Consider the following 288358-nt stretch of genomic DNA (forward strand, 5'->3'; position numbering starts at 1 on the left):
ATATAGTTTCATGGTCCCCAAAATGCCCTGGATTCCACTTATTCAAATTTCCCTCTCTTTGCCCGAACCTCTGGCAATCATTCTTATCATCTCTATTGTTGTTCAGTCACTAAGTTGTGTCCAACTCTTTGTGACCCCATGGATTGCAGCATGCCAGGCTTCCCTGTCCTTCACTATCTCCCAAAGTTTTCTCAAACTCACATCCATGAGTCAGTGATGCCATCCAACCATCTCATCCTTTGTTCCTCCTTCTCCTCCTGCCTTCAATCTTTCCCAGCATCAGGGTCTTTTCCAGTGAGTCAGCTCTTCTCATCAGGTGGCCAAAGTATTGTAGTTTCAGCTTCAGCATCAGTCCTTCCAGTGAATATTCAGGGTTGATTTCCTTCAGGATTACTGGTTTGATCTCCCTGCTGTCCAACAGACTCTCAAGAGTCTTCTCCAGCATCACAGCTCAAAAGCATCGATTCTTCAGTGCTCAGCCTTCTCTATGGTCCAACTCTCATATCCGTACAAGGCTACTGGGTTATATCGTCTCTATAGTCTCTCCTTTTTCAGATAGCTGACATTTGAAATCATACCATGTATTTCTCTGTTCAGGGCACCATAAGAAGATGACACAACCTGGGTGGCTTAAACAGCAACTGTTCTTTCCTCACAGTTCTGGGGGCCAGAAGGCCAACATCAAGGTGCCAGCAGTGTTGGTGTTTGGTGAGATCTCTCTTCCTGGGTTGTTGATAAGAGGTCCTCACGTGGCCTCTTATCTGGGCACGCGTAGAAAAAGAGAGAGAGAGAGTGAGAGACTGCTGATGTCTTTTCCTCTCTTTTAAGGACACCAGTGCTATCCAATTAGGGCCCATACTAATGACTTTGTTTAACCTTAATTACTTCTGCAAAAGCCTTATCACAAATTGCAGTCAGCTTGGGGGTGAGAGCTTCAACATTTGAATTTTGGGGGAGCACAATTGAGTTCATAATGAACCATATGTAGCCTTTTCAAACTGGTTTCTTTCACAAAGCAATATGCACTTAAGATTTTTCCATGTCTTTTCATGGCTAAATAGTTCATTTCTTTTTATTCTTGAATTATATTCCATTGTTTGAATGTGAAACAGTTTGTGTATTCACTCACCCTCTGATGGACTTCTTGATGGCTTCTAATTTGCAACTGTGAATAAGGCTGTTACAAATATTCATGTAAAGATTTTTGTGTGGACATATGTTTCCAACTCATTTAGGTAAGTACCTAGGAGTGCAATTACTGAACTTTATGGAGCCTATGTTTATCTTTGTAAAAACTGTTGACCTGTCTCTCAAAGTAACTATACCAATTTTGGATTCCCCTTAACAATAACTGAGAGTTCTATTGTTCCACATCCTCACCAGTTTTTAGTGTTGTCAGCATTTTCATTTTAGCCATTCTAATAAGTGTTTCATTTTCATTTCATGAGTAACTAAAAAAAAAACACCACGATGGAGCAAAATATGGAGCAAAACATCCTAATATTGCAATATTAATATTTAATATTGTAATTGTATTCTAATACAAGTTAATACAATTTAATATTGTAAATTTCTAATGATGTATGATATTGAGCATTTTCTCATGTGCTTATTTGCCATCTGTATGTAATTTTAGGTGGGGGTGTCTATTCAAATTGTTTGTCCATGTTTTGGTTTCTTATTATTGAGTTTTAAGAGTTCTTTGTATATTTTGGATACCAGGCCTTTATTAAATGTGCTTTGCAAATATTTCCTTCCAGTCTGTGGTTTGTCATTTCATTCTCTTAACAGTGTTCTTCACAGAGGAAATGTTTTAAATTTTAATGAAATTCAACTTAGAAATTTTTTCTTTCATTGATCATGCTTTGATGTATCTAAAACTTATCACCAAACCTGTAGTCACCTATATTTTCTCCTATTTATCTTCTAGAAATTATATAGTTTTGCATTTTTACATCTATAGTCAATTTTGAATTAATTTTGTGAAAAGTGTAAGGTCTATGGCTAGATGATGATGATGATGATTTACATGTGGATATCCAGTAGTTCCAGCATCACTTTTTGAAAAGACGATCCTTTCTCCACTGAATTACCTTTGTTCCTTTGTCAAAGATCAGTTGAAAATATTCGTATGGGTCTATTTCTGAACTCTTTATTCAGTTCTGTTGACCTGTTTATTATTTCATCAAGACCTCACTGTCTTCATCACTGTAGTTTTATAGTAAGTCTTGAAGTCAGGTAGTGTCAGTCCCCTGACTCTGTTCCTCTTCAATGTTATACTGGCTCTTATGAATATTTTGCCTTTCCATAAAACTTTTGAATCAGTTCACTGATATTTATAAAATAATTTTCCAGGATTTTGTCTGAGGATGTGTAGGATCCATGAATTGAGAAAAACTTACATCTTGATGATACTGAGGCTTCCTATCCATGAACATGGACTCCATTTAGATATTCCTTTATTTCTATCTAAATAAAGTCTCCATTTATTTAAGTTTCATTCATTTCTTTCACCAGGATTTGTAGTTTCTCTCATATAGATCTTATACATATTTTGTTAGATTTATACCTAAGTATCTCTTAAAAATTTTTTGATGCTAATGTAAGTAGTGTTATTTTTTAAATTCAAATTCCAATTGTTCGTTTGCTGGCGTATCGGAAAGTAATTGACTTTTCATTTGCTGGCATATAGGAAAGTAACAACATTGATCTTGTATTCTGAGACTTTGCTGTAATTGTTTATTTGTGTCAGCAATTTTTGATTGATTATTTGGTATTTTCTACATCAACATTTTTGCCATCTGGGAACAAGGACCGTTTCATTTCTTCCTTTTCATTCTATATACTTTTTATTTTCTTGTTCCAATGCATTAGCTAGGATTTCCTGTATGATGCTGAATAGGAAAAGAGACATCCTTGCTCTTAGTTCTAGGGGGAAGCATCTAGTTTCTCATCACTAAGTATAATCCTAGCTATAGGTTTTTAAAATAGATGTTCTTTATTAAGTTAAGGAAGTTATTCTGCATCCCCAGTTTGCTGAGAGTTTTGATCATGAATGAATGTTGAATTTGTCAAATAATTTTTCAGCGTCTATTGATATGATTACATGATCTTCTTCTTTAATCTGTTGATGTGATGTGTTACATTAGTTGCTTTTTGAATGCTCAACTAGCCTCGCATATCTGGAACAAACCCCATTTGGTCATAGTAAAGTATACTGTTGTCTGCAACTTACTTTGAAATGTATTTAAAACAAAATTAAGATGGATAGAGTGATTTGTTTAGAAGATTTTATAATACATTGTTGGAAAAAATTATGAATTTATATAAATGGGCAAGACTGTAGAAATAAAACAAATAAAAAAGTAGAAGTGTTTTGATTTATAGTGTTTTTGCTATGGTGAGCAATTTTTTTTTTTCCTTTCAATTTAGAGTGCTCTGAGTGTTGCCAAATTTATATTTTAAAAACTCAGTGGTAAGTTCCCACTGAATTTTTAGAAAACTCTTTCCTATTCCCTAAAAATATGTTCCTGTTTTAAAACTCACTTTCTCATTTTCACCCTAAAGGTCAAAATTCCAACCAACATAACTTTTTTCAATCACAGCAGTAATGCTTCTTCTCTGACTGTGTTGACTTTTTCTCCTTATTGACTTAAAAAAATCTAATTAAACACATAATTGACTCAAACTTTTCCTAATGTTCTAATTTTATAAGGGCATTCTAGGTGCCATGGACAGAAATGAAAGAGTTAAACTTATAGTAATAAAATAGAAAAATGTCCACCAGCCAGTCATCAGATGTGGGGATTGATTTTTCTGATCCTGTTCTGCATTTGGGTCACTCTTTTATTGAACCTCTGAAAAACATTTTTTGAGAGAAAAGAGGACTAAATTGCCCAACAAGAATGTTTTTAATAAACAGAGTTCAAATTCAAACATCTAAGTCCAGAAATATCAAAGGAAATGTTTATTGTTGCATTTTTTTTCTGTTGTTTTTCAGCCTTACTTAGAGAAAAGACTTGACATTTCAAATGAGTAAGCTCAAGTATTCACAACATTCAAGTTATTGTGCTAGACAGATTTTGGAAACGCAATAATGAGTTAGATAAAGTCCTTGTTTCACAAAGCAAAAAGCCCCAGCATTTCAAACATCTTATACAGACTACAAGAGGAGTCAGCAGAAGGAGAGAGCATAGCAGTGCTGACTTCGTAGAGAAGGAGCCACGTTAGCTTAGATGCAAGGGAGTTTCAAGTCTTTTTTTCTTTTTTTTTTTTTAGGAAAAGGAGTATATTAAAGTTCTCCAGAGAAATAGAGCAAATAGGGTGTATACAGAGGGAGAAAGATATACTTTGAGGAATTGGCTTATGTTGTTATGGAGGCTTGGCAAATCCAAAATCTTCAGGGTAGGCTGGCAGGCTGAAGACCCAGACAAGAGGTGCAGTTCAGACTTCCCTGGTGGTACAGTGAGTAAGAATCTGCCTGCCAGTGCGGGGGACACAAGTTCGATCCCTGGTCCAGGAAGATTCCACATGCTGTGGAGCAACAAATTCCATGTGCCAGAACTACTGAGACCACGTACCACAAGTACTGAAGCCCATGCAACTAGAGCCTGTGTTCTGCAACAAGAGGCGCCGTTGCTATGAGAAGCCCACACACTGCAACTCAGAGCAGACCCCGCTCCCAGCAACCAGAGAAAGCCTGCACGCTGCAAGGAAGACCCAGCACAACCAGAAATAAATAAATAATAACTATATATACAATTTAAAAAGCTCTCATAACAAGAAAAAAACAAGATAAAGAAACAAAGACAACTGTTGCAATTTGAGTCCTAAGAATTTCTTCTTCTTCCAGAGAGGCCAACTTTTGACCGATTGGACAAGGCCCACCCCTATTATGGAGTGTAATCTGTTCTACTCAAAGTTTACTGATTTCTAATCACATCTAAAAAATACCTTCACAGCACTAACTAGAATAATATTTGACCAAAGAACTGGGTACCAGGTGTGGCCTATTCAAGTTGACACATAAAATTAATTAATTGGTGATGGACAGGGAGGCCTGGCGTGCTGCGGTTCATGGGGTCGGACACGACTGAGCGACTGAACTGAACACATAAATTACAAAGAGAGAAGCATGTTCTCAGGCCTAGGGAAGAACTGAAGACTTGTCACAGGGACAATTTGTAGGGATCATTCATGAAGCAAAGTTAGAAGGGAGGGGGTAAGATCTAGGGACAGCAGAGGGGCTGGCAGAAGGATGGGAAAGGATGGGTTAGGTGTCGGAAGACTTCGAAATGAAGAGAAAAAAGCTGGAAAAAACTCATGTTGGATAACTTTTCTCTCAGGAAAAATGAGGTCTTCGTTGGGAGAAAGGGCTAGGGGTTGACTTTTCAGCTAAAAAGCACATCCTAGGGATGGTAATGAGGTTTGAAGATGTAGAAAGTACTAGGGATAGCATTCAGAATAATTTTTACTGAACCTATTTCTTGAAACATAAAAATTTAAAAACATATTAATTTTTATGTTGTAAGAAATCTTTTTCTTTTCTTCCCATCTCCCCCCACCTCCCAGCATGATCTCTAAAAGAGGAGGAACTATGGAATTAGACCAACTGGAATTTGAGTCCCAGGAACCCACTCATTAACCCACTATGTAACTTTGGAAAAATAATGTAAACTCTCATCATCTCTGTTGTAAAGAGTAAATAAAATGAAAAAGTGTCTGCAACAGTGGAGGATGCTTAACTGGGGTGGTTTTGCCCTTCAAAGGACATTTGACAATGTCTAGAGACGGTTTTGGTTGTGACAGCTGGTGGAGGGAGGATGGATGTGTGCTATTTGCATGTGGTAGGTAGAGGCCAAGGATGGTGTTAAACAGTATTCAAGGTACAGGACAGTCCCAAACAACAAAGAATCATCCAGTCCAAAATTTCCGTGGTGCCAAGGTTGAGGAAGGAACTCTGTTCAGAACAATGCCTGAGGCATTATAAACAGTAAGTGTTGGTTTCTGTTTTTTCTATTAATCATGGGAAACCAAATGAGAAGTGGCCACATCTGAAGGTTTATTTTCTAAAATATTTAAAGTACTCTGTTTGAAGATTAAAGTATAATTTAGAGACAAAAAAAGAGGAAACTATATTCAGAATTCTTACACAAATAAGAAAAACAAAACAAAACACAAAATAGACCAAGAAATACTCAAAATCTAACTCCTCATTATGAAAGAAACCCTGTGGTTCTTTATGAAAAGCTCTGGGCTAGGACATTCCTATTCTAAGGTATTATGTACTATCAACCAAATTTTGAGGAAACTTTTCAATTAATTGTGATTTACATTTGTAAGCTTATTTATATATTTTCCCTTTATCAATGATTTATTTTAGAACTAAATAGACAATATGACAAATTTTTTTTTCCAGCCTTAAATGGAATTTCTTAGCTAAAAGTAAAACAGAAACACCTTAAGTAACTTCAACGTGGACACAGTACAGCTTTACCTGAAATATCTCAGTTCTTCTGGTTTCTGCAGCAGTTGAGACAGTAAAAAATTATGCAAATATAGAGATTTTAGTTCCTGTAAATCAATTTGACCCTATTTGTATCGAAAGTCCAAATAATTTCTATTCTATTTTGGTGGGGTTGGGAAGGAGGATTACTCTGTAAGTACATTAATTATTACCTAGCACTTAGTAATGCTATCATTCCTAAATCCCACCTTTGCTTCATCTTTTTCTTCACATTGTGAGCAAAAGGTGCAAAAATAAAACTTGCCAAACTAGAAAACACTTGTTCCCCGGGAAAGCTTCTACCTGTTAAACGTGATAAGGAGACTTGAAAATGACTTTGAATTTGATGCTAAGTATTGAATTAAGAAGTCTGATCAGCTAAAAACAGGATGGAAAAGAAACTGTGATGCTTGCTCACTGGCCAGTAGGCAGAATTCCTTCCTTGGCCTCAAGTGACTGATTAAAGTCTAGAGAAAAGAAGAGGGAGTGTTATCGCTGGAACTGAACAGATAAGTTTCAGTGGAGGTGGAGGAGGAACAGAAGGTCATGGCTGAAATCATCCATCATGGTCACTCTTGTGAGCAGGGTAGGGGTAAAATATTTTCTGAAAGTATTAAAAAATAGTAGCTGCCATCTGAGGAGAGCTTCCCAGGCTTTATGGATATTCTTTTATTTGATCCTAACAACAACCTTTCAGGGTTAAGATGGTCTTCCCCTTTCTCAAATAAGAAAAATCAGGCTGAAAGAGAGAGATAAAGTAAATTGGCCTGAGTTCACCCAGCTGGTAAACACCCATGGCAGGATTTAAACGTAAAATGAGAGGAATGTTAAGATAACTGAAAAATACACCTTAATTTGTGCCTGTCTGCAATGAAAAGACGTCTTTTGTGGGTTTTTACAAAAATTAAAACACTTCATTTTTTCAGCAGTTTCAGGTTCACATTTTGGGGGGGTTTTAAATCAATGTTATAATCTAATAACTCTAAGAAGTTAAAATTGGTTGGGAACCCTCAAGTTCCATATAACCATTTCATGCACCTTTTCTACACTTACACACACATACGCAATTCGACAAAGATAAAATATACACGCTTTAAAAATTCAAAGACCACATTTTCTAACTATAGTGGTTTCTTTCTTGCTTTTCAACTTCCTTCATCCTCCACTGACTCCCACATTTTATCAATATTTCTCATCCTTCTTCCTTTCTTCATATACCCATAATCAAATATACACACACATACATGCTCACATGCATATATATACATGAATGAATATGAATACATACCTATCTACATATACATGCATATGTAGATTTGGGGGTTGTGTTTTTTGTTAATGGAATCATCTATGTTCCTCAGTGCATTTCACCTAAGTACACTCAGAGGGCTTCCCAGGTGGCGCTAGTGGTAAAAGAACTTGCCTACCAGTGCAGGAGACATAAGAGACGTGGGTTTGATCCCTGGGTAGGGAAGATCCCCAGGAGGAAGGCATATTCTTGCCTGGAAAGTCTGGTGGAGAGAGAAGCCTGACATAGTCCATAGGGTCACAAAGAGTTGCATACAATGAAAATGACTTGGCGCAAACACACACACGCACACTCAGAGGAAATCCCTCCACGGCAGAGAGTTTGGACCTGAAGTATTTCTGACAATGGTAGCACAGTGTCCCAGAGTATGGACAAACCATGGTATATTCAACCATTTGCCACTGATGGGCACCCACTTCATTTCTGTTTTTCTGCTACTAAACAAAAATTGTTGTAATAATGATCCCCATGCATAGCCTTGATTTATTTTGAGCCCTGAATTTCTCCATTTCCTTCATTTTCCCTCCATGTTTAGAGTCACCAACTCCCTCAATTACACTCCCAGACTATCTCTGGAATCTGTCCTCTCCCCACCTCCAGGACTACTGCCCAGTTGGAATGTTTATAATGTTTAAACTTTGCAGTCTCTAAGCTGATTGTTCTTCTTTTGATCTTTCATCCTTCTTTTCTATCTCCCTGTCACAGTAACAAATCCTTCAGCTTCCACGATTATCTTTCTAACACTAAAGCTGATCTTATCTTTTCTGGTTCCTCCCTACTGTGTCAATAGTACAGTTGGCAAAGAGAAACAAGTAACACATGGAGATAAGAGATGGAAACCAGTATTCAGATGGGATACAGGGCAGATAAAAGGAGGGGAGGCAACTGTCAAGTTGGAGAAGGGCTGGGCCACCCCACCTCCTTTGTTAGCTCCTCCTTGGCTTCAACAGACTCTTGCCACGAGCTAATGTTAATTGGACTTGTGTGATGTTCTCATTTTTCACAGGAAAACCCTAGGAATCAGGATTTTCATGGTAATCTTCCAATGGACTGCAAAATCAAAACTTCTGCAATCTGAGGCATGGATCCCAAGACCAGAGGTGACCCGGTCTGTGTGTTATTTCCATCTCTCACTGCTCCTCCTTCATGCCCTTCACCCTCCCCTCTAGTGATTATTCCCTGTTTGTTCACCCTCTACCAGGTTACTTCAAAGTTATGACGGCTGTTTGACTTCACTGATGCATGGTCTCTAGCTGCAGTCAGGGTCAGGGAACAATGAGAACAGATGGGAGGGGTATATGTGCACATATGGCTGATTCACTTTGCTGTACAACAGAAACTAATGCAACACTTAAAGCAATTATAGTCCAATTTAAAAAAAAAACACATTTAAATCAGAAAAAAAAAAAAAACCAGAAGGGAAAGCATAACAGAGAGAAGCAGCCGACATCAGAAGTCCCTGGGTCTCTTACCTGGGAGTCACAAAAATCAGCTTACAGTTATATCTGGCAGTGAGGTAGTGACCTCTGCCATAAGTCAGCCACTATATTCTGGGGGGCCACTTCTCTGACTCTGTGGAGTTGGAATCTATGTACTGTGCACCTATCATGGACCGGGCCACAGCTAAGAATATTCACATACATGTTCACATTTATGCTTCATAACCCCTCTTTCAGACAAGTTTTGTCATGTCAAATTTCAGATAGGAAACAGGGGCAAAGAGAGGGTAAGTGATTGACAAAATCACAAAGCTCATGAATGACAGTGTTCAGTTTCCATTTCCATTGAGGGTATTGTTGTTACTAGCTCAAGATGGCCTCAGTGCCATGTTCAGAGAAGAGCCTTTATTCTTTCTGATTGGATACATGATGGAAAGTATATTTTTCCCAGGATCATTTTGACTGTGTTAAAGATCTTTATTAAAGGCTTGCTCACATCCTATAGTTATTTATCACCAATTCCAGAACCCCCTCACCCCCCAAAAAAGTAGCAATAATAGACAAAAAGTTGTAATAATAAACAAAAAGTTATCATGAGCTTCCAAGCTTGGAATATACGTGGTTCTGCTCCATTAGCCTCCATTTACATTTCTATAAATTCAGCTTTACAAGGATCTCTATCTTCTAGCAATGACCTATGAATCTTGTCTCTGGGAGCCTTTCTAGTTGGGAATCAGTGTTTTCATCCCAGCTGCATTCTTTGGAGTCTAGGTCCTTTTCAGGTTTTTTATTTGTACTTATTTGTGATGGTTCTAAGTCAAATCTTAGTGATTTCTGTGGGAAATGTGGTTTCTTCTGATAATCCTCTCTGTTCTAATTCAAAGATGGCAGATGTGAGAGACTTTCTTAGTTCTGGTCCCTTTTTGGAGGCCTTTTCATCTTCACAATTAACACTGAAAGTCTAAATTCCAGTCCCTGGGACTCCCTGGTGGTGCAGAGGTTAGGGATCCAGCTTTCAGTGTAGGGGGTGTAGGTTCAACCCCTGGTTGGGGAACCAAGATCCAAAATGCCATGTAGTGACTGGGTGGGTTTACCACAACTACTGAGCCTATGCGCCTCAACCAGAGAGTCTGCACACCACAGCTAAGACCTGATGCAGCCAATAAATATTAAGAAGAAGAATAAATAAATTCCAGGTACTTCTTGGTGCTGGAGATAGAAAAGTTTTGATTCTCTTGGGTCTTTCACAGTCCACTCTGGAAAGCAGGCATGGAAAAACTTCCAAAAAAAAAGTATGCCAAGTATCCAGGTCCAGTGTAGGCACCCAGGGGGAAGGAATCAACACCACTTAGAGAAAAAGTGAACTGAAAGTATTAGTCTCTCAGTCGTGTCCAACTCTTTGCGACCCCATGGACTGTAGCCTACCAGGCTCCCCTGTCCATCGGATTCTCCAGGCAAGAATACTGGAGTGGGTTGCCATTCCCTTCTCCAGGGCATCTTCCCCCACCAGGGACTGAACCTGGGTCTCCTGCATTGCAGGCAGATTCTTTTTTGTCTGAGCCACCAAGAAAACTCCACTTATCAGACAGACCAGATCCAATTGGAGGAGGGCTACACCAGCTGTCAGATTTCTTTTAGAAGCACATCATTGCTTCTCCTTGGGTCACAGAGAAAGACTGAGAGAGTCAATGGTTCTGTAGGTCTGTGGAGAGCCAGAAACTATTCCTCAGATTAGCTGATCTTACATGGCTCCTATCTGGCTAAATCATAATCTGAGGGTAAATGTCACCTTATCTTTTAATTTTTCTTATCATCACATTTGCTTCATTTTCTCCATCTGTGTTAGTCAAGAGGCTCTGGGGTTTTAAACACAAAGATCTATATGCATACTACCTAATAAGTAAAAGGTTTTGATCAAACCTTGGGTTTAAAAGTTAACAAGGAAGATTCCAGTCACAGCCAAGTCATACCCCTTCTACAAGGTTGAGTCATCACTTAGACTTGACCATAGACCATGAAATATCTCCTCTTCCTGTCTTTCCTTGGCTAAAACTTTCCAAGTACATTTCCATGACAAGAAAGATCTAGCCTTGGAAAGGGAGCTCTTCTATTTTGGTCTGAGTCCCTTGGGAAATAATGTTTGGGAGACCAAAAAAAGCTAAGTGATACAGCCTTAATCATGGGCAGGCCTGACAGGGGTCATTACTTCTCCCGAGGTCACAATATCTCTAATGACCTGAAATGCGTTAAGAGATGTGTTCAAGCCTCTTGGTCCATTTCCAGAGGGTATACAAATGAGCCCATTAGGGGCCCCACAGAGGGTGGGTAATTATGAATTCTACTCCTCCATTAATGGAGGGCTTGGGGTGTATTGAAAGTAATTGGATAAAATCTTTGGTCCTGATAGTGACAATACTAGAAAAGTAAGCCTAGGAGTGTTGGGGAAAGAAGCCTAGAAACTTCATCATTCATGTTTCATTGTAGGGACAACATTCCCTACCGTGCATTTATTAAAATGGTAGGAATCAGGTTTGCAGCAATATGGATGGATCTAGAGAGTGTCATACTGAGTGAAGTAAGTCAGACAGAGAAGGAGAAATATCATATGACATCCCTTATGTGTGGAATCTAAAAAGAAATGATACAAATGAACTTACAAAACAGAAAGAGACTCACAGACTTATAAAACAAACTTTTGATTGCCTGGGGGATAGTTAGGGAGTTTGCGACAGTCATGTACACACTGCTTTATTTCAAATGGATGACCCACAAGGACCCACTGTACAGCTCATGGAACTCGGCTCAGCATATGTGCAGCCTGGATGGGAGAGGAGTCTGGGGGAGAAGGGATACATGTTTATGTGTGGCTAAGTTTATGTTTATGTATGGCTTATGTTTATAGACTTATGTTTATGTGTGGCTGAGTCCCTTTGCTGTCCACCTGGAATTATCACAGCATTGTTAATTGGCTACACCCCAATACAAAATAAAAAGTTCAAAAGGGAAAAAATGGCAGGGGTCAGTCATCTTGCACAAAGTGTTCATTCTCCCAGAGAAAAATGGTTGAGAAGCACTGGAAAATTGAAGGATTGTAACAGGACCAGAGTGGGAAATTTGAGGGGCTGGCAGAGGGCCTTTTTGTGAGCCTTGGTATGGGTGTCTAAATCGCTCATCCAAGGCTACAGAAAACCTAAGGGACCAGATGAGCCCAGGAGAAGAAATTCTGATCAAGAGAAGCCAGAATCCTGAAAGCAGAGCAGTATTTATCAAGCATGAAGGCCAGATGAGGTAAAGCTAGAAATTAATCAATGCGTTGGTTTTTTTTTTAAAGTTCCAAGTTGATGCTAAGACAACTTTGAGCAGATCCAGATATAGAGTACAAGGGGGCTTGGGGTACACTAGGGAGTGATGTCACCAAGATGGTGGCGCAGGAGACTCCAACCTATGCGTCCACACAAAGATCAGCAATTAGACAGAAATCCACAAACAAAACAGACCTGGAAGATGTCCAGAGTCCACTTAAGAAAGTGGAACAGCAAAATAGTGGAACAAAAAAAACCTGAGAATAAGCACCCGAAAAGGGAAGGAAGACAACTTCATTTATTTTGCATCATTTCATCCCTTCCCCTCCCCCCAACCACCCCCAAGCTGGCACTGTTCAGCACTGGGAAGGAACATCCCAACTAGAAAGAGTTGACATCATAGAGAAAGGAAGAATGATGTGAGCTACCATCTTCCTAAGCCTTTCAGAGCCCTGCATGAAGGTCCTGCCTTGGTTCTACACTGCCCAGGGATCACAGAGCTGAGACAAATAGGGATGGCCAGGAATAAGGAAGAAAAGCAGGGATTACCAGCAGCAGCTATTCGTGGGTGGGATCATGGTTCTCAGTGATCTGCTCTGCAGATAAACCCAACAGCTTTCACCATTGACGAAATTAATAGCCAACACAACCATTGCGACTGTGCATATTTCACTGGCTTTCATCCCATAGGTATTCATGTTCACTGACACCAGCTACCTGAGTCTTTCCCAGCTCTTCATCCCCAAACCCTACAAGAACCCAGGAACCACACTGGCAGCCAGCGCAGGCCTCTGTGGCCGTCTGAGCACAGATCACCCAGCCTTGACCCCACAGATCTAGACCCACCCGAGACCAGCCACTACCACTGTGTGTACTAAGGGTTAGCCTCTGTAGCTGTGTATTTACCTACAATCTCTCATCAGACTTCACTGTCATGTGCCTGCTTAGGGGGCAGACCGTGAGCCATGGAAAAATATGTGAACGGTCAGAGTCCCTGGAGCTGCTTATGGGCCCAGATGTGATTCTGTCTTTCTGTCACTTGTTGCATTGTGCAGCTGGTGCACCCGCATGCCCCTGGCCCGATCTCCATCGCCAGCCTCCATTGCCATGAGCCCATGGTAAGAGCCAGCAGCATGGTAGTGCATGCCAATAACCAGGGCCTCTGCAGCTGCCCGGGCACCAGTAGTTGGCCCCAGCCCTTGCTGGCTGCCTTGGCATGACATGTGTATTTGCAACCAACCCCTGCCACTATACAGCTGCCTACAGCTGACTCCCTCAGCCAAGTGTGCGTGTACCACTGACTCTGGCCACTACAGGTATTTGCCCTGGTCCCTAACTGCTGGAGACTGGAACAGCACTTGCAGCCTCTTAAGAGGCCTTGAAGTGCTCACCAAGTCAATTCTGTGGACCCCGATGGTCTAAGTCAGAGAGCTACCAAGCCCCACCTGGGCCTGGTTGCTACTACACATCTTTGTACTTGGTTCTCAGCACATTTCTTAGCAGAGACTTTATGAAGCAGGAGAGAATGGGATGATATTCTAAGTGCTAAAAGAAAGAAATTGCCAACTAAGAATACTCAGCAAAGCTGTCCTTCAGAAGTGAAGGCAAGATAAAGACTTCGTAAACAAGCAAAAGCTGAGAGAGTTCATTAACACTAGACCTGCTTTACAAGAAATGCTGAAATGAAAGGCTGTTAGCTAGAAACATGACTACATAGAAACATAAACAACACACTGGAAAAGGCAAGTCTATAACCTGATCCAGAATACTCTTAACACTGCAATATGGTGATATGCTAATCACTTAGCTCTATTATAAAGGTTGAAAGACGAAAGTACTAAAAATAATTTACAGCCACATTAATTTGTTAATGGATACATAATATAAAATGTATATTGTGACATCAAAAACAGAAAATGTGGCTGAGGGAATAATCAATAACAGGAGAAAAATTGGAAATTTGTCAAATATGTAGAAATTAAACAACAAACTTCTCAATAACAAATAAGTCAAAGATGAAATCAGAAAGGAAATCGAAAAATATGTTGAGGCAAGTGAAACTAGGAACTCAACATAACAAAACCTGCAGGATGTAGCAAAAGCAGTGCTAAGAGGTCAGTTTATAGCAATAAATTTCTACATTAAGAACAAAGAAACCTCTCAAGCCAATTTAACTTTATACTTCAAGGAACTTAAAAATAAGAGCAAACTAAACTGATAGTAGTAGGAAGAAAATAACAAAGATCAGAGTAAAAATAAATGAAATAGAGAATAGAAAAAAATGAAAATTTCAATGAAACTTAGACTTATTTTTTGAAAAGATAAACAAAATTGACAAACCTTTAGCTAGACTTACCAAGCGAAAAAGAGAGAAGACGCAAGTAAAATCAGAAATGAAAAAAGAAGACATTACAACTGATACTATAGAAATGCAAAGGATCATTATTACTGTGAATTGTTATATGCCAACAAACTGGACAATCTAGAAGAAACAGATAAGTTCCTAGAAATATGCAACCTTATTATAGTAAACGTATTTTTATACATTTCACAAATCATCATGTTGTACATCTTAAGTTTACACGATGCTACATGCCAGTTATATCTCAGTAAAGCTGGGGAAAAAATATGGTTTGGGGCAAAAGGCTCAGGAAGGGGCGCCTGAATATGTAAGAACAATGAATTTAGCTTTATGTGATATCAGTGAGGGGTGCTGACAGAATTAAAGTCATGAAGAAGTACAAACTGAATGGACCAATAACAAGTAAGGAGATTGAATCAGTAATCAAAACCCTCCCAACAGTGTAAAGCTTAGGACCAGATGGCTTCACAAGTGAATTTTGCCAAACATGTAAAGGCATTGTCAGGTGGATTCTTCACCAATGCACCACCTGGGAAGCTCAGCATATAAAGAATTAATGTCAATTCTTTTCAAACTCTTAAAAAAAAAAAACTAAAGAGGAGAGAACACTTAAACTCATTTTTACAAGTCTAGCATTACCTTGAAACCAAAGATAAAGATATAAGAAAACTAAAGGCCAATATCCTTAATGAATATAGATACAAAAATTCTCAATAAAATACTTGTAAACTGGGTTCAAGAGCACATCAAAAGGATCATATATCATGATCAAGTGAGATGTATCTCTGGAAGGCAAGGATGGTTCAACACATGAAAGTCAGTAAATATGATGCTCTACCTTAATAGAAAGACAATAATCATAGGATCATTTCAATAGATGTGGAAAAAGCATTTAACAAAATTCAACTGCCTTTCATGATTAAAAAAAAAAAACTCAAGAAACTGAAGGAACATATTCAACATGACAAAGGTCATATGTGACAAACTCACAGCAAGCATCATGCTCAGTGATGAAAGGTTGAAAACTTCCCCTCTAAGATCAGAAAAAAACGAGAGTGACCATTCTCATTCATAATAGTACTGAAGTCTTAGCTAGAGTAATTAGGCACCAGGAAAAAAAAAAAAAAAAAACATCAGGAAGAAATAAGTAAAATTGTCTTTGTTTGCTGATAACATTGTATGGTATAGAGTGGTACAGAGCAAATGCCAGACTCCAAAAAAACTCCTAGACCTAAAAAACAAATTCATTCAAGTTTCAGGATACAAAATCAACCTATGTAAATCTGTTGTTTCTATACACACACAATGAACTATCTGAAAACAAATTAAAAAAAAATCCTATTTATAGTAACATCAAAAATAATAGAATACTGATAAAATACTTAGGAATAAATTTAACCAATCTAATTAAATAGCTATACATCAAAAACACATGCATATACCAGTGGAACAGAATTGAGTGCCCAGAAATAAATCCAAACATATATAATCAACCAATATTTGAAAAGAGAGCCAAGAATGCTCAATGGGCTGAAAAGTGAAAGTTGCTCAATGGTGCCTGACTTTTTGTGACCCTGGGTACTGTAGCCCACCAGGCTCCTCTATCCATGGGATTCTCCAGGCAAGAATATTGGAGTGGGTTGCCATTCCCTTCTCCAGGGGGTTTTCCCAAGCCAGGGAGCAAACCCCGGTCTCCTGCATTGTAGGCAGATTCTTTACCATCTGAGCCACCAGGGAAGCAGGGGGTGGGAGGGTGGAAATGGGAAGAAGTTGGTCAAAGGGTATAATCTTACAGTTACAAGATGAATAAGTTCCCAGGATCTAATGCATAGGGTGGTGGCTATAGTTAACAATACTATATTGTATCTTGAAAGTTACTCTGAGCACAAAGCTTTAATGTTTTCACCATAACAACAATTTTAAAATGGTAATTATGTGAAGTAAAGGACGTATTAACTAACTTTATTGTGGTAAACACACTGCTGTACATTTCACAAATCATCATATTGTACATCTTAAGTTTACATAATGCTACATGTCTGTTATATCTCAGTAAAGCTGAGGGAAAAGTCTCAGGAAGGGACCCCGGAAAATGTAAGAGCAGTGAGTTTAGCTTTATGTGATGTCAATGAGGGGTGCTGATGGAATTAAAGGACTCAGATCCATGCCCACACTAGACACAGAGTTAGAATCCCAAAAATGTTTGAGAAGTACAGACTGCAGAAGTCCTCCAGTGCAACCGTCTTAATTTACTGATGAAGAGACTGAGGCCCAGGGCACATCTATTTAGTGTCATGGGAGACTCCCATTCTGAATTCTGGACTTTATTTTTTTCCCCATGCTCTATTTCAGGCTTCCTAGGTGGAGCAGTGGTAAAGAATTCACCTGCCAATGCAGGAGATGCAGGAGACTTGAGTTTGATCCCTGGTTTGATCCCCAGGTCAGGAAGACCTCCTGGAAAAGGGAATGGCAATCCACTCCAGTAATTTTATCTGGAAAATCTCATGGACAGAGAAGACTTGTGGGTTCCAGTCCATGGGGTCCCAAATAGTTGGACATGACTGAGCATGCACACAGACTCCATTTTACTAGGAAACATTTTTAAGCTGGACACAACCAGCAGCCATTATAAGTCAACCCTTGGGGTAGAGGGTGGTGATTCAAGGATGCATTTGAAGATTATGATCTAACTGGTGAGACAGAGAGCTTCAGAACTAGTTATTTTTTTACCAGATAAAATTATTAATAGATTTAAATTATATGACTAAGTGCATAAATGAAAACACTAAGTGGAAAAACAGGAAAAGAAATTGCATATATGTTCTGATTTCATTGCTAAAAAAACACATAGCAATTTGAGAAATGAAATAAACCACTAATGAGCTAAGCATTATGGGACATGCTAAGACCGTGTGTTATAAATACTGGTGCACTTATTTGATCTCCCCTCCTTGAGGGCCAGCATCGAATTTCTGTACTTTTTTCTCTACCGGAGCATTTTGCTTCAGACCTCCCACCCAGAAGATCAACAGATGTTGAATAATTGGAGTCCCCGACCTTGTGCAGCTCCCACCCCAGAGAAGGAGCTCTCCGACGGTGGAGAATAAAGGATTAAGAAAGGATGCGGTTAGAATTTTGGTGGGACTGAGGTGTGCAAGCATCTTAAAGGATGCTCTTCCCAAGTAGAAAAAGCCCTCCAGCCTGGAGACAGACGGAAACTGACGCGCGCCCCCTGGAGGCCGCACGGGATGCTTGCAAGGTGACCCACGTCTCAGCCCACGAGGGTCGCGTGTTGTCAGATCGCGTGTGGATGCCTGCAGGAGCCCGAGACTCAGGATTTGCTTGGTGGAGAGCGTGTCCCGGGAGGCGAGGTCCCAGATGGAGACGGGCTTGGGATGGGGTTGTGGAAACGGCCCTGGTTCTTCTAGACAGCTGGCGTCTGAATTCGTGCCTGGGGACTGGGACACAAACAGTCCTGATCACCCCCAGTTCCACCAAACACACACTTGGGAGTGTCTTCTGGATACTGTTTAAGGGCTGCAGACGATCAGAGCGACAGACAGCCCTTATGAACTCACTCGTGAATTTTTTCTAATGTTGGGGGGCAGAGATGCTGGTGTGAGAGGCGCAACTCTTAGTAAACCCTCCCCAGGCCTGCGTCTCTCTTGCTTCCCCTTCGCCTCCCGCCGCCTCCTCTCCCCTCACCTCTCCCAGCGTCCGCCCGCATCCACGCCCCCTTTCCCCTCCCATCTCGCGGCCGTGGCGCTCAGCTCGCCGCCCACCTCCCCACAGTCTCCCGGCGGTGCTGGCGGACGGCGGCCGGGCGCCCCGGCTCCGACTCGCGCTGTCCCGGAGCCCCACCCCACTCTCCTGCCTCGCCAGCGTTGGTCACCGCCTTAGGGACACTTTGATTCGAGCTGGGCAGCGCCCGAGGACCGAGGAAGCTTCGCAGGTAAGGATGGAGACACCTCAGCAACCCCCTTTTCCCCCAAGAAAGGGCGAGACCCCAGAACCTAGAAGTGTTCCTGAGAAACGCAGGACCCACCCCAGGGAGAGCGCCTTTGAAGGGCGCTAAAGGTAGAGATCAAACTTAGCACTTTTAAGCCATCAAAGAACGGCTCTTGCAAGTAAGCAATTCTTTGTGCTGGCCTCTGCACCGTTAATATTTAACAGTAAAAGTGTTTGCATTGGAATATAAATGGAATTCTTTTTACTTAAGCACTACCAGAGGGGACCCTCTTTATTTTTATGATTATTAACAGATGCCATTGAAAAAGGTGTAAAATGCATTCCTGGAAGGTCTACTCTGGTTGAAAGCCTCTTTGGCAGGGTTACTATGAAAGCTAGGAATCTCTTGCTCTCTCATCAACTTGGTTGCACAGGTCAGCGAAAGGAGCAGTGGAAAACATTCTAAAGTGAGAAGATGAAATGAAATTGAAAAGTCCTGGACTTGCTCTAAAAAACTCTAGCAAAAAAAAAAAGTGGGGCGTGGGGGGAGACCACTGGAACAAGATTGGCAAAATATTGGTAGTTGTTGCTGCAGGGTGATGGGCATGGAGGAGTTATAATTTTCTATTTCATAGTTTTCCCTCTACTTTTGATATTTTCTGTCATAAATTTTTTTTTTTGAAAAGTTGTAGAAACACTTCCTGCCTGATTCCTCTGACCTTTTCACACTGTCATTGATTTGAAAGAAGCTGCATATCCTATCTAGGTGGTTTTTCTCCCCTATTAACCTTTCTCACTTCTGAAATTAATTCTCATTTTATCCCAAGTGTGTCTGTCTCCACAGAGAATTGTAAAAGTCATGTGCTGTTGCCTGGAGAACTATGCTTAGAATCTGGTTTATAATTTAGAAGAGAGAAGGTTAAAATTCCTGCCAAATAAGACATCTCAGCCTGAAAGTAGTGCCCCAGCATCATATGGAATTTTATTTTTATTAGGAAATACTAGAAGAGCTCGTTTAATGTGAGAAGAAGTTGGTCATGGATACTCTTTCTTATTTTTCCTCCAGACAGCTCAGCAACTGTTGGGCTTTTAAGAATCTTCTCTGTATTTTCAAATGTGAGATTGTTTAGTCTAGTGCTTGGCACATAGAAGGTACTCATTGTGTTAAAATAATCAATTGCTAATGTGAGTTAATTATTTATCTTTGCCCAATGCTCAACTATCCATGGCAAGCATATTGCATTTTAACAGTGGGATGATATTCAGAATTTCGGAGACTGAAGCTACCTCACTGGGTTAACTTTGCACATGAGAAATCTGAGATGAGAGGTTGGAAATAGCAAAGTATGAAAGTTATTATTTTATGACTTTGCTTAACTAGAATATTTTCAAAAGCTTTAGAAACTTTAACAGATGTTTGCTTAGCTAAAAATACAGAGATCATAAGATGCTTTAAAGCCTGAAGAGTAGCAAACCTAATGCAGTCACAGATAGGCTTTGCTTTCAAAGGCCAACTTGCAAGATAGAAAACAAGTCGGGAGCCATATGCTGTACATTTCCTATGTCAGTGGGTGAGAGTGAGCAGAGGCTTCCCTTCGGGGCTTCCTTAGTGCCTTTCACCCCAAATTCGATTTACACACAGCATATGCTTTGCACAAATTGAAGTGTACAGGTCCTGGAAAAATAACTTAAAAAACAAAGAGGAGTTTTTTCTTTTTTTATTGTGATGAGAAACAGAAGTTGTGGGTTACTGTAAAATAATCAACTGTGTAACTTTACCGTCTTCCTTTCCCTCCACTACTGCCAAAAATTTTAAGCAGACATTAATTATTCTGTCTCATTCCTGAAACTAAACTTGACGATGGTGCTATCGTATTTTGAACAGAAACTGGCACATTGTCAGTTCCTTGCCATTTATTTTTAGCATAGGCAAGCTTACCCTTTAGAAATGGATTACGAAGTCTTTGGTAGACATGTGAAAAATTTGGCAGGCTGGAGATTTTTCATGCTGAAGTGAACTGCCGCACCTTTGGGGATTGTTTAGCGGCACTGGAGATCACACTGGAAGGGTGCTGACACGGCAGAGGTTTTGGGAACCCACCTGCCAGAAGGTTATCTGGCTGTAGACATCATCATCAGCCCCACAGCTCCTCAGGATGGGCTCTGTGGCTTGGAGGTGGGTTTTCTAAATGTGATCAATTCCACATGTGACAACAACCTAGTATATTATTAACCAGTTAGACTTCTCCCCGTCCCATGAATCCTACATGTTTTTTTTAAACTAAATTTGATTTTGTAGCTTAATGAATGTAAACCATTTAAATGTGAGATCTTAGATTAGACAGCAGGCTAGCTTCGCCTCCTAGTGGTAGCAATAGGGATAGCACGCAAGTTCCTACTCTAGGAGTCTAGGAATTTAAACTGCTTGAGGCTCGCTGATAAGGAAGTGACTTGTGTTTTTTCCTTTGTGATTTAAGCTAGAACGTTAATGTTGAAAGATATCTTAGAAGGTTTTAAGTTCAACTTAAAGACTAAAGAGGATTTATCGCAGAGCTTCTTAAACAAGGGAAGAGGCTTTGAAACGATGCATAGGATTGTAAACACTGTATGCTTTTGTTGAATAAACAAATTTATCTACCTGGTTCCAGTTCTCCAGTCAGCCTAGAAATACTACTCCATGTCACTGTAGTGTTTTATCATAATCTTCAAGGTTTAGTTCTAAAATTGCGTGTTATATAATTTTTCTAAAAATGAAACTTTTCATTTATGTTTACCTCTCTGACCCAGACAGTTTTTTCCCCTATTACTTCTTCCTTTCTAAACATCCAAGGCAGACAATCCAAAAATTTTTTTACCTGGGTGTATTCATTTCCTACTGCTGCTGTAACAAACTGCTAAAAACTCAGTGACATAAAACGACACATTACCTTTATAGTTCTGGAGGCCCGAAGTACAAAGAGGGTCAAAGCGGTTGCAGTTTTTTCCTGGAAGTTCCAGGAGAGAATGTCTCCTTACCGTTTGCAAGATCTAGACGCCACCCGCAGTTTGTAGCTTATAATTCCGCCCACCCTGACCTCTACCTCCAACTTCACAGCTTCTTCACAGTTCTTGACCCTCCTGTCCACTTCTTATAAAAGTGATTACATTGTGCTCACCTGGGTAACCCAAGCTAATCTCATCACATAATCCTTAACTAAATCACATCTGCAAAGTCTCCTTTACCAAGTAAGGAACACAGGCACAGGTCCTGGAGATTAAGGTGTGGCTCTCTTGGGAGCTGTTACAGGCATAACTTGGAGATACTGTGGCTTTAGTTCTAGATCACCACAAAGAAGCGGATTTTGCAATAAAGCAAGGTACCCCAATGCATATAAAAGTTACTGTAGTCTACTAACCGTGTGGTAGCATTATGTCTAAAAAACAATGCATATAACAGCTGAAAAATACTTTATTGCTAAAAATGCTAACCATCATCTGAGCTTAAGCAAGTCCATCTTTTTGCTGGTGGAGGCTCCTGCCTTGATGCTGATGGCTGCTGACTGAGCAGGGTGGTGGTTGCTGAAGCCTGGGGCGGCTGTGGCAGTTTCTTAAAATAAGACAACAATGAAGTTTGCTGCGTTCATTGACCCTTCCTTTGGGAACGCTTTCTCTGCAGCATGCAATGCTGTTTGATAGCATTTTACCCACCTAGAGAACTTTCAAAACTGGAGTCAGTCCGCTCAAACGCTGCTGCTGCTTTATCAACTAAGTTCATGTAATATTCTAAATCCATTGTTGTCATTTCCACAGTCTTCAGAGCATCTTCACCATCTCAAGAAATTACATTCTTTGCTCATCTGTAAGAAGCAACTCTTCCATCTATTAAAGTTTTTCATGAGATTGCAGTAATTCAGTCACGTCTTCAGGCTCCACCTCTCCTTCTAGTTCCCCTATGCTGTTTCCACCACACCTGACCCACTTTCTCTACTGAAGACCTGAACCCCTCAAAGTCAGCTATGAGAATCAGTTTCTTTCAAACTGTGTTAGTATGTTGACTTCTTTCCATGAATCACGAATGTTCTTAATGGTACCCACAATAGTGTCTCCTTTCCAGAAGTGTTCAACTGACTTTGCCCATATTCATCAGAGGAATTACTATCTGTGGCAGCTGTAGCTTTATGAAATGCATTTCTTAAATAATAAGACTTGGAAGTCACAATGACTCCTTGATCTGTGGGCTGCAAGATGGATGTTGTATTAGCAGGTATGAAAACAATATGCATTTTGTGTTCATCTCTCTCAGAGCTCCTGGGTGATCAGGTACATCAATGAGCAGCAATATTTTTTATCTGGGTTAAGATTCCATTTTAATTAGATTCAGTTACTTAGAATCAGTTCATCTCTTACAAACATTTGTGCATTATCAAGGAAAACATAACTTACAGTTCTCAAAATTGAAAATCAATGAGCAGTAATATCTTGAAAGGAATCTCTTTTCTGAGAGTAGGTCTCAACAGTGGGCTTAAACTATTCAGCAAACCGTGTCGTAGAGAAATGTACCATCATCCAGGTTTTGCTGTTCCACTGATAGAGCCCAGGCAGAGTAAATTAGCCTCATTTTTAAGGGCTGTAGGATTTTCAGGATGATAAACAAGCATTGGCTTCAGCTGAAAGTCACCAGCTGTATTAGCACCTAACAAGAGGGTCAGCCTGTCCTTTGAAGTTTTGAAGCCAAGCATTGATTGCTCTCTAGATATCAAAGTCCAACGGCATCTTCTTCCAATAGGGAGGCTGTTTCATCTGCATCGAACATTTGTCTGTCAGTGTAGCCACCTTCATGAATTATCTTAACTAGATATTCTGGATAACTTGCTGTGGCTCCTACATCAGTATTTGCTGTGTCACTTTGCACTTTGAGGTTGTGGAGATGACTTCTTTCTTTAAACCTCGTGAAACAGCCTCTGCTAGCTTCAGAGTTTTTTCTGTATCCTCCTCACTTCTCTCAACCTTCACAGAATTGAAGAGAGTTAGTACCCTGCTCCTGACTGAGGCTTTGGAGTAAAAGAATGTGGTGGCTGGTCTGCTCTTCTGGCCAGACCATTAAAACTTTCTCCCTATCACAAATAAGGCTGTTTTGCTTTCTTATCATTCACGTGTACACTGGAGTAGTTCTTTTAATTTCCTTCAAGAACTTTTCCCTTGAGTTCCCAACTTGGCTCACTGGCCCAGAAGCCTAGCTTTCAGCCGATGGTATCCGCTCTCCACATGCCTTCCTCATGAAGCTTAATTATTTCTAGCTTTTGATTTAAGGTGCAATATGCAACTCTTCTTTTTTCCCTTGAATGCTTCGAGGCCATTGTAGGGTTATGAATTGGCCTAATTTCAAACTGTGTCTTGGGGAATAGGGAGACCTGAGGAGAGGGAGAGAGCTGGGGGAGAGGGCAGTCAGTGGAGCAGTCGGGACACACGCAAGACTTACTAAGTTCACTGTCTTATGTGCATGTGGTCTGTGGTGCCCCCGACACAATGACAATAAGAACCTCAAAAGATCACCAATCACAGATCACTGTAACAAATAATAAAGGATTACCAAAACGTGACACAGAGACACAGAATGAGCAAATGCTGTTGGAAAAATGCACCTAGAGTTGTTCAGTGCGGGGTTGCCATGTGGCAACTTGTAAAAATCACAGTATCTGTGAATTGAAGTGAAGCGCAATGAGATGAGGTCGGCCTGTACTTGGCGTACTGTGGTGAGGTCCCCAACAGTCAGAGATGCATGAAATCCTTCATAAATATTTACCACTGTTTTGACTCTTAGTGTTTGATTCTAATAATAATTGCTGCCATTTGCTGAGGGCTTACTGTTCTCTGGGCATTGTGTTTATGTATAGGTTGGTACAAAAGTAATTGCAGTTTTCAGACTGTGAATTTTAAATCATTATAGCCAGGCACAAATGCATCTTTATTAATCACAATAGGAACCGTTAGAATCAACACATTTTTGCCAACAAGAAGTAAGTTTGCTAATTCCTGTAGCGTAAACATCTGTGCTTTGGGGTTTGATAAACTCCTGGAAAGTATTTTCTGCCTCCTGCTGGTTGTGGAAGTGTTCTCCCTGCAAAAAGTTGTTGAGATGCTTGAAAAAGTGGTAGGTGGTTGGTGAGAGGTCAAGTGAATATGGCAGACATGACATTTTAGACATCATTTCTATAGTCTAAAATAAATATAAAATAAACAGCAAGTAATTTTATTAGCAAAAAAACAAAGCGAGAAATGCACATTAAAATGATGTATAACATAACCACATTTATTTAAGAATGTATTCCAATATCAAATGGCCAAGTTCAATGATGCAAAACCGCAATTACTTTTGCACCAACATAATGATATTCGTGTCTCACAAAAATACTCCAAAGTATTATTCCCTGTTGAACAACTGTAGAAAATAAGGTTTGGGGAGATTAAGTGATCCTCACGGATCATAGTGCTAAGAAGTCACAAGTGGACTTAAATTGGTTTGACTTCAGACCCCACTGCCTCCACCATCCTTGAAGCACCCCAGTTCTCACTGTCCCTCTTGGTCACACATTGAACCCTATTCCTTTTCCTGTCATCCTGATCTCACACTTTTTAGCTTAAATGTTGCCTCCATTTCAGTGCTCTAGTTAGTGTCTGACCTTCTCTGGGGGCTTCACGGCACCGGGAATTGAACTTTATAAAATACCGAGTCTCCTGTGCATACACGAAAGTGAAATATGAAAGTTTTACAAGTATTCTCTAAAACCTAACGCAGTTAATGCTCACTTTCTGGCTGGCTGCTATCACTAGTAATGCCTCTCCTCTCCTGCCCCGGCCTTTTGCCTCAGCCAGCAGTTCTGTTTGCAGATCCAGACCATGATGTCTGTCCCTCGTGTGTCAGTCTTGACTGAGCAGGGGGAGAATGAAAGTGGAGGAAGAGAGATGGCTGGAGTGTGTTTTCACATTTATGCACGTGTGTGAGTGTAGGCAGTGGTGCTGGGAGGAGCAGGTGGCTGGGATCACGAATGGCTAGATAAAAGACAGGGAAGTTGTCAAAAGTGATTATGCAGTCATTGCTATGTCCAAACATTCATGAAGGTAGAAGCTGATGTTGGTCCTACAAGGCCATTGATCTGACTGAGCCCCCACAAAGTGTTTGACAGATTAATGCAAAATAATGTCCCATGGCCGCAAACTATACACATGAACTTGGACAACTACCTCCCTGTCTATTACAAGGGACCAGGTGAATAGAAAGGACCAAGTTAGTGACTCTATGACCTGGTACAGATCTTTGATGGTAAATCAGCTCTTGTTCATATACAGAAAAAAACCTCATTCAAAATATTTAATATGGTGAGCAAGCATCTCATCTTTCCCTCATCTGCCTGCCCTACTTAAGTTAAAATGTAAACTTTAAAGGGTAACAAACCAAAAAATAAAAGAGAAACTGAGCCTGAGAATATTATTATGTCATGCTATGCTATATACTTTAGAATAGGTTCACTTGAAAAGTTTGGTTTTGTTTTCATTGTAAATTGCTCCCTCAGAGTAATTATTTTGCTATTGACTGTTTCTTTTTGGGTTGAAGGCCTGTTGCAGTTCCAGAATTCTTAGGGTAGGTCCAGGCTTAAAATAATACATAGGAAATGCAACTCAAATGTTCTGTGGCTGGGTAATGTTTAATTACACTTAAGTTTAATAGCAATGAGAAAAATATATTACAAAGCCACAGATATTCATAGAAATGAGTAATTAGGAAAGCATTCATTTGGGACTTCTCTAAAATGAAGCTGTCCTTGAACAAAAACCAAAACAAAGAAAAAGGGAATTTTCAGAGTGTGTGAGAAACTATCCTGAAATAAAAATATTTGAGGATAAAATTGACTTTTTAGAAAACCAAAAGTGCTATAACTTTGCCTTATATAATTAACTGTTTTAAAGTGATATTAATTTACCTACTAAAGTAGAATAATAACTATCGGGTTGGCCAAAAGCTTTGGTTTCTCCATAACTGTGTATGGAAATACCTGCAAGAACTTTTAGGCCAACCCAATATAAAAGAACTTATAACTGAATGTGTCTATGCTCTGGGCTCAATGGTAATTCTTTGCATATATCAATATATTTAATTCTCACAATTATGAAGTTGAAATTACTATTATCTCCACTTTGCAGATGAAGAAACAGAAACTTCATTGATCTTAATGAACTGCCCAAATTCAGATGCCTAATAAGTGGTGAAGATGAGACTTAGCCCAGGTCTTCTTACTCCTTGGTCTGCCCTTATAACTACCATGCTGGTAAAGAAATCCAAATATTCTAAATACTTATCAGCATTCACATTTCTAAGAAAGCATAAGTGAGGAAACAAACAAAAGCAAGAGCAAACTAATCCCCTGTAGTTACAGGTGGTTATTTCTGTTAACAGTATAGACCAGGTACAAATGTGGAATACTATCTGCTCCATCAGTAAAAGTTTGTCTACAAATGCTGGTATTCCTTTTTTCCTAATTCCCTTTCGCTCCATCCATCTCCATGGTCCAACCCATAATCAGCTATGTGTACACTGACTCATGGTGAGGACCATAACTGCAACCTCACTTTCATTAACCAAAACTAGAATTTGAAGCCCCAAATCCAAGCCATCTGGAAAGTGACAGGGAAGGTCACAATTACAATGGAAGACAGGAAAAAGGAGGAGGTTGAGGGAAAACAAGAGACATTAAAGCCTTCAAAATACTATAGCTGCTCCACAGCCGGGGCCGTGTCTCTTTAGTTAGTGCTTCTGGGATGACGGGTGTCTGTACATGTATCCATTGAGCCGTGGCTTGCTCTATCAGTAAGAGCTATCATTTACACTACACTGACATTTTACCACGAGACAAACTTAGATTTTCTAAAAGAAAGTGTCCTGAGACACTTGTCCAATTTGAAATTACAGGCCAAATTAGACTAAACCCATGTCCTTTATTACTGTGATTCTGAGGTCATATGACAAGGTTCTGCCCTTCCCATGCCCAAGGATAGATGTGGGCATGGCTTTCATTCCTGTGCTATGCTGCAGCTGAGTCCTTCAAAAGGCACCGGCCAGGGCTGGCCAACTGATGCTCTTGCATCATCTGTAGCATTGGATGTTGGAGCCATTGCAGACAAACCTACTGAATTTGAATATTTTCAGATATATTATTAAATCACTTACATGAAAGTATGTTTTTTTTCCCTACCAAAGGCTGAATCTTCCAATATTGTTGTTGTTGTTTCATTGCTAAGTCATGTCCAACTCCTTAAGACCCCATGGACTGTAGTCTACCAGGCTCCTCTGACCATGGAATTTCCCAGACAAGAATGCTGGAATGGGATGTCATTTCCTACTTGAGGGGATCTTTCTGTAACAGCTGTTGCTAACACAGGGAAAGCGTGAAGTTCAGAATAAATTTACTTTGTACACAATGAGGAAGCAGGGGTCATGTGGAACCTGGTTATGCAGTCATCCCTGGAAAAACCTTCTGAGGAGGATCTCAAGCTGCTGCGGTTCTGAAACTGTAGTGAGTATCAGAGTTGCCTGGAGGGCTGGTTAAAACATACATAGCTGGGAACCCACATCCCTCCTGGAGAGTTTTGAACAGTAGGTCTGGGTCGGGTCCTGAGAATGAGCATTTTTAACAGGTTCCTAGGGGGTGCTGACACTGCTGGTTTGAGGACTACAACCTGGGCATTCCTTGATGTGACAGAGTTTATTCTGCAACATGCAAGTATAGAATCCTACTAACAAACTAAAAATATTCTTTTGAGTGGTTTGTGTTTCATTTTGAAGCCAAAGACAGGGGAAAAAAACAACAAACAGTGTCCCTGCTCAGAGCAGTCAGGAAGGAGGAGTTCCTCATTATTCACAGGAGGGTCTGCCTTATTGTTCTATTTAGGCCTTCAACTGATTGGATGAGGCCCACCCACATTAGGGAGGGCAATCTGCTTACCTTAGTCTACTAATTCAAATGTTAATTTCATCCAGAGACACCCTCCCAAACATACCCAGGACAATATTAGACAAAATATCTGGGCAACTTCTGGCCCAGTCAAGTTAGCACATAAAATTAACCATTACATGTGGCTCTTAAAAGTCTGCCTACAGAATTAATGCATAGGGCACATGTTTTATTTGGTAAAGAACAGGGGAACTTGATTCATATTCCAGTTCAGTGATTTGCATAGTAAAAAACCATCTTGTCAATTATAATTCAGTATTTGCATTCTGCCTAAGTCCTAAGTAGCTGAAAACTTGCAAGGCTAAATTAAACAGTACTGAAAACAAAAACAGAAATATGTGAGCAATACCACAGTACCCAGATTTAGAGGCTCTTTCTTTTGCTTGGGAATGCCTTTGACACATTTATTACTCCACAGATCACTATTATCAAATGTCAAAATGTACAACGTGATTCTCTGTAGTTTTTAAATGAAGATAATTGGCTGACTCAGTCTTTAGTGCAATCATATATTAAGTATACAATGAATGGCTCTTATCATGTAGGGCTAACTTAAAATAATTTTTAAAAATATTTCCTATACCAAAAATTTTGTTTGACATTTTGCTAAGGATCAAATAGATAAAAAAATATATATGTATCTTTTTAAAAAATCATCTGCTTTGGTCTGTTGATAAACTAAGAGGCAGCAAATAACTGATTTTAGCATTTCTTTTTGAGGGAAAGACAACTTTTCATCTTGGGAACTACCCAATAAAACATATAATTTCAAGATCTCAGTAGTTACTGAACTGTTAGCCTTATTCATTATGAAACCTGCATAGGAGCTACAAAATATTAAGTGGTTCAACAAAATCATTAACAATGTAATTACTGTTTTGTATAAAATCAAATTTGCCATGGTAATGATTAGAAAATATTGTACATGAGTGTGGATTTTTTCTGAAGTATACTTTACTGATTTGGGGGACAATAACCATCAGTCTACAGAAGAATGCCCTGTCTCCAAAATAAAGTACAAGCTATTAGGCAAACAATGCAGTTTAATATTCACCAGAATCACGATTACTTAGCATTCAAGTGTGAGCAAACAGAAAAAAAATGGTAAAGCTTATTCTAAAGTAGAAGTAAAGATTATTCTAAACTTGCTTAAGATGTTTTAATATATAATGATTCAAAATAATTATATCATGTTTTGATGAACAGATCATCTTTAAACAACAAAGAGGTTAATGTCGTATAAGTTTTTGTTTTACCAGAAGAATGTTATTAGTTTTTTAATAAAATTCCATACTTGGATATGGCAAGATGAACTCTGTTGTGTCACGAGATGCCCTTATTTGGCTCTGCATCAGAGGCAACTTTTGCTTTTCCTGCCAGTGCTCAGGATCTTAGGGGTGTACCCTGGTTTGTGGGCCATTCCTGACATTCTGTATTAACTTTCTTTTCCATGCAAAAGCTTATCAGAAAGCCGTGACAGTGAATGTATTGTAGGCATAAACTAACCTTGACCTGACTCTGCTTTATACAGAGTACAAAGCATTTGCTAAGCCTGGATGTGTTAACTATTAGTTAAACACAACTTGGAACATAGCTCACAAATTTCCAAATTGCTGCTCCAAAGAATGTTACACTTCCCCTTACTCTCACAAAGCAATAACTGACAAACAGCAGTTCTAGGAAGAGATTTACATACCAGCAAACCCAGGGAAGCAGGAAGAGAGAGAGGAAGATGTAAATAATAGACGAGATATTACACAATTCGCCAAGTACTGGAAACTTTCAATGGCTCTCAGATGATGAGACCCATGATGAAAGGGTCCCATTAAACCTATGATTTAATCACGATCGTGCTCCCCCAAGTGGTAAATCCACGACAATCGCCTGTGCTCCATAAATTCTTAACAATTTTAATATCCAGTAAAATGCCACTATAATGCATTTTTGTATATTGCTTTGCTTGGGTGGTAGTTCCAAGCACAACTTCGTTTTTAAAAAGAACAGGGTACATTTTTCTTATTTTCGAATAAAACAGCCTGTGCTGTGTACTCTTTATGACAAGGGGTTCTGCTTGTAAAAAAATCAAAGCAGCTCAATAGTGAAGGAGCGCCTTTATTTATTTCTAAAACTTCTACTGAATATTTTAGAATATTATCTGATGAATTAAAAAAATTTTTAAATGTAGACCATTTTTGAAGTTTTTTTTTAATGATGTTTGTTGTATTAAACTTTTTTAAAATTTATTTTTATTTGGAGGATAGTTGTTTTACAATATTGTGTTGGCTTCCTCCATACAACGCTAATCAGCCATAAGTGTATATATGTCCCCTCCCTCTTGAACCTCCTCCCGACCCCATCCCACTTTTCCAGGCTATTACAGAGTACTCTGTTGAGTTCCTTGTGTGATACAGCAACTTCCCATTTTTTCTTTTTTCCTCTCAGTCGTGTCTGACTGTTTGCCACCTCATGGACTATACAGTCCATGAAATTCTCCAGGCCAGAATACTGGAGTGGGTAGCCTTTCCCTTCTCTAGGGGATCCTCCCAACCCAGGGATCGAGCCCAGGTCTCCAGCATTTCAGGCGGATTCTTTACCAGCTGAGCCACAAGGCAAGCCCAAGAAGACTGGAATAGGTAGCCTATCCCTTCTCTAGTGGATGGTCCCGACCCAGGAATCGAACCGGGGTCTCCTGCATTGCAGGCAGATTCTTTACCAACTGAGCTATATATGATAATGTATGTTTCAATGTTACTCTTGTAATTCGTCCCACACTCTCCTTCCCTTGCTGTGTCCAAAGTCTGTTCTCTATGTCTGCATCTCTATTCCTGACCTGCAAATATTCGATTCCTGACCTGCATCAGCACCCTTTTTCTGCATTCCATATAGATGCATTAGTATATGATAGTTGTTTTTCTCTGACTTACTTCACTCTGTATAACAGGCTCACTTCTGTTTTACATTTTGTTTTTTTGTCTGGGAGGCATGTGTGATCTTAGCTCTCTGACCAATCTCCTGCATCGGCGGGTGGGGATGGGGAGGTGGTGAAGTCATAATCACTGGCCCGCCAGAGAAGGCTCTATTATTTAATGATTTCAATTGCACCATCAATCAGCTTGGTCTGCAAGCTGTGATTCAGAGAAATACAGTGTATTCTAGTGAAGGCCTTTTAAAAAAAAATTTTTTCCAGTGAATGCTTTTTTGAGCACTGTGCTAGTCGTTTACATTCTAGAGATGAGGAATTTATGATCCGTGCCTTTATTAAGACGCTAAGTTCAGGGACAGTGTCAGACATCTGTCGTTATCTTTATTTCTAAATCATCTGCAGATAAGCTTGCAGGAGACCTTGGAAGGATGAGGGTGTGGCTTAGGCACCGGAGGACCCCATCTGCCCCTCTTCTTCTTCTCCCCTGTGTTGGGCTGTCTGGAGAGGAAGAGGGGAAGATGGTAGGCGGGGGTGGGATGCATGGGGATTAGTGCTGGTGGAGGGCAGTTTGAGTGAAATCAGATTTATTGATTTTGGATGTCTGTAGGAGCCTGCCTAGTATGGTGTTTATCTAATCTCAGTACAATCTAAGTACAGTGAAAATAGGGACTCCTCTTAGTGGTGAAGCTACATTTAGGACTCAAGATTCAAATGAATGGTAATTAACGTTTAAACAGAAAGCAGTAAAGGTTCATCTGTACCATTTTTCTAGATTCCACATAGATGCATTCACCTATTTTTCTTTCTGACTAATGTATGTGCTCTGCCATGCGTAAAACGGATAGCTAGTGGGAACCTGCTGTATAGCCCAGCGAACTCAGCTCAGGGCTCTGTGGGGACCTAGGCAGCTGGGACTGGGGGTGAGGGTCTAAGAGGGAGGTGACATATGTATACCGATGGCTGATTCACGTGGTTGTATAGCATAAACTAACAAAACAGGGTAAAGCAACTATACCCCGATAAGACAAAAAGTATAAAGCTTCTTTTTTTTTTTTCTTTCTTTCTCTGTTTTAAAGGACAAGATAGAAGAACAATGGGAACTATGCTCTTTGGGTTGATGCTTTTCACCCTTGGGTGGACCCTCATCGATGGATCTGAAATGGAACAGGATTTTATGTGGCACGTGAGAAAAATACCCCGGCTTGTCAGTGAAAGGACCTTCCATCTCACCAGCCCCGCCTTTGAGGCAGATGCTAAGATGGTGTTAAATCGAGTGTGTGGCATCGAATGCCAGAAAGATCTCCCAGCCCCCAGTCTTTCTGACCTGGAAGACTCGCTCTCCTACGAGACTGTCTTTGAGAATGGGAGCCGAACCTTGACCAGGGTGAAAGTTCAAGGTTGGGTCCCTGAGCCAACTCAAAACCTCACCTCACAAGGAGCACCCGTGAGAAGAAAGAGACAGGTGTACGGCACCGACAGCAGGTTCAGCATCTTGGACAAGAAATTCTTGACCAATTTCCCTTTCAATACGGCCGTGAAGCTCTCCACAGGCTGCAGTGGCATTCTCATCTCTCCCAACCATGTCCTAACCGCTGCCCACTGTGTCCACGATGGAACCGACTACATCAAAGGCAGCAAAAAGCTAAGAGTAGGCTTGCTGAAGATGAGAAATAAAGGTGGTGGCAAGAAACGTCGGGGGTCTAGGAGGAACAGGAGGGAAGTGAGTGGTGCTGGAAGAGAGGGGAGCCAAGACAGTCTGAAGGAGACAGCCAAGGCTGGAAGGAGGAGAAAGGGATCTGCTCGGGGTCAGAGAGCTGCTGATGGGAGGCCCTCCTTCCAGTGGACCCGGGTCAAGAACACCCACATCCCCAAGGGCTGGGCGAGAGGAAAGAGCGGAGACCCAGCCCTGGACTATGACTACGCCCTTCTGGAGCTGAAGCGCCCTCACAAGAAGAAATACATGGAGCTGGGAGTCAGCCCCACCATCAAGAAGCTGCCTGGTGGGATGATCCACTTCTCAGGCTTTGATCAGGACAGGGCAGATCAGTTAGTCTACCGGTTTTGCAGCGTGTCTGATGAGTCCAATGACCTCCTCTATCAATACTGCGATGCCGAATCAGGCTCCACTGGCTCCGGGGTGTATCTGCGTCTGAAAGAGCCAGACAAAAAGAGGTGGAAACGCAAAATCATCGCAATCTATTCCGGCCACCAGTGGGTGGACGTGCACGGTGTTCAGAAGGACTACAACGTGGCCGTGCGCATCACGCCCCTCAAGTATGCCCAGATCTGCCTCTGGATGCATGGGGATGATGCCAGTTGTACCCACGGCTAACAGATATCTGAAATGAGGTCGTCGATGATCCGGACATGGCAGAGAAAAGCAGTTTTGATTTATTGTAGCAAAGATCACTTCATAGGTTTTGCCTGGACTTGAACCCTATCAGTAGCATTTCAGTATTTTTAATGTTTCCTTTTTCAAAATTAGGAGCTATTCATACATTTTTAAAAAATGTGTAGGTATACATCTTGAAACTAGATGGGTACTTTAATGCCAAGTGTATATTCTTCTTTACATGGTGATAAGTTTCATTTGTGGGATAGGTTTTGTTTCTTTCTGCCTTTCTAAAGATTGGACACTTTAAAATTTCAAGCATAAATATTATGTGATTCCTCAATGGACTAACTCTCAGGGTCCTACTCTAAAAAGAGGCTTATAGGGTGCTGGTTGCATATTAAATGTGAAACTGCATATACAGAAGTGGACAATCACATGGCTACAATCAAATTTGAGGCAGTAATTTACAGCACACTCTGTACTACTCTGAGATAGACCCATTCAGCCTATGCTATCCCTCTTTGTTTATATTGCGTTTTCCGTTGGGTCTAAGAAACTTTTAGGTTTGTTTTAAGAATTACAAGGAACAGAAAAATTTATAAATAAAACTATTAACTATTTTACTGCCTTAAAAATACCAACTGAAGTGTTCTTATTTATGGGAGAAATACTTTGTTCTATGAAATAAATTTAGTTTAAAAATAGGGAAGTTGAAACATTTTAAGATCTCAAGTTTTTAACTCGTATTAAAAATATGGACTTTTCAGGTATGCATAGGGAAGACTGTTGAAAAGTTATAAACCATCAGGTATTGAAAGCCTGCGTCATTTTATGCCACACAATCTCCTATGAATGAGGTGTTACAGTTTTGGACAAGGAAATCTACGTCTTTTTCAAGGAAAAGCCCTTTCATCCCCTTGACGAAGTTATTTTCTTAATAGGGCCATAGACATATTATTGGTGACTTCTCTGATTAGGGGATTTTTATATGTGTCCTTTTAACAAGATGAGTATAATTTATGAATATAATTTTCTTTTAAAATTCTGATTGTTTTTACCAGGGACCAAGGCTATATCCTCACTTGGGCCATCATGGCAGTCTCAGAAGACAAGAGTCCAGTGACCGCCCTGGGGCAAAACTCAGAGTAGGCCCTGAATACTGTCTCTTCGATGAACAGATATTTGCAGAATGACTTGTGAGATGCTGTGCTATGCTCAGTTGCTTAGCCATGTCCAGCTCTTGGCAACCCCATGGACTGTAGCCACCAGGCTCCTCTGTCCATGGAATTTTCCCAGCATGAATACTGCAGTGGGTTGCCATTTCCTCCTCCAGGGGATCTTCCGGACACATAAGTGGGTTAGTTTAGGCCACTGTGTTTAAAGGGTTTTCGTGATCTGTAACTGAGTGCACTATAAAACTTAGGAGCTGTAGCCCTGATTTCTGGGCTGTTCTTCCTGGCAGTTTCAAGGATACATACACTTCTTCTGGAACAAACCCAAGTCATTGATTCTGCCTGAGTTCAAAGTTATTTTACTTGTTATTATTTTCCGTAATAAGAAGTTATACCCTTGTCTAGTATGCAAAGGGAATAAATGACTAGATTATTAGAAAAAGTGATTTTGTAAATGGTGTTGAAAATAGCTGAAATTTCATACAAGTTATATTGTTTTATAACATGAATCTGTTAGAAATCATTCAATAAAAAATAAATCAACTGTAACTCTTACTATGTTTGTATATATGTTTTATACACAGGGTTTTAGCAAGTATTCAATTAAACTGCTTATTTAAAAAAAAGATTCTATTAATGATAAGCACTTTTTGCTGGGAAGTATTTAACCACCAGTAGTAGTGGAATAGGGCTGTTGTCTCAAAAATTTTGATCAGATCCTTTTTGGGGAAACATCTATATGATCACTGTGACTCAAACATTTGCACACTTGCAAACACACACACATTCCTCATCTTAGATTCTTAGAAAATAAGTCCTGGGTTTGGGTCAGTTTGGAGGAATTTAGAATTCTCAGCATCAGTAGTTTGGTTCTTAAGGTTAAGTTCTGAATGTACATGATTTCCTTAAAATCACTGTACAATATACTTTCCAAAAATATAAAAGTTTAGCTCAGTTTATTTGCAGAGATTTGATTCTCTCATTTTCTTCTCTTTCCCAAGAGAATCATGAATCTTGTATGACTCATCTGGGACCACTAAAATGTACTATTTACATTACTCAGTTTAACTTCACATACTTTTTCTGTTACACTTACCAGATTTAAAATAGAAAATTAATTTGAATTCTCTTAGCCAAACACATATACCCACAAACACATGCACTGTCAACTGTGTGCCAAGGAGGATACTGACTTACTGCTTAGAGATATTTATCAAGGGGTGAATTCAAAGAAGTATTTATAAAACAACTGAAACTTAGAATTGCGAGTTTTTTCTTTACCCAAACAAAATATTTCATTTTATGCTTTTTTCTTGCTCAAATCCATAAGCGTATGGGCAGAAGAGACTTAACAGTTTTTCCTTTTTTGATATACTTCTTAGTTAAATCCCAAATGTTTGTTTTGAATAAGATTTAAACATATGTATAACCAAGATCAGAGTTCTGGACAAATCATTACCCTTTTTATTTGTAGGTCAAAGAATTCTTTGAAATTCTTATTTCTTAGAATCCCAGGATTAGAAAGAACATAAAGATTAACTATGTTAATTCACAATTTAGATTTTAATTTCCCTCCATAGCATTCCACTGAAGGGTTTGCCTAGTAATAAGAAAAATTGTTCACCACTTAAAGGTTATTTAGTTATTAAAACTAATTCAGGAATATAATTTATTGCTTTAAATCATTAGTTCATTTTGCCATGTATTGCAAAAATTGTACAGTGCTTATCTTGCATTTTAACCCAATCTTGACAATTTTAATTACTCATAATTCTTTGGCCTTATACTAGTAAATCAAATATTTACTCTCACCAAAAATGAACTGTGATCATTAACTAAGCATATTGGGATAAGGCAATTGAACCACTGTACCACCAACACAAAATGCAGACTTAAAATGAAGAAAGTAGCGAAAACCAAGAGACCATTCAGGTATGACCTAAATCATATCCCTTACGATTATACAGTGGAAGTGACAAATAGATTCAAGGGATTAGATCTGATAGAGTGCCTGAAGAACTATGGACAGAGGTTCATGACATTATATAGCAGGTGGTAATCAAGACCACCCCCAAGAAAAATGCAAAAAGGCAAAATGGTTGTCTGAGGAGGCCTCACAAATAGCTGAGAAAAGAAGAGAAGCTAAAGGCAAAGGAGAAAAGAAAAGATATACTCATTTGAATGCAGAGTTCCAAGGAATAGCAAGGAGAGATAAGAAAGCCTTCCTCAGAGATCAATGCAAAGAAATAGAGGAAAATAATAGAATAGGAAAGACTAGAGATCTCTTCAAGAAAATTAGAGATACCAAGGGAACATTTCATGCAAAGATGGGAACAATAAAGGACAGAAATGGTATGGACCTAACAGAAGCAGAAGATATTAAGAAGTGGAAAGAACACACAAAAGAACTATACAAAAAAAGATCTCCATGACCCAGATAACCATGATAGTGTGATCACTCATCTAGAGTCAGACATCCTGGAAATGTGAAGTCAAGTGGGCGTTAGGAAGCATTGCTATGAACAAAGTTAACGGAGGTGATGGAATTCCAGTTGAGCTATTTCAAATCCTAAAAGATGTTGCAGTGAAAGTATTGCACTCAATATGCCAGGAAATTTGGAAAACTCAGCAGTGGCCACAGGACTAGAAAAGGAAAGTTTTCATTCCAATCCCAAAGAAAGGCAATGCTAAAAAGTGTTCAAACTACCACACAAATATACTCATCTCACACACTAGCAAACTAATTCTCAAAATTCTCCAAGCCAGGCTTCCACAGTACGTGAACCATGTACTTCCAGATGTTCAAGTTGGATTTAGAAAAGGCAGAGGAACAAGAGATCAAATTGCCAACATCCAATGGGTCATAGAAAAATCAAGAGAGTTCCAGAAAAACATATACTTCTGCTTTACTGACTATGCCAAAGCCTTTGTGTGGATCACAACAAACTGTGGAAAATTCTTCAAAAGATGGAAATACCAAACCAACTGATCTGCCTCCTGAGAATCTACATGCAGATCAAGAAGCAACAGCTAGAACCAGACAACTGCTTCCAAACTGGGAAAGGAGTACGTCAAGGCTGTTTGTTGTCACCCTGCTTTTTTAACTTAGAGGCAGAGTACATCTTGCAAAATGCCGGGCTGGATGAAGCACAAGCTGGAATCAAGATTGCTGAGAGAAATATCAATAACCTCAGGTATGCAAATGACACCATCCCTTTGGCAGAAAGCAAAGAACTAAAGAGCCTCTTGATGAAAGTGAAAGAGAAGAATGAAAGAGTTGGCTTAAAACTCAACATTCAAAAAACTAAGATCATGACATCCGATCCTATCACTTCATGGCAAGTAGATGGGGAAACAATAGAAACAGTGAGAGACTATTTTTGGGGGACTCCAAAATCACTGCAGATGGTGACTGCATCTATGAAATTAAAAGACGCTTGCTCCTTGGAGGAAAAGCTATGACCAACCTAGACAGCATATTAAAAAGCCAAGACATTACTTTGCCAACAAACGTCCTTTTAATAAAAGCTATGGTTTTATCCAGTAGTCACATATGGATGTGAGCATTGGACTATAAAGAAAGCTGAGCACTAAAGAATTGATGCTTTTGAACTGTGGTGTTGGAGAAGACTCTTGAGAGTCCCTTGGACTGCAAGGAGATCAAACCGGTCAATCCTAAATAAATCAGTCCTGAATATTCATCGGAAGGACTGATGCTAAAGCTGAAACTCTAATACTTTGACCACCTTATGCGAAGAACTGACTCACTGGAAAAGACCCTGATGCTGGGAAGGATTGAAGAAGGGGATGACAGAGGATGAGATGGTTGGATGGCATCACTGACTTGATGGACATGAGTCTGAACAAGCTCTGGGAGTTGGTGATGGACAGAGAAGCTTGGCATGCTGCAGTCCATGGGGTTACAAATAGTTGGACATGACCGAGCGACTGAACTGAATTGAACCAAGCACTGGGCATTATAAGGAAGTGGCTCTATAGGTATAAAAGAGCCTGAAAATATCTTCATTATTCAGTAATGTGGTTTTCTTGTAATGTATGTTTTGGCTACTGATTTTTAAAAGTACCTGCCAAGGCTTAAAAAAAATTTTATTGAAACTGAGTTTTACAAACATTGGAGATGTTACTTGTCCAGTTTTTTAAAGCTCCAATTGATTAACAAGATAATCTTTTTAATAAACTGATTTTTCTTTCTTCAATGGTCAAATCATAAAGTTCAGAGATATTTAGGGTATTTGGTCTAATTGGTGGTGAAATCATGTTCTCATCAGATGGAGTCAGTGTATAGGCAGATGCACAATTCTTTACTGATTCACCATTCAACTAAGGGGGAAAATCACACTTTGATAGTTTTCTAAATAAAGTCTAGGAGGGCATGCGTGAATGCTAAGTTGCTTCAGTTGTGTCTGACTCTGTGTGACCCTATAGACTGCAGCCTTCCAGGCTCCTCTGTCCAGAAAATTCTCCAGGCAAGAATACTGGAGTGGGTTGCCATTCCCTTCTTCAGGGAATCTTCCCAACCTGGGGATGGAACCTGAATTTCTCACATCTAACCTGCATTGGCAGGTGGGTTTAGCACTAGCGTCACCTGGGAAGTGCAGTTTGATCCAGTTAGTGAACCAGTCTAGAGCAGGGTGGCCAAAGTCACTTCTGATCCCAGTTTGGGCTAGTCTGCTTTACCCACAGGCAAGGTTAGTTGTCCTAATCAACTAGGGCCGCCATAACAAAACAGCAGAGACTGGGTGGCAAAAACAGCAAAAAAATTATTTCTCACAGTTCTGGAGGCTGGGAAGTCTGGCAAGGTAGGTTTCATTCTGAGGCCTCTTAACTTGGCTTGTGATTACATGACCTCTTCTTTGCGTGTTCTCAGAGAGAGAAAGAGAACAAGCTCTTTGGTGTCTCTTCTTACAGGGGCACTATTCCCAGCATGAGGGCCCAACTTTCACAACCTCATCTAACGGAGGTGAGAGCTGGACAATAAGAAAGGCTGAGTGCTGAAGAACTGGTGCCTTTGAACTGTAGTGCTGCAGAAGACTCTGGAGAGTCCCTTAGACAGGAAGAAGATCAAACCAGTCAATCCTAAAAGAAATCAACCCTGAATATTCATTGGAAGGACTGATGCTGAAGCTGAAGCTCCAATATTTTTGGCCACCTGATGAGAAGAGCCGACTCATTGGAAAAGACCCTGATGTTTGGAAAGACTGAAGGCGGGAGGAGAAGGGTACGACAGAGGATGAGATGGTTGGACCGACTCAATGGACACGAACTTGAGTAAACTCCGGGAGATGGTGAAGATGGGAAGCCTGGCGTGCCGCAGTCCATGGGCTCACAAAGAGTTGGACACGACTGAGTGACTGAACAACAGTCAAATACTGTTTATTGGGGGTAGGGCTTCAACCTGTGGATTTTGGGTAGACACAAGCATTCAGCCTATAACTAGAATCTATTCCAAACCCATAAGTTGAAACTTCTATCAGGCCAAGGGAACTCATGAACAAAGCAATCAACAGAGGAACTAAGCAATGGGGTAGAATGGCAGCCCAGGCTAACCAATCCCCTTTTCCTCACTTTCATGATCATTATCTCAAGTGTTTTATACCTGGCACAGAGGATGTGCTAAATATATGCTTAAAAATAGCACCCAGTATACCTTGAAGCTTACTCTTTCAGGGCACCTCTCTGTACTGTATGATAAGGCTCCAAATACTAAAGGTATTATCATAACTGCATATTGTGTATGTTCAAGTAATGGCGATGCTTATTTGCAATGAGAATTTTATTATCAGAATATTGTAGTATGCCATAGGAGTCAGACACATGCCGCATTCCTTTAGTGGCTATGGTATTTCTGATAAATGTATCTTCAAACCAAAGGGTGCCAGGCTCCTGGAGTCACACCTCATCCCCTGCTCTGCCATGCAAACATTTCATCAGACAATGCTTCAAAACTTGCCTCCAAGTCTTTCCTTTAAGCAATATTTTAAAATTTCCAATAATGTGGTAAAATGCATCTCTTTTTCTCAAGCCTGAGGACAAGTAGTCTACATAGAATATCTACTTTAATCCACACTGCAGTGACTGTGACCATGTGACCCATTATTCCCTTCCAGTGTAGTTACCAAACTGAGACAATATGATATTTTTATCTATATTTGTAAATGTCTTAGTAGTAGTAAAACTTGCATTTATGTTATTGAAATTGCTGCATATGCATTTATACACTGAAATGTGTGTGATACATACTCTAATGCATATGGCCTAGGTAAGAGCAAAACTCTGAAAACTGTTCAGCAACTGAATACAGACGAGTTTGGCAAATTCCCCTCGCCTTTTGCTCAGCATAACTACCATTCAATTTCATCAGTGATTTGTAACATACCACACAGTGAACATCTCAGAATTTCCTTTGCTGGTAATTTCAAGTATCCAAAATATAACAAAAATATTAAGTTGTAAATGTTATTCTCTGCTGACCAAAATGGATGACATGAAGTTATTTTTACTCTGAAAATGATATTAATAAGTTTGGTCCTCTCATTTCCCAAAACATAATTGAAGACAGTTGCCAAGATAAGTCTAGAACAATGCCCCAAAATGACAGCCTGACAAAGAAGGATGCAGACAAACTGCATCTAAACTACTGCATACGCAAACTAAACTACTAAGACAACAACAAAAACAGGTATTAAAGGCTACAAAATTATAGGAGTTTGAAGCAATTGATTTTGGTGCTAGTAGCTAAGCAAATGATATTAGCTTATGAAAGTATATCAATATATGTTATGTTCCAGTGTTGACTGAACAATTGATATAAAATTCAGTTATGTTCAGTATGAGTTTTAGCAGGTATCATAGAATGTTTTTCATAAGAGTTTAACATATATTTTTAAAGCTTTGTTTAAAAGAAGAGAAACACCTGTGGTCTACAGAATGGACTTGCTTTTGTACCAAGTGAAATCCTAAGATCAAAAATCAAGAAAGAGAAAAAAAAAAATCTTCCCTAAATATTTTATTATACCCTCCAAATCCTTAACCATTTAAATACTTGTGAATTTTGACTGTTATAGCGGTACTGAAAGTTTAGAAGTAGCAATACAGCTGAATCCAATTTATGCATACACAGCACTATGGCATACAAACAGTGACTCTTGTGTACTGGAAAAAATTCAGGATGTGAAATACAATACTTTTAGTTGTCTAACCCTAGTAGACTGCCCTGTATAAAGTAAATGGTCACCATATATAACATGCTGACAACTGTAATACTAACTACAATATATAATTAGAATTATATAATTACTAATTAATTACAATTATAATACTAATTATAGGAATTATCCACTATGATGGAAAGAAAGAAAGACTGGAATTTCCTAAGGGCAGAGATCATCCATCATGAACCCTTAAAGAACTGGTGTGAGTGGGAATGAATGTGTATGCTGGCACGTCCTGGGAGCCCTGGGGCAATGCAACTCTCTTTCTGAAACTAGTCAACATCCCCTCCCCATCAAGTCACTCCTAAGCCTCCAGCTTCCTGGGGTTTCGCCAACAACACAATGTTTTGCTAAGAACTGCCTATTAAGGAACTACTCTTGTCTCAGCTAGATAAAGTCCTTCAGGGGCTTCCCAAGAGTAATCCTCAGACTACAGAGGTTTCTGGAAGATAAGAAGTTCCTTTCTGTTACAAGCATGCTCTGTTCTTCTCCTTTTAACTGAGAGGAGTAAAAACTGCAACTTTCCCTTTCCTTAGGATTGAAACTACGGCTACTGACCCCGACACCAGATCACAGAACAACATAAACCTCAGGATATAGGAGAAAAAAACATACTACTCAACAGTAGAGAGATCTAAGAGAACGCATCATTTCTCCCCCCTCAAAATGCCTTTCAATGGATCAGTTGTTAGAAAACTGCAGCGAATAATCTTAGAAGATGCACCTTTTAAACTTTTCAGTAGTTTTTCTTTACAATACCTACAAAGTGCCATTTAGTTTTGTTTTCTTCTTTTTTCTTTTAAAAAATCAGAGTGGGCTTGGGGCCAAAATTCTACTGCCAAACAAAAGTACCACTTTATCAAGCAACTGCCTAAAAATAAAAGCGTATTATTTTTGAGACAGAACCAAATTTAGTATTCTGCCACTGTACTTGGAACATGTACTTTAAAAGGCTCTCTTTGTGGCCTGGGAAAATAAGCGACACCATTGTACCCACCCAATGGGCAGCTGTCCCACTTCATGTAGATGGTACGTGGCTGATGTGGTTCGTGGAAGATGTCCTGGGCACTCATCAGTCCAGCATCTCTCCTGCACACAGCCACCAAATGAAAGCTTGGGTTTTGGTGCAAGCTAATGTATCATAATGTCTTAGGGACCATCTTTTTATGACCAGGAGCTACAGGTCTCAATTTTAAGGCTAAAGGCAAAAAAAAAACCAAACCCCAAAAAACATTTAAAAATTCTGTGGATTTCCTATTTTGAAATATCTAGAAATTTCCTCTTTTGCTGGAATCACCTATAACTTTCAAATAGAGCTACACCCTGTGAGTCTACCAGATTTATGATATTTTAGTGGTTCCCAAATTTGGTTGCAGTCCATGGAGTCGCAGAGTCAGACACAACTGAGCAATTGAACAATGACAAATTTGGTTGCTCATTGTAAGGACCCAGGGAATTATTTTAGAAAGCTCGTTCTCAGGGTCTCACTGAGATCTACCTCCAGAAATCTATATTTGATAAGGCTCTCCAAGTACTTACACTGAACATAATTCAGTTTTATTTGGGAACCACCGTCACAACCCATCTTTCCTAAATTAATTGTCCTTCCAGTTTTCCCTCTGTGCACAATGATGTTTGTTTTTTCTCCCCAATTAAATATTTTCTCAGATTTATCTGCCTTTATATATTTTCCCTGTAAACTGCCTTAAGTACTTTGGTAAGATAAGTGATGATAAAACTATCAAAATACATAGATGGTATTCTTTTTGGTATTTCTGTAAGTGGAAACACATTTTAGCAATAACATTGTCAAGTTCTGTTTCATGATGGTAAAAGCGTTAGTCACATAGTCATGTTCAACTCTTTGCGACCCCATGGACTTGTAGTTTGCCAGGTTCCTCTGTCCATGAAATTATATAGGCAAGAATACTGGAGAGGGTTGCCACTCTCTTTTCCTGGGATCTTCCTGACCCAGGAATCAAACCCAGGTGTCCTAGTTTGCAGGCAGATTCTTTATCATCTGAGTCACCAGGGAAGCCCTTATGATGGTAAGAAAACAATCAAAATTATAAAACTCCTGAACATAGGCAATCATTTTACAGTCAGTGACAAAATCCAATTTTTACTTATTTCCTGGAAATTATATACTATGTTCTTTTAATTCACAATCCATTGTACAGTATTGATTAGATCAAATCAATACAGCTCAACAAACTTTTATCGAGTCCAATCTTAGGCACATGGGATACAGAATTAAGTCCTAGATTCTACCGTTCTTCAAAGAATTCATGATAGAGTAAGAAAGACATTTTAAAAATAGTGTGAAAAAGGTGAAGCGAATACAAGTTGTTGAAGGAACACATCTGAGAAGGATCAACTCTATCAGGGTGGGCAGATGTGATGAAAAGAAAGGTTTACCATCACCTAGAGGAGGTGATACTCTGACTGGGGATGGGTTGAAGTTTGCCAGCCTATCAGTGAGGGGCTTGAGGGCGTGGAGGGCATTTAAGGGAGATGAATCAGCCTGTGGAAACTGTGAATGTGTGAGTTTCCTGTGTGCATAGGGCGCAGTGTCTGGGGATTACCGCTATGGGAGGCTAGTGCCTCCTAGTGGCAAGGAATGAGGCTCCAAACTAGATTTCTAGCCTTGAATAGACTTTAAGACTTGAATGCCCCAGTAGAGAGCTTGGACTTCAACTTTAGATGCAGGTTTTGAAGTCAAGGAAAAGTCATGTGATCAGATGGGAATTTTGAGAGGGAAAACCTGGCCGACAGTGTAGGCTGGACTGGGGTGGGTTTGGGTGGGGATTAGACCAGAGACAAAGAGCCCAGTAGAAGGCTGCTATTCCAAGGAAGTTGTAGCAGGAATGGCAGGAGGGGGCAACTTACAAGACATTCTAAGAGCGGAATGTTCAGTATACTCAGTGGCCCGCTGAATGTGGGACAGAAGAATTGAGGGTGTCATTTCAGCCCAGGTTTCTGGCTTGGGAGTCTAGGAAGACAGAGACCACCAACCTAGACAGGAAAATCAGACTTGAGAGAAATAGAGTTCACTCTTAGACATGTTAAATATTTTTTAGAATATTTGTTAATAAGTTTGGTAACACCCAGATATACAGTAACAAAAAAGTTAAATTATAAACATGATGTGGTTTATCGTGAACTAACCCATTAGTTAACACATAACCAACCCGTCACTTATGTAACTATATATTGTTCTGAACCCAATCTAATAGGAATCACACCTTTGTCTCTGTTCTAAACTAAATGTTCCTTTTAATGTAGCTTAAAGCCATGTATATACATATATATATGTGTATATATATATATATATTTCCCTATGAGAAGAGTTAGGTTTTTTAAATAATCTGGCCCCAAATTTACATTTAAAATATTACATACATGGTCACAACTCCATGCCCTGTTTTCAATAGAGTACCCAAAGCCATGTGATCCAAAACAGCAGATTTAAAAAATAACTCCAAATTTCCTTGACAAAGATTTGTAAGTCACATCAGGTTATAAACTCTTAATTTCCCATTTAGGTTTTACAAAGAAAATTATTAATTACAAAATTAGTTGACTTACCCCAAAGATGTTCCCTACCCTGAAGGAGAGAGATGATTCACGGGCTGTTTGGGTATCTGGAGATGAACTTAGCGTTGAAGAGTGGCTTAACAGCAGAGAATGTGATTACTCAGAGAGGACTATCTCCCGCCACCTCCCCGCCTCCGCCCCACCAGCTCCTTGTTGGAAGAGGACCCTTCGAGGTCCTACTCACCTGTGGGCTGTTGTCTACAGATGTGGGTTTTGTCCCAGGCTACAGTCTCTTGCTGCTGTAAGCTTCTGTTCAAAATTATCTCCCTACTGTCCTCAGAATTGCAACCTGCACATACTGTGTCCATTCTGGATATTTTTAACTTCCATCTCTGTCAAATAATCACTAAATATTTTTCTATTTTAAAAAAATCACTAACAAACCAAGTATATTTGTTGAATATATCTGATCTCCAAGCAGAAACACTTTGGCCAAGGGAAACAATTCTATTATTGGCCCAAAGCATCTATCATATCAGCATCTTTCATTGATGTCCTTAAACAGTGTGGTTAGATACTGCAAACTGTGCCTAGGAGGCAGCTCTAGGGAACCAAGAGTAATTCTGTGGTGGATGCTGGGTTGTACCATGCTCAGGTACCTCGTCCTCCAGCTCTGAGTTGAATTTTGAGTTGTATTTATATGTGTAACAGGCACTTAATGTTGACCAAGTTTTAAAACACATTTAGAACTTCTGGTGATTGTACTTTATTAAAGAATATTCCTATGATTATTTTTTATACTATCATAGCCATCCTTTTGTGTTCTTAAAAGTTGTAGACAAATGACTAAATCTGTAGCAAAAATAACAGTAATAATGCTTAAAAATAACAACAGTCATATTTACAGAGCACTGCCTTTGTGTCAAGCATTTTCCAGGTATTATTTCACGGAAGAGTAAGTATATAGATTAAATTTTCTCCCTTCCACAGACAAGAAAACAAAACTTAGAGAACTTATGTAACTTGCCTAAGGTGAAAGTGGATGCCTGAGCAGGGATTCCGTGGAGTTTGATGCAGAATTCTCATTCCTGTACACGTCTCAGCATCCCTTAAAAAGTAATGTAGGGGCAGTGGAGGACGGCATTTGGAAAGACATTGAACAAAAGACAGTGGTGGTGGTGGGGTTATTCTGTTCACATAGGTAGAAAATGACACAATTTGTCAACTAGTAAATTTTTTCTCTTTCAAAGAACAGGAGGACAATATTTCTGTGTGTGTGGCTATGCTATGCATCATGTGGAATCTTAGTTTCCTGACAGGGATGGAACCCATGCCCTCTGCAGTGGAAGCATGGAGTCTAAACCACTGGACCACCAGGGAAGTCCCAGAAACAATTCTTTGAGATCTGAAGAAGTGGTTTTCCAGCATGGTCTGAGGACTCCTGAGGACCCCACAGACACTTTTAGAGGGTCTGTGAGGTCAAAATAATTTTTATAGCCATACTGTAAGATAAAAACTGTTTTCATAGTAATACTAAGATGCTCATTTTTTTCACAAGTGTGCTCATGGTGAAATATTCCATGACTACATGACATATTGCAAGAGATTGAATATAGAAGCACATATAAAAATGTAGCTGTCTTCTGTTAAGTCTACCATTAAAGAGGTTAAAGATAGCAAAACAATGTCACTAATTTTTTTAAACTGGGATTTTTCATAAAAATATTTCACTAAAGTTACTATAGAATAGTTTTAATATTTAAAAAAATGAATTAAAATATTTAAAATAGTCTCAGTTTTAATTTCTAACATAGTAAGTATTGACAGACATAAGCCATGCAAACAAATACATTCCAGGGAATTCCTGGCAGTTTGGTGGTTAGACTCCATGTGTCCATGGCAAGGGGCCTGGGTTTGATCCCTGGTTGGGGAACTAATATCCCACAAGGCGGTGTGGCCAAAAAAAAAAAAAATTTTTTTTTTTTTTCAAATTTTAGTTCTGAAAATACAGAGTTTGAACACCTCTGTTCTGTGATCAGATATAGAATACTTAATTATAGAATCAATGATAGCATGGCTTCCTATTTCAGAATCACTTGAAGAGACATGTTGTAAGTGGAAATGAACTTGGATGATTCAATGCTGTAGCTCTGACAGTTTAGTGACCATTATCACTAACTCACAAAATCTTGCTCCTTCACACATTTTCACTCATATAGGAGACCTGAATAGTGTATACAGCAGGGAAAGGTGCTGTCAGCAAGGCTATGAGAAACAGAAGTTTTCTTACAGTCCAAGAGGATGAGTAACAAACTACCACAAAGCCTGTTGCCTCAGAAGTATAGACCAACATGCCTTTTAAACTAAGACAACACACATTTCATCAACCAATTCCACACATGAAACACTGTCATTACCGCCCCAAGACCATGCTGGTTTTTTCACGTTCAAAATTTGGGGATCTATTCCTAAAGGTGTGTCTATTTAAGAGGCAGAAAGAGGACTGCACATTTTACCTTTCTGTGCCTCAGAGTTCTCATGTATTTTTTCACGTCCACTCATTTCTTCCTCTTCTGAACCCCATGACTCCTCCCTCAAAGTCTCTATTCCTTTTCAAGCACAATAAATAACATGAAAGATAGAGAACACAGGAGACACGTTTGTACTAAGAGAACCACTAGTAATTATTTCACCATATATGAAGTAATTCAAACCTTCAGCTCAAGATGGGTTTTCAATTGTTCATTTTTCCACTGCAATGAGCTGAGAGGGAGCTACTCAAATTCCAGTAACATGTGACAATAAATGCACAAGAATTATTCTTCAGTCATCAGAAACATGGTAACAGCTGAGCAATAACAGGCCTTCAGTAAGGCCTCTAAGAACAAACATTATTATGCTTATCCTGCAGACACATGCCTACTGAAGTGCTATCTGCTGAAGGTTTGAGCAAGAGAAGACGTTTCCTGCCTTTCATGCTCCCAAATGGCCAGGGCAGAAGCCACCTTCCCAGATAATGATAACACAGTATGTCAAGTGCTGTGAAGGCTGATGAAAGTTGGGCCCTGAGAAGAGGAAGGTAGGGAGCCATGATGGACAGAGGAGTGAGTTGCACCGTGGGGTTGGAGAGGGGATTTAGGCAGAGGGCCATGTGTTGCTTGGCAAACTGACCCCTTGTGTGAGCAGTGGTGTGGTCACAACCCAAACAGTGTACTTGTGCTCACGTGTGCATGCATGCAGAGCCCAGGTGAGGCAGGATAGACACCCTTACCACACAGAAGAACACCATGGCTAAAATGGACTTGTGTTGAAGGTTCTTCAGAAAGATGAGTTGTTTGAGCAGAGGACCTTACCCAGCATCTCTTCTATGAGACAATTCTCCCGACAAGGACATGAAGAATCTTAGCACAGCAAGGTTTCAGCATCCAAGTTAAAAATAATGCTCTTATATCTTTGCCTATTAAGAATTTATACCACATGGGCCAATGAACAGACAAAGCATATTAAAAATGCAATACTAAAAGCTTAAAATTATTTACAATCTGAAATACAACATTTTATTACAATATGCCCGCAAAGTAACATATGATCAAACTGTAATCTATAAAAATCATATTATATGATCAGATACTAGTTTCTGAAAGCTAGTTCTTAAGAAAGAAATCCTATGTAATTCAGGGAAGACAATTTAGAAATAGAAATATGCTTCTACTTGAGGAATAATGGCTTCCCTGATAGCTCAGTTGGTAAAGAATCCACCTGCAATGCAGGAGACCCTAGTTTGATTCCTGGGTCAGAAAGATCTGCTGGAGAAGGGATAGGCTACCCACTCCAGTACTCCTGGGCTTCCCTTGTGGCTCAGCTGGTAAAGAATCCACCTGCAATGTGGAAGACCTGGGTTTGATCCCTGGGTTGGGAAGATCCGCTGGAGAAGGGAAAGGCTGCCCACTCCAGTATTCTGACCTGGAGAATTCCATGGACTGTATAATCCATGGGGTCATAAAGAGTCAGACTTGACTGAGAGACTTTCACTTTCACTTTCTACTTGAGGAACACTTACATTTGAGATTGGACTACTTTTTGAGACATTGTAACAATCTAGTTATAGGCATCAAGTCATGCAAATTTACTAAAACTAGCTAATCTAGATTTTGTGTCTGAGTATCTGCGCACGCCAGTGTGTGAGTGTGTAAGCAAAGTGAAAGTTGCTCAGTCGTGTCCAACTCTTTGCGAACCCATGGGCTATACAATCCATGGAGTTCTCCAGCCCAGAATACTAGAGTGAGCAGCCTTTCCCTTCCCCAGGGGATCTTCCCAACCTAGGGACTGAACCCAGGTCTCCCGCATTGCAGGCGGATTCCTTACCAGCTGAGCCACAAAGGAGGCCTATGAGCATGGAAACTAGGACCTATCATAGTTAGGTCATTAACTCTTCAACTTCCACGGAAAATTCATGCAAAAATAAGAATTTAATTGCATATTTTAAAAGGAAGTTCATCCTTTTCTTTTTTGTAATATGGGGTTTCAATTTATTTGGCAGCAGCCATGGAGTCCCAAGTTTAATGACAGCTGATTAAAATGGTTCTTTTTTTCCTTACTTTGACTTTACTGAAAAAGAATCAAAACTATGTTGGCACAGACAGTATTTCTCATCCTAAATGGTTTAACACTTGCAATATTTTGTATATTATATGTGTGTCATCTGAAACAGACTTTTTCCCATAAAAAATAATCAAAGAGAGAAAGATGATGTTTGCATTTTCTTTGTTCAAGGTGTTTATTGCATCTCAGAGGGCGTACATGCACTGGATTTTTGAACTGAAATACAAAGAAAAGCCATGTTGAAATTGGTTTTAGGTAATTTTTCCCCATTACAGTGTATGTTATCCCCACAGTAAATTCAGATACAACCACTTTTAAATGGTACCATACATCTATTGAGTAATTTGAAAAAAAGGCAAACACCTTTCCAACCCAATATGCTTTAACAAAGAGCGGCCAAGCCACTAGCAACACTGATCAACAGTGACCTCATGTATGCATCAAAATCTTAAGCCAAGCCATCAGCACAGACAATATGACAACAACTTAAAAATTAAAGAATACAGTATGTACAGTAAAGAATACAATTCTCTGATTTAGTTTAAATTCTAGTCACAATGGTACAACAAAACCTACTTTGAGCTCAATTGAGGGATGGAAGAACACTAGTCTACAGAACACACAAAGAAATACTAAATTAACAGATGTACATAAACCCCACAAGAAAATAAAAAGATTTGCAGTAAACCTTAAATTACAGCTATACCTTGGGGTGCCTTCATAATCACTTGAATAGCACATTTCAAATTGCATTTTCACAGACAAGATGGAAACAGACTTTCTTTACTTTCAGTGCACTGAATCAAGAATGAACAAGTAGGTTAATTTAGATGCAAAACCTGTCAAACATAATTAAAATAGATAACACAGCAGTGATTAAATATGGAATTCTTCCCATATGATTTTTCATTCTTGATTAAGGTAGCTTTGAGGGGAAATATTTGTTATGGACATTAACCTTTATATTTTTTTTTTAAAATAAAATTTCTTAACATATACAGTGCCACAAAAATAAACATTTCCCACCACAGCTGAAGTTCCTGTGATTGGAAAAGTGTACTCCACACCGAAAAAAGTTCTGTATATTTAAGAGTGTTTTCCGTACTATCTGATATTATCACACTATATTTGTAACGCAGATACAGAAGAAAAGAGAATTTATGGGGAGAGTTCAGGTGTGTCCAAAAGTTATATATACATTGAAACCCTCAAAAACACAGACACGTCTTTCCCAATGGCTCACCACACAACAGCTGCATCATCCGTCCATGGGCGAGGTCCAGAGAGCACTAAAGGCATCAGAAACATCCATTCATTGTTTACATCACGCAACACAGAAAGAACCCACATACACTACAATTCTGAGAGTAGGGATAACAGCTAAGGTAGTACACATTCCTAACGTTCACTTTCACAGCTGTGCTACAGTTTGGAAGAGAAGGTATGAATAAGCATTGGGATTGGTACTGGTGGCTCCCTTTGAAACTCTGAGCGTCAATTTTACTTGAAGTCTCCAAAGTCATTAATTTTTTTCCTATTCAGTCACAAAAATTGCAGCTGTAAAGATAAAAAAGCACTTGAATTAGAAAATGGTATTATGTAGTTCTCAAACATTTTACCTTCCTTGCAATGTTACTTCGCTGTTTTACACAGCAGGTCTTCATATTACCAAAGTCACATTTAAACACTTTTCACCATTCTTTAAGACAAGCTTAAAATTTCATCCAGGAAAATGAAAAAAAAACAACAACCTTTTTTCAAAGTATAGCTTCATTTAAGTAAGCAAATTCTATTGGCAAAATTTGGAAATTGGATACTTAGAAAGTATCCAATTTCCAAGTATACTTAGAAAAAAATCTTAGCAAGACATTCAGTATCAATTAAAACAGTTAACCTTAAAAAAGGGCAGTGAAAAAAAAAAAGGTGGGGGCAGGGACTCCCTTTTCTGGGGTTCTTTTCAGTTAAGGTTTTCAAGGAGCCACTAAGTAGTTGTACAAGTGACGGAACAGAGTGGGGAGACATCCCCAGTGATGCAAAGCCTTCATTTACACGCCCTCTCCTCCCTGCTATCTCCCATGCTGTCATCTCTGCCAGGAAACCCTTCCCGGGGTCTTCAGGCTTAGGCATGGGGGTAACTCTCCTTTGTAACATAGTCTGTGTCTGTCTCTCTTTCTCTTTTGACTGTGACTCTGAGAGCAGAGGGTGTCTCAAGCACTTCTGTTTCAGGCACTTCTCAGAATTCCTGCACATGCTGACAGCAACACTTCTTAATAACAAATGCATAAAAGGCTGCTTCCTGCTGCACTCTTGGTCATTTCTGAAACTTCAGCTGCTACGAAATAAGTGTTTGTTGTCTTATTTATGCATCTATATGATGCCTACCTCAGCCCAATTCAGCCCAAAGTGGAACAGAAAAGTTGGGCTCAAGGAGAATGACTTGGCTGAGATGTCAAGGCCTTAAAATGATAAATTATTAATGTTGTATGAGGAAAAAAATCACAAGGCAGAAATCCACAAAAGTCGCCACAGACATAACAGGAAGTTTAAATATATATATATAGTAGATGTACGATACGGAGAAGGCACTGGCACCCCACTCCAGTACTCTTGCCTGGAAAATCCCATGGACAGAGGAGCCTGGTAGGCTACGGTCCATGGGGTCTCAAAGAGATGGACATGACTGAGCGACTTCACTTTCACTTTTCACTTTTAAGCACTGGAGAAGGAAATGGCAACCCGCTCCAGTATTCTTGCCTGGAGAATCCCAGGGATGAGGAAGCCTGGTGGGCTGCCGTCTATGGGGTCGCACAGAGTCGGACATGACTGATGCGGCTTAGCAGCAGCAGCAGATTTATGATAAAAAGAATACCAGACACGGGTTCAAAAACTTCAACGCTCATACTTCTCTTCCAGTGTGACCCTGGGCAAATCACGTAATGCCAAGGGACAGTTTCTTTTGCTGTGAAATGCAGGCCAAAGTATCTGGCTAGCTTATCCTGCAGGGTTTGATCTCCAACAGAGGTGATCAAAGAGTTAATTACTGGAAAGAACGAAAAATGCTGTGTAAATGAAAAGCATCATTACTAGTGTTCACCCACATTCAGCAAGTATTGGGCTGGCCAAAAAGTTCGCTCTGGTTTTTCTGTAACGTGAAAAATTTGAATGAACTTTTTGGCCAGCTTAATATTTGTTGAGAAGCTATCCACTGTGTCAGGTTCTGGGGTTAACAGCAAATCGCTGTCTTCATTAGTTTCCTTCTATAAGTCCTCTATTAGCCATAATGTAATTTCACAAATTACATTAGAAATTTAAAACTAGAATGTTAGAAACGAAAATTTTGCCTGAATGCAGAGATGCAAAGGGTAATAAATCTAAGTTTTACTTATGAGGCCAAATAAGAATAAGCAAAATAAAATTACAATTGTCACCAAATATATTCTTAGACAATTTCTAAACGAAGTATTATAAATGTTACCTTTCTATAAATTCTAGTCATCATAGAATGCACTAGTAATTTTCTAATTTATGAAGTAGCTTGGGCAACCTTTTGCTTTATTAGTATAATCTGTGTGCTTTCCGGGGTAAGGACAATTTGGAGGTTTCTCTCCCTCTTAGTTTTGCAAATTAAGTAAGATTAAAAAATCACTGACAAAGATAGCTTCCAATATGGATTTCAAAAGCATACACATTCAAACAATTATTATTACATATATGTATTAAGGACAGAGAAGTACAAATATTATACCTAATAAAATAGCTAAGCATAGCATAGGTCACTATTACAAGCCCACAGGAAAAGCTCATTATTAGATACCTTAAATTGTTTACAAGAAATCCTTGATGTTAAGATCCGCTAATGGGTCCTTTGCTGGAGGTTTCTTGGGACTCTGAGAGGCAGGTGTAGGGCTTGGAGAAAGCTAAGGAGGAAAAGCCAGCCCAAGACAGTGGAAACAGAAAGCAAACAGAGATAGATAAGCATTAGGCCAAGCACATACCACAGAAAACAAACATGCAGAAGATTAGATGGCTAAAAGTTTACAAAATCTACTTTGTTCTACTTAGTCACAGGGTTGTTTTAGATTTTGGATTTAAAAAACACACTTCAAAGGATATTGGCTTCCTTGAAATTATTTGACATCAAATTTAGCCAAAGTAAAATTTGAGGACTCTTGTAGAACAATATGGATATTAGTTAGGGAAGATGTGAAAAACTAGTCACATTAAAGCTACTATGAATACATAGTGAAAAAAACCAACTTCTCTATTCAAAGCATTTTGACTTTGAGTTATTAGTACCTCTAAACTAATAAAGGAATATAAACAACTTTTCCCAAACTGAGAGTGAGTTTGAAGGAAAAATGGAAAGAAAACAGCTTGCAGAAAGTCACTTAAGAAATTACTTTAAAATATTAGCTAAATAGACTAGAATTTCATATAAAGTATTTTAAGTGAACACCTGTCAAATCTGGGGGCACTGTTTGTTTTTGGATGAGCAAATAGTGTAGTTGTGAATGTCACCGAATTCCAACCTTGCCTGTCCAGCTTGTAGAGAAGATTAATTATTAGACACTACAGAGAAGAATCATACTAAACCTGAAGCAAAAGCAACCAAAAATTTACTTACCTTGTTTCTGTTTAATGAGTACTTATTCTATTGTGTGACAAACATAAGTTTTGGGAATAGGCTTTTGCAGGAATGTTATGGTCCAAGGCCTTGAAAAAGGTCATGGAGTCTACATAGAACAGTAACTAACATGTATCCTTTGAGCTAATTAATCTTCTACACTTGTAACAAGATGGAAACTCAGGAATATGGGATTGAAGGGCAGGGATGTATGTTTTCTTTTTTGGTTCTGTAAACAAAGCTCCAGAAATAAGCAGTTTTAGATTTGTTCCTCTGTCCAGGACCTATTGATTAACTGTAGTATGTATCCGCCAAAGTTCCATTTTTAAAACTGGGATTCTATCTCATAGAAAGGTCAGGAAAAAATAAATATAAAGGGTCAAAGTTGTTTGGAAGATAAGAAACTCAAGGACTGGTCCATAATTAATAATTAGGTGATATGACATTGTGACACCAACCAAGTGATTTACAGTGCAAGAGTCCACACACCAGTAAAGAAAAACTTCTATGTCTTCCAAAGCTACTAACTCATGTTTGCTTTCTTATTTAATATCTAATCAGCTATGATTCTTCTCTGATGTAGGAATACAGCTTAGAAATTGAATAACTATGGCATAGCATTTCCCAAATTGCCATAAATTCAACTAAATGATTAAAACAGTTTTCACTGTATCATCTATTTTTCATTTTCATCCTTTGAATTAAGTAAACAAATTGATGTTATGCAACACTGGTATCAAGCAGGAAAACTAACTTATATAACAAAACTGTATTATTTCTAAAGTGTTCAGCACACCAAATACAATAAGACTTTTAAAAATCTCAGTAACATCCTTTCGATTTCTTTTTTTTTTCAAAAAGGTGGTAGTCATGGATATATTTAACCATCAAGGAAATATTCATAAGTGAGATTCTTTCTTGGAATTTAAATATATCTAGATTGACTGTAATCCCAACTATGAAAACCAAAACCTCCCTTAATATCCACTCCCCACCCACCACCCTCCCCCACCCCAAACAACTTTAGGTAGCATTCATTATCTCAGAGCAGAAGAACAAATTCCTCAGCAAGCCAGTGCTTTGGTGATGGCGTTGAAGGCTGGAGTCTCTTACATTTTCAATTTATCTTTTTGGACACCCAATATCACTCTCCCGGTCATTATGACTTTTGAAGGGTTAAAGTAAAGAAACTAAAGCCAATTTTGGGAACAGGTAGAGAATGAATTTAGAGATGATCCAAGGAAGAAAAGGGGATTAAAGTACATTCAGAAGGTTCACAACAGGATTCCTATTGTGAGGCTGAGACAATATAAACAGACATGGTAAATTTAAAAATTATACAATAGAAGCGAAATCATTTACTGATATCCTTAAAATATATTTCAGCCATGTGTTTTGAGTGCTCAGCACAGTGCTAGAAGTTACAATGTTCTTCCTCCATCCTAAATCAATTTCACATGGTGAAAACTTCTTTGGTTCTACATATACCTTCACTTGGGCCAGGCAATTTATGAGAGAAATAAACAAAGGGTGATTTATCCGTATGAACATCATTATTAGCAGCAAAACAGTTCAACAAAGTGCATATATTTTAGCATCTTTGCAAATAAAGGTGGCACGCTATATAGTAAGAAACTTGGCCTCACCTTAAGAGAGGTTTGCCCTTTTTCCTGGACCCTAGTGATAACTTCTAAACCTTTGGAATTTTCCTAGTAATAGGAATGTCTTTGTTATTCAGAGTGGGTTTGTGGCACCACACCTGATAATTTATGCTAACTAGGTAACTCAGGGTTGGGCGCTGGCCATGCCAGAAAATCAACCATGCGATTAAACAGTTCTTTCTTTGGGCCACAGGATATGAACCTGGCCTTAGGGAGGGAGAAAGGCTGGAGATGGAGTTCAACCGCGTGAGAAATAATTCAGTCAGTCATTCCTATATAATGAGAGCTTAATATAAACTCTGCATACTGAAGCTCAGGTAAGCTTCCCAGGTTAGCAGTATTGCATGTGTATCCTCACACAGTGATACCAGGTGGATAATGCATCCCTGAGGACAAAGCAGCTTCATGTGGGATCCTCCCAGACTTTGCCCAGTGCATCTCTTTTGCCTGGATCTGTTTGTATCTTTTCACTACAATAAAACTATCATTGTAAAGTTAGTGCTTCCCTGAGTTCTATGAGTCTTTCTAGAAAACTGTCTAATCTGAGGGTGGTCCTGGGAACCCTTAAATCTGCAGGCATCTGGTCTGAGGTGAGGGTGGCCCTTGGGACCTGAAGGGTCTGATGAGGGCAGTCTTGTGGGAATTGCTCCTTCGGGCTTTGCGGTTGCTGTTGTTCAGCCACACAGTCGTGTCTGACTCTCTGTGACCCCACGGACTGCAGCACACTAGGCTTCCCTGTCCTTCACCAGCTCCTGCAGTTTGCTCAAACTCACGTCCATTGAGTCGGTGATGCCATCCAAGCATCTCACGCTCTGTTGCCCCCTTCTCCTCCTGCCTCAATCTTTCCCAGCAACAGGGTCTTCTCCAGTGAGTTAGCTCTTTGCATCAGGTGACCAAAATACTGGAGCTTCAGCTTCAGCATCAGCCCTTCCAATGAATATTCAGGGTTGATTTTCTTTAGGATGGACTGGTTTGATCTCTCTGCTGTCCAAGGGACTCGAAGAGTCCTCCAGCACCACAGATAGAAAATATCAATTCTTCAGCACTCAGCCTTCTTTATGGTTCAGCTCTCACATCCGTTCATGACTACTGGAAAAACCATAGCTTTGACTAGACAGAACTTTGTCAGTAAAGTGATGTCTCTGCTTTTTATTTATTTATTTTATTTTATTTTTAGTTCTAATATCTCTGCTTTTTAATATGCTGTCTAGGTTGGTCATAGCTTTTCTTCCAAGGAGCAAGTGTCTTTTAATTTCATGGTTGCAGACACCATCTGCAGTGATTTTGGAGCCCAAGGAAATAAAGTCTGTCACTGTTTCCATTTTTCCTCCATACATTTGCCATGAAGTGATGGGACCAGATGCCAAGATCTAGGCTTTACAGTTTGGCAGACTCACTGCAGTTAGTGTCACTAGTCTTGGGCAAACTTAGCAGCCAGGAGTATGGTGTCCCTAACCTTAATTTTGGCTAACTCTAGGAACATGTAGTAAGACAATGGATTAGAACTACTCATTTTTTCCTGGAATAAATGCCTAGATATTTTAAACGCCTGGCAGTTCTCAGGAAACATTCCAAATCAAGGAAAGGAAGGGAGGGACCTTAGGACAGTTAGTTTTTTCTATCACTTTCCTTTAAATGTCACCACTGTTCACCTGTCTTCCATGTTCCCTTTACTTCTTCCCAAGCAGCAAACAAGGAGATGGCATCAGGTAAAAACATTTTTAAATTGTTGGTCACACGACAGTTTACACTTACAAATTAATGTTATTCTTTTGTGGACATATTAAAACTGACCTGTGTGCCAGGTACAGCTGCAACTCCAAAGGGTGCCCTCATCATGGGCTGTGCAAACATGACAGGCTGCTGAGGCATCATGGGCATGCCTGTCCCCGCCGGAGGCTGAAAAAGCAGAGGGGTTCACAGTGTGAGTGCAGTCCACTCTGGCAGTGCCCTGATGTTTATGTCTTTAATATGTTAAAGAAAATTTCTGAGGAATCCAGGTTTGTGAAAAAGTATCACTTGTAATTTTTTAAAAAGATGCTTACTTAAATTTATTTTTATTTATGTTTTTGGCTGTGCTGTGTGGCATGTGGGGATCTTAGTTCCCCGACCAGGGACTGAACCTATGCACCCTTACAATGGAAGTGTGGATTCTTAACCACTGGACCGCCAGGGTGCACGCTCAATTGTGTCTGACTCTTTGCGACTCCATGGACTGTAGTCCTCCTCTGTCCATGGGACTTCCCAGGCAAGAAAACTGGAGAGGGTTGCCATTTCTTCCTCCAGGGGATCTTCCCAACCCAGGGATTGAACCCGTGTCTCCTGCATACGCAGGCAGATTCTTTGCCACTGAGCCCACCGTGGAAACTCCAGACCACCAGATAAGTTCCTACAACTTGTAATTTAGGACGATGGGTGTTGTGAGGCTGGCAGATGGCAGAGAACCACTGAGGTGCCTGAGAAGCCTGGCTGGCCAGACACCATCCTTACCCCAACCAGGCTTTGCTGTTGTTTATCTATCTTCTGTCTGTATAGTTCTTAAAGAGGTAAAGACTTGTTTCTTTATGGAAAATGGCCCTAAAATTTGCTAGTGATAAAAGTGGTAAGTGAAAAGTCAGTATACTGATGAAAAGCTGATTTTGATGATTGAGCTAAGAGCCCAGGTCACTGGTTTGGTAAACAGTACTCCAAAAATGACATTATCAGTGCACTACAAAAATTATTTTGATGGTGGAAAATTATTTTAAGTGTCTTAGAACTGACTTGATCATGTCCTGTGTAGACTACTTTATGTCTAAAGCAGATGACTTAATTTTTAAATTCTATTCTACTGCATTATGGGGAGAATTACATTCTATAATTAATCTGGGATTTGGCGAAGTCCTTAGAAGTACTGATTACAATTTTTAAAACAGGTCATCACTCACCATTCCAAACCCTGCTCCAGGCTGTCCGACAGATGGGGCCCCGGCAACAGGAGGAACTGAACTGGTTGGAGGTACAGCTCCTTGCTATCAAAAAACCCACAACACACACACAGACACATACATACACACACACACACACACATACACACAACCAACAAACAAAAAGAACCAATATAATATGGCTTTAAAAGGACAGAATATAACTTTTAAATGCATGCTCTTAAGTATGTGTAAAGATATAAAGAAATTTCAAATTTCAGTTTTCAATTTTAAAAACAGGACTAGCACCACGCCAGTGATACAAAGGTTACTAACGTGATGTTCACCACTGTGGAGTTATTTGGGCTCAGCTTATGCTCTCTACCTACTTATGCCACCTTCAATGTAAAGAAGTCAAGTTTTTCTAAACATTTTTTGGTCTAATCGTTATATTCTCCAATAGGCATTGAATTAGAAATTTGAGGAATGCTTTTATTGACATGTATAAAGCTTGGTTTCCATTTCTCCCCACTTAAAAAAATTAATTTATTTTTTAATTGAAGGATAATTGCCTTATAGAATATTGTTGTTTTCTGCCAAATATCAACATGAGTCAGCCACAGGTATACACATGTCCCCTCCCTCTTGGACCTCCCCTCATCTCCCTCCCCATCCCACCCCTCTGGGTTGTTTCAGAGCCTCTATTTGAGTTTGCTGAGCCACACAGCAAATTCCCATTGGCTCTCTATTTTACATATGGTAATATAAGTTTCCATGTTACTCTCTCCATATATCTCATCCTCTCCTTCCTCCCCGTGTCCATAAGTCTATTTTTTATGTCTGTTTCTCCATTGCTGCCCTGCAAATAAATTCATTGGTACCATCTTTCTAGATTCCATATACATGCATTAGTATACAATGTTTATCTTTCTGACTTCACTCTGTATAACAGGCTCTAGATTCATCCACCTCATTAGAACTGACTCAAATGCATTATATTATATGGCCAAGTAATATTCCATTGTGTATATGTACCACAGCTTCTTTACCCAGTCATCTGTCGATGGACATCTAGGTTGCTTCCATGTTCTAGCTATTGTAAGTAGAGATGCAATGAACATTAGGGTACATGTATCTTTTTCAGTTTTGATTTCCTCAGGATATATGCCTAGTAGTGGGATTGCTGGGTCATATGGTGGTTTTATTCCCAGTTTTTTATATTATTCTTTTTTTGTGTTATATTTGCTTCTCTCTGACTTCTGACTGTTGTACATTTGTACAAAGACCAGAATTAACTCCAAGTTTTAGGAAGCATTTAGAAGACTACATGTAATGCTGTTCACATATCCCATTTCAGGCTCAGGTTTGAGAGTTTTCAGTCATATACCAAAACCCCTAATACTTCCCTTAGGCATAAAATTAACCCTACTGCAATCCCTTGAAATTTATACTGTCCTCCAGTTCAGCTGTAGCCTTGAAAACAACAGCACACACTCCCAGGAACAGTATCACAAGGAGCAGAAAATATTTTAATTATTTGCTTTGTCTTGTCTCTTGTCTAGGTGGCTCCCTAGAAACACTGGCTTAAAAGGCTTGCTGTTATCTTGTCAAACTGGGAGCCCATCTAGTGCTAAAGCTGTTATCTGAAGACATTTGTGGAAAATACTTAAAGGCAAATTTTTCAGTTGTTGCTGTATCAGGTAATGGATATCAGTCACAGCAAACAGCAGCCTAAACAAAAAGCTCAGAGGAAAGGCTGGAGAATGAGATGCTTTGAGGATTAAGGGTTTGAAAAATCCAGACATCCTCCTGGGAAATTAGATAGCTGTGCACATACTCCGGAAAGACTTGAGATGCCTCTGGGCTGACTTGGAGGCTTTAAGCAAGCAGCAGTGATTGCTAAGGCAGAGTTGCAACCTGCCTGGTTGAGTCTCAGGTCATGCCTAACACACACGCAGAGCCCCTCTGCAAAGACTGGGAGATATTTTTGGTTCCAGGAGTTTAAGTAGTATCTGCCTAATTCTCAGCTGACCAATTAGCTAAAGGACAAAACAAACAAGCAAATAACTCCCTCTACCAAAGTAGCAAAACAACAATAACAAAAAAAGTAGCAACAACAAACCTTGGGGAAGGGTAGAACATGATTTTCAGTGCTGCCGTATTATAATATTCAACGTATCCAGGTTCCAATATAAAAATTATGAGATATGAAAAGAAACAAGAACATATAGCTCATATGCAGGAAAAAGATCTAAACTCAATAATCTAAACTTCTACCATAAGAAACTACAAAAAAGAAGAACTAATTCTAAAGTGAGCAGAGAAAGGAAATAAAAACAATTAGAGTGGAGAAAAATGAAAAAAAGAATGGGAAAACAAAAGAGGAAAGACAAGACCTCTGAAAAGATCAATAAAATGAATAAACTTTCAAGTAGACAAGAAAAAAGAGAAACCTAAATGACCAAAATCAGGAAAGGAAGTGGAGATATTATTACCAATCTTATAGAAATAAAAAGAATTAAAAGGATATATTATAAGAAATTATATGCTAAACCATTAGATAATCTAGATGTAACAATCAAACTCCAAGAAAGACACAAACTACCAAACCCGACTCAAGAAGAAACAAAAAAAATCTAAATAGATATATAGCAAGTAAAGAGACTGAGTTAGTAGTCAAAAACTTTTGATCACAGAGAAGTCCAGAATCAGATGGCTTCACTGGTCCATTCTATTAAAGGTACAAAGAAGAATTAATATTAATCCTTCTCAAGCTCTCAAAGAAACAGAAAAGGAACATTTTCTAATCATTCTTTGATACTGGTATTACTGTGATGCCAAATACACACAAGGACATCATAAGAAAACTACACCCAAATTCTTTACAAATATCAATATAAAAATTCTCAACAAATTGATAGCATACGACATCTAGCAGCATATTAAAAGATTTACACACCATGACCAAGTGAGATTTATTCCAGGAATGTAAGGTTGGATCAGTTAATGTAATAAATCATATTATAATAATATAAGAAATAAAAGAAAAACTGATCTCAGTACATGCAGAAAAAGCATTTGACAAAACCCACAATCCATTCATGACACAACAACACTAAATAAACTAGAAATAGAAGAGGAATTCCTACAACTGATAAAGGGCATTTACAAATAACTCGCAACAAGGTTAGGAGTGGCGGTGGGGAGGAGCTACCCCATGTCCAAGGGAAGGAGCAGCCACTGCGCTTTGCTGGAGCAGCCGTGAAGAGATACCCCACGTCCAAGGTAAGAGAAAACCAGTAAGATGGTAGGCACTGAGAGAGGGCATCAGAGGGCAGACAGACTGAAACCACAAACACAGACAACCAGCCAATCTGATCACAGGACCACAGCCTTGTCTAACTCAGCGAAACTAAGCCATGCCCTGTGGGGCCACCTAAGACGGACGGGTCATGGTGGAGTGGTCTGACAGAATGTGGTCCACTGGAGAAGGGAAAGGCAAACCACTTCAGTGTTCTTGCCTTGAGAATCCCATGAACAGTATGAGAAGGCAAAAAGATAGGACACGGGAAGATGAACTCCCTAGGTCGGTAGGTGCCCAGTATGCTACTGGAGATCAGAGGAGAAATAACTCCAGAAAGAATGAAGGGATGGAGCCAAAGCAAAAACACACCCAGTTGTGGATGGGACTGGTGATAGAAGCAAGGTCCAATGTTGTAAAGAGCAATATTGCATAGGAACCTGGAATGTTAGGTCCATGAATCAAGGCAAATTGGAAGTGGTCAAACAGGAGATGACAAGAATGAACATCGACATTCTAGGAATCAGAGAACTAAGATGGACTGGAATGGGTGAATTTAACTCAGATGACCATTATATCTACTACTGTGGCCAGGAATCTCTTAGAAGAAATGGAGTAGCCATCATAGTCAACAAAAGAGTCCAAAATGCAGTACTTGGATACAATCTCAAAAATGACAGAATGATCTCTGTTCGTTTCCAAGGCAAACCATTCAATATCATAGTAATCCAAGTCTATGCCCCAACCAGTAACGCTGAAGAAGCTGAAGTTAACAGTTCTATGAAGACCTACAAGACCTAGAACTAACACCAAAATAGACGTCCTTTTCATTATAGGGGACTGGAATGCAAAAGTAGGAAGTCAAGAAACACCTGGAGTAACAGGCAAATTTGGCCTTGGAGTACGGAATGAAGCAGGGTAAAGGCTAATAGAGTTCTGCCAAGAGAACGCACTGGTCACAGCAAACACCCTCTTCCAACAACACAAGAGGACTCTACACATGGACATCACCAGATGGTCAACACCAAAATCAGACTGATTATATTCTTTGCAGCCAAAGATGAAGAAGTGCTATACAGTCAGCAAAAACAAGACCGGGAGCTGACTATGGCTCAGATCATTAACTTCTTATTGCCAAATTCAGACTGAAATTGAAGAAAGTGGAGAAAATCACTAGACCATTCAGGTATGACCTAAATCAAATCCCTTATGACTATACAGTGGAAATGAGAAATAGATTTAAGGGACTAGATCTGATAAGACAGAGTACCTGACGAACTATGGATGGAAGTTCGGGACATTGTACAGGAGACAGGAATCAAGACCATCCCCAAGAAAAAGAAATGCAAAGAAGCAAAATGGCTGTCTGAGGAGGCCTTACAAATAGCTGTGAAAAAAAGGGAAGCGAAAAGCAAAGGGGAACAGGAAACATACACCCATCTGAATGCAGAGTTCCAAAGAATAGCAAGGAGAGATAAGAAAGCCTTCCTCAGCGATCAATGCAAAGAAATAGAGGAAAACAAAAGAATGGGAAAGACTAGAGATCTCTTCAAGAAAATTAAAGATACCAAGGGAACATTTCATGCAAAAATGGGCTCAATAAAGGACAGAAATGGTATGGACCTAACAGAAGCAGAAGATATTAAGAAGAGGTGGCAAGAATATACAGAAGAACATATACAAAAAAGGTCTTCATGACCCAGATAATCATGATGGTGTGATCATTCACCTAGAGTCAGACATCCTGGAATGTAAAGTCAAGTGGGCCTTAGGAAGCATCACTACGAACAAATCTAGTGGAGGTGATAGGATTCCAGTTGAGCTATTTCAAATCCTGAAAGATGATGCTGTGAAAGTGCTGCACTCAATATGCCAGAAAATTTGGAAAATTCAGCAGTGGCCACAGGACTGGAAAAGGAAAGTTTTCATTCCAATTCCAAAGAAAGGCAATGCCAAAGAATGTTCAAACTACCACACAATTGCACTCATCTCACATGCTAGTAAAGTAATGCTTGAAATTCTCCAAGCCAGGCTTCAGCAATACGTGAACAGAGAACTTCCAGATGTTCAAGCTGGTTTTAGAAAAGGCAGAGGAACCAGAGATCAAATTGCCAACATCCACTGGATCATCACAAAACCAAGCGAGTTCCAGAAAAACATTTATTTCTGCTTTATTGACTATACCAAAGCCTTTGACTGTGTGGATCACAGCAAACTGTGGAAAATTCTGAAAGAGATGGGAATGCCAGACCACCTGACCTGTCTCTTGAGAAACCTGTATGCAGGTCAGGAAGCAACAGTTAGAACTGGACATGGAACAGACTGGTTCCAAATAGGAAAAGGAGTACGTCAAGGCTGTATATTGTCACCCTACTTATTTAACTTATATGCGGAGTACATCATGAGAAATGCTGGGCTGGAGGAAGCACAAGCTGGAATCACGATTGCTGGGAGAAATATCAATATCCTCAGATATGCAGATGACACCACCCTTATGGCACAAAGTGAAAAAGAACTAAAGAGCCTCTTGATGAAAGTGAAAGAGGAGAGTGAAAAAGTTGGCTTAAAGTTCAACATTCAGAAAACTAAGATCATGGCATCTGGTCCCATCACTTCATGGCAAATAGATGGGAAAACAGTGGCTGACTTTATTTTTCTGGGCTCCAAAATCACTGCAGATGGTGATTGCAGTCATGAAATTAAGAGATGCTTACTCCTTGAAAGGAAAGTTATGACCAACCTAGACAGCATATTAAAAAGCAAAGACGTTACATTGCCAACAAAGGTCCGTCTAGTCAAGGCTATGGTTTTTCCAGTGGTGTGTATGGATGTGAGAGCTGGACTATAAAGAAAGCTAAGTGCAGAAATTGATGCTTTTGAACTGTGGTGTTGGAGAAGACTCTTCAGAGTCCCTTGGACTGCAAGGAGATCCAACCAGTCCATCCTGAAGGAGATCAGTCCTGGGTATTCACTGGAAAGACTGATGTTGAAGCTGAAACTCGAATACTTTGGCCACCTGAGGTGAAGACCTGACTCATTTGAAAATACACTGATGCTGGGAAAGATTGAGGGCAGGAGGAGAAGGGGATGACAGAGAATGAGATGGTTGAATGGCATCACTGACTTGACGGACATGGGTTTGGGTGGACTGTAGGAATTGGTGATGGACAGGGAGGCCTGGCGTGCTGCAGTTCATGGGGTTGCAAAGAGTCAGACACGACTGAGCGACTGAACTGAACTGAATATCATATTTAATGTTGAATGAATGAAAGTTTTCTCCCTAAGAACAAGAAAAAGAGGTACTGGGAGATCTCGTCAGTGCAATTAGGTAAGAAAAAGCAACAGCATTCAAATAAGAAAGGAAGAAATAAGTCTATCTCTATTTGCAGATGACATCATCTTAAATGGAGAAAATCAAAGAATTCACACACAAAAAACCGTCAGAGTTAATAGACAAGTTCAGCAAAGTTGCAAGATACAAAATAAATATACAAAAATCAATGTGATGTTCAGACTAGCAATGAACAATAAAAAATGCAGTTATAAAGAATTTAATCTATAAAAGCATTAAAAATAACACACTTAGACATAAATTTAACAAGACAGTACAAAACTTATACACTGACAGCTATAAAACATTGTTGAAGAAATTAAAGGCAACTTGGAAAATAGATATCCTCTAATCTATTAAGGACTAGAAGACTTAATATTGTTAAGATGACAATACTACGCAATTCACTTTATAGATTCAGTGTGATTCCTATCAAACTTTCAATCCCTGTCAACTTTAACTGCTTCTCTTGGAAAAATGGACAATCTGAACCTGAAATTTATATGGAAATCCAATGGCCCAGAATAGACAAAACAATCTTGAAAAACAAGAACGAATTTGGGGGACTCACACTTTCTGGTTTCAAAACTTACAACTAAGCTACACTGATCAAAACACTGTGGTACTGGCAGGGGGACAGACACACAGATCCATACAGCAAAATACAGAGTCTGGAAATAAATCCACACATCTATGGTCAACTGATATTTGAGAAGACTGCGAAGAATATTGTGGAAAAAAAACAGTATTTTCAACAAATGGTTCTTGGATTAACTGGATTTGTGCATATAACACATACAGTCTGGACCCCTATCTCATACCACATATGAAAATGAGCTTATAATAGGTCAAAGACCTAACATAACAGATAAAATTATACAACTCTTAGAAAGAAGTCTAGGTATAAATCTTTAAGACCTTGGATTAGGCAATGGTTTCTTAAACATGACACCAAAAGCACAAGCAACAGCAACAAAAATAGATAAAATTGGAGTTTATCAGAATTTAAAACTCTGTGCATTAAAAGATACTATCAAGAAAATGAAGACGACTCACAGAATGGGAGAAATATTTGCAAATCATATATCTCATAAGCATCTAGTGTTCAGAATAATAAAGATCCCTTAGAACTCACCACTTTTCTCAAAAAAAAAAAAAAAAAAAAAAGAAGATATACAAATGACCATTAGGCACATGAAAAGATTCTCAAGATCTCTAGTCATTAAGGAAATGCATATGAAAGTCACAATTGAAACCCTATGCACTGATGGTGTAAATATATAAGATGATGCGGCTGCTGTGGAAAAGTCTGTCAGTTCCTCAAAAAGCTCAACAGTGTCACACAAGTCCTGGCAATTCCACTCCTAGGTATACTCCCAAGAGAACTGAGGACATATATCCTTACCAAAACTTGTATACAAATAACAGAAGTACCTTTCATAATACCAAAACACGGAAACAACACAAATGTTTATTCATTAATGAATGAATAAACAAAATGTGGTATATCCAAACAACAGAACTGTCAGCCATAAAATAATAAAGTACTATTACATGCTACAACACAGATCAACCTGGAAAACATTATGCTAAGTAGAAGAAGCCACACATGTAAGCCTCCTGAGTGTAGGATTCTGTTTATATTAAAAATCCAGAAGAGGCAAATCCACAGAGATATACGATTTGCAAATATTTCTCCCATTCTGAGAAGTCACTGACTTATACGTAAATAACACATTTCTAGAATAATTCTACTTATTTATTTTTGGCTGTGCTGGGTCTTTGTCGCTGCACGGGCTTTTCTCTAGCTGCGGCAAGCGTGAGCTCCTTTCCAGTTGCAGTGCACAGGCTTCTCATTGCAGTGGCTTCTCTTGTTGCAGAGCGCAGGTTTCAGGGCATGTGGGCTTCAGCATGCGACTCCCAGGCTCTAGAGCACAGGCGCAGTGGTTGTGACGCTCAGTGGCTCTGCGGCATGTGAGACCTTCTTGGGTCAGGGATCAAACTCCTGTCTCCTGCCCTGGCAGTTGGATTCTACACCGCTCAGCCATCAGGGAAGCCCTGTGTAACAAATCTTACCTCTGTTAACCCTGCTTTTCCTGGTAACCTCTCCATTAACTGGCCAGCCTATCTTTTTCTTTCTTTTGTCTTTAGCTGAAGATGGTTACTTAAGCCAGTAGCTTAGACCACCTCAGGGAGTTACTCATTTTTTCCCCTTGGTATCTCCCATGTATACATGAGGCATACATGTTAACAAGTTTCTGTTTTTCTCTTGTTAATATGTGTTACTATAGGAGTCTCCACTAAGAACTTAGAAGGGTAGAGGGAAAGTTATTTTTCTTCCTCTAAAAGAGAAATATTATATTTCAGATTCACTCTACTCATTATTTCAACAGTCTAGGGGTAGACTACTCACCAGACCAAGAATTGTATCACTGACTGGAATTGCTTTATTTATCAGAATTGTACCTTACAATAACAATTGTGTTTTTTATAAGAATTGTATCATTAGGATTTAGGGCTGTGAAAGCAAAAAGGTTTTTAACCAGTTATCAAAACAAAATCAATCTGCACATATTCCTGATCAAATAAATGGGTCAAAAATTTAAGGAGAGTCTAAGCTTGTCATTTTGTTCAAAGGGTAGATTAACTCAATAATTTATTCCCTCCATATTATTTATCCTAAGGTTTAAAAAGTTATTTTCTTTTTTAACATTCAACAAAATGTTTCCCCTATAGATGTATAAAGATAAGCTGTTTTTAGGGGCAGAACTGTGGCCTCCTACAAAAATACTTTTGAGTTGCAAGTACCTTCCTAGTTTGTCTGATGGAAACTGAGCAGGTCTGTTGTGCTCAAAACTAGGAATGAATATCCCTACTGATGAGCATGGCAGTATGCCAGTCCTGTTAAAGGCTTCTAGATCTAATTTGGGTTCTGTCATCTGAAAAATTTTAGAGTTGCACCTTTAAGCAGCATTTAAGGGAAATTTAAAACAAACTGAGGAAAGTAACCTTAGCTCTTGTCTCTTAATAAAAACTATAAAAGGCAGCAGAAGGGTCTTCACCCTGACATCTGCCCTTTCATGTGCTACTCAAAAACAAAGGCCTGCAGATTAATGGGGAAATTTGCAAACCCTCCCTCATGGCTTCTGAAGCACACATTTCAGCTCTCTTCTTTTTCTTGACTGTCCTTAGAAAAAAAGACTCAAATGTATTTTAAGGAATAGAAAAATGCAAGAGACATTTTATGAGAGAACTGGGGTGGATAGAAGCCAGAGAAACTCAGAATGATTAAAGTGAAAGCAAAGCAGAATTTTGATCAGGAAGAAGAGTTCTGCAGTAAATGGAGCAAATGGTAGTAAATTTTCATGTGACTAAGTGAGGGTCAACAACGAAAAAATAACTGCCTTCATATTACTGCCCAAAACGTTAAGGAAAATACACAAGAGGAAGAGAACTACATGTAACTCTGTCCTCCTAAAAGATTACTTTTGTTGTTCTAATTTCTCTTTCCACAGCTGCTGTGTACATTTTATGCTAAAGCCTACTGTCTTTGACTTTCTGGAGTTCCATTACTAACAGTGTAAAGTTTTCTGATTCATAAACAAAAATATGGTGTTTGGGGGTTTAAAAGAAACAAGAAGTCCTGGTTTCTGAGTGATACCCTGGGCCCAGCAAAGGGACCAAGTTTCCAGAGCCTTGAAGACAAGGGGAAATACCCCAAAATACGGACTCATTTTCCAATCTACTTTCATTGGCCGAGCAGCTGCCAAGAACAAAGGTCGCATCTCCTGATACCTGGCAAACAAATGCAGTATTGCCTCACGAATTGATTGCTTCTCTGAGGTGCCCACCAGTGTTTTTGGGGAGAAGCTTCGAGAACAGGCTGAGGAGCCGCTGTCCTTCTATGAGACTGGAGAGATTCCCCGAAAGAATCTGGATGTCATGAAGGAGGCAATGGTTTAGGCAGAGGAAGCGGCTGCTGAGATTACTAGGAAGCTCGAGAAACAGAAGAAGAAACGCTTGAAGAAGGAAAAGAAAAGGCTGGCTGCAATTGCCCCGGCTTCTTCAGAAAACAGCAGTGCCCCAGAGGAGTGTGAGGAGACAAGTGAAAGACCCAAAAAGAAGAAAAAGCAAAAGCCCCAGGAGGCTCTTCAGGAGAATGGAATGGAAGACCCGTCTGTCTCTTTTTCCAAGAAAAAGAAATATTTTTCCAAGGAAGAGCTAGTTAGTAGTGATCTTGAAGAGATAGCTGGTACTGGAGGTCTTCCCAAAAGGAAGAAATCTTTTCCCAAAGAGGAACCAGTTACTGACCCTGATGAGTCAGAAAACAAGAGGGTACCCAAGAAAAAGCAGAAATTGTCTTCCAAGGAGGAGCCAGTCAGCAGTGGACCTGAAGAGGCTGCTGCCAGCAAGAGCAGCGGCTCCAAGAAAAAGAAAAAGCTCCGAAAGCTATCCCAGGAAAGTTAGAATGGACATCTTCCTAGTGGGACATAACTTACAGAGGTATTCCCCATCCCATCCCCTAGAGCCCAATAAAAATAAAAACAAATTCGAGAAAAAAAAAAAAAAGAAATGAGAATGTTAACTTCAGTCTCTAGGATGCTGCCTGCCAATCAGATAACTTGGTGGCCTTGTGGCCCTGAAGAAGCAAAAGAGTTGTTCGCTAAGTATCTGATGAATTCTTAACTGTGTATGGTTAAAATCTTCATCTTAGGGGAGGTGATGGTCAAGGAAGGTCTCCAGCTCAATACTGTTTTTAAAATACTTTTCCCTTGTTCCCCTTCGGGGATAATGGCCTCATTACTCAGCAAACTGCCCCACGTAGAAACCTGGCAGCCAGTGTCTTGCTGAGTTTGTTCACAATAATCCCCAGTTGAGTGGATTCTGCCTGGGACTTTTCTTTCCTATCTTACTCTCCACCTCTGGCTCCAAACCTTTTTCTTTTAACCTATGGTTGATCTGCCAGATATCAGCATTCTCACCACCTTCCCTCCACTCCCCTAACCTCTTCTTTGACTTTGCTATCACCATGACTGTTTTTTAACTAACCAGTTAAAAAACACTGAATGGGGGTGGGTAGTTGGGAAAGAGGTCCAAGAGGGAGGGCTATATATATACATACAAAAAGCTGATTCCCTTTGTTGTACAGTAGAAGCTAACACAACATTGTAAAACAACTACACCCTAACTGAAAAAAAAACAAAACCCAAATCAAAACACTGAACAGCCTTATCTTGCTGATAAGAGCAACACTACTAAAGTATAAACTACTTAGGACTGTGTATAAGATCTCTTTAACTTTACATAGAAGAGAATAGAAAAATGAGTTCTTTTTATTTGGTGATGATAATATAAATTATGAGATTTCTTGACAATATGCAGTATTAACAGATGTATAAGATGCGTTCTAAAGAAGCTTTTTCTTTCTTTAGGGATTTTATTTACAGTTACTGAATCTCTCTCCCTCTACCCTCAACACTATTTTTGTATTTAAGAATGGGGTGCAGTTGAGGGATGGAGTGGGAGTTTGGGGTTAGCAACAGCAAAGTCTTATACAGAGAATGGATAAACAACAAAGTCCTACTGTACAGTGCAGGGAACTATATTCAACATCGTGTGATAACCATAATGGAAAAGAGTATGAAAAAGAATATGTACATATATATGTGTAGCTGAATCACTTTGCTGTACAGCAGAAATTAACACAACATTGTAAATCAACCATACTTCAAAAAAATAAACGAAGAAAATAAAGAATGGAACGCAGCTGCCTAGGCCCAGAGTGCTACCTGCTGATGGTCGCAGCATCTATGTGGGCCACCAGACACACGCTTGGGGTCCCAGAGTAACAATTATGCTTCCTTCCACCCTCAAAGAGCACTAGTTTGCACAATAAATTATATGGTTATCCTGGGCATGGTGGTGGTGGTTTAGTTGCTAAGTCGTGTCCGACTCTTGCGACCCCATGGACTACTGTAGCCTGCCAGGCTCCTCTGTCCATGGGATTCTCCAGGCAAAAATATTGGATTGGGCTGCCATTTCCTTCTCTAGGGGATCTTCCCAACCCATAGGTCAGTTTAAAAGATATGGGTAGTTTTCTATTAAGTATCCTTTACAAAAATTAGAATGGAACTTTATTTATAGATAAATACAAAAATGGCCCTCTTAAGCGTTGTTTTATGCAAAGAAAGATTTTAAAAGGTAAACATCCAGATATAATAGGCAACCTTCTCATTGTTACCTTTTAGAAATCACTTCTTAAAATTAAGTTCTTTCAGAATTTGAACTCACCAAAGGCAGAGAGTATTAGTCCTTGAGTTTCCTGCTCTCTTACAAACACCAGGGGGTGGAGTGGGGTGACCAGAGGAAGTGGGTTTTGTAAACCAAGTCTGAGTACAGAATGTATTGATATTTTCCTATAGAAACTACCACTTAGGTTGTAGTTCAATTAATAGTATTGAAAACGGAAGTGTTATTTCACAATCGGGTCTAACTCTTTGCAACCCTGTAGACTACAGCCTGCCAGGCTCCTTTGTCCATGGGATTCTCCAGAGAAGAATATGGAGTGGGTTGCTATTTTCTACTCCAGGGGATACAGAAATGAGACCTATCTAAATTTCATAGGAAAGGTGGTGATAGTAGTTTCAAATTTAAAAAACAGTGAGAAGACTTCATAGGGTTTTAAAATAAAAGTTCAGGTACACAATAGGAAACAATTCAGTCTTTCTGCTAAGAATGAAAGTCTTCATTATTTATGACCATCAGGAAATGTGGGCAAGAGATGTGGTAAAAACATAGACAAAGATCAATGGTATTGCATGTTTTGAAATATTGAAATATCATTTCTATAATTGTAGAAATAAAAAAAACTAATGTCCAAAGAAGTATAAATACTATCTTGAAATACTTAAAATAAAAAGCTAGGTCATAATCTTTAGTAAATATAAAGTCAATGAAATTTGCCTTTTGGTAAACATTGCATCTTGCTCCATTTCTTCAGCACGGATCAAGAAGTACAACATCAGTAGCAAAATTCAGCGACATGCTCCCTGCTCCATACACCTGGAAACTGGCACAGTGCCTGCACCTCTCTGGCCTCTGGGAGCTACGTACCAAGGGTGCACTGGGGGGAACGCCTGCCGACCAGGTGGCGGGGGCTACTTTCGGCTGCCAGTTGGCTCCCCCAGTCAACTTCTTCTCTCCAGCATTCCACTGAAGATCTCCCCTAAAATCAACCGTGCAAAACACACACAATCAGAAAAGGATAGTATGTGGCTCCTTAAATGTTTATTTTTATTTGGGATCAAGAAGAAATAAAGAGAATGGGATAAAACAAAGGGAAGAGTCTTACTACATTGTACCTAAGAGAGTTTAAGAACACTTGACAAAAAAGTCAATTAGAGTTTTGATCTCAGGGATAACAGGAATTTCCTGTCACTGCTAATGGAAAAATGTGCCACAAAATTCAACTGAATTCATCACTGGTTACAAAAAGTTCCAAATAAGTATGTCATAAATACTGTGTATCCTTTGCTGAACTGAACATGAATCCATGATGGCACTCTCTGGATCTTAGTGGTTTCAACAGAAGGTTTCATACAATTTAATCATGACTACCACCTGCCTTCCGGCGATTGTAAGATTATATCTATTGTTAAATGCATCACAATTTCAGAGATGTTGAAATATGCATCTAAAAAAGGTGTACATTGTTTGTCATTTTTACTATTCTTCCTTAGAATTGACTCCATGAGACACTTTTTAAAATCAATGTTAGCTAGGAATATTACAATGAATCTAGAATTTAAAGCTATTAAAGTATCCAAATCACAATTCCCAAGTATTTCTAGATTATAATTTAGTGTGAATCTGGAGACTGAAACAGATTATTTCTTCTCATTGCAGAGTCGATAGTTTGGATGTTCCAGTAGAATAACAACAAAAATAAAAACTGAGAATGAAATAAAAACCAATTTAGAAGTTACCTAGCTTGAGAATGAGATAATACTCCATTAAGTACAAGGTTTGAGAGTCTCAAACAAGTACAAATACACTGTCATAAGAAAACCAGACAGTTTCAAAAATACTTACTTTTTGGATGTGGTACCAGAAATTCCAAGATCTATAAATGGATAAGAGAAAAAAGAATTTAAATCTCTATACTCAGCTTAAATGATATGACATTTAAAAGATCAAAGAATCAGAGGTCTAAAAAAAGTCCATATTTTGCATACAAATGACTGCATTTAGTTTTACAGAGGAGAAACCACTTTAGGAAACATATTCAAAAGTCCAACATCTTCTTTCACTTCACATTATTCTTAAGGACCAAACTTTCAAGTCAATTGGTGTTGAAATGAGTGAACTTAGGAGGCTTGAGACTGCTATCTTAGGAAGGCCTGCGTGGCTGGGAACTTGGCGAATATAACCTTCTGTGCTCAGTGGCTAGGTCATATCCCACTCTCTGAGACTCCATGAGATTTCCCAGGCAACAATACTGGAGTGGCTTGCCATTTCCTTCTCCAGGGGGTCTTCCTGACCCAGGGATGATTGGCTGGCAGTTTCTTTATCACCGAGCCACCTGGGAAGCCCAACTGTTCTTTACACTGAGATAATACTTCCCTAATGATAAGCGTGGCTCACTTGTCTGAACTGTACAATCAACTAGATTTATGCTGAAAATCTGCTTTCCTTTCAGGAGACTGGCTGGTATTTTGGTACGTTAGGCAGAGTGCCTACAGGATGAGAACCCAATAAAAACCTCGGCTGCCGAATCTCTGTAAAGGGCTTTCCTGGGCATAAAACTGTGTGTGTTGTTGCATGTTTGTGTGTTCTTCCCCTCTTGGGGAGGAGAGAGTATAAGGAAGTCCATGTGTGGATTCTTCTGGGCTTTTCCCTTGATGATCCAGCTGTAATCTTAGCTGTGAGTACAACACAGTGCTGACTCCCTTGGGTCCTTCTAGTGAATCTATGAATTATGTGAGTTGTCTTGGCAACTCCTGACCCAATGGGTTAAATCATTCTGCTCTAATCTCAATTCACTTACTACTACAGCAAATATTTATTGAGCCCCCATATGCCAGACACAGTTCTAAGCACCTGAGATAAACCAGTGATGCAAATAAAGATCCCAATCCCAGAGGAATTTGTATCCTCTTGGGGTGAGATGCATGATAAAACAACAAAATAATAGAAGGTATATAATCTACTAGAGGCGATACAGCGAGCCTATGGAAAATGAATATGAAGAACAGGGTAAGAGAGAGCTGGTTGGTTAGGTTGAGAGTGAGGCTCAAGGAAGCCTCTTGGGGTGAAGCTTATGCAAAGCTGCACAGAGATCTGGGGAAGAGCTTTCTAGGCGAGTCACCTGGTACCCTCTCTGGTGAATGGTAACTGTATGTTTAACATTTCCAGAAACTGCCAAATCACTTTTCATGGCAGCTGCTCAATGTTATCAATACATTCTCCTCAGCAATATTAGAGGGTTTTAATTTTTCCTTGTCTTCTTCAAGACTAGTTATGATCTCTCTTTTTTATTACAGCCATCCTAATAGGTGTGAACTAGCTTCCTTGGTGGCTCAGCGGTAATCCGCCTGCAGTGTGGGGGACCTGGGTTCCATCCCTGGGTTGGGAAGATCCCCTGGAGAAGGAAATGGCAACCCACTCCAGTATTCTGGCCTGGAGAATTTCACAGAGAAGCCTGGCGGGTTACAGTACATGGGGTCACAAAAGATTTGGACATGATATAGCAACTAAATGGCAAAAAATGGTTGTGAAGTGATATTTCACTGTGGTTTTGATAGGCATTTCACAGATGACTGACGTTGAGCCCCTTTTCATGTGTATATTGGCCATATGTATATATTCTTTGGAGAAATGTCTTCTTTAAATAATGAGAATGGGAAACAAAAATATGTCTGCAGGAATACTGCATAGGAAAAAAGCTGTCTCAGGGATCTGCTAAACTTTTGATATAGCCTTGAGTGAAACAAAAGGTATCAGTGATGGTAAGCCCATTCACCTTAACAAAAGAATTAAATTCAGAGTTAAAACAAGGCCAGTCTTTGTAATAGCTCCCTCACCTCCTAGGATTCTCTCCTTCACTTACCCAGCTCCAGTCACTAATGTCTGTGGAACTCCTTGAATATGCCAGGCAATCATCTGTCCCAGTGCTTTTGCACTGGCCATCTCCTTTGCCCGCAAATGTTTTCCTTCAGATATCCATATAAATCATTCCTTTACCTTCAAATCTTTGCTCAAATTTTACCTTTTCAGTGAGGGCTACCCTGTAGCACTTACAAACCCTCTTTGACAGTCCTGTTTTTTCTTCATGGCACTTACAACCTAACATATTAGAGAATTTATTTATTTGAAAATATTTAATGTTGTCTCTGCCCTGCTAAGCACTGTAAGAACAGAAATTTCTATCTACTTTGTTCACTGATTTATCTCTAGAGCCTGGAAGACTGCCTGGTGCTCAATAAATATTTGTTCAATGAATAACTGAAACTAATTTGGATACTCAATTGGTAAATATGTTATTTCCAAATGAAATAAAAAATTAAGTAATTTATTTAAGATAATACACTTAGATTTCATTCTACATGCTCTCTAATTACATTTTTGGTAATTCAGATTAAAAATGGCCTTCATGTTGCTTGCGAGACAATGGCACAGGGACTGTGTATCTTCCAAGGAATTGTATTGGGTAAAACACTAAGAATTTCTGTATACTCCTTGACATACTCACCTGTAAGTGAATCCAGAAACAATACATACAAAAAAAAAAAAAAGAGAGAGAGAAATTCACATATGATTCTGTTAAAGAAAACTATTCTATTACTCACTGCCTACTAAGCTGGCGAGAGATGAGTCAAGGTCACTCCCAAGGGCTTTGCTTGCCGCCATTGCAGGACTTGGTGGTACCAGCGAGATGGGTGCAGGCTGCCCCGTTGGTGCCATGGTTGGCATCAGAAGATCACCTAGACCATCAAACACTGGAAATCAAAGAGAACAGGTTCAGAATAATCGCAAAAAGAATATGTAAAATCAAAGGGAAACTTTTGAAAAAGAATGAAACAAGTACATTTACAATCTTACCAAAGAAGGCATTTAATCCATACTTTTAATGACTATAACACAAAAAGAACATCTCTACATATGTCTACTCATAAAGTATGGAGATACTAATGAACATGAAAGTGGAAAAAAAAAATTGTGTAACATTCAGGAAAGAGCACAGACTTGGCAATCAGAATTGGGCTCACTGTCAGCTGCCTGCCTCACTAGTGTGTGACTTTGAGAAAGTGACTGCCGGAGTTTTTATTACCTGTAAGTGGGAAGAGTACAACTAAAACATGGATTTGTTGTGAAGATTAAACTAGATGATATACGTCCTGCCTTTACTATAATGCTCACTCAAAATAGGCATTCAGTATGTGGTAGTTACAATGCTTACTTTTATAAAAATTCTTAAATGACAAAGAAAGACTGAATCTCCTAATTCCTATGAAATCAGTGCTGGAATAAAATCTGATCTGATGATTAGTACCTATTAGTAAATGCCTGAAAAACATAGTGTAGAAGTAAGAATTTTGATTTTTGTTTCTTTCATTGTAGTATTCACTTTTGGTTCTAACTTTAAGGGCATAGCTACAGTATATGTTATTTTCAGTATTAAGAATCATGCTATTATTGATGGTTCCTGATCAGCATGTAACAAATGACTATTTGTTTAGTTCCTGGAATACAGAAAGACTATTTAAAAATGCTGGCTCACAGGATTTGTTCTGCTGATAAACCAAAAACAAAAGTTTCATGGTTGCTAATTGTTTATATATATAAAAAAAACAATGCATATTTCCATACACACACCACTCTACAATAATTCTAAATTAAAAGAAGGACAGCATTCAACTCAGCACTGGCAATGGAAGCAACCAAATTGTCAGGCAGAGGATATAGTTAGGGTGTTTCTGAAACACAATTACCAAAAACTCACCAATTGGGAATTTGTAGTAGGGACCCAGCATGAGAAGAGGAGAATGGAAGAAAATACAAACAAAACGACAGCAGGATGAAAGGTTAAAGGCAGGCAAAGAATACTATTCGTGTCAACGTCATCAAACGAGGGCCAGGCAAACTTCAGAGAGTGTAAGCAACAGCAGTGGGAGTGTCTATACCCTGAGATGCTGCACAAAGATCTAGCACAAAGTATTTGTTTTCCCTTAACTTTCTCTAAACATGTGCACATAAGCTCATGCAAACAGATGGTGTGCATGTTAAGTTAAATTTCTGCTAAAAAATAAAAACAAAAACAGAAAGAGACTGCAGGTTATTCTTAAAGCCACCAAAATGTATGGAAAATATTTATTTAGGTTATAGAAGGAGAGGTTTATTGAACAGTTTTAAAACCAGGTCTTCATTCAATATTTGCTTATAAATTTCCTGATATCACACGAACCTGAGGTGGTATATTTTAGAAACAGAACAAATAAAAAGAATGTTTGAAAAATCACTGCCTCACCTGAAGGATCAAAGGAGCTGCTGCTAGAAGTTGAAGGCGTTGTTCCAAAAGCTGCCTCAAAATTGGGCTGTAGCAGGTTATTCTGAGCTGGAGTCACTGGAGATGGAGAAGGAGCCATGAAAGAACCCCCAAATCCTGGGAAAAAATAGTTTCAGAAAAATATAAGCAGAAACAACTAAAGATAGGTAAAGGCCAATAAAACAGAGTCAGCAGAAGTAACAGAAGACCAAAAAGGTATTGAGTGCATATGGATGAGAAGGCAATGAAACCCAGGAAGTTATGCTTTTGGAATAGTTTTTCAAGTATCTCAAAATTTGACACGTAATAATGAGAGATTTAACTTAACTGGAAATCAGACAGTACACAAGACTTTTCGTCCCTGTTAAGAGAACCTGCAGCAATCCAATCTACTGTTATGATGGAGTACATAAAGCTGAGATGGTTTCACTATGGCTAAACTTCAGATAGTTATTTTTGTATTTAAATTTTGTTTCTTCAAATCACAATACCAGGTACCTCGAAAATGCTTAGTTTACACATTGGCTCTGTATAATAATAAAATGCAAATCAGAAAAATATGCATGTATCCTGCCATCAACTCCTTAATGTATTTCTTATATGTTCCAGTCCCGTTGTTGCCATTGACAAGTTTAGGCTCACCCAGTACAATGCAAAGCGGCTTTCTGCCTCTAATTTGTAGCTCCTCCAACCTAGCCTTTATAGTGCAGGCAGAGTGATCTTTCTGAGTAGAAAATGCTGACGAAGTTACTTCTCTAATATCCTTCATGGGCTCCCCAGAACTTTCAGGTTCATATAATGTGGCTTCCTTTATATAGCAAACAAGCGCATCCGTCTCTGGGCCCCCTTCTCCCCTCCCTGCAAACTCAGTTGCAGTCATAATACATCACAATGAGTCAAATACCAGCCCTGGGAGGGTTTCTTTGCCTCCTACTGCCACGCACAGCTACCAGCCACAACGACCCTGCCCCTCCCACACCTGGTATACATGGGTGATGTGTCCTGGCTCTGTGCTCTCAGCACTGGTACATCGCCCCACCCTACCTGTATACCATACTTTATTTCCACCCCAAGTCCCCACCCTGGGGATGGCTTTTTGGTGTCAGGAACCATCTTTTTTCATCTTTTCCATGAATACTCAGTCAAATGTCTAAAACACTGAATTAACACTTATTGAATGAAGGGTACTTTTGAATTTAAAAGATGAGGAGAAAGCAAAGACCTCAAATTAAGTGTTTCTCTTTTGAAGCCTGGAAGTAAATTACTGCTCTCAATCAACAGACAGAAGCAGAGCTCACTGTGTATTGCTTCTGTACAAAAAGATGCAGCCTATGAAGAAAGTGACTCCTCAAGAAGACATTAGATGATGTCCTATTATTAAGCATGTATCAAAATTAAAGAAGTCTTTTTTATACTCAGTTTGGGTATATAAATAATATATATATATATAAATGTATTCTTTTCTCATCTAGCTATATCTTTTCTTCACAAAATGCTTGCCAAAAAACAAAAAGAATGCTTACAAAAAACCTTCAGCTTACACTTTGTAACAGTCAATTTATAATTTTGGAAATGACTTCCATTGAAGTTCTCCAGTTACTATTTCTAATCAGAAAGTCATGCTGCCCCTGGAAATGGATACTGACATTGGCTTAGGTTTCCTTGTTTATGTATGAAAAATGCAACTTGGAGGACTGTTACCTATTAGAAGATGCTCTCTAAAATTCATGGGGACTACCTGAAGTGATTTTAGCAGTTTTCAAGTGATTTAAGGATCATGTAACCTTCCTAAATGAAGATAAGACATCCTGTAGATATTTAAAAATTAATATCATAATGAAGCAAAGATGGGATAAATGCAATTATTTTTGAGGATATGACCATTTTGGTTTTAGGAAGGTTGGTTGCTGCGTTAAGGCTAACTTCTTGGAAACATTCCCCCACAAGTTGGAATACGGTTGTGGGAAATCTAGGCAAAGGGTGTGGTTTTCTTTGTTACAGGTGAACATGGAAACAACTGTACTTGACGCTCAGTTTCTTAAAATTTGGTCAAAAAAGGACAATTTATTCTAGGGTCACAGCATATCAGTGTTGGAAAGGACATTAAGATCAGCTGATTCAATCATATCTTTTCACAGTTAGAGAAGATGCAAAGGGAAGTTAACACACCACCATGACTCAGTAATAAAAAGAGAAAACCATGTGCATTTACCCAGGGCTCAACTGCTTAGTGCTGTTGAGTTTCATAAGGTAAGGGGATCATTCCCACACATGAATAAATAACACTGTTTAATGAAAAAAAATCACTGCTTTCTCTGTGAAAGTGAAGGTGTAGCCAAAATTGGCATGAGGCTCACCAAATGACAGGCACATTCTGAGCAATTTTTTGAACTACCTGAGCCACATATGTTGCCAATATTCGACCATTTTGATCCTACAAAAATAGCAATTTTATGTCATTCAACCTAAGACATGTGTTAGCTCATTTAAACCTCACAATCACTCCAGGAATTTTCATGAATGAGGAAACTGGGGCCACAGAGGTTAAATAATTTGACTCAGGTGACCTGATGGCAAGTGCGGAGCCAGGATTTCAGAAAGGAATCTTCCAGAACCCTGGTTCTTCCCCACAATACTACTTGACCTCTTTCCTAAAGCCAGGAGTGAGGTCAGAGTTATCCCCTTTTGATAGGTTTATAAAATCAACAGAGATCTGGAAAGATGGCTTTTCCCCATTATACTCAGTTCTTATGAAGCAGGCACCTTCACAAACCTAGGCTAATTACAAAGCTATAAAGTGATATAAAATAACCAACTGATTATTATGTTAAGGAAGAAAAATCTGTCACTTTACTCTAAAGGAAGAGTTCAGCAGGAAAATGATAGACATTAACAAGGAGTTTGGAGAACTCCTGTTAAGTGAAAAGTTTTAGAGACTTGGAATAGAGGTAAGGAGTAAGAGACCACTAATGATGACTCTTTCTTTCTCTTTGGTTCTGAATTATATTAAGAAAGTCTGTGCAACTGAAATAAAGTAATAACTACTAGGCTTCCTGCCTATTAATATATGTTTCAGATGTCCTGCAGACATGTTTGAGCTGTCCTACAACGGAATCACCAGCTAAAGACATACTGCCTTTTATCACAGATGATCAGTCTTATGAATGTATCTCTCTACAGGGGAATGGCATACACACTTAATGGAAGTTCTATTAATAGAGACATACCAAAACTGACAGTCATCATCTACACACATCACTTAGGTCGAGGGAGTACCATGTTAAAATTATTGGTAGATAAATACACTCCCACACATATTTCCCCACACTCACATGTGCTCTATTATGTTAAAGATGCTGTCATTTCCTTTATTCTCAGTGGTACAGTTATTAAGTCCATTTACTGAGATCAATTTGAGAGAGTCAATATTTCTAAGAATAACAGCCTGAGAACCTTCTGCCTGACAATTTTGTTTCTGACCCCCAGAGAAGATGAAATGATTGGTCCTCTATAGACCATACCAGTTAGTGGGAACTGTTATTAATTGCACGCTGAAAATTTTTATGTTTTAAATCAGTTCAAGGACTTCCATGGCCCTGCTAAATCGACCTGTGCCATGTGGTTAACAGAAAATGCGAAACTATGAAAGGTCTCCCTCTTACTGCAGGACATTATTCTCCCATACCCGTGGAATTAAAACTAGGAACAGGCACAGTCCTATGCTAGTACAGATTATGGTGCAGTCACACCAGAGTTGTCTGTTATGGAAGAAAATGCTTTTCCTGTTTGATGTCAACCTCAGAAGTCAGGCATATCCCTCAACATACCTAACTTCCCTTAATAGTCCATTTTTACATGGCCATCCAGGAAGCTGTCTCCATCTTTCAAACACCTGTATCTTCAGCTGATATCTCATGAGAGGAATTTGACGGTTTTACTCTTCACTGGGAGAAATAACATTTCATTTGTTATAATAACTCTCAAGTTTCCAGCCAGACTGTCTGAGATGTGTGTGATACCTGTATCCCACCAGCAACCTCAATGACTTGGAGAGATTTATTCTGTTAGCTTGTCCTCCTTGGACACAGAAAGTTCTAGAAAGTTCTCTAGTTTCACCACACTGGGTATACCAAATAGAACCTGAAATTTTTACTCAAGGAGGTGACTAAGATGATATTTTATTCACAGTTCAATTCTGGAATTGCAATTATGTCATAGCTCTAGAAGTAAATTAAATGAAAAATAACTAGTTTTTCTGGGATATGTGTCCTTTCAAGAGATTATCCATTTAGTCTTTGTTTTTGGGTTTTAAATTACACACTTAAATCTTTTTTGGGGGTGCTACAATATATGAACTTTTTTATTAGTACATCAAATTATAAGATCTTATTCACTAAAAACAATGTGAAAAGACAACCCTCAGAATGGGAGAAGAAAAGCTATGACCAACCTAGAAAGCATATTAAAAAGGAGAGACATTACTTTGCCGACAAAGGCCCATCTAGTCAAAGCTGTGATCTTTCCAGTAGTCACATATGGATGTGAGAGTTGGACTATAAAGAAAGCTGAGTGCTGAGCAATCGGGTGGAGAGGGAGGTGGGAGGGGGGATCGGGATGGGGAATACATGTAAATCTATGGCTGATTCATATCAATGTATGACAAAACCCACTGAATAAATAAATAAAGGGAAAAAAAAAAAAAAGAAAGCTTATTCACAAACCTGGTGACTGTATAGGCCAGTTTCTGAACCCTGTTCAAGGCAGTGTGCAATACAGACAAAGATTAAAAATAAAAAGTCCTGAAAAACAAAACAAAAAACAAACAAACAAAAAAAAAGAAAGCTGAGTGCTGAAGAATTGATGTTTTTGAACTGTGGTGTTGGAGAAGACTCTTGAGAGTCCCTTAGACTGCAAGGAGATCAAACCAGTCAGTCTGACAGGAAATCAGTACTAAATATTCATTGGAAGGACTGATGCTGAAGCTGAAACTCCAATACTTTGGCCACCTGATGCAAAGAACTGACTTCTTTGAAAAGACCCTGATGCTGGGAAAGGTTGAAGGCAGGAGGAGAAGGGGACGACAGAGGATGAGATGGTTGGATGGCATCGCTGACTCGATGAACATGAGTTTGAGCAAGCTCCAGGAGTCGGTGATGGGCAGGGAAGCCTGGCATGCTTCAGTCCATGGGGTCTCAAAGAGTTGGACACAATTGAGCAACTGAACTGAACAGGATGGGAGAAAATAATACTAAATGAAACAACTGACAAAGAATTAATTTCCAAAATATATAAGCAGCTCATACAACTCAAAATCAGAAAAACAAACAGCTCAATCAAAGAGTGGGAACAAGAAATAAAAAGGCATTTCTCCAAAGAAGACACACAGATGACGAAGAAACACATGAAAAGATGCTGAACATCACTCACCATTAGAGAAATGCAAATGAAAACTAGAATGAGATACCACTTCACACCAGTCAGAATGGCCATCGTCAAAAAGTCTACAAACAATGCATGCCAGAGAGGATGTGGAGAAAAGGGAACCCTCTTGCACTGCTGGTAGGAATGTAAATAGGAATGTAAACTGATACAGCCACTATGGAAGATGGTATGGAGATCCCTTAAAAAGCTAGGAACTAAACCACCATATGACTCAGCAATCCCACTTCTAAGCATATACCCTGAGGAAACTAAAACTGAAAAAGACACATGTACCCCACTGTTCACTGCAGCACTATTTACAATAGCTAGAACATGGAAGCAACCTAGATGTCCATTCACAGATGAATGGGAAAAGAGGCTGTGGTACATATATACAACGGAATACCATCAGTCATAAAAAGAAACGCATCTGAGTCAGTCCAATGAGTTGGACAAACCTAGAGTCCATCGCACAGAGTGAAGTAAGCCAGAAAGAGAAATACAAACATCATATACTGACACACATATATGGAATCCAAAAAGATGGTACTGATAAACTCACTTTCAGGGAAGCAATGGAGAAGAGACACAGAGAACAGACCCATGGACATGGGGGAGTGGAGGAGGGACAGGGTGAGACGTACACAGAGAGCAATATGGAAACCTACAATACCACATGTAAAACAGACAGCCAACGGGAACCTGCGGTATGACCCAGGGGACTCAAACAGGGGCCCTGTGACAATTGCTGTGACAGGGGGGCGATGCAGAGGGAGCTGGAGGGAGGCCCTGAAGGGAGGGGACCTGGGCGCACCTATGGCTGATCTCTGTTGTACATCAGAAAACCATAAAATTCTTCAAAGCAATTATCCTTTAATCAAAAAAAAAGATCTTATTCAAAGTAGTGACCAAAGTGAACAGTATTTCAAGATGTCTGCAACAACTACAACATAACACTAAACAAGTAATTGTGATCTCTGTTGGTGGAAAAGTTGCAGACACTGCTTTTACTATTGTAAAATTAATTTTACAATACTAATTTGCTGCCAGCATTCAGATTCTGGAGTAAAGCTAAAATTTCAGTTAGTGAAAAATAAAGATGTAATATTTCCCTCCATCAAGTTCACAGATACCCCTGCCTTCTACCCATGGTTAAGAAGCCCTGCTTTCAGGGTGAGTTCTGGACATATTTGGGACCCATGGCTGGAAAGATTTAGAGAAGCAAGACCCCCACTTAAGAATCCCCTCTGTAGTGAAGATGGACATTCCAAGATGTTTCTTTCCTCCTATTCATGGTTCCCACTTGGAGCTTATATGTTCAGAACCGTTGAGGAGATACTTGAAAACAAGTTCATCAACTCAAGTTCTGGTTTTTCTGACTGCAATCAGCTTCCCAGTCCTTATCAGACTGTCAGCTAACTTAACATGTTAAAATGAATAATTTACTCCACTGTCTTCCACCTCAGAGGGCTGCAGGGTCTTGCGCTGTGGAGCAGCCAGGGACTGGGGCAACCCTTCCGCTGTACTCATGGGGCAGTCCTGGGGGCAGATCTCCATGGCGAGCTTCCCTTTCTTCTTCAATGTGCAGGCCTCCTGGTAGGGTGGTGAGATTGGGGGCTGCCTGGGTGGAGTGTACTTGTATTCTGAGCCCTCCTCTAGGTCCAGTGGGTAACTGCGGTCTGAATCATAGGTGCTCAGGGCCCCAGAGGTCACAAATGGCACAATGATGTGATTGGGGCCATCCAATTGGTTGAAACTGTAAGAGTGATCCAGCAAGGGTTTGGTCAGGTCCGGCAGGAAGCCCTCAGGGGGGTCGTAATCCTTACAGACAGCAAAGGCCTAGATGCTGGAATTCCGGCTGCTCCTGGGCTTGGCACATAGCATGCTGGAGCAGAAGACACGCAGCTGGCTGTAGATCAGTGTCACATCCTGGCCTTGGAAGATCTTGGCCACAAAGCAGCCCCCTGGCTTCAAGACGTGCGTAGCAAGGTTCAGAGCAGCTAGGAGGAGCTGGGCCTGCATGTACTCATCAACATCGTGGAGGCCAGTTACATCAGCAGCCCCGTCACACAGCACTAGGTCCGCGGGGCAGTCTTCAAAGTGCTGGATGATCTCTTTGGCAGTGGACAGCTGGGTGATATCCCCCTGGATCTGTAACACGCCTGGTAGTGGAGCCATTGCCTGAAGGTCCACAGTCACCACATGGCCAGAACCCTGGCCCCCAATCTTCTGGCTCAGCACTTGGCTCCAGCTGCCTGGGGCCGCACACAGGTCAACCGCCCGCGTCACGCCTTGGAAGAGCAGGAATTCCTCATCAAGTTGTAACATCTTGAAGGCACTGCGGGCGCGCCAGCCATTCTCCTTGGCTAGGCGGTAGTAGACATCTCGCTTGTCCTTTGAGACCGTCCCATCTCACACACCGTTTGCCCAGGGGCCTGACAACAGTAAGCTCAAACTTTCGGGGTGGGGAGAAGAGGAACGAAGACAGCCGGTCCATGAGCAGCACGAGTCACAAGTGAGAAGTCGTAGGTTTTAGGATTGTGTCCTTAGTCGCTCTGAAAGCCTGTCACGCATGCCTAACGGCGACCAGAGTGTGGCACGTCTGTCATCGTGGAACGCAGTGGCTCGTCTGAAGCCGGACCGGACCAGAACTTACCACCTGAGCTCCGGCATCTCGTGAAGATGTAGCCAGTCTGACGAACTGCCGTTCCCAACATGCAACGGGCGCAAGTAAAGCCACTGGTCTCGCAAGGTGAGGCAGAAACATCGCGAGGCACGAGAACTCACATACTAATTTTTGATAGCGCTTTCTCCGCAATTTTGAGATGCTCCTTAATTTTTAGTTTAAAATCTCTAAAAATAATTTTTAACATTTAGTTATGCTATATCTTTATTGCATTTCCCTTGGTATTTACATATAATTTTATTCACTCAAAAAACACTGTAAAGCAATTATATTCCAATAAAAAAAAGAGGGAAAAAAAATCTAACCAATGATGGAAATGCAGAAAAGCTTCTCTTAGAGTATTCACATATTACAGAACTAACGGTCAAATATCATGGTACCTTTCCCCAGAAATCCTCAAAAAAAAAAAAAAAAAAAAAAAGACAATACAAGATAAAAATTGCTGAATTAAGCATATTACTTCTTTAATAAAAAAAGAAACATGCTAACTTAAAGTAAGGCATCTAATGAGCTGCAGGGGTGGCTTGCATACAGATGTGATTTTAAGACCAATTTCATCAACTCCTGGGAAATAATCAACTTTCTATTATACAATGCCTTGTTTTTCAATTTCATGTCTAAAAGGAAAAGAAGACATGCACCTTGAAATTTATATATTATCTGTTACTTATAAAAATACAGCCAAACTTAACTTTCATAAAATACTATTTTATTTTAATGCAATTAATTACCAGCTAGTAGGTCTGCCGATGCTGACGAGCTAGAAGCAGCCTGAGGTGCAGGTTGGGGTTCAGAAGCACTACTTCCGAATGCATCTACCCATTATCCATTATGCAGCAAAAAAGTAAAAAAGTGTAAACAGTAAGTAAGGGAAGTGATTTGCTGAGAAATGCACAGATATGACACTCTGTGGTAAGGTTGTCACCTGTGGATATGTGAAATGACTGAATGGATTGAATTATGCTCTGACCAGTTCATTCTCTCAAAAGAAGAGTTCTAGGATATTTACAATTAACACCTCTTTGTAAGAGTAAGAAAATTATTTTTCTTCTTTTTTTTTTTTAAGGCTAAATCCTATAATCTGTCAAAACAGGATCAATGTTTTAAAACTTTTTGCTTAAAGCCAAGAATCCCCTCCCACTTAGAACTCTAGTAAACAAAATTTAACAAACTTCATTCAAGCAGCAGCTGCCCTACTTGCATCAAAGTTTAATGATTTTGCCACAGGTTTTGAACCTCTGAATGTCACAAACTGCGACACCACTGTACCTCTCATATTCCTTTCATGGCAGTCACCATAATGCACCAATGTATCCTAACTACTCAATGTGGGTTTCACTTGCTAAGGATGGTATTTTAGCCCACAGCACACACATTTATGGAAATTCATAAAGAAATCAGTCCAAACTTGGACTTTTCCCAATAAATTTACTGCTAACAGAAGACACTGACTGTATCATCCAAATGAGTAGTTCTAGAGTTAATTCAGTACATCTGCCTTTCTTCCAATAGCATACAGGAAAAGAAAAATGCATTTAAGTCAGTGAAACATCTTCTAGTTCTCAGGGAGGATTTAGGAACATTAAACTCAACATAAATAAACCCTATGGAATAATGCATGACATCTAGAGCTTGCGCTTTCAATTGTGACTGGCTTATCTTTTTTCAATTCCAAATTATCTATGTTTATATTGCTTTAAAGAACTTGGAAACACTGATTTAGCCGACAGATCAGGACCACCAAGGAAGAGCAGTAGCAGGAAATTCCAATCAGTTGATTCTACATTAGGATGAATGAAAAGTTAAAAACACAAGACTGCAAATGAAAAATCATCTGGTTTTGTTAGGGCATGCACTAAAAATTAGGATGAGCTGATGAGGGTGAAGAGGATGATGACAAAGAAATGGAAAGATCTTAAAAATGTAAGTTCACATTTAAAAGATGAAAATAACTTCACATAGTCAAAAGAAAAAAAATGAAGTACAATGAAGTACAAGATCTCAAAACTATTCTGGGGGGGGGGGGAGGATTTTGTGAGTGTTGAAGGAGGAGAGATACGCACCCCCAAAAAGGTCTATCACACCTGAAGAATCCACTTTTGCTGGCGAGGCAGTGGTTGCAGGAGATGGTGCTACAAACGTATCCACTGCAGCAAAGCACAGAACAGGACAAAGCGTACGTCACCCAAAGGAAAATGGAACCCTGAGCCTCGACAAATCGCTTTCTGAGATTTCATGTTGAATAGCAGGAAGATCTATCCTCTTAAGTTAGACAGTCTTAACAGCTAAGTAAAAGCCAACAGATTTAAAAATACATACTTCACAGAAGAAAATAAAACTTGACTCCCTGAGGTCACAGGATGTAGTGTGAAAAAGAGTTTTTCTCTTTCCACTTGGTAGTAGATTTGAAATATAGGGGGTCATCAATTGGGGATGGACAAAAAATGAGAATTTTTTTTTTTTTTCCCAGTGAATTTTGAGTGTAAAAGAACTCAAGACAACCTTCATATTTTCACATCTGTCTCTCCACACATACCCCCCACTCCCCACCCCCACCACTAAGACATCTAGGAAGGCTTGACCTTGGGAGAAGCACTCACCGGATAGGAGGTCAGCAGTGAGAGAGCTCTCAGGCACAGGAGAGGCCCCTTGTGGTGGAGAGGAGAAAGCATCTTCCCAGAGTGAAACAAACCAAAACCAAGCAGAAGTGAGTAGAGAGCTGAAATCACAGTCAGAAATCTAACAAGTGCATCATCACAGGGGTGGGCCAAGGGTTTTGTCATGAAAACATCGAGGCAAACTCACGTAAAGAGAGGGGGCTTTGGCTTTACCTGTCCCGAACAGGTCTATGCTAGGAGCAGCCTCTGGCTTAGGCGCGGGGGCGACTTCAGGAGCAGACTCAAACAAATCTAAGACCAAGAACACACATGCCTTTACTCAGCTGGAGGAACCCGCCACACTTTCCAGCTGTGGGCGAGCACTTTTTGGAAGAGTTCTGAAATGAGCTGCAAATGGTTGCTGGAGAACCATTTGATGACACAGACATCATGCAGTCAAGAGTTTTGCGTATGCAGGACACCGCAGGGACCGGAATACAATCCACCGGGCGGCAAGAGTTCAGTGACATCGACAATGACAACAAAAACATTACCACCAAAGATATCTAGAGCAGGAGGAGCGGCGGCGGCGGCGGCGGAGGTGGTGGTAGCTGCGGCGGCGGCGGCGGAGGCGGCGGCGGCGGCCGCGGCGGCGGGAGCAGGAGAAGGGGCGGTGGCGGGAACCGGAGGGGCTGCGCTAGCTGTGGGGGTGACTACCGGAACACTGGTCTCGGGTGGCTTCATGGCAAAGAGGTCCAGCTCGGGCGCAGCCTCTGCGCTGCCTTCAGACGGGGCAAAGGGGTCTTGGGGAAAGGAAAGTGGAGACACACACGCAGCATCAGTAAGGGAACGGGCAAGAGAGCAGCGCCGTAACTACGGGGACCAAGGCACCTGGCGCAGATATCCACACGCTAGCTAGGCTTTCGGCTGCTTGCTAGGCATTAGCTGCTGGCTACACATTAGCTGCTGGCGAGGCATTACACTGCTTGCTTTGAGCTACTACCCTACTAGGTGGGGGGTGGTGGTGGTGGTGGTGGTCAGTGATTAGCATGTTCTTCTAAAGAGAAAAGAAAATTTAGCTGGTACCACGAATTCAGAAACTGAAACACTTCCAAGTGTTTGTCAGGTTAGACTACAGTCTAGGATTGGAGATTGTTATTTTTTAAACGCTCACTTAATCTGGTCAACTTGGTAGCTTGGAAGATTCATGAAAACATGCCTGTATATTGGAATTCAGTGTTACAAAAAGAGTACAATACATTGGTAGCATTTATGGTGGTTGTTGAGTTGCTAAGTCATGTCGGACTCTTTTACAACCCCATGGACTATAGCCCGTCAGGCTCCCCTGTCCATGGGGTCCATCCCAGGCAAGAATACTAGAGTGGGTTGCCATTTCCTTCTCCAAGGGATCTTCTCAACCCAGGAATCAAACCCGTGTCTCCTGCATTTCAGGCAGATTCTTTACCACTAAGCCAACAGGGAAGTCCATCAGTAACATTAGAGGGGAACAAAAACATTAAGACAGCATACTTGCAGTGACAAAAATTGTCAATCTTGAGAAATTGTCAATTTTGATAAGTATGCCCTTCGTTTTCTTAATGTTTTAAGTGTCAGCATTCCTCATTCTGTTAGGAGGAGTGGTATTTTATGCTCAGAAGAAAGTAAAATTAGAAACACAGAGGGCTATGTCTAGCTACGGGGGTTTCACATCAGGACAAAACGACAACAGACGGGCTCAGGACTGGAAACCCACCATTTCCTGAACAAGCGTCAAGTGCCGCTGCTACGGGGGTTGGGGGGGCCGGCGCAGTGGCCCCTTCGGATGCTGTAGGGGCCTCCCCGGGAGAAGCTGCAAAGGCATCTTGGGTGCAGGTTTTAAAACAAAAGAAATGAAAGGGATAAAAAGAGAAGAAAAATACAGTAAAAGAACCAAGTTAAATTGCAAAGAAGGCTCCCTTATACAACATGAATTCTTAAAAATGCATTTTGACGGCCCATGCACTACTGACAGTCACAGAACAATGACTCCCGGCGCCCCTTCATGTTGGTTACATGCAAAGTGGTGCAGTGTGGAGCCTGCTGAGACCGTGAGGATCCACAGGGTAACAGGATTCTCATTGTATAAGGGCTCTGAGAAGCATGTTTTATGCATCACTAGAAAGTAATGGATGCAAAAATTAAAACACAAAAATTACTTTCTTAGGCAGTTCGAGACATTGAGCTTTCATTATTTATATACTATGTTACTACGATGTCTCTGACTCATGGTTTCTAGCAAGCATGGAGGTCCTCTTTAATGCCAATAAAATTAAATATACAATGACATAAACCATTTAAATTTAAACTTTATTTTATAGTCTAGGCAAAATTGCACTGTTAACATGACATATATTAAATATTCATAAGTTAAACTTTCATTATCTCCAAGAAACATTTTCAGACACAATCAAGGATTTGCTTTAAAGAACTAAAGAAAAAAAAATTAGGCGATGATGCCATAATGCCTTTATTTTGACTTAAATTTATGGCTATTTTCAAATACTGCATTGCTCTAGTTATGTGGAAAATTACCTGTTTTCAATGAACTAAAAACATAGTTTCATGTTTTGAAACTACAAGTATGTAACTGTTTACAGTAAATTATAATAATATACAGTAGATCCATTAACACACAGGCAGCCTCCATTTATAAATGCCCAATTTATAAATGGCTGATGTGTGCAAAGGATCCCAATTTGTTTCTGTCAACACACCATGTTAATTATGGTAAAATTAGTTTTACCTAGAGTTTTCAAAGAAACCCTTTCATTCCAAAGTACAAAAGGAGTGAAGTTATCATAAATACAACCTGCCTAGAAGAAATTCCCAGAAAGTGGGGACCAAAAAATACCTGCCACTTACCTGCTAGACTTATATCCTAAACTGCTGCCTTCTGCAATACTTACCAGCCTTCCCTAGAACACTGCTCCTCCAGCCATTAAGAATTTGTCAAACAAAATGCTACCGAGTATTTCCCCTTTCTCAGAGATTTACCTGATCTAGTAAGTGGTAGGAAATCCTACAGTCAAGATACTTGTTTCTCAGTTTAACCCAGAGTGTTTCAAATGGATCTGAGTATGAGACACACTATGGTGTCATCCTGAAACCCAGAATTAACAAACATTAAACATTAGAGACTCATGTGGGTTAAAAGGTTTTTTACAAAAACACCAATATCCCTGGAATGGACAAGAGGACAATCATATGTTACAGCTTGATTTGATTGCTTCTCACAGCTACACTGAGGGAACACGTTCTGGTAGGGGGCAGTCAAGGGAGATGGTGAATAACAACAATGGCATATGAAAAACACACTTGAAGATAGGACAGACAGCCTCCCCAGGTGCCATGTTAAGGATACTATCACAGAAGACTTAGGGAAACATGAAAGCACTAAGAACTGGGGCCAACAATCTAAGAGAAGGTTTGTTGTTGTTTAGTCACTAAGTCGTGTCTGACTCTGCAATCCCATGGGCTGTTGAAAATATTTTGCTGTGAGTCAGGTCTGTTTTCTTTCTTTTGATTCTTATAAAATCTGGAACTGAGGATAGTGTGATTGGAAGCAATAGAAGCAGTAATAGCAGTCACTATTGGTGTGCCAGTCACTATGTAAATATTTCATTGGCATTATTACATTTAATTCCTACAACTCTCTTGGGATGTAAGTTCTATCATCTCCACTTTGTAGATAAGAGAATGGAAACTTGTAAACTCTGAGGATTTGCCCAAGGTTTGGCAAATGGCGGAGTCAGGATTTGGCTGTAAGCTGTCTGACTGAAGTTTGTGTGGTTAACCACTCTTCTGTGATAAACTGTGCCACTTTCTACTATACTGTTCCCTCCTCGTAGGGCTGAATTAAGATCAGTTATATCAGTGCTGCTGGCTTCCCTGGTGGCTCAGACGATAAAGCGTCTGCCTACAATGACGGAGACCTGGGTTCGATCCCTGGGTTGGGAAGATCCCCTGGAGAAGGAAATGGCAACCCACTCCAGTACTCTTGCTGGGAAAATCCCATGGACAGAGGAACCTGGTAGGCTACAGTCCACGGGGTCCCAAAGAGTTGGACACGACTGAGCAACTTCACTTTCTTTCTTTCTTTCTACATCAGTGCTGAGTTCAAACAAGTATTCATGGGTGTGCCTCTTTAATGATCACTTCTGTGTAAGCAGATGAAACCCATATTTATAGCTATATCTTCAGGAAAGGTGGTTTTTTAATTTTTCCCCTGTCAGCAAGACATCTCCTTTTAATGTTTCTCTGAAACTAAACATTATAAGCTTAACTCATCTACTACTGTCAAAACTGCTCTTAAACAAAGGACCCCCAGCTGCTCCAGCCTGTGGCTTTTAAGTCCTCCCAGCACAGGAGATGGAGATGTGAATGAATGAGACTGGATGATCCCAACCCCACAGCCACTGTATGACTATAGCCATGAAAGAGAGAGAGAACTGTCCAGCTGGGTTCAGCAGACCCCCAAGACTGTGAGACTGTGAGAGATAATAAAGCAATTATGATGTTGTTTTTTAAAAAACAATAAAACTTCTTAGCTACCCAGCTTTCTTTCATAATCGATGGCAGAATTATCCTTCTAGCATTGAAAGCTAAAACCACCTCCAATCTAGTTCTCTTTCTGTTGTTACCCACTCACAGTTCATGTCTACATTCTGCCAATTACCAACCAACCCCTGCTATTTCTAGGAAATGTGTGTTCCTGCTTTTCTACAGTTATGGACTCGGTCCAGTCTTACCCAGAAAACCAGTCTCTCAGATACTGTGCAGACTAGCCTTCTCTTCCTTCTGGCAACATAGGAAGAATTTTCCCCTAAATTTTTATTATGTGCCTGACTTCCTATGTGAACATTTCTTACTGCTCTTGTCCTCCCCAGGCTGAACTATTCCTCCTTGTCTTCTCCAGCCACATAAGCCGTCTTTAAATCACATACGTGGCTCAAAGGTTTCAATCATTCTCAACATCTTGAGCCCAAAAGCCACCACCATTTCATTTTCTTTCCCAAAGGTCTCAGATTTTAACGTTGTTCCATTAAGTCTAGTTGTGAGGGCTTATACTTAAGTATTGATTTTAAGGAAGGTTAGTTAACTTAGTTTGTTAAGCAGCCTCTACAAATGAGGTCAGGCTTGGGAAGCAAGTTCTTTGGTTTTCCAGCCACTTGGTTCTGTGCTCACAGCCTACCATCTTCACGCAGGATGCTCACCAACTAACACAGTTGACTGAAAGGGGATCCTGGCAAATGCAAAAGGAATTAGCATCAATTTAGCATGGCACTGCTTAGAAAAACACTGTGTTGTTAAAAAAAAAACTAGTATGTTGTTACTAAAGTTTACATCAATGAAAAACAATGTTTTAAAATTTTTTGTTTTCTCTCAATATCTGTTTTATTAATTTTTTCAAGTGCAACACTGCCTTGCAGTCCTGTTCTGCCTGACCAGAGAAGACAGATTTTATTTTTTTAAAAGTTCCTTTTAAAAAAATAAAGCATTTAGCAAATATAATGTTTCTTAAAAAATGTTATTAATGACTTACACTGAAATGACTAAAACATTATGTAGGTATCAATCTGAGTATTTTAAAATAACAGATAGACCCTACTTTTCAAATCTGTAATGAAAATATAAGACTAAAATGCACAGAAAATTTTAATGTTTAATATTTCATATTCCTGAAAATTAAAAAATTAGCCATTTTAAAATGCATTAATCCTATTTCTAAAGTCTATTTAATCCTGATAGCCATGTTACATAAAACCTCATAGGGGCATATTTTAAAGTCATATATGTGAAATAACTGATGCTCTTATTATTCAAAAGTTCTACCACTTGACCATTTTAAAGATATATTTTTTTTAAATGGCCACACAACATGACTGGAGAGATTTTAGTTTGAATTTTAATTTAAAGTCCTACCTCTAAATGATTTCTTATAAAGCCATGAAGAACATGAAAGAAACAAGGGGATATCACTGAAAACTACTAACATAAAACATACAGTGAAACACATAAATTTATGAACATAAAGGTTAGAGATTTTATAGCTACCAGTGGCCAGGAGACAGTTTACAGAATTAGAAAGATTAGTAAAAGTAATTGTAATGAGATTTGCAGAGGTACTCATCGCCTCAGCCTCCAGCCATTTGACTAGAAAGGACATTGGTGAAATTAGAGAAGAGCTTCCATTCTTTGGCATTAAGTAATATGATTTGCTACAGTACTGACCTTTTAAACTTGTATTGCAGGGAGAAAGAATGACATCATAAAAATATTTCCAAACACACAGATTCTTCTGCTTGATGGATGTCATCAAAGCAGTAATGATCAACACAAACAGCATAATGGCACAAAGAATATTTACAGGAAATATCTTAGGCTTTAGAGGACCAGGAGAGAAGCAAGATGGAGTTGACTGACTTCTTATAGGCAATTAAGCTCCTTTAAATGGACTGAAAAACAAAAATCTAAATAGCTAAAGGAACAGAAATGTTTACATACAAAATTGTTACCACCCTGCTCTTATTTTTCTTCAATTTTCCTGTTAACATAAGCCTATGAGAAACCATCCATACTGAAGACCAATCATGGGGGAAGAAGGAGGGGATGAAGAAGTTGATTTTATAAATGTAAACTAAAACTCTAATTTCTGGTCTCAAAAGTTATAGAGGCATAACTGGAAAACTAACTTTCTCTGGCAAATAATTCTTTATAATAAATTATTTAAGAATCTGAAAATCCCTTCTACTTTTTTTTTTAATAAAAGCAGATTTTTTCTGTAATAGCATGCAGCAAGGCAGCAGCAAATTGCCTCACATGAAACAGAGGCAAAAATGCAGTATCAAGCTGAGGATTCCTTGTCTTAGACACCGTTCTTTTTCTTTGGCATCCTCTGATTTCTTTACCATATTCTCAAAATGCCCTGGGAAAGATGTTATGTTGAAATGGAGAAACACAAAACTATGATGATTATAACACTATTCAATGTACACATCTAAAATGAGCACTTCTCCAGGTTTGGACATAAGCACGACTCAAGATGGGAAGATGTAAATAAAGTGGCTTCAGATGGTTCATTGGGTCCAGGCATGTTATACTGGTAGAGCCTAGGATATCTGAATCAGGCTTACAGCTGTAAATCAACTCTGTCAGAACTTAGATTTGCATGGAAAAAAAATATTTTCAGACTATCATTTCAAAGTCTGATATAAACCTGTTTTCAATCAGCATCACAAATACTGACTCCAGTGATCTCTCAAAGTTCTGAAGCCAAAGATAATCCAAATCTTTGCTTGCAAAGAACAAGCTTAAGGTTGCAAAAATGGATGTCCTTAAACGTTTCAGAGACCTCTAGGTCTGAACTTTTAGAGGACTTTTTGTCTTAAAACTTTAAAAATAACTTAGACCAGAATTCCTCCTCCCATAGTCCCCAAATATTTTTTTCCTTCTCAGCTAGTTCAAATCTAAAAAGAAATTCCAAAAACCCAATCCTAAATATGGAAGGATAGAAGGATCTGAGACCACCTTTACAGATACTGCAGGGCTGGAACCCATATATGGGACAAGAGTCCTAATAGTGACTTAAATCCTAACTTTGCAAAAAAACAGAAAATAAAATAGGTCCAAAGCATTGCAACTTGTGCTCTAAAACCACGAAAATTAAATGAAGTTGACAAACTGAGCAAAGATACATATGGATAAACATTTAAAAAGTACCTAAAAGTTGTGTCATACTGTTCTATCGTGTAAAATATTTTAAACATCTTCATACTACGGTAATTTTAGTAATCCTGGAAGGAAAGTGAAAGGAGAGGGACGTGACTGACTAACCTCCAAAGAGATCGACGTCAGCAGGGACGGCAGCGACAGTTGTGGTGGTTGAGGCAGGGGTTGCAGCAGCTGCAGATTCAGCAGTTGTAGCAGGAGGAGTAGGTTCTGGTGCAAACGGATCTGAGATCTGCGCTTCGGAGGGGACGGAGGAAAGTGCAGCCAGAGAATCTACGTGGCACCAGACACAGAACAGATGCAAGAGAAGAAAAGGGAAGGACAAAAGATATACCAGGCTCCAAATGATCAAAGTGAGGGCAACTATTAAGATATGGAAGTCTCTCAAAACAGAGGTTTACAGATAAAGCTTTACTCACCCTCTCCCAAAAGGTCTATTGATGTCCATGGGGTCAGCGTATGAAGAAATAAGAAATAAAGCTGAAACTTTCAACCACACCAATGTCCAAGCAGGGTGCGGCACTAACTGGAGAAAGTTTAGCTTTACGTACCTTTCTGGACCATTTGTAATTAAAAAGTAAATGTCACCTATTATTATCATGGAACTTTAGAGCCGGAAGTGACCTTAGGGATCCTCTAGATCAAATTTCCAATTTCACAGATGGGAAAACTGAGAGCAAGGGAGGTCAAGAGACTTACCTTAAGTTGGGTCTAAATGACTTTGATGAACTCAATTGATTTCTTTTCAGAGTTACCATTTCGTTTGCTTTGGCTGATTTCATTATACTCTAATTGTCAATTCTGAAGAAACCATAGTTAACTGAGCTTTGCTGGTCCTCTTTATTTGATGTGTCACTTCAGTACAGAATACCAGACCAGGAATAGAAGCTTTAAAATGGCTATAGTTTAACTGTGCAACATATTAACCTGAGTGAAAGTTTAAGGGTTAGAGAAAAGAAACTCAAACCGGTTTATTTTCTTCTTTATCAGTTTCACATTACCAGATGTTTTTCGGTTTAATATATGACTTTTACACTTATGAACATTATGTGACAACATATGAAAATTATTTTCAAGATGAATGTGAGAGATTCTGTAGTATCAAAACTTTTCAGCTCTTCTGAGGTCAACATTCCATTGAGAGGTTCATACTTTCTTAGTGATCAACAGTGGGATTACAGATGGCATCCTAAATAATAAGCCTAAGATATGATTTTAAGTTAAACATTTGGAGTGTCCAATGCATTCCTCTACTATCAGACACGTGATACATCTCAGGCATCACATTCGAATTCATGAACGTTACCGGAAATTTAAACATGAAGAAACTTTATCAAAACTCATTTGGAAGCTATTTTTTTCCAGAGCTTAAAAATGATATGAGAACTCAGTAAACCAAAAGTTCCAGAAGACATTTAAAAGGTTGAGAAACATAAATTTGACATTAATAATAATTACTTTAGACATAAAGATACACAGACCGAAAGTGAGGGGCTGGAAAAATGTATTCTATGTAAATAGAAATGAAAAGCCAGGGTAGAAATACTTATGTGAGACAAAACACACTTGAAAATAAACACAGTTATAAGAGACAAAGAAAAATATTACATACTAATCAAGGGATTGATTAATGAAGAAAATATGACAATTGTAAAAATATATGTACCCAACATGTATGTGTGTGTGTGTGCGCTCAGTCATTCAGTCATGTCCAACTCTTTGCAAGGCCATGGATTGTAGCCCTCTGGGCTTTCTTGTCCATGGAATTTTCCAGGTAAGAATATTGGAGCAGGTTGCCATTTTCTACTCCAGAGCATCTTCCCAACCCAGGGGTCAAATCTGAGTCTGCTGTGTCTCCTACATTGGCAGGCAGATTCTTTACCAATGTACCACCTGGGAAGCCCATGCAACCAACATAGGGGCAGCTAAATACATGAAGTAAATATAAACAGACATAAAGGGAGTAACTGACAGTAACACCAAAGGCCTAGGGGACTTACATCAATGGACAGATCATTGAAACATAAAATCAATAAGGAGACACTGGCCTTAAACTATATTATTAGATCAGATAGATTTTATACATATTTTTTAATTTTATAAAAATTTAAATGTTTATGCACACATATGTATAAACATTCCATCCAAAAGTAGTAGAAAATACATTCTTTTCAAGAGCACATGGAATAATCTCTAGGATAGATCATATGCTAGGCAACAAAAGAAGTCTCAGTAAATTTAAAAAGACTAAAATCATATCAAGGACCTTTTCCAAACACAATGTTGAGACCAGAAATCAACTACATTAAAAACTTCAAAAAACACAAATCCATGGAGGCTGAACAACACATTACTAAATAAAGGATCACTGAAGAAATAAAAAAGGAAATAAAAAATACCTGGAGACAAGTGAAAATTAAATACAGTGACTCAAAATCTATGGGAAGCAGCAAAAACAATTCTAAGAGGAAGCTTTATAGCAACACAAGCCTATTTCAGGAAGTGAGAAAAATCTCAAATACAACATAACCTTACACGTAAAAGAACTATAAAAAGGAGATCAAGCAAAAGTTAGAATAAGGAAAGAAATCATAAAGATCAGAGCAGAAATAAATGAAATAGAGATTCAAAAACAATAGAAAAGATCAATGAAATGAAGAGCTGTCTCATTGAAAAAATAAAATTAATAAACCTTAAGCCAGATTCATCACAGAAAAAAAAAAGAAGAGAGGATCCAGATCAATAAAATCAGAAATGAAAAAGGAGAAGTTATAACTAACACCACAAAGGATCATAAGAGATTCCTACAAATAATTAAATGCCAAAAAATGGGACAATCTAGAACAAATGGATAATTTCTCAATACTGAATCAAGAAAATAAAACATACAAAACAGATCAGTTACCAGTAGTGAAATTGAATCAGTAATAAGAAAAATTCCCAACAAACAGAAGTACAGGACCCATACAGAACCCATACAGAATATGGGTTCACAGGTGAATTCTAACAAATACTTATTGCAGAGTTAACACCTATCCTTCTGAAACTATTTCAAAAACCTGCAGAGGAACAGACACTTCCCAACTCATTCTACAAGGCCAGCATCACCCTGATCCAAAACCAGACAAAGATACCACAAAAAAGAAAGCTGGAGACTGTTTATAATAGCCAGGACATGGCAGCAACCTAGATGCCAATCAGCAGACGAATGGATAAGGAAGCTGTGGTACATATATACATCATGGAATATTACTCAGCCGTTAAAAAGAATTCATTTGAATCAGTTCTAATGAGATGGATGAAACTGGAGCCCATTATACAGAGTGAAGTAAGCCAGAAAGATAAAGAACATTACAGCATACTAACACATATATATGGAATTTAGAAAGATGGGAATGATAACCCTATATGCAAAACAGAAAAAGAGACACAGAAGTACAGAACAGACTTTTGGACTCTGTGGGAGAAGGCGAGGGTGGGATGTTTCGAGAGAACAGCATGTATATTATCTATAGTGAAACAGATCACCAGCCCAGGTGGGATGCATGAGACAAGTGCTCAGGCCTGGTGCACTGGGAAGACCCAGAGGAATCGGGTGGAGAGGGAGGTGGGAGCGGGGATCGGGATGGGGAATACATGTAACTCCATGGCTGATTCATGTCAATGTATGACAAAACCCACTGCAATGTTGTGAAGTAATCAGCCTCCAACTAATAAAAATAAAGGAAAAATAAATAAATAAAAAAGAAAGCTGGAGGCCAATATTACTGATGAACGCAGATGCAAAAATCCTCAAGAAAATATTAGCAAACAAAATCCAGCAATACACTAATGATCATGATCAAGTGGGATTTACCCCAGGAATAGTTACAAATCAGTATGATACATCACACTAACAATCTGAAGGATAAAAATGATATGCTCATCTCAATGGATGTAGAAAAAAACTTCTGACAGATTTCAACATTATTTATGATAAAAACTCTCAACAAAGGGGACATATAGGGAATATACCTCAACGTAATAAAGGCGACATATGACAAACCGACAGCTAACACAATACTCAACAGTGAAAATCTGAACGCTTTTCCTCTAAGATCAGGAATAGGAAAAGATTCCCATTCTTGCCACATTTCTTCAGTATAATATTGGAACTCCTAGCCACAACAATCATACAAAGACAATCAGGAAAAAATGAAAGGAATCCAAACTGGAAAGGAAGTACTAAAACTGCCACTCTTTGCAGAAGATATGATACCATACATAGAAAATCCTAAAGATGCCACCAAAATAAAACTACTAAACTACTAAAATCATATCAGTTCAGTAAAGTTGCAGGATACAGAATTAATATAGAGAAATCTGTTGAGTTTTTATACACTACTGAAAAGTGAATCCACACCTATATGGCAATTAATTTACAACAAAGGAGGTAACAATAAAGGGTAAAAAGACAGCCTCTTCAATAAATGGTGTTGGAAAATTGAACTGCTACATGTAAAAGAATCAAACTAGACTTTCTCACATTATGTATAATAATAAATTTGAAATGGATTAAAGACTTAAATGTAAGACCTGAAACCATAAGACTTCTTAAAGAAAATACAGGCAGTATACTCTTTGATACTGGCCTTAATAATAGTTTGGGGAGTATGTTTCTTCAGACAAGGGAAACAAAAACAAATGGGACTATGTCAAACCAGAAAGGTTTTGCCCAGTGAAGGAAATTATCAACAAAATGAAAAGGCTACCTACTGAACAGGAGAAAACATCTGAAAATGATAAACCCACTTAGGGGTTAATAACCAAAATACACAGATAACTCACACAGTTCAACTGCAAAAAAAGCAAACAACTTGATTATAAAAGAGATAGAGGACTTGAGTAGACATTTTTCCAAAGAAGACATACAGACAGATATCAGACACATGAAAAGATGCTCCACATCACTAACTGTCAGGGAAATCAAAATAAAAACCACAATGAAAATTCACCTCACACCTGCAAGACTGTCTGTTATCAAAAAGACAACAACTAACAAGTGTTGGTGAAAATGTGATGAAAAGGGACTCCTCATGCACTGTTAGTGGGAAGGTAAACTGGTGCAGCCACTATGGAGAACAAGATAGAGATTCTTCAAAAAATTAAAAACAGAACTACCATGTGATCCAGCAATTCCACTCCTCCTGGTTATTGATCCAAAGAAAATGAAAACACTAATTAGAAAAGATACATGCATCCCTATATTCATTGCAGCATAGTAAGATATGGAAGCAATGTAACTGCCTATCACTAGGTGAAGAGATAAAGATGTGTGTGTCTATCTAGCTATCTACCTATAATGGAATATTACTTCTATCTATAATGGAATATTACTTAGTCATAAGAAAGAGTGATTTTTTGTCATGTGACAATGTGAATAGTCCTAGGGGGTTGTCATGCTAAGTGAAAAAAGTCAGAGAAAGACAAATACTATACAATTATATGTAGAATCTAAAAAACAAACCAAATGAACAAACATAACAAAATAGAAACAGAATCATAGATATGCAGAACAAACAGGTGGCTGCCAGAGGGGAAGGGTTGTAGGGTAGGAGAGAAATAGATGAGAGAGATTGAGAGGAACAAACTTTCAGTTGCACAATAAATGAGTCACAGGGATGAAATGTATTGTGGGGAATATAGTTATTAATACATAACATCTTTGTATGGTGATGGATTATAACAAGACATAAGGTGCTGACTTCTTTGAAATGTATAGAAATACTGAATCACTATATTGTATAATGGGAACTAACAGTGTTTTAGGTCAAATATACTTCAAAACAAATAAACAAATGAACACAGAGAAACAGAGATCAGATTTGTGGTTACCACAGGAAGGGAAGAGTGAAGGGGAGTTTGATGAAGGCAGTCAAAAAAATGCCAACTTCCAGTTATAAGATAAATAAGTACTATGGATATAATATACAACAAGATAAACATAATCAGTGCCACTGTATGTTACATATGAAAGTTGTGAAGAGAGTAAATGCTAATAGTTCTCATCACAAGCAAAAAAACCTTTTTTCTACTTCTTTAATTGTGTATCTATGTGAAATGATGGATGTTCACTAAATTTATTGTGGTAATCATTTCTTGATGTATGCAAGTCAAATCACTACACGATACACCTTAAAGTGATATATATCAATTATACCTGAAAACTGGAAGAAAAACATAATCACATTCATTTAACTATGCAATTTGCAAACCCAATAAATGTCAGGTAAAGCACTCTACAGGTTCACTAAGATAATCAAGGCTCTTCCTAAACAAATCTTACATATTTCATAGCAACATTAGAATATGAAACCACATGGAGTTCTTAACATTAGAAATAGTTTTTAAATTTCAGAATGCACACCTAATGAAGAGCTGGAAAAAAGGACCTATGCTGACTTGAGGCTAGGGTATTTTCTGCTGTTAGGTGTCCAGGTCCTAAAACCTGAGAAGAAGAAGATCCTTCAAATAATTCCTCAAACCAAACGGACCTGGCCCAATGCAACTGTTACTCTACAGTCACACATCCTAAAAATATAAATTAGAAACCAACGTGGTTCATCAGAAGGCAGAGAGACTTGGTTTCTCTCTTTTCCTGGCACTGGTGGGGTCTTCCCTACCCCTGCCCTTATCAATGGCTATCTTAAGCTGTGATGTGACTTAGCAGAAGAGCTAAGAACCATGTGATTTAAGTTTCCAGACCTCCCACTGCCTATGACAGGGGATGGTAATTTATTTCATACATTTGGTAACTGAGAAAGGAGAAGACTGTTTATGTACACTAGACGGAACAAAAATGAAAGGATTTAAAATAAAAAGTAAGAAAGATTAAAACATTAGTTCCTTGCTCTTAACCAATGTTTTGTTAGGATGGAGGGTGACAAGAATGACAGAAAAAGATGGAAAGTGAAATTTCCTAGAAAAATGTACAGTGATTAAGCATATTGGTGGATAACAGATGCTGAAAATCTTAATTTTCCACATGAAGCATAATTTATCACAGGTATTTATTGGTTTGTGCAAAATTTTCTCTACTATAAAAGTGAGTTCCTATTATAGGATGATGGGAACAGTTATCAAATATTCTCAAAACTGCTACCTTTTATAGAGGATTAAACTATTAAAAAAAAAAAAACCCACTACAGCATAAGAGTTCAATTCATTTGCAAGTAGTAATTAATCAGTTTTTTTTTTTGTATTACAGAAATTGCTAGAAAACATTCCCTGTAACCAAGGAAACAGAACTACAACTAAACTAACAAGGAGATCTATATGGTGCAGTGAGATGGAGTCATACTGTAGATTAAGTGTGTTAACATATTTAAGTGCTCACCCATATCCAGAACATATTAAATGCTTGATAATGAAAGTTAATAATAGCAATGGCTTAGATGGTAGCTAACCTTATTGTGCTGATCATTTCAGAACGTAGAGAAATGTTGAATGTAGTATACTTGAAACTAATATAATTGGTGTATGCCAATTATACTTCAACAAAAAAGAGCAACAGCTAACATTTAAGTTGACATAGGACTATGAATTTCAAAAGTTTCTATAAATCCTTCACAGAGAGAAAGTGTGTGTGTGTATGTATACATGAATGTGCATGAAAACAACCTACAGATGTGCCCTACCTAAATTTAATTAACAAGCAAAAGGTAATATGGGTCACAAACACTGCTTATAGTATAGCTGTTAATAATATCCACATGGAAACAAAGTCATGCGGTCACATAATACTGATGAGCCTTCAAGAGTGTGTTAATAAATTTCTATTAAGTCTATTAATTCTAAGAAAACCCTAGGAGTAATTCTGTACTTCTCAAAAAGTAGCAATTTTACTTCAAGCATTTACAATAAGAAATTAGCCATTTTCCACTCCTAGGATGCACAGAAATACAATACACACACACTCACTTGTTTGTACAGAGGGATGCATTTATTATGAAGAAAAAAACACTCTCCCTATTATGGGGAGAAAGATAGGGATTTTAAAAATGCCCTGTATTCTTTCAGTGAAAGACAATCATTATTAGCTAGCAGAATGCCACATGTAATATGCACTATTTAAATTAAATTTATAAAATATGAATATGCTAAATTTGGTTCACACCAACAAGAAGTACTATCCTTTACAGTATGTCCCCTAAATTGGCAATATTTATCAGTACCCAGAACCCTTACAAGAAATTTGTAAACACTTGATGTGGACACATCACTAGAAAATGAAATTCTCTTATTATCATTATGGCCAGATAAAAACATACAGATTTCTCAAGAGGCAAGTCAGGTGGTCTGGTATTCCCATCTCTTTAAGAATTTTCCAGAGTTTGTTGTGGTCCACACAATCAAAGGCTTTGGCATAGTCAATAAAGCAGAACAAAACATATTTGTTATAATTTAGAATCCTCTTCATCACTGTGTATCTATAGAATAAATGCAAACTCAAGGTAACTATGGGGCCTTTCAGGTAAGCTCAGTGGTAAAAATCTGCCTACTAAGCAAGAGATGCAGGTTCAATCCCTGGGTTGGGAAGATCCCCTGAAGAAGGAAACGACAACCCACGTCAGTATTCTTGCCTGGGAAATCCCATGGACAGAGGAGCCTAGTGGACTACAGTGCACAGGATCACAAAAGAGTCGGACACAACTTGGCAACTAAACAGTAGCAGCAAAGGTAATTATTATCTCTCAATTTCATATTATACTAGTTTATTTGAATTTATTAAGACTTATAAGTTTTACTATTTTGCTTAAGAACTAGAGAATTTATTCAGAGAAGGCAATGGCACCCCACTCCAGTACTCTTGCCTGGAAAATCCCATGGACGGAGGAGCCTGGTAGGCTGCAGTCCACAGGGTCACTAAGAGTCGGACACGACTGAACAACTTCCCTTTCACGCACTGGAGAAGGAAATGGCAACCCACTCCAGTGTTCTTGTCTGGAGAATCCCAGGGATGGAGGAGACTGGTGGGCTGCCATCAATGGGGTCGCACAGAGTCAGATACGACTGAAGCGACTTAGCAGCAGTAGCAGCAGAGAATTTATTTATTAGTATTTTCCTCCTCAGCTGACTTTTCTACTGCTATGAAAATAGCTATAGGTATTTTGTTGAGACAAAAGACTAATGCTGTCTAACCATCAGGTCCTAAGCCAACACTATGATAAACTATAATGTGCTTTGTACTAATTATGAAAAAGTGTTCCTGCTGAGCTAGCAAGTTGGAAAAGGTTTTCCTTACTCCTCAAGGACGAAAAAAACCCACAGCTTGGCCAGGAGAAAGCAGGCTGAATTTCAGACCTCTTGCCCTGCCTTTGAGAAAGACAGACTGCAGATGCATACTGCACAGCCCTAGCTAAACCATACTCATCTGCTTTCTTCTATATCCACGGATAGCTCAATGTTTCAGTCGTCAGTAGCTATTCATTCCTAACAAGCCAAGACTGAAGTGTGTTATAATAAAACTGACTGTTATAACTTCTTTCTCATAGTATTGTGTCTTAGCAAAAAGTACTGAGAGATGAATATGAATAAAAATGTTGGGAATTCCCTGGTGGTCCAGTAGTTAGGACTCTGCTTCCACTGCAGAGGACAGGGGTTCACCTTGGTTGGGGAATAAAGGTCCCACGTGCAGTGTGGTGTGGCCAAATTTTTTTAAATGTTACAGTACAATTTAAAAATATCTCACCTAAAGTTATTCTTTTTATTATTCCTTTGGTGTAAAACAAACAAACCAAACAAACAGGACACAATTTCTCTTCACTTTGACACTGGAGAATATGGTGAAAGGAGACAGTTAACAATTTCACTATTTACTCATTAAAGTTTCTAAATCACTAAACCACTATGCTTGATAAGTGCTAATAATTACAAAGTGTCAAATACCTACTGATTTAATTAGTTGAGAAAATTAGTTAATACATTCATATAATACTGAAAAATTTTTGTATAACCCCACGAATTTATAATTAACACTAAATTTTAAATTATAAAAGTTCTATGAAAAAAAAAGTTCTATGAAAGCCATTCATATGAATTTTATGACAGAGAAAGTCTGATTTAAGGATATGGATTTGAAGCATTCTTTAATAAATAAGAAAACATAATATGTTGTATAAGATACTGGGGCAATGAAAATAAATTATAAGTTGAAATAAACATTTCAAAAAGATGAAGGTCAGAATGAGAAAGCATAAGAACCAGAAGGCCCTCATAGTACTTATAGCTGATTGACGTTGTTGTGTAGCAGCAACTAACAGCAATGGAAAACAATTATACTACAATTAAAAAAAAAATACCATGAACACTTGAATACGGTTTTTAAAAAAGAAGGCCCTTTATAAAACCAATTCAACAATATTTTCCTTTACCAACAGAGATTTAATAAAGTTAAGTGATGTTGAGACTTTTTATTTTATTATTATTTTTTTCATTTATTTTTATTAGAGACCCAGAGCAATGGGAAGGGGAGGGAGGTGGGAGGGGGGATCAGGATGGGGAACACGTGTAAATCCATGGCTGATTCATGTCAATGTATGGCAAAAACCACTACAATATTGTAAAGCAGTTAGCCTCCAACTAATAAGAGACTTTTTATTTTAAAAAATGACAGCTGCCAGCTTAGGAGTTGAACATTTTAACAAGGGAGAAGTTTGAAGCATTTAAATGGAAAAGCACCAATATTTTAAATGCTCACCTACAGAGTTAGCAACTTCATTTCACAACTAGTTACTTTCATTTTGTTACCAAAAAACTTGGAAATAAAATCAAGAGATTATAGCAGGTACTTCTGATGTAACTCCACCAATGTTTACCAAGCTCACCCAAGGATTATTTAATTACCTATGGAATGAAGCTTCATTTGATGTTACAATTTAACATTTAATTAAGGACTCTGATTCTGAAATGATGTATTGAGTTACAGTTCTTGTCTGCTAGTGATATAATACTATGTTTGAGAGAAAAGATAACCTCAAGACATGATTTTTATTGCCCTATTGGACATTAACCAGTTTTGAACCCAACCTAGCCATCTTATTTTAACATTCCTTTTCTATAAACCCCAATTCCTCAAAATGCTCTTTTAACCAGCTTTATCATCTTACTGGTTTCCTCATCAGCCAGTTAATGTCTTTTACCAGTGTTGTTTCTCCTCAACCCCCACAGCTTTACTGAGGTATAACTGATATATAAAAATTGTGTATATTTAAGATGCACAGTGTAATAATTTGTTATACATTATGAGAAGATGGCCACAATCAAACTAACACATCTGTCATCTCACATAGTTCCTGTGTTTTTGTAGTTTGAATACTTAAGATTACTCTCTTAGCAAGTTTCAAGTATACAACACAGTATTATTAACTATAGTAACCATACTGTACACTAGATCTCCAGAACTTCTTCAGCTCACAACTGACCTTTTGTACACTCTGACCAACATCTTCCCATTCCATACGCTGCCCTCCATTGCTCAACAGTCCCAGGCAACAGTCCCAGAAGTAGAAACTTCTACTTTCTGCATCTATGAGTTTGACTTTTTTAAGATTCCACATATAAGTGAGATCGTACATATTTGTCTTTCTGTGTCTGGCATATTTATTCACTTTGCACAATGTCCTTCATGTTCATCCATATTGTCACACATAGGAGGATTTCCTTCTTTTTAAAGGGCTGAATAATATTCCACTGAATATATACAACATGTTTTCCTTACCCTTTCACCTGCTGACAAACGCAAGTTATTTTTTCATCTTGGCTATTGTGGCTAATGCTGCAATGAACATGGGCGCGCAGATATCCATCCACCTAGAAGTGAGACTGGTGAATCACGTGATAGTTCTATTTTCATTGTTTTGAGGAACTTCTACTCTACTGTTTTCCGCAATGGTTGTACCAATTTACATTCCCACCAACAGTGTATAATGATTCCCTTTCTCCACACCCTCAACAAACACTTCTCTCTTCTCTTACTAATAACATGCTAACAAGTGTGGGGCGTTATTTCTGGTTCTGATTTCCATTTTCCTGATGGTTAATGACAGTGAACACCTTCTCATATACCCGTTAGCCATCTGCACATTTTCTATGGAAATGTCCATTTATGCCTTTTGCCCACTTTAAAATCAAGGTATTTGGGTTCTTTTTTTTTTTTTTCTTGCAAATATTTTCTCCCATTTCACAGGTTGCATTTTCATTCTGTTGACTGTTTCCTTTGCTGTGTAGAGGCCTTCTAGTTTGAATGTAGTCTCACTTGCTTATTTTTGCTTTTGTTGCCTGTGTTTTTGGTGGCAAATCAAAAAATTCATTGCTAAGATCAATGTTGAGGAGTTTTTTTCCCTATGTTTTCTCCTAGGATTTATGGTTTCAGGTTTTATATTTGTTTTAATCCATTTGAGTTAATTTTTGTGTATGATATAAGATAAGGTTCCAATTTAATTCTTTTGCACATGGATATCTAGTCTTGTCAATACCAGTTATTAAAGAGACTATCTGTTTCCTGTTGTGCATTCTTGGCAACCCCGTCAAAGGTGAGCTAACTGACTATGCATGGGTTTATTTCTGGGCTAGACTCTCTACTCTCTTGTTCTTGTTTTGTTCTGGTGCAGATGTCTGCTTTCATCCCAGTACCATCCTGTTTTGGTTACTAGAGCTTTGTAATTTAGGTTGATTTCAGGAAGTTTGATGTAGCCAGCCTTGTTTTTCTTTCTCAAGAGTTCTTGGCTAATGTGGGGTCTTTTTCTGTCTATATGAATGATAGATTTTTTTTTTTTCTATTTATGGGGAAATGCCATTACAGTTTTTCTACAGACTGCAGTGATTCTATAGATCATTTTGGGTAGTATGGACATTTTAACAGTATTAATTCTTCTAGTCCATGAACAAAGGATATCTCTCCATTTATTTGTGTCTTAATTTCTTTCATCAATGTTTTATAGTTTTCAGTATAGAGGCTTTTCATCTCCTTGGTTAAGTCTATTGCTAAGTATTGGGTTGGCCAAAAAGTTTATTTGGGTTGTTACGGAAAAACCCAAACAAACTTTTTGGCCAACTCAATATTTTATTCTTCTTGATGCTACTATAAATGGAATTATTTTCTTCATTTATTTTTCAGATAGTTTGTTGTTAGTGTATAGAAATGCAGTTGATTTTTATACATAAATTTTGATTCCCAAACTTTACTGAATTCATTTATTAGTTCTAACAGTTTTTTGGTGGCATCTTTTGGGTTTCTACATATAAGATCACATCATCTGCAGAGACTTTTTTTTTTTTTTGCCGAGACAATTTTATTTCTTCCTTTCCTATTTGGATGCATAGACAATTTTATTTATTCCTTTCCTATTTGGATGCTTTTTATTTCTTTTTCTTGACTAATTGCTCTGGCTTAGATTTCCAGTACTAGGTTGAACAGAACTCAAGAGAGTAGGCATCCTTGTCTTATTCCTAATCTTAGAGGAAAATGTTACAGCTTTTCATCATTTAGAATCATGTTAGCTATGGACGTGTCATATATACCCTTTATTATGTTGAGATACATTCCTTCTCTAACTAATTTGTTGACAGTTTTTTTTTTTTAAATCATGAAAGGCTGTTGAACTCTGTTAAGTACTTTTTCTGCAAGTATTGAGATCATCATATGATTTTCATCCTTTATTCTACCATGTGGTGCGTATCCCAAGCAACTGTTGAACCATCCTTGCATCTCAGGGAGAAACCCCACTTGACCATAGTGTATGATCCTTTTAATGTGCTGTTGAATTCAGTTTGTAATATTTTGTGAAGGATTTTTATAGTTTTATGTTCATCAGGAATGATGGCCTGTTATTTTCTTTTCTTATAGTGTGTGTATCTGGCTTTGGTATGAGCATAAAACTAGCCTCAAAAAAGTAAAGGTTGGAAGTGTTCCCTTGTTCCAATTTTTTTGGGAAGAATTTGAGTAGGACTGGCATTAATTTCTATTTAAATGTTTGGTAGAATTCACTCATGAAGCTATATGATCAAGGGTTTTTCTTTGTTGGGAGTTTTTTGATTTCTGCTTCAATGTCCTTATTCATGTAAGTCTGTTCAGATTCTCTATTTCTTCTTGACTGTCAGTTGTATCTTTGTTGGTCAGTTGTATCTTGGTCAGCTGTACGTTTCTAGGAATTTATCCATTTCTTTTAGGTTATCCAATCATGGCATATAATTGCCCACAACTATCTCTTATGATTCTTTGCATTTTTATGGTATCAGTGATAATGTTTCTTCTTTCATTTATAATTTTAGTTTGGGTCATTGCCCTTTTATCTTATTTAGTCTAGCCAAAGGTAATTTTGGGCTTTCCAGGTGACTCAGTGGTAAAGAATTCATCTGGCAATGAAGGAGACACAGGAGATGTTGGTTCGATCTCTGGGTCAAGAAGATTCCCTGGAGTAGGAAATGGCAACCCATTCAGTATTCTCACCTGGAAAATTCCACTGACAGAGGAGCCTGGTGGGCTACAGTCCTTGGGGTCACAAAGAGTCAAATACAACTGAGCATGCACACACACAAAAGTAATTTTATCTTTTCAAAAAACCAACTCAGTTTTGTTGATCTTTTCTAACATCTATCTGCTCTCTATTTCATTTATTTCTGCTCTAATCTTTATTATTTCCTTCCTTCTGCTATCTTTGGGATAAGTTTGTTCTTTACCTAATTCCATGAGATATAAAGCTAGATTGTTTGAGTCTTTTTTTCTTAATGGAGGCATTTAGCACTGTAAACTTCCCTCTTAGTATTGCTTTTGCAGCATCAGGTACGTTTTGACATACTGTGCTTCCATTTTCTTTTGTCTCAAGGTCCTTTAAAATTTCTTTTTAATTTCTTCTTTGACCCATTGGTTGGCCACATGTTATAAAATCTCCATGTATTTGTGAATTTTCAAAGTTTTGTTATGTTACTGATTTCTAGTTTCATACCACTGAAGGTCAGGAATAATACTTGATATGACTTCAATCTTCATCAAAATTTTTTCTTGTCCCAACATTCTCCACCCTGGAGAATTTTCTATGTGCAATTGAGGAGAAGGTATATTTGGCTCCATTGAAAGAAATTTTCTGTATATGTCTGCAGGTTCACTTGGGGCAAGCTGTTATTCAAGTTTTCTATTTCCTAACTGACTTTCTGTCTGGATGACCTATCGTTGTTTAAAGTGGCATACTGAAGCCCCCTACTATTATCGTATGGCTGTCTATTTCCTATTTCAGTTCTGTTAATATGTGCTTCACATGTTTAGGTATTTTGATGTTTATATCCTCTGAATAAATTATTGTTGTTCAGTTGCTCTGTTGTATTCGACTCTTTGAGACCCTGTGGACTGCAGCATGCCGGGCTTCTCTGTCTTTCATCACATCCTAGAGCTTGTTCAAACTCATGTCCATCGAGTCGGTGATGCCATCCAACCATCTCGTCCTCTGTCATCCCCTTTTCCTCCTGCCTTCAATCTTTCCCAGCACCAGGGTATTTTCTAATGAGTCAGGTCTCCGCATCAGGTGGCCAAAGTACTGGACTTCAGCTTCAGCATCAGTCCTTTCAATGAATATTTAGGAATGATTTCCTTTACAGTTGACCAGTGTGATCTCCTTGCAATCCAAGGGACTCTCAAGAGTCTTCTCCAACACCACAGTTCAAAAGCATCAATCCTTTAGCACTCAGTCTTCTTTATGGTCCAACTCTCACATCCATACATGACTACGGAAAAAAACCATAGCCTTGACTATATGGACCATTGTAGGCAAAGGTCTCTGCTTTTTAATATGCTGTCTAGGTTTGTCATAGCTTTTCTTCCAAGGAGCAAGTGTCTTCATGAATTGATTTTATCATTATATGCTGATAGCCTTACCAGGATTCCCTTGTATAGGAGAAACTGCTTTTCTTTTGTTGTTTTCAAATTTTTCTCTTTGTCTTTGACTTATGACAATTGGATTATATACTGTGTCTTAGGTAATATTCTTTGGATTGATCTTGCTTGGAGACTTTGGAATTTCATGAATTTAAATGTCCACATCTCTCTCATGATTTAGTTAGTTTTCAGCCACTATTTCGGGCTTCCCTGGTAGCTCAGTTGGTAAAGAATCTGCCTGCAATGCAGAAGACCTTGATTCAATTCCTGAGTTGGGAAGATACCCTGGAGATGGGAATGGCAACCCACTCTTGCCTGGAGAATTCCATGGACAGAGGAGCCTGGCAGGCTACTCTCCATGGGGTTGCAACAGTCTGACACAACTTAGCGACTAAACCACCACCACCACAAGCGACTATTTCTTTAAATAAGCTTTCCTTCTGAAATGGCAACCCACTGCAGTACTCTTGCCTGGAAAATACCATGGACAGAGGAGCCTGGTAGGCTACAGTCCATGGGGTCACAAAGAGTCGGACATGACTGAGTGACTTCACTTCATTTCTTTCTTCCTTTCTGAGACTTCTACAATGCATATCCTCATTCATTTTATGACATCCTATAGGTCCTGTATGCATCCTCTTTTTTCCCTTTTTATTCCTTTAACTGGCTATTTTCTAATGACCTATCTTTGAGTTTGTGGATTTTTACTCTGTCTGATTCAGTCTTCCGTTGAAGCTCTCTACAGTTTTTCTTTTCAGTTCAGTCACTGTATTCTATTTCATTTAGAATTTATTTTATTCTCTTTTATAGTTTCTATTTTCTTATTTTGTTCATGTATAGTTTTCCTGATTTTGTTTTCTTGCCTGCATGTGTTCCCTTGAATCTCACTGAGCTTCTTTAGGATGATTATTTTGAATTCATTGGCAGACAATCTAGATTTCTTTAGGGTAAGTTACTGGGCTTTATTAGTTTCCTTTGGCAGTGTGATGGAGGTTTTTTTTTTCTGCCTGATTCTTTGTATTTCATATAGCCTTGTGATGATGCCTGTGCATTTGAAGGAAAAACACCTCTTCCTGTTTTTAAACACTAGTTTTGGCAGGTGAAGACCTTCTCCTGTCAGGTCCTTGGGGTGATGATATTGCCTCTGGATTGCAGTTGAATGGGGTTGGGGCAAGTTCACGTGGCTACTCGTGGGTCTGCTGCAGTGCCCATGTTGGTGGGGCTGTTATCAGGGTCTTAGGTGGGTGCGGATCCTGCCTCCTGGTCCCTGAGTGGAGAGGACTGCCTTCACAACCTTGGTTAGTAGGGCTGGAACTGGAACAAGGGTCCACTTTAGGGTCTTCAGTCGAGTTCAGGGGTGGTGGGCTTGTTACCAAGTGCATGTTTGGGTATAGCTTCTACGAGGTCTCTGGGCTGGGAAGGACTAGCCCTGGACTATAGCCAAGTGGGGCTGAATCAAGTCTGATATTTGCTTGACGGTCCAAAGTTGGGACCAAGGTCTGTAGGCCTGCCCTTATGAGTATGGATAAGTCTGTCTCCCACAAAGTCCCCAGGTGGGCAGGACAGCTTCCTGACTGCAGCTGGAAGGGGCTGAGCCTAGTCACAAAGCTTCTTTAGGGTCTGAGGTTAGGCTACAGTCACTGGGCCTGTCTCTAAGTGCACAAACAGGTATGTCTTCTGGCTGGGCAGGCGAGACTGCTCCTGGACCAAGACTGAGAGAGGCTGGAGCTGGGTCACAGCAGTTTCAGGGTCCACAGCTGAGACAGTTTCAAGGTCAGCAGGCCTGTTACCTAATGCATGGGTGACTGTAATGAGTCCACGGGGGCATGGCGGTGTTTCCAGGTCTGTTGCCAGGACCAAGGCTGACGAGCCTCCTACCTGGACCTGCCTTCTCAAATCAAGCCTTCTTGATCTTGGGCTTTGCAACCTCTTTCCTGGATCCCAAAGCACCCACAAAGGCACTTTTGTCTGTGGATGGCTGCCAAATGGTTACTTCTGTGGGGAGGTATGATGGGACACCTCCTATTTGACCATCTTGCTTATGTCATTCCCTCTGTGTTATTTCTATAGTTGTATGAGCCATTTTCAAACTTAAAAAAAAATTTTACTTTGATAGTTTGATGTGGTAGAGTAAGGTATTTAACACCAACTCTGTGAAACTTTAGGAATGAAGCAATAATCAACTTAACTTTATACTGGTATTAAGTATCCTTTTAAATCAAATATGTATAGAAGTGTAATTTTCCCCAAGATCCATGAATAAAGTGGAAATCAAGTACTTACATGTGATTGCTCTTAACAAGTTTAGTATAGATCTTTTCTGGCACAAATAAGAATCTAACCCAGATTTCCAATTTCATGAAATCAAATACAATATGAATAAAACCAATTCAGATCTAAAGAAATCAACTAGGAAGATCACACTTAAACAAACCAAATTCAAAATGCTGCCTTTCAGTAATCTCATAATTTCTGAAGGAAACACACAATCTTCTAAGGCCTGAACTCTTAGAGAGCAATTACTAAAAATAATCAGGATTTGAGAATAGCTAAGAAAAAATACTCTCATTGTTTCAACTTTGATAATAAAACTATGTGATTACTTGAATATTTTAACTGTATTATGGGTACTTTGGGGGCTTCCCAGGTGGCTCAGTGGTAAAGAATTCACCTTTCAATGAAGGACACACAGGAGACATGGGTTCCATCCCTGGGTCGAGAAGATCTCCTGGAGGAGGAAATGGCAACCCACTCCAGTATTCTTGCCTGGAGAATCCCATGGACAGAGGAGCCTGGAGGGCTACAGTCCACGGGGTCGCAAAGAGTCGGACATGACTGAGTGACAGACCACATGCACATAACACATACGGGTACCTTTTGTCTCTCTTTCAATACATATTTCAATCAATCGATGCCATTTTTAGCATTTTCTCCCCCAGTTTCTAGCACCACTTTGGATAGTCAGAAGGAAAGAGTAACAAATGTAACCTGAATGAAAACAGCTAAATAGAAAACTGGCAGCGCTGTGATTCCACTCACCTCCCCACGCAGTGGCGCCTCCTGAAGGTGGTGCTGGTGCTGGTGCTGCTGCCCCTGCCCCTGCCGGGGAGAAGTCTGGCTGGAGGTCCAGGAGATCGCTAGACGGTTTCGAAGTGCTGAAAGGCAAATATCACTTTACAATCAGATTTTTGAAATTCTAAAATGTAGAGATGTTTTTCAAATAAAGACTTAGGCAGAAAACGTCACAGATTTTGGATATTTTAAATCCAGCAAGAGAATAATATTTGTGAAAGTACAGCAGTAAAGCACATGTTCCTCTACACCAAGAGCTGGCCGACTACCTCCGTCAAGGGCCAGATGCTAAGCATCTAAGGTTTGTGGGCTAGACAGCCTCTGTCACTACTTGACTCTGCCAGTGCAGCATGAAAACAGACACAGTGTGTAAACAAACAAACATGCCTTTGTTGCAATAAAAATTTATTTACAAAGACAGGAGGCTAGATCTGATCTATGGGCCATCGTCTGCCAACTCCTGCTCCACAGATAACAAAGTTAAATCACACTTCAAGCAATGGCTTACTCAGCGAATCATAGAGCAGAAAGAAAAAGGGAAAATCTAAATGCCTCAAAGTAAGGGGGAATTTTAAACATGTTATATCCACTGGGTAGCATCTGAAATGCTGATTATGAAGACTCTGACAAAAGGAAACATGCTCCAAATATTAAAGAGAATTATTGGTAATTTTTTCCTTTTCTCTATTTCCTAAATTTTTTTGTATTTTTTTTTTTTGTATCATGGTAAATAATTCTTATCTTGAAAAGAAGAATTTATTTATAAACCAAAGAACACTAAAATGAATAATCACTATTGTACCTTTTTTCTACATTAAATTGCAACATGTTAAGTTGGCCTGTAAGAGGCCTCATCCATAAACAATTCCATATTTTTTCACTCTTACTCAGATGGGGCTGTACTTTCCAAAGCTCTTTCATCTATAGAAGTTCCAAGAAAGAGCCTAGAGCTTTGCTATTCAAAGTATGATCTCCAAACTAACAGCATCTCGGGATCTTGTTAGAAATGCAAAGTCCCAGGCTTACCCCATATCTACTATATCAGAGTCTTCATTTTAATGGGACCCCAGGTGTTCACTGTCCATTCCGGTTTAAGGAGCACTGGCTTAAAGGCTACGAGATCAGGTACTAAGCCATCAGGGTCCAGGTTCCCCAACCCTCTTTAAAAATAGCAGTTCAATCCCTATCTGTTTTACATATTAGATTTGCAAGTAATATTCTTTGAAACTTGCCTAGTTTTGATATCTATTTCATAAGTAAAACTGGTTTAAAAGCCAGAATAGAGAAACATTTATTATTAGGACCTGAATCAAAGCTTTTATAAGAAGCAATTTATCTTGGTATAGAGGCAGAAAGGACTTGGCCTTTCCAAGCCTGTGATTATAAAATTAGAATTAAGTGAGTGGAGACCAACAGGCATAGTTTACGTGGATACGTTATGTGGATTTATTGTTCAGTTCAAAATTCAAGTCTCCAAGTACAGAGTATTCATAATCAGAGTCACAGACACTACAAGATGGGACTAGAATCTTGTCAAGGCAAAAGAACAAAACAAAGAGTTGACCTAAAATTAATACCTGAGGAAGCCTCTCTTAGTTGGGGCTCCCTTCTAGGCACCTCAGAGATTTCATAAACACAGAGCCATCCCCATCTTTCTCACTACTATTCTGACTTTTAGGTGCTATAAAAGCAATTAGGAGCATCCTGACAGTTTCTTCCTACAAGCGGAGTTTGAGTTCCTCATATGTACCACCTACTCGACTTACAATTGCATTTCACTTCACTTCATTTCATTTTATAGCACAAGACATCCTTTAAATTTCATAAAAGAAATGAATTTCAGAAAACACTGTCCGTATCATCCTTTTCAGAAGAACCTGAAATGTGTGCATCTTTCTTCCACTTTCTTTCCCAAATATCTGAGCAACAAGGCAATTCCCAGAGCTTAGGTCTTTCTTAAACTTTGGGAGGTACAAACTTAAATAACTGTATAAGGTGTAGAAGAACTTACTCCGTGTACCTGAAAATAACCCAAAACAGCATACATTCACTAGAACAACATTTCATTTTGTGAAGTCATTTGAGTTCAATACATAAAAATAAAATGAAAACCTCATCAAAAGATTAATAAACAGTTTGCTGCATTCTCATGAACTAACCTGACTGGTACAGCTGCCGATGCAGTTGCAAACAAATCAACTGGAGGCGATGTGTCAATAGTTTTAGCTGGTGTAGAATTAGGCGACGTAACAGTTGTGGCTGGAGAAGACTGAAAGGGAAGAGGCACAGCATGCTCTGGTCAAATCTGAATCTACAGGACACAGGGTGACAGGCCCCCCACTCTGCAGACCTACGCCATTTGGTAGCTCCTCATGGGAGGAAAAAACTCAAGAAAATTTCAAATTGAGAATTATAATAAATAATCAATAGTGGACAAAACATGTTTGAAACATTACAAGTTATATGTAATTTATATAGAATTATGACAAAGTATTTGTCCTAACATTGCAATGACTTCTATGCATATATTTATAATCAAAGCCAAATAATAAATTAGGAGCTTGGGATTAACAAATACACACTACTATATGTAAAACAGACAAAAAAGTCCTACTGAATATGTATAGCACCGTGAACTACATTTAACACCTGGTAATAACCTATAATGGAAAAAAAAACTGAAAAGAATTCACACACATATATAAAACTGAATCACTCTGCTGAACATCAGAAACTACTACCACATTGTAAATCAACTATACTTCAATTAAAAAAAAAATGAAGGCCAAACATATTTCCTAAACAAAAAATTAGTGGGAAAGATCTTGCTAGCTGCAAAAATGAAAAAAAAAAAAAAAAAATCAATTGCAATGATTGCTTTAAAACCAAGGCCATTCTTTTCTGCGTCTTAAACAGACTGCATGCAAAATCTTCTCAGATGCCTGTAACATCTAGAAACCTAACTTAAAAAATAGTTCACAGACAGGAGACAACAATCCCCAAACAAGATTCAAGTCACTGACAGCTTGAGGATAGACCTTCACTGATGTGAAAAGATAAAAATGTAAAAAGTGAAATAAAACCCAACATTTATTGTCCTAAGCTGGCTTAAGAAGAGGACCTGATAGTCAGCTAATATATTAAAAAAATAAGATGCTTGTATAGTAACTCTAATTCTATTTTTTTTAACTTGGTATATTTAATTTGCCTGTATTCACAAGAGAAAGATGAATGGATCATCTCAAAACAGTCCACTGATACTCAGTTCTGTAAGTGGAAATGAGACATAACAGCAAGCAAAATGCACAAAGACCAAGACCAAGCAAGGGCCATCAGCCACTGCTGTAACAGGACGTCTAATTTCAAGCAAACCAAATGTAGAGGAAATTTGAAAAAGAATAAATTAAGAAAAAGGACTGAGGAGATAAGCAATGTATAGGAGTTTTCAGACTTAAATAGTATCTATTTAATAGGTCCGTATAGTCAAAGCTATAGTTTTCCCAGGAATCATGTGCAGATGTTAAGAGTTGGACCATAAAGAAGGCTGTGTGCCAAAGAATTGATGCTTTACAACTGTGGTGTTGGAGAAGACTCTTGAGAGTCCCTTGGACAGCAAGGATATCAAACCAGTCATTCCTAAAGGAAATCAATCCTGAATATTCTTTGGAAGGACTGATGCTGAAACTGAAGCTTCAATACTCTGGCCACCTGAAATGAAGAACCAACTCACTGGAAAAGACCCAGATGTGGGGAAAGATTGAGGACAGGAGGAGAAGGGGAGAACACACGATGAAATGATTGGATGGCATCACCAACTCAACGGACATAGTTTGAGCAAACTCTGGGAGATAGTGAAGGTCAGGGAAGCCTGGCATGCTGTAGTCCACGGTGTCTCGCAAAGAGTGGGACACCACTTAGCAACTGAATAACAAACAGCTATTTGCCTAAGAATATGCTTCCCAGGTGGCTCAGTGGTAAAGAACTGTCCTGCAAATGCAGGAGGCCACAGGAGATGGGTTTGATCCCTGGATTAGGAAGATCCCCTGGAGGAAATTGCAACCTGATCCAGTATTCTTACTTGGGCTTCCCAGGTGGCTCAGTAGTAAAGGATCCACCTGCCAACGCAGGAGACATGAGACGCAGGTTCAATCCCTGGGTCAGGAAGATCCCCTGGAGGAGGACATGGCAACCCACTCTAGTATTCTTGCCAGGATAATCTGCGGAAAGAGGAGCCTGGCACTGTCCATAGGGTTGCAAAGAGTCAGAAACAACTGAGTGACTGAGTATGGGCAGAAGCACTAAGAATATAGCTAATAACGAATTCAAAATCCAAAGATGTGTAAGTGCTAAGCACTCAGCACTTCCAAAAAAGATAAAAGATAAGCCCAAGAGCAGTATGAACACTGCTGCTCAGAAAGGGTCAACTCAAGCTTTGTTCTTCACCAAAAATTCAAAGTTTCCAAACAGAATGTGAAAGAGTAACAAGGGAATAGAAACAACTGACAAAAACGAATTTGCATGCTGTCTGCTGTGGACACTGACAACTCTGAAATAAATTTGTGGTTTTTGTTTCAACTGACGCATGTAAATAAGCTTAGAAAGTGATGTTTAGGAAATACGAAGGAGGATGTACTGACAGCAATGAATCTACAAACAGAAATGCAGAAATGGTCTCCAAAGGCTTATTAAAAACTGCCTTGTAATAATAAGCTCTGAAGAGATGAGGAAGGGAGGAAAACAGAACCAAAATAATCCTGTTATTACAAAAAGAAAAAAAGTCAAAATTTGATTTGGCCAAAATGCCAAAACAGACCATCTTAAAAGGATTCCAGAATCTCATCACACTCTACCCGGCAGGCCTATGACAGAATTCTCCCACAGACATGATTTTAGAGTCAGCTGTGCAGCAGAATCACCAGGGAGCTTCAGTTGTTTGTCTGTCTGACTGTTGGCTCTCCCTGAGGGACTCTCAGGCAGATGGCCACGTATTGACAGGGTAGAGGGTGTCTGGGGTACCCTGGGCAGTCATAATGCCATCTTTCTTGTCTGTAATAATATTAGTTACATGACAGAAATTCGGCAAAGAGGAAAGAGCACATTTATCACATTTTTGCCTGAAAAATACAATGGCAAATCTAAACTACCAACCTATAGAACTAAATCACTCTTGTCACTGACAACCTAATCCTGTCTTTACAAGACGCTAAAGGAGAAAGGGAGTGGAGGGAGCTCTGACAGTTATTACAACAGATTGTCTAAAAGACATGTTTGGAAGGATACCCAATGACAATTGGTTTCGTTACCATTCCAGATGGCACTAGTGGTCAAGAACCCATGTATCAGTGCAGATAGACGTTAAGAGACTCAGGTTCAATCCCTGGGTCGGGAAAATCCCCTGAAGGAGGGCATGGTAACCCACTCCAATATTCTTGCCTGGAGAATCCCATGGACAGGGAAGCCTGGTGGGCTATATAGTCCATACTATCGTAAAGAGTCGGACACAACTGAAGCGACTTAACACGCATGCACCATCAAGGCAGGCACAACATCGTGTGCCTTATTTATCTCACCAGGCTATCATTCAGAGTTCTTAAAAGTCCTTTGAAACTAGTAAGATGTTACACTGACATATTTGTTCTCAGTTGTAATATAAATGTATGAAAATTTCTCCTACTTGAAAAAATTTTTAGTCCAGATAGAGGGCTAGGTAGACATTGCCATATGATATTGGACTGAGAAACTAATGTAAGAGAAAATACAAAAAAAAAAAATTACCTTACCTTTCCTCAAAAAATTCAAAATAAAATTACCATGAAAGTGAAGGTGTTAGTCACTCAGTCGGCCCGACTTTTTGCGACCCCATGGACTGTAACCCACCAGGCTCCACCGTCTATGGGATTCTCCAGGCAAGAATACTGGAATGGGTTGCCATGCCCTCCTCCAAAATTATCATATGATTCAGCAATTTCACTTCTGGGTGCAGACTCTAAAGAACTGCAAACAGGGACTTGAACAGATATTTGTATACCATGTTCACGGAAGCATTATTTACAATAACCAAAAGGTGGAAGTGACCTAAGTGATCATCTATGGAGGGATGGATGAACAATACGTGGTCTATACATAGAATGGAATAGGATTCAGACTTCAAAAGAAAGGAAATTTCTGATATATGCTAAGATCTTAAGGGAAAACCCAAACGAACTTTTTGGCCAACCCAATAACAACACAGATGAACGTGGAAGATACTCTGCTAAGTAAAATATGCCAGTCACAAAAGAACAGATACTGAGAGGTTCAACTTATTTGAGGCACCCAGAGTTGTCAAAATCATAGCGAAGAAAAGTAGAACGGTGCCTTGCCAGGAGCTGGGGGTGTAGGGGATGAGGGTGGGGAATGATGAGTAAGTGTTTAAAGGGTACAGAGTTTCAGCTTGGGAAGAAAATGTTCTCCAAAATGGATAATAGCGATGGGTGCCCAACAATGTGAATGTACTTACTGTCACTGAACTCTACAATTGAAAGTTGTTAAAAAAGTCAAAACACAAGACAAACTTACCTTACTCAATGGAGAGGGAGCACCAGACCTAAAAGGAAACCAAAAAGAATAAAAACTAAATAAACCTGAATACATTTGTAGAAGCATTTAAGTCTGATGCTTGGTCAAGCATTAACTTGTTTATATACAGACTTTTTTTTTTTAGTGATGCATAAACTATTTTCTAAAAACAAGTTTTATCTGACATCTGCTTCTAATATTTTCCATCCACTTGATTTCTAGTGCTAAAAATTCTTAAATTCAAAATCTTTTTTTGTATCTCTAGCAACTCAGTTAACTACTGGAGTTGATCTGATTGCTTACATCCATCAAAAATAAACTGCTCAAGTTGCAATTTTAAAAACTTTGCCCAAGAAGACCTGGGAAAAATAATGCTTTATAGATTTTTTTTTCAAAACTATCTGGTTTGGTATTTTTAAAAGTTAGAAAACCCATGAAGGTTAAAGTGCATTGGGATTCATTTAATCAAATTGTTATACATAAAAGGAACACTAGAATAAAAAGAAATTCCCATATACCCCATGCCTGATATGTGTCTCAGCTTTCATGTCCTAGAGCTTGTCTTTTTTTTCATGGCTGTAATGAAAACTATCCATGAGAAATGTTCTCGTTATCCTGTGAAACTTGAGAGCTTGAAAAGAATGGTAACCTCAATGCTTGTTTCTATGGGAATGAGGGAAAATCAGGATGAAATACATTTCTTTTTTCAGTTAGATTACTGGTGGCACTGATTATTGTATATCATTTCCAGCAAAATGCTTCAGAAACAATTATCTAAACAGCTTAGGTTTTACTACCCTGAGTTGTCAGAAAATAAATTAGTAAGGAAACATGATGAAGGAAAAAAAAGAGATTTAAATAAGAAGACTATCATCAGGGTCTTAGAGGATAGTTTTGTATTTATTTACAGAGATAATAGCACATGTGGCAGGAGTAAAATAAAATTAGCAGAGATTTAGTAACTGGAGTTTGGTACAGTATCATGAATTCTTTGTTTTACTGGATATGGCAAAAGAAATTTAACAATCTTAGATGCATTTTAATATCTCTTATGTTCAACTTCATCTGCAAACACATGCCTGCCATTTCCTGTTTAGTTTTTACTGAAAATAAACATGAAAACAAGGGCTCACAGAGATCTCTGTGATATAATGTAGATAGAAGCCTAAGGGTAATGCTTGATTAGGCTATGTTTAGTTTGGCTGGTATCTTCAGTGTAAACATACTCCATGAAGAAAAGGATATATGTTTATGTATGCTGCTTATTAAGGGTCTACTGAAATAAATGGAATCACAGTATTCTCTGTATCTCAGAAACTTAGGAACCTACAAATCTGGTACTAAGGAGGAAAATTCCCTAATGAGTTTTTGGTTAATAATTTCTCCACTCCTACCATTTCTTCTCTTTAAATATGTGGAAAAGGAAAGGAGTTAGGTCTAAATAAAAACTCAAGAAAGTAATAGTCTTAACTCTGCAAAGCCAAAACAGAAACATAGAAGCCATCTGACATGGTCACGTTCTAAGAATGAGTTAATTGAAATTAATTTGTTTCTCTCTCAAGAGCTTTTCATGAATCAATTCTTAGTGGTACTGACACAATGAGAAATATGAATGCACAAAAGAGAACTGAGGATGAACAAGAACTTTTTGAACTATGGGTCCAAACTAATATATAAAAGTTTCTGACATATTCTGTGCTCTGTAGCAAAATAAAGATATAGTAAAAATGACATAATTTCTCCACATACTATTAAAGAATATCATGCTCAAAGCTAAGTACAAAATATCATCACTGGCACAAGAATCAGCTTGCCAAGCTCTTGCAAGAGTTCTATTACTAAATGACACTTGTAGTTACCCCATGGAATAAGCAAAAATCTCCTCCTGTCTGTCTTCTCCAATCATTCCACTTATTGCACTATATCTTATTTGCCTGTCTTTGCCACTAGATGCCAAGTTTTTTGAAGGAAGCGAATCTATCTCATTGCTTTATATCAGATAAATATATTGCAGAATAAATTAGCCAAACATCTTAACAGTTATTTTGTTATGAAACTAAACTGTCAGGATGTACGATCTCTGTTTCCATGGCCCAGATCCAGGTTTTGTCATAATTTCCTCAAAAAGGTATAACCAGAGGTGTTCCCATTGGGGCCACTACTTTAAGAAGCATCATTCATCACTGATTAAAGTCTGAGGGCTCTGAGGCTCAAAAAGGTAAATAACTTGCCCAAGCCTCATCATTCTTTAATGGTGGATTTCAGGCTCTGGTCCAAGTCTGTCTGTGCACGTTTCACATTCCAGCCTGTCCTGACGAAAAACACAGGGGAGCCCAGCACATTTGTTCCTCTCTTACATAATACACGAACTGCTTCTTTTTACCTCTTCGTTAGCTGATTTCCTACCCTACCACTGGCTGTTAACCCTTTATAAAAGAAAATGCTATAATCTTTAGATATAAAATATGACATTATTTAAAGCCTGGTACTTATTTCAATTACTTCAGCTAGAGAAATTTAGTACACAGGGAATCATGTTGGGGAAAAATAAGGCATGAATGTAATTTAAGACAAGAAAGAATGACCTATAGTAATGTATCCTAAATCTTGTAAAACGTTACAAACAAACCATGGGTTTTTATGACGAACACAGAAAATGCCAAGGTTTGCTACCAATGTGTTAATGGTAAGCTATCAAAAGAAGACATTTTATTTCTTATTCATAACACTAGTCCCTACACAGTTTTGGTCACAAATGCTAGCCAGAAAAATAAACAAAATGCATATGAGAAAAACCTGTCTCTTCCAAATAATTTTAATTACACTAAACTTGAGGTTTCTTGCACCCTCAACAGCTAGTAAAACCACATATAAAACAAAATCGAGTTTTCTCTTTTGTGCTGTGGAATTACCGAAACAGATAATGTACAAATGCATATCACACAGTATTGCAGAAAATTCTAAAAATTAGTTATCAGTGGATATAAGGCACTAAATATAAAAGGCCTACATATTTTTTGGCAGACATTTGAAAATGCTTCTTTTTAAGTATCTACTTAGAATAATTTTATACTGCTCCTAGAAGACAAAGAAAACCTCTTTAATTAATTTTCTCTGTAACACTGTCTTTTGGCAGTTCTGCCATGAGCCATAGGGAAATCTTTTGTTTACTAAACAAGTGAAGAAGTCTTTGATTTCTAAAATCTAAGAGGAATATCTGTACAGCCACCTAAGAGAGTTCATTAGTCTTGATTTAACACCAAAATAAAGTAAAACCATTTATGCCAGTCACCTTGAGAGACAAATTTCGAAAGTATAATGGAAAAAACACAGATATGTAAAATGGACAGAAATCAGTTTTAAATGTTCTAAATACCAAATGTGGAATCTTAAGAGTGTTTTTTGCATTTTTAGTAATAACCAAATGCAAAAAAGTCACTCAATATAGTACTCACCCTTCACTTAAGTTCCCAGGTAAGCACAAACATACAAAGAAATAAACAGTTAACTACTATAGTTCATTTATTTTAAAAATAGGGAATAAGCAAGGACAAGTTCAGAGGTGGTCTTAGCCAATTCAGAAAAGAAATCTGACAAGCATAAAATGATTTTAAAGGAGGGAGGGAAATTATGCTCAAAGGTAATTCAAAACAAAGACCATTACGTTTTTATTTTACTACTCTAAATGTCCATAGTTAAATAGCCCAAAAATAGTTTGTAGCAGCCACAAGGGGGCAGCTTGAGATCTGAAGTTAGGCTGATGAAATTCACTCTGGGAGATGGCTTTTCACATGAATGCTGCCCTGGCCGATTTAAGCAGGGAAAAGGGTAGACCTGTGCAGGGTGTGAGGACATGAGGGGAAAAGACAGCAGATAAGCCAGCTTATCCGCCTTGTACCCATGCGCATCCTGCATTGCCCAGGGAGAGGCTCTCCACCGGCCAGAGGAGCAGGGACACTGCTCAGGCTTCCTGTGTCCTTTGGTTTAAATCCTAGGTAACTCATCTGGCTTCCTAGACACCCTAATATGGTGTGGGGGAAGGGGCTGCAATTACTGGAAGTGGCCACCTTCTTTTGTGACTTACTACTCTCATGCCTTTTTAGGTGACGTCAATCTACCCACAAAAGTACGATCATCCTTGGCCAACAGTGAAGTGGGGACAGATCTGGGACAACAGTACAACCCTGACAGAGCCCTTGAGAGGTCCTGCCATTCGTCACTCCAAACAGCTCTGCATCACTGCCTGAGAAAGTCCCACGTCATTGTTTATTATTGACAATGTAAGACATGCAATAATTTTTATACTATCTTGTAATAGACAAATAACCCTTAGCTAATGAAACAACAAGCAAAAAAAGTGACTCTGAGACACAACAATCTAGATTCTAGGAGAATGCCCAGAGAGAAACAAGCAGAGAGAAGATGCATTTTAATAGCTGTATCACAGGTAAAATCCATGGTCAGCCGACAGCCCTGCAATGAGCAGTTCATGGGCTGTCTCTGCCAATTTCTGCTGTCAATCTAAACAGAATCAACTTACAGCTGGGAACATCAACAAAAACAGATTTCACACTGGCTCTGTAGAGACAGCTACATTGAGTTTTTAGATGAAGATAATGAAGTACAAAATAGTCTCTGACCTTAGCAAACAGAAAATTCATTTAAACTACATATGAGGTGGGGGAGGAGGAGAAGGGAAGTCATAACACAGGGCAGTGCATGGTTAAGGAAGGCTTCATGAGATGGCCTTCCCGGGATGTATAAGATGCCCACACACAGAGACACGGAGACGCAGGCATCCAAGATTAACAGAGTTACAGTCTAAGCAAGGCAGTAAAACGGAAAAGGATCAGGTCTTGTGAACAGACAAGTATGACCCTGGCTGGAGAGAACAAAAATGGAGCCTGGACATTTTTGGCATGTGATCGGGAAAAATGTACATAAATCTAAGTGTCCAAACGCAAAGGTTGAAAACATACTAAAAGTGCACTTCTCGCTGCTCGACTGCTACTCTGTCTAGAAAAAGATCTCTGAGTCAAGTGTCAGCAGCATGCCATGCCGAAGGGTCCACGTGGGGAGAGCCTAGAGTGCAGAAAGCGATGCCAGAGGGCTTTGCTTTTTCCACAGTGGGGTTGGTAACATAACGGTGTGCAAAGGCTGCTTGGGAAATTGGGCTCATTCTTACTTGTGCCCATTGATGACAGCCTCAACTTTTAGACACAAGCAACTCTTTTTCTGAGGACTGTGAGTCCCTTCTGAGGGCAAATAAATAAGTCAGCAAGTTCAGCCAACACAGGTACAATCTACTAATCTGCTGCATTAGCCCGCAAAGAGATCACCTATATATGGGGTCATGCTATCATAAGTTAACGGGAAGGGTGGGGGGTTTTGAGGGAACTGAAGAGAATTACAATTAAGCATACCATGAAACTGCAGTACCATGATAAATCTCATTGTATAAAGAACAACTCTAGTATTTTTCTGTCTTATTCAGAATATACAACTAATGCGTACTTGTTTCCAGGTTTCTTTCCTTCTAATGTATTTAGATGCTGTTCAAGGGTCTCCATAAGACTGCTGGGAGCCTACAATAAGAAAAAAGAAAATAAATGTCTGCACTGCTTTCTTTCAAAATAAACACACTGGAACATCACTGTAACTTTGACTAGCGGAGGTCTGTGTACCCCAGTACATATGGGAGATAATTTCATCCCAGGTGCTTTTGGTACTTAAGTATTTAAATTTCACACAATCTCAAAGAGGCCCATCTTACATATACATAATTTCACTGCATAACAAATAGTGTTACAGTGTGGTTTCAGTGTATAAATTACATCAGATAGACTTTTTTTTAAGATATTATTTAAATGTAGTAAACAATTAAATCAAATTCACAATGTATTTCTGTAAGACCACAGTGAAAAAGTAAAGATATTTACATCCAAATCAAAAATATAAGTGCCCAAATACAAACATACAGAAATATGAAAATACAGTAAAATCTCACTTATCCACATTTGACTGAAATAGTAGAGAAAGTCATTACTTTATTAAAAAAGGGAGAGTAAAAGTTGTGGGGGGGGGGAATATAGTTTTAATAGTTGACCACAATTAAGATTTTCTTATTGTTGAGCTATTTATATACATAATATAGAAACTTTAGCAAATATTAACATTATAATAAGACTACTACATTTTGACAAATTTAATACATATTTTCAGCTCTTATTAAGAAGTACCTGAATGTTTGTTTTCATAATTTTTAGCCAATATAAAGTGATGGCATTTTACTGTATATTAAAGAGACATAATAGGTTCATATAAATATTCTACCACATCTATTCCTCAACTACTAGAAATCTAATTTCACCTTTCTTGAAAAATCTTAACTCAAATTAGACCTTGACAGCAGCATAGGCATTCAAAGACTATCATAACATTTATAGATAAATTAATTTTGATAACTGTTTTTTAATTAATATAAAATTAATTTTGAAGCATTTTAAAGTAACTATGCTAAATGCTGAAATAGCTCACAGAATTCAAGGTGATTTATACAACTGTACATTTTATGTTGTACTTACAATGACAAATGAAAATAGAATTCTTACTGAAATATTTTAATTCTGGAAGTTCAGACATTTAATATTCATTTTCATTTTACTAACAGGCTCATAAGTTGTTTTAACAATAATGACTATTACATATGTAATTACATTGATTATTTCAAGTGCAAATTACTAAGTGAGCCAAATATAAATTTACAAATTAGTAAGTGAATAAAAATATTAAATTGACCAAAGTGCTGAAGGTAGGGTACAAAGAGATAGCTAGCTCTATAAGCATTACATAAAAAGTTAATGTCTACAGAATAAATGATTATCAGGGGATATAATAAATTTTGAAAACTATAAAATTAGAATTTTTAAATACAGCTCAGGTAAAAGTGGACCTAGCAAATTACAGTAAACTAAAACTAAGGGTACACTTCTAAGCTTTCAAAAATGAATTTTCAAGAGATAAAGGAAATTTTGCTCTACGGCAAAACTATAAACTACTAAGATGTGATCACTTAATAAACAGAATGTGTATTGTAACCTTGAAAAGAAGAAGACAGAAATGGCTTCACAATTTTTAGATGTATCCACACTTGATAACTTCAAAACTGCAGTATTGTCATAATTATAATCATTATAATGGTCATAATAATGGAACCTAGGAGGCCTGGGCATAGAACTTTAAAAGATTTAGGTCCTCTGAATATTAAATGCAATGTAAAAGAAATGTGATTCTGTGCTAAATCTGTTTAAAGAATGCTATTTATAGTTACAAAATAGAGAACACTACATTAAATTGACAACAAATTGATAACAAAAGAAGTAGTTTTTTCCTATATAAATAATTTCTTAATTATCTAAAACAAAAAATAAAAAACTAGGATGATAGTTTGCAGTTTCATTTTTTTAATTTCTTAATAATTTAAGAAAAAAATTAAAAACAAAGTAGTAGTTAAAAAATCACAATAGTTGAGACAAACATAGACTGTAAAACTGACTCTGAGGTGTTACTTTGCAATGCATTGCACATAAAATTAAGTTTGCAGCATTTTACCTTAGAGGTTCAAAAATGCTTTATTATTTATATCTCTTATTAGGACATTTAAAATCTAACAGAAATAAACACAAATATTTTCAGAGGGAAAAAAACTACTTTGATAAAAAAATTCATGAGTGTAGGAATGCTGGCCTTCTCAACTCCATCTATGGCACTGAGCACATCCTGCCATGCAGCAGACAAAAAAATGAAAACTGTCTCAAATTTCCAAAGGGGCAAAATTTTGAGAATGCCTCTGCTGTTGTAAAAGGAACTTCAGAATAATTAGCAGTATCCTTAGTGGCTTATTTTAAATAATGCCGAAGTCAATAGACCAATCAGATGAAAACACCAACCCAAATAATAAGAGGCAGCTTGTGAAAGCAAATAAATAACAGTGATATATCATGATTACTGATTCAGTGGTACAGTCTTTAAAAGGAGACTTTTCTTTACCAGTAGTTTTCAGATCAACCAGAATTCCTGACATCAAAACCTAAGATGTTTTTCATAAATGTAGATACATTAAATTTGGAACATGCATGCACACACACCAAACAGGAAATAATATTTTGAAAATCCTTTTCTTGGAACAAATTCATAGCTGATTTTGAAAGGAACCATCCATCTATAACTCAGATGCTTCAGATTCTAAAGCATCATTAAAACCAAATGAAAAAAAAAAAAGCAACGAAAAGAGTATTCTAATTTTTGATTATTAGCTCTAAGAAACCATTGGAAAGGGTTGAGGAGAAATATTTCAGTTCTGCTATCACATTCACTTCTTATCCAGTACTGTACTTTTGAGTATTTAAAAATATTTTTCTTCAATATTTATAAATCATTTAAAATGCTGTTATGATGCTATTATATGCGCAACTTAAGAAGGACTACAGATGCCACACTGGTATTTATTGTGCATTTTCTAAGTTAAAAGATATCCATTCAATTCCTCTGTGTCATCTTGCTGCAAAAGGAATTCTAATCCTTTCTCAGTTAGGAACAGCCTTTTCCTACTGTCAGTCAATAGGGAGCCCTGCTGGTCCCCATCTCCTCTTTAATCCTCTTCCTTGGTGGGTACTTTTGTTCATTGCCATGGCTAGATTCAATAGTCATGGCTGCCACAGAGAATGCTGGCAGAGAGCAGAATCTAATCGCAGAGATGATCTACTTCACCCAGGTTGGCATTTCTGACCCATTTCCAGATTAGTCCTGGTCTACCCCTATCTGAAGGACTAACCTTAGAACAGCTCACCTTTCAGCTTGGATCAGACCAGAATGTCACAATGGGTCTAAACCCCTCATCCAATGATGAGCCTCCAATAAGACCTATGGAGACTTCTAAATAAAAATTAGGGAGTGTGTTTAGTTTTGCTGCTAATGATCCCAACAAAAACCACAATTAGGTTACTTGTTACGAAATATCAGAATCACACAATACTCTTGAACTGAGATTTAAATATATGTTGGAGAAATGAAGTAGAGGATTTTTTTTTAATAAGGAGGTAATTTTAAAATAAATGCTAATATTGAAGTTTATGTTACTCTTAAGGTCATAACAAAAGCAGAGGAGAGAGCATTACCAGTGTCTAATGAATCTCTGCATCAGAACAGCTTTCTATTAATACCAGATCCAGAGCAAGATTTATCTTCTCTAAGGATGAGGGCAGGGCTCTGTTCCTCAAATTATGACAATACAGACATCATTAAATAAAATATTATGTCTGTAGACTTGAGAGATTATATAAATTATAATGAATATTACATATCATTAAAATTAAACCCAAGTTTATAAATCTTCTTTTAATAATTTTCTAATTTTAAAAACAAAAAGATATTTAAATATTCTTCTAAACCTTTCTTTGTCTCCCTTCAGACTCTGCCCAAACTAAGTGAGACAATTGAGGACCTATTTTCTTTTTACCTGCCAGCCTATTAAACAATAATATAGTTTTACTTCTGTTCCATGGCGAGAACAGTCTATGTAGTTGAAATAAAGATAATTCAACATTTCTAAAAGCTAATCTCTGAGTTAAATATCCACCTTTTTTGGGGGGGGTTAACATATAATTTATCTGGGTTAGTTTTAAAAACTGCCATGAAAATGTTTATTATAATTAAATAATTGTAAATGAAAGCACACTGATTTTTTTGCTTTTTATTATAGTGGTACAAAATTCATAAATCTTTATCTAATAAAGATATTTTAATAGTATTTTATGCACACTTAATCTTTAACCATAACCAAGATGATACCAATATCTTATTTAGGTATGTAACTGATTAAAGAACACTATCTTCTCATAGTAGCAAAAATACTTTATGCTATTGAAAGTATAAAATACTTCCATAATAGAGTATAAGATACTCTAATAGAAGGTGTTATCTCCCAATTTTTATTGTTTTATCTTTATGTTTTGGCTATACCACACAGGATGTGGGATCTTAGTTCCCCAACCTGGGATCGAATCCACGACCCCTGCATTGGTAGTGTGAAGTCTTAACCACTGGACTGTCAGGGAAGTTTGCTATTGCTCAACTTTTAAATCAAAAAGCAAAATTCCCCCCTCCAAAAAAAAACCACAATGCCCTCATGTTCTGAATTGTTTTTTGAGTTTTATTTATAAAGAATCCTTGGTATTTAATTGATATTTTAATACTGTAAATGCAGAGATCATTACTTTGGGTTTCTCTGATTTTTAACAAAAATTTAAGGTTAACATTATTCAAATATGGAGACATTTTAAGGGGTAATAATAATCACTTTTTTTTAATTTACAAAGACAGAAAACTCCTATATTCATTACTGATATATATGATGACAGTTCTATACTTTCTCCTATCATCTATCTTGAGTTAAAGAACATGTTTGGGATAGAAATTTACTATAACAGACCGACAAGCTGATTAAACAAAAACAGTTCCAGCCAATTAGAAGAAAAGTCCTACAATAACTGTGCATGTGTGAATGGTCTCAGTTCTACATCAGAGGAGCGCTACAGTGCACTCCCTTGACAGATAAAAGGATTCAGAAGGAAGCACTACTATTGCTTTTGCTTTCTAGAAAGTCTCCAGAAAATCACTTATCTGCCACTACTACTTTTTTAAAAAAAGGTTTTTTCATATATAGGCATTCCTCCCATTCATAGGGGAGAAAAAAATTAGTGTAGTAGAAATATGACATCAGTGTTCTCCTCATTTGTGCCCCTTCTCCATCCCTGGGACACGTTGAAAACTAGAAGCAGAAAAACAGTTCAAATTGTTCTCATTACATGCCCACAAATAGTCATGTTTCATGAATAAAGCACCTTTTAAACATTATTCAAAGCTTCCTTTTGATTTAAGAATGAAAAAATGAGCTCAATAAGTATATTCAGTTGCCTTTTAAAAAGAAATGATTTTATAAGAGTAGGAAAATCTTCATATTATCTCTAGAAATATATTCAATAGCTAGAAAAAATAAGTAAGTTAGAATGATTTCCAAGAAAGGTGGCTGGCCTACATTCAAAATGCATCAAATGCTTACAAGACTCTGCCTTCAATAAGACCATTTATGATAAACTATGGATTAATAATTTCATGCATACTAAGTTTTTCACTTAGACAATCACTCACCTGAGTGAGGTCAGGAATGTCACCTTTATCAATGCCAACTTGCTGTGGATTAAAAAAAAAAGTTACTTAACAGGATTTTAAAAATTAATTTCTTAGATCACCTAGAGTATTAGTTAAAAGCACAGCTCAATCTTGCTAAAAAATAGTTGTTATTAGGTACATTAATCTCAGTCTGAATATGTGCTTTTTTTGTAGCTTTCCAATCAACAAAAGAGCAATGATTTTGGCAACAGAGTTAGAAATAACAAATGAACAGAATTTTGCTAGAACCCCAAAAAAAAATAACTTAAGAAACTGAAGTGTAAAAAATTTCCTCCATGGTTAATAGCAGCTAGAAATTTTTTTAAATGCTTAAACTAAATTTAAATGCCTGGTCAGTCCTCTGGACACGGAATATTCATTTAGTTTTAATAACTCGTTCAGGGTATAGTGTCCAGGCTTCTTCATACAGAGAGAATCACCATGTTAGTTTTCTTTGTATTCTTCCAGAGTTTCTTTATGCATATACAAGGAAATAGGAAATATATAAATGCATTAATTATTTCCCACATTACTATACAATAACAGTATACCATATGCATTGGGATTATACTTTTCATTTGACAATGTTCTTAGAGACCCATCCATATTAATATACAGAGTTTCCTCATTTTTTGAAGCAGCTTCCTTATCCTATAATTTATTTAACAAGTCACTTATTAATGAACATTTACATTGCTTCCTATCTCTTGCCATTGCAAGCAATGCTACACGCATCATTTTGCATCTGTGTGGATACATCTGTAGGGCGCATTTGTAGAAGTAGAATTACTAGATAAAAGCACATGTGAATTTTTAATCTTGGTCGACTGGGGAAGGAAGAGAAGGGAGGGAAGGATAGAAAAAGAAAGAGCTAGTAAGAATGCAAATATGGGAATAGATTCACTTTTTTAAGGTCAATCAATGAAGAGGGTATACTGGGGTTCACTATACAACTCTATCAACTCTTTTTATACATTTGAAAATTATTCAAAATAAAAAGTTGGGATAAAATACAAATCATAATTTCAATTCTCTCATGCTGTATAAATGAGGAAACTGAGGCTTACAGAAACAAAGTGGGTTATACCACATATCTCTCTGAGAATCGAAGGGCTTTGTTAAGCTGATGGAAATGTAGAAGCACACACAGGAAGTGTAAGTGTCAGGCTTCTGCAAAGACAGTACGTCAAACTGGAGAGTGGAAAATCCACATGAGTGACACATATGAGCTAACTTCTTCCTTTTGCCTTCTCTATATCTCCAGCAAGCTTTCTCAGCCTTGGCGGTATCAACATCTTGGGATGGTAATTCTTTGTTGGGAGCTGTCTGTGTCATCCTTAAACTCACATTCTTTCAAATTATGGAATTATAAATTAAGGCAACTTCACCCTTCCGTATATCAATACCTCTTGAGATGATCTATTAAAATACTAATATGAAGTAAGTCAGCATGTCTGAAGTTAAAGCATTATGTGTGGGTAGTAGATGCTCACTTGTGTCCAACTCTTTGTGACTCCATGAACTGTAACCCACCAGGTTCCTCTGTCAATGGAATTCTCCAGTCAAGAATCCTAGAGTGGGTAGCCGTTCCCTTCTCCAGAGGATCTTCCTGACCCAGGGATTGAACCTGGGTCATCTGCATTGCAGGCAGATTTTTTACCATTTGTGTCACCAGGGAAACCAAAAGCATTATAGATTCTTAATACTGGAATCATGTAGGCAAAAGGTGATGTGACTCTATTAAGTGGGTAACTCTATTAAAGACAAAGTTTAGGAATTTTTCCTTTATATTGCTATTTTTACCACCCTGAACACTTAACTAGGGGGATAGAGCTGAAGTGTGACTGTATTACAGAAATCTCATCACTTTCTGTCCGCAAGTATTCTGGGAGACAACTCCTACGAGTTGGTATTTACCTTGGAATCACAAACTAAGAATAACTTAGTCCTATAAAAGGGAAATGCGTTTAGCAGACATGCCTATTACCTGTTAAATAACCATTTTACAAAGTTTCAGCTGTCTGCTTTAGAAGCTTCAGCGTAAGAATTCAAAACATGGCAAGTTTTCTGTACTTCAAGCAATTCCTCTGCAAAATTTGGATACGGCTATAGGAACTATGGTATTTCTTTTAATATGATGGACAACTTAATGTTAACATTTGCCAAACAGCCTATAATAAAGTCATATTTCATAAACAACATTGTGGAAGTCTCCTACACGTCCGTCAGACAAATGGTGTTAACGACAAGGTAGCTTACCGGGAGGAAGTCCATACATATGTACCCACACAATCACTTTTCGTAGAAAGAGAAGGGTTGTACATTTGTTGCAAATTCTCTGTATTTAACATTCATAATCAAACCACTAAACACTGGTATTCAGTTAGTGTTTAAATTATGGACAATGTAATTTAAATATGAAAGAGAACACAGCTCCTTGCAATTAATATTTATTCTACTAAAAACAATTTTGTCAATTAGTATCCATTCCGGGCTTCCATGATAGCTCAGATGGTAAAGAATCTGCCTGCCACGCAGGAGCTGCAGGAGACTTGGGTTCGATATGCGGGTCAGGAAGATACCTGGAGGAGGGCATGCAACCCATTCCAGTATTTTTGCCAGAGAAATCCCATAGACAGAGGAGCGTGGTAGGCTACAGTGTATGGGACTGCAGAGTTGGGCATGACTGAGCAACTCACTTTTAGGTTTTTTTCATCCAATTTACAAAAAGTCTTAGTCATAAAGTCTGAATAAAATAAAAATACTTAAAACTCTCAAAATGACATCTAACTTCTGTATATCTCCTTCTCAGCAGCTTAAAATAGGTCTGAGATAACATGAAGTTATCAAGAGACACAAAATAAAATTTTACATATAAGAATAGAATGAATTGATAATAAGCACCCCTTTTCTCATGGAGACCTTGATCCCAGCCTTTTCATGTTGATTCGAGAAATATATACCTCAAACTGTAACATGTGCAATGCTTTATTTTTCTGATATACACAATATCAGATGAGAACACTGGAAAGAATGTATACCAGGGATTAATTGAACCGTGAAATAATCTTCTGCCCTGGATGCTTAGGTATCTTTTCACAGAAAAGAAGTAGGCAAATTTTACTAGATTATACTGATAATTATGGTTAAATCATGGGAAAATCATATAAAATACAAAAAACTTGTGTAGCAACAAAAGTTTCAAGCAGTTCTATTCTTCTTAAAGGCCACCAACTTCAGTAAACCCATGGAAGTACACATGAATGCTTTAAAGCATTAATTTATACAGCTAGTCTTTACCTTTTGTTTTCTATATAATTTTTTTAAAAAATTCTGATTATAAACTGAATGGGTCTAAGCTCGAGATAGCATTCTGCAAGATTATTCTGATCTTAGAATTTGAATATGACAATTATTCTTATGAATAAATGAAATTTGAAAAATAACACAGACTAGAGTACTTTTGAAATTACATATCTAAAACTACTATTCTTGTGTTATAGCCTGAAAATGGTGAAAACAGCAAAAACATGGCATAAATGTCCCATGTCCGCACCATTTTATTCTTTGCTGATGAGCTTCAGAACCCCTCTCACAAAGTTGAGGGATCAGCAATCAGTTAGCTGACATGCCAGGGATCCCATACATCATCCTGACAAAGGACTGTAGTAAAATGTTATAATCTCCACTATCAGTATGAGTTGATCATTGAATTTTGTAAAAGAAAACACCAATTTACGGATAACCCCAGGAAAAGGACTGTATAGCTACACAGTTACTGTGATTACTTATAAAGAGACATCCTTAAGAAACAATTTATCAACTTTAAAAAATTAATTATACTTTGTTTCCTTTTTTCCTTGTGTTTAAATCATTTTGACAAAATAATAAAGTAAGAAAGGTCTGAGTTTATGGTTTGCCATTTACATACTGAGAACAATCGACAAACTTTAAGGACTTTTTTCTAGGGTTCAATACAAAGGAATAACTTTCTTACAATCAAGAACAGTCATTGAGTGGGACGGAGGGATGAACCACCTTGCAAAGCTGTGAGTGAGCTGAGCATCCATGAAACTTTTATTTGGACACAGAACGATCTTCTGATTAAAATGCAGAAGTATAGAGCACAGATCTGGGTGAGAACCTGGATGAGAGGACTTCTGCCCCTAATACATTTTGACTCTGTGGCAGAATGTCTTGCCAGACTATGAACTCTACTGTTTACTTCAGATATATGAGTTAATATTACTTACCTCTGCAACTTTGAGAAATTCAGACACGCGTGTCATCCTAGTTAGAAATCGTTTGTAGATTTCCAGAGCATCTTTACATTGTCCTTTCTTCATTTCAAAAAACTTTTCTAGGAGAGACAGATAAGCATTTCAAAAAGAGTATTGTATTCAATCTTCTTCTAAGCCTACATTGATACTATTACTTACAACTTTAATGTCTGAATTAAAACAACTGGCACTAAAACTTACTCTAAGTATGAAAACAAGGGAGGTCGCAGGAGTTCAAGAAAGGTATTATGTTCTAAAGTGTCTCACATGAAACAATAATGAAAATACAGCTAAAGCAGAAGAATATATTCATTGTAACGACAGATTTACTTCATGATCTGTATACCCTAGTACTCAGTTTTGGAAAATTGCCCCAAATTCTTGCTGATAACAATCTCAAAAGTTATGACTGCATCCTACAGCATCCTTATTTTCTTACTAGTTCTTTATAAAGCAATAATCTATTTATTATAAGCAATCATCTATAAACTTCCCTGAATTAAAGAATTCTTTAAATTGTCTACATTCCATATAAATAACATTTGCTTTTACCAGTCATCAACTAATTCTTTCAAACATTATTCTTTTAGTTATAAAATAGTGGAGTTTCATATTTTTTAGTCTATAATCATATCCTCTTTCTCAATCTTTAACTTTCTAGAGAGAATTACAGAATCCTTTTGCTGTTCTCTTCTGCCTCCCTATGAGACTGTATCTTCTCCATACATGTTTTGAAGAAAACTAATATGTTAACAGTGGTTTCCCTAGCCAATTATTCCTCCATTCATTCAGGCAAAAATTATTGTTAGTGCAGATAGAAACACAGTCAGCTGATGTCTACAATAGCTCCCAGGCAACCTTAAATTGTAACTGATGGCTCAGTATCTTCATCATTTTATATTTGCACAAGATTAAACGTATGCTATTTTTATGCTTTCTCACATCTGAAAGTTCTGGATTTCATTCAGCATGTTATTTTACTACCTCAAAAGTATTTTTAATTCTCATAAGTTTAATAATATATAATTACACAAAGAACTAATTATCAAGGGTAGCTACTCATTACCTTCTGTTGACAGTCTTTTGGCAATTTTACTTTTTAACATATGCCCCTATAGGGCATTCAAGAGAAGCAAAAAGATCAAGAAAACAAACACATACTGTTTTCTACTTGTTAAAATTTGAGAGGAAAGTGGGTCTTTTAAAAAATGACCAAATTTTAGGATACCTTCTTTATCCACCCTACCCTGTGTTCTAAACTGGAGACAAAATTAGGTATGGTGCTATACGGGAACAAATCTTTCCAGTTTAAGCCTCTGAAAATTAGGACTTATTCTGTAAAACACACTTTTTTTCTTTTAAAATAATCTTCCCATAAACAATTTCTTCTAAGTGTCTAACTTACTTTTTGTTTTTAACTATAATCTGAGTTTATGTCTTTGAATTAGATCTTCAGCAATAACACAAAAAGAGAAATCAAGCTGAATAATCCAAATTTCCTCTTAGAACCAATGTACCAAAATTTTAAGCAATTTTTGTCTCCTCTGTATGCTTTTTAAATTGTTTATATTATTGTATTTTATTTTTCTTGGTAATTTAGGATTAGGGAACAAAAGAGATTCAATGATGATGGTTTTAGGTTATAATCTCATAAATGTTTCTGTAACAGTGGTAATGACATAGAAAGGCAACAGGTATTGATCAGTGCAAAGCTTAAGTCCTCTTATCCCCTTAGAAACCAGAGAAACTGACACTTTTAACAGAGGGGATGGGCCTAGAAATGCGTGTTTTTCCTTCATATTAAAGATAACACGTTGATTTGCAGTATTTGAAATGATCAAATACTGATATTTGTAACATGAATCTTTACAAAGTGCTAATAAAGTCCTTTGTCATATTAGTACTGACTTTCACAGAGAGACTGTCCTAGGAAAAGGATCAGATGAAAAGGTATCTTATTCCAGTGAAACAAACTGAGACTTTGCATGTGGACTCTTACTAATGACCATTAGTCAGTAAGGGAAGCATCTTCTTATTCATAGCTCAGAGCGATAAAATGCTTGCAAAGATCCACACCACTATAGATTCCAACTTTAGATACAGAGAAGTATCTGTATCTAAGTTTAGATACTTGGTCATGAAGTCCTTGACTGAAACTCACCTATAATATACAGTTAATTCCCAACACCATTTAGTAAACAAACAAAAACAGACGTGTCTCAAAACACTCAGGATACTGAGTGCAGCTTTTATCTTCTAGAATGTTACTTTTACAAGACCAAGTTGACAACAATGCTGAACACAGACCATTCAATGCCAGAGTGTACAACTATCACCTTTGAGAACTCAGGTCTCTAATTTTAAAAGGTACAACTCTTCTTTTCTGCTCCTAATCACAGCCAAGAGACCATCTTTTCCTAATTAAATAAAAATATTTATTGAACTGTTATTATTTTAAGGAGAAAATATGTTTAGGACAATCTTTCAAAAAAGTCAACATACAGCTACGTGGCATTGAAGGAAGGAACTGTTCAAGACAACAACAGGAGAGAGTCATGTGACTTAATATCTTTAATCGCTAAATCAATCATAAGGGCATTAAATCCAATGTTCCTGAAACAGAAGTAGGGATGAAAGTGGGGTGCCCTGGGGACAGAGGATGAGAATGAATCATTTCTGACTGGCATGGATTTTAGTAAACGGGCAACTCAAAGAGAGTTTCTAACTGAGACTTCAGGTTTAAAAGACTAATTACTGTAACTCATTATAATTATCATAAACAGAAACAAGGAAGTTAAGGACAAATTTAACAGCTGTTTCAGAGACTGCCAAGTTTTAGGTAAGAACGTAGTAGCTGGGACTTCCCTGGTGGTCCAGTGGTTAAGAATCTGCCTCGCAACACAGAGGACGAGGGTTCAATCCCAGGCCAGGGAACTAAGATCCCATATGCTACGACGCAACTAAGCCCATGTGCCGTAACTACTGAGTTCGTGCACCACAACTAGAGAATCTGTGCACCGCAGTGAAAGAGCCTGTGTGCCACAACGAAGACCCGACACGGCCAAATTTTTTTTAAATTCCATAAAAAAGAACGCGGTATCTAAATTTAAATGTCAACAAATCAGTAGACATGCAAAACTGAAGCTCAGGAGGAAGGGAAGAACTGAAAGTATAGATGTGAGACTCATCATAATGAAGATAAAAGCTTTCCAGTGAAGAGCACACAGAAAAAGCCAAATAGTACATGGCTGAAAATGAACTTCAGCAACAGCTCACATTTATGAGCCATAATGAAGAGGAGTAAGATCAGCCAGCAAAAGTGGCTGGCAAAAATCTTACTTGGCTTGCTGACAAACTCCCCCACCTGAAATAAAAGTGATATGGTTTTGAACGGCAAGCCACAGGTAGAAATTTTTCCCCACAAAAGGCAAAACCTCCCAGGGCCCTGTATTCGACAGTCACTGGTGCGCCCGAGTCCACTCTTTTTCTATCCTCATGAGAAGCCAGGATGGCAAAATTCAGTTCTGCACATTAGACAGACTTCAGGGTGATCTGGAAGGGGAAACTGAGGCAGCAGCAGGCTTCCTGTACCCGTCCAGCTGTCTCTTACGGTAAGTGATGAGCTCCTCGGAGGGCAGACATCCTCCCCAGCACTCCACTGGCACTCTCCAGCTTCCTGGGCTTTGAGGGTAACGGCCACAGTCACAGCCACTGGCTTTGACTCCCTATATCCCTGGATTGCAGCGTCCAGGGTCACTTCTCCAGCTTTCCAGTTTGCAAGGCAGCCAAGGCGGCATCAGCACACCTTCAAGGAGGGCCTCAGAAGCAGCAGCTTCCCTAGGGCGCAGGAACTTATTACTTCAGAAGCATCTCCGGAGGCCGAGCCCAGAACCAGTTCCTGCAGGCTTCCGGCTATTACAAGAGGACCCAACCCTTTGTTTTGAATCCTCTTCTATTTAGAATACATAGAGTGGTTTCTGTTTCTGGCATAAGAAACAATATTCAGCACTGAACTGGCTTCAGAAATCAGACCCTCAAAAATAAAGTGGGGAGTCTGGGATCAGATATGCAACCTAACTGAATTTGAAGGCAGAGATGACCACCTGCAGCTAGAGGAGAAATGGATTCGTGGAATCCATGCTGCAGAGGAGCAAAATGATTACTTAAATTATGGCCTGTGGTTTTCTGAAATGAGCACCTTAGAATGAAGCTTATCAGAACAAGCAGCGGCTGGGAGAGAACCATGATGAGAACGAGGCAGATGGAACGGTGGGGAGGGCGCCTGCTTCTGACTCCACCCGAGAGCTTAAAAAGGAAAATGACAACACAGGATTTAAAATGATTGGCTCAAGGCTCCAGTCAGACTATGGTACTCCATGCTGCCCTGCAATAATCTTATCCTTGCAGTCACAGGGCTGTCATCGCTAAAGTCAGAGTCTAATCTTGTGAGTTGCTGAATTATAACATGTGTGGCTAAATTAAATTTCTAGCCTAAATGTGGTCTCCTTTGTGAACGTTAGGGCTCTTATTGAGAAAGAAAAGGACTTGGTAGATTCAAACCAAAATGAGCTACCTTTGCTGGAAAAAGTGTTTCCTTCTCAGTCTGAAGATGTTGGTCCTGCCTTGCTTGGAGATTCTATAATCACCCCACCTTCCACGTGCATGCTAAGGCACTTTAGTCGTGTCCAACTCTTTGTGACCCCATGGACTGTAGCCCATCAGGCTCCTCTGTCCATGGGATTCTCCAGGCAATAATACTGGAGTGGGCTGCCATCTCCTCCTCCAGGGGATCTTCCTGACCCAGGGATCAAACCTTCATCTGTCTCCTGCATTGGCAGTCAAGTTCTTTACCACCAATGCGACCTGGGAAGCCCATCTGCCATGAGAGAATAAAAATTCTCCTTATGCCCCATCCCTCTATTTCTTACTCCTTTCCCCGTGCCAACTGCTTCAATTCAGAGAATTAGTTGTAGAACCCAGCAATCCAGCCTAACCTCGGGAGACAAGTACAAAGTCTGCCTCAAGAGGAAAACACCATACATACTAAAAGCAGTGCAAGACTGTCCACGATCATGTTGGCAGTAGGGCTGCCAGATAAGATACACGACCCTGAATTAAATTTAAATTGTAAAAAAAATAATTTTTAACATAAGTAGCTCCCAGATATTCTAAGGGACTTACTTACACTCAAAAACTTACTTATGTTGATCTGAAAACAAACTGAACTAGATGTCTTGTAGTCTTTTTCCTCCTGAATTGGACAATCCTAATTGATATAAGTCTAGAGAAACCAAACAAATTCTAAAGGTTCTGAGCAGGAAGGAAGGACCACTACATTCTCTTTTGTGTTGTCACTGATAATTCACCAAGGTGAGTGAACCGGCCAAAAATTACCGATTCAGAATGCTGGCCTGAGCATCCGTGAGTAGCTCCAACACAGTGGTTCCCAAATGGAAGTCCCGCAGATCAGCGGTAATGGTATTTCTCAAGCTCTTCTGAGACACACAGATTCTCACGCCCTACCCTAGACCTGCTGAATTAGATGTGTGTGCATGTGTGCTCAGTCATGTCCAACTCTGTGGCCCCATGGACTGTAGCCTGTCAGGTTCCTCTGTCCGACAGACTCTCCAGGCAAGAATACTGGAGTAGGCTTGCCATCTCCCTCTCCAGATCTACTGAATTACAAACTCTGGGTTCAAGTCCAGCAATCTCAATTTCAATAAGCCCTCCAGATATTCTTCAGTCAAAGCCTTGAAGGACAGCCCAAAGCATCTATTCCTCCTCTATGGCAAAGGGACATTTACCAGAGTGACTACACACGTGGAAAGGGACATGCCCAGTTTTCCGGGACACAGGCTCTAAGCCGATGCTATTCTCTAGGGATCCCAAAAACGTCGCTGTTATTTTCTACCAATCTGAGTGGAGGCTTTCTGGGGATTAGGAGATTAAAAAAATTACAATTGGTGGATGCACAAAACTAACATTGGTTATTTCCCCAGTTTTCTGAATACATAGATGGAATAGAAATACTCTGAACCTAGCAGAATCCTCACACCGGCTTCCTGATCTCTGCAAACCTACAGGGTAGCAATTCCATCATATTCCCAGTTAAACTTTCATATCTGGTTTGTGCAAAAGGTAAGTGCATTTTAGAGATGAACCACAAGTCACTGGAAACTTGATTGGGTAATGATTCTCACTTGCAGACATCCAGATGTGTTGTCCTTTCCAGCATAAAATCAGCACAGTTCCTGACATGGGATAAGCATCTATCAAACTAGCAAGTTCTTTTGTACGTAGTCCAGTAAGCATAGCCCATTAGAAGTCGTTTGCTTTCATCTGGCAAGGATGCCAGTACATGCTCATTGTCTTAAAATTTTAAATATATTAATCTCTCTGGCTGTCCTAATGTCAATGGATACTATTTGACGACATCAGGCTGATCGTAGCTGGTGGGCAAGAATTTCATATATGCTAGGTGCCTTAATAAGTCACATGCAGGTCAAAGAGAAGGAGAGAGAGTCTACGGAAGCCTAGGGATCCGCTACCTCAATGCAGTTTCTGCGGGTCCAAAGGTCCCCTCCACAGGAAAGACACACTGCTTCACCTTGCACTTCCTATAATGAAAATGCAGGCGCTCTGCTGAGTTTTTCTGTTTTGGAGGTAACACAGACAACACGTCTATGTGCCGCTCTAAACAGAGCGTCTGGTACAGTGTCGCATGGAAGCAGGGCCCAGATCAAGGACGACTCTGCAACTGCTCCAACCTCGAGCCCCATGGGGCTTTAGATCCTGCAGATGGAAAGACACTCAGAGTGTCTGCAGGAGATCCAAATGCTGCAGGACGGCTCTGGCATACACCAGTAGGAAAACACAGTAGACACTTCTCGTGCTTTGAAGCAGGGCCCTATCTTTCTTAGACAGTAACTAATCTCCTTCGGAAAAATTGCTCTTGGCTTGCTTCTAGAGACTGAGGGTTCTGACCTCAGAGAACACCAAGTGATCGTAAGACCAAGCAGTATCTAATACACCAAATCATAAAGCTGAACAAGTGCGAGAATATAATCCATCACCAAATGGAGGTGGTAACATAAGAGATCAGCCTGGAGTAGCTCCTAAACACCCAGGTAAGGTTGTATGAACAGGTGGCTCAACTCCCACTGCACCTACGTCTTCTGGATGGCTATTTCTCCCCATTCAATGATGCCTATGGTCGCTGGGGAGTTTTCTATGACCAGTTAACAGACAGAAAAGAGAAATCCAGCTTGACTTAGAGATGTTTTCTCAAACTGGCACCAGCTGGAAGAGGTTTGCTGAACCATTACATCCCAGGAAGGGGTGACTTGTCAGTAGAAAGAAATCTTTTATTGGAGGCCAATCGTCAAGCAGTGTCTCTATCTCATTTTCACTTTATGTGGAAGGAAAGATGGTGAGATGAATGGAATTACATCAAAATAGGAGCATGTCAGGGGTGGCTTCAGAGGTGGTTGTCAGCACAGTGGAAATTATTCATCATTATGAGTCTTAATCCAAGAGGCAAAGTCCAGAATCTGCTCCTTCAGGCAATCCAAAATTTTCTAAGCACCAAAACCCCTGTAGGGAATCCCTTTCCGCTGAAAATATCTACAGTGCTTTCCATTCCCTGCACTTAACCTTGATGTAAGAACACACACAGAAATGTGACCTGAGTTATGTCTTTAGATTTTTTATGAAGTCTATGGTATCTAAATATCTGCATTCTGATACCATCTCTCTTCATAGACACCATTCAGTAATTCTACCTACCAAGTAAATTAATCACTCCATCGTTGTAACAAGCAAAAAGTTTGATAAGGTCTTTGAAAAGAAGCATAAATGCAGCATTTATGACCCCATTTGTTAGTTCATTTGGATGCACCTAGAAAAAGATGAAAATTTCATCTGTTAACTGCAAGTCATCAAATGACAATTTTTCTCAGAGCGTGTTAAAAAGTCTCAAATTATTACCAAGAAATTGACTCATATTCAACAGATGCTATATAACTCTTTTAGTAATCTTACTAATACATAAAAAAGGATTGCCAATTGTTTCTTTCAATTTAAGTCAATGAAGCTGGCCTATCAAGTATAAGAAAAATACACATTTTATTTAATTAATGATCCACAGATAAATCAAACCCAACTTCTGAACACTTGTCCTCTTGCTGCTTTCACTATGTTATAGTGCATTCTTTCCCTCCCCATATGTAATGGTCTCTTTGGAAGGGTTCAGACACCAGGGGCCTGCAGTGACTCAGAGAGGAAGCCTAGCATAGGGAATAGACACCTCAGCCAACTACCCCTAAAATAATTCTTGAGACTCATAGCATTTATCCACCACCCACCAAATACTCTAATCACCAGCACAAAGAAGAATAATTTCTCCCCATTTCCTAATCCCTGCTCTGCTCTTTCTCATTCTATGACTTCTCTTCTCTTTTAATTAAGACAATACTAACATTAAAGGTAAGGAAAGCAAAGAAAAATGAATGAATAAAGACAAAAAAGTTAAGGGAAGTAGTTCCATATATAGCTAACCGAACTCCTTACTATAAAATCTTTCATAAGACAGTAACATGGTTTGCTGCTTTATCTGAAATTTCACGGGAGTTGGGTGCTGTGACTAGGACTTGGTGATAGACTAACCCATATAATCTTAACAGAGATTTCAAATAATAGTATTTGAGGAAAATCTTTGTTTTAGTCAACCACCAAAATGGAGGAAAGTTAACAATGTGAGTTATAAATCTCCCTACACATCAGAATGTTTTATTTTCATGGACTAGATATATTTCTTTAATTGAACTTTTTATTTAGAAATTACTGCACGTCCACATGCAATTATAAAAAAAACAAGAGATTCCACATACTATTTACAAAATTATAGTACAACCTCACAATCAGGATATAGATACTGATACAATATACCAATCTTATTCAGATTTCTCCAATTTTACTTGCTGCAGATGTGTTTAGTTCTATATAATCTTACCACATGTATAAACTAGTGTAGTTATACCAGAGTCATGACACAGGTATGGTTTTAAGAAACAAGTCATGTTGGTATCATCCAAAAGAAGAACCATGACAAAAGAAAAATAATTCTCTTCTGCAGACGGTGTCATATAAGCAGACTGTATAAAATGGTTTTTAATAGCAGGCTGGGGTATTTACTTGGACGTCCCTTCTGCAGACACTTGATCCTGTCAAACACAACAGGAGGCCACCATCCTGCTCTGAACATAAGGATCCAAGAAGGCACTGCTTGTGGTTTTCCATGACTGAAGTTATTTAACACCTGTAAACTGCTCTGACAATCTGGGAAACCAAAATTATCTCCATCACACTGACAGCCTAAACTAAGTGTTCATCCAGTTCACTGACATGAAAATCAAAGTGTTAGTCGCTTAGTCATGTCCAACTTTTTGCAACCCCAGGGACTGTACCTCTGTCCATGGAATTCTGCAGGCAAGAATACTGGAGTGGGTTGCCATTGCCTTCTCCCGGGGATCTTCCCAACCCAGGGATCGAACCCAGGTTTCCCGCATGGCAGACAGATTCTTTACCAGCTGAGCCATCAGGGAAGCCCAAGAATACTGGAGTGGGTAGCCTATCCCTTCTCCAAGGAAATCTTCCTGACCCAGGAATTGAACCAGGGTCTCCTGCATTGCATGTGGATTCTTTATCCACTGAGCTACCAGGGAAGCCCCTCACTGACATGAGGGGAATCTAAATCTACTTCCTGAGGAAGTTCTTTATCTGCAGCCCACTTTCCAACAAAAGGCAACGTAACTGTGTAAGACGCATTTTCTGGTGAGATACGCACATCAAATTCCAGCAGCGCATCAATCTGTCCCTGCAGTATGGGCATGCTCTTCAGCAGCTTCTCGGGAGCCATCGTCCTCATGACACCGTCAGCCCTACAAGTAATAAAAAAGGGAAAGGTAACACTTACTCATATGTGGAAAACTTGAGACCACGCACATTATTCTAAGCTATTTCCCTCCTGTGCTGTGCGTGCTTAGTCACTCAGTCATGTCCGACTCTTTGCGACCCCACGGACTACAGCCCCCCAGGCTCCTCTGTCCATGGGATTCTCCAGGCAAGAATACTGGAGTGGGTTGCTGTTTCCTCCTCCAGGGGATCCCAACCCAGCAATCAAACCCAGGTCTCCCATGCTGCAGGCGGATTCATTACCATCTGAGACCTGTGGGTTGATTTGGAGATATGAAGAGGCCGTGTTGGTTCTCCTCTCTACACTCACAATCCTCAATGACACAGGCAATGCTTTCTACGCGCTGCCCTCAGTGTGGGCTGGATGAAAGAGGCCAATTGAATTTATGAATGGACTTTTCTAAGTCTACAAAAGAAATATTAATACTAGTATTAACACTCTAGGCCCCCTAAACCCCAGCTTGTTTGTTTTTGAGAGAGAGATAAAACATGTCTTGGAAGACTTCAAAACCTGAAGGACTAGGAGCAGAATTTATACTATTAACCATCACGTGATGAAAAGGCCATTCTGATTTGCAGTTTGGTCAAAAAGAGTTGAGAGTAAATAACCAGCTGAAGAGAATGAGACTGCATGGAGCACTGCAGGGAGCATTGCAGGGAGCACTCACCGCAGGCCTCCTAAGGAGCCCCTGTATCCAAATAGTCAAGAAGCAACAGGACTGAAACCGCGGAGGAAAATGCCCAAGTGATGTGAACAGGCTGATAATGGCAGCTTTTGGAGTCTCTCCCACTCCTGGGGCAGGGAAAGCATCCGCAAGTGCCCTTATGTGCCTATTCAGGGTGCAGAAGTTTCTAAGAAGGCTGTGGTCCTACTCTGGAGAGGTCATGATCGAGCTAGAACATTAGCTAAGGCTGCCCACGGCCACATAAGAAGTCAGAGGAAGGCATATGAACCAGAATCATCTCTAACAGAAGGGGATAAAGCCAAAAATCTTAATTTTATAAAATGTTCACCCACAAGAAACTAATCTATTTTGAACAGGCAAGATTATATTTTTCAGCTAAGTTTAGGTCAGCTATCAGAAAATAAGAGCTATATCTTTTGGGGGTGATTCTTGAGACTAAAATATTAAATTTTCTATAATATGTTGCCATTATTTCAAATTAGGAATGGATACAGGATCTGCAGAGGAAGAGATGCTTAGATAGCATCATCAACTCAATGGACATGAATCTGAGCAAACTCCGGGAGATACTGGAGGACAGAGGAGCTTGGCATGCTACAGTCCATGAGGTCACAAAGAGTCAGACACAACTTAGTGACTGAACAACAAGATTCGTACAGATTTATGGTTGAACACTTCTGATTAAATTCAAACAAGTATTTAGAGGAAAATAAATGGTAATTATAAGTTAAACATGCAAATGTTTCTGTACCAGTGAGACTTTCCTAACCAAAGGTTAGTATTATCAGTTCAATTATGGTGTGTTTGTATGTGTGCTTGTGTGTGTGCACGTATAATAGTATGGGCTTCCCTGGTCGCTCAGTAGTGAATAATCTGCCTGCCAATGTAGGAGACACAGGTTTGGTCCCTGGGTCAGAAAGATCCCCTGGAGGAGGAAAATGGCAAACCACTCCAGTATTCCTGCTTGAGAAATCGCATGGACAGAGAAGACTGCTGGGCTACAGCTATGGGGTTGCAAAAGAGTGGGACAAGACCTAGTAGCTCGACAGCAACAACAACGTATAATAGTAGAACATATTACCTGTCAAAAACAGATCTCCATGCACACACACAGTTCAGTTTCACCTCAAACAAAACACACTGAAATAATTATTGTCAGCTACAGCCACATTCTTTTAAATGAAGCTTGTTTAAATTCTCTCCATTTAAAATTATTTAAAAGTATTTAAGTATTCAAGAATTTTGAGTTGATTTTTAACAAAATAAACTGTTGCACCATGGCAACTTTGAGCAGCAAATCAGATTTTCTGCATGAAAATAAAAACACAGTAACATTGCAACCTCAAGGCTAACTTTCATAATATTACTAGTTGAGTTTCTTTTTTTTTTTTTTAGGTGATTGTAAACTGGGCCTCCATGACCAAAATTAGTTGGTATTTAACTTAGTTAAGATAAATCAAGTATGTCTCAAAGACTTATTCTGCTCAAACAAAGATGAGAAAAAAAAAAAACATACCCTTTCTTCACTCTGGCAAAATCAAATGCCATCTGTCTGTAAGAGAAAGCCTTTTCATTCAAATATCTACTATAGCGCCTTATGAAGGTAGACATGTCATAACCTGGAGGAATGACAGAGGAAATAAAACTAATTAATAAAATATGTTCAACTGTGCTTTGCTTAGTTCAAATTTTTTTAAACTCCTCAAATGTAAACAATTGTAAGATGAGGCGAATAAGTACCAGAAAGGCCTCATTTAAAATCCTACTTCAGGCAAAAATACTTTTGGCATGAGACATTCCAAGATTATTCCATTTAGTTATGCTACCATCTTTGCACAGAATGTCTTTTCTGATTTTTCCTTGCATTTTGGTTCACTATTTCAGACTTAATACATGTAGTTATCTGAGAACTATTCATGCTTGGTGTGCTTGCCTATACATAATAGACAAACAGAAAATACGATGAATGAACACATGATTGTAGTACAAATCCTATTAATTTACAAAAACATTTAAAACTGAGTATTTTTAAGTTGAGAATGTATTTTTAACTTCACTGCCTTCTATACCTTCATAAACAACAGTGGGTCTAGCATACCCACTGTTATTTTTTAAGGTTATATACTGAAAGACAAAAAATAAAATGAATATATAATTCACATGCTGAGTTGCCTAACAATTAAATATTTTAAAGCTACTATAAAGTAACTATATAGCTATATTTATGTATACATTTATATTTTATCCAGTGGAGTGATCAGTTACAGTGATTTTCAATGAATTATTTTGAATTAATAATTTAAAAAAATCAAAAGATTCTGTATCGAAAACATTAGCAAGAAAATTAAAAAACATAATATTCTTACCATGGGATCCACTTTTGTCCAAAAAATTGCTGAGATTGAAGAGTGTATTTCTAGAAGCCAAATACTGAATAAATCTCTGAAAAACAAAAATCAGAATCAAATATCAGTATTCTCAAAGCATTAATTTCAACAATTTCTGATATTAAATGGCATTTTTAGGGAATTTCTAAAAATATGCATTCTCATTGTGATTTTTTTTTTTTCACTCAGTATAGTCCCTCGTCTCCCAGTTTTCTCTAATGGGGAATAAAAACTGAATCATACTCACTAAATCAGAATTAAATTTTATGATCTTTCATTTCTGTGTATAACAGAAACATTCAAATTTAATAGGATTCAGTAGGCATCCCATATAAAATGGCTAATTTTTAGTTTGTCAGTATTTTCCAAAATGAAACACTGTTATGTAAGCAATTTTCACACAGAGACACATAGGAATACTTTCAATGGGAAAAACAATTTTGCTGTTCCTTTCTCCTAAGATTTTTGTCTATTAATATGTTTACATGGTATATACATATTTAACACGTGTCTAACAACATTTTTCTGAAAAAGAGCTAAACAGAATAGTAAAACTGTACTCCAGATGACTTTTCTATATACTTCCTCTTATTTTTCTAATTAGTAAAAGTGTAAAGGGACTTAAGGCTTATCAGTCTCCCTCCCCTGCCAAAAAAAGAAAACGTGGGTTTATGAGTTTTACCTCATTTCCATGCACCATGAGATGATGTGTAGTGACTAAAGCTTTAAATACAACCACCCAGCTACTGTTCGTTGCCCGCTCAAAGAGCGTGTCTGCCATCTGAGGAATATTAACATTGGTCTCATTGGTAGCCTGGATCAAATCTATGAGAACAGAAGATTTCAGTCAATAACACAAATGATTGTGTAAAAAAAAATCAATTTCAAATTTTAAACATTTAAACCTGTTTACAAAAGTATGAGTCCAAAATTGCATTGATAACAGCTAAACAAATGTTCAAAAATTGTATGTAATATTTTCACACATGGACACATATTAATAAATATTTACCCAATGTATTTAATTTTTCTTGGGCTTTTTTTTTTTTTTTTCTATTGAATTATCTTCTGTATCCTCTTCTGAATTTAATCAATTTTCTGGCCCCAGTGTCATCTTTTAGAAATAGCAAACTCCAGGAATGCTAAGCTTCATGTTAATCTTTTTTGTTACCACTTCTAGAACAATGTCTCAAACACACAGATGTTTATTCTATACACCATCTGAAGGCAATAGCATATTTTTTTGAAACAGTATATCAAAAAGCCTACTTCAACTGGATTTTAATTTTGATGGGTGCTAATGAACACACTTGTCATGTAAGTGGCAGAGGAGAGTAAACACTAAAAGAGGGAAGAATTCCTCTAAACCCATCTAAAGCTTTTACAGACCATCATACAGGCATTAAACTACTGTGATTTGACCTGAGTTTATAAGAGAGCAAATCTTCGTAACACATTCACTGTCCTCATCTACAAATTAGCTGTGATTGCAGCTGTACCTCAGGGGAAAAAAACGTCTATAGCCCCAAAAGAGGCTGACCAGAATCCAGAAAATAGAGCACTGTCAAAAAGTTAGCTGAGGCAACCAAAGATTACGTACTAAGGAACAGAAGCAAAGCCACTCTGAGGGCAGTGTGGCCTTTAAAAGACTACTGCAACTGCACAAGGTAACCTCTTCAGCAAAACAAAACTGCAGGAATTCTATCAGAGGTCATCCCCACCCTACAGAGGACCATATGTGATACCCAGGGCCTGGGATACTCCATGCAGCAAACGCCAACAACAAACCCACCCTGTTCCTCACTTAAAATCCACACTTAGTACTCATTAAGCTCCACATTTGTTTTATGCATCTATTTTACAAAAAAATAAATTTTTTAAAATTGATACTCCATCACTGAAATAGCTCTTATCTAAGATTAAAGGATATCAATCATTGATATGAATTATAAATGGACCAAATCAGATTTCTTTCCTACTTTATATTTATTTTAAACGTCTAGTCCCTGAACAGCCATCCCATAATGTCTCCTTTTATTGGAATTCTACTCATTCTTCAGGAAATCTTTCCTGGTCCTATTTGAATGTAGTCACATGTTCCTCTGCTTAAAAACCTGAGGCATTTTATTCTTAGTGCCTAAAAGCTGGTGGGCTACTGTCCATGGTGTTGGAAAGAGTCGGACATGACTGAACGCGCACACACACACACACACACACACATCCACATCAGATGTGTGTCTGTCATAGTTCCCGGAGGATGGAAACAATCATACCAATGTCTGTTTCCTGGAAGGGCTTTGGAGAACACAGCATGCAGTAAACATGTGTTGAACAAAATGTATAATAACCAAAATACTTTCCCCCAAATCTAAATAAACAGTTCTTTGAAAAAGACAAATTGCTATACTCTAACATGATTTTCCAAGATTATATCATAGGACTGCTTTATACCTGAAACTCATTATCAGTTACAAGCTCTTCTATTTCTTTATTTATTAAACTGGTGATGTGGAAATGTACTGCTGATCAGAGTAGATGAATACAAGCTCAGACAGTAAACAAGTCCCTGGAAGAATACAGAGATGCAGAATGACAGAGCAGGAAAGAGTCCAAGTCCAGAGCCCAGCTCAGCAACTTCAGCTGTGCAACTTCAGAGAAATCACTTACTATACCTGTGGTTTTGTTCCTTAACTTTAAAATGGCGGTAATAATTACTACCTTTCAGAGTTATTACAGGGCTTCCCTGGGGGCTCAGCAGTAAAAACTCAGCCTGCAATGCAGGAGTTGCAGGAGACTGGGGTTTGATCTCTGAGTCAGGAAGATCCCCTGGAAGAGGGCATGGCAACTCACTCCAGTATTCCTAGTTGGAAAATCACACGGACAGAGGAACCTGGCCAGCTACAGTCCACAAGGTCATAAAGAGTCATACAGGACATGACTGAAGCGACTGAGCACGGGGTTATTACAGAGATTGCAAACAGTCTGAAGAAAGTAGGTACCCAACGTAAAGGCTTGTACATGCTGTGATCCATACACTGCACTGAGAATATGGTGGGGGCATTAACAAAGATGCCATGGAAAGCAAAGAGTTGAGCAGGACCCTAAAGTCAGCTGTGATGTGGGAGAGGAGGGAGGACATTTTAAGCAAATGTGCAAAGAGTAAAGCTGTAAAAAAATGATGAATGTGACAGAGCACTGGGTTTGAGTCTAGAGGGATGAGATGGGGTGGGAGGAAGGTTCAAGAGGGGGGGACATATGTATACGCATGGCTGATTCATGCTGATGTATGGCAGAAACGAACACAATATTGTAAAGCAATTATTCCCCAGTTAAAAAATAAATAAGAGGTACCATCTCACACCAGTCAGAATGGCTGCTATCAAAAAGTCTGCAAACGATAAGTGCTGGAGAGGGTGTGGAGAAAAGGGAACCCTCTTACACTGTTGGTGGAAATGCAAACTAGCACAGCTAGTTTGGAGAACAGTGTGGAGATTCTTCAAAAAACTGGAAACAGAACTGCCATACGACCCAGCAATTCCACTGCTGGACATATACACCAAGGAAACCAGAACTGAAAGAGACACATGTACCCCAGTGTTCATCACAGCACTGTTTACAATAGCCAGGACATGGAAGCAACCTAGATGTCCATTGGTGGACAATTAGATAAGACGTTGTGGTACATATACACAATGGAATATTACTCAGTTATTAAAAAGAATGCACTTGAGTCAGTTCTAATGAGGTGGATGAAACTGGAGCCTATTATACAGAGTGAAGTAAGTCAGAAAGAAAAGCACAATACAGTATATTAATGCATATATATGGAATTTAGAAAGATGGTAATGATGACCCTATATGTGAGACAGCAGAAGAGACACAGATATAAAGAACAGACTTTTGGACTCTGTGGGAGAAGGTGAAGGCGGGATGATTTGAGAGAATAGCATTGAAACATGTATATTACCATATGTGAAATAGATGACCAGTCCAAGTTTGATGCATGAAACAGGGCACCCAAAACTGGTGCACTGGGACAACCCAGAGGGATGGGATGGGGAGGGAGGTGGGAGGGGATTTCGGGATGGGGGATGCATGTACTCCCGTGGCTGATTCCTGTCAATGTATGGCAAAAACCACCACAATATTGTAAAGTAATTAGCCTCCAATTAAAATAAATAAATGAATTTTTAAAATAAATAAAATTTAAAAAAATGAGTGCCTCCTAGGAGAACTGTGGTGGTTTAGGGCTGTGTATATGTGGACAGATGGAGGGGAGAGCTTTACTAAAGAGCCAAGGAAAGGCCAGTGAGAGATCTCACACCTCACATTAAAGAGTTTCAACTTTAACCTATGGAACAAGGGGAACCCCTGGGAGTATTTCAGCAGAAAAGTACCAGTAGAACTCTTCTTTTACAGGCACCTACATGACTTCGCTGACTACTAAATAATACCTGCAAGGTAAGAAGAAATACAAGATAAGAAATAATTACCTTTGTCTGAAAAGATACAACAGAGACAAGGGCAAGTCAGAAAGCCCAGCTGAGAGCCAGGAAGAAGATGAACCTGAACTCGTGAAAAGGCAGTGGAGACAGAGAGAAATGATGACAGTAGTGGAAAAGTATTTAGGAGGTAAAGCTGATGGGGATTTGCGAGTGAGCACTCAGATACTATAAGTAAAAGGAAAAGGAATCTTAAATTTAATTACGGATTTCTAGTTTAGGGCCCAATGAATGCTTTTTTTACTGACACAGGAGGAAAGCTGGTTCTAAAGGAGATATTAACTATTTTTGACATGATATATACGAAGTAGCTGTTGGAAGTCAAGTTGAGATGTCTGACAGGGGACTGGAAAGAAGTGAAATGTTAGTCGCTCAGTTTTTGCGACCCCCACAGGCTGGGGCTTGCCAGGCTCTTCTGTCCATAGGATTCTTCAGGCAAGAATACTGGAGTGGGTTGCCACTTCTTTCTCCAGGGGATCTATCTGACCCAGGGATCGAAATGGGGTCCCCAGTATTGCAGGCAAACTGTTTACCATCTGAGCCATCAGGGAAGCTCAGAGGATTGGAAGCTGGTTCTAAAGCTCAGGAGAAACAGAAGGCCTAGACACAACTTTGGGAATCACCAGCAACAACAAACAACAGTTAGAGCCAGACATGGAACAACAGACTGGTTCCAAATTGGGAAAGGAGTCCGTCAAGACTGCATATTGTCACTCTGCTTATTTAATTTATATACAGAGTACACTATGTGAAATGTCAGGCTGGATGAAGCACAAGCTGGAATCAAGATTGCAGAGAGAAATATCAATAACTTCAGATGTGCAGATGATTGACACCATCCTAATGGCAGAAAGCAAAGAGGAATTAAAGAGCTTCTTGATGAGAGTGAAAGAGGAGAGTGAAAAATATGGCTTAAAACTCAATATTCAAAAAACTTAAGATCATGGCATCTGGTCCCATCACTTCATGGCAAACAGATGGGGAAAAATGGAAACAGTGACAGAGTTTTTATTTTCTTGGACTCCAAAATCACTGTGGGCGGTGACCGCAGCCACGAAATTAAAAGACACTGGCTCCTTGGAAGAAAAGTTATGACAAACCTAGAGAGCATATTAAAAAACAGAGACATTACTTTGTCAACAAAGGTCTGTATAGTCAAAGCTATAGTTTTTCCAGTAGTCATGTACAGATGTGAGAGTTGAACCATAAAGAAGGCTGAGCATGGGTGAACTGATGCTTTCAAACTGTGGTGCTGGAGAAGACTCTTGGAAGTCCCTTGGACAGCAAGGACATCAAACCAGTCAATCCTAAAGGAAATCAACCCTGACTATTCATTGGAAGGACTGATGCTGAAGCTGAAGCTCCAATACCTTGACCACCTGATAGAAAGAGCCGACTCACTGGAAAAGACCCTGATGCTGGGAAAGGTTGAGGGCAGGAGAAGGGGGCAACAGAGGATGAGATGGTTGGACGGCATCATCGACACAACAGACATGCATTTGAGCAAACTCCTAGAGATAATGAAGGACAGGGAAGCCTGGTGTGCTGCAGTCCATGGGCTCACAAAGAGTTGGACATGACTGACCGATTGAATAAAAACAGCAATGATACAGGAGATGAGATCATGCATGCAGAGGAGATAACCCACGGATCATACACAGAACAGTGAAAAGCATCTGTTATAAATAAGGAAATAAGAAGCAAAATTAAGAAAGACCAATATTTAGGAGGGCTTCCCTGGTAGCTCAGGTGATAAAGAATCCGCCTGCAAGGCAGGAGACCCAGGTTTGATCCCTGGGTCAGGAAGATCCCCTGGAGAAGGGAACAGCAACCTACTCCAGTATCCTTGCCTGGAGAATTCCATGGACAGACCACGGGGTTGCAAAGAGTCAGACACAACTGAGCGATTATCGCTAATATTTAAGAGATGACTGGAAAACAACTGAATGAAACAGCAGCCAGAACGGTAGAGAGAAGCCTGGGAAAATTAAATTTTGGAGCTAATTAAGAAGCAAGCTCCAAATATCTCAAGTAGCAATTAGATAACTGGTATCAAACACTACCAAAAGTCTTAGTAACTAGAACCCTAAGAATAGAAGGTGTGACTAGGAGACTGCTGCCATGTAAAAGAAATAAATAAAGCCCAAGCACAGACTGGATGTGATATTTAAAGCTAGGAGATGAGACCAAGAGAGGAAAGTCAAAAAGAGCTGAGTTTGAAAAGACAGTAGAGGTATTTTATGGGATCTTCTCCAGGAAGGATAAGGTCTAGAATCCAGGGCTCAGATGTTGGGATTAGCCTCAGAGAGGGTTACACAATGAAGAGAGGTAAAGACGGGTGCTCTTGAGTGGAGACGGGAGAAGGATGACAGAAAGAAGGCCACTGAGAAGTTCCTGGTGAAGAAGTAAGTTATTAATTTTATAAAATCATAAGTTAGTATACTCATCTTTGTAATACTCTATGTCAGGATTGGCAAACTACAGCTTGCTGGGCAAACCAGGTCTGCTTGCTGGTTTTTGTTTTGTTTTGTTTTCAAATCATCCTTTATTTATTGCTTTTTCATGCTGCTTTATTTTTTTATATTTTTCATTTATTTTTTTATTGAAGGACAATTGCTTTACAGAATTTTGTTGTTTTCTGTCAAACCTCACCCTGAATCAGCCATAAGTATACGCATCTCCCCTCCCTTTTGAACCTCCCTCCCATCTCCCTCCCCATCCCACCCCTCTAGGTTGATACAGAGCCCCTGTTTGAGTTTCCTGAGCCACACAGCAAATTCCTGTTGGCTCTCTATTTTACGTATGGTCATGTAAGTTTCCATTTTACTCTTTCCACACATCTCACCCTCTCCTCCCCTCTCCCCATGTCCATAAGTCTATTCTCTATGCCTGTTTCTCCATTGCTGCCCTGTAAGTAAATTCTTCAGCACTATTTTTCTAGATTCCATATATATGCATTAGAATACAATATTTATATTTCTCTTTCTGACTTACTTCACCCTGTATAATAGGTTCTAGGTTCATCCACCTCATTAGAAGTGACTCAAAGGCATTCCTTTTTATGGCTGAGTAATATTCCATTGTGCATATGTACCACAACTTCTTTATCCATTCATCTGTTGATGGACATCTAGGTTGCTTCCATGTTCTAGCTATTGCAAATAGTGCTGCAAGGGACAATGGGATACATGTGTCTCTTTCAATTTTGATTTCCTCAGGGTATATGCCTAGGAATGGGATTGCTGGGTCATATGGTGGTTTTATTCCTGATTTTTTAAGGAATCTCCATACTGTCTTCCATAGTGGCTGTATCCATTTACATTCCCACCAACAGTGCAAGAGCGTTCCCTTTTCTCCACACCCTTCCCAGCACTTATTGTTGGTAGACTTTTTGATGATGGCCATTCTGACTGGAGTAAGGTGATTATCTCATTGTAGTTTTGATTTGCATTTCTCTAACACTGAGTGATGTTGAGCATCTTTTCATGTGTTTGTTAGCCACCTATATGTCTTCCTTGGAGAAATGTCTGTTTAGGTCTTTTTCCCACTTTTTGATTGGGTTGTTTGTTTTTCTGGCATTGAGTTGTATGAGATGCTTGTATATTTTGGAAATTAATCCTTTGTCAGTTGTTTCATTTGCTATTATTTTCTCCCATTCTGAGGGTTGTCTTTTCACCTTGCTTATAGTTTCCTATGCTGTGCAAAAGCTTTTAGGTTTAATTAGGTCCCACTTGTTTGTTTTTATTTTTGTTACTCTAGGAGGTGGGTCATAGAGGATCTTGCTTTTATCTATGTCATTGAGGGTTCTGCCTATGTTTTCCTCTGAGAATTTTATAGTTTCTGGTCTTACATTTAGGTCTTTAATCCATTTTGAGTTTATCTTTGTGTATGGTGTTAGGAAGTGTTCCAATTTCATTCTTATACATGTAGCTTGTCCAGTTTTCCCAGCACCATTTATTGAAGAGGTTGTCTTTACTCCATTGTACCTTCTTGCCTCCTTTGTCAAAGATAAGGTACCCATAAGTGCATGGGTTTCTTTCTGAGCTTTTTACGTTATTTCATTGATCTATATTTCTGTTTTTGTGCCAGTACCATACTGTCTTGATGACTGTAGCTTTGTAGTATAATCTGAAGTCAGGAAGGTTGGTTCCTCCAGCTCCATTCTTCTTTTTCAAGACTGCTTTGGCTATTCAGGATCTTTTGTGTTTCCCTATGAATTGTGAAATTTTTTGTTTTAGTTCTGTGAAAAATGTCATTGGTCATTGATAGGGTTCTCATTGACTCTATAGGTTGCATTTGATAGTATAGTCATTTTCACAATATTGATTCTTCCTACCCAGGAACATTGAATAGCTCTCCATCTGTTTATGTCATCTTTGATTTCTTTCATTAGTGTCTTATGATTTTCTGTGTACAGTTCTTTTGTCTCCTTAGGTAAGTTTATTCCTAGATATTTAATTCTTTTTGCTATAATGGTGAATGGGACTGATTCCTTAATTTCTCTTTCTGATTTTTCACCATTAGTACATAGACATGCAAGTGAGTTCTGTGTATTGATTTTGTATCCTGCAACTTTGCTATATTCACTGATTAGCTCGAGTAATTTTCTGATACTATCTTTAGGGTTTACTATGTACAGTATCATGTCATTTGAAAATAGTGAGAGCTTTACTTCTTTTCTGATCTGGATTCCTTGTATTTCTTTTTCTTCTCTGATTGCTGTAGCTAGGACTTCCAGAACTATGTTGAACAACAGTGGAGAAAGTGGGCCCCCTTTTCTGGTTCCTGATCTTAGGGGGAATGCTTTCAGTTTTTCACCATTGAGAATAATGTTTGCTGTAAGCTTATCATATATGGCCTTTACTATGTTGAGGTAGATTCCTTCTATGCCCATTTTTTGAAGAGTTTTAATCATAAATGGGTGCTGAATTTTGTCAAAGGCTTTTTCTGCATCTGTGAGATGATCATATAGTTTTTATCTTTCAATTTGTTAACATGGTGTATCACATTGATTGATTTGCATATATTGAAGAATCCTTGCATCCCTGGAAGAAACCCAACTTGACCATGGTGTATGAGAGTTTTGATGTGTTGCTGAATCTGTTTGCTAAAATTTTGTTGAGGATTTTTGCATCTATGTTCATCAGTGATATTGGCCTGTAGTTTTCTTTTTTTGTGTTGTCTTTGCCTGGTTTTGGTATCAGGGTGATGGTGGCCTTGTAGAATGAGTTTGGAAGTATTCCTTCCTCTGCCATTTTTTGAAAGAGTTTTAGAAGGAGAGGCATTAGCTCTTCTCTGAATGTTTGACAGAATTCTCCTGTGAAGCCATCTGGTCCTGGACTTTTGTTTTTGGAGAGTTCTTCCTGTTTTTGTAAGTAAAGTTCTATTGGTACACAATCACACTCACTTGTTTACATATTATCTAAGGCTGCTTTCACACTGCAGTGATATAGGTGAATCATTATAACACTCAACTCAAACTCAATTCTGTGGTTCACAAAGCCTAATATATTACTCATTAAATCTTTATAGAAAATGTTAGGTGACCCTGTTCTGTCCCTAAACGGGAAGGTGCATAAGGCACTTCTGATGTCTAACAAATAGGAATTTCAATAGAAATTTCTATTTCCAGAAAAAGCAATTGTGTGCTTGAATTATGAGTTGAACTAACCACTTTTGTCACAGACTACTGTTTTCACTTAAAAGTATGATTGACAGATTTCAAACCATCATGATTCAGACTTGGTATTCAACAGTTATTTCTTAAAAATAAAATGAACCTGTCACTTTAAAGAAATGAATGGCAGCACTTGCCATTGATAAATTTCAGTCTTTCAGTAAAAATTAGAATTTCAGAAAACTTATCTCTGCCATGGTAAGCCTGGGAACTCTCTAGTACTTCAAGACTTTTCTGATAAAATTGTTGGTGATATTAATGAGCATCATTTTTGATACTATTAAAATTAAATGTGTCAACATTTAGAAGATGTGAATAACTCACTTGAGCCAGTATTTTCCAAATGACTAGTGCATATTACAAAATAATGCGATCAATTCATTCAAAGCACAGATCAACAAATGCCAAAGGATTTTAATGCAACAGAGTATAGAAAGTTCACTGATGTGATTTCAGACTCAACACTGCAACTTAAATTTAAGAAATTACCACTTAGAGAGCAGGCTGGCTAATTGGTCTAGGGGGATAGTTCTTGCCTCAGGCGTGAGAGGTCCAGGGTTCAGGTCCCAGATGAGCCCTTGTATTTTTGGGCTTTCCTGGTGGCTCACTCAGATAGTAAAGAATCCTCCTACAATGCAGGAGACCTGGGTTCAATCCCTGGTTTGGGAAGATCCCCTGGAGAAGGGCATGGCAACCCACTCCAGTATTCTTGCCTGGAGAATCCCCATGGACAAAGGAGCCTGACAGCTACAGTCCACTGGGTGGCAAAGAGTCGGACACGACTGAGCGACTAAACAGCACAGCACCCAGCACCCATCAAAGAAGAATACCCACAATTATCTGAAAAGGTCCTCCCTTTTCCAACTGTCTGTGTGAGGCCAGATTTTCCTCATACGCTTCAACTAAGACAATATATCCTAACAGACTGAATACAGAAACAGATACAAGTGTCCCTCTTCTACTAAGCAAAATATTAAAGAGATTTATGGAAACATAAAACAATACCACCCTTATTTGTCTCTTGTTTTGAGAAATGATTATTCTCCCTAAAAGTCTTGTGTTAACCTGCTAGTATGTTTACTATGATTATTTAAAAATGAAAAATATTTCTAACTTTTCTCAGTTTTGATTTCTAGCACAAGTAAATATCTAAAGATATAACTCACATAAACAAAAGCTCTTTGAATTCCTCAATAATTAAAGAGTACAAAAATGACCTGAGACTAGTTTAAGAGCTGCTGTTTTTTGATCCATGCCTAGAAAGAGAACTGCTAGGTGGTCGAGGACATGCATATTTTACATCAGGAATGTTTTAACACAGTGATTGCACCAATCTATATTCTCTGGTGGCTCAACAGTAAAGGACATGCCTGCCAACGTAGGAGAGGTGAGTTGGATCGCTGGGTCGGGAAGATCCCCTGGAGGAGGAAATGGCAACCCACTCCAGCATTTTTGTCTGGGAAATCCCATGGACAGAGGAGAATGGCCTGGCAGGCCACAGTCCATAGGGCCACAATGAGTCAAACAGGACTCAGCGACTTAAGCATGAGTACATATTCTCACCAGTAGTTTGTATGCATTTATACTGCTCTACTTCTTCATGAAATAAAGAGTTTCCAGGCAAAGAATTAAAAAAAACTGAACAAAGACATAAAACATGCAGAAAAAAATTCCTGAAAATCATGAGAATCTAAATGCTAAATATCTATCACATTTGAATTCCTCAGAATTCAAAGTTTTAACTGAACTTGGAAAAACAAATCTGGTGTCATTCTGGTAGTTTAAAAAAATAGTTTTATTGAAGTATAATTGAGATACACAAAACTGCATGTATTTAAAGTATACTATTTGATAAGTGCTGATAAATATATGTGCCTATAAAACTATCACCATCATCAAGATGATGAGTGTATACATCACCCTGAGGGTTTCTTCGATCAATCTAGTTTATAAATCCTCCTTCCTATCCTTCCTCACTTGCCTCCCCTGCTGTCCCTTAGCCACCACCAATTCATTTTCAGTAAATATACATTAGCTTGTATTTTCTAAATTTTCTGTAAAGAAAATCATACTTTTTTCTTTGGGTGGGGATGGGGGCAGGTCTGGATTCTTTCACTCACATCATCATTTTGAGACTCATCATATTGTTGCATGTATCATTCCTTTCTATAACTGAAGTGTACTGCCTTATATGGACATGCCAAAACTGTCTATCCATTCATCTATGGATGGACATCTGAGGTGACTCCAGTTTTAGGTTATTACAAGTAAAGCTGCTATAAACATTAGTATACAAGTATGTGTATGGACATATGCTTTAATTTCCCTTGGGTAATTGCCCAGGAGTGGAGTGTTCAAGTCATTTGGAAATAAATGTTTAAGAAACTGCCAAACTACTTCCAAAATGATTGTATCATGTTACATTCCTACTAGCAGTACATGTGTGTTTCAGTTAATTTATTCTTTATCATTCTAACAGGTGTAGTATGGCATCTTATCGTGGTTTTTCTTTGCACTTCCCTGATATCTGACGATGCTGAACATGTTTTTCATGGGCTTTTCATTAATTTACTTGCCATAGGTATATATTCTTTGCCCATTTTTATTGACTTGTTTTTACTACTGAGTGATTCTAGATAAAAGTCCTTGATCAGACACACGATTTGCAAATACTTTCTCCAGTGTACAGATTTCTTTTTCACTCTCTTAACAGTGTCTTTCAAAGAATAGAAATTATGATGAAATCCTACTGATCAAGTTAGCCTTTCATGGATTATGCTTTTGGTGTCATATTTAAGAAATCTTTACGTTATGGTCACAAATATTTTCTCCTATATTTCTTCTAGAGGCTTTATAATTTTAGGGTTGCACATTTAGGTCTATAATACATTGTCAGTTTTCACAAAGGGTGTGAGCTATGATTATATGATCTTTTTTCTTTTTTTGCAGATGGACATCAGATTGTTCCAGCACTATTTGCTGAAAAAACTATTCTTTCCCCATTGTATTGCCTTTGTGCCTTTGTTAAAAATAAATTTTAATCACATATCTTTGGTTCTATTAAACAATTCTTTATTTTGTTCTGTTGATCTATCTGCCCAACTTTATACTAATATCACACTATCTTTACTGTAAATTTATATTAACTGAAATCAGGTAAAGTTACTTTTCCAATTTTGTTCTTTTCCAAAGTTGTTTTAGCTTTTTAATCCTCTGTACTTCCTTTTGAGTTTTAGACAGAGCTGATCAACTTTGACAAAAAATGTCTGTTGGGATTCTGATTTAGATCACATTAAATCTATTGATCAGTTGGGAGTGAACTGACATCTTAACAATATAGAGTTTTCCAATCCATGTATATATAGCCTGTCTCTCAATTTATTTAGATCTGCTTTAACTTCTCTCAGCAATATTTTGTAGTTTTCAGTATACAAGTCTCACACATATTTTATCAGATGCATTTCAAAGTATTTCACATTTTTGATATGGTAAATGGTATTATTTTCCATTTCAATTCCTAATTGTTTGGTGCCAATATTGAGAAATAATAACTTATTTTGTATTATTGGCTCTGTATCCCACAATTTTGTTAAAGTCACTTAATAGTTCTTTTTGGTAAATTTCATCACATTTTCTGCATAGGTGGTCATGTGATCTGTAATAAAAGTCAGTTTTTACTTCTTTCCTTCTCTTTCTTTTTAACTTGGCAGCAATGGCTAGAGTCTCCAGTGTAATCTGAATAGAAATGGTAAGAGAAGATATTCCTGTCTCTTTTTCCCTGGCTTTAGAGAGAAAGCATTCAGTCTTTCACTAGTAAGCACAATGTTAGCTGTAGGTTTTTCACAAATTTCCTATGTCAGGTTGAGAAAGCTCCCTTCTATTCCTAGCTTGCTGAGATTTTTTTCTTATGAATGATATTGAACTTTGTCAAATACTAATCATAATCAGTTTTCTTTTTCAGACCATTATTATGGTGAATTATATTGACTAATTTTCAAATGTTAAACCAACTTTGCATTCCCAGGATAAACACCTTTCTTTGGTCATGATATTTTACGTAAATGTTGTTGGATTTAATTTGCTAAAATTTTGAAGAATTTTTACATCTATGTTCATGGGGGATATTGATCTATAGTTTTTCTTTCCTGTCTTCATAGAATGAGAAGTGTTCTCTTGTTTTCAGTTTTCTAGAAGGGTCTGTGTATTCTTCTTGAAAGGGTTTGGGATTATCTCTTTTGTAAGTGTTTGACAGAATCCACCAGTTAAGTCATCTTGGCCTGGAGTTTTCTTTGTTAGAAGGTTTTTAATCATGACCTCAATTTCTTTAGTAGATACAAGGTTTTTCAGGTTTTAAACTTATTTTTTAATGAGCCTGGTAGTTTGTGTTTTTTAACAAATTTCTCATCTTCATGTAAGTTGCTGAATTTATTGGCATCAAGTCACAGCAGCATTCCCTTATTGTCCTTTTAACACCTACAGAATCAGTATTAATGTCACCCCCTTTCTTAATTACCTGGTATTAGTAATTTACATCTTTTCTGATCAGCCTGGGTAAAGGCATTTGAATTGTGTCCATGTTCTCAAAAAACTAGCTCCATCTCCACCATTCAGGATCCAGCTGGGTCACAGCATCCTGTGCTATGGCATGGAGACCCTCTCATGGCTGTGAACTTGGACAATCCTAGAACTAACCGTGTTTACTTCCCATCTCTCAGGTATTTCTGTCTTTTACTGCCAAATATCCAACATATTGAAAAGAGTTATTTCATATGCTTTGTCCAGTTTCTCAGCTGTTTCAGGTAGGAGGGAAAATACCCTGCTACTCTATCTTGCCACTAAGCATAAGTGTCTCTTTTTGGTAGTCTTAAGCAATTAAAAATGTCTTAGAAAAATCTCTCTGAGGCAAGATCATATCACAAGAGAATAAAAGAAATAGATGGGATTGGGGGTGGGGGTGGAAATCTTGAACTTTTAGAAATTGTAAATGATGTTCACTAAAAGAAGAAAATAGGAACAAACCCAGATGGCTCTCAACTTCGGGATCACCGGCTTCTTGTTCCATGACTACCTGAGCCTCTCATCCACCTGAGCAAAGTGGAAAGTCAGCACATGACAAGGTCCTTGTTACCTCTTACTTGGACCTCTAGCTTGTTCTCTGGATCACCTCCAGCCCAGCTAGATATGTCTGTGGAAAAATAACTGCCTAAGTGCACCCTTCTGGTTACAGAAGTCACCTGCTCAAAACCCCCTGGGTCCTCTTGCTGTTCATTGAATTCAATACCTCAACTCAGAAGGTCTTTCATTAGAAGGCTCAGCTCCCTCCCTAATTTCTTCTCTGCTACAAATCATGCATCAACAATATAGCACTGAAGTCTTCCATGCTCCTCTGATGGGAAGAATGTCTCTACCCTCACCCTTCTGATGTCTCATCTCTCAGAGCCAATCAATACTGTGGCCTCCAGGAGGTTTTTTTTCTGACATCACCCTCAAATGGAAGAGAGGCTGGATTTTTGTTTCTATGCAGAGCAGGACGAAGGACACGGGATTTGAAGCCAGTGATCCAGTTCACAGCCTGACTCTGCTATTGATGGACAAGTTACTTTGACTACATTGTGGCTCTGTTTTTTCACCTAGAGATGAGGATAATATTAACTAGCTTACAGGACAGACACTGTCCTTTGTGCTAATCCTTTCTTTACACATCTCTGTTGTAGTCCTTAGTTTCTAGAAATGTAATTGTGTGTTGACATAGGGATCTGCCCCACTGAAGCTCAAGAGATCCAATAGGTAGGAATGAGGTCATATCTATATCTTTGGATCCCTGGTACCTAACACAGCCCCTAACATATAAAAGAAACTTAGTAAACAAAATGGCAGTGACTGGCTCAGCATTATCTGTCTCAATTTAAAATACTTTCATGATAAAACTGATAAGTATTAGAAGCTATTTCTTTCCATAAACCCCTAATGGACATAACTGAATCATCAAATCAGACAGAATTACTTTCTATTCCATTGTTACACATACTTTTATCAGCAGCCTACCTTTAGAAAGTATCTTTATTTCCATTTAAAAATCTCACCCTAAAAGCTAGAAAGCTACAAATAAATCAATGGAGTTAGAACACTCCCTCACATTAAATATCAAACAAAACAAAACAAAACCTCAAAATGGTTTAAAGACCTAAATATAAGACATGATAACATAAAACTCTTAGAAAAGAACATAGGCAAAACATAGTCAAATACAAATCGCAACAATATTTTCCAAGATCAGGCTCCCAAGGCAAATGAAATAAAAGCAAAAAGAAACAAATGAGACCTAATCAAACATAAAATCTTTTGCATAGCAAAGGAAACCATCGACAAAATTAAGACAACCTGCAGAATGGGAGAAAATATTAGCAAATGAAAAAACTGAAAAAGGATTAATCTACAAAATATACAAGCAATTCATGCAGCTCAGTACCGGGAAAAAACCCAGTGAAAATTGGCCAAGGACCTAAATAGACATTTTCCCAAAGAAGACATACAGATGACCAAAGGCACAGGAAAAGATGCCCAAAATCTTTTATTATCAGAAAAATGCAAATCAAAACCACAATGAGGTATCACCTCACACTGGCCACCATCAAAAAATTTATGATTAAACATTGGAGAGGTTGCGAAGGAAAGGGGACCCTGGGACACAGTCAGTGGGAATATAAGTTGGTACAGCCACTGTGGAAAACAGAATGGAGGTTCCTTAAAGAAACTAAAAATAGAGCTACCATAGAATCCAGCAATCCCACTCCTGGGTATACACCTAAAAAAAACAAAAACTCTAATTCAAAAAGATACATGCACTCCAATGTTCATCGCAGCACTATTTACAATAGCCAAGACATGGAAGCAACCCAAGTTCCCGTCAACAGACAACTGGCTTAAGAATATGTGGGGTGTGTGTATATATAAATAGGGGAATATTACTCAGTTGTAAAAAAAGAATGAAATATTTCCTTTTGCAGCAACATGGATGGGCCTAGAGAATATTTTACTGAGTGAAGACAGACAGAAAAAGGTAAATATTATATAGTATTACTTATATGGGCAGTCTAAAAACAGTACTAAAGAATCTGTATACACAACAGAAATGGATTCACAGACACAGAAAACAAATTTATGGTTACCAAAGGGGAGAGGGAGGGAAAGCACGAGAAACAAACTAGAGAAGCATGGGATTAACAGATACACATTACTACAGACATTTGGTTAGTGCAGTCATATTGCGGTTTTTTCAATGTTGAACTTCACTGTTTGATATTGGAATACAATCTTAATAAATGTGGTTATGCTATACATTGTTTTAATGCACATTTCTCATTTTATATTTTTTGCTAATGACTTATTACTTGCAGTTTATTTTATATTTACAGAAATGATGCGAGACAAAAAGCAAATTCAAGTGATTTTCTTACTTGAGCGCAAAATGGGTAATAAAGCAGCAGACACACATCAAAAATGCATTTGGCCCAGGAACTGCTAATGAATGTACAGTGCAATGGTGGCTCAAGAAGTTCTGCAAAGGAGACAAGCGCCTTGAAGATGAGGAGTGCAGCAGTCAGCCATCAGAAGCTGACAAAGACCAATGGAGAGCGTCATCAAAGCTGATCCTCTTACAATGACACGAGAGGTTGCTGAAGAACTCAACGTTGACCGTTCTACAGTCATTTGGCATTTGAAGCAAACTGGAAAGATGAAAAGGCTTGACAAGTGGGTGGCCTCAGGAGATGATCACAAATCAAGAAAATCGTCATTGTGAAATGTCTTCTCTTACTCTACACAACAGCGAACCATTTCTTGATTGGATTGTGACATGTGACAAAAAGCAGATTTTATGTGACAACTGGTGACAATCTCAGTGGTTGGACTGATAAGAAGCTCCAAAGCCCTTCCCAAAGCCAAACGTCCACCAAAAAAGTGTCATGGTCACTGTCTGGTGGTCTGTTGCCCATGTGATCCATTACAGTTTTCTGAATCCTGGCAAAACTATTATTTTGGTATTGAGAAGTATGAGAAATACGCTCAGCATCTGAGAAGTATGCTCAGCAAACTGATGAGATGCCTGCAGCTGACACTGGTCAACAAAAAGGGCCCTGTTTTTCTCCATGACACCACCAGACCATACTTCGCACAATCAATGCTTCAAAAGTTGAACGAATTCGCCTAGGAAGTTTTGCCTCATCTGCCATATTCACCTGACCTCTCTCCAACTGACTATCACTTCAAACATATCAACAATCTTTTGCAGAGAAAACGTTTCTACAACTAGCAGGAGGCAGAAAATGCTTTCCAAGGGTTTGCTGAATCCCAAAGCATGGATTTATACACTACAGGAACAAGCAAACTTCTTTCTTGGGGGCAAAAATGTGTTGATCGTAATGGTTCCTATTTTGATCCATAAAGATGTGTTCGAGCCTAATTATGATGATTTAAAACTAACAGTTCAAAACCTCAATTACTTTTGCACCAACCTAAGAAAATAGATAAGCAACGAGGATTTACTGTGTAGCACAGCTTGAAATAACCTATAATGGAATGTAATCTGAAAAAAATAACTGAATTGCTTTGCTATACACCTGAAACTAACACACTACTGTAAATCACTTATACTTCAATTAAAAAAAAAAACTCTTCCTAAGTTCAATTACATGATTCTACCAAACCCCACTAAGAAAGCAATTTTTCATCGACTAAATGCCAGAAAGAGGAACTAAGACTGGTCATTATTTTATCTTATGATTATCACCTAAACTTGAGCCCCCAAAAGAAAATGAGAGGCTATAGATCGAAGTCCAGTGAGAAACTAATATGCAGTTTTTTAAGTGTTCCTGATACATCATATCTCAGAGTATTTGCCACATGAACTGATGTATGTGCAAATTTATTAACTATAGTTCTGTTAAATTTCTTTTTTCTTCCTTCCTTTCTGCTAGTTAATGATATCAGAGAGTTCACACATTTGTCAACAGAAACGAATCCTTCCAATCTGGGCAAATAGATGCTTTATCAACAAGCTGAAGACAACAGGGGAACCGTGGAAAGCACCTGGTTCAGTGATGATGCTGCTGAGCTTCTAATCAAACCTAGGAACTGCCCCCTCTCCAGGCGTCTTGTTAAGGAAGACAGTAGGTAATCTTGTTAATTCTTTACTTGGGGTATTCTGCTATTTGCAGCCAAAAGCATCGTAAGTGATACAACCTACACAGAACACACCACCACAACAGGAGCCGGGCCTGTGACCCCTACAGTGCTTTCCAGCTCTAACATCCTCAGAGTATCTAACTGCTCCCAAAATCACACTGCTTCTGAACTTTTACAGAGTGTCCAACACCCCCTTAATGATTTCTCTTGAAATAAGCACCCACTGCACAGAAGCTCTGTTTCAGGTGAGGCAGCTCAAAGAATTATATTTGGGGAAGGAGAGTGTCGGTATCCCACGCAGAAAGACCCTGACAATGTGCAATCAGTTTATAAAATATAAATTTTGCATATAGAAGCTCTGAGGTAATATGGTGGAGACGAGGCAATAATCAAAACAAAAAATGAAGGAATTGTTCAGATATTGCGTGGCCATCCCCGAAATAAAAGAAGTTGAGGGGAAGTACCAGGAGAACCTTAGGGAGTCTGGGTAGGGCTAGCATGTGAAATGAAACAGAAACAGTGACATACTTTATATTTGGGGCTCCAAAATCACTGTGAATGGTGACTGCAGCCATGAAATTATAAGACACTGGCTTTATGGAAGAAAAGCTGTTGCAAAGCTAGCAGACATCACCTTGCCAACTAAAGTCTGTATAAATCCAAGCTATGGTTTTTCCAGTAGTCATGTATGGATGTGACAGTTGGACCATGAAGAAGGCTGAGTGACAAAGAATTGATGGTTTGGAACTGTGGTGCTGAAGAAGACTCTTGAGACCCCCTTGGACAGCAAGGAAATCAAACCAGTCAATCCTAAAGGATCTCAACCCTGAATATTCCCTGGAAGGATTGATGCTGAAACTCCAATACTTTGGCCACCTGATGCAAAGAGCCAACTCACTGGAAGAGATCCTGGTGTTGGGAAAGATTGAGGGCAGGAGAAGAAGGAGGTGACAGAAGATGAGATGGTTGGATGACTCAATGGACATGAGTTTGAGCAAACTTGGGGAGACAGTGAAGCACAGGGAAGTCTGGTGTGCCTTAGTCCATGGGGTCACAAGGTCACAAGATCACAAGGAGTGACCCCATATTCTGTCAACACGACAGAACAACAACAGTAAGGGCTTAGAGGGGAAGTCACTGTGCTCTGAGCTACACGAATGACAGCAAAGATGGAGACAGCAAGAGCAAGAAATGATGCCCTTCAAGTGTTAAGTGTAGATAGCAAGGATGAATGGAGGAGGAAACAGAAGAATAAACATCTTCCAGCTTACAGAGATCAAGAGGGTGGTTGCTGTTGTTGTTCAGCCACACAGTCATGTCCAACTCTGCGACACCATGGACTGCAGCACACCAGGCCTCTCTGTCCCCCACCATCTCCCGAAGTTTGCCCAAGTTCATGTCCATTGCATCTGTGATGCTGTCCAGCCACCTCACCCTCTGACTCCCTCTTCTCCTTCCATCTGCAATCTTTCCCAGCATCAGGGACTTTTCCAAGATGTCAGCTGCTCACACCAGAGGACCGAAATACTGGAGCTTCAGCATCAGTCCTTCCAGTGAATATTCAGGGTTGATCTCACTTAAGATTGACTGATTTGATCTCCATGCAGTCCAAGGGTCTCTCAGGAGTCTTCCCCAGCACCACAGTCTGAAGGCATCAATTCTTTGTCATTCTGCTTTCTTTAGGGTCCAGCTCTCACAACTGTACATGAACATTGGGAAGACCATAGCCTTGACTTTATGGACCTCCGTCAGCAGAGTAATGTCTCTGTTTTTCAACACACTATCTACGTTTGTCACAGCTTTCCTGCTAAGAAGCAATTGTCCTCTGATTTCATGGCTGTAGTCACCATCCACAGTGATTTTGGAGCCCAAGAAGAGAAAATCTGTCACTGTTTCTGTTACCCTCCTATTTGCTGTTAAGTAATGGGGCCAGATGCCATGATCTTAGTTTTTTTAATATTTAGTTTTAAGCCAGCTTATGAACTCCTCTTCTTCACCCTCATCAAGATGCTCTTTAGTTCCTCTTCCTGTCTGCCCTTAAGAGTTGGTATCATCCGCATGTCTGCGGTTGTTGATGTTTCCTCTGCCTATCTTGATTCCAGCTTGTAACTCATGTCTCATGATGTGCTCAGCATATAGGTTAAATAAACAGGGTGACAGCAGACAGCTCCTTTCTCAATCCTGAACCTATCAGTAGTTCTGTACAGGGTTCTAATTGCTGCTTCTTGACCTGCATACAAGTTTCTCAGGAGACAGGTAAGATAATCTGGTATTCCCATCTCTTTAAGAGCTTTCCACAGTTTGTTATGATCCACACAAAGGCTTTAGCATAGTCGATGAAACAGAGATAGATGTTTTTCTGGAATTCTCTTGCTTTCACTATGATCCTGCTAAAGGTGGCAATTTGATTTCTGGTTCCTCTTTCTAAACTCAACTTGGATATCTGGAAGTTCTCGGTTCACACAGTGCTGAAGCCTAGCATGCAAGATTTTAAGCATGACCTTAGTAGCATGGGAGATGAGTGCAATTATCTGATGGTTAGAACATTTTTTAGCCCTAACTTTCTTTGGAATTGGGATGAAGATGCCTTTTCCAGTCCTGGGCCACTGCTGGATCTTCCAGATTCACTGACATATTGAATGCAACACTTGATAGCATCATCCTTAGGATTTTGAATAGCTCTACTGGAATTATATCGCATCCACTAGCTTTATTAACAGCAGGGCTTCCTAAGGCCCACTGAGCTACGTGAATGAAAGCAAAGGAGGAGACAGCAAGAATAAGAAGTGATGCCCTTCAAGTGTTAAGTGTAGATAACAAGGATGAAGGGAGGAGGAAATAAAATAAATATCTTCCAGTTTACAGAGATGAAGGGGGAGAAGTTTGTAAATGTGCCCAGTATGATGAACACATGATGCAGAATAATAGGTATACCTCAAATTCTTCTTTAAATAGGAAGGTATAAAATGTAATCTTTAAAATTTTGTCTCTTAATTTAGTCAATTTAGCTGAATAAAAACTTTATTGGGGCACTGGTGGTCCAGTGATAAAAGACTCAGAACTTTCAATGCTGGGGACATGGGTTTGATCCCTATTTGAGGAACTAAGATTCCACATGCCATTGGTGTGGACAATAAATAAAAACTTTCTTTCATATTTTCATATTAGCAGTATTTTCATATTACTACAGGTGAACTTTAATGTCATCTAATTTCTAAACTACTACAGGAACTTTTCTCATCTCAAAGAAAACTATGTATACTCTGCAACTTTTTGTAGTCTTTTGCAGAAACACATACTACAGAAATCTCCTTCTTATCCTATTTGTTCCCCTATAGGATTCTAGCAAATTCCAAATCAGGAGACACAGCATACAGATAACACAGTCAAGTCACTCACTTAAAGTTTTGGGGCCAGACCACATCCTGTTCACTACCATCTGTTATTTAAAAACTGTGTGACCTTGAGCCAAGTTGCCTCTCTAAACTGCCATTTCTGCATTACTGTGATGAGGATAATAATTGTACCTACCTGAAAGCTGCTTCATTACAGTAAGTAATGCAAGCAAAATATCTTGCACAATGTGGAATCTAGAAGAATGGTACAGATGATCTTATTTGCAGAGCAGAAACAGAGACACAGAGAGAGAGAACTTCTGGGTACCAAGGGAGAAAGGGTGGAGTGGGATGAATTGGGAGATTGGACTTGGTATAAAATAGATGCTTAATGAGAACCTACAGTATAGCTCAGGGAACTCTACCCAATGTTCTGTGGTGATCTAAATGAGAAAGAAATCCAAAAAAAGAGAGGATATATGTAAACATATAGCTAATTCACTTTGCTGTACAACAGAAACACAACATCATAAAGCAACTATACTCCAATAAAAATTAATACATAAAAAACAAAAATATCAGAAAAAAATCTAACACAGAGCCTGATCATGCTATAAGGGATGGATACTTTGATAATATTTCAGGCTGTGTGCTAGATACTTTGCTTGAGATGTGTGTATGTATATACACAAGATTATATATATATATATATACACACACACACACACACACATATACACACTATTTATATATACATATACACATGTATATTTATACACACATACATATATACATACTTTACTGTATACATATCATAGAAAACACTAAAGGGATGAATATACACATACAATTATAATTAGATTCATCCTTCTGCTATCCTGATCAAAAAGGACTTTGCATACTTTAATTCATTCAACTGATTCATTCATTAACAAATATTTACTGAGTGCTTATCATGTGCCAGGCAGAGCTAAATAATGTGATGAGAAATAAGGGGACAGAGAGGGTGACCAGAAAAAGCTGCTTCGCAGAAATCACATTAGCAACCTAGATGCCGTGAGGAAGGAATGCTCTGTGCAGAACAGAGCAGATGCAAAGGCCCTGAGGTGAGAGCATGCCTGATGGATTCAAGAAATAGCAAGGAAGCCAAGGTGCCTGGGGAATAATGAGCAAGTGGCAGAGAATCCGTCAGGACCACACAACAGAGCATCACAGGTCAACAGGAAGGATGTGGCATTTCATTAGAATGCCATGTGAAGTTGCTGGAGGGTTCTAATCATGAGAATGGCATTTTCTGACATATTTTGAAGAATTACTTAGGTGGCAAGGTGGAGCCTATGTTGGGTAGAGGGAGTGGAGTTAGGGAGACACAGAAAGGAGGCTATTTTAGTAATTCGGGTGAGAGGTGATAATGAGTGTGATAATGGGCTAGAAGCAGGAAAACAAAAGATGGCATTCCGGATAACTCAAAGGTAGAGCCAGAAACATTAACAGGTGGATTTGATGGGAGGCAGGAGATACAGAGAAGAATCAAGAATGGTAAGCTTACAGCGCCTAAACAACTGGAAGAATTGCCTCTTGTACTATCTGGGAAAGAGAAGCTTGACAGACATATTCTTGTATTTGTGTTTATGTTTCTCTTTCTATTCACTTTCACCCACTGTATCACTCTCCTCTTGGCCTTTACTCCCATCCAGAGGGCACCCTATCCCCTGTGCAGTGTTTGAGCTACAGCCAACAGAAGGTCTGTTGCTTGTGGAATACATGAAAGGATGTCCCAAGTATTACACCTATCATTTAAGCATCATGGAACCTATTCCCAAAAGAGTTCTAAACATGAGCTGATTTGAGATGCTGGCATAGACAACTTTTAAAATGAACATTTAAATGACTGTGATTCCTCTGACCAACTGGAGTAGACGAGGTATCAACCATGCTGCCTTCTGAATGCAGGATCATGACTGACAGAGCTGCAAAGAGCAGGACAAGTGTTCAACTGCCAGACTGCATGACTGTGGATCCAGGGCCAGAGAGCAGTATTGCTTGGGACTGGGGGTGGTGAGCAGGTAAGCAGTCCATATACCAAATATTGCACCCTCAGTCCACTCCTGCGTGTTAGGCACTCACTTGTGCCTGACTCTTTGCAACCCCATGGACTGTAGCTCACCAGGCTCCTCTGTCCATGGGATTTTCCAGGCAAGAAGACTGGAGTGGGTTGCCATTTCCTTCTCCAGAGGATCTTCCCAACCCAGGGATCAAACCTAAGCCTCCTGTGGCTCCTGAACTATAGGCAGATTCTTTACCATCTGAGCCACCAGGGAAGCCCTAGGGTAGTAGAAAATTATTAGGACAAAAATTGGAAGGTTATATTTTTTCCTTTTAAGAATTTGTACACAGCTAGTTCTGGCATTAACAATTTAACCTTGAGGTAGAAGTAATCACATATGTCCAGCAGCCAAAACACTACATTGTTTTTTTATACGTTATCCTCTTCCAATTTTTTTCTTATAAATTATCATGGGGTTCTCAAAAGAACTCTGCGCCTTAAGAATCAAATGACAATTTATATGAACAGAGAATTTTAAAAGCATACAAAAAAAGATGACAGTAATACAGAGGTAGGAGATGACATTTGTAACAGAACCACTGAAACAGAAGATCATGGTGTTCTGGGCAATCCACAGAGAATCTCAAGCCAGTTCTCTAAGCTGGCAGTAATTGCTGGAAGGATGGCCTTTGCTGACTTTGTTGCCAGGGAGATTTTAGAAGATATGTGCAGCTTGGGTTTCTGATTTCCTGCGACGGCCACACGATGATCTACCTATGTCTAATCTTCAAATGTGTCAGGTAAACTAACTCATGCCCTACTTACATGGCGACCTTCAGTTTTGTTTTTCACAGAGCCTTGGACTAAAATCAAGCTTAAGGGGCTTACATTTTAAGTTATCCCCACACAATATTTTGAGGGTGTCTGGGGAAGAATTTGCCATGTTAGTAAATTACCATGTTCCAAACACTGATCAACTCTGCATGTCTTTTAAAATGTCTAGCCTGAGTCCTTCATGCACTAACCACAGCCCATCACTTTTTAATCCATCCTCAGAAAAGAAGAGCTGTTCCACCCTCAGTTAACTCTTTATATTCAACAACTTCTTTTGGAGCCTTCTCAAGCTATAGAGAACAGCAGCCTTGCATAGTGAGGACTCGAGCAGCAGAAATGAGGCATCAGTTTTCTGATTTCAATCAAGCTCCCCACCCACATATGTGAATCTTATGTTTCCTAAAAATAAGTAGAATCCAGAAAAGACAGCTCCTGCTGTAGACACTTAGAACTCTCCTCCTTTGCTATATCTACAGTCTCCTCTCAGGGTTTCTCCCAGACGCTTAGCCATTTTTTCATTCCAAGGCTAGTACAGGGCTGGATCTTATCTACCTACCACTCCTGTGCCTCTTCTAGGCAAAGATCCTTGACAACACTTCTCAGCACTATCACATCTCCTTGTTGTTGTTATTTAGTATCTAAGTCGAGTCAGACTCCTCTGTTATTTAGTATCTAAATTGTGTCCACACTCCTCTGTCCATGGGATTTCCCAGGGAAGAATACCAGAATGGGTTGCCATTTCCTTCTCCTTGGCCTTACCCAAAGTCTTAAATGTTTTTTATTCCTCACAACCCTCTACAGAAATTCCTAGAAAGAAATGCCTCCAAAAGACTTGTCTATTTTGCTTCAAAAATACCAAGGAATAAAGTTGCAAATACAGAAATAGTATATATATCATTTAACACATAAATAATATATATTTCATACATAAATAATATATATTATATAAATATATATTGCTTTACCTTTACTGCAGTAAGAGGGGAAAAAAAGTATTTAAGTGAAATGAAGGGAATATTTAGACCTCTCCTTCATATATATATTTAATCCCTAGGGGATAAAGGGAAGTGAAAGTGAAAGTGAAGTCGCTCAGTCATGTCCGAATCTTTGCGACCCCATGGACTGCAGCCCACCAGGTTTCTCCGTCCATGGGATTTTTCTAGGCAAGAATACTGGAGTGGGTTGCCATTTCCTTCTCCAGAGGATTTTCCCAACCCAGGGATTGAACCCAGGTCTCCCGCATTGTAGGCAGACGCTTTACCACCTGAGCCACCATGGAAGTCCAAAGATAAGGGAAAAGCTGAAAAAAGGTTTTATTATTGCTCTAGAGACACGGAAGAGAAGCTGTTGAGACTACAGATATGGATGAGTAACTACAGGAAGATGAAAGATGCTCAGAAACTCAGACATAACAGATGGCAGCAGCAGAAAGGTAAACCAGTTAGTCAACTCCTGATACTCCAGATACAAACTCTTCTTTAGAGCTGTCCATGTGTAGCGTTTTGAGTGCACTCTGCAGACAAGCAACCTCAGAAATCTAGGATATTGAAGCCCTTGGTTTTGCTCTGTTACCTTTTCCAAACTTCATTCTTCCAAGTTCTGCCCATCTCCTTTCCCACTTTTCAGACTCACCACCAAGAACTAGGATTTGTGTGTGGTTTCTTAAGTTCCCTGATGTCTCAGTCGAAAAGAAGTGTTTTAGTCTTGGCACTCCTGGCATTTGGGGCCAGATCAATTCTTGGTTGTAGGAGCCATTCTATGCACTGAAGAATGTTTAGCATTCTCCTTCCCACCCCACCCCCCTACCAAGCCAAGACAGTCAAACACATCTCCAGACATTATTAAGTTTCCCCATGGGGCATTTCCCCCAAGTAAGAACTGCTTGTCTGGGGTAAGAATCTGGAGATCTCGAGAGCTAAAGTCAAGCTAGATGAGGTCCCCAGGGAAGCAGTCCCAGCCTGTAACCAGTATCTTCTCCAGCTATAGTCATGGAAAAAGGACAACACAGAATGAATAGCAGGCTATAAGAACTGAACATACCGAGGGCATGTGCTTTTGTAACCAAAGATTTACACAAAAGGAACTCTCACACATAATCGAGGAAAGCAGCTCCAAGCTTTCAAAAGTGTATGGCTGTAATGATTTTAAAGTTTACAACTGTACTTAGAATCAGCAACACATGCAGTTGAGCCATCGAAATTACCACTTTCATCAATCAAAAAAATGGTTTAACAACATGTGCTATTTCACATCATTCAACCTAACCATTTCCTTCTGTAGGAACAGTGGGTCCCCACACAAACCTATACAATGATTCGACTCCTGCTGCCCCTTCATCTCAAGGTCCTCAGGCACCACTGACTCGTATTTTCATTTTCACCAAGCACGGTCTCCATCTCTGATGAGGTTTTCCACCTTTCCAGACCCTGTGGAAAAACGCACTGCCTCACAGCTCTTCTAAGACCCAGCAGTCCAGAGACTCAGAGACATGTCCGTTTCCTGTTTCTCTTCAGCTCTCTTCTCCCATTGATCTAGATCCCCAAGATAAACACAAATCATAGATCTTGGTACTGACATAAGCCCACTTCAGAATTATCTATAGTTGACAAAATGACAAAGATGACTAGCCAGCTCAGAGGCAAAAGAAAGAGCTGGAAAACATCAAAGAACAGATGAGGAAAGAGAAAGAACTGAACTTGCTGGAAGTTAAGAGCACTAGAGAACACCGGTAACTGAAGCTGAGTACGGTGAGGAGCAATTCTGTACCGTGGATGAGAGCACGGGTTGAGACGCACGCCGGAGGGTTAGTCACTAAGCAGCAATCAACTCTGCACGTGATAATTTGTACTGAAGATGACTCAGCGTGCTCTGCCATTCCTACCAAGTGTTCTGATATGGGGAGTGATGCCAGTAATCCTGACTCAAAGCCAGTGTGCAGAAACGCAGGAGCCAACCTTCCAGCTCTCTGGGACAGGGCTCCCATGGTCAAGTCACAGAAGCGGGTGGCAACCCGCACTTGGGAATGTTCTTTGGAGTCACAGGATAATGAAAGCTCCCTCAAATTCTGCTGAGCCCCTCTGAAGCTCCCTTCTGTTGGTGGCCTGACAGTCTCTGCATTCTCTCCTCCACCTGGGAGAACTGCTGAGTCCTCCCTCCTTCCTACAGCCACACCTCAGTCTGGGCTCTCATGCCCCAGGCCTCTTTGCTCTCTGTCTCTCTATTCTTTCCATCACATCCCCTCCTGTGTCTTCTAAATACAAGGTCAGCAATAACCCCTCTCGGAGGGTGAAGAAACAAGCAATCCCTCTCTTGACCCTGAGTTATACTCTAGATTTCCTGAACTAGCACCTTCTCTCTCACCATTTCTTCAATCAAGCCTCTGGAATCCACTAGAACTCAAGCACAGGAGCCTCTACAAAATGACAATCGCCTCCCATCACGCTACTAAATCTGCTCTGGGGTCAGCAGTAGCGCCTAAGCTGCCAAAACCAATGCACATCCTCTAGTTCCCATTCTATTCCATTCCACGTGACACTGAATAATTTTTTTCCAAAAATTTGTTTTTCAAGTCATTATGTGGGATTTAGGGAAACCACCCATTTCTGGTCCTTTTCTTTTCCTTTTTAAAAATTTCGTTTAAATTAGAGCATAATTATTGTACAATACTGTGATGGATTTTGTCATACATCAACATGAATCAGTATTAGATATGCCTATGTCCCCTCCCTTTTGAACCCTCCTCCAACTTCCCTCCCCATCCCACCCCTCTAGGTTGTCACACAGCACCAGCATTGGGCTCCCTGCATCGCCGAGTAAATTCCCACTGGCTATCTATTTTACATATGGTAATATATATGTTTCAAAGCTATTCTCTTTTATCATCCTACTCTCTTCTTTCCCTACTAAGTCCAAAATGTCAGTGTCTCCTTTGCTGCCCTGCAGGCAGAATCATCAGTACAGTCTTTCTAGACTCCATATACGTGCGTTAATATACGATATTTGTCTTTCTCTTTCTGACTGCACTCTGTATAACAGGCTCTAGGCTCATCCACATCATTAGAACTGACTCAAATGCATTCCTTTTTATAGCGGTTACTCAGCTGTTACTCAGCTATTTCTGGCCCTTTTCATTTAAAAAAAAATTAATTTATTTTAATTGCAGGCAAATTACTTCACAATATTGTGGTGGCTTTTGCTGTACATTGACATGAATCAGCTACAGATGTACATGTGTTCCCCCATCCCAAAACCCCCTCCCACCTCCCTCCCCACCCCATCCCTCTTGGTTGTCCCAGTGCACTGGCTTTGAGTGCCCTGTTTCATGCCTCGAACTCGGACTGGCGATCTAGTTCACATATGATAATATAGATGTTTCAATGCTACTCTCTCAAATCATCCCACCCTTGCCTTCTCCCACAGAGTCCAAAAGTCTGTCCTTTATATTTGTGCTCTTCTGCTGTCTGGCATATAGGGTCATCATTACTATCTTTCTAAATTCCATAGAGATGCGTTAATATACTGTATTGGTGTTTTCCTCTCTGACTTATTTCACTCTGTATAGTAGGCTCCAATTTCAGTCACCTCATTAGAACTGACTCAAATGCGTTCTTTTAAATAGCTGAGTAATATTCCATTGTGTACATGTACCACAACTTTCTTATCCATTCACCTGCTGATGGACTTCTAGGTTGCTTCCATGTTCTGGCTATTGTAAACAGTGCTGCGATGAACACTGGGGTACACGTGTCTCTTTCAATTCTGGTTTCCTCGGTGTGTATGCCCAGCAGTGGGATTGCTGGTTCATGTGGCAGTTCTATTTCCAGTTTTTTAAGGAAATCTCCACATTGTTCTCCATAGTGGTTGTACTAGTTTGCATTCCCACCAACAGTGTAAGAGGGTTCCCTTTTCTCCATATCCTCTCTATGCTCTACAAGCATTTATTGTTTGTAGACTTTTTGATAGCAGCCATTCTAACCGGCATGAGACGGTGCCTCACTGTGGTTTTGATTTGCATTTCTCTGATAATGAGTGTGGGTGGGCATCTTTTCATGTGTTTGTTCAGTTCAGTTCAGTCGCTCAGTCATGTGCCACTCTTCACGACCCCATGAATCGCAGCACGCCAGGCCTCTCTGTCCATCACCAACTCCTGGAGTCCACCCAAACCCATGTCCACTGTGTCAGTGATGCCATCCAACCATCTCATCCTCTGTTGTCCCCTTCTCCTCCTGTCCTCGATCTTTCCCAGCATCAGGGTCTTTTCAAATGAGTCAGCTCTTCGCATCAGGTGGCCAAAGTATTGGAGTTTCAGCTTCAACATCAGGCCCTCCAATGAACACCCAAGACTGCTCTCCTTTAGGATGGACTGGTTGGATCTCCTTGCAATCCAAGGGACTCTCAAGAGTCTTCTGCAACACCACAATTCAAAAGCATCAATTCTTTGGTGCTCAGCCTTCTTTATAGTCCAACTCTCACGTCCACACATGACTACTGGAAAAGCCATCAGTATGTCTTCTTTGGAGAAATCTGGCCCTTTTCTTACCTCTACCTTTCCTTCTCAGTCTCCATTACTTCTTCCTCCAACCCCTTAAACACTGGATATTCCTAACATTACCTTTCTTTTCACAGTCAAGACTCTCTTTTAAACACTCTCTTCCATGCCTGTACTTCTCCTAGACCTGGATAATCTGAAATGGACCAACATGACACAAATCATTACCTTTTCTTCAAACCTACTTTGCCTCACCCAGACAATGGGGCCACCATCCACAAGGCACCTCACTTTCTAGTTCAGCATCCTCTTTGTCTTCTCTCTTGTCTTTTGTATTTAATTACCAAGTCATACAGATCCTCCCGCCTACATCTCTCTGAAACTGTCTTTCTGCTCTGCTTAATCATCTTATTATCTTCTACTAGGATCACTCTCACAATCACCTAACTTGTTTCCTTCTCCTTTTCTTGTTTGATTTTTAATCAGCTCTCAAAAGTGTATTTCTAAATACAAAAGTGATCATGTTATCCTACTGATGAATAGCTTCATATAATACTGTCCTTTTCAACCTGGGTTCCCCAATATCCTAGAGTAACCACTGTATATAACAAATTAACAGCTCTTGCGTGGATCTGGAACACCGTTAGTTATAAACCACCACTGGGAGAATTGAGGAAATAAGTCACTTAAATCATGTTCTCTGTTCTGTGGTTCAGATGAGTCACCCCAGTTGAGAAAGACTAACACAGACCTCCCCCTGCCTGACTTCCATCAGTCCTGCTACTTCTTCACACCCACCTGCCTCCAAACAGGACCCCCCCACGCTCCTGCACACCAGTGTGCATTTGTACATGTGGTTCCCTGGCCTAATATTCTCTTCTTGAACTTGAACACTCAAAGGCTTCAATGCATCCTGGGTGTTCACGTAAGGCTTTATCAGTTTCCTTGGATTTTGCAAAACACAGTCCTTTCCACTCTGGACGCATCTTTAAAGCTCGTCTCATAATACTATGTAGGTAATTCATATATCTGTAGGCTTTATGAGGATGTGAACTCTGTTTCACCAGCAAAATCCCTGAAACAGTAGATATGCCATAAAATTTTTGGAGAGAATGATAGTAACTTTTCTTCTTCCATAATCCTGCAGTAGTAACTCCAACTCTTGGGGCTCTATCTACTCACTAAGAAAATCAGAAATTATGTAACATCACACTGACATTAATCACAAGAAACCCTCAAGCCAAGATGTAAAGACTCCTCTTTCTTAAAGGACGAGAATGAGGGGGAAAGCCATGATGACTACTGATACAATGAGCTGCACTAAGATCTATAACTTCCTCCCAGAAGATAACCAACATGTGACCAAAAAAAACCAGACGGACGATGAGAAATATCCATGAAGACCTTGTTAAAATTCTTTTTAAATACCATACTTGTTTGCTGCTCTAAGTTCCTAGTAGACAAAGGAACCAAATTTGTCCCTCAGTGTGTAAACAAAGCAAAAAATGATTGGGTGCCTCAGAGCCAACATTTATGCATCAGAGAAAGACGTATTAAATAATAAGAGCTGGAACACACCCCACATGGACACAGCTGCCTGGCTGTGCCCTTAGAACATGAATGATGAAACCCTTCTGCGCCTTTCACAAGCACAGTGGGGGTACCAGCTTGGAAGTTCAGGTGTCCTTCCACATGAGGAGAAGTCTCATTTCTGGCAAAGGGCAGGAGCGGGAGGAGCAATGCCTAATGTGTTGTTTGGCACAGACTAAGAAAGAATCGAGGAAATCATAATTACTTTGCTTTTCCCTGTCCAAAACATTCACCTCGTTGTGATTCCAGAGAATTAAAGTGAGGTTCAACACCAAGAGGGATCATCCCTAACTTTGTTAACTGCTTAACTTCTTATTCAGCCATCCTAGAACTAAATTAGAATTGGGATCCCTGGCATCTCTCTTTCCTGATCATAGCACATAGCAAGTGTTGCAAATGTCCTCAAGCCTTTTATTCTATCCACTCTTCCCAATTTCATTGTAAACACCACCAAACAAACCTTCAGAACCTGGTCTTCTGAGATAATTCTACCGAGTAGATTCCTATCCTTCCTGACCTCTCTACATTCAACAAGACCGAGGTTCTCAAAATCATCTCTTTGAGCTGATTCTTCTCTTAAAAGAAACCTCTGAGCCATGATATAATGACTCCTCTTTCTTAAAGGAAGAAGAGATGGAGGGGGAAAACCATGATGATTATTGTTACAATAAACATCAATTTCAAGGGTCTATCACATAAAATCCAGCCATTTTTATCTCAAATTCAAGGTCCCACCAAATGAATTTCTACATCTGTGCTTTCATCTTTTTTTCTATCCCACTTTTTGCCTTCAACATCTAACTCAATTTATTTATGTTTATTGCTTATTGATGGTCTTACCCACCTTTAAGGTAAACTCTACCAGGGAAGTATTTTCATCTACTTGGTTCACTGATGCACCCCCCAAGTATCCAGAACAGGACCTGGTGAACAGGAGACCTATTCACTGATATTTACTGCTAAACTGGCATGTACCCTGCCTTTATCTCAACTGCTCAGGTCTAGCCTTCCTTCATATCATATAGCCAGCCCTGATTTTTCTCTCAAAATTTTATCTGGGTTCTTCCTGTACCAGGCCTGCAAAACAGACAAAATTAGATGAAGTCTCTCAGGTGTAAGCTGGCTCCTTAGTTAAGCACTATTTTTATTACATCAAATATTCTTCAGAATAGGTTGGTCATATTTACCTAATAAAATTTACCATTTTGTTTTTTTAAGAGTTACTGGCCTCGGAGGTATTTAACAACAACCAGGGAGTAGACTGTGATGAATTTATTGAAATTTAAATATTAAAGAATCTCTTTTGACAAATTCAGCAGATTACTTAAATTGAGAGCTCAATTTTGGCCTAGGCCACTATATGGGGGTAAAAATCACTCTCATACTTTACTTTTTTATACTCTGTTATTATCTAGGCAACCTAGAGGAATTTCAAGTATAATACATAGAGCTTAAATATACCTTAGGCCAGTGGCTACATCCACTTGGATTACTGGAATCATACAACAGCTGACACTAAATGTATCAATTCTAATTTCAGTTAGTACAACTTAAATTTTTCTTCAATGCTGTTTCATACAAAGGTACAACTGAGTAAAGAAGGGATGAAAGTAAAGAAGTTGATATCAACTCCTAACATGTTTGTTTAAAAAAAAAAATCAAAACAGTTTGAGAGTCTATTGATAATTGCCCAGTTCTGCTAATTAACAATAATGAAGCAGGACTTTCCCTAGTGGTCCAGGCCTAAGACTCTGAACTTCCAAAGGAGGGGGCTTGGGTCTGATCCCTGGTCAGGAAACTAGATCCCACATGCTGCAACTAAGAGTCTGCATGCTGCAACGAAAGATCCCACGTGCTGCAACTAACAGCCGGCACAGCCAAATGAATAAATATTAAAAAAAAAACAATAATGATGGGCTTCAAGTCCATTTAGACCCTTTTGGTCTTTGCTTTAAGAAAAAGTTATGTCCACTAGGTTTTGGCTTTCTTAGAAAATAATTTTTACACAAAAATTTAAGCCCTTATGATAAAGGTCCAGTTTATCAAGTTTTTGTAGTTAGAAATGGACATGATACAAAATTTAACATGATTGGGTAGACTGCAGTTAGCTAGGAATTCTATGCCTCACTGAAGCTCTTCAAGCTCATCCTAGGGATTGATGAACTCTAACAATGTAGGCAGAGTAAGGGGTGTGGGGGATTTGGGGTTAATCACTTATTTGCAATGTACATGTTTACTGCATGGATTTAGTTGTTCTTACATAGCACTGTGACAATGAAAACCCGTTTCGAGGACAAAAATAGCAAATTACTTCATGCCCTTCAGGAAACTAATTCTACATGGGCCCCATGTTTGTGATGAAGTTCACCTGATGTTCAGCTAACATACAACTGTGGCTAAAACTTGCAAACTATCCCTGCACCACAATTCACCTGAGAACTTAAATAAGATTAATAACGTGATTAATAAATAAAATAATATCTTCTTTCTACATACATTTCCTTCTCTCCTACTATACTGTAGGAGACAGAGGCCATTTCACTTGCAGGAAAGGGCATTTGAGGCAGAAGAAACCGGCTGGTACCAGGGTGGAGGCCGGCCCGACCTGCTCAGGAACAGTAAGAGGGCAACGTGTCTACAGCCCGGGGTTGGCGGGGAGATCCTACAGACTTTGGAGGTCATTATAAAGCCTTTCCACCTGAGGAGGAATGGAGTGGAGGTTTTGAGCAGAACAGAGCCACAGACTAGAATGACACTAAAAAGGATCGCTCAAGCTGCAGAATTATGCAGCTACTGCAGTAATCCTGGTAAGAGATGGTGGTGGCTGGGACTGGCAGAGGAGATGGTGACAAGTGGATGGATCACTACATGTTTGCAGATACGCAGAGCCAACAGGTTTTCCTGACTGACAGAATAAAGGGGAGGAGAGAAAGAAAGGAGTAGAGGAGGACCTCGACAACAAGCAATGGAATGGATGAAGCTGCTATCAACTGACATCCGGATGACTGACATGAGATAAAGTGGGTGTGAGGGGAAAATAGGTAGTTCTGTTCGGGATGTTCTGAGGGAGTAAGAGTCTAGAAGTTTTCAAACTCATTAATTCTGCTTCCATAGTTAGCCAAATTAAAAGCTTAGGTTTCTCTGGTCTCTAACCTTTCCCCCTTACCCTTCAAACACAGTCCCCACAGCTTCTGTGGCAGAATATCCTTGCAAATCTAGCCTCTTCACTTGATCTCCTTGGCAATTTCCTTGTTCAGACAGTCAATCTCACTTGACTCACTCCAATTTCCCTATTCAGTCTCCATTCTCCATAAATGTAGACATCTACTACGTAACCAGATATATTAACATATTCCTAAAAAATTAAATCTCATTATAAAATGAAAACTTAGCACTGGCCCTATCATCCTCTACTACGCAGTCCCACTCTAGCTCTCTTTCTTTTTCACTACACAGTAAGTATGCAAGGGGATCCAACCAGTCCATCCTAAAGGAGATCAGTCCTGGGTGTTCATTGGAAGGACTGATGCTGAAGCTGAAACTCCAGTACTTTGGCCACCTCATGCGAAGAATTGACTCATTGGAAAAGACCCTGATGCTGGGAGGGATTGGGGGCAGGAGGAGAAGGGGAGGACAGAGGATGAGATGGTTGGATGGCATCACCGACTCTATGGACATGAGTTTGAGTAAACTCCAGGAGTTGGTGATGGACAGGGAGGCCTGGCGTGCTGCAATTCATGGGGTCGCGAAGAGTCAGACACGACTGAGCGACTGAGCTGAACTGAAGTATGTTGTGCCTAGTCACACTTCTTTGCCTGGCAAACTCCTATTAGTCTCCCTATATGCAGCCAAACATCGCCAATTCAGTAAAGCCTTTCCTGACTCACTTCTGGCAAAACTGACCATCCCTCCTTTGTGCTGTCCCAGAATATTGGTTATACCTGCTCCACATCACCTATAATGGCATATTATTACTGGTCTGTTTACCTGTCCACCCTATGAGGACTCAATAGAAGCTGCTCTGTCTTACCTGCTTTTTCACAGCATCTTACTAAGCAGTAAGTTCAGGGAAAAGTCTCTGCTAAACTGAGTCCCCACCACACCCTTCAATGAAACTATGTGTCACTCAGAAGTAGTAAAGGTACCTGTGATTCAAGATCTTTCATCCTTCAGATGAGCCACCCATCAAGATTCAGAGCAGGCCTTAGAACAGCCTCCCCCATCCCATCTGCAACATTAGGGACATGGACAGTTAGAACCACCCAGAAAAAGGGAAGTGGGTGAGGGGCCAAGACAGTTTGATGACAAAGCAGCCTTCATGGTAACTGAATTGTCAGGCATCCTGTGTATTTGAACATACTGAAGTCTTTATAACATGCCTATGAAACAACATAGTACAGCTTTCAAACAAGCATCCAATTAATTTCTTGGAATTGAAAGCTCTATTTTGGCTCTCTTACCAAATTATAAAACCATAAGAGCAAGAAACCCAACACCTAGCAGAATATGGTCCTCAATAAACATGTGTTGAACGTATCAATGGCAAATGAACCCAAATACATTTTAATCATACAAGGAATGGTTTAAAAAAAGGTAGATTATATGTAAAATTATACAGAAAACAAGTGCTAAAAAATGGAAACTTTGGGATAAATATTTTTAAAATCTGGAAAACATTAACCCAACTTCACTATGATGGTACTCTATCATTTAAGTACTCACTTATCATCTAAAGATCAAGAAAGACGACCAAAAAGAATAAGGCCCCTAATTTTGAAAAAAATTTTTATTCATCTTAACTTCTTTCTACTCCACCCTATCTCTGAGCAATTAATTAAAATTTCTTTTGCATTCATTTTAATATAAAAAAACACTCTCAGGTAAATTTTCTTGAATATAAGGATTAAAGGGAACATCACATATTGAAGGTTTTCCTAATGACAATGAACCCAGAGCAATAACTAAACTTGAGTATTTATATTTTTTCCAGGAAGTACCTCCTAATACTACTATGATAAACAAACCTCTCCTTGAGGAATATACTATGATGTGGAACACATTTCTGAAGTACCCCTCCTTCAGCATAGCTTTTGAAAAAACTGTGATCTCATTAGCCTTCTTTTGCTGAATAAATCATATTCTAAGATGTCAAAATTAGTTACAAAGCACTTGGAAGAAGGTTTGTAGGTCTAGCAAAACATGATTCAGCTCAGTTACACATTAATAATAAAATACTCAATTCTCTGTTAAAGCAACAGATACACTGAACAAGTTGCTTTGATTGGTTGGTTGTAACGAAACTGACATACCTGCAAGAAAAGAGAAGGCTGACAGTACAAACCCTTATGCATTTTCATAGGAGTAAGTCTAGAAACAGGAAGGTGAATCTTCAGCTCAAGAGAAACAGGTTAAGTCTTAAGCTATGGCAATTTCTGCTTTTGCATATCATTCCCTAATACCCTTCAATTCTATCTCTTCTACTATGCATTATAAGAAATGAGACGGGCAGGATTAGTTTGGCTCCTATATTAACTAACAGTCCAAAAATAATCATTATATTAGAATGGGAAAGGTATTAATTCTTCTGAGAACAATCATATAATATAAAGAAAATTATTTAAACTACCATATAACATGATTTTATATAAAATATCCAAGATCTGAGATACATGGTGAATCGTACAATGGTGCAGACATTGCTAATATACCATTTCTTATGCATTTCAACTCCAATGCTCTACTACCAATAATTAATTCCTGGGTTTTTTAATTAAGTTTTTAACTCAAAAAATGGTACTCCCACATCAAGACAAATGCTTCCCCTTTTCACACTGTTAACAGAGGTCAGCCAAGTTTATACATTTTCAGAAATATGTAACAAAAAACAATGTTTGAAAATGAAATAGTTCCTAATTATGAGCTAATTATGATTTTGACAAGCTCTACATACTATAACCTTCCTAATGTTATAGGGGCTTTCCAGGTGGCACTAGTGGTTAAGAACCCATCCCCCAATGCAGGAGACTTTAAGAGACTTGGGTTTGATCCTTGGGTCAGGAAGACTTTTTGGAGCAGGGCATGGCAACCCACACCAGTATTCTTGCCTGGGAAATCCCATGGACAGAGGAGACTGGTAGGCTACAGTCCATAGGGTCACAAAGAGTCAGACATGACTGAAGCAACTTGGCTTGCTTGCAAAGTTATACTGCACCTGGCCAACTAGTTTATTAAATGTTATGAATGCTTAACCACAACTACAAAGCTTACTGTTAGCTGTAAGGACTAAATTTTCACATGTAAAATTTTTAAGGATTCAATTATTCTGTTAACAGTTTTTTTAAATGTTTTCAACACAAACAATGAACATCAGTATCCTTAACATTACTTATTGACTGCATTTTGTTATGTGGTTCTACAAAGCCTTGTTTACCTATTAGCCCTAAAAATTATTAAATCCTTCAAATATTAGTATATACAATATAAATTGAGATTCATCATGAAACTTGACCTAACTTTAAAATCAATTTTACTCCAGTTCAAAAATTTTTTGTAAATATTTTAAGAATCTTTCCTCAATTCAATAATGCTTAATGCAAATCAATATATTTAGTGTCTCTCCATTTCTATTCATGTGTTCAAATATAAACCGACAATAGTACAAAATGCTAACCATGAAGAATCTAGATCCAACAATAAAGTCACTCCATATGTTTCAGTTTTATCACTGCCTACGTGTCTTGTCAAACATTTCAGTGAACAACTACCATTATTTTTCTTAAAGAAGCAACAACCTTCTTTTACTAAAAGACTCTACGTTTGAAAAGCTTAAAACTTAAAATGCAAAGCTTAAGCCTATACCATCAAGTCTCAACAATCTATTTTAGTAGCTGATTTTAATCAAACACAAGTTACACTTGTATTTTGATAATTAGTACTAACATCTGTCAACAGAATAAAAACAAGATCATGAAAACCACACAGTGAGGGTTTAATTGCCCAATTCTCTTATCTTCTAGGAATAAACTATCATCTCTCCAGCAGATGCCAAAGAGAAGCGGAGAGCAGCTGAGGCTGAGCTTTCTATGTATATTTACTGCCACACAGCGTACCTGAAAGATTTCCTAGGATGATAACTGTTGGGGCTTGGAAGGCTTACTTCTCTAATAACAATAATCTGTAGAGTCATTTAGGGTTGGGGCTTCCCTCGTAGCTCAGTTGGTAAAGAATCTGCCTGCAATGCAGGAGACCCAGGTTCCATTCCTAGGTCAGGAGGATCCCCTGGAGAAGGAAATGTAACCCATTCCAGTATTCTTGCCTGGAGAATCCCATGGACAGAGGAGCCTGGCAAGCTATAGTCCATGGGGTCGCAAGAGTCAGACACATCTTAGCGACTAACCTACCCTTTAGGGTTGAAGTTTATTGTTTTTAACAAATCTATTCATGTAAATGTTACATAACCCCGTGATGCCTTGGAAAAAAGGAGATTGAAGTGCAAAGAAATGAAGTTCCCCTGGCCAAGATCACAGCCAGAGAGCAAAAGAGTCTGGAATTACCATAGGTCCTCTTATCACAGGGCTTCTCAGGTGGCTCAGTAGTAAAGAATCTGCCTGCCAACGCAGGAGACGCCAGAGATGCAGGTTCGATCTCTGGGTCAGGGCTCTCCCTGAATAAGGAAATGGCAGCCCATTCCAGCATTCTAACCTGGGAAATCTCTCAAGGACAGAGGAGCCTGGGGAGCTATGGTTCACGGGGCCGCAGTCAGTCAGACACAACTAAGCATGCACGTATGCCTCTGATCACAAATCAGTTCTCCTGTTGCACCTCCCAGCACTGCCCAAACTCCTTAATTAACTAATATGTTCAAATAAAGGCTTCAGTAGCAAATCATCAAGAGAGTGACTGTTAAGAGGAGTGAGACTGGGTTAAGGATAGTCATTTGAAACTACCCCTACCCACCTTTTTTCCCCTTAGCCAGAAGAGAATAGTCACAGGGGTTTTGCCCATCAAGCTAATTAGCTAGTGGACTGGCATTAGAGCTCACCCTGACTTTTCCTCCCTACAACAATCACATGGTATTTTAATTGGCTTAGTTTCCTTTGAATTATTGCTACCTGTGATACTAGAGACTCAGACAACAATCAAAAAACACAATACAAGGGGGAAAAAAAAATCCTTTGTCTTGCAGTTAGAACCCCTGGATGCTTCCTGCAATAGATGTGGGACTTTAGGTGAGTTTCCCCACCTCCCTAGGAGAAGAGAATTTACTTCCCAGGGGTTTGTGAAGATAACAGCAACTAGATCCAGTACACATGCCAAGCACAATGCTCACCCCCTTCAGCCCTGTGGGGGTGGAGGTTCCTTTCTTTTTCTTCACTTAAATCTTACAGAGAAAAAGAGACTGCTAATATATTAGACATCGAACAAGTAAATCAAGAATCATATTAAAAAAGAAATCATATCCCTGTAGACACTTGAGTAGCAGCTCAAAGAAAATTCCTTGATACGAAAATTCTATTATGCTTTGTAAAACTTAAAGGCAATTGATTAACATCAGACTCCATGCCTAGAGAAAGTGTAGATTTTTAAGTGTAAAAATTCAAAGCATCCTTTCCCTGTCTCACAATTGCTATAACTGTCTCTGTTAACACAAAACAAAAAATCAAGAACAGCACCCTTTTGCTATTAAATGGAGCAAGGAAGAACTTCCCCCCCACCCCCATGGCCTAACCATACAAATTACTCTCTTACTGGCTTTTAAAGACAAGACCACTGGCATATGAACCTCAGGCTTGGAACCAACCAAGATGAATGTCAATTCTGGATAAATAAATAAATTCAGATAAATAAATCTAGTGAGCAATATGCCTCAGTAGCCAACATAGATAAATTGCCTAGACAAGTGACAGCAAATTTGTTTCATCTTAAATGTCAACTATGACTGACAGCAGAAATCCAAAACATTGTATATGGGTGCACTCTGAGGCCAAATCAATGGCTCTGAAGAAACAGTGCCAGAATCAATCTGCAATGTCTGCCAAGGATGGAGGAATATGCAGTAAGGCTATTGACCTGCCGTTTGTCATTCATTTCCAGAATTATCTGGCCTCACAGGAAAAAAAAAAAAAAAACAAACAGCAACTAGCATGGCTTCCCAGGTGGTGCTAGTGGTAAAGAACCCGCCTGCCAATGCAGGAGACATGAGATGCAGGTTCAACCTCTGGGTTGGGAAGATCTCCTGGAGAAGGAAATGGTAACCCACTCCAGTATTCTTTCCTGGAGAATCCCATGGACAGAGGAGCCTGGCGGGCTACAGTCCAAGGGGTTGCAAAGACTCGGGCCCAAATGATGTGACTTAGCACACACGCAGCTTATTGCTAGATATTAATGACATTAGTATAGGAATGAAATCTCTGGAGATCTCAGTGGCCTAAAATAAGTGTTTTTAAAATACAGGTGACAAGCTATAATCTTTTTCCATGGGCATGGTGGAGACAACAATTGTGTGTTCATATCCCATTTCCTTCTCCTCTTGGATTCATAGCTAGACTTCATTTCCTACTTTCTCTTACACTTTGGTGAGGCCATTGAAATCTTGCCAATGGAAAATAGGTGGAAATGATGCCCAGGCATCATCACCTCAATCTTCCCTGCAATACTTACTCCCCTTTCCGTCTTCCTTCCTCCATAAGACAGATGCATAGAATCCTGGAGGGCTCTGAAACACTAGGTGAGGAATTCGCCAAGATGGGATGAACTACCTATAGCAAACTGTGATGTGAGCAACAAACAAAACTTGTATCAAGCCACTAGCTCTTAGGGTTCCCCACTAAGTAGCTCTGGTTGGACTAGAAACTGTTAGCATCATGACGTATTCATACAGGTCACCCAGGACCTGAGCAAAGTTAACCAGTGTTTTTCCTTAAGCTTGTCTAAAACTTTAGCTCTAAGAAGACAGTCCCTTTCTCTTGGTGAAGCTGTTTGTCAAAACAGTTTGATCTATATTCTTGTAACTCACATTCAAAACAGTCATGATTAATATGAGTATGAAGCAGAAAGTAAAAGTCCTTCCATCCACAGATAACATTTTCGCATATATTCTACCAAAATAAATACTATGGGCACACACATACTTCCTTTAAAAATGAAAACTGAATTATATCTCATCACTTGTCTTTCCATGTCAACTATACTTTAAGAAACTCATTTTTAAAGGTTGCTCAGTTGCTTATTGTTGGCACACACCATCAAGTATTTAGGTGTATTATTTTGTATTCCTATAGACTGCTGCAACAAATACCCTTAAATGCATACTTTTCTCCATTTTTCCAATTATTTATCTGAGACAAATTTATAACAAATTCCTGAACCAAAGGATTTGCAAGAGTTTTGACTAGTATTGCCAGTCTGTCCTCCCAAAAGTCTGTATCAATGTACACTCCCGCCAATTGAGTGCCCAACTTACACTCTTATTTTTCCACCTGAAAAAGTAATACTGAACTCAATTAAAGAAGCATCTTTTGCTGAATTCACAGTGTAACTGCATGAAATGATTAGAATGATCCACAAGAAGGACCAAAGTCAAATCTCTGTTCTACCACTCCATATATACACACACATACATACACAGAACCGACTCTTGACATAGCAATGTTACTACAGCACACTGTTCTTCAAAAAACATGCAATGAAGTATAACTAAAAATTAAATGACTCCTTTGGAACTATGATGAAAATTCTTGGGGGGGAAAAAGAACAGACAGACATAGACAAAGCAAAGAGGAGAGGCAGGTGTTAAAAACAGTGTAGCCTGTCCATTAGCACAGGCTCAAATAACTCTTCCGTGTACCTTAAATGAGTACACTCATGCTCAGTCAAGGGTAGCCAAACCAGTGTAGTAGAGTTAACCAAGGTAGTTAACCAGTGTTAACTCTGGTTAACACTTAACCAGAGTGTTAAGTGTTAAAATACTTAATGAAGAGACCAGAAAAACATGAACACACTGCAATTCTATTGGGATAGGAAGACCAAAAAAACCCAAAACTTCATTATGCCATGGTCTAACTGAAGTGTTTAGCTAGATGACAGATCTGTAAGCTGTACAATTTGATGCTAATTAAGTTGATAATGAGATTATATGAAGTTTTTTAAAATTTCTATTAGGGAAGAATCAATAGGATATTTTCTGATATCTTTTTAATATTTACCTCAGGAAAAATTACAAACGACAGTGATATGAAAGCAACTGGCTTTGGAAAGAATAGGAGAAGGGAAATATTCTTCACACAGATATTTTCTTAACCTAAATTTTAACAACTTTTCTATTTTTCCTTTGGTGTTAACAGGCTAACAGACCAACCCAACGAAGTATGGTGCAAACATACGTAGATATACTTAATATATATGGTGCTTTGGGGGGGTTTGGGGAGGGTTTATATTTTGGGGTTTTTGTTTTAGAATTTTAATGGTTGGGAACCTGATTTACAAAATTCTCTTATTTCAGTCATGATAGTTAAGGAATGTTATAAATAATGTCACCACAAGAAGAAGATCAAACTAAGAGACCTTGAAGTTTATTTTAACACACCGTTTTTAGAAGACTTTCAACTAAATGACACGTGTCTGTAATCTTTACAGTCTTCATTGTCACCAATGGCATAGGGACCATTCTCTGCTGTCAGCGCCAGGACCCAAGAGCCAAGCAAAAGACAAGGAGAGGCAAAAGGTGAGCAGGGATCAGACTGGCAGGACAAGGTCTGGAACAGGCATCAGGGGCAGCTGCATGACAGTCCCTGTGTCACAAGTGCCCAGGGTTACGTCTGCATTTATGGTGAATTTGAATTCACACTCGTAAACAAGTATGCAGGTATGTTACATTCCTAGGTGACCCCACACAGAGAATATTATCTGGCAAAGGCACAGCAATCAGAATTAGGTGAACAAAGCAATGACCCATCAGGGCAGCTGCTCAAGTCAGAGAGAAGTATTCAGTATTAACACACAAAGAATGTGTCATTTTCACCTCTTTGGGACTCCTCATCTGTAAAAATGAAAAGCTTGGACAACTTCTAATATTCTCTGGAGCCTAGAAGACCCTCCAGATCTGGCCCTACCCACAACTCAGGTCTCGTCTCATAGCCTTCTCAATCTTCTTTTTTTTTTTTCTCCCCATTTATTTTTATTCATTGCAGGCTCATTACTTCACAATATTGTAGTGGTTTTGCCATACACTGACATGAATCAGCCATGGGTTTACGTGTGTTCCCCATCCCGATCCCCCCTCCCACCTCCCTCTCCATCCCATCCCTCTGGGTCTTCCCAGTGCACCAGCCCTGAGCACTTGTCTCATGCATCCAACCTGGCCTGGTGATCAGTTTCACCCTTGATAGTATACTTGTTTCAATGCAGATCTGAAAGAGACATGTGTACCCCAATGTTCATCGCAGCACTGTTTATAATAGCCAGGACATGGAAGCAACCTAGATGCCCATCAGCAGACGAATGAAGAAGAAAGCTGTGGTACATATACACAATGGAATATTACTCAGCCATTAAAAAGAATTCATTTGAATCAGTTCTAATGAGATGGATGAAACTGGGGCCCATTATACAGAGTGAAGTAAGCCAGAAAGATAAAGACCAATACAGTATACTAACGCATATATATGGAATTTTAAAAGACGGTAATGATAACCCTATATGCAAAACAGAAAAAGAGACACAGATGTACAGAACAGACTTTTATACTCTGTGGGAGAAGGCGAGGGTGGGATGTTCAGAGAGAACAGCATTGAAACAAGTATACTTCTCAGTCTTCTTGACCTTAGTCTTTTAGCAGCCCTTATTTAACTTCTTTCAATTCCCAAAATGTGTCTTGGTCACCCCAAGCCTCTTCCAACACAACAGTCTGTGACAGCCCTGGTCTACCCCTCACCCAGGTCAGTCATGCTCATTCTTTAAAGCTGGACTTAAACATCACCTCTGCTGCAATGCACCTCCATGGAGGACTTCATCTCCCTTGTTAAAACTTCTTTTAAAACAACATGCAATTAGCTTTTTTCATTTTCTGTCTACCCAAGTAACTTGCAAGCTCTCTGATGCCAAGAGTTGTGTATCTTGCTCCCTCTGGTATCCCACGCCTTCTGGAACAATTATTGGCAGTGCTGTGTGTGTGCTCAGTAATGCCCAACTGTTTGCGAGCACATGGACTGTAGCCCACCAGGCTCCTCTGTCCATGGGATTTCCCAGGCTTGAATACTGGAGTGGGTTGCCATTTCCTTCTCCAGGGATCTTCCTGAACCAGGGATTGAACCTGTGTCTCTATCATCTCCTGCACTGGCAGGTGGATTCTTTATACTGCGCCACCTGGGAAGCCCGGAACAATTCCTGGCATTTAGTAAACACTCAAGTATTTGTTTGGAGAAGGCACTGGCAACCCACTCCAATAACTCCTGCCTGGAAAATCCCATGGATGGAGGAGCCTGGTAGGCTGCAGTCCATGGGGTTGCGAAGAGTCAGACACAACCGAGCGACTTCACTTTCGCTTTTCCCTTTCATGCATTGGAGAAGGAAATGGCAACCCACTCCACTGTTCTTGCCTGGAGTATCCCAGAGATGGGGGAGCCTGGTGGGCTGCCATCTATGGGGTCACATAGAGTCGGACACGACTGAAGCGACTTGGCGGCAGCAGCAAATGTTTGTTAAATGAATAAATGATAGGATTGTGTTTAATAAAGCTACTAAAAGCCTCAATACTAAAAGTAACTTCTAGTTTCTCCAAACAGGCCATGAAAAGCCAAATTAAACATGCTGATATTCACTGTTCTCTTTACAAAGGTAAAAGAATCCAAAGCTTTCAGTTATGTTGTCTCCTTTCCTCACTGTTTCTCTAAAACCCTCAAGCTGTTAATGGTAATGTTATATCACTGTACATATAGTGAATAATAATCATTTCAGTGAAAACTAACAGCATGTAGCTATTTTTGAAATAACATTTTTCTTCTATAACTATCCTTACCATTAATAATGTAGGTAGTTATATATTATAAAATGGCCAGTGAAAAACAATGCTACCCAACTGTATCCAACTCAAAACGAACCAAAGCAAATGGGAACACACATCTACACCCACATGAGGCCAGTGAAGAGTTTTCTTGATATGAACATACAGTCATCCACCACTTCATCAATAATGATATACAAGAGAAGCACACATAGGCTTTAAATCCATAACCAAAACACTTTTCCTATCAAGGCTATAATTTTAACCAATTTTAAAATCTCATTTCTGAAACCTAGTTTCACTCATTCCTTTTCAGTAGGTTTCAGAAATGAGATTTTAAAATATATAAAGATACAGAAGCAGCATGTACAAAGGCCCCCAAATAATGCAGAGTATAACGAAGCTGATGAATGTCAGCATTGCTCTGGAATGAACAATGGGGTGTGTAAAGGGGATGGGGGCGCAGAGGATGGGGAAATAGGTGGATTGCATTTCTAGCATACAGGTGAACTAGCAAGGAGGAAAACACCTGATAATTTAGATAAATATTACAGGCACCTTCCACTCATTTGTCTGTATTCATGAAGAGGTAAAAGCAATCCAAGGCCAGAAACGAAAGAAGATGCAGAAAACCACATGGTAAACTGATCCTTGAGAGAAGGCTGACCTGAGGCCATGTGCTAGTCTGACTGGCCAGAAGCTTAGATTTTAACAGGCCTTTGAAGAACAAAAGACCGGGCAGGCGGTGGGGACTAAGCAAGACGGCTAACTGGAACCAAGACCTCCTCATAGAGCCGGGACCCTTGAGTAACTTCCTTGCTAAAATTAGGAGGAAAAAAAACAACTAAGAACACCTTCAAGCAAAGGAAGATCACAGGAAAACAATTCACTCGACCTAGGTCTTTGGTAGATGTGGTGGGGGGAAATTTCTGGGGCATTTGTAAACATTGCTTGTCACCTTGCTGGAATTTGTGATTCACATTTTTATTACAGATTCACACTCCTCTATCCAAGACCCTTGAGTCATATATGTTTCAGAATTTAGGATTTTCCAGATTTTCCTAAAGTAGTATGAGGCACACACCCATAAACTAAGTAATCTAGTATAATCTGAGCAACATACATACAACAGTCTTTCTGTAACTCAAGATATGAACCTTCAAGGTACGTAGTAAAATGGCTATGACTGATCACGTTTTGTTAACAAATGATTTCCATAAGAATTTTGTTCTGAGCTTTTTGGATTTTCAAATTATGAATAAGAATTATGGACCTGGATCTGCATTAGATGGGAAGCTCCAAGAACAGAAATTAACTTAAGGCATTCCCAGGATGGTAATGCATGTGGGCCCTTATAGAAGCAAACACAAATCCTCTCTAAATACAGTTAGGCTTTCTAGGATTCCCATAGATGAAGTCCTAGACAACATGATCTCAGAGTCCAAAATTACAAAACATGTAAGGAAACAAATCATTATTGAAGGTCAGGCAAAAACAATAGCAGAAGCAGAGCTTCATGTACTTGATCTGTGAGATACAGAATATAAAATGAGTTGTGTTGAAAATGGTAAAGAAATAAAAGAGAGACTTAAAATATGAGCAAGAAATGTATATTATCTCAATGCAAGGTAATACTGAAAAACTTCAAAAATCAACAATATAAATGAATAAAGTTAAAAACTAAAGAGGAGTAAAAGCAGACAAGATATAGCTAAAGAGAGAATTAATGAACTGGAAGATATCTGAAAAAGAAAGCATAGTAAAGAAAGTATTAGAAACTATGAAAGGTATATTTAGAGATGGATGTAACGAGAAGGTCCAGCACATACATAATCATGTCTGAAGGAGATAAGAAAGGGAATGGATGTAGGGAACAATCAAAGATAACAGAAAGGCAGGGGATTTTCCAGAACTGATGAAGGACATAAATTCTCAAATTTAGGAAACCCATCAAGTTCCAAATAGGATAAATAGAAACAAAACTACATCTAAACAGACATACAGTACAGATGCAGGAGACAAGATTTATAACGCAGCCAGAAAAAGAGAGATTTCCTGAAGGTAGCTAGACTAATAGATGACCGTTTAAGAGCAACCGTGGAAGCCAAATGTTACCTTTAAAGAGAAAATAACTCAATCTAAAACTGTATATCCAGATAAACTATCCTTCAAAAAAAAATGTGGGTAAAGATTTTTTTTAGACAAAAACAGAGTTTACCACTGAAGAACCTTACAGAAGGAGCTTCAAAAGGATATAGTTCAAGAAAAACCTAAGAAATAATGAAGGAATGGTTAGCAAAAAAGTAAAGGTGGATATAGCTACATAAACACTGCCTATATGAAATAATAATGTCTGGCTTTGGAGATTAAAACAACAATGGGCAATAAGACCCTGGACAATAATAGCATATAAGAAGTGGATGACTGGAATTAAAAGCTTCTAAATTTCTCTTTTGAGGGGAAGAATAAAAAGAGATAGTGGTCTAAGTAGACTTTAAGGACATATATTAAATTTTTAAAGGCAACCACTAAAAGGACTGAAATAGTATAGTTTCCAAACTATAGGGGAGGGAAGTGGAATTAAAGTAAAAACGAAAGCAATCGAAAGAAGACAAAAAACAAGCCCAGTAAAAGGAAATCAGAAAGGATCACGTCTCAGTTGTTATGCTGGCAGCAGCAGTAACGGTACTAGCAATGCCAACTACAGCAGTGGTAGTAATAACTGATGCTCATCGCATGTTTGCGTGTCAAGTTCTGGGCGAGTATCTTAGATGCATTCTCTCTCTTATTTCTCACCAAAATTGAGGCAGATACTAATATTAATCATTTTACAGATTAAGACTAATTACTGATCAAACCAAGTAGAAGACAGCTAAAGAAGGAGAGGTCAGAGTTTTAAAAGAACTGATCACCCACTGTATTTGAGTGAAAGAGAACCCTTGTGGGAGTGGCCTGGGCAACTGAGTGGACAATGTCTGACACCCTACAAGGATTTTAACATTTCATGTGTGAATTAGGCCAAAGAGACAGAATATACAAAGGAGGCTTGAGCTGTGTTTTTTGTCTTTGGAATTATGAGTGTCTGTTTCAAGAAGCTTGGTTGTGAAAGAAAAGCAAGGGGATGACAGGTTGGTTGCTGGGAAAGGTCACAGAATTCAAGGAGAGTGGTGTGTAGGAGGTTCTGTTTGTTTTCAAGGGAGATACTTGAAAATTTCATAAGAGAGCTAGAGCGAGAAGTTTAAGATACAGATGACACAAAATAACTGATGCAGAAAGGAGAGTTATACCTTAAAAATAAAAGTGCTAATCCTAGGAGAAAAAACAAATGATCAGGCCCCAAGGCAAAACCACACAAAGCAAAGATCTAGCTCCTAGCTTCTCTCCCCGGGGTAGCCAGGAATGGCACATCACAAGATCTCTTAGAAGACATTAGAGCCTTCCTAAAGATGCATAATAGAGAAATCTTATGCACACATGAGAGAACAGGGGAGGGGGACAGGAGGATCCTCACACACTTGGCACAAATGAAGAGAAAGCAGGAAGAAAGAGCTATAGAAGGGCTGCAGACTTCAGGTTATAACTTTCTGGTTGGTACTTTCATCCAACTGCTCCAAGGAAGATTCCATCATTTTTTACTTACAGGTCATCATGTAACTAATACTGAGTATGCCATTCAACTATTCTCCCCTTCACAAAAAGCACAAGATAGAGAAGCTTCCAGATTACATAAACACCAAAGAAAAACAGATAGCCAACATGTCCCTTACAAGCAAGCAAAGTATTCCTCTGTACAGAGAAATGAACTTACAAACAAAGTGAAACTGGAGAATAAACATTTTTTAATGGCAAGAAATGTGGCTTTTCAAATTATTTAACTGCATTTAGATTATAAGGAAGGCTCTCTCGGGAGCTGCTGGCTCAGGAGTTGAATCATCTAAAATACAACTCTGTAAGGAAAGCATCCTCTGCCCTCAGGGAACATGGTTACATGTCACATTTGACCTTCTTTACCAAGTTATTAAAACCAAGATAAGCTCCAAAGAACACCCTATCCCAGCATCAACCAATTTGAAGAGAGGAGGTAAGATATTTAAAAGGATATTTAGTTGTAAAGGGCTTCCCTCATAGCTCAGTTGGTAAAGAAGCCACCCGCAATGCAGGAGATCCCAGTTCAATTCCTGGGTTGGGAAGATCCCCCAGAGAAGGGAAAGGCTACCCACTCCAGTATTCTGGCCTGGAGAATTCCACAGACTGTAGAAGAGATAGGCTATCCACTCCAGTATTCTTGGGCTTCCCTTGTGGCTCAGCTGGTAAAGAATCTGCCTGCAGTGTGGGAGACCTGGGTTGAATTCCTGGGTTGGGAAGATCCCCTGGAGAAGGGAAAGGCTACCCACTCCAGTATTCTGGCCTGGAGAATTCCATGGACTGTGTAATCCATGGGGTCCCAAAGAGTCGGACATGACTGAGCGACTTTCACTTCATTTCACTTCACCTCACTTATTTGTGAAAAGCTAAGGGAAAGATCCATGGCAACTAAGTGCACAGATTAAATTTCAAATTAAGACTTCAACAACCATTTATTAAACATTAAAACTAATATGGCAATGAACCAAAAATCTAGATTTTAATCTAAAATGCAGGAAGCTTATTTTGCAATTACAATATGAATGTACCTACTGCATACACAGTTTTACATATTTTTTCGTATACACAATCTCTTAAATCCCTAGAGTAACTTCTAAAAAAATGATTTATCAGTTTTATACTGGTTCTAAGAAAGTTATCTGCTAACAAAAGGGAAAGAAAAAACTAAAGTGACCCAAAGATATTTAACATTATACCATAAAAAAATATTTCTCTGAAAATGTGGAAGTAAAATGATCCAGGAAAACATCTTTATTGTTCAAGTAACTGATATAAAGCCTACTTAATTATTGGGTTGGCCAAAAAGTTCATTTGGGTTTTCCCAGACCACCTTCTTGAGAGGTATGAATGAACTTTTTGGCCAGCCCAATATTTTAAAATCATTTCTAGGGCAAGCTCCCTGAAATGACCTAAGACTCTGTGCCACTCTTCTTCTGCTCCTGCTAACCTCTCCACCTCGTAAGATCTCTTCTCCCCTCCTGGGATGCTGATCATCATCTGAGAATGTCACAGGACCACACAAATTGGACCCTTTCAGATTTAAGGAATGAATGATAATAGTGTTGATGTCTTTAGAAGTCTATTTCCCTCATCTCTTCCTGACTGTCTAAAAAATAACAGACTGCTCTAAACCATTTCCACACAGGCTGGGGCTTCTGCTGAAATTAAGAAGGAACAAAGTATGCCTCTGTCTAATCAGAGGGTTTCTTTGGACAACAACAAATAGTTAAATGAGAACTGAAATCAAAGTAAAATACATTTACAGCAAGTTAGCACACTTCTCATACTGCAAGTTACGCTAGTATTCAGTAAGCTTTCATACACTGCTGCACATTAATTTTACTCAGTAAGCTTAGCTTACACTTTTGATATTAGCACCATACGTTATCACAAGTACAGATATGATAAGCAACTGAAAACTGATCAACTGAATCAGTATACAAATAGCACTTCTATAAATGAAAATGTATTTTATATGCTATTTTCTAAAGAAGCCTATGTAAAGCAATTACATTTTTTAATTAATTGTTCATTCTGTTCACTCATAAAATTTCTTACTTATTAGTAGATATTTTATAAATGAAGTTAAAGTGGTAGGACTTCTGTGGTCATTTGCCAATATTTGCCTTGAATCAAAACATAGTCTATATCTCCTATTACCTTTACCTGATATTCTTAGAAGAAATACATTCTTATTTTTTTCTTATTTTGGGAGGGAAAGAATCACTTATAAATGTCAATATCTCTCAAACATAAGCTTTAGAACTTGAATTCCTTATTAGTAGAATAAGCTCATTATTAAAAACTCTCAAGAGGTTTAAAATGGAAAAAAATAGGATTACAGATAAGCGATTTGGCTTTTCATATGGTTTGGTCTAATGTTGATAATAATCTCTAAGATTGAAATTTTGACAACCTTAAACAGGGTATTTTAACAATATAGTATATACATAGAAATTGTTCATAAGAGCAGTTAACCAAAATTAATCTTATACAAGGGCTGTAAAAGGCTTACAAAGGCTGTAACTCCCTGCAGGTGTTACTTTGGGTCAACTCTTATTTTGTTGTTGTTCTTTAACCCTGACACAGCATTTGGGTAAGCAAGCACTGGATGTTATACTGGATCCCATTACTGTATTATTTGACCTGGGTCATCCCTTAGGCCATCAACTACAAAACAGAAAAGGAAAAACAATGGAAATGTAAAACAGTTTACATTTTGTAATGTAATGTAACCAAGTAGGTGAATGCTTGCCAAGTCCTGGATATTCTATATGCTATCAAATAGGTACACAATGTTACAGGGAAAGGATGTATAAAAAAACCAATGTCAAAGTAACATTGATTGCATGTTCAGTCCCTCAGTCGCGTCCAACTCTTTGCGACGCCCTGGATTGTAGGCCACCAGATTCCTCTGTCCATGGGATTCTCCAGGCAAGAATACTGGAGTGGGTTGCCATTTCCTTCTCCAAACGTTGATTAGGTGTTTAATTTTCATGTGCAAAAGGCAACATTATTCTAGTAGAGTGTGGAATAAAAGCTTTACATAATCTAAAAGAACCTGCAGACACAGAATCCTTGTTTAGATTATTAAGGATTCTATCCTTAATCATATCTTTTAAGTTTCATATATAACTTCTGATTATGGAGAAACTTTTCTGAATATATTTTTCCTCTGAGAAACATACTATTATTGAAAACAAGGAAAAAAAAATTGAGAATATATGTCCAGAATTCCCTTATTTCTCTACCTTCTTATTATATGAAATTCTGCCTCCAGATGTTAACAAATCATTCCTCCAAAAGCATAAATCATGTATCATTAAGCACTATTTTATAGATTACCATAGTTAACAATAATTTTTGTGGCCTATCAACCCAAAGAGAAAAAATTATCTTTTAAACCAGTATTTTAAATAATATTAAGTACACATTTCATAAAGATTCTGAGCCAAATTAACCCAAGGTTTTTTGTTTGTTTTTTTTAAATCACAGAACCACAAACTCTGTTCTTACAACCTTCTAATCTGAACGCCAAACTGCAAAATTACATACAAATCCAACTAGCAAAACCTTTTTTGATTTCATTGCCTCAACTCTGCATTTTGTGCTCTTTTCCTCCTAATTAGCATTTAATATTTTCATGACTAAATAATCTTAAGATTATTTCAGTGCCCACAGAGAGACTTAGCTATATGTTTGCATGTTTTAATAACTGGTGTGACTCACTTTTAAAACTGGTGTGTTACTGGAAACCTGTGAATAAATTACTAAGATCATCTACTGTTATCGAAAGGAACATTACAAAGAATTCTGTACAAAGATGCCTTCCTACAATGCATATACATATAACATTATTCATTTATATGTTGAGATTTTCCATATCATGTTTAATAAAATAGGTCATATCTGTAACTTGATACATATCTTTCCAAATTCCACCCTAAGGTTGACTTTAAATGAAGATAATTTATTTTATGCCTTATTGGAAAAGTAAAATGTTAAAGAGAAAGACCAATACTCCTCAGTCCTTGGCTTTTGCTCATTTTTTAAAATGAAAGAATAAAAATTTTCCATGCATATCATAAAAATTACAATAAGTATGTGGAATTGTGATGCTCAATTTCACACAAAGCCATGCAAACAGGATGGGTATTCCGAAGATTAGACCATTCCAGTTCATATGGTTCCTTTCCCCACTCTTACTAGAGAATATTACTAAAAAAAACCACACATGGTAGTTAAGTGCAGTGGTTAAAAGCTATGAATATTAGTTACCTTCTCTGAACCTGTTAAGCAAAGATAAATTAGAAATGTAAAACTCAGTGCCTGGCACATAGTAACTGCTCAATAAATGTTTAGCTCTTATGATTATTCATCTTAATAATCTGATACAAGTTTCTCCTTCAGCTGATTTATTTAAATATGGAATCTTCCCCCTATATTCCACATCTTCACAATCACCTCACTCACTAACATATGAGGGTGACACTGAAAAACCTGCCACCTGGAAAATTTATAAAAGATTTTCCAAGATCAAAAGATTAAGGTGACTATGGAAGAGTCAGTCTTTCTCTGAATCATGTTTAAGGAAAGTCTCAAACCTCTGAATGTTCTCTGAAAGGTATCAATATATGGATCTATCATTTTCAAACCATTTAGCAAATCCATAACCTATAGCTTTTTCTATTATGAGGATTGGCTACACTGACACCTACCTTTCAGACATGAGTCATCCTTTCAGAGTTGGGGAAACTGATGGAAAGATGGCTAAATGATTCAGCACACTGCAGCAAAACGAGCTGGTCATGAATTTATAATTTCCACTTGTGTTAGGGGTCCTGGCCCAGCTGACCTCTCTTACCCCCGCACTGCATGGATAATATACAATACCATAATCACGTTTTGTAAAAAGAGTCTCTCAGGAAGAGAGTAATGGTGAGTCCCCCCTCAGACAAGCTTCCAGAAGCAAAATTATCCATTTTTATGAGACAACAGGTTTGCAAGCCTGGAGAATCCTTACATCATCCAGCTACAAGCTTCATCAAGCTTTGCTTATACTAGGACCAGAGTCAATTCTTACAGTGCTGTCATTTTCTCAGCTGCATAAGGCAGACACTGGGGAAGGCCTGAGGCATAAGAAAATCTGAAAATGGGCAAAGGAAGCCAGATGGGAAGTGGGTACAGCTAGCCCATGTCTCTCATGCCAACACTGACCTTTACCAACAAACAACACAGGAGGATAGATCCTAAGCAGGTCCAAAAGACCAAACAGTAACTACAGAATATATTATTACTTGTAAGGAGCCTTACTACTCAAAGTAGGTGAAAACCTTTTTCTAAGGGTCCCTATTAGCCCTTCAATAACAAAACATTTACTAGGCTAATCCAATGAAATCTTTAGAAATAGATTCCAAACTAGATTAAAGCCTTTCCCATCAAATAACCAAGTTTTTTTTTTTTTAAAAACAAAATATGAACTGAAAGTTTTCATCTAAAATTGCACCATCTCAAATGCTGGCAAAGCACAACCATTTTGTGCCCACAGCATGGCCATTCTGCCCAGCAGTTCCTGAGAATGGGACAAAGAAGTGTGCCAGGTTGTGGAAAATGAAATCTCCATTATCTGTGAAGTGCAATTTCCTCCTTTAGGATCTTGACTTTATTTCAGTTTGCTGTGGTAGATCTGACCTTCCAAAAATCCATTTTGGTGGTTATTTCAGTTACGAGTGTGCAACCCCTGGTTTCTTCTAATGTGGACTCGAGAAGGGGCGGGGGTGAAAAGGGGTTTAAAAAAAAGGGGGGGGGGTGAAAAGCGCCTAAACCAGAATACACAATTTCTTGGTATCTCGGTGTGTGTATATATATATATATATATATATATATATACATTTCGTTTCTCCACTAAAACCTTGGAGGGCAGCAGGAGGAAAAAAAAAAAAAAAAAAGGCTCACAGACAAGATTTCAGGGCTGACCCACGGCGACACCTCGACAGCGGGAGATTCTGAGCTCAGTGAGGGGCGGCCCGGCCCCGAGGTCGCATGGCTGCAGCATAAGCCGGCCAGCGAGCCCAGGCCGCGCCGCACGCGTCCAGAGCGCCCCGGCCGTGCGCCTGTCCCACTTATATAAAGAGAGGCTTACAGTCCAGGTGCTTCTTCTTGGGGCCCATCACTTCATGAGTGGTGGCTTTGCAGACCGCTCTGGCTACAGCGGAGCCTGTCACGCTGTACTGAGCCGCGGCGATCCGATCCGTGAGCGTTTGGCCCGACATCTTCTCCGGCCGCGTCTACCGCCTCCTCTTCTGCGGGAAAGAGGGGGGAGCGGGGGGGGGGGCGGGGGAGGGGGGAGATGGTCCTGCTTTAAGCCGCAGACTTGACCCTTCGAGCACCCAGGCCTTGCCTCCTCCAGCCGCACGGAGGCTCTCTTCTACGTCCCCGCCCTGGTACCACCTTGCCGGAGCCAGCAGCGCGCTAAGCCCCGCACCGGCGACGCGGTCTGGCGGGGATTGGGGGGGTGGGGAAGGCCTTGAGCGAGACAAGGTCCCCTCCAGAAACCTCAGCGCGGATCCGGCGCCAGCATCTTGACAATGTCCCCGAACGACCCTCCACTTCCCTCCCCCACCCTCACCCCCCATGCTGCCCGCCTCACCCCTCCGCGCCCCTCTGTCCAACAGCACTTTCCCCGCATCCTGATCTCCGGTGCCAGGCCAGGCCCCGTGTGCGTGCGGGTTACTCCCTGGGCGCCGCGCCCGCCCTGCGCCCACCTCTCGCTTCCCCGCCGCAGCGTCTCCTCCGAGCAGCCCGCAGGCTTCGGAGAATGGACCGGATACCCAAGCCGGGGCCGCCTCCCTCCTCCTTCCCGCGCCGCTGCAGCAACCGGCTCGGCCCCCCTCGGTCGCGGCGGAGATTATCCTAGCGTTGCGCCATGTTACGCGTCCGCCTCCCCTTCCCTCCTCGCCGCCGTCTCCGGGGCCCCGCCGAGGCCCTCCGCCTGAAGCCCCCTCCCCTCGTCCCCAAAGCCCCACCGCAGGGGCCTCCCCGGGGCTCTGCGGAGGCGCCCGAGTCTCGGAGCGCATCGCCCCTCCTGACAGCGGAGTACAGAAGGACTGACAGCCCCAGCCCAGCCCCCCGGCCGCCCTCGAGCGCGCCGCGGAGCTGTCACCCGGCCGCTGCCCTTCCTCGCGCCCTAGGATTATCCCCTCCCGCTCCCCGCGCGGCCCGAGCGCGGGGAGAGGCCCAAGCCGGCGCCCCGGTACTCACCGCGCCCCAGGAGCGGCGCTGCCCGCCGCAGGATGAGCGGAGCCCGGGTCGCCGAAGGAAGTCGCGCCGGGTGGGTGTGTGCGGCCGCGCGCGGACCCGGTGCCCCGGGGCGCGATGCCTCCAGCCCCGGCCCAGCCCCCGCCCTCAGCTCCGCGGTCCCTGCGCCCGCCGCCCGCGGCCCCAGGAGCCAGCCGCACCCGCCCGCCGCCGCGTCTCCCCAGCCCTCCGCGCTGCGGCTCCATCCCCGCCCCCACCTCAGCTGTGGTTGCTCCGACGAGTCAGGTGACGGCGGCGGACAAACCCGGGCGAGTCCTCCACGCAGCGCCTCGCGGCCCCCTCCCAGCTACTCACACACGCCGCCCCCCCGGGGCCGCGAGATTCCAGGCACGGGGGCCGCGCGCGAGCATCCCCGGCAGGCGCGAGCAGAGAGGAGGGAGGCGGGGAGGCCGCCGCCCGCCCAGCCAACCACCCTCCGCGAGGCGCCCGGCAGCCCGTCTGCTCCCTGGACCCGCACCCGGCACGCACTGCGCGCGCGCGCCGCGCACACCTGCCGGCAGTCTGCAGGGTGCGCCGGGCGGCGGGGGCGTTGGCGCAGCCGGGCGAGCGGGGTCCGCGAGTTCTGCTCCGTGGACGCCGGGGCTGGGGCGTCGTCGCGCGCTGCCTGGAAAAACCCAGCCCTTTCTCCCCTACATCTGACTCGCCCGCCAGCCAAAGGCAGCAGAGGCCTCGATGGGCAGGACGATTTTAAAATGTCAGATTCTGCTGGCCCACAGGGCCGTTACCTGTGCGTCCTCAACTCCTTGGAGCGCCTCTACTTGTCTGTATTTTAGTTGGGAGCTGGCGTGGGCAGTTCGTCTCTAGACGCTTTGGTCTTAAACGCATACTGAAGTCTTCTACAAGGACGCATAATTAACAAGACCTTCGATCCCGTTCCAAATCATATGCAGAGTAGTTTTTTAGGTGCGTAAGGAAAACTCTTTTGCACTTTTAATTCTTCCCACTTGAATATAGCCTTTGGCTGTGTTAAATGTATTTGAATTCTATACATGGATTTCTAAACAGGGCTTTGGCTACGTTAATGGTGTCACGTGCTGACAGTTTCTGAGATTGTTGTTTACGTTAACCTAAAAAATCTTTTAAATTCTCCCGGTAGAATCGAGATGAGAACTTCACTTGTGAATTTTCTTGCCATTTTTCCTGGCTTTGTTTTATGCTTGCTTTCATTTGGTACAGGGTTCAGTACGCAAAGTCATGATTTTATAATTGTTGGGACTGATTCTAGCATTAATTGGAAGCGTGAGGACTGAAGAAAGACAACTCAAGACTACCTTTATCAGGTTCTAAATGCTGGTCTTCCCATATCTAGTAGTACCACACCTAGATAGTTAAAAAAGAAAAACTTCCATTCAAAACCTTGTCCTCAAATTTTGTAGCAGCTTTATATGGTGGCACCAAACTGGAAGAATGTCATTCTAGTGGTAAGTGGATAAACAAAGTATGATATATACCACATGTGAAATATTATTAAGCAATAACAGGGAACAAACAACATAGATGAGTCTCAGTTGTACTATACTACATCAAAGAAGACCAACCCCGCACACTGCTTATGTTGTGATTATATAACATTCTGAAAAAGGCAAAATTATAGAGACAAAGCATGTCAGATGCCAGGGGGTAGGGGAAGAGATAGACTGCAAAGGGGCAGAAAATACTTTTGGAGTGATGTAAATGCTCTATGTCATAATTGTGATAATAGTTACACAACTGCATATATTACTCAAAGCTTACCAGTTTGTACTCTTACAATTGGTGAGTTTATGGTATGTAAATTATACCTCAATAAATCTGATAAAAAGAACTAGAATGGAAATATCATCAGACAGAGTAGGCTGCATAATAAGAAATATCAGTAAGGTTAAAAATGCACATTTCATGAAAAAGGAGAGGTTACAACAGACAATGCAGAAATAAGATTCTAAGACTATTATGAACAACTATATGGCAATAAAATAGATAACCTGGATGAAATGGACAGACTCTTAGAAAAGTTCAATCTTCCAAGACTGAGGCAGGAAGAAATAGAAATTATGAGCAACCCAGTTACAAGCACTGAAATTGAAACTGTGATTTAAAGAAATCTCCCAAAAAACAAAAGCCCAGGACCAGATGCAGAGAAAGCAATGGCAACCCACTCCAGTACTCTTGCCTGAAAAATCCCATGGACAGAAGAGCCTGCTAGGCTGCAGTCCATGGGGTCGCAGAGAGTCGGACACGACTGAAGCTACTTAGCAGTGGCGGCAGCAGCAGCAGCAGGACCAGATGGCATCACAGGAGAATTCTATCAAACATTCAGAGAAGAGCTAATGCCTAGCCTTCTAAAACTCTTTCAAAAAATTGCAGAGGAACACTTCCAAACTCATTCTACCAGGCCACCATCACCTTGATACCAAAACCAGACAAAGAAAACACAAAAGAAAACAACATCACTGATGAACATAGATGCAAAACTCCTCAACAAAATTTTAGCAAACAGAATTCAGCAACACATCAAAAATCTCATACACCATGATCAAGTTGGGTTTCTTCCAGAGATGCAAGGATTCATCAATATATGCAAATCAAGCAATATGATACACCATGTTAACAAATTGAAAGATAAAAACTATATGATCATCTAAATAGATGCAGAAAAAGCCTTTGACAAATTTCAGCATGCATTCATGATTAAAACCCTTCAAAAAATGGGCATAGAAGGAACCTATCTCAACATAGTAAAGGCCATATATGATAAGCCTACAGCAAATATTGTTCTCAATGGTGAAAAACTGAAAACACTCCCCCTACGATCAGGAACAAAACAAGGGTGCCCACTTTCCCCACTGTTGTTCAACAGTGTTCTGGAAGCCCTAGCTACGGCAATCAGAGAAGAAAAAAAAAAAATACAAGGAATCCAGATCAGAAAAGAAGTGAAGCTCTCACTATTTTCAGATGACATTATACTGTACATAGTAAACCCTAAAGAGTATCAGGGAATTACTCGAGCTAATCAGTGAATTTAGCAAAGTTGCAGGATACAAAATCAATACACAGAAATCACTTGCATTTCTATACATTAACAATGAAAAATCAGAAAGAAAAATTAAGGAATCAATCCCATTCACCATTGCAACAAAAAAAATTAAATATCTAGGAATAAACTTACCTAAGGAGACAAAAGAACTGGACACAGAAAATTATAAGACACTGATGAAAGAAATCAAAGATGACATAAACAGATGGAGAGATATTCCATGCTCCTGGGTAGGAAGAATTGATATTGTGAAAATGACTATACTACCAAATGCAATCTATAGATTTAATGCAATCCATATCAAATTACTAATGACATTTTTCACAGAACTAGAACAAAAAATTTCACAATTCATGTGGAAACACAAAAGACCCCAAATAGCCAAAGCAGTCTTGAGAAAGAAGAATGGAGCTGGAGGAACCAACCTTCCTGACTTCAGATTATACTATAAAGCTACAGTCATCAAGTCAGTATGGTACTGGCACAAAAACAGAAACATAGACCAGTGGAACAAGATAAAAAGCCCAGAAATACTCATGCACCTATGGGTACCTTATATTTGACATAGGAGGCAAGAATATACAATGGGACAAAGACAGCCTCTTCAATAAATGGTGCTGGGAAAACTGGACAGCTACATGTAAAAAAAATGAAATTAAATCACTTCCTAACACCACACACAAAAATAAACTAAAAATGGATTAAAGACCTAAATGTAAGACCAGAAACTATAAAACTCTTAGAGGAAAACATAGGCAGAACACTCGATGACATAAATCAAAGCAAAATCCTCTATGACCCACCTCCTAGAGTAACAAAAATAAAAACAAAAGTAAACAAGTGGGACCTGATTAAACTTAAAAGCTTTTGCACAGCAAAGGAAACTATAAGCAAGGTGAAAAGACAACCCTCAGAATGGGAGAAAATAATAGCAAATGAAACAACTGACAAAGGACTAATTTCCAAAGTATACAAGCAGCTCATACAAACTCAATGCCAGAAAAACAAACAAACCAATCAAAAAGTGGGAAAAAGACCTAAACAGACATTTCTCCAAAAAAAGACATACAGGTGGCTAACAAACACATGAAAAGATGCTCAACCTGCTCAATGTTAGAGAAATGCAAATCAAAGCTACAGTGAGATATCACCTCACATTGGTCAGAATGGCCATCATCAAGAAGTCTACAAATAATAAATGCTAGAGAGGGTGTGGAGAAAAGGGAATGCTTTAGCACTGCTGGTGAGAATGTAAATTAATACAACCACTAAGGAAGACGGTATGAAGATTCCTTAAAAGACTAGGAATAAAACCACCACATGAGACAGCAATCCGACTCCTAGGCATATACCCTGAGGAAACAAAAATTGAAAGAGACACATGTATCCCACTGTTCACTGCAGCACTATTTACAATAGCTACAGCATGGAAGCAACCTAGATGTCCATCAGTAGGTGAATGGATAAAGAAGTTGTGGTGTATGAACACAATGGAATATTACTCAGCCCTAAAAATGAATGCATGTGAGTCAGTTCTAATGAGGTGGATGAACCTAGAACCTATTATACAGAGTCAAGTGAGTCAGAAAGAGAAAGATAAATACCATATTATAACACACATATACGGAATCTAGAAAAATGGTACTGAAGAATTTATTTACAGGGCAACAGTGGAGAAACAGACATAGAGAATAGATTTGTGGACATAGAGAGAGGGGAGGAGAGGGTGAGATGTATGGAAAGAGTAACATAGAAACTTGCATTACCATATGTAAGATAGATAGCCAACAGGAATTTTCTGTGTGGCTCAGGAAACTCAAACAGGGCTTTGTATCAACCTAGAGGGGTGGGTGGGGAGGGAGATGGGAGGGAGTTTCAAAAGGGAGGGGATAAATGTATACCTATGGCTGATTCATGTTGAGGTTTGACAGAAAACAGCAAATTCTGTGAAGCAATTATCCTTCAATAAAAAATAAATTAATTTAAAAAGCACATTTCATAAAGATAAAATTCCTCAAGCCTATGTGACAATCTTACATATTTATATATTGAAAAGAAGAGCTTCAAAATGGGCTGAAGCAAAAACTAATAGCATTGTAAAGAGAAATAGGCAAATCCACAATTATACTTCAGTCTTTCAACACAATTATACTTCAGTCTTTCAACACTATTCTATTGATAAGACAGGTAGAAAACCAGTAAGATTTTAGATGACTTGAAATAACCATGTAAGTCAATTCGACTTAATTGACAATTACAAAGAGCTACACTCAAACATTCTAAGTGCTCATAGAATAGTTACCACATTCCGAGCCATAAAGCTTGTCTCATAAATTTAAAAGGATTGTAATTATACAAACTGCATTCTCTTGCTACAGTAGAATTTAACTAAAAATCAATTACAGAGATATCCCTGTATGTTTGGTAATTAATGCATTCTAAATAACCCGTGGATCTGACTTCCCTACAGAAAATTTGGATTACTTTGAATTAATTGATTATAAAAACACTACATATCAAAATTTGTGGGATGTAGATAAAAACAGAAATTAGAGGGAAATTTATACATGAACATCTCTCTGCCATGGGTCATAGCAGAAAAATGTCTGAAAATCTAACTATGGAAATATCATGAAAATTAGTGAATCATGTCAATGGTAGAACCAGCTTTTGAATGTTATTGGTTTGAAAGAAAATCTTACTAAGCTTTGAAAATAGCAGCATATTTCAAGTGGCAAAGATTAAGAAACGCCAAATTCTACATGCACCCCATTGTTCATTGCAGCATTATTGGCAAGAACCAGGGCATGGAACCAATCTAGATGTCCATTGACAGATAAATGGATAAAGAAGATGTGGTACATATATGCGATGGAGTATTACTCAGCCATAAAAAGGAATGAAACTGAGTCAGTTGTAGTGAGGTGGATGAACCTAGAGTCTGTCATACAGAATGAAGTCAGTCAGAAAGAGAAAGACAAATATTGGATATTGACACATATATATGGAATCTAGAAAAATGATGAGAATGGACTTTTGGACACAGTGGGGAAAGGAGATGGTGGGACAAACTGAAAGGGTAACACTGACATATTTACACTATCTTGTGCGAAATAGATAGCTATTGGGAAGCTGCTGTGTGGTTCAAGAAACTCAGCTCAGGGCTCTGTGATAACCTAGAGGAGTGGGATGAGGGGCTGGGACGGAGGGTCAGGAGGGAAGGGTTATATATATGCTTATAGCTGATTCACTATGTTGTACAACAGAAACTAATGCAGCATGGTGAAGCAGCTATCCTCCAATTTAAAATAAAAATAATAATAATAAAGAAATGCCAGGTTTTTATCTCCAGGAAAACCTAGGAATTTCAACCATGAAAGTTGAAAGAAAGAAAACTGACTAAAAGATAAACATTGAGAGAAACAAAAATGATTGCTTATCAACATATTCCTCTGCAGGCCCAAGGACATAATAAATAATATTCAACAATCTGAGGGAAGAATAAGCATTGACATTCAATATTTTTACAAATTGATAGAATTTTAACCTCTCAGTGGTCAGAAAAGAAGTGGAATACAGTAGCTATCCAAAACATGTTTTTAGAAAATAAATTGAACTCAGATTTTCTGAGCCAATATATATACATGTCACCATGTGAATATTTTTCTGCATCTCTGATTTAGTACACATTTTCATATAAGGATCACATTTAATAAAGGAAAACCAACCCAAGAATAATTACATGTAGACAGACAATGTTTGCCAGCATGTGAGGGCAAATGTCTTCAAGATACAAGAATAGATACAACAGGAGGACAAGAAACTAAAGCTAAATCTGATGGCCACAGGTAACAACCTGTGATGGAAGTGGAATTTATGTTTTTCTCTAAAAACTTAATATCTTTCTGCAGGTAAAACTATAGGGAGATTTTATTCCAATGGTGCTTTTCTGTCAAGGTATAAAAATATCTGAGGTGCATATATAACTATATTGGGATATATCCACCCCCACCCTCAAATGTGACATGTTTATCCAACCTCAAAAGTAACTAGCAACAAAAAGCAAATTTTGATATCCTGAACGCACTTGTATAGAGACAAAAAGATTGCTTCTCTTTTATGTGATGGCAAGTGAAAGAGACCATGAAAATGATGATCATCCTAAGGTAGCAAGAAAATAGGTTGCACAAAATATCAGTAAGATTGAGATTCAAACAACTAGATCATCTTAGGAAGTATAACATTTTATCCGTGAAAGCATTCAAGTTATTTAAGAATGAAAGTAAATGAACAGAAAGTGTATTCCAAGACAGGACAAACATATTTATTTTGTTCTGCTTCACCTTCAGGCTAGAAATGAATTCTATGACAATTGGCATATTTGAAGGAATATGTACATTTTAATCCATGATAACAATTAGAACCATTTTAAAATGGTCTTTCCATTTTGCTTCCCTGGTTTAAATCTCATGTGGCTATTCTGGTACACATTCCGGTTACTGTTGTACAACCATCCTTGGGTTAAAAACACAACTTCTTATTCTCTCTCACAGTTCTGTAAATGAACAGCGCTCCGCTGGGTCATTCTCCTTTGAAGTCTTTCATGTGGTTGTAATCAGATGACAGCCAGAGCTGCGGTCATCGGAAGTCCCTGCTGGGCTGTCCAAGATGGGTTATTCACTCACATGCCTGGCACTTGACGCTGGCCACTCACTGAGAGCTCAGCTGAGGTTTCTACCAGAGTACTAACACAGGGCATCTTTATGTGGCTTGGGCTCCTCATGGGAGAGTGGTCCAGGGAAGTCACATTTCTTACCTGCAGCCTGGCTTCCGAGGGGGAGCATCCCAAGATGAGTATTCCAAGAAACCTAGGTGGAAGCTATAACTTTTCTTGTAACCTGAATCCAAGGTCACGTAGCATCAGTTCCCTTGTGTTCTCTTGATCAAAAGCAACCTACGCAGACAGCCCAGATTTAAAGGGGAGAAGACTATTCCTGGGGGGTTCATTCGAGGACCAACTACTACAGTGACACATAGAAATAAACCCTTGTGAAGAATCTATAAGAGAAACCTATACTCTCAGAAGTATGAGGTTAAGTGATTCATTTGACTCATTGAGAACTACCCCAAATATAATAAAAAAAAATACTTGGGCCTAAACTAAAATAACACAGTGAACCATTTTCTCTGGTTGGAATATTCTTTCTCACATACCAGGTAAACTCCTACTCATCCTTGAAGACCCCAGGTTGAGCTGTACATGATCTTCAAATCTTCCCCAAATCCTCTTTGTGAGCCCTTTCTTTTCACACATAAGGAGACTTAATCCTGGAGGGTTTAAGTGACTTTCCTGCTATCACACAGGGAGATCTTGGCATAACCAATCCTAAATGCTATATGTCCAACTTCCAGTCCATTGTTTTTTCCATTTTATTCACTGCTCTTTTTTTTTTTTTTCCTGCCTGTGCTGGGTCTTCATTGTGGTGTGAGAGCTTTCTCCAGTTGTTGTGCTGGGGCTTAGCTGACCCATGGCATGTGGGATCTTAGTTCCCTGACAAGAGAGTGAACCCACATGCCCTGCATTGAAGCTGGATTCTTAACCACAAGGCAACCATCTTCTGATAAAAGATATAATTACTATTGTGATAGACTCTCATGTCAGAATATTAATAAGCTCTTTAGTCAGCAAAGTCCTTTTTGGAAATTTATGGGCTGGAAAGTGTGGTAGCTGATATCTTAGGTGGTAGAACTGCTTTGGATCCCTAGCATTGGACTTTATTCGCTGTATGATTTTGGGCAAATTCTGTAGTCTTTAAGCCTTAGTCTCCTCATCTGTAAAATGAGTACGATCATAACATCCACCTCAAAAATTGTTATTACAATCAAATGAGACAATGGCATATAAAGGCAATAGCACAGAGTATGGTGCACATTAAAAGTCCAATAAATGTGATTAATAGTACTCAGAATTGTTCATGGAGTAATGGATTTCATTATTTTATAATATATGATTATGTTACAGTATATTTTCATTATCTTGTTTTAATCATTTGGAACTAAAATTCAAATCCAGACAGTTCTCTGATAAATATACTCTTCTACTATTACTTGTAGAGTGAGAATTTACCTAGTTCCTGAGATGTGAAACCAGATTACTTCAAATATCGTCGTAGGTCAGACTGAGCTCCCCGTAAACTAGAGTAGAAAACACATGCATACACAGTCATTGTAGAATAATGCTGTTCCAAACAGCAGTTCTTTTCCCCATTTTTTCCAATCTAAAGAGATGATTTCAAGGGAATTCTTGGGACTGAGAAGATTTTTCTTTGAGAAAACAAGAGGATTAAGCAGAAAAATTTGTCCAGAGAAGGAAGTTTCCCAAATAAACTTGTAACTTAAAAGCAAGTGAGGGCTGAGCCAGTGGACTTCATCTTCCAGTGTGTATCCCTCTAAGTTTTCTTCTTGTTGTTTTGTTGTTGTTCAGTTGCTAAGTTGTGTCCTACTCTTTGCAACCCCATGGACTGCAGCACGCCAGGCTTCCCTGTCCTTCACTATCTCTTGGAGTTTGCTCAAACTCATGTCCATTGAGTCAGTGATGCCATCCAACCATCTCATCCTCTGTTGCCTCCTTCTCCACCTGCCTTCAGTCTTTCCCAGCTTCAGGGTCTTTTCCAATGAGTCAGCTTTTCATATCAGGTGGCCAAAGTATTGGAGCTTCAGCTTCAGCATCAGTCCTTCCTATGGATATTCAGGGTTGATTTCCTTTAGGATGGACTGGTTTGATCTCCTTGCAGTCAAGGGAACTCTCAAGAGGCTTCTCCAGCACCAGAAGTCAAAAGGACCAATTCTTTGGTATTTTCTCTATGGTCCAACTCATATGTGTGCATGAATGTGAAAGTGTTAGTCACTCAGTCATGACACTCTTTGTGTCTCCAGGGACTGAGGCCCACCAGGCTCCTCTGTCCGTGGGATTCTCCAGGTAAGAATACTGGAGTGGGTTGCCATTTCCTTCTCCAGGAGATCTTCCTGACCCAGGGATTGAACCCGGGTCTCCTGCACTGCAGGCAGATTCTTTATCCTTTGAGCCACCACGGAAGCCCCTGTACATGACTACTGGAAAAAATCAAAGCTTTGACTATACAGACCTTTGTTGGTAAAGTGATGTCTCTGTTTTTTAATACACTGTCTAGGTTTGTCATAGCTTTCCTTCTAAGGAGCAAGTGTCTTTTAATTTCATGGCTGCAGTCACCATCCACAGTGATTTTGGAGCCCAAGAAAATAAAATCTGTCATGGTTTCCACTCTTTCCCTATCTATTTGCCATGAAGTGATGGGACCGGATGCCGTGATCTTAAATTTTTTGGATGTTGAGTTTTAAGTCAGCTTTTTCACTCTCCTCTTTCACCACCATCAAGTTATTTTTCCTCTCTGTATTTTCAGTTGTTGTTTGTATTTGTGTGCAGTTTATATTCTGAACTGCTTAGGGCAGGTGACTCAGGCTGCCCTTGATAACAGGTATTATAGAAGGCTTACATTTGTCTTTTTCCAGCTGCTGGACCAAAACAGTGCACTAGGAGAAGACCTGAGGTTTTTCACCCTCTCAAATTGTGCAACTGGAACCTACACACATTGCTGGTCCATTTCAAAAGTTCTTGTGCAAAAATAATTACATGTATCAGCTATAATTATGTAACTATTATATCACTACCACTTCTGTTTCTCCAGTAAGGAGAACATTAAAGAACATTAGGCTATTTGATGTTCAGTATAACCAGAAGAGAATACTCTCTGCTCTGTTACTGTTTAAACTAATTCTGGCTGGAACAAGTAAGGCCTTAACTCTTTATAGCACATAGTGCATTTAACAATATCGAATTCGTTTCTACTTGCCTCAGGTGCTTTCCTTTGTCTAAGGGCTTATGCTTCAGGCATTTGGGAGTCCTTCCATAGGAGAGAGGATTGTCATGCGAGTTTTAGAAAATTAGAAGTCTCTACAGTTATAGTTTATTCAAATACTTATGTTAGCCTTATGTTAGAAAGTTCCCAAATTAACCTCCAAATACAAAGATAATGAAACAAAATAGGTAATTTCCTTTTTAAGAAAATGTTAGTTTGGGCAAATGAATTTTCAGTGGAGGATCCTATTTTCATGTCGAAAGAGGAAAATAGGTAAAAAAAAAAAAAATTATGCCAAAGTGCCTGCTCTTTCCTATGGAAAGAGTGGGCCTTTATTGACTCGATCAGTGGATGTCTTGCCCTTAAAATTTTGTCTTACACAGGCTAAAACTGTATTGATTCTATTGTCATTGCGAGTGATTTTAGATGTAGTTATAAAAGCAAACTTGAAATTCTCTGGCATCATCATTCATCACTCATGGACGTGGAGGCTTGTTATGGCTCTGTATCAGATGCTTCTAGAAGGGTACCATCAGAGATGTGATTTAATGACACCTGAGTCAGTGTCAGTGAAGCAGCTTTTATATCTGCTAGATGTGGGAAGACAGCCAATTTGTTTCCATTGTTACTTAGTTTATTCTACAGCCCCTGTCAAGTTCACTCAGGATGTTGCTGATAAGAAAGAATGAACGTTGACATTACAAGAAAACCCTAAAGCTTCCATTTCATGGGCAAAAGCAATTAAATAGGAATCAAATAAGTAAGTCAATAAACTTAGTATTTACGTAGTTATGTTTCCTAGGGACATCGAAATGTTTCTCACTAGTCAGCCACAAAATTTTGAATATGTACATATCTCTCAGGTAACACATGCTATTATTTGCCTTTTGAAGTTTTGTTGGGGGCTTTCACCCTTAGCCTGGTGCTATCCAGCGAGGGACATTATTTGGCAGCTGCATGGTTTATCGCTGGATGCTGTTCTTTGCATGTGGAGATATTATTGATTGTCATTACCACCCAGCCCTTATTAGGGATCCAGAGCCCTTTTTGAACTGTGTATATAAATATTGTTGATTGATTTCCAACTATACTCACGGTTGGCGTGGCTGCTCCTATTTGAGACATCAGATACACTATCTCTTGCTTATAAACCCTTAATGGTGGTTGTATTCACTTAAGTACATCATCTTTCATGGGCTATAATCCCCTCAGGGCTACAGCCTTGCCACTTACTAGGCACTGTTGTTTAGTCGGTCAATAGTGTACAATTCTTCTGCGACTCCACAGACTGTAGCCCGCCAGGCTCCTCTGCCATGGGATTCTCCATGCAACAATATTAGAGTGGGTTGCCATTTCCTCCTCTAGGGAATCTTCCCAACCCAGGGATCGAACCTGGGTCTCCTGCATTGGCAGGCATGTTCTTTACCACTGAGCCACCAGGGAAGCCCTTACCGGGCATAATAAATAAGTCCTAAAAACCTGCCTGGTACTTTCTCTGGCTGCAATTGTCTGAGCTTCAGCTGGCCATTACTGAGGCATTTCCAAGCCCTCATCCCCATCCACTTTCATTTATACAGCTGTGTGTACCAGAGTCGTTTAATGTCAGGGCTCTGCCCACAGTCAAGGTACTCACTGCTGTGGAGTCTCTGTTGCCCTCTTTTTCCTCCCTAGCGACCATCTCAAAGACTGGATGACATTTAAGATAGGTTTAAGTGTCATCTGGAAGTTTAGACCCATACCTCTGGAGTTTGATACCTCACTGATTCTTCACTTGGCCTGCTTCATCTTGGCCTCCTTGACTCAGGAAACTAAAGCATCTATTATTAAACAATGCCCTATGGCCTCTGGCTCTGCAGAATAGATGAAAGATCCTGATTGTGGTTTTGATCTCACAGAGGCTCTACTGAGATCAGGTCAGTAGAGATGTGTTCACTCCATGGCCAGCAAATTCCTTCCTATTTGCATGGAAACTTCAAGAAGAATAGCAATTAGCAGGATTATCTGAGAAATAAAATAACACAAGCTCCTTTATAATCCTGTGAAATATCTTAGGCTAACAGAATGAATGATTTTTTTACATGTGTGAAAGAATGTTCTGACACAAGTGGTGTCTATTTTTATCAATTGTGAACAAGTTTACGCAGACTAGATTATTTTAATTGTCGTTGAAAGCTTGTACTTGCATGCTTTCCTCAGGCCGCTGTAGGTACAAAAGTATGAAAAAATAGGATCTGAACCTCAGCTCGTCTCTAGGGTTTGAAATGTAAGTGCCTAAGCCTAAATTGCACATAATAGGGTAACATTCAACATGCCAGAAAATGCTTGGTGTTCATTAGCCCTGGTGAGTTGAGGATCAAGCAAGCAATAAGGCAAGTAGGGAAGGCAAGTGAGGAAGCAGAGCCCAGTTAGCAGGTCAAGGGCAGGATCAGGGTTCCAACACTGGTAGGAGTGATTGTAAGAAAAATTCTAGAACAGGGATTAAAAGTTATTCTTTAATATTACCTGGCTAGATACGACCCAGCAATCCCACCACTGGGCATACACACTGAGGAAACCACAATTGAAGGAGACACGTGTACCCCAATGTTCATTGCAGCACTGTTTACAATAGCCAGGACATGGAAGCAACCTAAATGTCCATCACCAGACGAATGGATTAGAAAGTTGTGGTACATATACACAATGGAATATTACTCAGGTATTAAAAAGAATACATTTGAATCAGTTCTAATGAGGTGGATGAAACTGGAGCCTATTGTACAGAGCAAAGTAAGTCAGAAAGAAAAACACCAATAAGGTTTATTAACGCATATAGAATTTAGAAAGATGGTAATGATGACCCTATAAGTGAGACAGCAAAAGAGACACAGATGTAAAGAACAGACTGTTGGACTCTGTGGGAGAAGGCAAGGGTGGGATGATTTGAGAGAATAGCATTGAAACATGTATATTAGCATTTGTGAAATAGATCGCCAGTCCAGGCATGAGGTGGGGTGCTCAGGGCTGGTGCACTGGGATGACCCTGAGGGATGGGATGGGGAGAGAGGTGGGAGGGAGGGTCAGGATGGGGAACACATGTACACCCATGGCTGATTCATGTGAATGTGTGGCAAAAACCACCACAATATTGTAAAGTAATTAGCCTCCAATTAAAATTAAAAATATATATATTACCTGGCTAGTTCATACTTGGAATAGCTCTGATTCTGCAAGGATGAATAAAAGAGCCCTGCTTACAAAAATGGGACTTCCCTGGTGGCTCAGGTGGTAGGAATCTGCCTGTGGTGCAGGAGAGCTGGGTTGGATCCCTGGATCGGGAAGATCCCCTGGAGAAGAGCATGACAACCCACTCCAGTATTCTCGCCTGGAGAACTCCACGGACAGAGGAACCTAATGGACTACAGTCTATGGGGCTGCAGAGTAGGACATGACTGATCAACTAACTCTTCTTCCTTTCACAAAACGGGCACAGAGGCAAGAATCAAAGCTTGGCAAGATCTCTGCCTTGTTTTAGTCATGTTATTGTGCGCTACAGTTTCATGTGAAAGCTGTCTTCAAGCGGTTTAGAAAGTAGACATGTAATCATAGTTCTTTATAGCACTAGACATATAAATGAAGTAACAATTATTTTGGTGTTTGTATTTGGTTTACTAGATCTACCTATGGTTAAATATAAAGATTTTCTATTATAATCTCATTGTCTTACTTTTGGCCAAAGTAACTTAAAACTGGAGCTAACTGAATGTGTTTTCCTTTTATAAAATGAAATAGATCATCCTCTATTTACATAAGCCTCCTTATTGTTTCTACATATAAATTTCCTGACTATAATTTTCCCGCTTTACCTCATAAAATCTGTGTCTCTCCTCAGTACAGATAAATAAATGTTCAATGCGTGAGCTAATAAATGAAGGGACGGATACCTACCATGGTACTGAAAACAATAAATGAGTTTAATAAAGAAAATGAATGGGAAATCATGGGTAGTAATGACATTGACAGTAGAAATGATTTTTTTCTGGAAATTTTTTTTTAATGAAGTAAACTTGGAAACTTTTCAGATCCCTCTGATTTTATGAGGTCAGATACACAGGAAAATTAAAGGGAGACTTTTCAGGACTTTTTTGCAGTTCAGCTGGATTTTCTCCAAGGAATTCTAGACATTGTCACAAGCTATAATTTGCCAACTGCATATTAGTCCTTCAAACACCTTCAAGTAAGGCTTTAGTCGTTCTTCAAAAGTAGGTTTAAAAGGTTAATCATTGCAGTGTTGTGAAAATACTATAATTTTGTTAGCACTGCAGAACATTTTGACTGGTCTGTGTACCAACATTGTGAAATAGCTAAGGTGTGACGGTGACTCATGATTCCTGACCACGTTTCATACTCTTTCTTTTCTAAAATTTACTCAATGTTTTGATAATTTATCAACTAAAAACATCTGTCCATAAACTTGAATAAGGAGACAATGAATTTCTGCTGCAGCAAGAATTTTCATTTTTAAGAACTAAATCACCGTATATGCTTTGCCTAGTTACGAAAGTTAATATAAATATTGATGGGGCTTCCCAGGTGGCGCTAATGGTAAAGACCCGGCCTGCCAACAGGAGACGTAAGAGACTCGGGTTCAGTTCCTGGGTCAGGAAGATCCCCCAGAGGAAGGCTGGAAACCCACTCCACCATTCTTGCCTGGAGAATCTGATTGACAGAGGTGCCTGGAGGGCTGTAGTCCATAGGACTGCAAAGAGTCAGACACGACCAAAGCGACTTAGCATGCACGCATGGACAGCCATCTTGTGTTACAACTTTAAATGATAATGTGATATGCCATTGATTCGACAAATATCCATTGAGAATCCATATGGCAGGCACTTTCTAGGGGAAAAAAATGTCCTTTCCCCAGTGGAGCTTACATTTTAGCAAGAGGAGACAGAAAGTAAGCTAACAAATAAGTAAACTGTCAAAATGTTAGTAAAGGAAAAGTTCTATGGGTGGGAATGCAGACTAGTACAGCCGCTATGGAGAACAGTGTGGAGATTTCTTAAAAAACTGGAAATAGAACTGCCATATGACCCAGCAATCCCTCTTCTGGGCATACACACTGAGGAAACCAGATCTGAAAGAGACACGTGCACCCCAATGTTCATCGCAGCACTGTTTATAATAGCCAGGACATGGAAGCAACCTAGATGCCCATCAGCAGATGAATGGATAAGGAAGCTGTGGTACATATACACCATGGAATATTACTCAGCCGTTAAAAAGAATTCATTTGAATCAGTCCTAATGAGATGGATGAAACTGGAGCCCATTATACAGAGTGAAGTAAGTCAGAAAGATAAAGAACATTACAGCATACTAACACATGTATATGGAATTTAGAAAGATGGTAACGACAACCCTATATGCAAAACAGAAAAAGAGACACAGAAGTACAGAACAGACTTTTGAACTCTGTGGGAGAAGGTGAGGGTGGGATGTTTTGAAAGAACAGCATGTATATTATCTATGGTGAAACAGATCACCAGCCCAGGTGGGATGCATGAGACAAGTGCTCGGGCCTGGTGCACTGGGAAGACCCAGAGGAATCGGGTGGAGAGGGAGGTGGGAGGGGGGATCGGGATGGGGAATACATGTAAATCTATAGCTGATTCATATCAATGTATGACAAAACCCACTGAAAAAATAAATAAATAAATAAAGGGGAAAAAAAAGAAAAAAAAAAGTTCTATGGAAGAGAGAAGAGTACGAGGGATCTGGAGGTTAATGTGTGAGGAGGGGTGGTGTAATCTGAGAAAGGATGCTCAAAGGTCAGGGTTCGTGGAAGAGGGACACTTGAGTAGAGACTCAAAGATGATGGACCTTCCCTGGCACTAGAGTGATTAAGACCCTACGCTTTCAATGCAGGATGTATGTTTGAGCCCTGGTTGGGTAGCTAAGATCCCACACGGCACATACTGAAAACAAACAAAAAAAAATCCTTGAAGATGAATGAGCCACTATTGTGTCCGATACATTGATAATTCCTCTTATAAGTTTCCCTTTGGGCAGCCCTCATATGTCTGTATATCTATATGGATGAGATCATTTCCCCACTTCAATCACTTCTTAGGCTGCTTTGAGCATAATGGAGGATCTCCTTAATTTGTTCTGTGACAGCACCTGTGATCTACTCTGGTCTCAACCTCCAGCCCTCTGCCTCTTTCTGTTGTTTACAATGCCTGAGCCACGCTGGATTTATTTCACATCCCTTTCTAGTGCCAGTGGCTTTCCCACAAGCATTTCTCTCCTCCTCTAACCATTTCCCAAACTGCACTTTTATTTGACCCACTTTCCAACCAGCTGACCGCCCCCCCCACCATCCAAATTATCCCCTGTTCTTAGATTTTTACTGCATATTGTATTTGCCTTCCCAGTCCTTTTTGCAACAGTAAGTAAATAACTGTTTGTGTAATTATTTAATTTCTGTTTCCCCTTATAGACCTTAAGCCATATGACTGGCATGTTGTCTAACGTCTGCCTTGTTCATTCCTACATCCCTAGTGCCTGGCATGGGGTAGAAGGTCAGTATTTGAGGGGTTACAGGAGGGCAGCCAGAGGTTGGGGGCTCAGGGTCTGGGGGTACCAGAGTAGGGCTTATGAGGTCAGTGTTTATGAGGCGAGGGGGTTCACTAGTGGTTTTGGATGGGGCTGAAGGCACCACTGCTGGGGATGGAGGCGGCATGGGGGTCTAAATAGAAATAGGGCAAGGAGGTAGGGAGAGGAGTGACCCCAGATCCTAGGAAGCCAGGAGACAAGTGTAGATGACATAGAGCAGCAGCATCAGGACCACAAAGAAGAGGATGAAGCCACCCAGACCAGAGGGGGGCCAGAGGGGCGGGGTGGGAGCTGCCCCCCCACCAGCTTCATAGCCCCCAGGGTGGCTCACAGCCCCTGGGCCTTGCCATTTCTCTCCTCCAGAGCCTCCTAACTCATCTCCCTCTTTCTACCTTCACTCTTCTCAAATCCATCTTCTGCATGGTTGCCAAAGTGATTTTTCTAGAAGAGAACTCTGATCAGACTCTTCCATCTAAAACTCTCCACAGAATTCTCTATAATGTTAGGATTAAGTTCAAATTCTCAGCAGGGAGTATTCAAGTAGGACATTTGAGACCCCAGGCCCTGCCCCTGTGCCTTCACAAACTGGGTTGGATGTCCAGTTTCCATAGTTCCATAATATCCTACACATACTTCTTTTTTCTATTAAAAAAATTTTTGTTTTGGCTGTGCCTCACAACAGATTAGATCTTAGTTCCCTGACTTGGGATCGAACCTGTGCCCCCTGCAGTGGAAGCATGGAGTCCTAACCACTGGAGCACCAGGCAAGTCCCCATGTACTTCTGCATTAGTACTTTTTGTAATTCATTGCCTTCTCACTGAAATGCTTTGTGGGGAATATTGTGTGACAAGCAGACAAGGATGTCAGTGCTTTTCCAGGGTAGCCCAACCGCAGCCCTTGAAAATCCTTTCTTTTCTGAGCTGGGCTAGTGAATAGAAGAGACCGTACACCATACTTGTCATGGAAACAGTCAAGTATACATTTCTGCTCTCTAATTTATTTTTTTTCCTCAATGAAATAAAAGATATGTACCTTTCCTTTGTATTGGACATGTTCAGCCTTGAATGATGTGTATGTTTTCTATATGTGAACCAGGAGTCCATTTTTCTAGTCTTTTTTTATTATTGAGTGTTGCCTGCTTCTTAGGAGGTATCTCTATAGGAGCTGGAAAAAAATTACAGATTATTTTGTTCAATGTGGTTCCATTACGTTTCATTCCTATTGGGTTGAAAAGAGAGAAGAAAGCAAACCAGTGTCCACCAAGACTGAGGGGTCAGAAACCAAACCCCTCAAACCATGCTCAGAAGAACCAAGCATCATGTGGTCCTATTCCAAGTAAAATAAATTGTTGATTTAAATTTAGTTGAAAATCACCAAAGCTTAGAAACTAAATTTAAATGTATGTTTTTATATTACAGAAAAAAATCAAGTTTGAAAGACCAGGACCATATGAATAGGAAGATTGGGGCAGAAGAAAGGACCTTTGGACCAAAGGTAATTGAATGTTTATCTAGAACATCCTCCTGCCTCTGGCAACAACCCATGTAAGTCATTCCACACTAGATTAATTCTCTTATTTCTATGAAAACTTGAGAAATGAATTCCATAAGCTCTCTTTTTTTTGTTGAGATATATTTCTTGTGCAATGTTATATATGGTTCAGGTGTATGACAGTGATTTTTAAAGGCTATACTCATTTATAGTTAGTAGAAAATATTTATTATATTCCTCATGTTGTACAGTATGTCCTTGTAGCTTATTTATTTTATATATAGTATTGATATTTTATACTTCTTAATCTCCTACCCCTATATTACCCCTCCCCACTTCCGTCTCCTCACGAGTAACCTCTAGTTTGCTCTCTATATCTGTGAGTCTGTTTTTCTTTTGTTATAGTCACTAGTCTGTTGTGTTTAGATTCTACATATAAGTGATATCATACAGTATTTCTTTTTGTCTGACTTATTTCACTTAGCATAATACCCTTCATATCCTTCCATGTTGTTGCAAACGGAAAAATTTCCTTCTTTTTTAGGCTGAGTTGTAGTCCATATATGGTAGTGCTCCGCAACTTCTTTATCCATTCATCTGTTGATGGACATATAGGCTGCTTCCATATCTTGGCAATTGTAAATAGTGCTGCTATGAACATTGGGATATATGTATCTTTTCAAATTAGTGTTTCTGGGGTATATCTATCTACCTATCTAGGAGTAAATTGAGTATCATATGGTATGGTGGCTCAGATGGTAAAGAAACTGCCTGCACTGCAGGAGACACAGTTTCAATTCCTGGGTCAGGAAGATCCCCTGGAGAAGGGCATAGCTACCCACTCCAGTATTCATGCCTGGAGAATCCCATGGACAGAGGAGCCTGGTGGGCTCCAGTCCATGGGGTTGCAAAGGGTTGGACAGAGCTGAGTGACTGACACTTCATGCTAGTTCTATTTTTAGTTTTTTGCGAACTCTCCACACTGCTTTCCGTAGTGGCTGCACCAATTTACATTCCTGCCAACAATGTAGGAGGGTTTTCTTTTCTCCACATCCTCACCAGTATTTTCATTTATGTTTTTTAACGATAGCCATTCTGACATGTGTGGACGATATCTCACTGTGGTTTTGATTTGCATTTCCCTGATGATTAATGATGTTGAGCATCTTTTCATGACCATAAGCTCTCTTGATTGTTTATTCTACTAGGATCCACTCATAATCCCAAACTTCTGTCTCAACATGTTGTTCAGTCGCCCAGTTGTGTCCAACTCTTTGTGACCCCATGGATTGCAGCACACCAGGCCTCAATATGTTAGCAGCTTTCTAATTTCCTTACTATCTTATTTTTCAGCCTACCTTTCGAATTTTGAATTTCAGTAATCTAAAATAAAAAAAAAATCTGGCTCACTTATGTCACAGTGATTTTTGTCAAGGATAAATTTTAGTTTATATTTATTTAAATGGGTTCATATTTTTAAAAAAACACATTTTTTGTCCTGTTGGTGAAAGTGATGTAATATTCAGGCCTATGTAAAATATCAGATATTTGTAGAATTTAAAAATTATAAGTCATAGTAAAAATCCTTTGATGGCTAAAATAAAAGATAAAAATTTACTTCATAATTAATAAGATTTTAATAGTTGTTTTTTCAAAATTAAAAGATTTTTCTTTCTGGCTTAAAATTTATTTTATAAACCATAATGTGAAAAGTATGCTTAGTTTTAAATATAAAAATATTTAAGAAAATATAGAGAATAACTAGTAGCTTATTTAAAAAACAATATCAAAAGGTGCAAAGGCTAGTTTCTTATGTATACCAGGTGCTACAGATGAAATGCTTTATTTTATCCAGTAAAATTTCCCAATGCTTTTCTGCTGAGGTTTCCTTCCTAGAAGCCTGTAGCCTTTGTTATGTGGGTTTCATCTGGAGATCAGGACAAAGATTTTGGATATTCATGTTTTCTGAAGACAATATACAAACTAATCCATAAGACATAAAAGGAGAGGGAGAATGCTCCTAGGAAACTCTTTTACCCTTATACAATTACCAAATGCACATATTTATTTATCATATTAGGAAGCTGTCATCATAAAAGGATGAAGATAAAATAAGCAAGTACGTTTTAGTAAAATTTAACCTTTTATTAGGATCACTGAGGTCAAAGGTATAATGAAAGGTGTTGGTGCTTTGTGTGTGTGGTGGTGGCTTAGTTGCTAAGTTGTGTCTCACTCTTGGGACCCCATAGACTGTAGCCCACCTGGCTTCTCTGTCAATGGGATTCTCCAGGCAAGAATACAGAGTGGGCTACATTTTTCCTTCTCCAGGGGGTCTTCCAGACCCAGGGACCGAACCTGTGTCTCCTTTATTGCAAGTGGATTCTTTACTGCTGAGTTACCAGGGATGCTTTGGGAAGCCAGAAAAAATTTGATAAACATGATAGACTGAAAAACTAAATATATTTTTGCTGTTTTGCCCAGGGCTGGTACTTCATTATTTATTCAGTTTGGCCACGAGTTTAGTTCTTCATTCAACGAGAAGTTACTCAGTACGTACGTTTCTTTTTTTTATTATTTTTTTTTTATTTTTTATTTTTTTTTTTTAATTTTTATTATTATTATTTTTTTTTTCCAGTGGGTTTTGTCATACATTGATATGAATCAGCCATGGATTTACATGTATTCCCAATCCCGATCCCCCCTCCCACCTCCCTCTCCACCCGATTCCTCTGGGTCTTCCCAGTGCACCAGGCCGGAGCACTTGTCTCGTGCATCCCACCTGGGCTGGTGATCTGTTTCACCATAGATAGTATACATGCTGTTCTTTTGAAATATCCCACCCTCACATTCTCCCACAAAGTTCAAAAGTCTGTTCTGTACTTCTGTGTCTCTTTTTCTGTTCTGCATATAGGGTTATCGTTATCACCTTTCTAAATTCCATATACATGTGTCAGTATGCTGTAATGTTCTTTATCTTTCTGGCTTACTTCACTCTGTATAAGGGGCTCCAGCTTCATCCATCTCATTAGGACTGGTTCAAATGAATTCTTTTTAATGGCTGAGTAATATTCCATGGTGTATATGTACCACAGCTTCCTTATCCATTCATCTGCTGATGGGCATCTAGGTTGCTTCCATGTCCTGGCTATTATAAACAGTGCTGCGATGAACATTGGGGTGCACGTGTCTCTTTCAGATCTGGTTTCCCACCTCCCAGAATATTGGAAATAAAAGCAAAACTAAACAAATGGGACCTAATGAAACTTAAAAGCTTTTGCACTACAAAGGAAACTATAAGTAAGGTGAAAAGATAGCCCTCAGATTGGGAGAAAATAATAGCAAATGAAGAAACAGACAAAGGACTAATCTCAAAAATATACAAGCAACTCCTGAAGCTCAATTCCAGAAAAATAAATGACCCAATCAAAAAATGGGCCAAAGAACTAAACAGACATTTCTCCAAAGAAGACATACAGATGGCTAACAAACACATGAAAAGATGCTCAACATCACTCATTATTAGAGAAATGCAAATCAAAACCACAATGAGGTACCATTACACGCCAGTCAGGATGGCTGCTATCCAAAAGTCTACAAGCAATAAATGCTGGAGAGGGTGTGGAGAAAAGGGAACCCTCTTACACTGTTGGTGGGAATGCAAACTAGTACAGCCGCTATGGAAAACAGTGTGGAGATTTCTTAAAAAACTGGACATAGAACTGCCATATGACCCAGCAATCCCACTTCTGGGCATACACACTGAGTACGTACGTTTCTTTAAACACTATTCCACCAAGTGACAAAGGCGACAAGAGCAGAGTCCCTGCTCTAGAAGGAGGCAGTGTTGATGCAAGGGTTTCATAAGACTCACCTAGTAGTTTTGCTTCCAAGGAAATGCCTCAATGCCATCCCCAGAGACTGGGATTCAGGAAACATAGAGCCACAGAGGAGAGGGTACAGGTATCCTTTGGGCATGGGCTGGCCTGGGTCTGGGGTTTGGGTCTGAATTTTTGCTCTAAATTCAGACTAACATCCTTCCATTTATTAGAAGGAATAAAGTGCATCTTGACAAGATGAAAGGAACAGACCAAGAAAGAAAGCATATAAGATAGAGAAAAAATGATCAGAAAGTGAAGGTGAGGGGCAGAGGGAAAGGAAAATGAATGTGAAGTGACAGAGTGGGTCTCGAAAGAGAAAAGAAAGCGCACCATTGGGGTGACACACAAATGCCAGGCTCTTTCCACACAGGAAGTCTCCTTATCCCTGTAGGTGTGGCGTTCCAGACTTCACAGAGCAGGAACCGGGACGGTACCTAACTATGAAGCACCAGCGCTTGTCCCTGCTCCTAGAAGGAGGTGCCTCCTTGGGTTATGAATTGCTGTGGCAGCCACCCTTATATTCTGGGGAAGAGGGGTTCCAGCAGGGTGCACGTGAGGGACTTTTAGAAAGCCTCAGAGGTTCACACATTCAGTCACTACCCCCTATTTTGGATAATTCATGTCAGGCACAGTCATGCATTTTAAAGATTTGTGGGGGCAACGGTCCAAGCCAAGGGGGCTCATAGGTGCACTCCTACCACGCGCTCTGTGCCCATGAGCCTCCCTCTCCCCTGCTCGCTACCCTCTCACCTTTCAGCCATCCTGCCCAACTTGGCTCCTGGGTCTCAGTTCACCTGCCTTGGTCCTCAGCTTGGACTTGAGTTTCTCCTTATCTTGGGCTGCTAAGATGTCACTGATCTCTGTGTCCCTTGGCCCAGTCCCAGACTCCCACTGGTGAACTGCATTCTGACCATTTGGAGCCAACCTTGGGCCTTAAGAGGATGGACTAGATGTTGTGAGGAAAGCCATAGTCTCCGGGGCCACAAGGCAAGGGCAGAACAGAGGGCTCCTACAGACCGCTGACTGCTCCTGTCTCATCCATAACGCCCCAAGAGAGAAAGCTGCTTCCCTGTATGCCTCCCATACCCAAAGAATAGCAACACACCAGACTCTCCCACCTGCCTAGTCTGAGGATAAGGTGAAGAAATGGAGACTGTTCCTGGTCCGCAGCTGACAGATGATGCAAAGAAATAGCTCCCAGCCGCTGGTGGATAATAGTGAAAGAGCCTGCCTCTGCTCTTCAAGAAGTAGGAGAAGCCAGCCTAGCCAAACAACATAAACAGGCGGTCCTGATGCTTCCTCTGGCTCAGTGGTTCTTGAGCACTTGCCCCTGTTTACCTTGGCTCCATGTCAGGGCTATACTCTCCTGGAGGTGGTAAACAAGATCATTTTCACGAAAACCACGCGATAGGAGCCTGAGACGCTTTCCTTAAAAAGATAAAAGTATAAAGTACTTAAAAAAAGATAAAAGTATACTATCTTTTAATAGGATTTTGATCATTTATGAACTCCTCCGATAGCCCATCAAGAATGTAAGGCTGGCTTACTCTATCTTATTTTCTGAAGCAATTTGTTGTGTTCGTTGCAGTAGAGGGCACAATTTTCTTCTTATAGATAGGAGAGGAATGTTAGCTTGGCCGAGAGGAAGGTATTGAAAGAACTTTCTAACAATAAGAGACTTACAAGAATGGAATGACAATTTCTTAGGTAAGTCACAGAGGAAAGTATCAGGAATGAGGTAGAATTGAAAGCACAATATGAAACACATATTTTTTAAGAGAAGCGTTTGCTAGACACATTTTAACAGGTGAAACTGAGAAATCAAAATGGGTCATTGAATTGACCGAACATCACAAGCTCTGTGATTTGATACACTATAAAGACTAGATTATTTATGCATAAGCAACACACCTCTTTTCCTTAGCTTGGAGTCACATTTATTGTACTATTCTAGTCATAATGATTGATGACTACTTGCTCAGACCGTTGAAGTCTGCAGTCTCTTTCCTAGGACTCCTCTCCTCACATATTCCTGGTAAGGCACTGGGAACTAACAGGCTGCATTCCAGAGAGACTACATTTATAGTAACTTCCCAAAACTCTCCAGGAACAATGGGAGGTAATTTTATGTAAATAAAAGTTCCATCCTGGTGAATTTCCCTGAACAAAGGGAATTTGTTACCACACTTATCTGATATATTCAACTCTAGGAACTGAAACTTTCAGCTACCTCAGTTGGAAATTCCTTTTCTAAAAATAATAATAAAAGCAGTTCTTATGATTCTCCCTTAAATACCACACAGTAAGTGACAGTTACTGTCCACTGTGAATTCAGGTTAGCGTGGGGAAACAGAACACAGATGAGATACCTATATGCCTTTCTTTTAAAAAGAAATAACAAAAAGAGATCAACATCTCTAGTGTTCATTCATTCATTTAAAAAGTATTTGCTTATTTATTTATTTGGCTTCTTCAGGTCTTAGCTGCAGTGTGTGGGATCTTTGGTTACATGTGAACTCTTAGTTGTGGCATGTAGGATCTAGTTCTCTGACCAGGGATTGCACAGTCTTAGCCACTGGACTTCCAAGGAAGTTCCTCTAAGGGTACATTATTTTTCTGTGTGTGATGACAAGTTCTAGCTCAGGCTTTCTTTCTATTTTCAGAAAAGCATTGACACACATTCATTCAAATAAAATTATGTTCTTATCCCAGACATTTGTGAAAATACAGATCTTAATTAAGCTGCAGAGGTCCTCTGAACAATTATCTAGAAATGAAATAAATGAAGCTTGAATACTGATTTGGTAACATTTTAAACACAAAAGTTATAGAATTATACATATAGTATCTGTTTATTGTAGAAAAACTGGAATATATGGGAAAATTGAAATAAGAAAATACCAATAATTCTACCACCCAGAGATAATCACTTGTTATTTTGGCGTCTTTCTTTCCAGTTTATTTTTCTAATAATTAAAAAAAAAATACTGTGATTGTATGATATCTTAATTTTCTTATGTTACTTGAAATGAGAATGTTTTCCTATAAATCATTAACAAAGATTTGTAACTATCATTTTGATGATCACAAAATAGTATTATTATTGAGCTTGTAGAGACCTTTTTAATTTCTGAGGTTAGTTACAAGCCAATTTAGTACAGGTTGATGTAGAAGTAGTTTTCTCAGAACCAAAGGTTCTTCTATATTCTGATCTGACTTACCACATCATTAGTAGGTGGCTGGACCATTCAGAAACCAGTTAAAGGCACGAGTAAATCATATGGTTTCCCTCCTATCTGAGGTGGAATGTCAGGTGGAACCCTTGGTTCTTGCCTTTTTAAGGCCAGTGAAGATTCTCAATAGTCTTGGAAGAACTTCTAATGACGGGATTGCTGAGTGATTCAGTCACAACTACAATTGGCCAGTCCATCAACTTCACCTAGTGGACAAACCAAACGCCTTTCCTGACATTGCCAGACTCTAGCCTAGATGTTGCATGTGCAGGAAGCAAGTAGTTCAGACCCTGCTCTGTGGCATTAGCAACCCAGCTGAGATTGTTAATCAAACTTTATTTGGAAGTTTCTGTGCAGGGTTACATCTTTGAAGTGTTTCATCAATCAGTAAGCATGTGGTATAACAGAATGGATTATAAAGGGATGTTCCAGTTTTTCAAAATGAAACAAATGAGGAAAAGTCTATTCAGTTATTTAGCCTATGTGCATGGGGCAAACATTTTGTAAGCCTTTAGGTTGTGTATTTGGCTGAATTCTGCAGTCAGGAAAGAGGTCACTACCTAGAATGTAGTCAGTTATAGTCAAGATGAGTCATGTCCCTTCTGGAACTGAAGAAGTCCAAGGGTAAAAACTTGACTCTAAATGCCTGGTAAATTACCCTGAAATATAGTGTAATATCAGGGACTCAAAGTTAGTCTTGGAAGCTAGAAGACTGGACATTTGACTAAATAAATGTCATTTCTCCAATCTTGGAAAAATCTCACATTTAGGAGCAGATGATGACCTTCAGGCAAATAACAATAAATTTGTTAAAAGTATACTGCACACAACGTATTTTTCATAAAGCTTTTAATCAGAAGATTGTATACTAGGCACTAATTCTATATTTAGCATAATCAAATAATGGAGCTCTTATAGCTTAAAAAAAAAGCCATTTATTTCAGAATAAACAATTCATCCATCTTAAAAGAAATACTCTAAGTGAATTTCATGATAACACAAAATAATGCACATTTGTTATTCTAATCTGAAGAACATGACAGTCATTTCTGGTGAATTATTCTTGAATGAACAATAAGGTCAGTGGCTTAACAAAGAGAAGAAGCAGAGAAGGGGAAACAGAGAGAGGCCAGATGTACAGTTCAGGATGTATATTTATATACCAACACCTGCTACTGAGAAATTCCAAAGTCCTCATTCCATGCATGCTGTACTAAAAGCAACCATTTTATCACATACACATTTGAATTGTTGGTGCATTAGATAATACTCTTTTTCCATTTGCTTTCCACACTTTAAGATTCCTGAGAGTGTGGAGTGTCACTAATTATGGTGCATGAACACGTGGTAATTCCGTCAGCCACAGAAAAGGGCAAATTTGCTTTATTCAGTTATTTGTATAGCCACAGGGCAAAACTGACTCATCACTACACAGGAATTTAACACTTTCCATTGCACTCATTACCCTGTAATATATAAATAAGGACATGAATGTTTTCTAAGTATCTTTTTGACTACAGATTCTCATTTTATTTCTTTGCTTGATGCCTACATTAAAATAAAACAGATCAGGACAAAAGGTAGATAATTAACATCACTATTAAACTAGCTCTTTAGCTAAATAGCAAAGGTGTTAATTGCCCATTTACAAAACCTTACTAAACTGAGCTCAAATATATGTGACTACAGACGAAGCCATATATATATATTGCTTGTTTATTTTTAAGGTTGGATTTTGAAGGAAAAGTTAAGATTCCACATATTAGGTACACAAAACATACAAACAAAATAGTGCTTGATAGTTAAAGCTGAAAGAGTAGGTTTTGAACCTGTTACTTTGGATGACACGTTATAGAAAAAGCATGCCTTTCACAGGGGGAAACAGTTGCTCAGTTAGTGTTGCCAATGAGTCATTGAAAAGAAACCCAATACTGTGTTTAAGAAATCATCACTAGTACTAGCTTTTGCATTTTATACTTTGTGGTATTCATTGGTGGAGAAGGAAATGGCAACCAACTGCAGTGTTCTTAGATAATACTCTTTTTCCATTTGCTTTCCTGGAGAATCCTGGAGACTCCTGGGGACAGAGGAGCCTGGTGGGCTGCCGTCTATGGGGTCGCAGAGTCAGACATGACTGAAGCAACTTAGCAGCAGCAGCAGCAGTATTCATTGGGGTATTCATTCATTTCTTAATTACAGAATGTATGAATGGCCTTGTTCTCTGGAATGAGAGATTACCAAAAGTCAGGACCAGTAAAGTAAATTTGCTCTAAAACCATAAAACCTAAAATTAGAAATTTCTATTAGATTCTCTTTTCAGAATGGTGAGGAGTTAAACTAACAGTTCTAGCTCTGGGACACTAGAGAAAAGTATAAGAATTTGCCAAGGGAAAGCACTAATTTAAAAGCATGTATGTATATGCATTCAGCTAAGAAAATCCATGGGCTTCCCTGGTGGTTCAGTGGTAAACAATCCACCTGCAATGCAGGAGATGTGGGTTCAACCCGAGTTGGGAAGATCTGGAGTAGCAAATGGCAACTCGCTCTAGTATTTTGCCTGAAAAATCCCATGGACGAAGAAGCCGGGCCGGCTACAGTCCATAGGGTCGAAAAGAGTTAAACACAACTGAGTACACACACACACAAGAAAATCCCTAGAACAAGAAAAATGTTAAGACTTTCATAAGGATTTCATTTCTATTATGCTTGCCCTGTTGCTAGAGTTAACATTGGCTAGGATGGACATCCTTTACATGCAGTCATTTTAGGACTTCCATTCCAAATTTTAAGCTTCTGGCTGTAAAACAACTTTCATATAAACGAGACATTGAAAAATCATTTTGTAATACACAATAACCTCTGAGGCAGAAGTTGAATTTTGTAAGTGATCAGAACACTGAACTCTTAGTTAAGTGTACCTGGAACTTTGTGCTTCCATTTTTGCTTGAAATCAACTTTAAAAAGGTTAATGAAATGATGGACTAGAAGTGGTGAGGGCTTTTTGTATGAAGATAGAAGCCACCTGGGATAAAGTGGGAAGAATTCTATCTTTATAAATAATGGCAATAGCTGAATTGTGAAAACAGAATGATTTTTTATGAAAAAAGCACCCATTCTATTCTGCTCAAAAAAAATTTTATTTCTTGATAACTCTAAATAAATCAGCTGTCTAGATATTAATACAATACTACTGGAAAAGTATTTTATTCAAATCCAGTGATCAAGAAATATCTGATGAACCCAATAAAGTAACTTCAAATTCCACTTTCTGAAGTTTTTAATGTCTCCTCCTGAGAAAAGTTATCAGACTTAGGGGAACTTTGGGAAACTATAACATGAGGGACCTTAGGAGTAGATAGCCTTACTTCTGAAACCTGCAGGAACTACTAGGATGGAACAAAGTTCATAGCCACTTAGGGATATCCCATATCAACTTTACCTTGTGAATATGGAAGAGAAATATAATTAAGAAAAAAAATCAAAACACATATCATAAAATCCCTAGGGACATCTTATCCTTCCTTGACACAAATTACTTTGTTTTATCAGGCAAGTCTGTGTAAACAATCTATCTGGATTTTGGCATGGTATTTTGAAAAGTCTCTAATAGCAACATAAAGGACAGAAGAGAGAAATGTAGACTGCATTATAGTACAGTTGTGTGGATGCTGAGGTGGTCCAGTGAGAAGGGAGACCCTGAGTGTATGTGAGGGGTCATGCATAGGACAACAGTAAATGGAATGAAAACACAGGAGACATTTTTAATCAAATTTTAGATAATCAATTTGCTGGTGTGAATATATTAGGAACAGAATTCATATTCAGAAGAATGCTGAAAGGTGGATTAATGGATCAAATTAATGAGACTGAACTTTAAAGGAAGAAAAAAATATAATACAAAGTATAATACCCCTTTCTGATCTTCAATGAAACACTTCAAGTGTTTTTCCCCCCTCACATTATTGTTTTACCTCAAGGGATAATCTTATCTAATTAGTGTTCATTTACTACCTAGAAGTCAATAACTGGAATTAAAAGACTCCCTAGATTCATTTCCAGAGTATATGATCAAAGAAAACTAAGATGGGAATTTGAGAATTACCCCTCCTGGCAAATGAAGTTTTATCGCAGGTAGCTCATCCACCAGCAAGCTCATGTCCCTGAGCCCTTGACAGATGAAATGTTTACTGCCTAAAACTGAAAACTCTCGCCTTTCAGTCCCAACGTTTTGCAAGGTTTGGCAACTTTCTAAGCTTTGAAATGTGAACAAAAATGTACAGAAGACTAACAGATTCTCTCAGTGCGGTGAAGACAGCTGGAATGCCTACATAGGGGCAGTGGCTAATGAAATAAGCCAAGAAGTGGCGGAGGAGGCTGAGGCGGAGGGTGGGCGGAGGTGGGAAGATGACTGGCGCTTTGCTTTGCGTGGTGCTCTGAGCTGTGCTTTGAGGGTGGGGGTCTGAATTCACACTCTAAGAAACTCTAAGAAACTCTATGGTCTCTGGGTATAAACCGCAGTTTAAGATCATAATACCCCAAAGGGGAGGTGGCCTTAGTCTCACAGGAAACATCACTGTCTGACACAGGCTTCTGCCTGATAGTTGGGACAAGCTAGCAGAGGCATTTTCAGTGGAAAGTACAATCTGCCTTCTAGTGTTTGCAGCAGGAGAAGCTGGGCAATCTGTGGGGAAAGGCAGTTCTATGGATAAAAGAGTCTCAGTCTCAGCAGGGAGAGTGAATTACATTCCAGAAACAAAGGAAACATCTTCACAATCAGGATTGCACGTGGAGCAGGGGAGGGAAGAGTCAGTGGGTGTGAGGCTCCTGGGGACCACAATAGCGTGTCAAATGCCAGGCTGGGCAAATCAGCATTAAAAACAACAAACCTATTTGAGGGAGCCGGGCTCTGGATCATAATCCAGCTTTGGTCTGGATAGCTCTGGACACAGATTATTTTCAAAATGTGAGTACAACTGAAAATAAAGTAACTAAAATAAATAGCACAACCACCGACTAGTTTTATTATAGCAATATTATAAAAAAATAAATATTAAAGTATAATTAGGGATAGCATAAAATAAGAATTAGGAGCCTGAACTCTGAAGTCCCTAGGTTCAAATCCTGGTCTACCCCTTACTATCTGTGTGACTTTGGGTGAGTGAGTTAATTTCTCTGTGCCTCTAAAAGCATTTATCTCCAAGGGTTTTTGCGAGTATTAAATGGGTTGATACTTAGGAAGCACTTAGAGCCACACCTTGAAAATCATGACTGTTATATAAGCTTTTGCAAAGTGAAAACGAACATTCAGATTGATGATAGCAATATAAAAGCCTATCCCAACATATAAATGGGCAAAGAATATCAACAATCACACAACTGATGATTCAATGATTAAGTACAGGAAAATACTCAATATTAGCAGTAATCAATGAAATGCATCTTAGAAAAAACAAGGTACCGTTACACCAGTATCACCATTGCAGAAAAGATGGAATGGGTGGTCTTTCTCTTTCCTTCACAAAACACTTGCTCTTTATGTCAGGTACACTTGTTCAGTTCAGTTCAGTTCAGTTGCTCAGTCGTGTCCGACTCCCTGCAACCCCATGAACCGCAGCATGCCAGGCCTCCCTGTCCATCACCAACATCACCCAAATCCATGTCTGTTGAGTCAGTGATGCCATCCAACCATCTCATCCTCTGTTATCCCCTTCTCCTCTTGCCCTCAATCTTTCCAAGCATCAGGGTCTTTTCAAATGAGTCAGCTATCCGCATCAGGTGGCCAAAGTATTGGAGTTTCAGCTTCAGCATCAGTCCTTCCAATGAACACCCAGGACTGATCTCCTTTAGGATGGACTGGTTGGATCTTCTTACGGTCCAAAGGACCCCCAAGAGTCTTCTCCAACACCACAGTTCAAAAGCATCTATTCTTTGGCGCTCAGCTTTCTTTACAGTCCAACTCTCACATCCATACATGACCACTGGAAAAACCATAGCCTTGACTAGACGGACCTTTGCTGGCAAAGTAATGTCTCTGCTTTTTAATATGCTGTCTAGGTTGGTCATAACTTTCCTTCCAAGGAGTAAGTGTCTTTTATTTATTTATTTATTTACTTTTATTTGCATTTATTTTCTGCGGCATTTATTCCTGGGCCATAAGTTGTTTTTTTTTTTTTTAATTTTTTTAGTTATGCTTTACTTTATTGAGCTTTGCAGAAATTGTGTTTTACAAATTGAAGGTTTATGGCCATAAGTTTTTGTTTCTTCAGTTTCTTCTGGGATATCTTTTTCTTCTATGCAACCTCTTCTTCTGGTTTAGGAACAATCTGTTCTTTTTCAGTAAGGATCGTCTCAATGTGGCAGGGACAGCTCATGTAGGGGTTGATCCGACCGTGAGCTCTGTAAGTCCAGCGCCGCATCTTGGGGGCTTTGTTTGCTTGGATGTGCTCAATGACCAGAGAATCTACATGTAAGCCCTTAAGCTCAGCATTACTCTCTGCACTTTTGAGCATGTGTAGTAAAAATTCAGCACTCTTTTAGGGCCACCGACCCTGCGTCCAGCCCCACTGTTTGGCCTGTGCACACCTACCAACTCCACCATTGTACGACTGTATGGCACACATTGCTTCTTTAAAATGACATCCTTCAGATTTTCAGATATGCATACCCTTTATGGCCTGGGCAGTTTCATGAGTGTTCTTAAAGTGAACACGAACATTTGAACCTTTTGATTTGCATGATTTTGTGGGGTTTTCTGGGTCGAGTGAATAGCGCACCATTTTTAGGGGTCAGCTCAGGCTGCTTACTGGAAAAGCGGAGTTTAAGTATCTTTTAATTTCATGGCTGCAATCACCATCTGCAGTGATTTTGGAGCCCAGAAAAACAAAGTCGGCCACTGTTTCCATGGTTTCCCCATCTATTTGCCATGAAATGATGGGACCAGATGCCATGATCTTAGTTTTCTGAATGTTGAGCTTTAAGCCAACTTTTTCACTCTCCTCTTTCACTTTCATCAAGAGGCTCTTTAGTTCTTCTTCACTTTCTGCCACGGCAAGGGTGGTGTCATCTGCACATCTGAGGTTACTGATATTTCTCCTGGCAGTCTTGATTCCAGCTTGTACTTCCTCCAGCCCAGCGTTTCTCATGATGTACTCTGCATATAAGTTTAATAAGCTGGGTGACAATATACAGCCTTGACATACTCCTTTTCCTATTTGGAACCAGTCTGTTCCAGTCTGTTGTACCAGTATACTTGTAGGTACTGGAATAGAAAAATGAAGACCTCATCCTCATCCTTCCCTTGAAAATCTCACAGTCTAGGTGAAAGACAAAGATATAGATAGACTTCCATTATGAAACAATGTGATGAGTTGTATATCTTACTCAGACACTGGCTATTGGAATGCACAGGTAGAGGTTATTAACTCCATGTAGAGGACGAGGGGAGGGTTGGAAAGGTAAGGTGGAGTCAGATTATAAAAGATGCTTGCATAGTACTGCTAGGGAATTTGGCATAAGGTATAAAAGGATAGTAACGGCTCTTCATTTTCTAATTAAGAGGCTAAACCTAATACCTATAATGCGTATGTGCATGCTCAGTCACTCAGTTGTGTCCAACTCTTTGAGAGCCCATGGATGTAGTCTGCCAGGCTCCTCTGTCTATAGGATTATCCCAAGCAATAACACTGGTGTGGGTTGCCATTTCCTTCTCCAGGGGATCTTCTGGACCCAAGGATGGAAACTGCGTCTCCTGCATTGGCAGACAGATTTATTTTTTTACCATTGAGCCACCTGGGAAGGCCCCAAATCTATAATATACATCCGTTAATTTGAGGGAAACAAAGATATCCTTGTATGCTTAGAGGGCAGTCCTTGGGATTGTCATTCCTGCAGAGTTAGGGGAAGCCTAGCATTGCATCTCCTTTTTGTTTTTGGCTACATTCTTTAGTGCGCAGAACTTCCCCAACCAGGGATCAAACCTCTGCCCCTGCAGTAAAGGTGCAGAGTCTTAACCACTGGACTGCCAGAGAAGTCCTATCCTTCCATTTTGAAAGCAGTTTGGCAATAGTACTATAGATTCATAGAGGAGTTCATCTAACCTTATAATCCTATGAAATAAGTAGGATTATTTATAATAATAATACTGGAAATGCTTAATGACATCATGGTATATTAACTTGATGGAAAATTTGCAGAAGATTTAAATAGGATGAAAAATTTGGAATTCATGTAGAAATATGGAAACATACTTATGACATAATGTAAAATGAAATAACAAAGTGGTACATATAATTGGAGTATTACTAAGCATAAGGAAAGATATAAGGGAAAATTTTAAATGATTGATTTGGTACGCTTAGATTAGTGGAATTGTAGCTATTTAAGTAATTTTCTGATTCTATTTTTCTTCTTTACTTTCTTTTGGCCACACTGTAAGGCCTGTGGGATCTTAGTTCCCCAACCAGGGGTGAACCCACACTCCCCGTAGTGGAAGTGCAGAGTCTTATCTGCTGGACAGTCAAAGAAGTTAATTTTAGTGCCAAAGAAAACAAGGAGAATTTCTTCATACAGGTCTAAAAAGGAGACCAGCTTGGCAACTTATCAAATAAAAAAGTCCAGAGATTTTAGCTATAAATTGAAAATAAAACAAAAATTTGATATCCCCCCCCAAAAAAAAACCCCAAATTCCATGTTAAGGAGTAAAACCACAAGATTAGGATTTATACTTAGTTTTCACTGATTAGACTGTCTGAAACTTACTCTGTTCTGGAAGCCTCATTGTAAGAGGAACACTAGCAAATTGGACTATACCCAGATAAGAAAGGGTGAGAGAATGGAATTGAACAATGTGCCAAAACCTTAATGCAGAAAGGGGAAGGCATTTTTTGTTCAAAAATGTTAAGTGCTGTCTCAAAAATGACAGAATAGACTTCTTTATGTACGTCCAGGCATTCCTTTGAATAGTCACTTTCAAAGGCTTCACATTGGGCTTCCCTGGTGGCTCAGATGGTAAAGAATTTGCCTACAATGCCGGAGACCCAGTTCCATCCTTGGATTGGGAAGAGCCCCTGGAGAAGGGAATGGCTACCCACTCCAGTGTTCTTGCCTGGAGAAGTCCATGGACAGAGGAGCCTGGCAGGCTGCAGTCCATGGGGTTGCAAAGAGTAGGACACAAATGAGTCACGTTAGTACTATTCAGAACAAAATGGTCAGCTAAGAAAGATGATAAATTCCTTGGAATTAGATTGATTAACTAGATGATGTATACAATCTGATGGGGATATTACCGAGGAGGTGAGAGTTTGGACTGTTATTCCAATCCTGGAAGTTAATAACTCAAATTGTCCTCTGAAGAAATCCACAACTTTCTTGAACATGGAGAACCTACTTGTTACTTTTTTTTTTCAACTGGGCTGCTAAGGTTAGAAACAAGAAAGGAGTGGGCAAGATGTTAGAAGGACAGTTGAAATAAAGTTAATATTTAAGGATGAAAGGGGTGGCTTGAAAAAAGTACTACAATCAAATCCTTTAGTAATGAAAAGTTGGATGAAAAGTAGAAAGCTTGTGTTATAGCAGCTATTCCAATCACTGGTGTTTTGCAATGAGGGACAGTTTTATTAAATTTCATTCCATTAAAAATTAAATCCATTTAAATCCCCAGAAGGAATGTTGAAGGAGCATTGCAGAACCTAGAGCAATAGCTATGGACTCACATATTTTCTGTTTTTTGAGAATGAAAGATACACTTAAAAATATATTTTAAAGTGGATTCTTTTTATTCTAGAAAAGCTGGTTTCTGAACTGGGAATTATTTGTGGTTGATTATTAAAGACTTAGTCTCAAAAATAGTATAGTGTATTTATTGCTCTCTCCTTCAATGATTTTCACAGGACAGCATTCATTTCTTTGAAGCAACAGCATAAACAGAGTCAAAGATTCAGATTATTGTTGTAATAATTCAAGGATTTTTGTTTTAATTGAAGGATTTGTGGCAAATTACAAGGACATAATTCAGTCAAAGGAATGTTCTAAATCTTGGTTTGTCTTCTCATGACCCTTGAAAGTGTTGCACAGTGTAATCAACAAGGAAGCAACCAATAGTTCAGAAGTTTCTTCTTATAATAACTCATGTTAATCTATTGGATCTCAGGATTTTTGTTTTAATGTGGAATTTTAAGTATGAATGTTGATATCTATTTTTAAAGTTATCAAGAAGTGCGTAAAAATACTATGTTCAGTTCTTTAATTAGAGTAATGGGATTATGTTGTAAACTAGTCTAATTAAAAATGCCTGATTCAAACTATCTTATCTTGCAAAAAACTGATCTTAAGGTTCCAAAAGAGATGACCCATGTAGCATACGTTTCATTTCACAACAATTTGGCTTTGTCCTGCCTATCTTATAAGACTTTGTTTTGATTTATTTTTTGTTGTTGTTATTGTTGTCATCAAGAATCTTGTAGATCTTGAAACTTTGATTCAGTTTAGGATCATTATTTGGAGAAAAAATATTATATATGTATACATATATATCAAATATATACATATATTATTTATCGATAGTTTAGAAATTATTCCATTTTGTAAACATTTTATGGGCAAATTTCAGAACAAATTATTTATTTTTTAAATCCACTTTTCCATGCTGAGTGGTAGACCAAGTGATATTTCTTTTGAAGATAGCAGACATGATGTAAGTAAATTAAAATGAAAAGACTTAATTACGTCTAAGCATGACATGTTAATACCCAAAAATATTTGGAAGCTCCCATTGCTAAATAAACAAGTTTAAATGGATTAAATATGAGCATAATGACATATTTCTTTATTAGATTGCTACACTTCCCCCCACCCCATGCCAGATAATTATCATTCAGAACAAATATTTTAGAATCAACAAAGTGCAACAGAGGGGAAGTAGAGCTTGACAATTATGAGAAAAAATTCTTTTCTCCAGAGACTTATAAGCAGGTGTCCTTAATATGCACAAATACACACACACTCACACCCACACACGCCTTCCATCAGCAACAACTGCTGCTCTAGCCTATAGACTAATTCTGTTCTTGGCTTATGGCCATGCATTTCTGGCCTTGGGCCTTGACATTGTGCTTGAAAAAGGAAACAGATGATTGTAGGAAGCTAGTCCAAGAAGATGTAGACCTAAATTATCAGAATAGCCAGCAATTCTAGGGAGAAAAATGGACTCATGTCCTTACAGAGACTGAAGCACTGCTCATAGCATCCTTTCACAGCAAAAAATAAATACAAGTGGCATTAATTGATGGAAGAGACCTTGTAGGAACGAGGAGAAATATCACCTCAAGTCTGAATCTTCCTGCATCCTGCATAGATTCTAGGAATCTGAAGTTAGCAATGTTGATCAAGAACTGAGTAGTATAGGGTTAACTATTCCAGAAGGCATTAGAATGTGAACATTTAATGAGAAATAGAAGAAAAAAAAAAAAAAAGACCTGACCAAATGAAAACTCACACTCTTCCTGTTTTTGGTTGCAAAGTCTAATAAGGTATCAATACTTCCCAAATTAACGTAAAATTTTAGCATGTCTAAAGAATCTCAGTGGTATTGGAGGAATTTGCCTCAAATATTAATATAGAAATAGAGCTGACGTACAATAGAATTATGTCCTCATCAGTTAATTCTATCATCATCGTGGTAGCGACTAGACTAGATGACAACAATGATAGAATTAACTGATGAGGACATATTTCCTCATCCCATCCATTTCAAACATAGAAATTCTAGATAAACATGTAATACAAAAAGCTAGAGTGAGAAGAAAATGAAAACTGAAGGACTTCATATTCAAAATGAGTCTGCAAACCAAAATGCTCCCGTACATGAGAAAATTTATTTTCAGAAATATGCTCAGATTTCTACTAAGTGTGTCAAGAAATTTGTTCTCAGAAAGCCATTTAACAAAATCAGCAATGGGACATAGTTTGACCTCACATTAAAACAGCATTGCGTATCAGTTGAACAAAAACTTTAAAATAAATATATGTAGAATGCTCTAAGAGCTAAATGCAGCAATCTGAATAAAAGCAAAAACCACCAATATATGAAAAGGCAAAAATTAAAAAATTAAATGGACATGAGAAAATAAACATCCAACATTATGAAAATAAAGAATAGAGTGTCTAAATTATAAAAATATTAATAACACTGAGTTAAGAACAGACGCATGGAATCCAGGAAACAATTGTTAAGCTCAGAAAATTATAAAATGATGAAGTATTGAAAAAGTAGACTGTTAGAAATATTTACATATATAAACATTTAAGAGTAACCACCAAAAAGGTAGACATTCAACATATAGCTTCCAAATCAGCAGAGGAGGAAAAAGGGGGCTTATGAGGAATATCAATTCAAAAAAAGGCATTCAAAAAGAAAAAAAGTAAATAAAAAGAATGATAAAAAGAAAGCCCCAAATAAGATGTATAAATCCAAACGTATCAGTTGGGGCTTCCCTGGTGTCTCAGAAGGTAAAGCATTTGTCGGCCTGCCTGTAATGTGGGAGACCTGGGTTCAATAGTTAAAAACAAATACCATGAGATTAAGCTCATAAGTGAAAAGAATTATCTAGTTTGTTCTTAAATCCAGCAATATACTATTTTCAATAGACACAATTTAAACAAAAGTATGTAGAAAAGTTGAAAATCAAAGGATGAAGAAAGATATCAATGTTACATATAGAATATGAACCAAAGTATTAACAGAGCTCAAGAGGCATGACATAACAATACAAAGAAAAATCCATCAAGAACACAGATCATAAACTTGTATTTAACCACATAGCCATGAAGTGCATAAAAAGAAACTAAGAAATAATGAGCAAATTTGACAAGTCCACAATCAGAGTGGGTGATTTAACACAGCTTTTCAAAATTTATGTATGAAGCAGACATAAAATTAGTCAGAATATGGAAGATATTAATGAGGTGATGACATGTTTAATTTAATGGATATATAGAGAGAATTCTGTACCTTCCAATCAGACAAACCCACATTGAACCTTTACAAAACTGACCCGTTATAAGGCAAAAAGGAATTCCAGGAAATTACAAAAAAAAATCACTGCAACATCCGTCAAATCCTCTCACCGTAATAAAATATTCAGTTCAGTCGCTCAGTTGTGTCTGACTCTTTGCGTCCCCATGGATTGCAGCACGCCAGACTTCCCTGTCCATCACCAACTCCCAGAGCTTGCTTAAACTCATGTCCACTGAGTCGGTGGTGCCATTCAACCATCTCATCCTCCGTTGTCCCCTTCTCCTCCTGCCTTCAATCTTTCCCAGCATCAGGGACTTTTATAGTAAGGCAGTTCTTTGCATCAGGTGGCCAAAGTATTGGAGTTTCAGCTTCAGCATCAGTTCTTCCAATGAGTATTCAGGACTGATCTTTAGGATGGACTGGTTGGATCTCCTTGCAGTCCAAGGGACTCTCAAGAGTCTTCTGCAACACCACAGTTCAAAAGCACTCAGCTTTCTTTATAGTCCAACTCTCACATCCATACATGACTACTGGAAAAACCATAGCCTTGACTAGACGGACCTTTGCTGGCAAAGTAATGTCTCTGCTTTTTAATATGCTGTCTAGGTTGATCATAGCTTTCCTTCCAAGGAGCAAGCGTCTTTTAATTTCATGGCTGCAATCACCATCTGCAGTGATTTTGGAGCCCAAGAAAATAAAGTCTGTCACTGTTTCCATTGTTTCCCCATCTATTTGCCATGAATTGATGGGACCAGATGCCTTGATCTTAGTTTTCTGAATGTTGAGTTTTAAGCCAACTTTTTCACTTTCCTCTTTCACTTTCATCAAGAGGCTCTTTACTTCTTCACTTTCTGCCATAAGGGTGGTGTCATCTGCATATCTGAGGTTATTGATATTTCTCCCAGCAATCTTGATTCCAGCTTGTGCTTTATCCAACCTGGCATTTCGCATGATGTACTCTGCGTATAAGTTAAATGAGAAGGGTGACAATATACAGCCTTGACGTACTCCTTTCCCAATTTGGAACCAGTCTGTTGTTCCATGTCCAGTTCTAACTGTTGCTTCTTGACTTGCATACAGATTTCTCAGGAGGCAGATCAGATGGTCTGGTATTCCCATCTCTTTAAGAATTTTTCACAGTTTGTATAGAATTTTAGAAATTAATAATTAGAAAGCTAAGAGTTGAAAATATAGGAAAATATATAGAAACAGAAAAGCAGCAGGAAAAGTGTTGTCAGTCATGTATGTGAACCTGCTGTTAAACTCACAATAATAACAGGAGTGTTTCCCACTTAGGAATATAAAGCTCAGATCTGATGACAGCACAGTATTTGTTATATGTTACATGTTATATGTCATATAATAATTATATATTATATATCATGTTTATATATGTTAATATGTGTGTGATATAACAATTGAGTAGAAAACAAAAAGATTCGGTAAATTGTATTGAAATAAGTGGTACATAATTTAGAAAAATTCCTTTATATTCTCATCTCATAGTAACACCAAAATCAGTCCCAGATAGACTAAACAGTTGAATCTAAAAGTCAAGACAGAAGATCACTAGACAACAATAGAAATGAATTTTCTGTCTCTGAGCAGGAGAATATTTTCTAAGCCTAGAAGCAAACAAAAGATATAGTCAAGATCAATTTGGCTTTATAAAATTTTGCTTAAAAAATCTCTAGAAAAGTTTGTAACATAGATTCAAATAAAGACAATAGCTATAACTATCACATAAAAACTATGAGGAAAATGCCATGAGATAGATAAATGAGCATTGAAGAAATGAATTATTTCCTGAAGAAAACAATGTAAATATAAAATTTTCTATTCACACAATGAAACACACCCTTCCCTAATACCTTAGGCATCTGTGAGGTTCTGATGAGATGGTCAGTCCTGTAAAGAATTGTACTCAGTTTGGCAGTCTGTATCAAGATTTTGTAATGTTTCTATGCCAAAGTAGTAACAAAATTTTATTCATGATGATTTTCACCTCTTCATTTGAAAAGTAAAAATTGCCAATAATTTAAAGCATTCAATAATGAAGGAATAGTTAAGTAAGTTATGGTGTCCAATAAAATATGATGCAATAGAACATAATTATATGAAGTTTTTATTATATTCCATGTTATAACATAATATGCTTTGTCCTAATTTAAAATAAATCATCATACCAACCTATAAATACAGTATCATTTTAACTACATTAAAAAGTTGGAAGAAAATATATAAATATGTTAACTGTATTTTTCTCAAGCTGGAACTGTGGGCAATTTCTAGTCTTTGAAATATTCTCCTGTATTTTCCAAGTAGATCATACATCACCTTTAATTAAAAAGTAATTTAAAAATAGGGATCTGCAAGTGGCTAGAGGTGAGATATTGTAATACCAGGTAGAAATGTCAAGGATGGAAGGAGTAACAACTTTAGGAATCTTAGAAACTACTAAAAAGCTTGCCTAATGATAAAGAACTGCCTTTTAGCATTTGTATGATCTAGATCAGGCAAAACCAAAACAAAGCAACAAGCAAACAAATAAACACAAATAGTATTTTAATTTAATTTAATGTGGATATTTACTGACTAGTCTTTATGATGGTGCTTTGAAATATTAATGAACTGCAGTGTTACACTCTGAATTGTCATATAATTGGAATTCTCATTCAATTGTTAATAAATCTTTTATTAGGAGGTAAAACTGTTCTCTTATTAATGTGTACATTTTAATGTTATTGTTTCTCCAGGATCAATGAGTTAATTGATCTGCAAATCTTTTTTTTTTTAATTGATATTTATTTAACTAATTTTCGCTGCGCTGAGTCTTTGTTGCTGCCCACTGGCTTTCTCTAGTTGCAGTGAGCAGGGGACTACTCTCTAGTTACAGGGTGCAGGCTTCTCATTGCGGTGGCGTCTCTTGCTTCAAAGCATGGGCTCCAGGGTGCACCAGCTCAACAGCTGCATCGAGTGGGTTCAGTAGGTGTGGCATGGGCTTAGTTACCCCTTGTCATGTGGGATCGTCCCCAACCAGGGATCAAACCCCATATTCCCTGCATTGGCAGGTGGAGTTCTTCACCACTGGACCACCAGAGAAGCCAGATCTGCAAATCTTTTCTGACACATTTTGTTTAGATACCTAGTTTCGCCCAGGATCACCTTTCTGGTACACATAGGGAAGAAATGTTCTAGTGCTTCTCAGGCTTAACTGCGTATATGAATGACTTGAGGATCTTGTTAAACCTCCGCTGATTCTGGTTCAGTAGGAAGAGAGCAGGACCTGATAATCTGCATTTCTATCTGACCCTTATTTTTAGTGCAGGCATCTAGAGAACTCAGAGGTGCCCAGTAGCTTCAGAAGCCCGTGGTTTCCATCCCCTACTATTAAGATGATTCCTACAGAGGTGGGGTCAGTTATGCTGCAAAGGGCCATTTCTTCAGTCTCTCTCCACTGACACTTTGATCAACTTGAGTCCTTTGGCTGGAGGACAGAGGTAGGAAGAGACAACTGCCAGATGGTGACCATCAGTGTGGAAAAGATGGCTGAACAGTGGAGGCGGAGGAAGGGGAATTACATGCTGACATGAGTCTTTTTGCTGACTGAGTTCTATTTTATTGACATTGCACCCTTCTCCTGGCTTCTCACCGGAACTAATTACATACGCCCGTCAGGCGGAAGCGTGACACAGCTTCAACCCCATAAAACTGTAAAATTACGTTTAATAGTCCCACTCCTCCAGAGCTGGGGACTGTTTTACCTTCTGGACTCAAGCCAGGCAATGAAAGCGATAGAAAAAGAGGCTTCCAGCCCCCCAGCCTTTGAAGGGGCTTATACTCTGGTCCCGGAGAAGGCAATGGCAACCCACTCCAGTACTCTCGCCTGGAAAATCCCAAGGACGGAGGAGCCTGGTGGGCTGCAGTCCATGGGGTCGCTGAGTCCGGCACGACTGAGCGACTTTACTTTCACTTTTCACTTTCATGCATTGGAGAAGGAAATGGCAACCCACTCCAGAACTCGTGCCTGGAAAATCCCAGGGACAGAGGAGCCTAGTGGGCTGCCGTCTATGGGGCCGCACAGAGTCGGCCACGACTGAAGTGACTTAGCAGCAGCAGCAGCATACTCTGGTTGGGGCTACTCTGGTGTCTCAGAGGGTAAGAATCTGCCTGCCATTCGGGAGACCGAGGATTGATTCCTACTTTGGGGAGATCCCCCGGATAAGGAAAGGGCAACCCACTCCAGTATTCTTGCCTGGAGAAATCCATGGATAGAGGAGCCTGCTGAGCTACAGCCTAGGGGGTTGCAAAGAGTCGGACACGACTGAGTGACTAACACACATTCATACTCTGGGTGAGGAGGGCAAAAAAAAAAAAAAAAACAAAAAAAACGGGAGAAGAAGCAACAGGAGAATAGGAGAAGAATTTGGATACTTACTCTGAAGGACTGAGACAAAATGTTAACCTTGCTTTGTTTGACAAAAGTTTGGGGTTCAGTTCAGTTCAGTCGCTCAGTAGTGTCTGACTCTTTGCAACACCATGGACTGCAGCACACCAGGCCTCCCTGTCCATTGCCAACTCTCAGAGTTTACTCAAACTCATGTCCATTGAGTCGGTGATGCCATCCAAAGCCATCTCATCCTCTGTCATCCCCTCCTCCTCCTGCCTTCAGTCTTTCCCAGCATCAGAGTCTTTTCCAAGGGTCAGTCCTTCCCATCAGGTGGCCAAAGTACTGGAGTTTCAGCTTCAGCATCAGTCCTTCCAATGACTATTCAGGACTAATTTCCTTTAGGATGGACTGTTTGGATCTCCTTGCAGTCCAAGGGACCCTCAAGAGTCTTCGCCAACACCACAGTTCAAAAGCATCAATTCTTTGGCACTGAATCTGACAACAATGTGGATCCTCTATTTTTACATCATTGATAGACTCAAACCATAGTATTCGGATTATTGATCAATAACATAAGCTCCAAATTTATAATACTAAACTACTTTTTGTTCTTACTTCAAGAAATATATTCTAGGAACAAACTTCCAGTTATGAAATAAATAAGCTATGGGGATATAATATACAGCATGGGGACCATAGTTGATAATACTACATTGCATAGCTGCTAAGAAAGCAAGTCTTAAAAAGTCTCATCCCAAGAAATAAACATTTCTGTAACTATGTCTGGTGATGGATGTTATCCATTCATGTTACTAGTCGATCTTACTAGACTTATTGTGATGATCATTTAAGAATATATACATATATTGAATCATTATGTTGTACACCTGAAACTAATATAGTGTTGTATGTCAATATACCTCAATTTAAAAAATCACACAAAATAAATATGTTTGATATAATTCTTATTGGCTACCACAGAAAAAAAAAAGAATTTGATATGATAGTTGGTAAGTCAATCAGGCCTTCCCTGGTGGCTCAGACGGTAAAGAATCTGCCTGCAATGCAGGAGATCTGGGTTTGGTCCCTGGGTCAGGAAGATCCCCAGGAGAAGGAAATGGCTGCCCACTCCAGTATTCTTGCCTGGGAAATCCCATGGACAGAAGGGCTTGGCCGACTACAGTCCATGAGATCACAAAGAGTCGGACACAATTGAATGACTAAACCATCTCAAGGCAATCGAAAACGATGGTCTAGAACTTCCTTGGCAGCTGAGTAGTTATGAGTCTGGTTCTATTGCAGCTGGTGTGAATTCGATCCCTGGTCAGAAAACACATGCTGCATAATGCAGCAAAAAATAAATAAATAAATAAAATAAATCAAACAAATGCAGATTTATTCTTAAACAAACAAATGAAACAATGGAATAGCATTCCTGTTCTTAAAACTGTTATTGAAAACACCCTTATTGGACATTGACCAGATATCAAAAGTGCAGAGTGACCTTATAAGTGAAGTGAAGTCACTCAGTCGTGTCTGACTCTTTGCAACCCCATGGACTGTAGCCCACAAGGCTCCTCCATCCATAGAATTATCCAGGCAACAGTACTGGAGTGGGTTGCCATTTCCTTCTCCAGGGGATCTTTCTAACCCAGGTAATGAACCCGGGTCTCCCACATGGCAGGCAGACGCTTTACCGTCCGAGCTATGAAGGGAAGACCTTATAAAGCCCAATGCAAAGGAAACTGACTTCAAGTTAGCTCCCAGCAAAGTTCTGATGTCATTAGATAACATCCACGCTCTGCCTAGTGGGTCTTTTTGTTCTTCATGCTGCTCTGCTGGTTAATGGGAGCTGTTTCAAGAAGGAAAAGCTCGTAGGTAACAAGGTGCTCAGTTTTAGGATGAGGCCAAACATGGAGCACTCTCAAAAGAGAAAGGGGTTCATGACTCTAAGTAAGGGTTTTTAAACTGTCTACTAGATTTAATGGCAGTGGTCAGACCTTTTAAATGACCAGGACAGAATTTGAATTATGGATTTATAGCATCCTGGTTTGGATTCTGGGAGATAGGATAAGGCTAAAGAGGTTTTGGAACATTTTAGATCCCTAGAATTTAGCCAAACCTCATAAGCTCAGAAGTTAATACCTAAATCAGAGCCTGGGTCAAACATACTTCAGTGAGATGCCATGAGTTCCCTTTTCCCTAGTACTATTTCCCCTGCTGATATTAAATCTCAAGTTATATCATTTCCCTCCAAAACCTTATTTCATGCACAGTTTTTCTTGAAAACTGAACTAGAACTCTCTCTCAAAAGTACATTTTAAAAAGCCCTCTATGTGACCTTACAGTGTACCAAGTATTTAGATCCATGCAATTTGGGAGTATTTTCCAAATTAAATGGAGAAGTTTTGGCTCACACTCTGAGCTGCAAGTTAAGATCAGGCCTGAATGAAACCTATAGTCTTTCAAATAAAATCTGGGGTCATTTAAGACCAAGCCTAAACTGCATTTTCTCTTCCTGCATCTCTGTGATGGAAACAACCCCCCTTCCAGGAAGGACTCGATGCCCGAGCTTCTAGGTGTGTCTCAGCTGCAGATAACCCCCTCTTTCTGTGGAATGCCCTTCCCAGCGGCCCACATCCTGTGGCTGATGGTGGTGAGGGTATAAGTGTTTAGTGGGTACCACGATGATGGACAGTATGTGCTCTGGCTCCTGGGGGCATTGGCAAAGGTTTTGTCATCCTGTATCACACCTTGACATTTTGCTATATGCCCAATCTGTGCCAGCTCCTCCCTTACCCATGTTTTGATTGTTGCTTCCAGAGAAGCCAACCTGAGTCAATACCGGCACTGGTCCAAGAACACAGGCAAGGGACTTCCCTAGTGGTCCAGTGGGTAAAGAATCTGCCTTGCCAGGCAGGGAATGCAGGTTTGATCCCTGGTCAGGGAACTAAGATCTCATGTGCCCTGGCAGCTACTACTGACCCCGTGTGGCCCCAACAGAAGACCCCAAGTGCCAAACCTAAGGATTTGATGCAACCAAATAAATAAATAAATATTTTTTTAAAAAAGAACAGAGGCATACAATGGGGCTTTGAAGATGGATGACTCGCTGCCCAGCTCTACTGGCGGTGGGTGGAACCGAGAACCCTTGGCTCTGACTGTGAGTTAGAATGGTTGACTGGTTCAAGGGAACTCACTAGCAGGTGTGACTTTTCAGTTACACCTTTTGAGAAGTAAATATAAGGAAAATAGCACTGGATGGCTATTATTCCACTGATATACTTGATGATAAAGAAAAGCTACAGGTTAAGAACCAGTGTTCACAGCAATAGAAAAATCAGTTGAGATTCAGATAGACTAGTAAGGAGACACATTTCTAGACTCACAGAGCCTTTTGTACAGGTGACAACATTCTGGAAGACCAAAAAAAAAAAAAAAAAGGAGGAATGAGGACAAGAAGGAGTTGAGAAGGGAATAAAGATTTAAAGATTTTAGGAAAAAAAGAAAAAAAAGAGGAGTTATCTCCAGTAATACAGTTTGCTTCTGGGTGGTCAGTCTCTTTATTAGTCTTTCATTCCTACCTTCCTTGTGGTTTTCCAGTGGTTGTCTGAATCTGCATTTGTGAATTTCATCCATGACTATTCAAACCCTTTCATACATAAGTGCGTCATTTGACTTCTTTCATTCAGCTATCTGTCATGATTGCTAATAATGAGAGGTGCAAAGGGATAATACATCTCTTTCATTTATATTGGCAATACTCTTGAATTTTATTAATCTGAATGCATTCAATGCTGCTCATGCCAAAAGCAGAGAATATGAGCCTTTTTCTGCTTTTATCATTTTGTCATGTAGAATTAAGGCACCAAATGAACATAATAAGTATTTTTAATGGACCAAAAATTGTTTCTCAATTCCCCTGAAAGACATTGAAATTCTTCTTTTCCCAAGCCTCTTTAGAATCTTTCTAAATGATTTTTAAAATGAACAGTGCATGCATACTCAGTTGCTTTAGTCATGTCCGATTCTTGGAGACCCTAGGGACTATAGCCTGCTAGGTTCCTCTGTCTATGGGGATTCTCCAGGCAAGAATACTGAAGTGGGTTGCTATGCCCTCCTCCAGGGGATATTCCCAACCCAGTGATTGAACCACTGTCTATTATGTCTCCTGTGTTGGCAGGTGAGTTCTTTACCCTAGTGCCACCTGGGAAGCCCAAATTGAACAGAAAGAGATACAAACCTCCAGTTAAATAAGTCACAAGGATGAAATATTCATCATAAGCAATATGGTTAATAAATTGTAATAATTTTGTATGGAGACAGTTACTAAACTCATTATGGTGGTCATTTCATAATAAACACAAATGTCAAATAATTATATGGTACACCTACAACTAATTTGATATTGTATATCAACTGTATTTCAGCATTTTCAAAAAATGAACAAAAACTTAAAGCCAAAAAAAAAAAAAAAAAGAAGCTGAATACTGATATCAGAACATTTGTTTAATTAGTATCAGGTAGGGATATTAAATGACACCTAAGAGAAATACATAGTGCTTCCTTCAGGTTTATGGATTCTCGTTTGTGCTTGCCATTTTAAAGCAATAGAAATTAACAGATAGACAATAAGGACCTATTGTATAGCACATGGAACTATACTCAATATTTGGTAACAACAGATGAGGGAAAAGCATCTGAAAAAGAACATATATATATATGTGTGTATATATATATATATTCAGTTACATTTATATATATAAAACTGAATCACTATGCTGTCTGAAACTAACACAACATTACAAATCAATCATGCTTCAATAAAAATAAAATCAAATAAAATAACAGAAATTATCTAAGAAGGTTTTCATGGGAAAGTCAGAAATGTTTGCTCTTGAATGAAAGCAGTCTCTCAAGGAGCCCATGGAAAGGATCTACATTGAGGGGATTTGTTAGGGACAGTAAAAACAACTTTAGATTTGGGTTTCATGAGTTGCACATAGAATCAAGTTCTGGTGGGGTTGATTTTCCCCAATGGAGGAGGCAGTATTGCTCACACACATTTGAAGCAAAGCTGGGAATCAAGAAAACCTGGCCCAATCACATCACTTCCTGGGACCTCAATTAGCTCCTCATACATAAGTAGTTCTCAAACCTAGATGCACGTTAGAATGATTCAGGAGTTTTTAAAAATCGTAGATTAGTTTTGCCTTTCTTTGAGCTTTGTAAGATGGAAGAATACAGAGTGTACTTTCGTGTCAGTTGCTTAAGTTCAGCACTATTTCTGTGATATTATCCTTGTCATTGCATATGCCAGTAGTTCATCCTTCATCACTGCTGTAAAGTGTTCATAAACATGTCATAAATTATTCATCCATTACCTGTTGATAGACATTTGGGTAGTTTCTAGTTGAGGGCTATTTTATGTAATAGTGCTATAACAATTCTGATTTGATTCTTAGAGTATATATATGTTCTCATTTCTTTGGGGTAGATACTCAGAGGTGAGTCATGGGGGCTTTGCATGTTTCATTTTACTAGATACAATTTTCCAAAAGAGTTGTTCCAAACAGCAGTAGAAGAGAGTTCCAATTGTCTCCCACCCTATCTGACCTAGGATATCATTAAAATTTTTTTTACTCATTTTGGCAGCTGTGTCACCGTATTTCATTGTGGCTTTAACTTGTACTTTCCTATTGGCTATTGATTTTGAGTACTTTTTTCAAATTCTTATTGGACAATAAGTGTCTTTTTTTTTTTTTTTTAGAATTGTTCACATAGTCTTATTTTTTGTTTTATATGTAATTTATTTCTGGCCACACCACAGGGCTTGTGGGATCTTAGTTCCCTGACCAGGGATTGAACCCAGGCCCTCAACAGCGGAAGCACAGTGTTCTAACCACTGGATCACCAGGGAATTCTGTTTTGTACCTTTTTATTAATCATTTTTTAAAAAAATTGCAGTATAGTTAATTTACAGTGTGTTAGCTTTCAGCTGTACAGCAAAGTGATTCATATTCTTTGCTGTATATGAATGGCATATACAAATGCTATTGGAAAAAGAATGGTATTTTTCCATTATTAGGTATCCTTTTTCATAAAGTGCATGTTCAAGATTTTGCTCATTTAAAAATTAGGTTATTTTCCTTTTGCTTACTGAACTATAGTAGTTCTTTATATACTCTGGATGCAAGTCCTGTGTTCAATAGTTGTATTGAAAAACTCTTTTATCTCTCTGTGAATTGTTACTTCCTTTTCTTTGTTGTCTTTCAATAAAGATAATTTCTTATTTTTTATTATTTTAAGATAATTTTTTTAATTTAATGAACTCTAATTTGTCATTGTTCTTCTTTCTGATTAGTGATGTTTTGTGTCCTGTTGAGGAAATCTTTACCTGCCTTCTCCCTGGCCATTAAATATTCCATGTTTTCTCCTTCCAGATTTATTATTTTTAAAGCTTTTATGTAAATCTATAATCATTTGAAATTAGTGTGAGTTAAGGGTTAAGATTAATTTTGCCCCATATGGATATCTAGCCCCTTTTTTAAAAGGGGCTATTTATTTATCAGATATGCAGATGACACCACCCGTATGGCAGAAAGTGAAGAGGAACTAAAAAGCCTCTTGATGAAAGTGAAAGAGGAGAGTGAAAAAGTTGGCTTAAAGCTCAACACTCAGAAAACTAAGATCATGGCATCTGGTCCCATCACTTCATGGGAAATAGATGGGGAAACAGTGGAAACAGTGTCAGACTTTAGTTTTTTGGGGGGGCTCCAAAATCACTGCAGATGGTGATTGCAGCCATGAATTTAAAAGACACTTACTCTTTGGAAGGGAAGTGATGACCAACCTAGATAGCATATTAAAAGGCAGAGACATTACGTTGCCAACAAAGGTCTGTCTAGTCAAGGCTATGGTTTTTCCGGTGGTCATGTATGGATGTGAGAGTTGGACTGTGAAGAAAGCTGAGCGCCGAAGAATTGATGCTTTTGAACTGTGGTGTTAGAGAAGACTCTTGAGAGTCCCTTGGACTGCAAGGAGATCCAACTAGTCCATCCTAAAGGAGATCAGCCCTGGGTGTTCATTGGAAGGACTGATGTTGAAGCTGAAACTCGAATACTTTGGCCACCTGATGCGAAGAGTTGACTCATTGGAAAAGACCCTGATGCTGGGAGGTATGGGGGCAGGAGAAGGGGACAACAGAGGATGAGATGGCTGGATGGCATCACCGACTTGATGGACATGGGTTTGAGTAAACTCCGGGAGTTGGTGATGGACAGGGAGGCCTGGTGTGCTGTGATTCATGGGGTTGCAAAGAGTTGGACAGGACTGAGCGACTGAACTGAACTTATTTACCTAGTCCCTTATATAAAAGATTTCTTATATTTATGTGATAAGATAGATTGGGTTAAAATTTACTCTTCTTAAGATGTCCTTGTCAGGTTTTATTATCTGGGTTATGCTGGCATCACACACAAGATGGGAAATGTTTCCTGTTTCTCTACATTCTTGCAAAGTTTGGGTAAGATTAGTATTATTTCTTCCTTAAATGTGAGAAGAATTCACCGATGAAGCCATCTGGACATTTCACAAATCAAAGTCTTCCTAGGTTACCATTATAGCTGTCTAGTTATTGTCTAGTTATTCTCTAGCCTGCCTATGCCCACATAATTTTTTTTTGCTTATTTGCTCAGTTATAAAGCCATTTTAAAGCATGAAAGAAGACCTGAACATAATTACAGAAGATTTTCAGAAGGCATTCACATTAATACCCAAGAAGGAAGTTTTAGCTATGGTTTAAAAAGCTAGAAATCACATGTCATTTTTCCAGAAAACACATTTAAGTAGATGAAGCAGGAAAAAAAATTAGTGTGTAGGTGTGATAAGTGCTCTTTCCCTTTTGTACAAAACAAATTTGGAGAGCTGTGTCTGTGATCTGAGGATGTATTTGCTTATTTGTTGGATTTCTAAAAATGTGCCTTCACTAACAGGCTGCTGGGTGTTGGTAAAAATAAGCATTGTAATTAAATGAAATGGCATGGCTGTTGAACTGTGAGTTTTGTTTCAAACAGAGATGACTATTAGTCCCTAAAGGGAAGGAGTAGAGGATAAATAAGTAGATTGTCCAGGTTTGTAAAAAGAAAAAAGTATCATCAGTATCTGCTATAGGAAGAAAGGGAAAAACCACTATCTCCTTTAACTTAGCAATATATTAAATGACTTGAAAGGGATTAATTCTATAGCAGGTGAGAATTTTCTTTAGAGACTCTGTCTCTCCCTCCTTCTCCCTCCTTTCTTTCTCTCTCTATTTTTCTCTGACAGCTTTGACCTTCTATACTTATACATTTCAGCTGCTTTGACCTCACTGACTCCTGTCTCTTCTGTCAATATAGCCTAAGTGCCTGGTACAAAATAAAATTCCCATCTTCCAACAAAATCAAAGGAAGATTAGATAATAAAAGAATTCAAATGGGCAGAGAGTAAACCAAGAAGTCAGTTTGTAGAGGTGCTTTGATGATGGTTCCTGTATGGTTGAGGGGAAAGCACAAATCAGATGCAGGATTTGGAGAGGGGGCTCCCTGAGGACCCTTCCTAGGAGGTGGAAAAACATCATTGAAAAAATTGGATGAAAACTCGGAAACATTCAGAGAAGGTTTTTAGAACGGAAGACGTGGTCAAATCATGGGCAATATTGACTTTCTGACCCAGGGATATATAATTACTGTAGTGAAAGTTTTATAAGCAAATTAAGTTACAGTTCAAGTGGGTTCAAGCAATGAAGGAGGTGTGACTTGGAAACAGGGGTGGAACCTGTAGCTCAAAGAGAAGGGATTTCACATTCTCATTAACCAAGGAAGCTGGGAAAAGTAGCCCTGGTTTGCAAGGAAGGTAGTCCTACAAGTAAATTAGGAGAGGGCTTCCAAAACTATACTGCAGTACAATCACATGTGTCAATTTATGTCAAAAGGAATGTAGTACCACAAACTCATGCAGCTGTCACCAGCTGCCCTATGTGGAGTAAGCTGACTGTATATTTTCTCTAGCTCACTGAACAGTGGGGTGGGGGTGGTGGAAGCAGGATGGGAGAGCCGGAGACTGGAGGGGCGGGGCTCATGGTCCAAGGGGCGTGGTCTCTTCAGGAAAAACATCCGGTCTTCGGGAAGTTGGAGGCCGAAGCAACCTAAGTGAAACTGTAGGAAGCCATTTTGTAACTGTCCTTGCCCACCTAATATTGCCCTGAGACAGCAGCCAGGACTGAGATTGTTTCCCAAGCACACAGGGGAGTCCAGAGTGATCGGCTGCAAGAATTCCACGCGGAATTTCATGTCAGTGTCCTGCCCTCTAGGGTAAGATTTGCAACTTTGCCTCTTGGTAGCCTATGAATTGTTTCAGCCCAAACAGAAAACCCCTGACCCTGAGATCACCGTCTGGAATTTTCTGTCAGATGCTGTGTTTCCCAGCCACTAGCAACCACATTAAATTGTTCCCAACGGCACTTCAGTGGACTCTTGAAGCTTTTCATCAGCCCCTTAGATGAAAGGTACCCTGCCCTACCCCGCCAGACAGTCACTGTGAAGCGGGGGTGCTCTCCCATTGATCTTCTTCCTGGGCCTTCCTCTTTGGATGACCTGAATTCACACACAGCTTTGCTTCCTTTCCAGAAATAAACCAGACATACTTTGCTGGGACTTTTGAGGTGTAATGCTTTAGGAGACAGAGGGCTATAGCTTGATCCCAGTGTTGCATGTGCCCTTGAGGCCATCCTAGGATACAACTCAAACAAAGACCCATGCCACAACTAAGACCTGATGCAGCCACGTAAATCAATATTAAAAGAAAAAAAAAAAGACCCAACTCTCTCTCTTTGCCCCCTCCCCTATCCAGACTAGAGGCAAGAAGTCTGTTGGCACGGATTCATGACTGACTAGCAAGTCATTCTTGGGGAATACAGTAACCAGTTTTCCTGGGGTAGAGTAGGAGGGAGGTGAGACTGCTAATGATTCTAAGGAAGTTATATATTTATCAACCCTGGATGGTAATTGTATTTATCACAGATCGAGGAGATTATGCAGGTGAGACAGGTCAGAGGGGTCTCCAAAGGAAGTAGTCCCAAATTATATTTGTCCCTACCCTTGCTGTTGACTATCGGTAATAAGATATGGAAACCTATATCAATTCTCCTCTGGTTTCTAAAGCTTGAGATCCAGGAAAAGTCTGGGCTCACACTGAGTTCATTAAAGCTCTGCTGATGTTTACTTTTTTGCTCATTCCAGTGCTCTCACAAACTCCTACCCTGATCTTTTGCTCTCTGATCACTCTCTACTCTCTGACCACAGCAGGAAATGAGTAAATGTTGACAGGATACATGAGTGAGGAATTTGTGGTCAATATCAGACAAGTGAGGTAGGTAGAGCAGAGCAGTCAAGGAAGGAAAATACAGCATGGAAAACTGGATCGGAGGCAGAGAGATCTGAGGGCAAGAGGTTTGAGGCATCAAGTTGCTGTTATTGTGTTAGTCACTCAGTCAGCATGTCCAACTCTTTGCAGTCTCATAGACTGTAGCCTTCCAGGCTCCTCTGCCCATGAGATTCTCCAGGCAAGGATACTGGAGTGGGTAGCTATTGCCTTCTCCAGGGGATCTTCTCTGCCCAGGGATCAAACCCACGCTGCCTGCGTTGCAGGTGGATTCTTTACTGTCTGAGTCACCAAGGAAGCCTGAGGAATAAGTAGATGAGGTTTTGTAAAGGGGGTCGGGGAGATCTCAAAATAGTTCTCCCTGAATGTTAAATGGGAAGCCTGTTCTCTCCCTGCTTTTTCTCATTCACTGTGGGAACCAAAGGTCAGACGTGGAGGAAAGAACTGGGTTTTGATTAGGATGTTAGTGGGTTTGGAGAATATTTGAGGAGGTAAAGCTAGCAGACCCCAACCCCTTTTTCTTTTAGGTCATTTGTATGTTTGTGTTGATTCTCTTTTCTAAATCCTTCTCTTCTTTCCCACTCCGACAGTCTTCCTTAATTCTGGCCCTCACATTATTTCCTATCTTAAAGCCTGGAGTGACCTTCTGACTTGCTTTCCAGTCTCCAGTAGTGCCGACCCAATTCACTGCCAATGATGCTACCAAAGAGATCTTTATAAAGCACATATCTGATTGTATTATGACTGAATTAAAAATTCTTCAATGGTCTATTGTCTTCCAAACTCAGGACTCATCAGACACGTCACGATCTAGTCCCTGCCTAATTTTTCAGTCTGTTGCCTGCCAGGGGCCCAGTACCACCAAACGACTTGCAGCCCCAGGAGTTCACCGTGTGTCACTGACCACAGTGCTTCGCCCAAATAGCTCCCTCTGCCAGGAATCCCCTGTGTCCTTCTCTTCACCAGCCTCCCACCCATATCACTCCTATTTGTTCTTGTAGAATCAGCTCAGGCATCATCTTACCCGAGGAACCTCCCTGGCATCCCCATCTGCTGGGGTGCCCTTTCTGAGCACTTCTTCTTTAGCATCCTTTATTGGAGCTATGACAATACCTGCCAGCAGTTGCTAGCTTGCTTTTCTCTCCTCACAGACATAACTTCTCAAAAAGCAGAGACTCAGTCTTTCAAACCCTGTTGCCTGAAATAGTAATGGGCACATCCTGAGTATTCAGCAGCTACTTGAAAAAACAAAAAAGAGAGAGGAAGTTAAAAGAAGGTTATACTAGAGAATTGAGCATTGCATGCCTGGCCCCCTCTGTACCATGTGATACTATTCCTCAGCCCCAGTGAATTAGACCCATCAGTGGTATAGCTTGTAAAGATGGGCTGAGCCAGTCAGATTCATTTCTTGGGGTTTCAGAGTTGGGGAATGAGAAGCTGAGTGAATTAAGAAAGGAAACTGGAGCTAAAGGCATAATGTAGAGTCAAGACACAGGCATGGTGGAAGCAGAAATTAATAGTGATAAGTCAGTTAATAGAGAGGTGCAAATAGAACAGATGCACAAAGAAACACAGGTGTCATGAGAAAGAAGACATACAACCAGAGAGATGGAGAGATGGACAGACAGACTTCTGTGGTTCCTGTTACTTCCAGTGTCTTCCACATTTTGACATTAAATTCTTATGGGAATGAATCTGAATTCTGTTCCATGTAAGTAAAAGAGTCTAAACTGAAACAGGGAGAGAGGAGAGAAGAGGTGTGATGGTGTGATCTTTAATAAGAAATATATATTTGGTCTTCATCCCATTTTTGGCACAGAGTTCCTAAGATCCTTGGAATTTCCTAAGTGGTGAGAACTACAAAGATGTCTTTTGTTGTGTTAATGAGGTGACTTCTGGACTGCACTTAAGGATGGGGCTGGTTGCCATGAGAACCAACCCTGTGAAGAGGTTAGAACCTCAGTCCCATACCCCTGACCTCTAGGGGAGGGGAAAGGGACTGCAGGTTGAATCAGTCAACAATGGTCAACGATTTAATCAGTCATGCCTGTGTAATGAAGCCTCCATAAGAGCCCAAAGGAAGAGGTTTGAGAGTTCCAGGTTGGTGAACACTTGTAGATTTAGGGAAAGAGGCATGCCTGGAGAAGGCATGGAATCTCTGTGCCCTTTACCCATATGTTGCCCTCTTCATCTGGCATTGTAACCCATTGCATCACTTCATCTGGCTCTTCCTGGATTGTATCCTTTTAATAATAAACTGGTAATCTAGTAGGTAAAACAATTCTCTGAGTTCTGTGAGCCACTCTAGCAAGTTGACTGAAGGAAGGGTCGTTGAGACCTCTAATCCATAGCTGGTTGGTCAGAAGCACAGGATGGCAACCTGGACTGAAGGATGCAGCAGTTTTGAGGCACCTTAACTGTGGTTAAGGGCTCACCTTATCTGAGCCCTGTGGGATCTGATGCTGTTTCCAGGTAGAAAGTGTCAGAATTGGGTTACATTATAGGACACCCTACAATTCGCATCAGAGATTTGCTGGGTGGCGGCCACCTCATGTGAAGAATTAACTCATTGGAAAAGACCCTGATGCTGGGAGGGATTGGGGGCAGGAGGAGAAGGGGATGACAGAGGATGAGATGGCTGGATGGCATCACCGACTCGATGGACATGAGTTTGAGTAAACTCCGGGAGTTTGTGATGGACAGGGAGGCCTGGCGTGCTGTGATTCATGGGGTCGCAAAGAGTCAGACACAACTGAGCTACTGAACTGACCGACTGACTGACTGATGGGAAAGACTCCCACATAGTGAAGTTAGTGATGAGATTTCTAGGAGGGAAAGAAAAGAGAAAAAAGATTTGTTTAGACTAGTGACTGTCCTCTTCCCTAGACTTCTGTGCTTGCTTCAAGATTGACTCCATGCCAGAAAGAAACAAAGAAACTCCTCCCCCATCCACTAGCCCAGACCCTGGGGGCTCTGATCCCCGCAATCTTCTTCCTCTGTGGGCTCACCCTGGTCACTGCTCTCCTGCACTGTCACTGTGAATCATATACAAATGAACAGAGGTCTGAGGAACACTGAATCCCTGGTGCTAACATGAAGAAATTAATTAAGGAAGTTAAAAATGTTAGTCTACTGGACTTCAGATGTAATTTCATTAAAAGCCAAACTTCAATAGCTAAAAATAAATGCAATCAAGAACTATTTTTTACTTTAAAAAATTGATTACTAGTTGTTTTTAAAATAGGTAAAAATTAAACATACTTTCAGAGAAAATTTGTAAAATAATAAACACACAAAGTGTTTTTTTCCTAATGCTATATCTAAACAATTGTTTTACTGTTGCAAAGTTGGCATGACGACTTAATGTCATCATGCCAAGAAATACAACTCTTACTTTACTGCTTTCTGGATTTATCAAAAAGAATATCTTGAAAACATGTCTTACAAGGACTTTCAAAATATCTTCAGATACTAGTTGATAGACAAGAATTTATATGACTATGTTAGACTCCAAACACTGATAGAAGGAAGTAAAATGATTTGCTTATACTGGAATAATGGCTAATATTTTAATAATTTTTAGGAAGTAAGGATTTATGATACAATATTAGATGCTGGCACAAATTCATTAGCTTTGTAATACCTGCCATGGAGAGGTTATCTTGGAGGGAAAGGTCGCTAAAGCATGTTTGTATGCAGAGAACCAAAATTTCCAAGAAGGATAGCTTTGACTTAAGTGAGAGGAAGATTCACATTTAATTCTTGAATTATTTCCTTATAAAAAGGAGAAGCTGGGAAACGGCTGACTAGAATGATGGGTGTGCCATGCAAAATCTAACATTTATTTTTTCAGCTCTATTGAGGTATAACCGACAAGTAAAATGATAAGATACTTAGAGTGTTCATCCTGGTGATTTGATATACATACACATTGTGAAAGGATTTCCACCATCCAGTTAACTAACACTTTATCACCTCACGTATTTATCTTTTCATTTCTATTGGAAGGGTAAGAGCATTTACGTTTTACTTTCTTAGCAAATTTCAGTTATATAATACAGTGTTATCAACAATAGTCAGCACATTTTGTATTAGATGCTCAGAACTTATTCATTTTACAGCTGAAAGCTTGTGCTGTTTTACTGACCTCTCCCTATTTCTCCCACCCACCCCCAGCCCCTGACAACAAATTTCTACTTTGTTTCTATCAGTTTGACTTAAAAAAAAAAATACTCCACAAATAAATGATACTGTGAAGTATTTGTCTTTAACTAGCTTATTTCACTTAGTATAAGGCCCATCCATGTTGAGCCAAATGGCAGGATTTCCTTCTTTCCCATGGTTGAATATATGTGTGTGTTGTGTCAGATGTAATATATATATATGATGTTTTATATATATATATATTTATATAGATTAATATATATATATTATACTATATAAAATATACATTTATATTTATTTATATTTATTATTTATATATTAGATATATATGTTTTATATATAGAGAGATGTTATATATATATATACATATATACATATATATGTATATACATATACACATATGTATGTGTATTATGTATAGTTATATTATTATATATTATTATAATTATATTTATATGTATATAAATATGTATATGTATATATGCACATATGTGTATATGTCATATATTATATTATATATTATATTATATATAATTATAATTACACGTATATAATTATATATTATGTATAATTATATAATTATAATATTATAATAATATTATGTTATATGATATATAATTATATATAATTATAATTACAAGTATATAATTATATATTATGTATAATTATATAATTATAATATTATAATAATATTATGTTATATGATATATAATTATAATTATACATATATATATTGATGGCGAAGGTGGCTTGGGGATAGTATGTAAGGATTAATATATATAATATAATATATAATTATATATATAATATAACATATATTTTATTAATATTATAATGTATTATTTATATTTATTAATTACACATTTATTATTTATTAATATATTTATTAATATATTAATAGTAAATTATATATTAATAATATGACATATATAATTATAATTATTATATATTATATATATAATGTTTTATAGATAGAGATGTTATATATATATACACATATATGTACATATATATATATATTGATGGCAAAGGTGGCTTGGGAGATAGCATGTAAGGATTTCAACAACTTAAGTTTCCTTTAATCAAAGCTGGTCTGAATATTGCTCCTGCTGAATGCTCAACCAGAAAACAGGCCGACATTTCTCAGCCCCCAGCAGGGGGCTCCCTTACAGTATCACCAGCCTTCCTGGTAGCAAGTGAATTGCAGTACCTTCCTTCTGTTATAGAAGGTGCAGATGTTTATACTCATTGAAAATAGAAACATATTCTGTTAAGTGCCTTTGTTTTCTCCAATTAAAATCTACCAAAACCATCTTTGTAGATTTGCGGAATGCCCTAATTATTGTTATAATGTTTCACACCACATTGTTTCTGATCAAGGTGTTTGTTTTACCAGTAAATATCCAAGGAATTCACTGCCTTCATCAGAAGTAACAAACCGTGAAAAAGCTTATATCCTGTTTAACTCTTACCTCATACAGTAAAGGTGATATCCAAGGCAGCACATTATATAATATGAATCAACTTTAATAAGTGGTGACTTTTTTCCCATTGGAATTCTCAGCCTGTGAACCAAGTGACAGAGAATGGAAGTGATTTAACTTTTAACCACTTAACTTCTCTAATGGACCATACATACACTTTCTTCTCTTCTCAGGCCTTCAGTTTTGTACTCTGCTGATTTAAGTGTCTTAAGTCTTATAAAAAGTCTACAGAACCAAAACAAGTACTGCAGTGCAGTGATTTTGGACACTTATATTCCTTAATCATGAAAAAAAATCCATATTATTTTATTTCCTAAGTGACTGATATTCATTATCCAGGAGAGTTAGGATTGCTGCTGTAAGGAAGGAATGAGAAGACATGTGTCTGTTTTCCAGGCAACTCTCTTGGTTCCTTGTTAGTACTTTTATAACTAGTGGCAATAATTAGTAGGAGAGTTCTACAGACCACTATGGGCAGGACTACTACGGCGCAGACACTTCAAGAATACAGGGTTGAGTTATTTCGCTAGTTAAACAACCAAGACCAGAACTTTGAATAAGTATGGAGAAAAACAAGTTTTAACTTTCCCATGACCAGTTGTAATAATGGCTACTATAGAAACTGAACATATTTTTTCCTTGCTTAATTATTTATATATTTGCATATTTTAGTTGGTTTCTCTCCTATTATTTTGTGTAAGTTTGACCTGAAAGACTAATGGTTGTGATATAGAATGTCAAACAGTGAAAGTCTCTCAGTGGTGACCAACTCTTTGCAATCCTGCGGGTTATACAGTCCATGGAATTCTCCAGGTTAGAATACTGGAGTGGGTAGCCTTTCCCTTTTCCAGGGGATCTTCCCAACCCAGGGATCGAACCCAGGTCTCCTGCACTGAGGGCAGATTCTTTACCAGCTGAGCCACAAGGGAAGCCCAGAATGTCAAAGGAAGAATTTGACTGAACTGGAATGTGAATGATGATTAACCAGAGATGGGTACAGAGACTGAATGATAAAACTTGGATTCTCCACTTTCTGGAAGGTGGAAGAACCTATATTCTTTTGTAAGATGGTTGGTGCCAACATGTTTGACCGTGATGCTGTTTCTATGGGTATTTAAAAGGATAAGAGGATGTTTACATATGATGACCTGACAAATGTATGGACTCTTCAAATGTTTTGCATGTTGTTAATTCATCATTATCTTTTTCCTTTAGAGGGGGATGGGAACTACATCTCCTTGATTTACTTGTGAGGAGAGTTCTGAGTTTGACTACCTCAAGAAGTACACATAGAGTTTTTGTAATGTGGAAGAGGAGAAGCCCTTATTCTTCTCTGACAATTGTGACCAGACATTTGGGAAGTTTGCAGAGGAGGTCTGCATCAGACTCTGGGAATTCGCTGATGAAAAACCCATTTCAATATCGAAGGTAACTTAGGTCATGAAAGTGAAAGTCACTCAGTTGTGTCCAGTTCTTTGTGACACCATGGACTATAGAGTCCATGGAATTCTCCAGGCCAGAATATCAGGGTGGGTAGTCTTACCCTTCTCCAGAGATCTTCCCAACCCAGGGATCGAACCCAGGTCTTCTGCATCACAGGCGGATTCTTTACCAGCTGAGCCACAAGGGAAGCCCAAGATCACTGGAGTGGGTAGCCTGTCCTTTCTCCAGTGGATCTTCCCGACCCAGGAATTGAACAGGGGTATCCTGCTTTGTAGGCAGATTCTTTACCAACTGAGCTATGAGGGAAGCCCGCCTTAGGTCATACGTAGAATTTTTATATTTGTACCCTTCTGAGCAAGTGACCTTGAGGTTGTTCTTCATGGTCTAGGATTCTTGAATAATGGCCCCCCAAAGATGTTCACACCCTAATCCCTAAAACCTGTGAATATATTACCTCATATGACACAGAAATTAAGGTTGCAGATGGAATGAAGGGTACAGACCTTCAGATGGGTGGACTATACCAAATTATCCTGGTGGGTCAAGTCTAACCATATGAGTCTTAAAAATCAGAGAACCTTTCCTGGCTGGGCTGGAGAGAGATGTGAGGATGAAATGGAGAAGGAGCCTATGGTCCTTGCCTGCTGGCCACCATGTCCTCTGCCTGCCTTTTGCCTGTGGAAAATTTTAATCAAAGGATAAGTTTAATCAGAGAAGTGAGGAATACAGACACAAAGGAAAACAGTCGAAGGAGACTAAATAATAGTAAAGTAGTCATTGAACATAATCAGGGACCTTTAGTTCTTGCTCAAGGGCTAATAGATAATATTCTGAGCCATATCCTGTGAGCTGTCTTACAGATACCAAAACACCAGGTGGAGAAGTTAACTATACAGTGACCAGACCGTACCCAGGACAGGAGCTACCACAATTCCGACAACTGGCTGTAAAGAAATGGGAACAAAGGGATCCTGGAACTGAAGATTAACTGAACCTAAAACAACTGAGATGACACTGGTCACACCACCGATGACCAGTCTGAATATGACTGTTAGAGATGACTGTGCTGTTTCTACATGTAACTCCCTCCCACTCTGTCTATGAAAGCTCTCACCCCCTGCTTGGCAGGGTGTGGAGGGCATCGCCCTTTGGACAGATGCCTGCCACCCGCCCTGCTCAATTGCCAGCATCTGAAATAGAGCCAACTTTCCTTTCCACCAACCTGGCCTGTTTACTGGCTTTCAAGCAATGAGTACTCAGATCCCAAACACTTTCGGTAACAAGGACAGAGGAAGGATCAGAAATGCACCATGAAAAAGGCTTTGCCTGGCATTTCTGGACTTGAAAATGTTAGACATAACTATTAAAGGGGTGATATTGAGAAACCTGTATGCAGGTCAGGAAGCAACAGTTAGAACTGGACATGGAACAACAGACTGGTTCCAAATTGGGAAAGGAGTACGTCAAGGCTGTATATTGTCACCCTGCTTATTTAATTTATATGCAGAGTACATCATGTGAAACGCTGGGCTGGAAGAAGCACAAGCTGGTATCAAGATTGCCAGAAGGAATATCAATAACCTCAGATATGCAGATGACACCACCCTTATGGTGGAAAGTGAAGAGGAACTAAAAAGCCTCTTAATGAAAGTGACAGAGGAGAGTGAAAAAGTTGGCTTAAAGCTCAACACTCAGAAAACTAAGATCATGGCATTTGGTCCCATCACTTCATGGCAAATAGATGGGGAGACAGTGGAAACAGTGTCAGACTTTATTTTTTTGGGCTCCAAAATCACTGCAGATGGTGATTGCAGCCATGAAATTAAAAAAACACTCCTTGGAAGGAAAGTGATGACCAATTTAGATAGCATATTAAAAAGCAGAGACATGACTTTGCCAACAAAGGTCCGTCTGGTCAAGGCTATGGTTTTTCCAGTGGTCATGTATGGATGTGAGAGTTGGGCTATAAAGAAAGCTGAGCACCGAAAAATTGATGCTTTTGAACTGTGGTGTTAGAGAAGACTCTTGAGAGTCCCTCGGACTGCAAGGAGATCCAACCAGTCCATCCTAAAAGAGATCAGTCCTGGGTGTTCATTGGAAGGACTGATGCTGAACCTGAAACTCCCGTACTTTGGCCACCTCATGCGAAGAGTTGACTCATTGGAAAAGACCCTGATGCTGGGAGGGATTGGGGGCAGGAGGAGAAGGGGACGACAGAGGATGAGATGGCTGGATGGCATCACCGACTTGATGGACATGGGTTTGAGTAAACTCCAGGAGCTGGTGATGGACAGGGAGGCCTGGCGTGCTGTGATTCATCAGGCTGCAAAGAGTCGGACACGACTGAGCGACTGAACTGAACTGAACTGAACTGGACTGATTGAAATAGGTAGATATTGTAAGTCTTGTACAAATAGTTTGTGCTTGTAAGTCAAATCACATGACTGTGAAAACCGCTAATGAAGCCTGATAAGTGAGTAGTTTCCTAACAACTGAAATATCATGGGAAACATTGCCTTTAGTGACATCACTTTCCAGTATGATAAAAATATATAATTCTGAACAAAAGTGTACACATTTTTCCCTTGGAAACATAAGGTCATTATACTTTTTTGGAAAATTAAGCACATACTTAAAGTACAGGGGGCTTCCCTGGTGATCCAGTGGAAGCCTGGTCCAAGAATCAGCCTTACAATGCAGGAGATACCAGTTCGATCCCTGGTCCAGAAAGATTCCATGTGCCAGGGAGCAACTAAACTCATGTGCCACAACAACCAAGCCCCTGGTTTAGAGCTACAACTACGGAGCTCGTGTGCTGCAACCACTGAAGCCTGAGAACCTAGATCCTGTGCTCCCAAGAGAACCCACTGCAATGAGAAGCCTGCACACAATGAAGGGTATTTCCCACCTGCCGCAGCTAGAAAAAGCCCACATGCAGCAAGGAAGACCCCCCACCACCAAAAATAAAAGTAGTGAGTAAATAAATAAATCTTAAGAAAATAAAGTACAGAAATATTATATATATATATATATATATATATATATATGTACAATTGCTCTCTAAATTCAGGAAGCATGAAAAAGAAATCCAAAGAAATATAAAATAAAAAATGTATTTTAATATGTCAGTGTTGAAGCAAATCACAGCACTTATTTAAGTAAAATCATCTAAACATGACAGCTGTAGCAGACCTATACACACACACACACACACACACACATGTTTTTGCTAGAAGTAAAAGTGCCGTCAATGACTTTTCTGTCAGTGAATTCTTCTTTTGAATGTTATAAAAACTCATCATGCAACACAATATTGTAACAGCCTTCTCTTAATTATCCATAGTGACATTTATAGAAAATTAAATGAATGTATAACAAATCATTTCTATTTAATGGGATTAAGAATTAGGCTCATCCACTGTGGAAAACAGTATGGAGGTTCCTCAGGACACTAAAAATACAACCACCAGGTAACCCAGCCATCCTGCTTTGGGCATATATCCAGACAAAACAATACTTTAAAAAGATACATGCACTCATATGTTCATAGCAGCACTGTTCACAATAGTCAAGACCTGGCAACAACCTAAATGTCCATTGGCAGATGAATGCATCAAGAAGATTTGATACATATATACAATGGAATACTACTCAGTCATAAAAAAGAATGAAATAATGCCATTTGCAGCAACCTGGATGCAAATAGAGATTATCATGCCAAGTTAAGTAAGTCAGAAAAAAACAAATGTCATATATCACTTATATGTGGAATCAAAATATCACACAAATGAACCCAGCTACGGAACAGAAACTGTGTCACAGACATAGAGAATAGACTGGTGGTCGCCAAAGGGGAGGGGTTTTGGGGATAGATGGAGCTGCAGGTTGGAGTTGGCAGATGTAAGCTTGTATGTATAGAACAGATAAACAGCAAGGTCCTACTGTATAGTACAGAGAACTGTGTTCAATATCCTATGATAAACCATGATGGAAAAGAACATATAAAAAGAATGTACATACATATACATGTATAATTGAATCACATTGTTGTACAGAAATAATCAACACAATATTGTAAATCAATTATACTTCAATTTTAAAAAAGAACTAGACAGAAATTGCTTATTTTCATCTGCTTGAGTGCCTAGCTGAGTATGGATGTAGAATCATTTTTCTCTGTGCGAGATTTCCCTCTATATCTCTGGAAGTCTTTCACCCTTCCTTCCATACTACATGGTCTTCCCTGGTGGCTCAGATGGTAAAGAATTTGCCTACAATGCAGGAGACCCAGGTTTGATCTCTGGGTCAGAAAGATCCTCTGGAGGAGGAAATAGCAACTCAATCCAGTATTCTTGCCTGGAAAATCCCATGGACAAAGGAACCTGTTGGGCTACAGTTCACGGCGTTGCAAAGAGTCAGACATGACTGAGTGACTAACACTTTCACTTCCATACTACATGACATTAGGAGACATTCTGATTTCCTTTTTCAAAATGATTTTATGCACAGTCTCATCTGTTAACATAATCCTTCAAATTGTCATAAGCTTTCTTTTCATTTTTCACATATCTTAATTAATTATATATTGTACACTTTTGAGGTGGTGGAACTTTCCAAAATTTTAGTATGACCTCCCCAAATAGAGATCTGTTGTATATGAGCTGTTTAGCCTTGAGTTTAAGGGTCTTTTTCTAATATCATTAATCTTATATGATCAAAGTTTTCTAGTAAATCATCAAAAATTTCTTGACGACTAACAGCTGGTGAGGCACTCCACTGAGTGTTTTCATTTTCTTTTAACATTCTCCTAGTGTTAGACTCGAACACTATTGCTACAGTCTCCTCAAAAGAACTTTGTGAATGATTTTCACATTGTGAACTCTCAACTGAAAACCTCAGCACTTTTGTCATATGTAGCTCCAGGTGGGGCTAGCGGTAAAGAACCCACCTGCCAATGCAGAAGACATAAGAGACAAGGGTTCAATTCCTGGGTTGGAAATATCCCCTGGAGGAGGGGATGGCAACCCTCTCCAGTATTCTTGCTTGGAAAATCTCATGGACAGAGGAGCCTGGCTGGCTACAGTCCATGGGTCACAAAGAGTCGGACATGACTGAAGTGACTTAGCATTCACGCACGCAGCCTAGGAGGGGCCTTATTTTCTTTAGTTTTACTCATTTAGGCAAAATATTGTTTTACAAAGTTATTCAGACCGTCTCTTTTCAATCTCACACTTTTCAGTGTTTGTGACATACAAATAGATTTATTTGTCACAGTCCACATTTCATCTTCTTATAGTATCCTACCAAACTTTTTATAAAATTTGCACACAGTTAAATTCACCCTTTCTGGTGGATTTTGGACTTTAATCTATGGATTTTTGAGAAATGCATTGAGTCATGTTCCCAGCACATTCCTTGATGGCTCAAGGGGTAAAGAATCTGCCTGCAATACAGGAGACACAGGAGATTTGGGTTGGTCCCTGGATCAGGAAGATCCCCTGGAGGAGGAAATGGCAACCCACTCCAGTATTCTTGCTTGGGAAATCCCATGGACAGAGGAGCCTGGCAGGCTACAATCCATAAGTTTGCAAAGAGTCAGACATGACTGAGCAGGCACGCATATGTCCCCAGCACCATGAAGTGAAGAAGTGAAGTCGCTCAGTTGTGTCCGACTCTTTGCGACCCCATGGACCGTAGCCCACCGGGCTCCTCCACCCCTTGGCAACCTTTCTCCAGATACAGTTACTGGCAATGACAAATGTGGTTTTCATCCCACATTTTTGTCTTTTCCATAATGTCATATGAAGAGAATCACACACCATGTAGCTCTTGCCTTTTTGTTTGTTTGTTTAACAAAATACACTTGACTCCTTTTTGTTGTTTCTTGAATCAGTAATTTGTTCCTTTTTATTGTTGACGAGAGGTCCATTTTGATAAACTATACACTCTAGTTTATCTATTCACCTGTTTAACAACTTCTGGATTGTTTCCCATTTTTAGTTTATTTAAGGGCTTCCCTGATGGCTCAAATGGTAAAGAATCTGCCTGCAATGCAGGAGATCTGGGTTTGGTCCCTGGGTTGGGAAGAGCAACTATTAAAGTTACTATTGATGTACAGGAGTATTTTTTTTAAGTAAGGTAAATTTTCAAATCACTTTGGGAAATATCTAGATTAAAAAATCACTTGGGTCATATATAAGTCTATGTTTAATTTTATAAGAAGCAAATTATTTTCCAACAAAGCTCTACTACTTTGCATGTCCATTAGCAATAAATGAGAGTTCCTATTGCTATCCATTCTGGCCAGTCAGCATTTATCACTGTCAGTTTCCGCCCCCGCCCAATATTAGCCAATAAAATAGGTGTGCTTTGGTATTTCATTGTGGTTTTAACGTACATTTTTCTAATGACAAATTATGTTGTGCACCTTTTCATGTGTTTCTTTGTCAACCATATATCTTACTTGATGAGATATCTGTTCAGACCTTTTATGCATTTTTAATTGTGTGTATTGTTTTCTAAATCTTAAGTTTTATGAATTCCTTATGTATTCTACATACAAGACCTACAGTAGCTACATGATTTGCAAATACTTTCTGTCAGTGACTTATCTTTTTATTCTCTTAACAGTGTCTCTTGCTGAGCAAGAATTGTAATTCTGGTACATCTCTACCTACCTGTGTATCTACATACATGGGCTTTGTTTTGTTTTTAGATTGTGCTTTTGGTATTGCATCTCAAACATCACTAAAATCAAGGTCATGGAGATGTTTTCCTGTATTTTCTTCTGAAAGTTTTAGTTTTGCAGTTTATATGTACGTCAGTAATCCATTTTGAGCTAATTTTTATACACACTGTGAGGCATATGCCAGGATTTATATTTTTGCATATGGATGTCTGTTTATTCTAAGTAACATTTTTCAAAAATACACCAATTCAACTGCCTTTTCACCTTTGTCAAAAATAAGTTTTCGGTGTTTGTGTGGGTCTATTTCTGGGCTCTCTGTTCTGTCCCATGACCTGTTCTTTAATTTGCACTATACTGTCTTGATTACTCTAACTTTATAATGTCTTGAAATCCATTAGTCCTCCAACTTCATTCTTTCTGTTTTTTGGCTTTACTTTGACTATTTGCGTTCTTTTGCCTTTCCATATAAATCTTGTGATCATTTCATCCATGTGTACAAAAAGTTTCCTTGGATGTAAATGTGGGCTGCCTTGAATATATCTTTCAAATTTAGGAGATTTTACATTTTGGCTAATATTGAGACTTAGGCTTGATGAGCATATAGCCTATTATCAGTGACAGTTGGTTTCAAACTTTTGGTAGTTGCTTTATGGTTTATAGCATACATAATTAACTTATCCCAGTCAACTTTCAAGTGATTTTTATACTATGTCATGTATAGTATGAGCGTGCGTACGTGCTAAGTCACTTCAGTCGTGTCCGACTCTTTGAGACCCTGTTGCTCCTCTGTCCATGGGATTCTCCAGGCAGGAGTACTAGAGTGGGTTGCCATGCCCTCCTCCAGGGGATCTTTCTGACCCAGGGACTGAAGCCATATCTCTTAAGTCTCCTGCATTGGCAGGCGGGTTCTTTACCACTAGTGCCACCTGGGAAGCTCATAGTACAAGCATTTTAATATATTTCCATTTTCCCCTTCAAGGCATAGAATATTACCTTATATATAAGCTATGAACCTCACAGTACATTGTTACCGTTTTTGCTCAAATAGCCAGTTATCTTTTCAGAGTTTTACATTTTAAAGGAAAAAAAATCACATATGTTTATCCATACAATGGCCATTTATTGTGTTCTCTTCTTTCTGCAGATCCACATTTCCATCACATTTGTTTCTTCTGCCTAAGCATCCTTTAACATTTTCAGCACTGTGGATCTGCAGGTGATCAATTCTTTCAGCTTAGGTATGTCTGAAGGATTCTTTATTTCTTTTTTTTTTTTTCTTTATTTCTTTTAAAAATATTTTTTAACTAGGTGTGTAATTCTAGGTTATTATTTATTTATTTACTTACTTAAAGGTGTTGCACTGTCTTCTTACTTGCATTGTGTGTGTGTGTGTATAAGGAGAAATCAGCTTATATTTGTGTTTTTTTACATAGTATATTTTTTAACTTCTCTGATATTATGATTTTATCTTAATCATTGGTTTTGAATAATTTAATTATGATATACCTTGGTGTAGTTTTCTTTATGGTTATTATATATATTGAGCTCATTCATCTTGTTTCATGTATGGGTTATATTTTCCATCAAATTTGGAAAATTTTCAGCCACTATTGCTTAAAATAGTTTTATCTTGCCCCTTCTTCTGGGACTACAGTTGCATATATTTTATGGCAATTAGCAGAGAAAGCAATGGCACCCCACTCCAGTACTCTTGCCTAGAAAATCCCATGGACGGAGGAACCTGGTGGGCTACAGTCCATGGGGTCACTAAGAGTTGGACATGACTGAGAGACTTCCCTTTCACTTTTCACTTTCCTGCATTGGAGAAGGAAATGGCAACCCACTCCAGCATTCTTGCCGGGAGAATCCCAGGGACGGCGGAGCCTGGTGGGCTGCCGTCTATGGGGTTGCACAAAGTCGGACACAACTGAAGCGACTTAGCAGCAGCAGCAGCAGCATGGTGATTAGAGTTTACCCACAGCTCACTGATGTCTTGTTTATTTTTTAAATGATTTTTTCTTTGTTTCTTATAGGTACTTTTGTTATTATTGTTATGTCTTCAAGTTTACTAATCTCCTTTCAGCACTATCTAATTGGTTGTTAATATCACCAATCGTTTATCTAATTGGTTGTATATTTGTCATCTCATACATGGTAGTTTTTATCTCTAGGAGTTTGATTTGAGTCTTTTTTATTTTTTTTTTCTATGTTTGATGTCACGGTGTGATGTGTTTGATGTCACGGTGTGATGTCATAGAAAGATACTTGGACTTTGTCCTTGATTTCTGAAATAGAGATATTAAAAGCCTTGGAACTTCTTAAGTGATAGGGCGATAAGATTCTCTTTCATTCTAATGCAGTGTTTCTTGGAGACCTCCATAGCTTTAGGATGGGGATGATTACCACAAAAACCAAGCTTTGATTCGAAACAGAATTTTCAATTCAATCCTCAACCTCCAGGAATCACAGAATGAATTAACTGCTAATGGCCAGTAATTTCATCAATGAGTTTATGCACTGAAATCCCTTCAAAAAGTCCTAAATGATGAGTCCCCAGCTTGGTAAATACATAGAAGTGCTGGGAAGGGCATGTGTGCAGAAAAGACATGGAAGCTTTACTCCCCCTACCCCCTTTATCTTTCCTTTTTTGCTTCCTGAGTTTTATTCTTTATAACAAACCTATGATGGTAAGTGAAGTGCCTTCCTAAGTTCTGCAAGCCATCCTAACAAATTGTTGAACCTGAAAGGAGGAGACTGTGGAAGCAGCCCCAACTCTGCAGCCAAGTCAAACAGAAGAATGAGTAACCTAAGGACCTGATCTTGTGACTGGTATCTGACACAAGGATGGTTTTGTGGGACTGAACTCTTAAACTAGTGGAGTCTGAAGCTAACTCTGGGTAGTTAGTGTCAAAATTGAATTACATTATAGGACACGCAGTTGAAAAATTGGTTGGTATGGGGAAAGAGCAACATATTTGGTATCAGAAGTGTTGTGAATAAGGACAGATCACATAGCCAATAAATCATTGTCAAAAACAATGTCATGAAGTTTTACCAAATATTTTCTTCTAAGAGTTTTATTTTAAGCTCTTTTAGACCTTTGCTCCATTTTGAGTTAATTGTGTAAGGATCCACCTTCATTCTTTTGCATGTGGGTATTGAATTTTCCCTGTACCAAAGTTTGGAAGGACTGTCCTTTTCCCACTGAATAATCTTGGAAATCTTGTTGAAGATCAGTTCAGTTCAGTCGCTCAGTTGCATCCAATTCTTTGTGACCCCATGGACTGCAGCACGCCAGGCTTTCCTGTCCATCACCAACTCCTGGAGCTTGCTCAAACTCATGTCCATTGAGTCGGTGATGTTGAAGATTATTTGACATTAATGTAAGGGTTTATTTTTGGGTCCCTTATTTTGTTCCATTGGTCTGTAGGTCTTTTATGTTAGTGTCATACTGTTTTCATTACTGTAGCTTTATAATAAGGCTTGAAATCAGAAACTGTAAGACCTCTAACTTTGGCCTTCATTTTCAAGATTGTTTTGGATATTCAAGGTCCCTTGAGATTCCAAAAAAGTTTTAGAATGGATTTTTCTGTTTTTGCACTAAACACCATTCAGTTCAGTTCAATTCAGTCGCTCAGTCGTGTCTGATTCTTTGCGACCCCATAAATCGCAGCACTCCAGGCCTCCCTGTCCATCACCAACTCCTGGAGTTTACTCAAATTCATGCCCATCGAGTCAGTGATGCCATCCAGCCATCTCATCCTCTGTCATCCCCTTCTCCTCCTGCCCCCAATCCCTCCCAGCATCAGGGTCCTTTCCAATAAGTTAACTCTTCGCATGAGGTGGCCAAAGTATTGGAGTTTCAGCTTCAACATCAGTCCCTCCAATGAACACCCAGGACTGATCTCCTTTAGGATGGACTAGTTGGATCTCCTTGCAGTCCAAGGGACTCTCAAGAGTCTTCTCCAACACCACAGTTCAAAAGCATCAATTCTTCGGCTTTTGTCACATTCCAACTCTCATATCCATATGTGACCACTGGAAAAACCATAGCCTTGACTAGATGGACCTTTGTTGGCAAAGTCATGTCTCTGCTTTTTAATATGCTATCTAGGTTGGTCATAACTTTCCTTCCAAGGAATAAGCATCTTTTAATTTCATGGCTGCAATCACTATCTGCAATGATTTTGGAGCCCCCCAAAATAAAGTCTCTTACTGTTTGCACCGTTTCCCCATCTATTTGCCATGAAGTGATGGGACCAGATGCCATGATCTTAGTTTTCTGAATGTTGAGCTTTAAGCCAACTTTTTCACTCTCCTCTTTCACTTTCATCAAGAGGCTTTATAGATCCTCTTCACTTTCTGCCATAAGGGTGGTGTCATCTGCATATCTGAGGTTATTGATATTCCTCCCGGCAATCTTGATTCCAGCTTGTGCTTCTTCCAGCCCAGCATTTCTCATGATGTACTCTGCATATAAGTTAAATAAGCAGGGTGACAATATACAGCCTTGACATACTCCTTTTCCTATTTGGAACCAGTCCGTTGTTCCATGTCCAGTTCTAACTGTTGCTTCCTGACCTGCATATAGGTTTCTCAAGAGGCAGGTCAAGTAGTCTGGTATTCCCATCTCTTTAAGAATTTTCCACAGTTCATTGTGATCCACACAGTCAAAGGCTTTGGCATAGTCAATAAAGCAGAAATAGATGCCTTTCTAGAACTCTCTTGCCTTTTCGATGATCCAGCGGATGTTGGCAATTTGATCTCTGGTTCCTCTGCCTTTTCTAAAACCAGCTTGAACATCTGGAAGTTGACGGTTCATGTATTGCTGAAGCCTGGCTTGGAGAATTTTCAGCATTACTTTACTAGCGTGTGAGATGAGTGCAATTGTGCAGCAGTTTGAGCATTCTTTGGCCTGCCTTTGTTTGGGATTGGAATGAAAACTGAGCTTTCCCTGTCCTGTGGCCAGTGCTGTGCTTTCCAAATTTGTTGGCATATTGAGTGCAGCACTTTCACAGCGTCATCTTTCAGGATTTGAAATAGCTCAACTGGAATTCCATCACCTCCACTAGCTTTGTTTGTAGTGATGCTTCCTAAGGCCCACTTGACTTCACATTCCAGGATGTCTGTCTCTAGGTGAGTGATCACACCATCGTGATTATCTGGGTCATGAAGATCTTTTTTGTACAGTTCTGTGTATTCTTGCCACCTCTTCTTAATATCATCTGCTTCTGTTAAGTTCATACCATTTCTGTCCTTTATTGAACCCATCTTTGCATGAAATGTTCCCTTGGTATCTCTGATTTTCTTGAAGAGATCTCTAATCTTTCCTATTCTGTTGATTTCCTCTATTTCTTTGCATTGATCGCTGAGGAAGGCTTTCTTATCTCTCCTTGCTGTTCTTTGGAACTCTGCATTCGGATGGGAATATCTTTCATTTTCTCCTTTGCTTTTCGCTTCTCTTCTTTTCACGGCTATTTGTAAGGCCTCCTCAGACAGCCATTTTGCTTTTTTGCATTTCTTTTCCATGGGGATGGTCTTGATCCCTGTCTCCTGTACAATGTTACGAACCTCCGTCCACAGTTCATCAGGCACTCTGCCTATCAGATCTAGTCCCTTAAATCTATTTCTCACTTCCACTGTGTAGTCATAAGGGATTTGATCTAGGTCATTCCTGAATGGTCTAGTGGTTTATCTTACCTTCTTCAATTTACGTCTGAATTTGGCAATAAGGAGTTCATGATCTGAACCACAGTCAGCTCCCAGTCTTGTTTTTGCTGACTGTATAGAGTTTCTCCATCTTTGGCTGCAAAGAATATAATCAATCTGATTTCGGCGTTGACCATCTGGTGATGTCCATGTGTAGAGTCTTCTCTTGTGTTGTTGGAAGAGTGTGCTTGCTATGACCAGTGAGTTGTCTTGGCAAAACTCTATTAGCCTTTGCCCTGCTTCATTCCATACTCCAAGGCCAAATTTGCCTGTTACTCCAGGTGTTTCTTGACTTCCTACTTTTGCATTCCAGTCCCCTATAATGAAAAGGACATCTTTTTTGGGTGTTAGTTCTAAAAGGTCTTGTAGGTCTTCATAGAACCATTCAACTTCAGCTTTTTCAGCATTACTGGTTGGGGCATAGGCTTGGATTACCGTGATATTGAATGGTTTGCCTTGGAAACGAACAGAGATCATTCTGTCATTTTTGAGGTGGCATCTAAGTACTGCATTTCAGACTCTTCTGTTGACCACTTTGGGTAGTATTGACATCATAGTTAGAGTAAGTCTTCCAATCCATGAATACAGGTGTTTTTCCATTTTTTTTTATCTCTTCTTTAATTTATTTCAGCCACATTTTGTAGTTTTCAGTATACAAGTCTTTCACTTCTTTAAGTTTATTTAAGGTGGTGCTCATGGTAAAGACTCTGCCTGCCAATGCAGGAGAGGTAAGAGACATGGGTTCAGTCCCTGGGTTGGGAAGATCCCCTGGAAAAGGGAATGGCTACCCACTCCAATATTCTTATTCTTGCCTGGTGAATTCCATGGACAGAGGAGCCTGGCGGGCTATATTCCATGGGGTCTCAAAGAGTCAGACATGCCTGAGCAACTAACACATACACACATACACAACATCCACTAAAAATTTCTCCTAAAAAGTTATGATTTGATTCTCCTCTCAAAGAACCTCCTTCTTCTATTTCCTCATATTATTCATTACCTGTCCTTTTGGGTAGCTGTAGAGCTTTATTTTACAACTGCTAAAGCTAGATAACTGATTTTCTACCCTCCACTCTCAACCTCCCTTAAAAAGGCACGCACATAATTTTATCTTTCCTGACCCATTTCAGTGCTTTCAATAATGTGGCAAATGTAGAGACTTATCTTTGACGAATAAGCCAGTGTGGTAATTTCTCCCATTTTCTACATAGTTTCAATATGGTTATGAAAAAATAGTTGAGGGTTAGGAATTTTGGGGAGCCAGTTGAATGGGAGGTGAAGGAAGCTAGTTTGTTTTCTTTCCACCAATGACAAGGCAGTCTTCATAACTTTACTCCCAAGGGAGGATATCCCATTCTGAAAAACACTTCACTCGAGGTGATAAGGTGGGAAGGAGGAAACATTACACCACAGGAGAGGAAACAACTGTTTGATAAAGCACATGATATAAACCATCTCTGGCAGCTGTCATCCCTCCTTTCCCGTTAAATTTAGGAACGGTCCATAAACCACTTTCTCTAATATTTCACCAAAAGAATCTCTTGGACTTGAAAATAAACAGTTCCTACTTCTAACCTTCCATCACCGTATGGTATCTAGAGCAAGGAACTTCAAATATTTTAAAAGTAAACTTCTGACAAAACAACTTCTGATCGCTAGCAGAGGGCATAGGCACCCAGAAAAGCAGCCCATTTTCTTTGAAAGGAGGATAATATTCTAAATTTAAAAAAAAATAAATAAATAAAAGTAAACTTCTTATTGACATGTAATACACACACAGAGAAGTACATAACTCTCTCCAAACCTTTCTGATCTCTCTCCAGTTAGTTAAAAGAAAAAAGAGTATATACTCCTAATATGTTTTTTCCATATATATGTAGCACTGTGCTAATATTATGCACATTAAAAACATAGAAGAAAAATATATCTTAAAAGTTCTCATCACAAGAAAAAAACTGTAGCCGTATGTCAGTGATGGATGTTAACTAGACTTACTGTGGTTATCATTTCACAATATATACATATATTAAATCATTCTGTTGTATACCTACAGCTAATATAATGCTCTATGTCAACTATACTTCAATAAAAAAGTAGGAAATAAAAAGAATGAGAAAAAATAAAGAGAAATTACTTTGTATACCTCAAAGACCAGCCTTGCACACTAGTTGGAAACCACACTTGGAAACTGCAAACAGTGGGAGCATGCTGTCTTAACAACCAGATCAAGCAGAGGCTCTCCAGCAGGCTTGATAATTTCTGGTCTTGGTTGTATGGCACCAGCTTAATCTACAAATGTACACTGGACAGACATCCAGATGGTCCTAAACCTTTAGGACTATGGCCACAACATCTGTGATATTCAGGAATTGACTCCCCAGTAGCATGTGTTTATTCACAATGGCAGTCGTCTAGATCAGAAATTTGAAGAAGGAATGTACAAGCATGTTTTCCTTCTCCTTTGTGATAATTTAAAATTAAAATTACTTAACTGCAGTTAACTGCAGAAAACACTAAGGGTTGGCTTTTAGTTCTTAATAAAGTTTAAAGTTATCTTGTCAAAGGAAAATAGAAATAGATTCTCCATTTTAAATATGTTTCTAAGACTTATATTTAAACTAAAATAACTTGTTTAGCTGACTGTGGATTCAACAATGAATTAGCTCTAGTTTTAGCTCTCCAGCTAATGAGTTAGGTGACCCCTAGGTAAGTTTATTCATATGTAAATGAAGGCACTAAACTGGATAAGCCTAAAGCAAGAGAGTTCCAGAAAAACATCTGCTTTATTGATTACACCAAAGCCTTTGACTGTGTGGATCACAACAAACTGGAAAATTCTGAAAGAGATGGGTCTACCTGACCTGCCTCCTGAGAAATCTGTATGCAGGCCAAGAAGCAAAAGTTAGAACTGGACATGGAACAACAGACTGCTTCCAAATCAGAAAAGGAATATGTCAATACTCCTTTCAATACTGTATATTGTCACCCTGCTTATTTAACTTATACGCAGGGTACATCATGCGAAATGCCAGGCTGGGTAAAGCATAAGCCGGAATCAAGATTGTGGGAGAAATATCAATAACCTCAGATATGCAGATGACACCACCCTTATGGCAGAAAGTGAAGAGGATCTAAAAAGCCTCTTGATGAAAGTGAAAGAGGAGAGTGAAAATGTTGGCTTAAAACTCAACGTTCAGAAAACTAAGATCATGGCATCTGGTCCCATCCCTTTATGGCAAATAGATGGGGAAACAATGGAAACAGTGAGAGACTTTATTTTGGGGGCTCCAAAATCACTGCAGATGGTGACTGCAGCCTTGAAATTAAAAGATGCTTGCTCCTTGAAGAAAAGCTATGACCAACTTAGCATATTAAAAAGCAGAGACATTACTTTGCCAACAAAGGTCCATCTAGTCAAAGCTATGGTTTTTCCAGTAGTCAGGTATGGATGTGAGAGTTGGACTGTAAAGAAAGCTGAGCATTGAAGAATTGATGCTTTTGAGCTGTGGTGTTGGAGAAGACTCTTGAGAGTCCCTTGGATTGCAAGAAGATCAAACCAGTCAATCCTGGTTCATTGGAAGGACTGATGCTGAAGCTGAAACTCCATTACTTTGGCCACTGAGGGGAAGAACTGACTCATTTGAAAAGACCCTGATTCTAGGAAAGATTGAAGGTGGGAGTCGAGGGGGACGACAGAGGATGAGATTGTTGGATGGCATCAACTACTCAATGGACATGAGCTTAAGCAAGCTCTGGGAGTTGGTGATGAACAGGGAAGTCTGGCGTGCTGCAGTCCATGGGATTGCAGAGTCAGACATGACTGAGTGACTGAACTGACTGAACCGAAAACATTCTCAGAGTATTGTGTGTGACTAGCACCACCTCGTGGATATTTGTATAATAACATATGACCAGGGATGCGGTGTGGCCAGATGTCAGCCTCCACAATAATAAAATGGTTTAAGTTCTTCAAAAGAAAATGAAAATTAGAAATTTTAATTATTCAGTCCCCTTTATCTTAACAATTGATATACTGATATCCACAGAGTGCTCTAGAAACAGCCAAAGATATCCTTACTGAATCCCTCATCACTGGTTTACCTGGGAAGGAAGGAAAACATTACGAAGAGAACAGAACTCTGTCTCATGGAGTTTAGGAAGAAGAATTTCAAGCTGCTAGAGCCAAAAGCATTCTGGAAATCGTGCACTCCATTGACATTATCTTCAAGGCTAGCATAACAGGGAGGTGGGGTGGGGGGTGGAGGGTGGGGAGGGATGGCATTTCTGTCGGATGTGAATGGTGCACCCTTGGAGTTGTTCCAGGAGGCTAGACTGGCTGAAGCAGGCAACTGGCCTGGCTGAAACTGATTGAAGACTGAGGCCTTGAGGCTAAGAGGTATAAACTAACTGAAGACTTAGGTATTTCAGCAGTTGTATGAATTGGCTCCACAGGACTGTTACAGCACAGCCAAATTTTACCCTTCAAAAATCACCCTGAGAGCTTATTTTGGCCATTCCCTGGGCCTCAGCCCACTTTTGTACAGTGTAATTTTATTTGCCATCACTTTGTGCCCTCTATACAATTTCCCAATCCTGGGCTTCATGTGTGGCCAAAATGTAATCATCTTACAGTGAAAACACTTTCTCCTTTAAGCATTGAAACTTAAGAAAGCTTTAAAGTTGTAGTTTTTTGGGGGAGTGGGTGGGGTGGTTTGTAGGAGATAGGTGACTTGATGTGAACTGCTGATGACATTTTTTGTGTTCACTATAACTACAGATAATAAAAAAGTTTTCACTCCTGCTATATCCAAATTGATCTCAGTGCTAAAAAGAACAGGCTTCCCTCACAGTTCAGTTAGGAAAGAATCCGCCCTCAATGTGGGAGACCTGGGTTCAATCCCTGGGTTGGGAAGATTTGCTGGAGAAGGGAAAGGCAACCCACACCAGTATTCCGGCCTAGAGAATTCCATGGACTGGGTAGTCCATGTGGTCGCAAAGAGTCGGACAAAGGATGGCACAAACCTTCACTGTGCATCTACTCATTTATTATTACTGTAGCTTGGTTTGCTATTATTTCCTCCACTTTACAGAGAAGGAAATGAGTTCAGAGATCATAAAGCCATTAAGCACCAAACCCAAGATTTGAATCCAAGTCTTCTAACTTTAATTCCACTGTTTATTCATCTATGCCCCAGTGATATTAACTTCAAGTTCAAGTGCCAAACATAGCCCCTACTCCCATCCATCATACCTTCACTTCTGAATGGGAACCAAAGGGAAATCAAGAAAATAAATGTCAGATGGCAAGAATAAGCAAAAGAATCTTAGCAAGCAAGGATTCTCAAGGGAATTAAGGATTGCATGATTTCTCAAGCATCAAAGGACTATTTAGAACAATTAGTAGGGACTTAAACATATGTGTTCAACGAACACTTGAATGAAAAGGTGTTTGAAAAGCTTTACAGTATCATCCCACAGATTATTCATTTACAAAAGGGAAAAAAATATAGTTTTAAATGAAAAGATCTGGCGGTCACCATCTTAAATGATCATCTTAGTGATCACCAGCAGTGGGGCAACTTGACATTGTGCAGCCCTACTGATGCACTAAGAGATACCCAACACAATTAGAAAGAGTAATCTGAATCTACTAAGAAAACAACCAGAAAAAATTCAAGATTTAGGACATTATACACTGACTTGGATATTTGAAATAAGTTCAGTGTCATGAAGGGAAAAA

At 39.0% G+C, this 288358-nt stretch overlaps 3 protein-coding genes and 1 pseudogene across 3 annotated transcripts in view; 1 reads left to right on the forward strand and 3 right to left on the reverse strand.

The window, feature by feature from the left end:
- Window positions 1-18710: 18710 nt before the first annotated feature.
- On the forward strand, window positions 18711-35836 carry PRSS35 (serine protease 35). The gene is made up of 2 exons (XM_061131599.1): window positions 18711-18869; window positions 32851-35836. The coding sequence occupies exon 2, from the start codon at window positions 32868-32870 to the stop codon at window positions 34104-34106; it is 1239 nt and encodes a 412-aa protein (XP_060987582.1). The 5' UTR covers window positions 18711-18869; window positions 32851-32867; the 3' UTR covers window positions 34107-35836.
- A 15013-nt stretch (window positions 35837-50849) lies between these two features.
- Window positions 50850-209231, reverse strand: SNAP91 (synaptosome associated protein 91). The gene is made up of 29 exons (XM_061131620.1): window positions 209142-209231; window positions 208024-208183; window positions 152264-152406; window positions 151561-151636; window positions 150711-150813; window positions 148381-148474; window positions 146322-146433; window positions 138510-138616; window positions 134236-134277; window positions 128542-128612; window positions 123028-123055; window positions 118629-118738; window positions 116437-116552; window positions 97910-97924; window positions 97596-97763; window positions 91477-91584; window positions 90278-90526; window positions 89958-90035; window positions 89727-89798; window positions 89190-89273; window positions 87858-87941; window positions 79002-79136; window positions 77323-77472; window positions 74567-74597; window positions 73589-73700; window positions 59865-59948; window positions 58732-58836; window positions 54467-54569; window positions 50850-52209 (listed from the first exon to the last, which is right to left on the reverse strand). Exons 2-28 carry the CDS (start codon window positions 208151-208153, stop codon window positions 54477-54479), a joined length of 2700 nt encoding a protein of 899 aa, XP_060987603.1. The 5' UTR covers window positions 208154-208183; window positions 209142-209231; the 3' UTR covers window positions 50850-52209; window positions 54467-54476.
- Window positions 85869-87207, reverse strand: LOC133047997 (tRNA (cytidine(32)/guanosine(34)-2'-O)-methyltransferase-like; annotated as a pseudogene).
- Window positions 209232-241599: 32368 nt separating the features above from the next.
- Window positions 241600-288358, reverse strand: part of C28H6orf58 (chromosome 28 C6orf58 homolog) — a 110069-nt gene continuing 63310 nt past the window's right edge. Inside the window, exon 8 of the mRNA XM_061131796.1 lies at window positions 241600-241769. Within this exon, the coding sequence (XP_060987779.1) occupies window positions 241600-241769 (170 nt within the window). The remainder of the gene's footprint in view (window positions 241770-288358) is intronic.

This window comes from Dama dama, chromosome 28, assembly GCF_033118175.1.
Source record: "Dama dama isolate Ldn47 chromosome 28, ASM3311817v1, whole genome shotgun sequence".
Taxonomy (NCBI): Eukaryota; Metazoa; Chordata; class Mammalia; order Artiodactyla; family Cervidae; genus Dama; species Dama dama.

Excerpts from the sequence above, each read along its gene's own strand:
- PRSS35 (XM_061131599.1), top strand. The coding sequence starts at position 32,868 with ATGGGAACTATGCTCTTTGGGTTGATGCTTTTCACCCTTGGGTGGACC.
- SNAP91 (XM_061131620.1), bottom strand. The coding sequence starts at position 208,153 with ATGTCGGGCCAAACGCTCACGGATCGGATCGCCGCGGCTCAGTACAGC. Across the intron at positions 151,637-152,263 it reads TCATGGTGCATGGAAATGAG|AGATTTATTCAGTATTTGGC; the intron begins GTAAAACTCATA and ends TTTGTTTTTCAG. Across the intron at positions 54,570-58,731 it reads CAGCTGTACCTGGCACACAG|CTTTCTCCAAGCCCTACACC; the intron begins GTCAGTTTTAAT and ends TTTCCTCCTTAG.